At 38.4% G+C, this 288,358-nt stretch overlaps 2 long non-coding RNA genes and 1 pseudogene across 2 annotated transcripts; 1 reads left to right on the forward strand and 2 right to left on the reverse strand.

Annotated features, from left to right (window-relative positions):
* Positions 1 to 85,538: 85,538 nt before the first annotated feature.
* LOC148219777 (uncharacterized) lies at positions 85,539 to 233,383 on the forward strand. Its single transcript, XR_015799263.1, has 3 exons — positions 85,539 to 85,639; positions 167,167 to 167,239; positions 232,456 to 233,383. It is a non-coding gene; the product is annotated as an uncharacterized LOC148219777 (long non-coding RNA).
* Positions 150,056 to 164,272, reverse strand: LOC148219778 (uncharacterized). Its single transcript, XR_015799290.1, has 4 exons — positions 164,040 to 164,272; positions 158,419 to 158,577; positions 154,491 to 154,627; positions 150,056 to 151,947 (listed from the first exon to the last, which is right to left on the reverse strand). It is a non-coding gene; the product is annotated as an uncharacterized LOC148219778 (long non-coding RNA).
* A 25,492-nt stretch (positions 233,384 to 258,875) lies between the features above and the next one.
* On the reverse strand, positions 258,876 to 259,694 carry LOC106860338 (tetraspanin-3-like; annotated as a pseudogene).
* Positions 259,695 to 288,358: the final 28,664 nt, after the last annotated feature.

Here is a 288,358-nt window from a genome sequence, read left to right on the forward strand (position 1 = left end):
CAATTCCGGTTGTCTCAGCTTTTCCCCATAGGAGAGATGCTCCCTCCCTCTGATCATCTTGGTGTCCCTCCTCTGGACTCACTCCAGCAGTTCCGTGTCCTTCCTGTGCTGGGACCCCACAGCTGGATGCAGAGTTCCAGCTGGGGTCTCACCAAAGCAGAGCAGAGGGGCAGAATCCCCTCCCTCCCCTGCTGCCCACGCTGCTTTGGATGCAGCCTGGGACACGTTTGGCTTTCTGGGCTGGGAGTGGCATGGCCAGCTTCTCATCTCAGCAGGGCTGCTCTGATCAGTTCATCCTTCAACCTGTGTTGATACCAGGGATTGTCCTGACCGAGGTGCAGCACATTGAACTTGATCTTGTGTTTTGATTTAAGACACTTTAAGAAGAAACATTCTGGAATGGTTTCCTTATAGGTATAGGCAATGCCTTTCCACCAATATGAAAATAATATGACTAGATATAAGTGAAAAAGTGAGAGTTTACAAGGTGAACAGCAACAGGCAAACAAAATAATCATAAATACTGCTGAGTACCAAATTGCTAAATCTCAGGAACTCCGCGGGAACTGTGGAACATCCAGAATGGCAGGCTACTGCCCCCCCCCCCCCCCCCCCTCCCCGAGATGGTACCCTGTAGCCGAGCGTGTGGCTCAAAAGATAAAAGGAAGATGGTTTCTTCTGTCCTCCCCTTACCCCCTTTTCTCTCTTATCTCCCCAGCAGCTGGAGCTCTGGCTGTATTTTCCAGGGTAAGGGGTAGAACTTACAGTGGGACTTTGCCTTCCTCACATCAGGAGTTGACAGGAGGAGTCTGCTGGAGCGTCTCAGACTCGATGCTCTTCACACTTCAGCCAGGCTTTGTTGCCCCACAAAGTGGCAACACACAGTCATTCCCAAAGCTGCCTCAGCTCTTTAAATACAAATAATCAAGAGGCAAGTGAGGCAAGGGACGTGAAAGCAAACCAAAAGGCAAGAGAGAGACCGCATGGGTCAAACGATCATGAGTCCATGCCATGCATGCTCTGCTTCCATATTCCAGTTTAAAAAAGCAAGGTAGCCCGTGTCCCTGTTTCCAGCCACACAATTTGGACACAGATAGATGTGAAATACAATAGCATTTTGGGTTACTCATGGCAGTATTGTTAAACTTTATAAGATTCTCACTTCTCAGGCCTATCTAGATCCCTCTGGATGGCATCCCATCCCATCCCTCAGGTGTGTCAAATGGACTGAACTTTACATGTCTGTCAAAGCCATGATTCCATTCCCTCACTTAGGAATCAGATTTCCAGTCTGCAAAACAAGCTCTAGCACGTGTAAAAGTAACTGTGCATATACAAAAATTATTTGTCACATCTATATTGCTTTTCTCCACTAATAATATGACACAGACTTTAAGCCAGCTCATTTTTCTTCTAGCTAGTTGATCTCAAACTTGCTGCTTCAGTTCTTTCTGCAACTCAAGTACTGGAAGTACTGGAAACTCAAGTCAAATTACTCATTAACATAATACACAAGACACAATGAATTAGGTACTGCAGTCTGTAAGGGAGCTGAAAATGGGGATGTTGTTTATAAATTGTCAGGTACTAAAAGGGATAAAAAACCTGTTCATCTCTGATGCAATATTTCCATCCTCTCTCCCTGATTTAATTAAGTAGTGTTTCAGTGTTCTCCTTAACTGCTTGAGTCCTGATAACACACTTGCTCAATAATCAGCACTCAGCCACAGAAGCCTGTAAAAAGTCCTGCTCCAAGAGCTCTTCATGATCACTTAGCATGAGCATTTTCAACTGCATGTAAGGAAACTGAAGAATTAGATGTTATCCTCAAAACTGAGGCAAGGCTTACAGCCCTCTTTTCCTATGAGGCTATGAAAGTATGCCTTAAAAATGAAGTATCATGTTGCTCAGCCATATTTCATCCTGCTGGCACTTTCTCTGTCCTTAGAGAATCCAAATCTTTGTTGAAGCAATTCCTGTGTTCTCAGCTATTCTTCACAGTTTAGGCTATTCAACTGAAGCAGGTTGCTGCCAACATTTATTCTAACAGATCTGCAGCTTTTACAGTTCAACATATTTTCCCAGCTGGAAGAAAAGAGATCTCAGTTTTTCAGCTCTGCCCTCATAATTGTTTTCCAAGAAACTCAGTCAGCAGTTCTGCATTTTACAACTGCTCTCCATCTAACTGTTCAAACAGCATTTTTTATAATACTGTTCATTTTCATAATACTGTAATATTTTCTGATATTTTTATTTCTCAAAATACTTTAATAATCTTTAATATTCTTTACCTTGCTTTTTGCACATTTTCATTATTGTAATATGTCATCTGGAACATCCATTGCCTTTTTCTTTAATCACATCATGAACTACCTCCTTTGGTCAATATAATCTCATCTGTTTTGATCTGATTTTATAAGTGATTTTAATATTATAAACACTACTGTGCTCAGCGGATATGATTAAAAGATAAGTCATCCAACATATTAGCAGATCTGTTTCAATGTAATGGTTGTCATATTCTCTGAGATTAATTTAGAGATCCCAATTCATAACGGAAATTTGGGGTTATAACATTATTTTAATTCAGAAGCAAGATTTGAGGCAAAACTGGTGTCTAAAAATCCTCTTACCTGTGATATACTTCAATCTTTTCATCTTTGAGGAAGATTCACAGTGAAAAACCTATTGAGGAGTTTCCTCAAAGGCCATTTGAGGTTCTCATCAATGCAAGTCAGGAGGAACCTGTTCTGCATTCAAGAAGATAGAAGGCTGCCAATTTGATATGAAATAATGAGAAGTCTCCCTCTATGAAAGTCCTTTAAAAACACATTTAAAAAGTAAGATATGGCATCGACCACTTATGCAAGGTAAAGCCAGAGAGCATTTCAATTGTGAACTTGCTGAACTGAAGCTTCTTATGTCACATGGGGAGGGATTTTACACACAGTTTCTAGTCATGTCCCCACAAGCCCTGAAACAACCATAAAATTCAATGTGCTAATTAAGAGCTATGAGATTAAATAATAAAAAAAAAATGATGTATCACTGCAAATGGATATTACTGCAAGCACTGCATATGAGTGGACTGCAATTCATCACACCGAGCATGACTGCTTGCATATTGTCATTCTCTTTCTCATATATATTAAAATTAACATCCCTCATGAATTTTGATGGCTCATCTCCATCTTCAGTTTGGAATATGAAATTTCCACTGTCCACTTCAGAACTGGCCGTCGGGGCCCTGCAGACCACAGCCCAGATGCAGCCGTGCCGTGCTTTTCCCCAAGTACCCACCCAAGGATGCTGCCCCAGATGCACTGAGGGGATGGTTGTGTGGGAAATGCAGGCACAGAAAGCTCCCAAGGCCTTGTGCATACAGGCTCAGAGATAGAAATAGGTAAAATGTCTGACCTAAGACCTTGGAGACAGCTTGGAGAATTAGAGCATTAAAGAGAAACAGACATAAAACAAGAATATATGTTTGTAGTTTAAGTAGAAATGTGTTTTAAGCAAACAAATATGCATTATGTATGCAAAGCTCTTAAGTAAGATAGTAAAATATTTTAAAGTTTAGCAATAGAACCTGCTATAAAGTTAATTAGGAGTTTAAGATCTATCAATGTAAGTTTTGAAGTTTTATATGATTGGTTGAAAAATTATGCATTGTGGCAAAGCCACGAAAAGCAAAGCAATTAATGATTGGTGTAAAAAGATGCTAGCAAACTTTGTAGAAGTATTTGACAGGCTAAAATAAACTAACGTAAGGCATTGTAACTAAGAATTAAACAGCTTCTGATATTTTGGTGTTGCGTGTAACACCTTAAATGTCTCACCCTTCTATGAGACTGATGCCATAAGGCAATAAAACATCTATTAACAGTCTCTCAGTTGCCCCATCTCTCGTAATATTAAACTCCCAATAGTCCTGGTGCCCTAGGGCAACCTTGACATCCCTGCTGTTCTGGATGGGTTGTGGTCACAGCTCCTTGACCAGCAAGCCAGCAGCTGAGCTGCCATTGCTGTGTCCCCTGCATGACCTACCTCTCTTGCCTCAAGCTTCTCCACAAATTGCTTGAGGTCTTCTGCCCTGCAGTCTCTCATCACAGCCTCTATTTTCTGGATAAGAGTTGCTGGAAGCTGTGTCTGAACAAATCCTGTACTTTTCTCTATTCAAACCCCATAGTAAATCTTATCAAACCAAGAAGGCTAGCAAAGATGTTGGACCACAGGGCTTTGTGTGAGTAGGAGGCAGGTTGCTCCAGTCTAAGGCCGTGTCCCAGGCTCCTCGTCCTTCTCCAAGCTCAAGACAAGACATTCTCACATGGCAGGGGTCCACCAGGCCTTGCATCCTGCAACCTCAGGATGGTCACTCTCTGTACACTCTGGTGTATCACAGGCTCTATCAGAAGGAGTTTTTAAATTATCTTCTTAATTGCCTTATAAAAAGCCTGAGCAGTGAGTGAATAGCACAAGTGATGCCAGGTTTACAGATGGAGACTTGGCTGGGTGTAGACAGTTGGAACAAGCTGGAGCAGATGCACAGGAGTATATTTTTTTCTCCTTCATTCCCTGACCAAAGGGACAGCTTTTGGTCATCAAAATCTTCAGATGTGGTTTCAATTGAGAAACCTGACAACCAGTTAAGCACCTGTCAAGCCTTTCCTGCTACCAGTTCAGTCATCCTAAATGATGGAAATAGTCACTTGTGAATTAACTAGGAGAACCAAAAAAAAAAAAAAAAAGCTAAAGAACCAGTTCACAGCAGCACGTACATGTAAAAAGACCTCTCAAAAGCTGTTGAGATCTAGGCCAAGGGAACCTGCAGATGAATCTGCAAAGACACTGTCTTTCATGTTTGAAAAGCCGTGACAGATCAATGAATTTCCAGAGGAATCATAACCCCCAGTTTTAGAAAGGGCATCTTCTGAAGCATCCCCTCTAAAATTCTATTAGTGGTCTTCTTTAAGTAAATGATTCTAGCTTTGGCGAAGCAGGGCAAATTAGAAGTGAAAGAGTAAGCTTTGCAATATTTCCCAGTGTTATGGAGTGGCTGCTAGCGTATTGGAGTTTCCCTGCAAATTGACAGCCTAATTTATAAACCCTTGTTTATATTAGTTAGCTCTTACTGCTGCACTGTTCGATTTGGAAGGAAGGTGGCATAGTAAAGCGTTTTTCTGTTCAGGACACTTCTTTAAGGCCTTTAAGATAGCTTCATAAAATGACTCTTATAAGAAGGGTTGCAAGCTTGCAGTATCTTCATGAATGGAGTCACTCTGCTGTAGATCAGCTGCAGAAATGAGAAACACCATGCTTCAGAATTGAAAAGACAGAGAATTGAAAACTGTCCTAGAATACCTTGAAAGCTGCACAATAAAACCTCAAGATTTCAAGTGCCTTAGGAAACCCTCCAGTGAAACATCATAGAATTTATTAATGTTGTTGATCTACTCACTTTTATGGCCTTCTGCAAAGCTGACCTGTTGGTCAGATCTTAAAATTAACTTCCTGCCAAGTTGCCTGCGGGGATTTTTGAATGGCATATTCTGCTAGACCACTGAGAAAAGCATGTGGCTTTCTTTTTCTGATAGTAGTATCATTTCTCTGACTTGATGAAAATGCACTTTGATTAAAAAAAAACAGCTGCTGAATTGATTGCACTGGAAACTTATTACATTTGTGTTCCCATAACATGGCTGACAATTGCCTAAAGCAAATCTCTTACTCCTCAATCCATTGTTTTTCCTGTTTCACCATACCAGGCAAAACTTTTTAACCAGCTGCAGGAATTCTGGCAATTTTGCCATCCACATTGGGCCTAATACGCTGAGTTCATTCAAAGATAGCTCTCGCTTAAAGTGCTAGTGAAGACAAATGACAAAACACAATGAATTTACAAATTGGCTACCTCCTTCCAGGTGAATCAGAGCATTCCTGTTGAGAGATGCCTTGCTGTCTCCTCTGTTGAACGTCTGTGGTGGAGTTTCATGACATGTTCCAGTGTTTTAATACTGGAACTTTTGTTACACTCATTTCTTCCTAGTTCTACAATATTATCTGTGGACACTGATTTATTTTGTTGGACTTCATTCTTGGGGTTTGAAGTTATTTGGATCAAGCTTTTAAGTGCCTATCTGACAATTCTGTAACCTCAATTCAGCAATGATACCTGAGCTTGCAGAACACTAGTAAATTCATCATTCTTCATTTTCTTCTAAGGAAGGATCAAATTCCTCTTGGAGATGTGTCTGAACTTGGGATCCATCTGGAGCCTTTTTTACTGATTGATTTTCTCATCTCTTTCAAGCTGCAATTTTTCCCATCCTTCTTTTGGGCAATACTTAGAGCCCTCTCAAATTATTTTAAAGCAACTCTTCCAGATTTTTCTTTCTGGTGTTTTAATTCCCCACCTTTTACACTTGTATGTTTAATCTGAGCATGCAGCTGGGCTACCTCCTGCTTTTTCTTTTCCAATATTTCATGGATTTGCCAGTTTTTCTTAGCAAAATGAAATGTCCTTGTCTCGCTCAATTAAATTATTTGCATCACACATCTGCCTAATCAGCAGTTTAGTCATCTCAGCCACAGGAGCCTCTGTACAGTAGGTATGAGGGTTGGTGGAGGTTCATGACAAGTCAATGGATAATGATGATGATCCATCTATGTCAGAGGTGTTACCAGGATCAAAAAGACCTGCCCCTGGTATCACAGCCACTTCCACAAGGAAGAAAAAATGAGTTATAGGTGATTCCCTTCTAAAAAGTACAAAGGATTCAGTATGCTGGGCAGACCGTCTTTTGAGGGATGTTTTCTTGCCTTCCTGGAGCCTCTGTTATGGACAGCACTAGGAAACTTCCTAGTCTGATATAGCCCCTGGATCACTATCATTACTGTGTGATGTTGTTTCATGTGTTGTTTCGTGTGCGTGACATTTAAATCACAACATTAAGTCTTAGTTGATCTTTAAATGTACCTTCCAATTCAAGCTGTTCTAAGATTCTATGATTTTGTAACTGTTGCAACTCACGAGATGTATTGGAAATTGTAGATTCCATGACCCCTGTAGTGTCCTGTGGTCTGATCCCTCTCCCCTCTGGCCATGCCTAGTTGGCCGAGATCCAATTTCCCCCCGTCCCCTTACAGACCCTAGAAAAGACCAATGTCCCCTGACCTCACCCTCTTTTTGCTCCTGGAAGACCACATGAAATAAATCTCAGATTCTCCCCAGAGGGGAAAGAGCCTCTTTTGTTATCTTTTATTCATGTCCATGTAGTGGTTCCCAGAGGCTTCATCCTAACATCTGAGCTAGTCGGGAACAAGGGTGAAGTCTCAGGGTAAGCTACATGTAACTTTTCAGTCTATCAGCTGGAGAAGAACAAGCACACATGGACAACGCTTCAGAGAGACTGTGAAGGAGATTCCTTTATCAATGCATTCCTGGCTCCCAATCTCGAATGGATTTCAATGTGGAAGACAAACTGATACTTGAGGTGTTGATTGCAGAATCACTGAAATACTTTTAGAAGTCACAGAAGCAGAAGAGCTGGCCCACCTGCAGGCAGATGAGGAACTGCCTCATGCAGAGTTACTGAGGTGCAGTAAAAGGAAATTCATGGGAGGCAATGTGATTGGAAAGGGAGGAGGAGATATAAGGCCCCAAGAGCAAAATAGGCCTGTGTGGCTTTTTCTGGCCCTTAATGGGGTCTTCACCCTTTCCTCCGGTCTAGCTCAGCTGTTAGGGTGAAGCCTCCTGGGCCCTTGCCACATGGACGTAAATAAGATAACAAAAGAGGCTCTTTCCCCTGAGGAAGTTGCAGGGTTTATTTCTTGTGTGTAGCGAGGAAAAGAGAGAAAGAGAAAGGGAAAGAGAAAGGGAAAGAGAGCGAGCTCAGGAGGTACAGGTCTTTTCTAGGGTCTGCAAGGTGGGCGGGAAGAAATTGGATCTTGGCCAGCCAGGTATGGCCAGGAGGGAGAGGGAACAGACTACAGGACATTGCAGGGGTCATGGAATGTACCATATCCAATGCATCTAGGGAGATGCAACAGGCCTGTCTTATTGCTTCCCAGAAAAAAGATACAAGCATTTCCAGCACTAGAGAGCAAGACCTGAAACAGTCTGACTAGCCTGAAAAGGGCTTATAGCAGTTTACATCCTTAAGAGCAGCCCAGTGCCTATATGCTGAAATCTCTAATAGGCCACTATGTCCCATTACAGGACAGAAGTGTTTTGGGGTGCTCAGCCACCTGCTCAAGAGAACAAACCTGACAGCATTTTCCTTTTTGACCTGATGCTATGAAAGGACATATTCAGGTAACTGAGTTGTTTTTGTGCAGCACTTAAATGAATACCTACAGTACTCTAAAGCAAGAAAGGCACTATCCTGTCTTTTAAAACAGGAACTTTTGGGTATACACCTATACCTCTCAGGATTTCCAAATATTTAATGCATTTTATTCACAGTACCCATGAATAGTAAGAAGAATGGATTTACCTTCCAGATTCTTCAAATTTATGCATTTGTTCTTTTAATCTTTTGTTTTAAGGTATGGGATAGAAAAATTAAGAATGCTGAAACCTTTAGGCAGTTCTGGACCAACATCACCTTACACCAAGGCTAACCATCTAACTTTATCTGAAATCCATGTAAGGCAAAGGGTCACTAGATCAGTAAGTGTTAAGATCACAGAGAGCTTAGCTTTGTCAGTTACAAGATGATTGATCTGCAGACTTTCTAGAAAAAGTAAAAAGGAGAATCCTTTGCATTTTCTTGGGGTTTGATGCTACATGTGATTCCCACTGTGACTTTAGACAAATCACTATATTGTTTCTAATTTTGTTTATATGAAAATAAATCAATAAAAGGAAACTGAGATGTGACTTGTGAGAATCCCAAAAGTTTCAAATTCTTCAATGGAACATGGTGTGTCAGTTTGAACCATTACTTATCAGTGAAAACGGTATTAGGCTGTGCATTTACAAGGACAAAAAGACACTAAGGAAGACAATGGCTGTGGATCATCAATCAGATGTTGAGGTTGGTTTTTTTGTTTTTTTGTTTAATTTCATTATCCTAGACAGAAGTGGTCAGCTTCAAGGTTTTATGTTTGGGTTTTTTTCTTTTTTTTCCTGAGTAACTCTGTTCGAAAGTATTGAATTTCTGCACTCACGTATGTTATGACAATTTCTATCTTCCCCTTCCTTTGCAACAATGACTACACAACATTGCATTCACTCAGAAACCTTGACTAATGAAAAGTCCAAACTCCATTACAGAAGAATCCAAAGCAGGCAGGACAGTTTTGATTTGCATATTCCATGTACAAGAAAGTTGCACTGCTACTTACCTGATACGATATGACTGATATGCATATAAACAGCTTTTTGTAGAAGTGAGACTATTTCTAGCAATATTTTAGAAAGATGAGCTCCTGATTTCATTGCAGTAGCAAGTTTAAAAACAGGATGAGAGGTGCAGCACTGGGCCTTATGCCAATAGCCTTTCAGCAGAGAGCAAGTGGGAGCAAAGAAGAAGGTGCAAAAGTGGGAACACTTTGCCCCATGGACAGCATAGTGAAGGGGACTCTCTCTCAATGGAGACTTCAGGGCTATGTCACACCTCATTTTCCTAGACCACTACCATTGCACTTGGTCACAGAGCCTTGGGTTAGAACACCTAGTAAAGTCAGTGCTACTAAAGATGGGTTAATTCCCTGAAGAATAAGCAGCACTGCATGCTGTGAGATGGAAGCCAGCATATGATTTGGAGACAATTTGAAGCCTTTGCTCATGAGTTTGGACCAATTATCCCTCTCAGCCTATGGCTTCTCTGGGTCTTGGGCTGTGGGCATGCACCGAGCCACAGCTGCATGGGGGCCTTTCCATTGCCCCAACAAAGAATTCAGAAATCCAGGTACAGAAACATCAATGAAAATCCTTCCAGGCCCCAATAGAGTCTGGAAGGAAGACACGGATCTTCCTTGACATGGTACATGCACATCCCTACAGGGGACAGAGCCAGGCATTTACCACCCCAGAGAATTCCATTTCAAATAATCCTGTTGCCAATGATGCCAACAACAGTCCAGCTCTCAAAAATGCACATTAAATGGAAATTGTCAGCCTGTGTTCCCAACAATATCAAAGACAAGCAAGAGGTACCTCTAGGTGGTGGTGAACACCTCTGTCATGATCCTTTTCTCATGGGCCATGGGGCTGCAGCCCAGCAGCCAGTTTTTGCACCAGGGTTATCCCACGGACATGATTTGGGAAGGAACGGGAAGAGTAAGAATGGACAGCCTTTTCAACTGCAGTTCATGTAGGAAACAGCACAACTCAGAGCAACTCCATAACCAGAGCTCGCTAAAGCACCCCTGGCAGTTTTCTGTACATCTGTTAACCATAGAGTCTTGGAGGATGATGAGCCAGGAATAACTCCAGAGTGCAGCTCTGTCACAAACTTCAGTCCTGGCCATTCATGTGCAACCCAGTAGCTAGAGAGAGCTGTGAGACTTGAGTACAGGTCTCCCCTGATCTTTTCTTCCTAGTCCCAACATTTTCTACAGGAAGAGTGGCAGAACACTCTCCAGTGCATATGTATCACAGCTCTGCAAATTACACAAACTGCTGCTGCCCTCGGAGCCTCTCTGAGCATAGCTCCAGTAGAGGTCTTATGTCAAGGCAACGTTGATGGAAGCGCTTGGGTACAAAATCACAGTAATTCCATTAGAGGTATTAGTGAAATTTTACAGTGTGGGATCACAGTCGTGCACAAAGAGTGCTCTGGAGATGTAGAGGCATGGTTTCTTTCTGTAATGTGAGAGAGAGAGGAAGAGGAGAGCCACATGCTGGTTAAGGATCATCCTGTTGTATGACTTCCAGACCAGAGTAGCTCTTCAGGCCTAGTCATAAGAGAGGGTGTGTCCTGAGCATTGCAGACAGCTCTGTTTTTCCCATTGAAAGCTCTGAAGCAGGCACTGCTGAGAGTTATCTCCAGGATCCCTTGTTTCTGAGTCAGATGCTTTAGCTGACAGAGCCTCTCCCTCAGGCACAGAGACCTCTCTCACAGAGGATGAGTGGCGCAAGAGAGTTCTGTAGAAGAAGACCAAGCCTTTCACTGTTTCTCCCAGTCTGTCTCCATAGCCCATTCTGCTTTCAATAACGTATTCCTTGGTGAAATCAAAGACCAGCATGGTACTCCTGGGCAACACTTCAGAGCTGGTGATTACAGCACAAGTTGAAGCTCAGGCTAACAACTGTTCAAACTCTGAGGTTCAAGTTTTATGCTGATTTTCAGGTTTTCATGTTTTCAGTGGAATTTTATAGGTCCTTTTTTCTTTCCTGGGAAGTTCTTTTCCTTCCTCCTTCCTGCTTCCCTCACTCCCTTGCTCCATCCTGGGGCTGTATCTGAATCTGGGTCTCCTTGCTATACCTGATCTTAAAACCACTCACAGGCTCATCTCAGCCTGAGCTCAGTCCTTCCCTGTCTTTAGGAGGACACCAGCTTCCTGGGACTGGGGTTGCCCCAGCTGCCCCTCAACTGCCCTGATACCATGTGGAACAGTGGGGCAGTCCTGGCTGACAGGTCGTCACCTGCCATTCCATGGTGACCCTGTTATGCTTCCAGTCCTCAGAAGATCCTGGCCCCTGCCACATCCTGGTAAAGGACTAGGAAAAGTACCTCTTTGTAGAAAACTATTTAAATCTGTGCCTGAAAAATTTTATTAATTAGGTTAGGTTAGGTTAAGTTAGGTTAGGTTAGGTTAGGTTAGGTTAGGTTAGGTTAGGTTAGGTTAGGTTAGGTTAGGTTAGGTTAGGTTAGGTTAGGATGTGTACTTGAACTTTCTTTATTACACATTGAAGCTTTCAGCAACCTGAGGTGATGAAGCACCAAGATGTAAGCTTCTGTTTAGCAGATAGTTCTGTCTGACATTCCCCACTTCATACACTGGTCAGTTCTCCAGCGTGGAAGCAATACCCTCAAAGTCCAGTTAGTTATGTCCAAGCACAACCAAAATGCGAAGTCACATCAAAGTCACTAGTGCCAAGTTTTTTCAAGAAGATAGCATTCTGAGCTAAAGCTGGTGAGTGGTTAACTTGATTTCTTTTCACTGGAATAAGGATTTCATCAGGTATCTGAAGTGTGACCTGGAACTGCAGAAATTCCTAGAAGCTCTTAGATTGTCTCTCTTCCATTTTACTTGATCCATTCAAGGTCCATGCAAGCATGGACCTGTTGCAATGCAAGCTGGCTTGTACTGGGCAGTTAATCTGACCACTGATAAGAGAAGCGGCCTGGCTTAATAGACAGAGATAGGACAGAATTGGAGACAGACAAGGATGTGACAATGAGTTCCAGCCCAAGCTGCAGAGAGCTATTGGTCAGGGAGCTGAGCAGCCTGAATTTGGAGCCAATCACAGGCACTTACCCGGGAACATTAAAAGGGGTATTTAAGGTGAAGTCAGAGGGAATAAAGGCTTTTTGTCACAGGGGTTACAGAGTGCTGTGTCTCTCTCGGTCACAGTGCCAGTCAATGGATCATGGACCCAAAGTGAAGTCAGTGCAACAGCACTGCTCATCGGTAAGCTATAGTCAGGAGAAAGGAGAACTCATCAGGGACATGGTTTGTTTGTTGAGGGGATGACTCATTTACCTCAATCTACTAGCACAGATGTTTTAGCATACCTGTCATCCTTTAGGTGATCCATCTACCTCAAGGCCTTAGCTGCCTGAAACTTCATTTTTATGATTTGTGGTTTTCTTGAAAAGATGCTTAGAAGCAAAGCCATATTAAAAAGAAACATATAAAATGTCTGCATCCCCACAGAAGTAATTTCTCAAATATGGTGTTTTCATGGCCATTTATTATGAGCAACCATGATAAAATTACATGGACACTGGACACTTGCATACTAATAGCAATGTGAGGGGACATGGTATCAATATATGTTTATTTTTCTTAAAGTTTCCTTTCAAGTCAGTAATTATTTAAACAAGGCTCGTGCTAGCTGGTTTTCATTCTCTCAGCAAACAGAAGATTTCAAGTGATTTCTTATAGTGTACCTATAAATTTAACCACAAGTAGTGAAATGAAAGGTGCTGTGGCTGAGAAAACCTTTTATACTAAAAGAAAACTGGAAATGCTATAGTTAATCTAGATTTTTCCTGGCATGAATGAGAGTGATACACAATAATGGAGATAATGAAGCCTTTATCAGACTGAAGATCAGGGAACCTTACGTAATTGCAGAAGTTGCCGCAAGCCTCTCAAAACTTGAGGGACTCGCATATTTAATAAAATATTTTTCCAATATTTTTGAGAAATCATGTGCTTGGATGAATACGGACTTTAAAATTTTATTCATTTTAAGCAGTCTTATCTTGATCAAATTAATTTATATCTCAGTTAAAAATGGTGGTGAGGAAACTTGTGTATTTGATGAGATCCTTTGAAACCAAATATAAAACATTCGTTGTCAGGATCAGTTAGAATTCAGAGGGAAGCAGAACAGGAAGAATTCTTCCCCTGTAATACTCCTGGAAATTTCAGAATTCCTATGGGAAATTTCAGCAAAGACTTCAAGATCATTTTTGTTTGCAGGATTTCAAACTCTACCTATTTTGAGCTTCATTCCTTTGCAGAAGAACACAGGCTTATGTGACTCCAAGGCCAAAGGCAGTGCAGCATGCATAAAGGCATATCAAACCTTTCATATTAAAACATATCAATACCTGCTTTTGGAAGAAACGTACACAAGTGTAAACTTGCACAGATGTACATCTGGTTGATGTCATCCACATGAGTTCAAGCACTATGTAGAAATGCAACTAAAGTTTGTGAATTACTAATTTTTAATAATCTGTTCAAACGTCCTTCCATTCAAACACATCAAAGATTGCTTCACAAATATCAAAACTGGTTTTAAAAGTTTTTGAAACTCAGGTGCCTCCTTAGCAAAAGTGGATTTCTGAGCATTGAATACTTAGAAAGAATCTTTTAGAAGTTTCAAACCACTTCTTTTAGGAAGACTAATGAGTTTCTGGATGAAGTCGATCAATTTCTTCCTGCCTACAGTAGTACTTAGCTTATTGAAAATCCTGATTCTGAGATATGAGAATTTCCAGTATAGAAGGTCTTGGAAAAATCAATTAAGATTAGGATCTCTTGCACCAAGGTAGTCTTCGCCAGAGAAATACACTGAGATATTTCAACAATCCTGCCAAGAAATTACATTTATTTGCTTGTTCATAGTGCAACTTATGTAGTCCAAGGAATAGAAACTACAAGTTCAAGAAATAGAAGTACATAAATGCCAGCTTAAGCAGTTCCCGATGGTAAATTTTGTATTTCAAAAATATACATAAATTCCAGTTATCCTAAGAAAAACTAGAATATTTTTAAGCCATGGTGAATACTAGCAAAATATGATGAAACATGTGGTCGTTGACAATAAAAATCTTTATCTGGTAGACCAAGTAGTTCAGAGTAGTTCACACTTTCCTTGAGCTTAAGGTGTACAAGAAACTCAGAGATAAGAGATCTTTTTCTGTCAAAAAAGAGGTAGAAAGCTAAATATAAATGCCCATATGAAAACAGACGAGTCTTTCCAAGAAGGCAACATGGGCTATATTAGCATGAGCAGACAAATAATTGGAAGCTCTCCAGAAGGCTTGCCAAACATAATAAGTAAATCATGACAGCTTTCTCACTCTCAGTATTTCATTTGAAGGAGGTCATGTTTATATGACCTTTCACTTCAGTCCAACATAAAACTATTCTTCATAAAGCACTATGGAATAAAAGCTCCAATTTCCCCCCTCTATTGATTTTCATTACTTTTCCTTTTTTTTTTTTTTTATTTATTTCTATTAGGTACTTTCTATGTTAAAATGACAAATATTATTTGCAGATGATATTTAACATATGCTCACATGGGATTTCTCAGTTGCAAAATTTTATTTTGCAATAACTATCTGCTTATGCATGATTTTTTCTTTTCTCTATCTTAATTGACATTATATTGACCAGAACCATTTATATCAGGAAAGAAGAAAATAAATTTGAAACTATTCCCCAGTGTAGGGAATAACCTTTTGTGTTCTTGAGGTTTGGGAAGTTCACAATGTAATTAACTATGATAAAATATTTCTCCTGATATTCTCAGCTGTAAATTAAACTCTAGTTAGTTTCCTACATGCAAATAAACTATGTTTTCTTCTATCCCTCTCTGCAGGATTAATTATAAAGTTTTACAATTATAAAGTTTTACAAAAAAATCCTATCCTCCGCACTTAACATGTCTGACAGTCCTTCCAAAGTCTGACAGAAGGCTAAATACTCTAGCCTTTATCTAAAATAGTCTGGATTCAAGAGCATACACACAGATTTGAGGTGAATGGCTGGGGAAATGAGCAGGCAGGAGCAGCAGACAGACAATGGCAGAGAGAAGAGGGAAGGATTTAAAAGGCAATATGGAAAACTGTCACAGCAGGCCCTGGGGTAGTGGTAGAGTGCCCCGACCTTCCACAGAAGCGTCCTTGGAGGAGGATTCTGGGGCACTGGCACGTCCTCCAGCTTGCTCCCAGACAGTGAGTGATTTCGCTCTTTTGTGAGTGCTCCGCTTTGGCCAGCACAGGAGAGAAGAAATGAGAGCCCTGTTTGGGGTTCCAAGGCGAGATTTATTCCGTTTCCTCGAAGGATCCAGGCACCAAGTCGCTCACAGGACCGGCGTGAGCAGGGCAGATATAGGATAGCCAGAGGGGCGGGGTAGAGCAACAGCGAATGGTCTGAGGGCTCAGGAGTGGTACAAAGGGGGAAGGGCCAATAGCGTACAACAAATTAACATGTAACAGAAAAGCATGCTGGGAGCAAAACTATAGTTCAGATACCAAGAGAGAGTGCCTAAGGACATAACCTCCAGGGGAGAGAAGCAGACTCTCTTGCTGAGAGGCTTTCAGCCTTCACAGAAAACTTTCTCTCATAGTACCCAGATAGAGGGATGAGAAAAAAACCACTGCTAGTGAGTCAATTGTTCAAAATACAAACATACCAAGTGTCATACCTGTCTAGATAAGGTAAAGAAAAGGTCCTATTCTGCACAATGTAGAGAAAGAATTGAGGCTAAGAAGAAGGAAACTTTCCCAATCAATTTGCTACAAATACTAATGATGAGTCTTTATCTTGCTGAACCAAAGTCTTCATACACTTTATAATGACTGGGATGTGTGTATTGAAGCAGGATTTAGACATTTTAGACTAGACATAGAAGCACTTATTTGGGTTCTCTTTGTAAAAAGTCCCTTACAGTGACAACTTTTGCAAATCTAAACAAAGTATTCTATTTTCTATTTATAAGCTGAAAGGAAAAGTGCACCTGGCACAAAAAAAAGTAAAATCTCATATTAACCTTTTATGTATTCACAACCAGGAAGTTTGTTCAAAACCCACTTGGGAATCTCCTCACTTCTTGGCAGTCTAGATACACTGCTGGAATGCCACTCATTTTTAATGAGTTCATAGGCTTTGAAGCAATGTTCTCTGCTGCTGAAATTTCCTTTATAACAAAGATCTCATCTGATAGAAGAAATATTTAACTGAAGCCAGATAGCCCAGAGAGTCTACCTAGAGGTAATGAAAAATGCAGAGACACAGAAACACATACAAACACACCCATAGATGTAGACATCTATAGATTTCAGTCCTGATCTACAAATCATAGCAGGTTTAAGCTTGGTTGGAATTCTCAGTCTTGTGCCTTAGAGTGCAGTGCTCTAAAATCTAAAGGGTGCTAGAATAATGCAGACATCACTTTATTAATTTTTTTGGTGTTTTTTTCCTTAAAAAAAAAAAAAACAAACAAAAAAAACCAAACCAAAAAAAATCACCAATGAAAACCAAATCACCAACTAATGTTTCACTGCCAGAAGAACATTAGGACATTTGAAATAACATTGAAGAAGCCGTTCACAATGAACCTGAGAGAAACCTATACCTTTGGAAGTTTTGCAGTACTTCCAGACCAAATCCTCTACTAATTCTGATTTCTAAGGCAGGATATATGTAGGCTACATACAGGAAAGGCAGCAATTTGCCAGAAGGAGATAATAGATGAACAACTTGGTCTAGGATACAGATGGATTGAATAAAAAAGCCTAAGTAGAATTTTAAAGCTACCTGTTTTAGGACCATCTTAACACCACTATTTAAAACTATTTATACTATTATCTGTGTTTAGGAAAGGAAAAAAAAGTAGAGGAGTATCTGCAATATAACATGTCTTTAACTGCAATTAGTGAACATTGATAATAATTTATCACATTTAGTTCCATCTGAGATTTCTCGCTCTCAATTGCTGAACTGGAAATCCTCCACGGTTTTTAATTTTTTAGTTTCTTTGGACTCAGATCACTAAGGAAGAGGAGAAAGGATTTTACCAAGGATCTGGAAAAGTTTTCCTGGACAAAATAACGTGAAAGCCGGGCGCCTAGCACTTACTAGCATTTTGGAATAAAGCTGATGCAACAAATAATCCAAGCAAAACAGTTTATTGAAGAAGATGAATCTGGGGGGAAAAAGGAGCATAAGTGCTGTGTGTTGGTTTGAAAGTAAAACCAGTGCGAGACTCCAAGTCAGTAATACAATTTAATAGGAGAAAAGAGAAAAAATAAAATACATGCAATAATATAAAAGAAACAACCACCAACACAGTTAGAAATACAACCTGACACCCTGTCAGTCAGGGTGTTGGTAGCAGTCCGTATAAATGGTGGCTGCAGTCCTCCTGGATGACAGATGTGATTCAGTTGAAGCAGTGCTCCTGTAGAATGTGCAGTTTTCCTCCGAAGATCCAGCAATGATGTGGAAAAAGGTTCGACTTTCCTCTGGGATCCAGTAGAAAGGTCAGCCCTCGGGTCCCAAACCCCAGTTTTTTATCTAGGTAGGAAAGGCTTGGCTCCTGCCCCTGGCTGGGGCATCTCCCAATGGGATGATGTAATCTTATCAGTCACACAATAGGACTTAATGGCCCATTAACAGAATATATCTTCTGGAGGAAGGATGGGTTGTGAAAAGATAACGATGATCATCCCCCCGATCTTATCAGATGGCACATCAGCAGAGGATATCTCCCACAGAGATAAGGATCACCACCCCTCCCACATTTTAACAGATGGTGATAGAATACACATTTTTGCATTGTACCCCAGGAAATGCTGATACCATCCTGTGATTTTTCATATTCTGACAGAAAGGCAAGAACGGATTCATAAAGTGATTGCACACTAAGTACATGCCTTTGCAGAAAGGGCTGGTGCTATGGGCACTGGAGAATTCATCACAAGGAAGAGCTGTTAGGTTTTGCAGATCTTAGTGGTAGAGAAGAATATTTATACCCAGACATATTCACTGAAAGAAGAGTCCTTAGCTTACATTTGTCAACTCTATGCAGTATTCTTCAGAGAGAGATGAAAGTCTGCTGACTTGAGCACCATGAATGATTACTCTGTTCCAAAACACATGAATGCAAACATCAAAATAAAATCATCAGGAGAAGATGATGTACCACCATCTGCAGGGAAATCTGAAAGGCAATCAGAACAACATAACTAAAAAGAGATAAAGTTGGGTTGGGAATAGCCATATACTGAGAAGTCTAAAAAATGAAGTAGAGTCACACAAAATAGAAGAATATAAAATAGAAGCTCAATATGGTGCTTTGACATTAAAGGATAATTTATTTTTGCTACAAGACAGTATGAAATTTCCAGATTACTTATTTTATACATAGATATAAAACTGGAAGACTTCTCCCTTTCTTTCCTTTGTTGTTCCCCCGTTTGAATCACAGAAGCAGAGAGTAATTTATGTGAAATGGGACCTTTGGGTTCAAGTATGACCAATTGCTATGGTAAGTACAGTCATATCAGATGTTTCAGAGCTTTGCTGAGTTATTTTTTGAGGGTCACTGGGGTTAGAGATACCACAGCCACTCTAGACACCTATTTATCAGTTTGGCCAGTCTCAGAAAGAAAGAGAAGAAAGAGAGAAAGAAGAAAGAGAGAAAGAGAGAAAGAGAAAGAAGAAAGAGAGAAAGAGAGAAAGAAAGAAAGAAAGAAAGAAAGAAAGAAAGAAAGAAATGAAAGAAAGGAAAGAAAGAAAGAAAGAAAGAAAGAAAGAAAGAAAGAAAGAAAGAGAAGAAAGAAAGAAAGAAAGAAAAAGAAAGAAAGAAAGAAGAAAGAAAGAAAGAAAGAAAAAAGAAAAGAAAGAAAGAAAGAAAGAAAGAAAGAAAGAAAGAAAGAAAGAAAGAAAGAAAGAAAGAAAGAAAGAAAGAAAGAAAGAAAGAAAGAAAGAAAGAAAGAAAGAAAGAAGAAAGAAAAGAAAGAAAGAAAGAAAAGAAAGAAGAAAGAGAGAAAGAGAGAAAGAAAGAAAGAAAGAGAAGGAAAGTGAAAGAAAAGAAGAAAGAAAGAAAGAAAGAAAGAAGAGAAAGAAGAAAGAAAGAAAGAAAGAAAGAAAGAAAGAAAGAAAGAAAGAAAGAAAGAAAGAAAGAAAGAAAGAAAGAAAGAAAGAAAGAAAGAAAAGAAAAAAAGAAAGAAAAGAAAGAAAGAAAGAAAGAAAGAAAAGAAAGAAAGAAAGAAAGAAAGAAAGAAAGAAAGAAAGAAAGAAGAGAAGAGAAGAGAAAGAAAGAAAGAAAGAAAGAAAGAAAGAAAGAAAGAAAGAAAGAGAAAGAAAGAAAGAAAGGCTTTTCCTTATTTTTTATTGGAAATTCCCATGTTATGACCTGAGTCCCTTGGGTTTTTGTCCTATCATGCTTCTCATTCAAGTAAAATGACCATGTGCCTTTTTAGATGAGGAGACTACACATCAGGAAACAAGTCTCTGAAGGGGCCAGAGGCTGCTGATCCTGTTTTACTGCAGAAAGTAAAAGATTGTGGGTTTTGTTTTTTTTTAATCCCAAACACAGGAAATAAAAGGCGGCATGAAATCTCTAGAATTTTTTCTTCTTTGAATATTCTTTGAGTATTTCTTCTTTGAACTCTGAGTCCTATGCTACTGCCTGAAGATATCTTCAGTGGTTGTCTCTACTTCTATACATCTATGAACTGGTATACAAGGAAAGCTGCTTATTAACTAATCTTGATAATGCACTGCAAGGATTTCACTAAGACAGTGGAGCTTTTGACTGAACAATGGTAACAGTTTAAAAATTATGATTGATAAAAATACAGGAAAATGCCATATAAAAGGGTGTGTGTACTTTTTTTTCCTAACAGGTTCTCTACAGCAGACATGCTGACTGGAAATTTAATCCTGACAAATATGTTTTACACAGCAAACCACTACAGCTTAAATAGCTCATTTTACAGACTGTGTTTTGAATCATGTAGGATGCATATAAGTGGTTTTAATAAAATTACAAAACCACAAAATAAACTGTCAACACAAATGCAATTTCAGAGAAGTTTATCTCCTCGATTTGTGTTTATCCACACACAAAGCAAAGGAGATAAAGCTTGCTGGTATTGATCTCAAGGCCTGATCATAAAAAATTAAAAGTAATCTGTCAGAAAAGAAAAAAAGAATGTTTCCCATTTTGCTTAGAGAGCTCTTAAGTGCTTGTGTGAATGCAATTTACAGCATTAATAAAAGCCTCTTGCAAATATTATTTTATTTTTATTGTTTCTTTTTCTTTTCTGATTAAATAAAATACTCTGTAGTTCTTAGTTGACATTCTGCCCTTAGTTGTCCTGGAATATTCAACTTCAAGTTTGCATATGTGTGTCACCAAGTCCAGGATCCCAGTACCAACAACTGGTTTGGGACTATAGGAAAGTGAACTCTTCTCCTTTTCTTAATTGTCTTTTGGAACAGGAGGGAGGGGAAATAACTCTCCATACGTTGTGGTGACTGGGACCTGAGCAGGTGTCTGAGGAGGCTACTGAAGCAACAGGATTTACTTATCTGAGTTTTTTAACATCTCAGGTTGAAAAATGTCCATTTCAAATAAAGACTTCTTTGCACATGGTGAAGACAGCTGTCCACAAGGTGATGTTGTTTCCAAGGAAAGCAGGCAGATATGCCCTTCATCTTCAGGAGGTTAATCCCTGTATTTTATGTCATATGATCCATGATAATCAACTCAGAAACCAGTGACTGAATTTGGAAAAAAAATGCAACAAATTACTGATTGTAAAATAGTCTTTTTCAGGACTGCAGGCAGGTTTTTAAATACTGTCAAGGTTCACAAGGAGCCCTCACTTCAAACAGTATGGATAAACACATCATTTACACAATACTTACTAGCAGACCAAGAATGGAGATAAACCCTTTGTGAAAGAAAGTATTCTGATACTACATTCACAGATATGTAAACACAGTTTAAATGGGGTGGTAGAAAAAAAATAGAAGCTCCTTGGGAAACTCTCATCCCTCAAAAGCCTTCTCTGACCTCAAATACTTATCTTCATTTTCGGTATCACTCAAGGCTGGTACACTTTATATCCTCTTCGTGGGTAATTTGAAAAGCAGAGCTTTTAAAATTGCTCTGCTTCTTCTTTGCTTTCCATTCTGGACTTACATGATGACAGCTTTCTCCCCTGTGCATTTTGTTATTTCCTCCCTCTCCAGTAAATATTTCCAAGGTAGCCTAAGAAGTCACTGTTCTGTCATATGTTGTCACATCCATTTAATAAGGATCAATTGTCTCTCTGCCAGAATAGTGTTGCTTCCAGAAATTTTACTGTAATAGCAATATTTCCCACCCCTCTGAATCTAGAAACTGCTCCTAATCCTTGTTGGTTATGTTTTATTTCAGAAAGATTATTTAAAATTTTGTTTATCCACCAGAGCACTGAAATTTATTGCTAATCCCTAGAAAAGTTGCGTAACTGTATAGGTTCACATTGCTGAAAGGGTGATGGGCAAACCATGTAAAACTAAGTCATATCTACAATTGTAGCTGGAAATTGAAAATTGGTTAATTTGGTATAGGTAGAGATTGGAAGCCTTTGAGAGAAATAGAAAAGTATTTGCATTACAGAACTGATGGCTTGATAAGAACGTATATCAGACATTGATGTAAATGTATTTCTATTCCTGTTGCATCGCACAAACAGATAATTACAATTGCATCACAGAGAATGTACCTTACAATTATTGGGGAGCCTGTTAATGTGCAGACACTGAAATTTGCTTTAATGATCATTAAAAATTGCCTGAGTTTCTCTACCCTGACTCATGAGCACTAACAAGTCATGTTGGCTGTGCTGAGTTGCTCAAACCAATATATTTTTTCAACCAGTTACAGATGCAAATCAACCTTACTGCCATGTTCATGTAGACTTTGTGTCTCAGTGATCATGTACTAACTCCTCCAGGCAGGTTTATTTGTTCCTGCTAGTTTTGCCTTTCCAGACTCTCAAAATTAACTTATATTTTAATTCAAATAAACATAACTTTGCTAAGAATGATGAACTTGCTAAGTACTTCTTTTGCCAATATATTGCAGACGTGGCGTAGAAATCCAGCTGACTGAAGCTTTTTGGGAGACAGCTTATTAAATGTAGGTTACAATGCCATTCTGATCTCCAGCACTAATTAAAATTTGACATATGGTGTGACAAGGTCAAATAATTACCTGATGTAAACCTGTTTGGGAGTTCTTGATGTGCAATCTGATGAATGACAGAAGAATATTGTAAACAAGCAAACATGATGGCATAGCCTGGATATTATTTCATTGTGTTTAAGACAAGGCCTAAGAACCTTTTACTTACTCTGCATGTATGTAATTATTTACATTACAGTTTTTGTTGTCCTTTTCCAGTTTAAGTAATGGTTCATCTGTTGTTTTATATTAAATAACTTATTAAAGCAAGAAGAGTAGTATATGAAAAATTAGATATGTATTACTTTAGAATAATACATAATAGAATAGATGAGCTTTAGAAACTTATCACCAAAGTCTAATTACAGAATACACATATAATGCCCACACAGTTCAAGATGAAGTTCTAAAAACACACAAACTCTCATCTCAGTTGGTAAGCAATTCCAGCTAACCTGATCTGCTTCTGACTGTTTGTGACAGCATCATCCATATCCTCCAGCATGGTTATTTGAATGAGATCTAGTCTAATTTGTCAGACGTTCACATCTATCTGGCAAAGTCACAGAAAAACTGTATAAAGTGCTCTAATTCAGCATTCAGATTCACTGGCTAGGGGCACAAAGAAGGATCGTAATTGCAGAAGCTGTCAGGTCATTGTTGGAATTTTTTTATTTTGAAGGACCAAATATAGCACAGTGGCCATTATTTAGGTGCAGTGTTGATGATCCATATTTGTATCTTATGTGTACCTGTATTATATAGGCATGGAGTTCTTTTATTACGGTAAAATACTTTGATACACTCAGCACCACAAAAACTTGAAAGAAAGCACACACAATATAGTTAAAAACTGGTAGAACACCAACTTTCTATTGTCTTTAAAGACATTACCCTGGACATCTGTATGATGTACATGAACATTGAGACAGCTGGTTTTGAGGGAGGAAGGACTATTCAATATTTCCATTGAAATTAAAAGAGCTCAGAAATTTACTTTGAATGGAAGAACTTTGGTGGTTGTTTATGGCACCCTTATGAGACTCGTAGTGGCAGTGGGTGGGAGACGTGCTACCCTGGGAACAACTAGAGGCCCATAGTATTTGTCACATATCCCAAGTATAATTGTGCTTATTTGACATATTTAAGTCCCTATGTCTCTGTGACCATAACATCCTGCTGTAACTTCTGGATTACTGGGAAACTTTTAACACTGGGAGTCAGCCCTAACACATTCCACCAACAAAATAAAATTTGTATTGCTGAATTCTGCTTCCATGCTAGCATTGTAGTTAACTAGCTGGCCTTGAAACTGTGCCAGGCTAGTGTCTTCAAAACGCTATAAAGATAGACCTCTAATGTCCAACAGGCACCTAGCCAGACTAATTTGGATTTCAGATGGATTATTTCCTGAGAGCCATAGTAAATCAATCCTTATTTTGCTTTTACAATACACTTATCCTGAGTCCATATGACTTGATGCCATATCCATTTTGGTTTCCTGTGTTTTTTATTGTACTCCATTGCTACCTGGCAAGAACTGTCAGCTTGGAGCAGTTTTAACGTGGTTTTGGTGGTGACTGTGAGCAAATAAGAAAGCATTTCAGTGACAAAGTAATTCACTCTTTTCCTTGCTCCTTCTCACAAAACTTAAGTGCTCAAAGGCATCCTTAGGCTGTCTACTGGGGCTTATTTAAGGACTAGCAAGTTCAGAGTTTTTACCCTGATTTTTCAGCTCACACTTGCACTCAAGTCTCTATCTCAGATACACAAACATACACAATAATCTGATTCTGTTCAGTATTTACTGCTTAACATTTTTCAGTTGTTGTAGTTGTTTTGCCTAGCACAGCTGTTTTTGTTTGCATCATAGTCATTTTTGCTTCCATCATGCAGTAACCTCTAGGAATCCCATTCAGAGTAGGGTAGGACAGTTCTTAATGGTGTCTTATTCTCTCTCCTCAAGAACCTGATACAGATGTAAATACACATATTGGAGGGCAGGGAGAAAGGAGTAGCTGAGGCAGAGATTTTAAGGGATGTATTTGAACTCACATAAAAAATGTGTGTTTTACAGGAAATCAAAACCGTTTCCCATTTCAACAACTCTTTTACCAACAAGCAGCTTATCTGCTGTGTTCCTACATGCAGAGTGAAGCTCGCATTATATGTGAATGCGTTTTTAATTGCCATCTAAATTCCCAAGGGCCACAAATAGGATCCTACCCATTAAAATTACTACCTTCATAGACATTCAGACATTTGCTTTCTGCTGTGTATCTTACTCTGGTGAATAAGCATTATAATTTAAACCATAGTTGCAGTCAAAATTCACCAGTAATCTGAGTTGAACAAGTTAGGATGTTCCCCAAATTTTGCTATTCTCCATCATCAGCAATAATTACTCCTGAATGATGGTAGTTTGGAAAAGACTTTGCAGTGTGACTGTGTAGAGCATACAGGGACGTAGAATAGTTTTACAGTTAAAATTGAGACAAAGAATTTTTCTCCCCTGTATTGTAAGTTTCCTGAGTAACCTCAGGCCAAGTCAAACATAGTTTTGACATTTGACAAGATAGTCCTTGACTTTTCAGTATATACAAGTGGAAAAATTACAAATATATGCATACAAACTTCTTGTCTAAAAGCATCAACATGCATAAAAAATAATCATCCACAAATTCACTCAGTAATATAGCTCTTTGGTCTGGAGAAAACTGGTCACAGCTTTGGTCTAGTGCCTCCCAAAGCCCCTGTGTTTGAGTAGAAGTATTTCTTTTGAGAAAAGCCCACAGTGTCTAAACAACTTTTAAGTTGTAAGGCGTTTCAGTCTCTTAAGCTCACCTGTAGATCACAGGTCTCTTTTTTCTTACACAGCTGATTAGGACCCAATGTCCCCAAATCAGTGTTGAACCCACAGTATGTCTTCTAGCACATGAAAAGCACTAATTTTCAGAATCTCTTTTGAGGGGCTCTTTTTCTGACAATTGACAGCAAAGCCAAAAAATAACACAGAGATTGTCTCAAGAATGTCTCAAATTGAATGCTCACATTTTACTATGGAGTAAAAATGAGAGTAAGTATGCAAAATGTGGGTTTTTTTCTTCTGTGTAACACATTTTTTCTGCCCTACCTATGAAGACTTCTTCTAACAGACATATTACCTATGCAAAGCAAACAAATTGCTTGAGTCCTAGAGACCTTTGCTTTGACCTGAAAGATATTTGGAGCCAGCAGGCTGATTATACTGGAGTGACAGGAGTATTTCTTCTCTGTGAGACCACAGGGTGTGGAGAAAAATGACATCCGTACCTTGTGCATTCATAATGTGTTTTCCCACAGAGTCATGGTTACAAGTTTGTTCAAAATCTGTCTGCTTACTGAGTAGGGGGGACTATCTCTCCTAATTATGACATTTAGTATGCATCCCAGTATCCAAAACATCCCAACACTTTATCAAATTTAATGTAATTATTTCACAATTGCACTGATGTGGAGAATTAGAATCTTGAATGGAGAGGGTAAGTGCAGTCTGAGGAGTGGGTTTGAATATTAGGTTCCAGGTAAGTGTCCTGTACAGCAGCTGCTCCTTGCAAAAAGAGCAGCAGTTTCCAAGCTTCTTTCACAAATCATCACAACCAATTTCCAGAATAGACAGCTGAGACAAAAAGGTCTTTCTTCAGAGACATCTTACCAGTTCAGGTCTTTTTCTAACTTCTTTCACAAAGACATATATTGGCTTTTTTTTTCATCTAACAGGTTGGAAATATGTAATTTCATTTATAAATTCTTGCTCTTTATTTCTGTGTCAATTTTTTTAGGATACAATAGCAATACAGAATAATTAGTTTTCAAACAACACCCACATTTTCCATTGGATTGAAAATACCAATTATCCTTAGGACCAAATTTTACTGCAGCATTCCTGTAGCATTTGGATGAGCATCTGGATTTCCAAACCTATTCATCTGGAGCTGTCCTGGTCAATGCTCACTGCTCACATAGGAACTATAGAGGAGACGTACAAGTTCTACATTTCTTGTCTTTCTTGTTTTCTAAATAATTTTTTTTTCTGCACAGCAACCCCTGAACTACAAGCTACCAATTAATAATAATTTAATTACAAGAAATAGATAAAAAAAAAATTATGAAAAATTTGGTTGCAGCATATCTCTCCAGTTCTGGAATGAATGATAGTTATGGGACTACACAGCAAATACTTGCACTGTTTTAACTTCTATTCTCCAGAATGTGATGGATTTATCCTTTCTTTAGAATAGTTTTCTTCTTAGAGTTATGCTTAGGGGGTTTCTTGCTCTCCCTCAGGGTACATATTGGTATTCATTCAAGTTTCATAAAGGGCCATTTTCCCCCATCAATCTCTACAAAAGGACTCATGCAGAAATCAACATGTATTTAGTATCCTGTAGACCTTAACTAGAGAAGGAATCACTGATCAGTAGTACATCATGGAGAGCTCCAAATTTGCCTACAGCTTCTCCTAGTAAGAAAAAACTGTACTAAGATCTACAGTTTGACTAAATAGTAACCAAAAAGAGGTCAAAACATAAGCCAAAATAAAATAGAAAATAAAAACCCTAAAATATTTTAATTTTACATTATGTTCTATTGTAATTAGCTTTTACTATAGTATGAAAATAAAAGCTTGCCTATATATTTTCTCCAGATTTTGAAAGGACTCAAAGTAGAAACAGCATTGCTAAAACTGCATATTTACATTCAGTCTTGGACCAGTCAGTTAAAGACTCAAAACTAGACTTACCAAAATAGCTTAAATACTTATACAACAGAACACAAAATCTAGCTTCCTTGTGATGAACTATAGAATACATTTTCTGCCTGGATTCAGATGCTTTTATCCTGTCAATATGATTTGAATGACAATAAGTGCAACAACTGAGGCTTCTATTATGCAACATCACTTTAGCACAGAAGCAAAATGAATCTGGGTTTGAAAAAATGACAATAATTCTTAATGCAACATGATACATCAAAACTAAGTAAGGGATGGTGGAGGAACTGAGGATGATAATAAGTGCTTGAAATCTGTTATGCTTCATTGATCAAGTAGCTCATCCATGGGTTTGAAAAAGCTAGACAGCAGTTTGGGTTTTCATACCTGCAGATACAGTGTCTGTTGTGTGATGGTGCTCTGTATCACTACAAAATTGCTCTAGTAAGACTATGAGCAGAGGAATATAGTGCCCAAGAAATCCTAGTGGTAAAGACGTGGAAGAAGAGACAAGTGGAGAGCATTTTTGTGCAGTGGAAGGAACACAGGGAAAGAAATGGAAAAACTGCAATGGGCAGGCCAGAAGAGCAGTTTTGCATTAATTGTATCTAAAAGTATTTCTTTGAGAAAGACTTTTAAAGTGTGAAGTCCATGTTTTCAGTTATAATAATGTCTGTCTAGGCCATTTCACTCTGTTTTAAATATGCTTGAGGTAAGAGATTGGACTAGTGCAAGATGAAATGTGCCCTTTAGGATCGGGGAGCAAAGGTCAGAACCTAGGAAAGCAAAAGTCAGTCAAGGGATCATTGTAACCTCAAAGTGTTCTCCACCTCATCACCCCATCAGCACATCAACACAGTTTTCTCTCAGCAGCTCAGTGTAGAGTTTAGACCAGACTTCAGTGAACAAAGTCAACTCTTCTTCAAAACTGTTCTTGGAAATATTAGCTTGCAAGGAGTAAAAAAGAAGGCAAAAAAAGTTTCAGAAACTATATGCCATATGAACCTTTTTAAAAATGCCAGGAACTTTAATTTGGAAATTCTGATGGAGATAGCATAGGAAAGGTCATAGAATCATAATATGGTTTGATTTGCAAGGGACCATAAACACAGAATTATAGAATCATAGAAAAATAAGGATTGGAGGGATCTTATGGATCATCCTACTGCAACCTTCCTGTCAAGGGCAGAGACACCTTCTACTACATCAAGCTCCTCAGAGCTCCATCCAACCTGGCCTTGAACACTTCCAGGGATGGGACATCCACAGGTTCTCTGGGCACTCTGTGCCAGGACCTCACACCCTCACAGTAAAGAAATTCTTCCTAATATCTAATCTAAACCTACTTTCTTTCAGTTTGAAGTCATTCTCACTTGTCCTGTCACTACCTGCCCTTTTAAAAAATTTCTCTCCATCTTTCCTGTAGGCTCTCTTCAAGTACTGGAAGGCCTCAAACAGAGCACCCTCAAGCCTTCTTTAATGCTTCCTAAACAGGAGTGGATCCACCCAGCAGCCGGACTCTAATAGTGTGTTCACTCTGAAGAAACCCCTTGATCTAAGCCTTGGTAGACCTCAGACCTGAATGATGAAACTGGTTGAGGCCCAGAAAGTCTTGTCTTTCCTCTTGGTCCGTATTTTGAGTAACTGGTAGCTGTTATGCTCAACTGTAGGTGTACAAAGAGCTTTTATCACATAACCTAACAGCTGTACCATATTCAAAATGATGAATCATTCACACCTAAAATACATGACAATTGAATTTGGGTTTGGATTTTCTGTCTCCCCAAAAAGAAGCACAGGCACCAGTTTCAGAGTGAAGCCATAGAAACTGCAGTTTATTTTCTGTTGTTGCTGAATTGCTCAATTTTGATTAAACCTTTGGATTTGCTTGAAAAATTAGCGATGTGCTATCTAGTGATTTAGAATGCATTTTTAAAGTGAATAAGGTGGGATGGATTGCAAAAGCTTAGTTGTCCAGAGGGTGATTATAATCTTTTGTGCATCGAGTGCTGCTCCAAAGCTATTCCAGAATGATAACTGCTGATAGCAAGTCAATCAAAGCTCTCTGTGATAAAAAAGGGGAATTCTCACTCCGTTTCTTGGCAGAAATCTACCTCAGCAGTTGCCCAGCACTAGCAGAGCTTGCTGGCACCTGTGTGGTTCACAGACGTGTGATCAGCCTCTTGTTTCTGCAGACGGAGGAGTCTCTGTGGGTGTTCACAAGCCTTGAAAAGAAGCAGCCCTGCAATAAATGACTGGAGCTCTCCAGGCTGTCATTACTGTGCCCAGCACATTCACGGCCGTAAAAACTGAAAATGCAGCAGAGTAAAAGCAGCAGCACAAGTGTACTATTTGCTAAGCTCTGAGAGCATACTTATGGCTCGGTAGATGAAACAGCAAAAGGAGCTGACTGTTAGTGTTTGTGGAAAAGAACAAGGATGAAATTCTAAGAAAATGAACTTCTGGGAATGAAAGGAGAGTTATGCCACTGTACCGAGGGACTGAATAATGGAAACAATGAATTCTTTGATAGTTCAAATATTGGAATTTTCAGAAAATATCTCCTGAATTACAAGATTAGACTGCAAAAGCCACCTTTCATCATGGCACTACATGGGTAGGGGTTGTTGTGCTTTTTCAGGCTGATCTTCCCTAACTCAAAACAAAGTGTGGTAGTTTGAACACTCAAACTTTTGCATATGTCTCTTTACCAATAGTGCCTTAATTGTATTCAGTTTCCAAAATAGCTGTGAAAACCTGCCCTGTGCATAAAAGCATGAAAGATCCTTTGGGCATATCTTTTCAGTTTGTCATTTTTTGGTGTAACTGTAAAACAGATGTCATTTAGCAGTAACTAATTCAAAATGCTGGTAGCTATCAAGGGGAATCAGTCTTTGAATTAGCCACTATAATGGATTCAGCACAAAAAAAGAGAAATTGGAATTTTCTTCATCAGACACCTGTTCAAGCGAGCTTTTGGAAAAAAAAATTTGTACTATTATTTTTCTGCTTTGGGTTGGGGTACAGTTAATTTCCTCTATAGTAACCAGTATAGAGCTATGTTTACATTTGTGCTTGACGCGGCTCACTGTCTGCCCACTCCCACAGGGCACTCAGCTAATTCTCGGGTGAGCCCACACTAAGAGTGGCTCCTTTTCGGAATCCTGTGGAATCTAGAATAGGAGTATAGCTCTATGTGAGCTATGGCTTCAGCTGCGTGTCTAAGGCAAGTAAAGAGCGGCGGAGGAGACCGTCTGTAATTCAGGGACGAGGTTTATGGGGAAGTCCAAGGCAACTAAGATCAGGAAGGGAGAACCACAAAAGGCACAGAACACTGTTGTGAGGCAGCTTAAATAGGGGACCTCCCCCATGGGAGGGTACAAACCATACACCAATCAGAACAAATAAGGGGTGTAACCATGGGTTGGGCTTCATTCTGGGTAAACCAATAGGGGGAAACATAGGCGGAGTTACACACATCTTAACAAATCATGTTACAGGGGAGGGATGATTAACACAGAACATACCAGAACAAGGGGTGAAGCAAATGATAACAGACAGCTCCGTGGGATGGGTTTAGGGTTACAGACAGAGTAGGTTCTGGAACTTGGGAGGGGTTTAAGGTAACGGGTGGAGGCTAGAGGTGGGAAGGGAAAAACCATTTCATACATAACTTGGGGGTGCAACTTGGGAATAAACCATTTAACATAGGGAAAAATCCAAACCAAACTGTGCGCCACAACATGTGCTGAGAAAGGTGTTGATAATATAGAGATGTTTATGCTACTGTTGAGTGGTGTATACCCAGCATCAAGGCCTTTGCTCTTTGTTGTGCTGCCTTGGCAGTGGGGAGGCTGGAGCTGCACCAGGACTTGGGAGGTGGCCAAGCTGGGACTGACCCAAGGGACATCCCACACTCTACAGCATCATGCTCAGCACATAAGGCTGGATAAGAAGGAATGTTGGACATTTAGAGTGACAGAACCCTTTGTCTGCCCAAGTCACCATTAGGTGTGATGGAACCCTGCTCTTCTGGGAATTGTTGAACACCTGCCTGCATGTTTTGCTTTGCTTGTGTGTGAGGTGTTTACCTATTAAACTGTCTTTATCTCAGCCCATGAGATTTTTCACTTTTACTTTTCAAGTTTTCCCCCAGTCTTGCTGGTGGGGGCACGAGTGAGTGTCTGTGTGGGCTTCATTGCCAGCTGGGATTAAACCACATCATGGATAACAGCGTGAACTGCTTACCACAGTTCCTTGTGCAACTAGAGCCGCATAGGTAAAATATTTTGTTCCAAATGAACCAGGGAATGACAGACAGTTTCTGTGTAGTTATGCAATTTCAAAAGAGGGAGAAATTATCAAGATAGTTCTTTGGGGTGTTATGAGCTTGGCCACCTGCTCCAGCTGCTTCAGCTGCTCCAATTTGGGGGTCCCCTGATGCTGGAGTCCAGCTCAGTGCCCCTGGGACAGGGGCTGCTACTTTCCTGGTTGTAGGCTCAAATGGTAGCAAAGATGTGTAGCAAATTGTCAGGTTGCTTTACTGGTGAGCACACATGTCCTTTGTCTGTGTCTTTATGTATTTTGTCTCCATCTTCCTCCTTCTTATTGCCCCTTGTTCCATTTAAAAGGGGCTTTGTCCATATAACCTTTAAGGAGCAGGGATTCTCCTTCCCCATACACCTCCAGTTTCCTCCTAAAAGGGGAAAAAGTACTGATGTACTCCATTATTTTGAGAATTTTTTCACTATGTGAAAAATTAATTTATTTTGCTTCTCTAATTCTTCAAAGTATACCCTTAGCACTCATAATCCCCCTTTTCTCTCTCAGCTCTAGCCTTTACCTATCAAAAATACACAAACCAATGTGATAGAACTTCTGTTAAACTAAATAACTATGAAAAATATCAGTTATAACAGCCTACAATTTGAATGCAGAATAGATATAAAAAGTCTATTTTTTTGGAGACTGGAGATAAGGGGCAGACGAGGCAGTCTTCCAATACAGTCTTTGCAATTATATAAATGACCACTTTGCAGGTTGTAACTGCAGATGAGTATTTGGTTTTAACTACTTTTCTTTTTGGTCAAATAAGCATGTCTTTGCTTTCTGTTTTTTTCCATGTTAATACAGAGTATTGTTTTGGTTCATTTCCATCACTTGAAGGTATGATGGCAAATAAAGTAAAACCAATAAAGAAAAAGGAGGAGCTTTATATCAACCAAGTCTGAGTCTTTTTTTAGCTGGAGTTGTCATCATGCTGCCACACAAGAATAATTTTCTCCCAGTCCCAATGATCTAAGACCAGGTGGAGAAGGTCTGTCTTCTCCCTTACATTATCTAAAAACCATGCATCTGCAGAACCCTACATAAAAGTTCACACATGGAAGCAAAAAGTCTTATAAAGCTGAGAAAATAATGAAAATAAGGGAAAAAATATTATTTATATTTGAAAATAATTCAAATATAATTAAATATTTGCCTTGTCACACAAAGCAAATATTTTTATTATGAAGCAAGTTCTGTTTTTTATATGTTTTGCAAGCCTACCCACTGAATCAGGAATATTGAAATATTGAGGGACGTTGCTTATTTCTAGATTAAAGAGATGAGGGCAATAACAAAAACAAATAGTTAACATACTGATGTAATTCCTGTAAATTACCTACTACATTTTCATCTCTCTTCAATTAGCAAATTGAGAGTGGGAATACAGGAAGCTGACATCTGCTTTCATGTTAAAAAAATGCTGTCCCATCTAAAGCAACTTAGAAGCTTATTGACAATTGTAAAGGTCACAATTTTCATGGAACTGAAAATTTATAATCAGTGTGCTCTGTGATACTTCCTTTAATTCAGGAGTACTTTCTACTACAAAGCAAGTAGATATATTCAAAAATCAAGTTTAAAAGAGGTTCAGATTCAAGTTAGTATGTTCTTTATCACATCTGGTAAAAATAAGCCTTAAATCCTCATAATTTTTAACACAAAGCATAAATGCAAAAGCATACAAGCTGCCTCAGAAATCAAAACCAACTTAATCCTGTCATAGTATGATAGTTGCACCTGAAATAGTCTAGGCAATAATGAAAGACAGCTCCTCGGGAGAGATAACAAACCAATTTCAATGGCTGAGGAAAAAATAAGTAGGTAAATAAATAAATAAATAAATATATTAGTAACCTCTAAGAATAGGAACTTTGGAGGAGAAATTGACCATATAGTTGCACAAAGCAGAGAGAACCAGTTCTGCTGGTAGATGAACCTTAACTACAGCAAGACACTTACATCCCAAAGTATCCCCTCTATGGGAACCAGCTGTGATACTTAAAAATTCATAACCTAGCTTATGTCTCACAAACATACCCATGTAGATAAGTCTTGAGGTTTCTTTAACAAAGCCAGAGTAAATTCTCCGTTTAGAAAAAGGCCTGAAGCCTACAAATGAAAGACCAGATTTTCAAGCATCCAGCTGCTCCTGTTGTAAAAAAGAAATGCTGGTTTTTTTTCCAAATCCAGTCAATGAGAATTTCAAAGACTCACAATAACTTTGTGTTCTCTAAGCAGCATCTGGCCTCATCTGATCTACATTAATCTTAACAAGTACATTCTTTTCACCTGCCAATGCAGCAGGAAGTTACGACAATTTTTGTAAAATGTCTACAGAAAAATAACTTCCTTATTTTTAAATAAAAATTTAGGGAATGCAAATAGTCTTGAAAATGAAACAGCAAATACTTCCTTCATTTTTAGTGTGTTGTATTTAACCTAGCAGATAACAACTATGATTGTTATATTTGACATTGTAGAAGACAACTGCTTGGAGCAGATTGAAATACTGGGAATGAAAATGGGAGATTAGAAAAACATCCTGTTATGCGGGTTTTTTTTCAAAGCTTGTTCACATTTTTACTATCAACAGAATTGCAGAAGAAATTATCAGAAGCCTTATAGAAAAGTTATTACAACTATTTGTGCTCCAATAATAAGTGCAGTGCAAAAAGTCGGATAGAGAAAGCTTAGTGGAAAACTTTAATGAAAAGTCTCACTAATGAAAGGAGGAAATGCTTAGTTTCCAGGACTAAAGAGCAACTTTACACAGCAAAAAACAGCTCTGATTTTCTGTAGAAAGGAGACTGACAAAGTCAGAGCAGATGTCAACAGCCTTTGCAGTTTGAAACTGTCAAACAAGTGCCTTATGACAGCAAATGTTTTATTGTTCCCAATGAGAAATTTTGATATAACATTTTTGCTTCAGACATCAAGTCGTAGCCCATGTATCAAGCAGAACATTTATTCAAGGCAATGTGCATGTGCTTGAGGTCACTAATGCCCTGAGTAGCCACAGTTTTACCCATTTATAAACACTTCTCTCAGTCAGATCATCTCTGGCCTTTGACTGATAAAATTATTCTGTCTCTGCATTCTTACTGCTTTAGTAAAAGTGAACACACAGATCTTGCTTTGTGTTTCATCAACATTAACCTTATTTCATAACTTGACTCATGATTCAATCCCATCATATTTGATATTTTTGCTATATATATGATTGGACATTAATTATAACAATCTAACATCTCAAGTCTAAAAAAATCAAATTGCTAGAGAAAGTTAAAGCTCTAATAATGAGATTACCAAGCAAATAAAAAGCAAGCACAGCGCATAAATTAAAGGAGTTATTTAAATTTTGGTTCTGTGTCTAATTATCCACAGTGAAACTGAGGTGCAGGACAAGACAATTCAATCCTATCAAAGAAAATGTGGTTTCTAGTACAACACTAATGTCAACCCAAGACACCATTGCTTCTTGGCAGCGTATTCTGACAGCATCATATATTCACCACTTCATGCTAATGAAACAGAGTTTATAGACAATGTCCTATGGAAGCATTCTTGTTAAGTGGTATGTCTAATATAAAATTAAGGTTTCACTGAGTAAAAAAGAATTTAGCGAGAATAGCTGTTTGTCCTGTAGTAGGCACCAGAGGAAACTATTCTAATCTAATCTATTTTATTCTAGTCTAGGGTAAATTATAAACAAATCATATTCTATATTCTAAACGCTATGGAGATTCTAACTTATCTTTTTCTTTTTTTTCTTTTTTTTTCAGGTTCTTTGGAGTTTGTTAAGAAATTAAGAAGAAATCTAAACTTTCTGCTAATGATAAACAGTGTGCTTCTTTAGTACTTTACTTCTGAAATTCAAACTAGTGAGCACTGATGGGATAGTTCCATAAGAGTTGTCTTTTTTCATGGTAAAAGTCATAGAAGGAGTCCCAGAAGAAAGAATTTCAGAAGATTCTATCACCAGTACTTCAAATCTTTCTAGTGCTCATAGCAGGTAAGTTACACTGCAATATATTAAGAATGTTTATATAATTTGAAGCAATAAAATATTTTAGATGGTTCTATCATTTGCTGTTATATGACTTCAAATTACCACCATACAGATGAAAAAGAAGGACTTAAACTTTAATCCCAAACCAAATAACTCTGTCTTTCTAAACTGCAGCACTACCCTACACCACTCTTTCCAAAAATGAATTAATTGTGTTGGGAAAACATATTTTTCTACATAATCACATAAACTGCAACTGCACAGGGAATATATTTCTCCTTATTAAAAACATGATCCTCCTTTACAATATTTGCTGCCGCAGAATGACAAGACTGAAGGCGTAATTTAAAGATCATCTTGCCTATCTCTTTGCATAAGGCAAACTCAGCAATATTGATTTGATTCCTGACTGATGTTTGTCCAAGTTACAGGTAGAGAAACTCCACATCACCTTCAGACAATGTATATAAGTGCTTTATTATCTACCACTAGGAAAGCTGCCCTAAAGCATAATTTAAAGCTGCCTCTTTCTTCTATGGCTGATAACTTTTACTTTGTCTCCCATAGGTATAGAAGACAGACCATTTTTTTTCTACTTGAGGCATTTTTTCCTGTCAGTCAGATTCCTATGTTTCTGCAGTTCTTTAGATGTAAAGTAAAATGTTCATATTCTCCTTCTAGGTCTTATTTACTGTACTTCTGGAAATTATTCTTATTCCCAGGAGTCTCTCATTCGGTTTGTTACTTTCTTGGAGAACAACACCTAAAACTGAGTGGTTTTTATCCTACAGCAGTTACTAATTCAGCTTCTTCTGGAGTACCTATTGGGCCATAAGTAATGAAGACTCCAGAAAAGGAAAATTTTAGTGGCAGTCAAAAAATCTCATTGCAACTTAAAGAAATTGTATTCCTAAGAATGGGGTTATACAACAATACTGCACACTAGTTTCATGGGAAAATAGAGAAAATTTCATGTGATTTCAACGTCTTACAGTTTTCTGTCTGCAATTTTGCTTACAGTATCCACAGCTGGGGAGAAAGGACTGGGAATATGTAGAGGATTCCATTATTACATTTAGAATAACAGTTCCAATGAAAGCGCCAAATATTTCCAATAATCTGGCAACCTTTTCAACATCAAGCAGTAACTAATATGAACATAATTTCCTTCATTATCTTTGCCTACAGAAAATCTGCTCATTTTAAATACGTATATTGCAATCAGAACTGTATTATTTTTGACACCTAAAATACATTATAATAAAATATTTTAAATAATTCAGGCTGTAGAATAGGTATTCAATGATATTTTACTTTGATCTTTAACTGTTTAAATGAAAATTAGAAAATGGTAAGATAAAATAAAATGAACAAGATAAAATTCTTACTCAGATTTTCCCCCCAGTACCAGGAAGCTTAACTGAGGTTTGAATAATAAAAAAGAATGCAGTGAGAAATCCTAGATATTGTTTTCTTGACATTAATAGAGAGCTCAGGTGAAATATCCTGACTTTGTTAGCTGTTTAAAAAACTGGGAGGCTTACCCATAGGAATCAAGAGTGATGACTAAAGGAAATAAAAGTATTTATTTAAATTCTTTCAGTGTTGTGAGGTTCGTACAGAAGTAATAGGACTGGAAGATCCTCAGAGTGGCATTAATAGAGATCATGCTCAACAGGTTTTTTTCGTGGCTTTTTACTCAAATCTGAATTGTGAATAAATTAGAAAATGACGTATCCTGGCAGAAAGTAGCTTCTATACTCACCTATTTGTTTTATTTCTTAGACCATGAAGATATTCAAGATCCTACTTCAGGAATTTTTCTGTATTTATTTTGTGCTACTTAGCATGCAGAGCAACTGATACCAGACTTAAGAATGCTTCAGAAACTAATTTCTGCACTTCATCTGACAAGAAACATCAATTATTTTTTCACTTGTCTGAATACAAAGACACTCACAAATTCATATTTCAATAGAACATAGTAATACTTCACATAGAGATTTTTGAGTCAGCTGTCTTATATCTTGTAGCAGGTGATGTTGATGTAAAGAAGTCTGTGGTAGATGCCTTCCTAGTAGCAGAAGCATGTGGACAGTACAATCCTCTTTTGTCACTATTAAAAGGACATCCTCAAGATAGTCTCTAATCCTCATCATCACCCAATAACCTAACCCTTATTAACTTAAAACTGCCTAATAGTTGTTCACAGCATGTGTAGTATCTGCTGCCACTGTATTTGTGCTTCTGCGATGGGATTTGTAAGGCTTGGGGGAGAAATTAAACCCTTTCTGCAGCAGTCAAAAAGTGATCATCATCTGCTGTCCACAGTTAAGAGCAGAAAGTACTCTTGCATATGATGATAGGAAAATGCTCATCAAGGAGATAATTTCTCATAGATACACATTATCTAACGCTAACATGTAAAATTCTTGTGTGTAAATCAAATACTTGTCAAAATTTAGCCCTGAAAACCAACCCAAAGATGTATAAGTTTCTTCCACTTCAGTAGGATATGGAACAGTTTAGCTCCCTATACCATTTTAAGCACTTGCCTGTACAGGATGTCAGTAATGTATTTAAGACCATCTAGCTTTTGAGGTCATTAGCTGCACAACCAGACACGAAAATGGGAATAGCTTTATGCTTTCTGAATGGAAAGCACCTTATATGTTAACTTAATTAAATTTACTCTCTGATTTACTTGCAAGAAAAAGAGAGAAAAATAGAAATAACAATGTAGCTGATGGCTACACGTAGCCATCCAAGTAGAAAATGAAGGAGACATTGAATTTATTTAAGCTCACCTGTGCAATTTTCAATTAATTTGCCTAAGGAAAAGAAAGAAGTGACAGTCCTTGGCATCATTGCAAAGGATTGTCACTCTAAAATTCTTATGAATCATGATCTCCTCTCCAATAATATTTCTAGGTGTTTTATTTTTTTAAAAAATTACATAATTTTATTTCTATTTAAATAAATAAATAGAAAAAAAAAAGGAAAAACTAAAAAATATAAATGTGCAATCTTCCAAACAAAATTCAAAGGAATAATTTCATTACCAGGCATAATTTCGGTCAATATGACCTTCAAGAGTTAAAATATTAAGCATGTTTGGAACAAGCACACAGAATAACTTCATATAATTTATGACTTTCTCCTCTCCACTCCCACTCTTTTCTGCTAATCACAGGAACTGCTCTGCTAGGCAACAGTACAGTAAGGCATTTCCTTTAGATGTCTAACGCATTTCTGAGAAATTATTCAACCCCACTGTTCATGTATTCTTCAGAAAATAGTTAAGTGAAAGTTCAGCAAAACTGTGATTTCATGAAACAAACTCTGTTACTGTGACATGGTGTAAATCAGTTTGTTCAAATTCTTCCATACTCTTTTCCTGTTGTAAAACAGATTCTTAGCTTTATTAATAAAATCAAATATATTTTAAAATCATGGTAATAATTTTATTAATTTTTGAACTAATTTTATTTAAATAATATATATTAATTTATTCCCTGTAATTTAAGATTTTAAAGAATCTGAAGTATAAATGTTACAAAACTAAGCTGACCTTTCAGCTTTCTATCAGCTATAACCCCACCAATGTCACTGAAAAACCAGTGACATCAAGGCACTTTTACACATTTAACAGAATACCAGAATTACAATGTTTTAGGAGTCTGAATTAGAGGGAAAAGTGACAAAAGTTAGCAAAAGAGCAGAACAATAACAGGATAATGAACCGAAAGAAATAAAGAACTTAGGTACAGAAACCTTATAGCACTCTTGGTGGTTTTACAAAGAGTTGAGCTTTTGTAAGGTGGTGTTTTTCTGATATCCAGCCCAGAATGTGCCTGCAGAAGTAGTCTACAAGGTAAATGGAATTATAGCTAAGATCTCAAAAGCTTACTGTTTTGTGCTTTTACATGGGTATTTCTTAATCTTAATGGAATACAGCCAATTAAACTTTATTGTCTCATAAACCTCCAAGCCTATTTCCTTTTTATGAGTTCCTTATACTGCTTTCACAGCTATTGCAAGTAATTTATAGTGATCTATGACAAGGAAATTCAAACGGTGTATTGCCTTATGTAACTAAGCAATTACTCAATTATTGATTAATCAGCTAATTATACGATGAAAAAATCTTCTTTTGTTTATAAGAAATTTAGCCCGACACTACCTTGATTCACTACTCTGAGGAAAAATGCAGGTTATATCTACATATCTGAATTATTTCCTTCCAATCCTGATGTCACTTGAGAGAAAATATTTAATTCTATGAACATTTACCTATATAAACCTGTCTTTATTTCCATTAGTTTATTTACCTTCTTCTGAATTATTTTTGCACTTTAGTTTTCAAAGCTTTATCTTGAAAAACTCACTTAACTGATTTCTATTCAGTGTTGCTCTTCATTTTAATTTTGCACTGTGACTTAGCGCCAAATTGATCAGTGTTATCTAAATAGCAAAATCTGGCCTATAGTTATTTATTTCCTGGGAACTCCAAAAAGTTTATTATATGTAGACATTTTGGGTTGTCTGCATTTATTCAAGTTACTCCAAGTACTTTTCCAAGAAAGGGTCTCAGGGAGCCCTACTCTAGAGTTAGTCTATTACATTTAGTGCAATTATCTGGTCTCCTCAGGTGAGCCACCACTCTCTTTCCTACACTGTCTCAGCACCACACACCATATTTCCACAACCTCAGCTATGGTATAAATTAGTCTTTCCAGCCAACACCATCTCAGCTGAAGATACAGTGTTTCACCTGATCTGTAGCCAATTCTCAATGCCATCCAAAGCCTGTGACTCTTAGACACTTGGCTGCAATGCTAAGGCAATTAACCATCTAAATAGATAGAAGTACAGAAAATCTTTTAATGAGCCTGAAATAAAGGTCAAATTTGCAGCATCCTCAAGATAACATTTACATTTTTTTTCAGCAAAAATAACTTAGGAGATGTAATTGTATCTCTTAAAAAATCTCATTTTATGTTACATAAAATGCTGGGGGTTGAAATTTGTCTTCTTTGTAGAGATTAGCAGAACTCTTATTTTCATGTGCTTTTTATTGTTCATGAGATTAACTATCAAACAGCTATGTAATGAAAGCACAATGCAGTGCTTATAATTCGGAGAAAGTAACTACTCCAAGTCACAATTGCTAGACAGTATTACTGTTTTTTGTGAGTGAGATAATCCAGATTCAGACCCAGCATGAAATATTCTTAACTCCTGCTGTTGTCAAGAAACCAATGAACTCAAAAAACTCAATTGCTACAAAATTCTGGAGCTTTGTATACTACACAATATACTACTACAACTTTTATCTTCAAAAGTAACAAAGTTCCAGATGCCACCTACAGAGAAATAGCTATTGCAACTAGAAATCTTTGGAAAATCTTCTTAATATATATTAGTGAGACTATTTCCTCTTAAGGATACTGAGAGATTTGTAAAATAAAGCTCAGATACATGGCATGTATGGATTTTGTAAGACAGTCCTGAAAGTTCATTGTTTTGGCAACAAACAATATGAAGTATTCAAATGTGGATTGATCTCAGAACTCAGAAAAATTCCAGTGATTGAAATATATTTTAATAAATTATATGTCTTGGTTCACATGCCACTGATAATAGCATACCGTTCTGAAATTGCCTATACCACTTATACCCCGCCTTTCCTAACTGCTTCAAAAGGGATATGTTATAATATCAAACAAACATTTTGGTATTTTTACATAAATAAGCAAAAGGCATGGTCTATCAAAGCAGGTGGCATCTGAAGTATCCCAGCAGAATACTTATTTAGATGAAACAAAACAAATAGTCCTGAAGTTGGGCCAAATCCGATGATGTGAAGTTGAACAAAACCAAGTGCCAGTCCTGCACTTTGACCACAGCAACCCCTGCAGCACTACAGGCTGGGGACAGAGTGGCTGGACAGTGCCCAGGCAGAAAGGGACCTGGGGGTGCTCACTGATGGCAGCTAAACATGAGCCAGCAGTGTGCCCACATGGCTAAGTAGGCCAATGGCTCCTGGCCTGTATCAGGCATGTAACCAGCACCAGGGAAGTATCTTCTTCTGTTTGTATTTGGCACTGCAGAGGCCACACTTTGTCCAGTTCTGGACCCCTCACTTTAGGGAGGATTTTACTTGAGATGCTCAAACGTGTCCAGAGAAGGGCAACAAGTGTGGTGAATGGTCTGGGACACAGGTCCTATGAGGAGCAGCTGAGGGAGCTGGGGTTGTTTAGCCTGGAGAAGAGAAGGCTCAGAGGTGACCTTATCAATCTCCATAACTCCCTGAAAGAAGGGTATAGCCAGGTGGGGGTTGGTCTCTTCTCCCAGGCAACCAGTAACAGAAGAGGACAAAATCTTAAGCTGTACCAGGGGAGTTTAGGCTGGACATTAAAAAAATTCTTCACAGAAAGGGTAATTTTGGGCATTGGAATGGAGTGCCCAAGGTAGGTGAAGTCACTGTCCCTGGAGGTGTTTGGACATGGCTCTTAGTGCTGTGGTCTGATTGACAGGCTGGGGTTTGGTCATTGGTGGACTAAATGATCTCAAAAGTCTTTTTCAACCTAGTGAATTCTATGATTCTATGGAACTTCTTTTGTTTTTTCATAAGTTAAACATATTTTGTAGGCTATAAATGAGTAGCACACATTTATAGTAGCACATATATCAAAGTATGACTTGGCAAAAATTAGAGGTCATGTCCATATTTTAAGAATAAGTGTAGGTCTTGCCTTAGTACCACAGGTGATAACATAAATATAATTATAATTATATTTAAATATTATATATTATATATGTTATATATATTATATAATATAAATACACGCAGGTTGAAATTTCAGATCATATCAAAACAACATTTCAGTGCTGTTTAAGTCTCAGGACAAGAAATTACATGAATTTCAGTTAGAACACAGAGCCAATAAGAAATTATTTTAAAAGAGTATCATCAGAATATCAAATTTACAGTCACAGTAAGCTACTGAGGCCAAAAAAAATCACGGAATTGCAATGCTTTCCTGCAGGTATCTCTTTCAAGTGATTGACCTCAGGTTATATCCAAAACAGCAGTTCCAAAAGCATTGATGTCATTGAATCTCCAGCTCAGATTCCCACTTGTTAAATCTGGTTGGATCTACTTTAACATCCTGTTATCTGCTTCTGTATTCATGAGAAAGGTCCCAACCTGTGTTTTTCTTCCCCAATAGGGAAGGCTAATTACAGTTGTAGACTAACTAATATTCTCTCGCTTTTTGGCCCTCTCTTCACAGGACCAAATTTGTTTTATTACATTTGATGGAAGAAATGCATTTGATAGCACAAGAAATTACACGGAAAAAAACTCTTTTTTCCCAGATCTTTCTCTTTTATGAACAGTCAACGTGTTTGTAATCATTGCCCACAAAGTCTCGCGAGTGATCAAACTGCCATGAATTCTGATTTTATGGGAAGTTTGGGTGTATATAACATCACAGATCACTTTGGTTGTCTGTCATTAGGAATAGTCTTTAACATAGCAAGTCTACAGTACATTTGCAGTAAGTTTGGTAGACAGGCCAGACTATTTTCCTGTGACAAGTTGACAGATATGAAAACTTTTGCTAGTTGTCAGTTCATATGAGAATTGCCTCAATTATCTCAAAAAAAAAAAAAGGACTTTGAGTTTGCATCTTGGTTTTCTTAGCTTTCTAAAAAGACAAGACTGATGCAAACGAGGAACAGAAAACCAACAGTCCCAGGGTCTGTATGAACAAACACATTTGGATCACACAAGCAGTACAGTCCTGCCATCTGTATCAACACAGTGTTTGTCAATTGCCAAAGGGTAAAACAGATTATGAAGATACTTATTCATGCTGGTATAGCAGACATGAAGTCTTCACTGTGCATTACAAATACACTTAATGTTGCTTTTTCATTTGGACTTCTGATTGAGCTGAGTGGTATGAAAAGTCCATCAGCATTTAACAGAAGATATCCTGAGCAAATACAGTGCTACAGATGATGAACACTAATTATTCCAGCTGAGACTGACATTAAGCTATATTCATCTTTTACTCCTCATTGACCCTTTTCCTGAAGGCAAAATATGCCAGAACTTTGTCTATTTATTAGATTACTTATGTCAGTCTGAAAGCAGCTAAGAATCCTTGAATATAAATGCTTACCTACATAAACAGAAACTTGTCCCAAATATAGATGAGTTTGCATTAGCTTCAATCATCTATGAATCATACAAAACAGATTCTCTGAACATCAGGATAGAATAAAAAAACAAAGATCAAAACTACTAAAAAAAATTAAAAAAATAAAAGAACAAAAAATAATTTTAAAATCATTTCAAAAAACCTAAAAACCTGTGTATGAACATAAAAGCTATAGCAAGTGAAAGTCCTGAGCCACTGCTCTATTTTAATTAGAAAATTTTTGTGAATCAAAGGAGTTTACTTTGGGGTTTTATTTCTTTTTATGGTGCTGACATAAAATTAGGTGCCTTATTTCATTACCTGTCCACAGACATTTGATAACCTATTTCTGGATGGCTACTTTCAGAGTTTTGAGATAGGTGGTAGTCTTTCTGACCAAAATCAATGTTGATTTTAGCATAAATGGTGCTTAAGTTATGCAGTGTAAGACAGATCCATCATCCATTAAAATGTCTCTCTCATCCTCAGTGTCTTACGGAGTCAGTGATCAGAGCAGTGATCATTGATCACTTACCATCCTGTTTTAAGAAATGCAGTTCTAGATTTTGATAATTTGAGCTTCTTGATATCTTTATTTTTATTCAAGTAGTCAGACAAATATGCCTTTCTGTGAATGCACTAACCAACTTCCACTGAGGCAAGTTGGAATCTGTTCAGTAAATTTGTTTAGATTTGCAGCACATCCTGGGAATTTTTAGAAATTTTTTACAAGACCTCTGACTTAGTGTATAATGAGCACAGCACTTGTGTTTCTCTGTAGAGTTAACCAAGATTTAAAAAAGGAAAAAAAATTATTCCTTAATACAGCTCTGATGATTCTCCAGCCACAGATCCCTATTAAAATCAGCAAGAAAACAAGCAAATATGAATGTGTTGGAACTCACTTTAAAGATCATTTATTATCTATCTGTGTGCAGATAAATTATTCTATATTCATTTCACTGAAAAGCAAGATAAATAAGCATCTGACATGCAGAGTACTACGGAAATAATTAAAATCATTAAGAATGGGCTTTGTATTTTAACATTCCACAACCTGTTATCAAGTAGGTTATGGCTAAGCAAAAGAAATGCCTCAAAAATATCCACACACTTGCTACATAAATTACTAACACTAACCTCTAGCACTGATAGGTCAAGTTAAAGACAGTCCATGAGCAACAAACAATAGGACTTGCACTCTAAGAAAAGAGGTCAAGAGGATCCTAAAGAACACACAGGTTACTGCTAAATCAGGTATCTTTCACAATCAGAAGCAAACCACCACATCCCAAGGGGTCTATTTCTACATCAACTATGCCTTATGCTTTGAGAGTAATCTTAAATAATCTATTTCAGAAATTAAGACTACTGGTTTTTTTCGTTTGGCTTCAATAGAGACATTTCATTTTGCTTAGCAGAGTGAAATATATTACTGAAAAATCTCAATGATTCTTTCACACCCACTAATGCTTTTGTTAAGAAAGTTCCAAGAATCCTGCAGTTGTTTATGAATACGAAAAATGTTTGATTCATTGTTCAGAAGTTCTGGAAATTATTTCTATTTCTGTCTCATTTCTATTGTCACAGGAACATCCCTGCAGTGAAAAGGTTTCTCCATGCCAAATGTTAACCAAAAAAGGTTAACCTTTACCGGTATGAAAGATAGGTTTCACAAGTCAAGAAGAAAGAAAAATCCAAGTTTTTTCATAGAAAATGAAAAACACAACAAACCCAACAGCAAAGATTTTAAGAAAAAAGAAGTGCTAATACTTCACAAATTATAATGCCATATTTTCACAGAGATGGCAAATTGGCAGATAAACTTCTATTCAAAGATTAATTTTCACTTGCCAAAGCTTGAAATGTGAAAACACATTCTGAAACAGGCTCAGCCTGCTAAAATTTTTCTAATGTGTTCCTTTTTATGTACATCTAGTAAAGTTGAAGGAGAAGGAGAGTTTGATTCACTTCTCACAGAGAAGCAACAACAGTTTTTGAAAGGAATATTTATTGAAACCTGAATAGAGGTGAATGCTGGTAGGCATTGCACCTCTCAGCAAGTTCTCTGGATATGAAGTTATCATTATATTCAGCACAAAGCAACAGAGCACTGAAACAAGAAATGACAGGTTGTGAAGGTCTGAATGTGGAGAAGACAACTTTTAGGGCATGCAACCTGGAGGTGAGGAGATGTCTGTGGGCTCCAGGGATCTCAGACTGAGGAAATGAAACTGCTTATTTCTTATCCTTGAGGAATACTGACTACTTTCAGTATTCATTTTTTCCAACCTTAAAAATATGAACATGCTGATTATACTTTTTTTTTATTTCCAAGATAGTTAGTAATTTTTCATTTTCTAGCCAAATATATTCAGATTTGCAAATCCCTTCAGATGCTTTAGAGCTGCTGATTCCTTTGATAAATAGAAAATAATTTCATAGAAACAGGAGGAGTTAGATAAGACAAATTCTTGTGTATTTTCTTAGAGCTGCTGCATATAAATGTTTGAGCATATATTCAATGTGACTAATTCTGTTTATATCAACAGAATTATATGCTGTAGAAAGGTTGAGCACCGAGTGAATAAATATGGGACTAAACCCAAAAACTGCCAGAGAAAGTGTGCTTTTGCAGTGGGAAACTGGGGCAGCCTTCTATAAAGCATGAGGGAGCAAAAGAGCAAGGAGAATTCAATTCATTTCTTAATCTTTGAAAATTTACCCTTTTTATAGAATTTTCCTCAAAAGTGCTCCGACTCACTCCAGGGACACATCTGCATTGAAAAATCTTCAATCATTCTGAGGGGATAGATGAAGAAGTTTGTGGGTAAATTACGTTTCTCTTAAAATCTAAATCCATACAGGCACCTAACTAGCTTATTTGTCTCATGAATGTATAATTTTGAATCAATTGTGAATGCCAAAGCTCCTCTAGCTGCAGAAGATGTATTCATTCAGCATATAACTATAACTGAATTACATGCGTGCTGGTTACATAGATACTTTTAACAGCATCCATTTTCTTCCTCCAGCACTTGAACTAGTTGGTGCATTAGAAGGGTGTGCCCTGATATCTGTAGTATCAGTGTAGACTGACAGAAGAGGAAGTATCTAAAAAACCAATGTTCTCATGTCGAAGTCCACTCATACAAGATATGGAGGTGACTAGGTCACTTATTACATTGAGGTAATAAGGTAGCAGACACAATTATATGGTTTTCTGGATGTACACAACTAGGAACATGAACAGGAAACAAGAAAACAACTGCAACAGAGATAGACTATCATTTTAATATATTACCTAATATATTATAGCACAGTGTGGCAAAATTTTATGAGATTATTGTAAACAGTCAGTCATCAGCAATGGCTTCATATCTACACTGGTACCTTAAGAGGCACGCTTGCCAGATCAAGCTTATAAGCAGAAGGAAAGACCTTGTTTTGTTGTTGAAACACTGTGCAGATAAGCAGATTTAAAACAGAAACGTAGTTGGCAAAATATATGTGAGGTAGATGAAATACGGCTCTGCAGCTGACACAGGAACTGAAGCATCCCTGTTTACTCTCTCAAATCAGTCAGCACTAGTCTTCTCCATTTTAAACCAAAAAATCACTCAAATTCCCAGAGCTTTGTGATCTCTGATATTTTGCCATTTTCTACAAAAGACAGTTGCTATAGTCAATGAAAAGCAAAGCACATCCTCCAGATTACTGAAGAAAAATAAGTACCTGGATTGCAGTGTAAACACTACCTGCGCCTCTATAGCTCCAAATATTGTCCAGAAATTTTACCAAGGAGCAATAGTAGTATTGAATGTACAGTGTTGAATTCATTTATTTAAGACACCTTTTACAGTCCAGACAAGGCAAAAAGCATACAGAGGCAAAAACATTATTAACAACATTGTGATACAGTTTAAAGACTGAGTTTATGGGGTTTGGCTTGACTATTCCTACAGCTAAATCATTGTCCTAGGGTGATGTTATGGTGTTTGTATCTCCAATCGAGTGTTCTGATTATGTTTGGTATTATGTCCTGTGCTTCCAGGACTGACTCTGAAAGTGAAGCTTTGTTTTGTCTTGTTGTCAGCTGGCTCACCTCCCCCATGGTCTATGTTTAGGAGAGGTTTTAGCTCGGCTTGCTTGCTTGCTTGCTTGCCTGCTTGCTTGCCTGCTTGCTCGCTTCTGCCTCTTTTTCTTTCCTTCGCTTTGCCCTTGCTTTTTGCTTATTAGTTAGTTCAGCTAGGCAGTCCAACTTTTTCCCTGGACTGTTTTCTTTTCTACCCCGTCCCCTCCCTCTCCTGGATACCATCTGAACCTGTTCTGGACGGGGACCTGGGAAACACCAAGAAACACCGGGAGTCTACATTCTGTCACCTGCAGCAGTCATCCCCCAGCGCTGGAGACTGATAACTGGGCGACCACTCGCCGGAGAGACTGAGTTTGTCATCCCTTCAGAACGGTGAAAGAGTTTTTTTGTCAGCTGGTGTTGGTTTTTTTTTCCTTGTGCTGGGGAGTGTCTTGCTTGTTAAATAAACAGGTTTTTTTCTCCCACTCTTCTCTGAGGAAATTCTTCCTGAACCCGGTGGTGGGGGGGGGGGAGGAGTCGTGGGGTTTGCTGTCTGGGGGCTCCTTCTGGAGGTTTTCCCCCAAATTTGCCGAAAACCAGGACAATCATTTAGTCTAAAGAAAAAAGATATGCACACTCCCTCAAGCATGCTCCAATGCACCACCCAGCATTAAACTCCATATATTGTAAGTTTGATTTTTTACAGGATTTGTATACTGAGCATTTTAAATATTGCTTGAAATGCACAGCAGTATGTGAGGAAATACATTACAAAAGTTTTGCTCTTAAACTGCATCCTTCAGAGGTAGTTATATAAATGGCTTTTTATCAAGAGAGCTTGTCATGAACTGAAGACCAAAGGAAGTCTTCAATTCAAGGTTGGGAAGGAGAAAATTGCTTGGGCAAGGATAGATTTATCTGTAAAGAGTCAATATGTTCAGGTTGTACCTAGGAGTTAAACCTCTGGGGATGGCGTCGAAATCAGTGCAAATTCATGCTGCCACATATCCTCTCATAGCTGTTACACAATGGACAATAGTGATTGCTGAGATTATTGTCCTCAATGCATTGATTTTTCCATTAAATTTCAAATACCTAGCCTGATCTGAGCTGGAATAACATCAAAGCTCTGGGTTGTGTTGCAACATCAGCTCTGACTCGGATAGTGGGTCCAATCCAAACCCAAGAATTTTCCAGGTAACAGCTCAGCAATAAAGAAGCTGAATGACATTTCTGCTGAGAAATACCTGAACTAAGATCTGAATCATGATTTCTTGGTACTCAGATGAAGTCTATTGAGGCTCTGAACTGTTGAGAGATTAAGTCCTCTGCAATTTTCTGTGAAAGTATATTCACTTTGAGGGAAAATAATACGAATAAGGAGCTCTATGACAACTTTGTGTTCTGTTTTTAATCCATTTTTGCTGCTAGCTGCCTTGCAAGACTTACAGCTCCATGACAACCCATGGTGCCCCACCATAGAATCATCCTCCCACGCCTCCCATGTATTTCTGGGTGCTTGGAAGAGTAAACAGGATTCACCAGCCTAAGAGGTCATGCAACATTGTGTAAGAACCTTTCATCTTACATCTTGACCTGACTCATCTTCAGGATCAGCTCTTTGGAGATCTTTCACCCTACTTTGCAGCTAGCTAAACAAACTTCAAAAGTTGATACCTGAATAAAGAACAAACTTGAATCTGCCTTCCTAAATTACTTTAGGCTGACCTCAGCACATATGAACTCAGAAAAGTCAATCATTCACTTCCACTTTCTCTAAAATCTGACCTCTCCTGTCCTCAGTGACCAGGGTCCTGACAGTTCCTCCTGTAGATTTCCACCAGGTATTTGTTACAGAGCAAAGAAGAGTTAAGGATGTGGAGTTTTTGACTGAGAGCTTGGTGTTGCTTAGGTAGTACAGAAAAATCCCACAAAGGATGTAACATTTCTGTCTAACTTGACTGAGGTAAGCAAGACCTTGAGTTTCTGTCAGGTTATTCACAGTGAGAACCTAAGCACTTACAAGCAAATCACTTCCTTTACCTCTATCTATAGGTTCATTACCACTGAAAGTTATGCAATCATTGATTTTGACCAGTGGCCAGTTGCAGTTTATGAAACATTGGAAACATGCTTTGTTCCCCTTATCACTGCTGAAGAGTTGATCTAGTGTTAAAGGGTCTCTTTGAACAAGTTATGCATACCAGCCTCACTGAGGAGGAGCTAAAAATTGCTATCTGCTGGAAAGTGGAGTAAATTACTTAAAGAAAACATTTGCAAGCTATTTGCAGAGCATTGGGGCAGTTATAACCATAAAAGGCAGGCATATGCACAGAGACAGATGGAATTGAGGGTGGCATAGAGGGGAGGCAGTTAGAGTTTAGGTGTAAGAAATAAGGAAGTCATTGATATAAGAGCTTGAAAGTGAATAAGGGGTTCATGGTTGCTTTAATGAACCATATAAGGAAATCTTGAATAGCAGCATGAAGAAAATAACATGAGAAATATATGTATATGGAAACAGTCAGAAATGGAAAAATGTCACCAAAAAATAAGACTTCTTGTAACACTACAGAAAAACTGTCTGCATTACAGAGAAAAAAATATGTGTTAATATCACAGCAAGCTACAGAGAATGCCTGTTTAATCCCCCTCCACACATTTCTTATCATTCTCTATACTCTTCACAGGTGATGTGTTTCTGCAATAAAATAGTTTCATGGGTAGCTTGTTTTGAAATAACTAAAAGAAGTATTTGAACGTGATAATAAATTTTGAAAATGGAGAGGGGAAATATATTCATCACTTGGTACATAATATCATCTTTATTTTAGAGATGAAAACACAAAGGCATAGAGAAATAAAAATGAGTATCTGCAATCCCTTATTGAGACAATGGTATAAACCGGAAAAAATACTGTGTCTTTAATTTTTGAAGAGACACGAGGTGGCTGAACGAGATGATTACCAGAAGTAAATTTATTTTGAGATTTACTATTGCTTAAGATATACAGTGTTAAATAGTTTCTCCATTAATTCATTTTCACATCCATTTGGAGTCACTTTCTGGAAAAAAACCTTAGCAACCAGAAGAGTATCTCTCCTTTGTAAAAGCCTTTTACAAGTTAAGAAACTAAGGCTTTGCATCTGGGTACTTTAAAAGCTGACTTTGAAAAGATAGTATAAGCCTGTCCTCCCTTTTACAAAGTCCTATTATTTGACATATCTCTAGAAACATGTGCATTTGAGGTTATAATGTCCTTAACCATGACCGCCTGCAGTTTACACTAGACCATTATTCCGTACACAATGAGGTATAACATTAAAAATGTATAGCCCACCTTGCCCAAATTATCTCATTGTTCTGCCATGACAGAAAACATGAAGCATTTATTTGGAAAATAACTGTCTTCCTTCTTCTTAATTCCTTTATAAGTTAGTTTGTTTAAAATAAGAGGATTTCTCCAGAAACACAAAACAGTATTCTGGATGCACATAAAGATTATTTGGCAAGACCTGAACTCATTGTTTCTGTTCCTAAAAGAAAATCCTTTGTTTTGAATCCCCATATTTTACTAAATGTTTTAAAGAAACAAACAAAATAAAGTTGAATATACCACCAAAAATTACTTCCAGATAATGAATTGCGTTTTGAATTTAGAGAGTGGATCTAGTATACCAATCCTATCAAAAGTCAATGAGCACTGAGAGTCAGATTCTAGTCTGAGTACTTTCTCCAAATCATGCACAATTACCACTTCCTAGGTTTCTCTCACTGTGATGAAGTAAAGTATCGGCATCATTTTTTCCCCCAAGATAGACTTGGGTTTTTTTTCAGTTTAGAATCTCATTTAATCTTCCATTCAGATATGTTATTAGGTTGTCTTCTTATTACTTTTTTATCCTTATTGACATTCATACATTTTCCCCATTTATTACATCCTGTGGGTTTCATTATCATGTAGTTTGCCCCAAGTGAGAAAATAAGCTTGTGTAAATGAATGGTAATTGTCTCCTCACTTCAGCACAGCTATGCTGATCCACACCAGTGGAGGCTCTATCTGACTGCCTCTAGAAGATTGTTAATTGAAACCAGAAGTAAGCAATTGACTGCATTATCTGGTGCACAGAAATCCTACAATTATACCCTGATCATAATCTTTCAAATTCAGCTCTCAATCCCCATAAAACCCCCATGCACTGTCTCCTGAGAATTACAGTGAATTAGTATTTTCTGCAAGAAGTTTTTTCGGGACAAATTGATACAATTCTAATACATTTCAGTGAAGCTGTATCAGAAGACAGTTCAGCTTGGTCAATCATATACTGTTCTAAACTTCATGTGTCAGTGAATCACATCAAAGGGATCATTTAAGACTATAAATATTTTGATGTACAGGCAAATAGAATTGTAGGATAAAAATGAAGTTTATTTTACACATGAAATAAATGCACAGTTGAATCTGGATTGAAAGCAATATTTGGTTCTTATAACATTTTCCATCTAGGTCTCTAGTTGTTCCATTAAAAGGAAAAAAAAAAGTAACACTTCTGGTTTTAATAGTGATTAAGACCAATATTCTCATCTCTGGATCACAAACAGTAAAAAAAGCTGTTATATGAACAGTTTTATGTTCCACAGCTTGGAATTCACAAGATGAAATTCATTTACTTCATCAGTTAGCCACCGTGAACAGAAAAGCTACAACAAAACTGAAGCTTTTTATTTCATTTGATATGGAAAAACAAACAAACAAACAAACAAAACAAAACAAAAACAATGTCCTGGTTTAGGGCAAATTTTGGGGGAAAACCTCCTGAAGGAGCCCCCAGAAAGCAAACGCCCACAACTCCTCCCCCCCACCACCCGGTTCGGGAAGAATTTCCTCAGAGAGAAGTGGAAAAAACCCTGTTTATTTAACAAGCAAAACACTCCCCAGCACAAAAAAACAACAACAACAGCAGATGATAAAAACTCTTTCACCGCTCTGAAAGGATGACAAACTCAGAAAGTCTCTCTGGCGAGTGGTCGCCCAGTTATCGGTCTCTGGCACTGGGGAATGACTGCTGCAGGTCACAAAAGGCAGACTCCCGGTGTTTCTTGGTGTTTCCCAGGTCCCCGTCCAGAACAGGTTCAGATGGTATTCAATTTCAAGTAAAGCAAGAGAGCAAAACAAGCAAAGCTAAGCGAACAGCAAGCAAAGCAAATCCTCTCCTAAACACAGACCATGGGGGAGGTGAGCCAGCTGATAACAAGACGAAACAAACCTTCACTTTCAGAGTCAGTCCTGAAAGCACAGGACATAATACCAAGCACAAACAGAACACACGATTGGAGATACGAGCAACATAACATCACACTAGGACAAACAAACAAAAAAAACCAAAAAAACAAAAAAAACCCAAAACAAAACAAAAAAACCAAACAAAAAAACAAAACAAAACAAAACAAAACAAAACAAAAAAAACACAACCCCCCCCCCCCAAAAAAACCAAACCAACCAACCAAAAAAATCTAGATGTTAAACCTACTTAAAGTGACTAATATGCCATAAATTGAGTCAGCATATTTTCTGTTTCAGTGACTGCCATAAAGACTGCCAAAATTGCCCTCAGAAACACACCTTGTGAAGCATTCCATCTGAATCTCCAAGGTTTTCTAGATTTAGTATACTCACAATCAATAAGGTTCCCCTTAGAAGCAAAAAAACATGATGCCGAGTTCAAGTACATATTTTACATACAGGAAGAAGACTGCAGGACTTTAACATTTATCAGAGGGCAATGATCTATCACATGCATTTCTAGGCAAGGTTCTCCATTCTTTAAAACCAAATTAAATAATATACAATGAGATAATAATGATGATTTTCAGACAGAAAAGAAATTGATGTGGCAGGTCTCAAACTGTTTCAAAATAGCCGCTTTTGAGACTGTAGATTTCTCTCTGTCAAATAGAAAGAATTAAGTGGGTAGCAAGGCATATGGTGAGCATGCCCTACAACAAAAAATAAAGAGTGCTTGAAAAGAGAAGGTGATCACAGAGAAATGTATTAGTGAACTCTGGTTACATCCCTTTTGTTTTTTCAGTCCTCAGAGAGCCTCCTTGACCTCCTTGATCTCAACGTATCAATCAATCTTTAAAATACTTCTGGGGAAAAAATAAAAAGGAATTCTCCAGACTGCTGGTATTGGAGTCACTTACTCCTGTGGGTTAGTCTTGGAGAGTGAAAGATCTGAGCACCAAGAAACATGAATGCTCCCAGCCTCAAGGAGCAATGATCAGTAGGGACATTTCACTGTCGCTCCACTGGCAGACCCTGGGGGCACAGGAAGAGCTCAGGAGATAAAGGGAAAAAGAAAGTGGAAAGGGAATGTTACGTGCGATACTCAATAATCACTACTGGTACCATACAAACCAGAATTATGGTGCCTGATATTCAGCACATCCCCTGACAGCTTAACGATAATCTAACTAGTACAGCTCATTTTCTAATTCCAGAGGCAGGGCAAGCTTTAGCTCTCACATCAACATATTTGCAAGTAAGAATCTGTCTTTCTCAGACTTTATTTCCTTTTTCTGCAAGTTCAAGACTAAAGTCTTTTTTTGTTTGTTTTAGCAAGGCATCACACACACAGAGTTTATTCACGATATTCTTATTTGTAGTTCATCAAGACTGACATAACAGGGAACAAGAAAATACTTGAGAAGGCTTGTGAAATCCAGTTGTTTCCCATGTGGTCCTGTTCCATACCAGCACCTCAAGATGACTGGATCTGAGAATGTGAACAAGCTTACATCAGCACGGAACTTAGAATCATAGAATCTTAGAATATCCTGGGTTAGAAGGAACTGACAAGGATCACCAAGTCCAGCTCTTGCTTTAGCACAGGACAGGCAGAGAATGACACCATGTGCCTGAGAGCATTGTCAAACACTTTTTGAACTCTGCCAAGCTTGGTGCTGTGACCACTTCCATGGGGAACCTGTTCCAGCGCCCAACCACCCTCTGGTGGAAGAACCTTTTCCTGATATCCAAACTAAATCTCCCCTGACTCAGCTTCAGGCCATTTTCTCAAGTCCTGTCACTGGTCACAAGAGCGTAGATGTCAGTGTCTGCCCCTCCTCTTCTCCTCACAAGGAAGTTGTAGACTGCAATGTGGTCTCTCCTCAGTCTCCTCTAGGCTAAACAGACCAAGTGACCTCAGCCATTCCTCATATGGCTTCACTTCAAGGCCCTTTTCCACCTTTATTGGCCTCCTTTGGACACTCTTTTACAGCTTAATATCTTTTTTCCATTGTGTCACCCAGACCTGCCCCCAGCCCTTGAGGTGAGGCTGCCCCAGCTCAGAGCAGATCAGGACAATCCCCTCCCTTGCCCGGCTGTGATGCTGTGCCTGTTGCATCCCAGGCCAGGGCTGGCCCTACTGGCTGCCAGGGCACTGCTGGCTCATGTTCAGCTTGCCACAAAGCAGGACCCCCAGGCCCCTTTCTGTGTCACTGCTCATTTGTCTCATTCCCCAGTGTCTATTTAGGGTTGCTCTGTCTCTGGTGTAGAATCCAGTACTTCTTGTTAAACTTCCTAGGCTGGCAATTGTCCAGGCCTCTAGGGCTGAGGTCTCTCTGCAGGAACTTCCTGCCCTCAAGGGAGTCAATAGTTCCTCCTAGTTCTGTATCATCTGTGAACTTGCTTTGTATCCATTCCAGTCCTCTGTCCAAATCATGAATGAAGATGCTGAAGAGCACAGGGCTGAGGCTGGAGCCTTGTGGAACCTCACCAGTGACAGTTCACCAGTCTGATGTCACCCAATCACAGTAACCCCTTGTGCCTGATCTGTGAGCCAGCTTCTCACCCATCCCATCATGTCTTTATCCAGCTATGGGCTGGACATTTTGTCCAGAAGGATATTCATAGAGATATAAGCAAATTTCTTCTGTCTTGCTTGCTAGAGAGCTTTCAAGCCCTGAAAGAGCTATATGCAAGCTCATAAGCATCTTCTTGATTTCCTAAATTGTTCAATACTTTTTCTATTCAATCAGGATTTCCCTCTACACAATCTTCTCAATCTTACAATTGTCATAGCATTTTTTTCAAAGCAGACAAAAAATATTTACATCTGATATTTAAAGCATGAGGCAGAGAAGAATATCCTGCCTCACTTTGTCTGCACTGAGTCAACCCAAGTCCATATAACTATTGCTAACTTGAACTAGCTAAGCCTGTGAGTTGAGACTTTGTACCATATAATTGCAAATACTCAAGCACGTGAAAACTGTGAGTCTACATTTTCCTGCAAAAGCAAATGTAGACACACTCTCTGTCAGAAAAATAAAAGAAAAAATAAAATTAAAATGCACTTGATCTCTCTTGGTGTAAAAAATCACTACCTGCCATGAGACGAACAGGTTCCAGTGCTAAGCTTTGTTCCTAAAAGAAAGAAAGAGTGTAAAATGGGAAAGGGATTTTGCAGGAAGGACCTGTGATCAAAGGAGAGAAAGAAGAATAAAATTAAGTTATGACATTTGAGAATCATGGTGTACTGAAAGCCTGGGAACCACTGAATGGAGGGAAAATAAGGAGTAAGGAGGGAAACTCTTTGCAGAGAACAATTCTACTGGAAGAAGGCCAGAAGTGCTCAGAGGGTGGCCAGGAAGCAAATTAGCTTTTCTTGGTCTCCTGTTTTTGCTGATAAATAATTACTGTGCCCATTAAATTAGTCAAGGAAAAAAACAGGGCCCATATTTGCCATTCTCAGCATGAATATTAGGCATATCAATGTCAGTTGCCAAGGTCATGTTTATGTCTTCCTCCTTAAGTCCTCAAGAGGGTACCTGTCTTCCCTTGTGCTTCTCCTCAGCATTTTGGGGGCTCGGTTGAATACACCAGGCTGCAGCAAGATGCAAACAGTAAAAGAGAGAAGAGTCATCCCCTGCTGGCACCAACATTTACTGCAGTTCCTAGCAACAATGGGAAGAGGGATCTGGCATTTTCACTTGTCAAGGTGTTTCTTTATTAATTTATTTTAAACCATAACTTCTGCTGTGGCCTAACTAGAGGCTGCTAGTTCTTACTTCAGATACAGATTTTCACTTCATCATCTGTGTTTAACATATTTGCTCTTCTGGCCAAAGGATGCATCTACGGACAAATACAAATCATCCAGAACCTCTGCCATTTATGTAGGAATTACGGAGTTGAGCAGAGACTGTGGGTCTTTCTCCACACAAAATTCTTCAAATCCCTTTAAAGTAAATAACAGGACACACAAATGAATAAAGAAAAACATCTTGATTACTGGTGCCTTGTTCACATATTAAATCCTACATGTACAAGAATTGTGGGATTTCTTCCCCTCATATGATTCCCTACAAAAGTAGAGTTTTATACTTATATATGTATGGATGATGCATATATATACAACACTAATACGAGCTAAAGGAAAAAAAAGCTGAGGAACAGCAATGACTTTCATTTAGGTAAATATAGCAGACTACTATATAAGCTGTGTGTAAATATATAGATATAGGTATGGATATATAGATATATAAAATAATAATATAAGGCTGCTTAGGATTCAGAGACTGTGGAAGACCAACACTATTACAGAGACTTATTTTCATCAGCTGAGATTAGCCTCTAGATGCAGGTAGGTATAGGAAATAATCCTTCTAAGAGGAGCTTTTAGTAATTATCATATTTTGAAACCATTGGTATTTTCTTTTATGTTTTTAATGAACACATTAGATTTCCATTGTAGCTGATCATGCATCTAAAATAGAGAAAAATGAAAAAATATATATTTGTATTAGCTATATTTCCCCAAGGGTAAAATAGTTCATGTTAGAGATGGGATAGATATGAATCTAGAAATGCTAGTTTTTATTAGTATTTTTGCTATAAGAGTTTATCAATATTATTGGTGACTGAAATATGAAATATTTTATGTTCATCCGGGACAAAACAACACAGGGGGAAAAAAAGGAAGTGTAGCCATTTTCCAGTAGTCTTTACTAAAATGAACATGAAAAAAGACATATTTCTTTACAGCTCTGAACTATGGACATGAATAATTTTGTCGTTCGAAAGCAAGTCACTTTTTCACAGCTGAATTCAAGTTTTACTTAGAAGGGATTGTTTCGGTTTCAAAGACAGGTATTTGCTAAGGAAAGGCAAGAACTCCTTTTTCTGAGATGCAGAGTGCAACCCCCTCCTTCTAATTATTATAGTTTCAAATCAGAGGCTGTCAGGCAGGAGATATGGGGATAGGAATAACAGTTCTTTACTGATATCTAACAAGGCAAACTGCAGAAACAACAACAGCTATAAAAATTGACAACAAAACAGAACAGTATAGCTCAGTTCCAGTCCCTTTGGCCAAGGCCCTCTCTCCCTGCGCTCAGTTCCCGGTGCTGTGGGGGCAGGGCAGGCCCCGCGCAGTTGAAGAGGGCTGGGTGATGGCGGCCGCGGCCCAGGGGTGAGAGGGATGGAGGAGCGACTCCCCCCTCACGGTGTCGGTCGTGGTGCTCGGCAGAGTGTCCGGAGATAGTAGGATGAAGTGGGAGAGCAGCAGAGCGGTGTTCGACAGCAGGGAGCGTGGATCTCAGCGCTGGGATGACAGGGGGGGATGCTAGCTCGGAGCACTGGCCGTCCTCCTTTCACTCCATTAGCGAAGCGAGAGTGAGAGCCCGCTCCAGACCCCCCTGTCCCACCTTTCCTTTTCCGGTGTCACCCTATCCCCCACCCCCTGCGAGAGAAAACTATTGCTACTAAAGTGTAGCCACAAATACTTAGCATAACAATGGGGTAAATTCCACAGAAAGAAAAGGGAACAATTCAAACCCCAACAGGGATTTACTAGCTTTCAAGTATAGAGGAGAAAATTCTTTTCATCAGGGATTTCCACAATGCACTTAGGACGAATATGCTTGCAAGTGGAATTTTGCAGTACAGTGTGGAAACTGTGGCAAAGGGTTAGCCTGTGTAGGCCGAGGAACTGCACCTCCTACTGCTCTACCTGAAAGAACCTTCATTGCTTCTGATCAAAAAACTGTTTCCATTTTGCACCTAATCCTTTTAAATTTTATGTCAGCATGGAGTGGGGAAACAGAAATTAAAACATCGGTTTTGCATGTAGGAGTGAGATACAAACCCATCCACAATAAAGTCAACTAAATTTTTCAGCTAAACAGTAGTCATTCTTCCCACCAGCAGATTTATTTTGGAGCCTGGACATTTTTACAGGGTGTTGGAGGTTGAATTATGCCCTTTTCTTTCAGTGGAATTTTCTCCCATTGTTATGCTAAGTAATTGTGGCTACACCTTAAAACGACAGATAATGTTCTCTCGTAGGGGGGTGGGTGGAGGGGGAGGGGGGGGGAACCGGAAAAGGAAAGGTGGGATAGGGGGGTCTGGAGCTGGGCACTCGCTCGCTTGGCTCGTGGAGTGGGAAGACAACCTGGGCTCTGCTCTGGCATCTTCCCCTGCCATCCCAGCACTGAGATCCACGCTCCCTGCCTTTGGACATCACTCTGCTACTCTCCCATCTCACCCTACTACCTCCGGACACTCTGCTGAGCACCACGACCGACACCGTGAGGGGGAGTCACTTTCCCCATCCCCTCTCACTCCTGGGCCGCGGCCGCCATCACCCAGCCCTCTTCAACTGCGCGGGACCTGCCCTGCCCCCACAGCACCGGGAACAGCACAGGGAGACGGCCTGCGGCCAGAAGGGACTGGAGCGGAGCTAGACTGTTTCTGTTGCCAATTTTTATAGCTGTTGTTGTTTTTCTGCCTTGTTAGATACCAGTAAAGAACTGTTATTCTTATCCCCATATCTCCTGCCTGAAGGTGTCTGAATTGGACCTAAAATAATTAAAAGGGAGGCGGGTTGCACTCTGCATCGCAGAAAAGGGGCTCCTGCCTTTCCTTAGACCATACCTGTCTTTCAAACCAAGACACAGGGTAAGTATTTCCATGTCTAAATATAGAAGGTATGGCAATTTGTGGTACAACGAGAATTAAAGTTAAAATAGAAGAAAGGTGAGAAATTACAATCCAAGTATTATATGCAGTTAAACTCCACTTCTCAGAAAGATTAAATTGCCATTCATTCTAGGCAGAGTTGTGGTGGCTCATGGTCTTTGCTACAAAAATTGCAAAGCTGAATCTGTTGGAGCTTCCAATTAAATTTAGGGCTCTGAATTTAATCGTATTTAATGCCAGTTTTTGTTGTGAGATGATTTGAAGTGTCACGAAAGTATTCTTGAAGTTAGCGAAGTGATCAAATGAGAGTTTTCTAACTGAAATGGCAAACCTAAACAAATTAACTTAAACCAAACCTCACCTAATGAAGTCAGTTCAGAAAAGATTTTCTGATTTGATAAGTTACAACACTAGGGTTGCCACTGTCAATATGATATACTGGTAATGCTTTGGTAGGAAATGCACAAAGTTGTATCAAAGTTTCAGCACCATCTCTTTGTCAATATCCTGACCAAAAAGCTTTATAGTGGCTTTTCCATTGCAGCTGTGTCATTGCAAATTACAGCAAGAGATTGTGCTCAGTTACTGATCAGCCAGCAAAAACACAAGTGTTTTACTGTCTGTCAGCGAGTTAAAAGGGTTCTGTTACTTAGGCGGCTTTTTAAGCAATACAGTTGTCAAATAACTCATCTGGTTTTATTCCCTTGCAGTATTGCGTTGAATTAATTTGCCTACTAGTTTTTGCTCAACATGTTGTTTGCAGGATTACAGCACACATATAATACAGTATTTGGGGCATTGCCTATGTTTTTGGATATATAAGACAAAATTCAGAACAAAGTGAAGCAGAGCTTTTGCAGTAAAACAGCCACCAATGAAGTTATTGCTCTCAGTGGCAATCGTATTGTCTAACCATCTCCCTCATAGTGTAAGACAGAAAAATTTAGTGTGGACAGCTACACAACTACTGCTGGGTCTGCATATGCAGATGTAAGGGATTGCAGAGAGTTCACAATGAGATAGAAAAATTAGGATATGGATACATAAAGAGGGAGACAAAATTTCGGTAGAGAAAGATTGAAAATACAGATCACTGTGAAAAGCTGAGTTGTGCAGTGAAAGATTTTTTCAAATTATCATGTTTTTGTCAGTGTTTTTCATGCAAAGAAAAGCCATCTGAATGAAATCCCCTATGGTTGCTGCTATGCTTTGGGCAACTGAGAGGGGGAGAATTTCAACAGCAGAGAACATAATAAAAAACAAAGGGGAAAAGCCAAACGAGAAAAAATACCCAAAGAAACAAACCAAAACCAAAACCAAAACTAATACCAAAACCAAAACCAAAGCCAAACAAAAACAAAAACAAAACAAAAATAAAGGAAAAAAATTTCAACCCAAAAAAACGACCAAACCAAGCAGGAAAGAGCCAGATTTCTATAGCTTCTTTCCATCTTACCCAAATACAAGTAACTAATGTTGAAAGACATTATAAGGCTCCTAGATATACATAGGAGAAGGATTCAAGTAGTATAGAAATTAAGTCTGCATGTGCTTCTTTTTATAATGCTCTGTTATAGTACATCAAACAGTTCTTTAAAGTGTATGTTCAATAATTTTACTGAATTAGTATAGAATTCAAGGTTCTTGAGACTTTATGACTTTCTCTAAACAGGACTGCATAACTCCTTTAGGTCTTGATTATGAATGAAACTGAAACTAATGAAATAATTTGTCTGGGGATTAGTGAAAATACTTTGTACACGAGAGTCATCAAGCAAAAGTAATTTTTTTAATAGAAAAGGACAAAGGAAATCATTCCCACTGGACTTTGTCACATTGTTACTACTAACCTAATTGCCATTTCTACAAGCCAGTCAGTCATTTGTATAAGCATTTTAATCTCTTCCAAAATAAAAGGTATATTTATTTAGTAGACACAGCTGTTTATGTTGTTGAGACTATTTCTTGTCTTCTTGCTTCTTGTCTCCTGTCATCACCTCTTTTATCTTAGATTCCAAATGATCAAGACTTGAGTTGCTTTCTTGAAAATTCAGTAATATTACCAAAATTCTGTAAGAGATCACTAAAATCACTTTCTAAATTTAGCCCATAGTTCTTATGGGCTGAAGTCCTTTACCTGGACTTCGTAGTCCGTCTTGCACATTGATTCTTCTTCTCTCATCCGAAACACTGAAACATGAGAAGCTCAAGAAAATGGGCATCAGATCTGGTAGAGCATAGGTTTGGGAAAAACAGAATCTATTTCCTACAGTCTCCAAAATGTGACATTCCTAAAGTCAAATTTGACCATATATTGGTTTTTTACTGCTTTTTTCCAAAAGCTGTCATGGCAAATGAGTCATAAGCTCATTGTTCTAGTAAACTACATCATTAAAAATAGGGAAAAGAAATAGAATGAACCACAACTACTAAACCCAAATCTTCAACCTTGTGGATGCATAAGTAGTTACTTGGAGAACAGAACTACTTGTATTATTTAAATTATACTCTCATCAAAGGAATTTTCTGAATCAGATCCCTAGCACATACAAATATGTCATCTTGGAACTAGAAAAACAAAAATCAAAGTAAGTTTGGGGGTTTTTTTGTGAGATCCTTTAAATATCTTTTAACGCTGCCTTTTTTCATACTTTCTTAAGTTACTGAAAAATTTATGTTGCAAAATATGATTGTAACTCTATCTTGCATGATGTTACAGAAATTTGGTAACATTGACTTTTTTTTTTTAATAGTTTGAAATATTCAGAGAAAACTTTTGGATGTTTTATCTTAGTTGTCATCCTAAGTTTAGGAGTTAATATTTTCTCAAGTAAATTGGCAGCAATGATCATCAAACATAAACCTCAATGCAACTGCCTGAAGCATTATCAGGGATTTAGACTCAGCTGTTCTCTTATCCCAAAGTTATTCATTGTTTCCCCTCATCTGTCATGTGTCAGAGAAAACTTAGCTTTTTTTGAATGAAACAGTAAAAATGCTTACCAGATAAGTGTAAAATACATGATGTCCTTGACTTGTAATAATTAACCAATACATTTTCTTCAGCTTTTAATAACACTCATCAATTTAAAATTTTAAAATCTGAATTTAAAGGTGTAGCAAAACAAATTAACTTTTGTGACAGGATTCAAACCACTTTGAGTCTTGGATTCATGTCAAAATTAGTGTCAAGTGGGCATCAGTTTTTCCTTCCTGCATACTACTCTCTGTTGGAAGGGAGGCTGTGGTTGTCAGGCAAATAAAGAGCTGAGAAGTTAACCCTAGCACAAGGTCCACCTTTCTTGGATAGCTTATAATGTCCCAAAACTGCCGAACTCCTACAGTACTAGACAGGCATGATGCAGCCAGTCTATGATGGAATCCTGAAAATAGGAGACTCTTTAACCTTACATAAGTTGTTTTGAGATACAGGCAGTGAGTGGATAGATGGGTAAAACTGAAGTAACATAAGATAATGTCATTTATGCATTTCACTTGTGTCATAATTGGCTTAAAGCAAAGAAAGTCAAGATTGTCCCCATATAACCCACCATTCTTAGCTAAGACCAACACAGGTCAAAAAAATCTTTCTATTAGAGTGAAATGACAAAGACAGTAGAGATAGAGGCAGAATGCCTTCGGTCAGATTGTCTTCAGAGCAATTTGGATGCAGCAAACCCAAGCCACAGAAAAACTGCAGCTCACAGTTGTCATGCCAAGAAATCTAGTAGGAAGAAAAGAGAAGCATTACTAGTAGTATCCCAAGGGTATCTCCAGTACTCTGGAGATACTTCAGGAAAACTTGACACAGAAATGTTAACTCCTCCCCACCAGCAACAGTTCTTTGCCATGAATACTAACCAATTATCAAGCTAGAAATGGGTTCAGTACAGCACAAAACAAAAAAATCAGGGCAGCATTTAAAATCAGGCCTGTGTTTCATCAGACACTGTAAATGTATCTGAGATTAGCACTGAAGTTCAAAAGGAATAGTTAATCTGAAATAATTTGTCTGTAATGAGCCCTCCCTTTTCAGAAAGCTCTTAGATTTAGGCAGCCAAGTGATGAATCACCAGAAACTAGGTCCCTTATTCCCTTGATTATTTCTTTTCTTTTCTTTACTTAAAACTTTAAAATGTTATGAGTAACTGCCGGCTTTCAGCACAGTAATTTTTTTGCCATGGTTTACAATATTATGTTTAATTGATTTAAACACTATGATACTTACATGTTCAGAAATATGTTTTGGCAGTCAATTTTACCAAAGAATGAAGAAAAAAAAGAGAAAAAGCTCCTAGATAAGTATTAAGTTAAGCAGATGTGAAAGGCACAAATGCTGTTTATTAGCATAATAAAGTAATCATTATTTTAGCAACAAATGGTTTTTCCTAATATTTTTATCATCATCTCAGAATAATTAAACAAATAACGTTTAACATATCTTACATTCACATAGTTAAGGTGAAACAAACAAATGAGTGGGTTTACACAGAAAGTGCAGCTCCATTTATTTCTTAAGTAATGTTTTGTCATACATAATAATCTTAGCCTGGGTAGTACATTCAGTTCTTTGTGATCTTTCTACTTTTAATTTCTATGTATTAGTAAAATGTAAGATTTTCAGTTCCTCTATTTGATACTGGATCTGAGCAGAAGAGAACTCTGCCAGGCCAGATTATGTAATAATTATGAACAAAAGTAGAAGTAAATAATTATATAACTTTTTAAAGGGTGGTTTTCAATAAAGTGGATCCGTATGTTCTATCCTCTAAACAATACAAAATTATATGAATAAATATTATGAGCTACCTAGATAATAAATACAAACTCCTTTCTACTCCACTGCATGTCACTTTGCTGTGATAAAGCTCAAGTTTGCACAAAAACTTCTCATCCATTTCAAAATTTCAGAAAAAAAGCCAGCAACCCAAATCTTTTGATAAAGGTCATTTGAGAATGTGAGGCCATGTCAGCAAATGTTAAATCTGGAGTAGCAATCATCATGCAAAAGTATAACAGCCAAGACAGGAGGCTCTGTTCTTCTGGGGTCTTGTAGGAGGCCATAAAAGTAAACACGTCTGTTTATTTTTCCTACTTTCTTTTTAATTTAACAAGCTGAGGAATAGAAGCTGTGATTTGTCCCCAAAAAATCCGTCATTCATAACATTGATTCAAATAGAAAGAATAAATAATGGAAAATAGACACAAAATTGTAATGTTGTAATATTGACAGTCAGGTACACCAGTATCTAGTTTACTGTTTACACAGAGTAATGCAGACTCACCTGCTATGGTATTTGAAACTGCAGCAGTAGTTTGCAGGTGTGAAGGGTGTATAAGTGCTCCATTGTATACGTTGTATAAGTGCCTAGGCTGGGGAGGCAGGTTTTTCCACAAGGAAATTAGAGATAGATAGAGATAGAGAAAAGATAGAGACAGATAGAGAAAAGTGCTTTTGCTGTTTATCTTTGTACTTGGTTTCCTACTTCAAGCCAAATCATTTCTTAAGATAAGAGTTCATATAAAGTATTTCCTCTTGGACATCCATGTCCCAGTGTACTTGAAACTAATCAAGAGTTTACTAAATCCATTTTGAGACAGTATATTTTAGCAAGGGTAATATAGTACACAGCTTTTCTTATGTCATGCCTAATTTCTGTTACTTGCATTCTCATTCTTCAGTCAAAATCCTTTCTTTATTAAGATTTATGCAGCTGAGAATAATAATTTCTTGTAATTATTATTATGTATTTTTCTTTTGATCTTCTGAAGAGAGTTGAAATATACGTTCATTGCTGTGTAACTGTGTATCTAGGAATTAGAAAGGGAGAGGCAGAATATTTTGCAGTCCCTTGTGCAAAAGTGATGAATGAGTAGCTTACTTTATTTTTGCTTAAAGTACTATTTTGACATCGCATTAGTTATATCTCAATCCCTTTTAAAAAACAAATCTTTTCTACAGAAAATATATAGGCTGTCTTTCTGATATACATCGATTCCAAACCTATGGTTTCGGCAAGAAGAAATACTATGACAGATAAAAATGTTTTCAGCTATTCATGGCCAGAAGAAATAATTTTCTGTGATTGTTCTGTTGTAATATCATTTCTATTTGAAAGAAAAAATATTTGTTTTGAGGAGGCAAGTTTCTTTCATTGTTAGCTTCCCACAACCCTTATTTTCTTTGGGTCTACTTTCTTTCAAACTTACATAGAGGATACTATTCCATGTAGAAATTTTGTTGACATGCATTCCTTGCTATTTATCAGCTTACAGAATGTGATTAAATTGGTGTTCACTCTGAATAACATCAGATGCATTTTTTATGTTTGAGGATTTCAGTGACTCCAAGTGAAGGGTTTGTTTCATCTTTTCCAGGCATCTAGAGTAATTTGCAAACTATATCCATGTTAATAATCTTGTCCTGTTTTTTAAGTCCCCCCCATTTCAGTTTATCAGACTGTATTGAAAAATGTTACCTTCAAAAACCCAAATTAGAAAAACTTTTGTATTGGTAGTTTATTTTATACTTTGTAATTTCATACTTTGTTTATTTTATACTATGCTAGTATTGTCCTTTCATCTAAGCTCATCCCAATGTCAGCATTGCCCAGTGGAATCAGCAGGCCAGTTCAGTAATCTTGTACAATGGAAACACTAGTGTGTTTCTGAACCAAAGTTCTCTGCATCAGCCCTCAAACAAGAGAAGGGGAGAAATCTTCTGAATTTTCCTTTAAACTGTTTCCAACATCATTTTGGTCTTGCTTAGATTCACCAGAGCAAATCCTTCCTTGTCAGGTGCCTGAACCTTCAATGGAATCAAATGTCCAAGTAAAGAAAGTGGTGTTGTCAGGAATTAATATGAAATTTAATTGAATGTCATTATTGTCCCGCTGTCTTTGTAATACTGCCTTTCCAGACATTGACTGGGTCTCTTCAGGTTTCTAAACAAAATTTATCAGTTGCAGTTAAAGTGTTTCAACTAGGCAACGCCATGTCATGATTCTGCATTCTAGGAACAGAAATAAGCCAATCTGATGGATCTTGAAGGAAGTAGTTTCTTAAAGATACACATTGAACACCAAAACTTAAGTCTTATAGGTAGATTGTGCATAGAAATTTTGCATGTCAGAAAAGGAGTGTGATCTAGAGAAAAGGGTAGTGAGTTGTCGACACACATATTTAGAGAGCTAGGGAATTATAGCTTGGAAATTCTTTTCAGGCCTGGATTTCTCCTGACTCTCAGGTCCATTCCCAGGCTGACAAGCTGACTAGAGCTTCAGTTAGGGAGGCAGTCTCCCAGGGTGATAACATGGTGAAAAACAGAGTGAAATTCATAATAAAGATTAACACCTGGTGTCTTTCCCATAGGATACATCCTGAAGTACTGTCCCAGGGATGTTTTTCCCAATTGTCCCATAAACTACTGTCCTGTCCCAGCTGCACGTAACACACTTTTAATACGGGTTATCCGTACAATAAAGTTGGCCTTTTTTCCTCAAAGGAGTCCGTGTGTGTTGCTGTCCTTACTCTCTCTTTGCAGCGCAGTAACCACAGTGAGTAAGGTGGGTAAAACTTGATCACCTCTGTCATCTTTTTGTTTTAGTGCTTTTGGGTAAGTTAGATTATATAACTTGTTTTTGCAGAAGGTCTTGTAAATGTTAAAGCCAATTCTAGAGATGGGATTATGGTAACTCCAAAACAATATCTGATTTTTTGACAATAAAAATAAAATCGGGTTTTATTATCATGCCTGAGGGGAATATTAGTTCTTCTCAGTAGCACAAGCTGCCCAATCAAGCTTTTGCCACATAAAAAGTTCATTTGTCAACACTTGTAGCAGTTTGCAACAATTGTCTCTATCAAAAACTAATTAGCATGTGCATCACATTAAAAACAAGAAAAAAAGTATATTTTCATTTTAGATGTAATTCATAAGCTGTTGTTAAAATGACAGGTCTGTGTTCCCTTGTTAAATCTTCCATTAGATAAACAAATGCTAAATCTTGCACCTGAGGGGGAACAAACCCAGGCACCAGCATATGGAGTGGGGGCCACCCAGCTGGAAAGCAGTTTTGTAAAGGAGGTAGAATTTCTGATGGACAAAAATTCAAATATGAGCCAGTGGTGTGTCCCTGTAGCAAAGACAGTTAACAGTATTGTAGGATGCATCAGGAGGCATGCATCCTGATATGCAGCCAGCAGCTTGAGGGAGGTGAGCCTTCTCCTCTGCCAAGTCCTGGTGAGGCCACACCTGGAGTGATGGGTCCAGTTCATCTCCTCAGAACAGACACGAACATATTGGTCCAGTGAAGCTCCACAAAGATGCTAAAAGGACTAGAGCATCTCTCATATGAGCAGAGGCTGAGAGAGATGGGACTGTTCACCCAGAGAACAGAAAGCTTAGGGGTATCTAGTTCACTGGCATAAATACCTGATGAGAAAATGCAATGAACATGAAATCAGACTTTCTTCTCAATGGTGCCCAATGATAGAACAAAAGGCAATGGACCTAAATGGGAAAATGGAAAATTCTTTTCTAATGCAATAAAGGCAGAGGTTTCTTTTACTCTGTGCCAGAACTATGGAGCAGACAGCCCTACGAGTTTGTGTGGTCTATAGCCTCCCAAACCTGACTTGGACATGATCCCAAGCATGTAATTTGGGTGATGATTTCTGAAAAGTTCATTAATTTACCTGGAAAGAGTGCAAGTTTCAGACTAGTCTATGCCAAGCACTAAGCAGCCTAAGAACCCAGGTTGTAGTCAAGAATCCTGTCTTAAAATAAAATACTTAAAATGATGCAAAAACATATAGGAAAGAAAAATGCAAATGCTTACAGAAAAAAAAAAGAAAAAAGTATGAGAAAAAGATACACATCAATATACCATTTTTCTATGATGTCTTAAAATAAAATACTTAAAATGATGCAAAAACATATAGGAAAGAAAAATGCAAATGCTTACAGAAAAAAAAAAAAAAGAAAAAAGTATGAGAAAAAGATACACATCAATATACCATTTTTCTATGATGACACTGTGCTTTGTAGCTTATAGAGTGAGAACAAATGTGTTTTCCAGGACACACAGATACATTATAAGAGAGGCATTATGCCCTTACTGTCTTCTTCCTGCCTGGTTTGCAGAGCTATACAACTTTTGTGAGCCTCTATTTTGGTAAAAGTACCAAAAAAAACCTCCAGACTTCAGAGGAAACACGGTGTACTACCTACTAATTTGACTTTACACCACCACATAACTTCATGTGATGTGTGCTTGCACTACTAATCCCTCTGGTCCCTGGGTATAAAAAGAAACATTAAAGCATTACTTGATATAAATAAATAAGAAGTTACAATTCTTTTCTACATTAAAAAAATACACTTATTTTTCTGTAAAAATATGCAGTTTATTCTATGTAAAGGCAGTAGGAAGATATTTTCTATGTTAGATTGCATTAGACTAACATATAGTGACAGAGAATATATGAAGTCCATTGGTGTGAAATATGCATTGAAGGCATTTTTGTCACTGAGTAATAAGAACATAGAAAAGTTGAGAAAAGTTACATTGTGCCAAAAAAATCCACGTTTTATGAATAGTTTGTTATTAGCTTCCAAAACAAGACATCAGTTCTCATGAAAGTGACTATAACATCATTCGTTTCACTATGCCTCAGGTAAAAGTAGATGTAATCTGCCACATGCCTTGCAGGCTTGTGATACAGACAAAGACATTTTGTTTTGTTGACTTTGTGGGTAATTTTTCTCATTTGGAGTTGCTCTGCTTTTTTTTCCCAGAGAAAAATGAAGCAAAGAACAGCTAATGGAAATTTTCAGCTATAAATATAGAAATTTATATAGCTCATAGACACAAAGTGAGAAGTTGCATATCTTGGTCAGGTTTTCACAAAGCATAAAGGGACATACATTACTACAGATATTAGGTGAAGATTTTACAACCCAGCTCAGACTTCCAGAGATTTCAAGCAGCAGCTCTTTTTGTTTTCTGCATGGCCAATACATTTTAAAAACAGGTTTTGGGTTTTATGCCTTTCATGAGTATCTGACAATCTCACTTTAAGGGCTGAAGAAGGGGAAATTAGGACATCTTTTTCTTTTCCCCTCACAGAGGGAAAATAAAATTTCACATAGGTGAGGAAAAATTGATCTGTTGGGACAGGATTATCCTGTATTGGTAATTTGGCCATGGACTTTACATGTGATTCTCTGAAGTTTCTGAACTGTAGCTGGAATATCTAGGAATGTTTTGGTGCTCAAATTCAATTTCTTTTCTTTGAGAATTTCCAGTCTAGTTGCTCCTAATTTGCTAAACCATGAATATTTTTAGAGGTGGACTCATATGATCCCAGAATAATTGGAAGTGACCTTAGAAGGTCATCTTAGCAAACATTTTGCTCAGACAGGGTTATGCACAGTTAGTTGCCTAGATTCACCTCCAGTTGGCTTTTGAGTATTTCCAAGGATGGACACTCCACAACCCCTCTGGACAACCTGACACATTGAAAGTATTTTGTAAAGAACTTGCAGATCAATGGTGTCTGAAAAAAGAAGAAATTCTAAATATAACACATAGAGGTTTTCCATCTGAAACAATGGATATTGGACTAAATTGTGGGTCAGTCTGCATTAAGAAATATAATCAGTCTGTCTGTTTTCAATAAACAGGGAAAGTTAACTGTCAACTAGTAAAAATGTTCTCCCTCTGCCTTCTGTAACTCTCTGCCACATTAGATTCTTGAGATGGCTTATAATTCCTTTTTTTCTCTTATAAAAAGAAACAAAGACCCAAAATATCATGTTATAGATTTGTTATTATAATTTTCCAGTCTTCATTTCCACTAATGAAATAAATTATTAATTGTATAACTAAGACATTTCAAATAGAAAAAAATCTGTCATAGCTCCAGAGGGTAATCTTTCTGTACAATCTACAGATCAGTAAAGCTGTATGAAATCCTTTCAGTGAAGAATAGGAGGACAAAATCATGTAATATCAGGTAATATCCCATTGTAACAGATGAGAAGCAATTACTGAAACTGTTGTAAGTATGATTTTAGTGCTAAGACCATTAAGAAAGAAGATGTCAATTGTTTTTCTGTCTTTTTTCGTTGGTTGGTTGGTTGGTTGATTGGTTGGTTGGTTGGTTGGTTGGTTGGTTGGTTGGTTGGTTGGTTGGTTGGTTTTGCCTCGTTCAACCATCTCCATACCTGTATGAAAAGCAAAGTGCTATCTGTACCTTTTTGAAATGAGTGGTAGTTAGCAGAAATGCATAATCATACAACATGACAAAGTTCTAGTCCGTGTACACTGTTTTGGATTACAATGGGTTCTTCAGTCATGGCAAGACCCCTGTAAACTTAAAAATGCTGGTAACTCTGCCCACTGCAGCACAGCTTCACATGTAAGTCTGAGTTTTCCAGTACAGAGCAAAACAGAAACTTCATACGTTTTAGAATGCAAGATACTCTTGGCATGAACTTCAGTGGAAAGCAACTGTATCAGTTATGCTTTCCAGTGCTTCACTAGATCTCCAGTGTCACGCTAGATTAAGCTAAATTATATAACATTTATATCTTAATACATTATATATTTTCCATTTATGATCATGTAGTGAAATTTTATTGCTGCTGATTTTATTATGGGAAGATTGAGCTGAGTTCAGATTAATGCTGCTATTTATCTGCAAAAATATGAGCGCCCTATAATTATTACCAGCAAGAAATACTGAAGTTCTAAAATAAAATTCAAATGTCACCCTCCTATGTAAGAAGCCTTTCTTCTTCATACAAAACATCCAATAAAAATAGTGTTCTTTTAAAGCCTGACACTTACAAAAGATAATCCATAACGGAATGGGCGAAAATGAGATGTCCTTCACCTAAAAAGCGTCATAATGCTTCCTGCTTCATAAAGCTTTGGCAGATATGAAGCTTGTCTCTTTCATTGTGTATAAAGTAAAGAACAATTCTTTATAATTGTAAATTGTACAATCTTTTCTTATGTTAAAATCTTAATGCATTCGATATTCTCAGTGAACAGCCTCTGGACAATTTATTTATTTTTATAATAGGTAAGATTTGTTTTGTCTGTGCTGTTGTCCAGACATAAACTAGCTTGGCTTAAAAGGCCTAATATTTTTTGTTAATACAGCTTTCTTTAAAAAAAAAAAAAAAAGAAAAATGAAATCCAAACCATCTTAAAATGCTTAGATTCCTAGGTTTTTTCTATTAGTTTTACTTTATAGTCAGCTGTCAGATTTAAAATACCCTATTGAAAAGTAAATGGAAATTCACACTTGAATTAAATGTAAATCAACCCTCCCTTTGCTCTTGACAATGAAGGCCTAGTATAGTTTCACTACATGGAAAACCTCTTTAAACTAGGAGACTGATAAACAAACTTTCATTTGATACATAGCATCTCATAACTCCTTTTACCTTTCCGAAATATGGGGGCTGTACATTTTAGCATATGCACAACTCCATCAGCAGGTCCTGCAAATAATATAAAGTCATAACAGCAGGCAAAAAGCAAGCCTTGGAAAATTATTTTATGAAGAGATCGTTCACTGCCCATTCAAAGAAGAGAATTATCATGATACTGTTACTCACTAGGGGTAAAACACTGGATGGAACTGAATTAGATAAGAGCTCAATGGGACCCAAATTCAAATTTTCTTATTACACTTTTAGAAAAAGTCAAACATTCAAGTTGATTTCAGATCAATTTGGTGCAGATACATGATTTCTGTTAGCTCAATTGTAATTCCTTTGTTGGATGTAGATTTTTTGGAAACACTTGCCTTCCTCTCCCACCCACGTTTTCATATTGTTGACCTTAATAATTCATTAGGAAATTTCTCTTCCTTCTATCATATTGCAGTTCAAAGCATTCAGCTCAGAGCTCCCTTCTGTATGCTGCATTGTTTCTGTGTGAGAAAAATATTGCTTTCTCTATAGAAAACAAAATGTATAGGTGGATACCCTTTTGCTGGGTCTCTTTTTTTTTCTTTTTTTGTGAATATCACCTGTCTTCTTAAGCAGGCCAGTTCAGAAATGCGTACCCAAATTCTCTTATTCTTTGTCTTTGCAGCTCAGTATCTGAAGATCAAATGGAATCTGTGAGTAGAAGCTCTTTTAGATGATGCTACTGTATTGTTTCCTTTCTCTAAACAAACTGCTCCCAAAATCCGTGAAAAAATGCTACACCTCAACAAAAGAAGGCAAGTGTCCTTTTCATGAAGTATTTTTACAAGCACAGGCACAGAGAGAAACTTACCAAATTATTTTTCTATAGTCTGTGGTTGCTACTTAGAAAATTTCATATGGCAGTCAGTAATTTTTATTTCTTGAAAATGTATCTTACTAAGATGAAATATCCAAATGAAATTGAAAGCAATTTTGGGAAAAAAAAATTAAAACTATATAAAAAGGGAAGGGTGTCACTTGAAAAATCAGTGGCAGACATTGAACAAATGTCTTTGACGACACTGTGTTTATTTTTGAATTGTTTTTCTTCTGAATCTGCCTTTCAGGGAAATGAACTAAAATTTGGACTCTGATTACAGTGCAGTAGAATATGGGACCCCTAAACTTTCTCTAAGTAATTATCCAAAATTACTAGTGATAGTCTCAGATCCATGAAGCTTTGCACTCAGAAGAACAGCAGGTGGTGAAGAATTTTCTTTCCAGCTAAACATGACAGATTTTCTCTCCTTTAAGCACAGATCAAAGACAGAAACCAAAGGAAGTACAAATAATGCTAGTCCTGCTGGATAGGAATCATATTATCTTTTCATCAGTCACTGTAAATAATGGCTATCTCATACAACACTTAGAGTGCAAAGTATATCACACAATTTGCAAATTTGGGAACAGAATGTCAAGGAAGTCTCAGAGGAAAGTCAATTAGCTGGACATCTCCCACCATCTCCCTAGTAAGCTACAGCTCCATTAATCATTGCCATATACCTCATGAACCTGTTTGTACCTCTCCTTCCTCATTTGTGTAAAACATCAGTGTAAAGCAGAAGAATGAAGGAAATACCCTTAAACGTCCTGGCAATGTGGGATGCATTTTCATATTCAGTTTGGGAAGGGCTTGTGCAAGATATGATGCTGAAAACCAGCAGCTCCATGCTTTGAAAGTTCACTTGATGTTTACCTTACCTTTTAAACAGAACTAACAAGACACTCATTGTAAGACAGAATGAAGATAAATATGAAACATAAAACAGGGAAAAAAAAAAGAAAAACAGGAAAAAAATGTTTGAGGGGGAACTGCCCTTCCTGTGAATAGCAAAAGAACTGATCAATATTAGAAATTATGTAACAAAGAACAACTGATTCCTCTTTTTACAGCTGAAGATTTGCATGCCTGGTCCTCAGGTATGCCCCTTAACCTACAAATCTGATCAGATTTTCCCATTTTTGTCATTCCTCTCCATAGGGTAAGTGGTCATACAAGCTAACAGAGCTAGAATGGGAATTCTAAGGGTGAAAAATATAGTGATTTGCCACTACATTGATTTTGCTGGTTATGAATTTCAGCTTTGCTTTCTTGCCATAGGATAAAACCAACATGCAGTTTTGAGAGGCAAACAAATAAAAATGAATTATTAATTAGAAATTCAATAACGGAGGCTGTAGGCTCTGGACCACTAGAAGGAATGTTGCAGGAAGACTTTGACAGAATGTTTTACAAGTGTCTGGGTTTTTTTGAGAAAAAAGCCTAATGTCTAGGGAACAGATTTATTAGATGGCTATAAAGATTTCACAATTCCTACAAAGCCAAAATCCATTTTAAACCAGAATTACATGTAAGAACTCTTTGTGCCTTAATTTGTATGTCCTAATGCCATGTCAGGCATAGGTCATACTCATAACTAACTATTTAATTAGCTTTGGAAATCTCTGCTTTTTGTTTCTCTTGCCTAAACACAAGGCAGCAGGGTCGAAGCTGTAGACCTGTGGTTGTTTTTAAGATGCACACCTTTGTGTCAGAGACCTTAGCCACTGTGGCAGGCTGATCACTGATCACTGCCTGCAGACTTCTGCTCCCTGAAACCTTCTGGCAAACTGTTCAATGTGGGACTGTTGCTTGGATGGGAAGGAGTGGTCTAGGTCATCTGAGTAGAAGCCTGAACCTCTCCAGACTTAACTGAAGCACTGGAAACCAGATCTAGAAGAAAAGTGTGGTGCAAACCCCCTTCTCTGATGCTCATTTAGTACAATGGCAGATTACCACACCTCCAGGCTGCCCCACCAGGAATGGGAATTTCACCACAAACTGCTAGTTGTCTGCTCAGGTCAGAAGACACAAAGATGGAGCTGATGTTTGGAGCAAAAGTCATTCCAAGCAACATGCAGGAGTGCACTAATTGGGAACTTTGGATGCTTGACAACTTGGTTGTCCCCACTCTACCTTCAGCCCAGGGGCATCATGCTGCAGTCCCCAAGGAAAGTTTGAGAGGACAAAGGCTGTCAGCTGTGAGTGCCTTGGTTATGGCTGTGCCCAGACACTCTAACCCCACTTACTTGGAGCCGGACAGTCTGCTTTTAATCCTGACACCACTATAGTTGGCCATATTCTCAGAGAAGAAATCTCAAAAATTTCAAAACAACACTGCTGGATACCTGCTTTTGGTTAAAAAAGACTGTGTTCGTTTATTTTTATTGTCTCCAAAGTGGGATGTCTGAGTCTTCTGCTAGTGAGATTGTAAGAGATGGAGTACTTTTATTTCCTGGAAAGCCCACTATAGCAGGCCTGTCACTGCCAATATTTTAGCTTATAATGAAGTTGAGTTTATTATGCTTAATGCTGAAGTGGTCTATAGATACATATGTTACATCTGCACAAACTTACTCGTTCTTTCTAGAGGGAAAAAAATATTAAATATATATGTGAACATAGATCTGCAATGAGGCTGACATTGTGTTCTAGAAATATATAGGTGTTAAGAAATATAGAATTTATGTAAAGGAATAGAACTAAATATTTCAGGTGTTTATGTTTTTTTCAATTCTACAGAGCTGTTTAAGCTTCTAGAAAAATATCTGTGATACTTTAAAACTGTTTTGGTACCTTATTTTTGAACCTAGCAACAGCAAGAAAAGTGCCATTGTGTGTGCAAAGTTCATGGTGCTCTTCCTACTCCATTTCTACATATATGAGGAAAACATGAAAGAGAAAATATAAAACTGGATTTTTAATCTTCAAATAATGCATTCATGACTAGTATAAAGAATATGCTTAGAACTATCACACATTAAGATGATATGGATGCAGTATATTTGGGTTCATGGATTACACCTTCCATATAAACACTGGATTCAGTAGTGATTGGACTAACACCTTATTGGGCTAATGCTCATGCAAACCTAACACACCCACATGAATTTGATTATACTTCAATGAGTGTAAGAGAAATCCATGAAGAGCAAGAGGTTTGCAGCTGTCTTTAAGGTCCAGAGCTCAGCTATTCCAGCAGGTGTTAAGAATTTTTAGGAACTGACTATTTGTTATTTGAATAGGAATACACATGGTTTGGTGCTAACTGCATTTTTCAATACAAAAAATCTTCTGAATCACAAACTACTTAAATAATGTGTAAAAATTGATACGCTGTTTCTAGACTGGAAAAATCTGTTTAAAGAATACTTTTGCTGCATATATATGTGCATGTGTAGCAGTGAAGTTTTTACATATAAAATGTACTTTGAAACATCATGTATTTATCATACTGCGCTTAAATCCCTTAGCATTAACTATTAATTTGACAGAAAATGCCTTTTCCTGTGAGACGAATATGTTGCAAAGTCCCTTACCAGTTGGTGGATTATCAGCTTCTAAATACATAACTTTAAAAATTAATTTTTTTCTCTTCTCTGTGGGAATCAGGAGAGACTAATTTTAAAAACAGTGGGAGTGTCAATAAGGAACTATCCCTGCCCTGAAAAAGAGGTGTTTTCTCCCTGAATTCTATCAAATCACTTTATCTCTCAAAGAAGTGATCGATTCTGTTAATTAAATACTCTGCAGGGTATCAGCAAGCTTGTTCTATGTTATCTCTTCTGTTTCAAAAGTGGTTTTTCCTCCTCCAAATTCCACATGATTGTGCTGTATAGCAATGATGCAATTGTGTGGGAAAGCTCAGGCGTGGGTAGTAATGTCACGACAACAAACATAAAGAGCTTTGCAGCAATGGAAAATTATCAATAACAGAAATAGTTGGTGGTGTTCTTTTTTATAAAGCAGCATTAGAAAAAAATAAAAGTGAGCATCCAGCACAAACAGCAGGATGTATAAGCTTCAGAATGTGAGACTTTGTAATGAGAGTAATTTACTCAGTTATTCCTAAAATCTTAATCAGAGTTATATATCACCACTGATAATGAATTTACTTTCCCAACATCTCTCTTCATAATGGGACTGCTTCCCAGAGAAGAAGCAAAAATTTCTTGGACACGGAGAACTCTAGAAGAAAACAATCTTTGCTTCAAATCCTCTATACTTCCAGACTTACAGTTGAAAATAATGAAAGGACAATCAGGACAATCTTTTTTTTTTTTTCCTCTCACTTATTCACTGGACTCCATCCTTTAAAAGCACTTTGACAAATATCCCGAAGTCATGGTGTTTGAGGTTAGGAAGTCACAATTGCTGAATTCTCTCAGCAAATGTCCCTGGAGCAGGGGAGTTGCTCTTTTCCCTCCAGTTCTGGTTAACAGCTGTGTGGTAGGAGCTCGTGGTTTCCATTTCACTTGGCACTCGCTATTTGGAATAATCTCGACAGTAGATGTGACCCACAGAGAAGAATGTTAACTGAGTTTATATGCCAGGAGGATATTTGCTCCTCCTGCCTCAATCCCCTGCTGTAACAATAACAAATAAGAACATTTATCATCTCCTTTTTTTGTCTTTCTGTAAAGCTGAAGTCAATAAACTTCTCAGGACCAGACTATCTCTTCATAGGCCTGTGTCTGGTCACATGGTGCCTGGGAGACTTCCTAAAAAGCAAATACATATCATCTACCTATTTACAAGTAAGCTGCGCAAGCTAAAGTTACTAATTCAATTCTGTGAGTTTCAATACCCCATATTCCCTGTACCCTGGCTATGGATAAGTTATAGCTATCCTTAAATATTTCCTAAGTAAAGAGAAGTTTACAGCTATTTTCTCTTTCAAGTGGGTAACCTGTAATATCTATCCAGACAGACACAAATGAAAGGATATGGAAACACTTTTAGAGAAGGTATAGTGCCTACCTTAAAAAATATTCACTGAATGGCAGTTTCCATATCAAAATGAATTTTAAAGTAAATTAATAAACATAAAACTTTATTATAAGGAATCTGTGATAGACACAAGCATTTCTAGAGCGTATTTAATAGCCGATTTTCACTTCAAACTAACAAAAAGTAACAAACGTAGATTATGAGTTTTGAGACTGGCTGAGAAAGAAAAGCAGTTACAAGAAAAAAACAGTAGAATTTACAGATATAATTTTGAAAAATAGGGTAAATAAAGACTATATCTCCAGACAATTGGCACGGAAAAGAGAGACAGCAAGCACAGTCAAAGCAGGGAAAAAAAGGAAGGTTTGGAAAGGGAATGCTTGGAAAGGGAAGGGAAGGGAAGGGAAGGGAAGGGAAGGGAAGGGAAGGGAAGGGAAGGGAAGGGAAGGGAAGGGAAGGGAAGGGAAGGGAAGGGAAGGGAAGGGAAGGGAAGGGAAGGGAAGGGAAGGGAAGGGAAGGGAAGGGAAGGGAAGGGAAGGGAAGGGAAGGGAAGGGAAGGGAAGGGAAGGGAAGGGAGGGTTTGGGAAGGTTTTGGAAGGGAAGTGTTGGGAAGGTTTGGGAAGGTTTGGGAAGGTTTGGGTAGGTTTTGGAAGGTTTGGGAAGGGAAGGTTTGGGAAGGTTTGGGAAGGTTTGGGAAGGTTTGGGAAGGGAAGGTTTGGGAAGGGAAGGTTTGGGAAGGGAAGGGAAGGTTTGGGAAGGGAAGGTTTGGGAAGGGAAGGGAAGGTTTGGGAAGGTTTGGGAAGGTTTGGGAAGGTTTGGGAAGGGAAGGGAAGGTTTGGGAAGGTTTGGGAAGGTTTGGGAAGGTTTGGGAAGGGAAGGGAAGGTTTGGGAAGGGAAGGGAAGGTTTGGGAAGGTTTGGGAAGGGAAGGGAAGGGAAGGGAAGGGAAGGGAAGGGAAGGGAAGGGAAGGGAAGGGAAGGGAAGGGAAGGGAAGGGAAGGGAAGGGAAGGGAAGGGAAGGGAAGGGAAGGGAAGGGAAGGGAAGGGAAGGGAAGGGAAGGGAAGGGAAGGGAAGGGAAGGGAAGGGAAGGGAAGGGAAGGGAAGGGAAGGGAAGGTTTGGGAAGGGAAGGGAAGGGAAGGGAAGGGAAGGTTTGGGAAGGGAAGGGAAGGGAAGGTTTGGGAAGGGAAGGGAAGGGAAGGGAAGGGAAGCAAATCATGAAACCTAAATCAAAATCATCACACTGTCTGACAACCAGCCCACTTCACAAAATGTCTGCTCACTTGCCGAATCACAAACTGGGAGCAAAATTAGTAAAGCAAATAACGTTGTTTGTTTGTTTGTTTTCAATAAATTAATAAATAAACAGAAATCCTTGGCCATATCCATGCGGTTGATATGTGCACCGTGAACACGGGAAATATTTATTAATTTTTCTATCTAATGGTTTCTCTGGAGGAAGTATTTTAGTTTTATATAATTAATTAAAGTACTTTCTTTCAAGCTTTCACATGCAATTCTCAATTCTGACTTTTTTTATCTATCAAGCATTAATTACTAATATCGTCTCTGTCCTTTTACTAAGTAAAATCCTTGTTTGATTTACTGTGTTAACTCTGACCTACCAGGCTTTAGGCAACTCCAAACTTCTTCAATAACTTGCTCATGCCTGGAGAGGCTTGATCACATTTTCTCTTGTGTCTCAGAGTCTTGGCGTGGCACAAGCCACAGTTTCAATAAGAATTACTGCAGCTTTGTGTTTTAAACCTACACACTGGCCCACTAAAGCCTTTTACCTCAGAACAGAGAAAAACACTGTTCCAGGTGGCATTGCTCTTGCTGTGCTTCTGAAACGCCCAGAGTTAACAGGATATAATGAAAACACAGGTCAAGTTGCAAAAACTGTGGTATCTTCTCCTCAACCGGACTGCATCTTTTTCCATACTAAACAATAGTACTATCTTTGGTGATAATGAAGCAGATTTTTATTTTCCTGGTACAGAGGGCCGGAAAAGCATCATGGAAGAAATGGTAGAGTCTTCAGAAGCAAATGATGCTTTTCTAAACTGAGCTTAGAAATATCAAATGTGTATGACTACAACATCCTATCCCTTCATTTTTTTCACAGCCAATATATTTACCACTGACCTGAATAATTCCAGTCTCACCTGCTGTCCTTTAGGGCAGCTGTCAACTATCTCCAACAGCCTCTGAAATCCTGATCCCTGCAGCTGTTCAACTGATTGTTTAGACTTCCCAGTGCTAAGGTTACAACTGCCTAAATACTGATGAGACACAAGCATGAAGAGTAGCTGCTGAGTAATCCTGGGAGAAGTTGAAACACACAAAGACCCTTCAAAACAGAGAAACACACAGTAAGAACCTGTATGGATAAGGTCCCTATGCAGAAAAGCCTAGCCAATGTGCTGCACTGCTGGAATTTCAGTGTAGATTTCAATTGCATAACAGAATTTTTTTTTCATGTAATATATTGGTGCTGGAGCTTTTTCCTTTAATCAGTTCAAGTCTTATTCAAGAACATTCAATTAGAGATCTGAAAAGTTATAATGTTCCTTGAAGGCAAAGTATCCCCTACTTGACTTCTAAATGAGCTCCTGCAGCAAACATACAATTGTCTCTCGTATTTATAACATCTGATTTTATTACCTGATGTACAGAGAGCTGCACTGATTTCCAGAGTCAGAATATGTATATATATTCACCTTGCTTGCTCTCCTCCTTGCAATGATCATGTTCTTCAGCACCATGTATAAGACAGACTTTTAAATGAATAATTAACAATATCCTATTGGTTCTTTCGCCCAGTGTTGGAGGTTGAACTATTCCCTTTTCTTTCTGTGGAATTTTCTCCCATTGTTATGCTAAGTAATTGTGGCTACACCTTGAAACGACAGATAATGTTCTCTCGTAAGGGGGTGGGTGGAGGGCGAGATGTGGGGGGAACCGGAAAAGGAAAGGTGGGACGGGGGGTCTGGAGCGGGGGACTCTCTCTCGCTTGGCTCGTGGAGTGGGAAGACAACCTGGGCTCTGCTCTGGCATCTCCCCCTGCCATCCCAGCACTGAGATTCACGCTCCCTGCCTTTGGACTTTGCTCTGCTGCTCTCCCAGCTCACCCTACTACCTCCGGACACTCTGCTGAGCACCACGACCGACACCGTGAGGGGGAGTCACTTTCCCCATCCCCTCTCACCCCTGGGCCGCGGCCGCCATCACCCAGCCCTCTTCAACTGCGCGGGACCTGCCCTGCCCCCACAGCACCGGTAACAGCACAGGGAGACGGCCTGCGGCCAGAAGGGACTGGAGCTGAGCTAGACTGTTCTGTTGCCAATTTTTATAGCTGTTGTTGTTTTCTGCCTTGTTAGATACCAGTAAAGAACTGTTATTCTTATCCCCATATCTCCTGCCTGAAGGTGTCTGAATTGGACCTAAAATAATTAAAAGGGAGGGGGGTTGCACTCTGCATCACAGAAAAGGGGCTCCTGCCTTTCCTTAGACCATACCTGTCTTTCAAACCAAGACACCCAATCCATGAGGGAGCTGTAACCTCTTAAAGAGGGCAAAAACTCCTTGGTGTATTCTTGAATTCTCTCAGTAAAGGTAAAAGCTTCATCTGAGTAAAGTTCTTCAGTAATATGTGACTGGAATATCTTCTCAAGGTATTCCATGAAAGGATGCTGGTAATACTATCTGTAAATTTCTTATGCTTTAGAAAAATGCTGACAGTAGTAAAGTTTTCAGTGACAAGACTTTGAGAGACTGTTTGAGACACCCTCAAATACAATTATTTGTAACGACATTGCTTCAGCCAAATAAAACTGAGTTTACAACCAAAACAAATGAAAGAATCTGCTAGAAAACAAGTACTTGAAAAAAAAGGTAAATTCTCTGAGTGAATGAGGAAAATTAGGATGGCACATTACAAGTCCATATAGAATGTAGGAAAAATAGGAAATTACTACTGTAGGAAATGGAAGTTGGGCTTGAGCCCACTGAGGTCAAGAGTGAGGAGAGAACAAAGCTTCACCATTCTCCTCTGTTTTCCTCCCTGTCCCTTGAATATTCCCCAAGTCTGCAGGGGACATGCTGTAGTACAGTGATGAATCTAAGGCAAAGGACAAAGTGGGCTAAACTAGATCAGCAAACTTAATAGCACACAGAGTTTCCTTCTGGGAAATCTCCAGCCGCTTCATAAATCACCATATGAAACTGGAAGCTGGCAATGGGAAATAGTGTCCAGGGACCAGCAGAAGATCAGACATGAGAGTGGTATAGAAGCTCAGAAGATAAGGGACTAAATGTGTAAGTCTCAAACACCAATAACCAGCTGTTAGGCCAAACAAGGACTGTTGACAAAAACAGCCAGAGATTGATAATAATAACAAGCAGGATGTGGGAGAAGAGAACAGAGTAGGGAAGCACCTTCCTGGGACAAACCCTTTTGTGCAGGCTGGACAGCTTATCAGTTGGATCTACACTGCAACCAGGACTGTTCTCTTTTTCTCTCTTTCTTATTTTTCCCCTCTCTCCTTCTTGAATTACTCTCTCTCTTACTTCTCACCCTAGTCCTTGATACAAAACCCACTGCTGTGAGATTATATTAGGATCAGGGATTAATATGCCAATTTTCATGCAATATCTTAGTTACTAATAAAACTTTGCAAGCTTTTGAAGACCTTCTGATTTTTGTCATTATTTTCAACCCTGAGCATCTGTGAATCTTGGGCACTCATTTCCCTTTAAAGGTGGGAAACTAGAGGTGTGGATGCAACTTGTCATGTCACCTACATAAAAATGTCTGGGTTATTTCTTCCTCTCTTTTATTTTCAGTTGTTTAGCATCTAATTCTTATTACAGGATTATTTTTCTAATCCTCAGTAAATCACATATGGAAAAATAACAGCATGCTCTCCAACTGTCAGCATCTTTGCAAGCTTTGAAATCCCCTTGACATGCTTGTTTTCTAACTTTCTTCTTCAAATTACATTTCTCTTTCCCACTGATTTTGTTCCTATATCTGTGTGTTTATATGCATATGCATGTACACATACATGCTTAAGCACATACCCATATATTTGTACATCCACTCCAGGGACCTATGTTATCCTTTCCTAAAGTAAGGTGAAGCTATTCTGACTGTTAAAAAAAAAATCACCACTTCAGTTTAATGAGAAAGAAAAATAATAATCCTTTTAAATACAGTTTTCTGCCAGTTTCTTTCCACTGATGGAAAGTATATGGTACCTCATAAAGGATGAATTATCTCATGGGCATGACCATCAGAAAATTAGGTTTGACTCCTTAAGAAAGAAAGACCATTGCACTGGACTCATAAGTTCAGAAAGCACAGAGCAGCTCTTATGCTTATTTGCTTGCATTATGGTCCCAGACAAGTGCAACCAAAACAGGCTTTCTGGATGATGCAAAAAATTCAGGTAACCAGGAAACCAGGCCGATCTAACCAAAGCAAAATCCACCCTGAAATATTTAGCAACAGTGCCGTAGTAATGACCTGATATGCCCCTCTCTCCTGTCCTCTTTCCCAAGGAAATACTAGTTAACTTAGCTTTTGGGTCTTGAGGTTTTTTCACCTTTTTTTGATGAGAGAGAAAGGGGATAGTCAATGTTTTAATGAATTCCAAAAAAATCAGATTTTATTAACATTTACCTCTTCAACTGAAAACCACACTTCTTATCACCACTAAAATGACCTTGAAAAAGTGTCTTTGTTTGTTAAGAAAACTTACAATGGATAGCATTTTCATGAGAATATTTATACAGTGGATTCGTTCCAAAAGGATTGTAGATTTCATATGTTATAAGTAGGCTTTGCTGTTATCTGAATGACCTTAGCTACTCTGTGGTGACATGTGGAGGCTTATTGCCTCTCACATTTCATCACAAGCCCCTTTTTTGCAATTAAAGAACATAAGTTATGTGAAAGCTTCATCTGTGTACTTACACAAAATGAAAAGCAGTACATCAGCAGAACAAAGTGTCACTGTCACTTATGTCAGAGTAAGGGAGTTGCTGAAAACCATCGAACCCAGATGAGCACAAAGTGCAGCCTGGATTTCCAAAGTGAAGTATGGAGAAAACAAGTTGTGCTTGGTGAAGTGTCTGTTTCCAACATCGCCTGCTATGAACTTGTTGCATGAGGGGACTGAGGCATCTCTGAACTGCAAGTTGCACAAGTTGACTACCTACTGTTGGCAGCACAATGCCTGCCTTTATAATTCAACACAAAGCTATTATTAAGAGATTTAATTTTAGCCCCTTGCAAATGTGTGCCTTATTTTCACACCTTATACTGCCAGAGACCATGTAAGTAGTGTAGACTAAAAATCATACACACTCAAGAGTAAAAATAATGAAACAAAATAAAAAAGAAAGAAAAAAGGAAAGAAAAAAGAAATTTCAGCACTTCTTCTTTTTGAATTTTTCAAGAAACTTGCTTTCTTTCCTGCTATATTTGAAGTAGTTTATTTGTGCAACAATAAAGAAATGAGCAAACTAACAGGCTTTATCTCCCCATTGTAGTGGTAAACAATTGTCTTTGCATGTTGCTATCTTGATAGGACACTTAATGATTTTTTTTAAAAGCAAAGAATAATAAATTAAAAAAAAACATTAAAAATAAAATTGCATCCTGAGGCCCTTTGATTTCCTCACAATTTATAGGACTTGACTAAGAGAATCCATAAGACCACCCAGCACCTCATTCAGCACTTCTCTATTTGTGAAAGATGCTGGGATGTGAGGCATATGGAGGGGAGCCTGCACTTAAGGTTTGGAAAGTCTTCAGCCCTCGTGACATTTCCACAGAATTCTCAGCTGTGCACAGCACTACGGCAACAGTCTGGTAGCACAAGCCAGACCTGCATATCAGCTCTGTGATAGCATGGTTTTACCCACATATATATCCTACTTATCTTGTCATTTCCCAATAGCCTACAGATGTATGTGCAAAATATTTAAAATATTTAAACACATTTAAGCAAGCAAGCAAGAAAATGCATAAAACTTTATTTGATATAAATTGGCTCCACAATCTAACTGTTGTTTATTTTCTTGTATTTAGCCTAATTTTAATAACTAAAACAATCTTACACATTATCTCCAGTCCAACAAAACATGTCATTCTCTGATAGCAACTTGGAAAAAAATTGCAAAAATTAAAAGCTAGCAAAGTGGAAAAAAATAGGATATCTCAATTTAATATTTTATATTTCACTTTATTTTGTATAGAACCTTCGCATCCCTGTTGCTAGGAGAAAGGAGGACTAAAAGCTTAGCAGATCAAAGGATGCACAGTCTGGATGTAGATTCTACATTAGTTCTTTCCAATGCACAGAGAGGCACAGCCAGGGTAGCTGGAGAATGAGGCCACAAATTATGGTAAGTCTGCTTACCAAAAATTGCATGCAAAGAGTACAATTTTTTTTTTTAAATTCAACAGTTTTGTCATCTATAATAGCCAGTCCATTTCTGGGAAGCTGAAAGCTATGTATGACAGATATATATGATACAAGCCACATAACATTGATCCAGCAAGCATTTCTTATTTTAATTGGATTTGCTAAACCCTTCTAATGAGTATTTGTTATTTCCTTAAGCAGAAATATGTGAATAATCTATATTTAATGAAGTGTCTGAATACAGCATTTTGAAATTTCATGTAGAGTACTATTGATACATCTGTAAAAGATATAGGCAGAGCAAAATAACAAGATGTGGAAGTGGGAAGTAAAAGTGAAAGCGAAAGTGGGAAGTAAATGTGAAAAAGTTTTCATGAATTCTTAATAAATTAGTGAAGCAAACCATCTGGGAAGTGTCTATATCTCAGAAATTCCAAGAATAAGTTTCTGAATATGTTCATCAATACCTTCTTGCGTTTTTTACACATACCTTTATTCAGTTGTAAAAATGCATGCCTTCAGAAACAGTATTCCTGATGAGTGATAGCAAAGAGAAAGAAACAAGAAACATGGAATTTAACTTCAAAAATTAGTCTGGAAAACATAACTTTTTGTTTAAACAAACAGTTGTCAGAGCAGCAATCACACCAATATTCTGATTCGGCTGCAGGTATTAAATGTAGCTTGGTAGGTCATTAAAACTATGTGATCAGTTAATTTATGGCTAAAATATGGTTAAATACATAAGCTACATATGAAAAAATGAGACAGAATAATTTTATTCTGCTTTCTGAGCCTTTGTCTTCTGTAAGGCCAGGTCAAGGGAGGGGATTGTCCTGCTCTGCTCTGCACTGGGGCAGCCTCACTTCAATTGCTTGGGGCAGGTCTGGATGACACAGTGTAAGGAAGGTATTAAGATCACAGAGAGTGTCCAAAGGAGGGCTAAGGAGATGGTGAAGGCCTCAATGAAACCCTCATGAAGAGTGTCTGAGGTCACTTGTTCTGTTCAGCCTGGAGGAGACTGAGGGGAGACCTCACAGCAGTTCCAGCTTCCTTGTGAGGGGGAGGGGCAGGCACTGATCTCTGCTCTGAGGTGACAGTGACAGGACCAAAGGGAATGGCCTGAACTTGTGTCAGGAGAGGTTTAGGCTGGCTATCAGGAACCCAGAGGGTGGTTGGACACTGGAACAGGCTCCCCAGGGAAGTGCTCACAGCACCAACCCTGACCCATAGAACTTGAAAAGTGCTTGGGCAATGCTCTCAGGCACATGGCGTGACTCCTGGGGCTGTCCTTGTGTAGGGCCAGGAGTTTGTCTCGATGATCCTTGTGAGTCTCTTCCAACTCAGCTCAATCTGTGATTCTGTATGATGTTTGAGAGAAAGATTTTGTCACTATTCTGCTCTAACACTGCTTCCTGGTCCAACAAAGTCCTTCCCCACATTCACACAGAGCCTTCTTTCAACTGCTGTAAAACAGGAGAAACAGGAAATTGAGTTCCAGAAAGGCTGCTAAAATGATTATGACCAGTGCAGACAAGAGAACAGGAAAGCTGTTAATGAAAAAGGGAGCGTAGTATCTGCTAACTACATAGAGCATTAAGATAGCCTGACTTTCAGAGCTTATTCTTGGTCCTATATCAGCTGTCTAAGACAATGAACCATGTTGTCAATAGATCTAAGTTATCAAAAGGAGCAAAAAAGAGAGGCTTGGCTTAGATTGGCAGTAAGGACAAGCATAAATCGGATCTTATAGACCACAATTTAGTTATAATGTGAACAACTGTTTTAACAAAATCTAGTATGTGTTTTAAAATATGACTGACATATAAACTCTGCTATGAAGAACTTTTTTGTATGTGTAAGTGTGGACAAGGAAACACCTAAATGAAAAGTTTCCACTGAACTCAATTCAGATTATATGCACTTATATATTAAAAAAACCACACAAGTTAAAAAAACCACACAAGTTAAAAAAACCCCACACCTGAATAGCATATAGACTCCTTTTTCTTTCTTTCAAATATTGTAAATTCTTTCTCTGTGTTTATGTAACTGAATTACGAAGCTCTTTTTAACTTCCACGAAATCATTGAGGAAAGATAAAATTCAAATTTTGTGGACTATTCCCCAATGCAAAAAAGAAGAAAGAAAAAAGTGTCAATTGAAGGTTTATTAGTGCATGAAAAGAAAACACATACAGAAACAGTGGGGGGTGGGGAAGAGAAGAAAACATAGAAGGTTCTAATGAAAACAAACCTAATATATCAAAACTTCAACTCTCTCAGCTTAGCTGTCAGTATATAGGTTAGCAAGCTTTTCAACCAGATTTTTTTTTTAATTAACACATTTAGATTTCATATACCTAAAAGGGATTACAGAATTTACAAATTTAAGTTTATGTATCTAAATGACATAAGAAGTGGGAATTTCGGTTTTGACATTGAATGTCAAGAAATTTCACAGGAATGCCAGGGGCCATTTTTATTATTACTGCTATTTAGTAGCTCCAAAAAGAGCTGATAAGAAAGGGAAGCACATTTGTGAAATATCTGTGGGTGCTTGACATTACTTCAAATGGGTCTCTTCCTTTAAGAGTCTACCTGTAGTCCTAGGAAAACAACAATCAAACCTAGTCAAAAGGAACAAGGATACATAATAAGACACTAAACATACATAATTATAAGAGAGAACCATGACTATTTCTGTCTGTTTACCCTTACATACTGCTCTAAGCAAAAGCTGCAGGTTGCTTGGGGCTAGGTTTTATATTTTTTTCACAATTTGCCTGGACCAACTATCATTAGAAGCAAAGATACAGAATAATATTTTCATGCAAATGAGGGACTTAAATTATCAGGCCAGTCATAAAGAGATAACAAAAAAAATTAAAATGTTGCTTAGACCTTGAGGAAGGCTATTATAAATCAGTCATTTGCCTGCTACTGGATCTGACTTTGTCCAAATAAGAGATTTGACATTCTGAAAATAAGGTACTTTAGGATTAGCGTGTCTTTAATTTTAGATATTTTAGTCTTCATACCATGTAGATGTTATTTATAATATTAATAAAGTTTATGAGGTATTATGTGAAGCCATTGGTTGGAGACAGAGATGACATTACTCCCAGAGATCCTTGCGACAAAAAGCCTCATTTATTGTTCCATGCCACGCCTCCTTTTACAGGGGTGTCTTGGTTTGAAAGACAGGTATGGTCTAAGGAAAGGCAGGAGCCCCTTTTCTGCGATGCAGAGTGCAACCCCCCTCCCTTTTAATTATTTTAGGTCCAAATCAGACACCTTCAGGCAGGAGATATGGGGATAAGAATAACAGTTCTTTACTGGTATCTAAAAAGGCAGAAAAAAACAACAACAGCTATAAAAATTGGCAACAGAACAGAACAGTCTAGCTCCGCTCAAGTCCCTTCTGGCCGCAGGCCGTCTCCCTGTGCTGTTACCGGTGCTGTGGGGGCAGGGCAGGTCCCGCGCAGTTGAAGAGGGCTGGGTGATGGTGGCCGCGGCCCAGGGGTGAGAGGGGATGGGGAAAGTGACTCCCCCTCACGGTGTCGGTCGTGGTGCTCAGCAGAGTGACCAGAGATAGTAGGGTGAGATGGGAGAGCAGCAGAGCGATGTCCAAAGGCAGGGAGCGTGGATCTCAGTGCTGGGATGGCAGGGGGAGATGCCAGAGGGGAGCCCAGGCGGTCTTCCCACTCCACGAGCCAAGCGAGAGAGAGAGTCCCCCGCTCCAGACCCCCCCGTCCCACCTTTCCTTTTCCGGTTCCCCCCACACCTCGCCCTCCACCCACCCCCCTACGAGAGAACATGATCTGTCGTTTTAAGGTGTAGCCACAATTACTTAGCATAACAATGGGAGGAATTCCACAGAAAGAAAAGGGGAACAATCCAACCCCCAACATTATCCACCCCTGAATTTCTCCCATACTAATATGCTATATCAAATTAAACTGTTACATTATATATACATACATGCAGTTAGAGACATAGGCACAGTACTATAGGTATTTCACCCTAAAACAAGGTCTCCTTGGGATATGCATTGGGTCTCTCCATTCTTTTGCATCACCCACCAGGTGCAACCTGGTCCTTGAGCGAATACAACTCCATGGATGGGATTGTCTTTGCTGGAGGCAGGATTCACCCAAACAGTTTTTCCTAGCATACCTCTCATGTGTACCACTGGAACCTTATCTCCATTTGATATTCCCAAGGGCTCAAATTGGGCAGGGCCTGCTCGGTTAGTGGAACCTCGGGTGTTCACTAACCAGGTGGCCTTTGGTAGATTAATCTCCCAGTTCTTGAAAGTTCCCCCACCCAGTGCCTTCAAGGTGGTTTTAAGCAGGCCATTGCACCGTTCAACTTTCCCTGCAGCTGGTGCATGGTAGGGGATATGGTACACCCACTCAATGCTGTGTTCTCTAGCCCAGGTGTTTATAAGGCTGTTCTTGAAATGAGTCCCATTGTCTGACTCAATTCTCTCAGGGGTACCATGCCTCCAAAGAACTTGTTTTTCCAGGCCCAGGATGGTGTTCCGAGCAGTGGCATGAGGCACAGGGTAGGTCTCCAACCATCCAGTGGTGGCTTCCACCATGGTCAGTACATAACGCTTGCCCTGGCGGGTTTGAGGCAGTGTGATATAGTCAATCTGCCAGGTCTCTCCATACTTATATTTGGACCATCGCCCCCCATACCAGAGGGGCTTCACCCGCTTGGCTTGCTTGATGGCAGCGCACGTCTCACAGTCATGGATAACTTGAGAAATACTGTCCATGGTTAGATCCACCCTTCGGTCTCGTGCCCACTTACAGGTGGCATCTCTGCCCTGATGACCTGAGGCATCATGGGCCCATCGAGCCAGGAACAACTCTCCCTTGTGCTGCCAGTCTAAATCTATCTGCGACACCTCTATCTGTGCAGCCTGATCTACCTGCTCATTGTGTCGGTGTTCCTCATTAGCCCGACTCTTGGGGACATGAGCATCTACATGACGGACTTTCACAGGCAGCTTCGCTATCCGGGTGGCAATGTCTTTCCATTCATTGGCAGCCCAGATTGGTTTTCCCCTACGTTGCCAATCAGCCTTTTTCCACCTTTCCAGCCATCCCCACAGAGCATTGGCTACCATCCATGAATCAGTGTAAAGGTAGAGTTTTGGCCACTTCTCTCTTTCAGCAATGTCCAGGGCCAGCTGAACAGCTTTGAGTTCAGCAAGTTGACTCGATCCACCTTCTCCTTCGGTAGCTTGTGCGACCTGTCGTGTGGGGCTCCATACGGCTGCTTTCCACTTCCGGTTCATCCCCACGATGCGGCAGGAACCATCAGTGAAAAGAGCATAGCATGTTTCATCTGCTGGCAGTTGGTTATACGGTGGGGCTTCTTCGGCCCGGGTCACTTGTTCCTGTTCCTCTTCGTCGGCCAGACCAAAGTCTTCCCCTTCCGGCCAGTTGGTAATTATCTCCAAAATCCCAGGGCGATTCGGGTTTCCAATACGGGCACGTTGTGTGATGAGGGCAATCCATTTGCTCCATGTGGCGTCAGTGGCATGGTGGGTTGAGGGAACCTTTCCTTTAAACATCCACCCCAGCACTGGCAGTTGGGGTGCCAGGAGGAGTTGTGTTTCCGTGCCAACCACCTCTGAGGCAGCTTGGACCCCTTCATAGGCGGCCAAGATCTCCCTCTCCGTTGGAGTGTAGTTGGCCTCGGACCCTCTGTAGCTTCGACTCCAGAACCCCAGTGGTCGGCCTCGAGCCTCACCAGGCACCTTCTGCCAAAGGCTCCAGGACAGACCATGGTTCCCGGCTGCAGAGTAGAGCACGTTCTTCACATCTGGTCCCGTCCTGACAGGGCCAAGGGCTACTGCATGAGCAATCTCCTGCTTGATCTGGACAAAGGCTTGCTGCTGCTCAGGGCCCCAGTGGAAATCGTTCTTCTTGCGGGTGACCAGGTAAAGAGGGCTCACAATCTGGCTGTACTCAGGAATGTGCATTCTCCAAAAGCCTATGGCACCTAGGAAGGCTTGTGTTTCCTTCTTGCTGGTTGGTGGAGACATTGCAGTGATCTTATTGATGACCTCACTGGGGATCTGGCGCCGTCCATCTTGCCCCTTTACTCCCAGGAACTGGATCTCTTGGGCAGGCCCTTTGACTTTGCTCTTTTTAATGGCGAAGCTGGCTCCCAGCAGAATCTCAATGATCTTTTCTCCTTTCTGAAATACCTCCATTTCCATGTTCCCCCACACAATGATGTCATCAATGTACTGCAGATGTTCTGGAGCTCCACTCTTCTCCAGTGTAGCCTGGATCAATCCATGACAGATGGTGGGGCTGTGTTTCCACCCCTGGGGCAGTCAGTTCCACATGTATTGCACACCCCTCCAGGTGAAAGCGAACTGAGGCCTGCACTCTGCTGCCAGAGGAATGGAGAAAAATGCATTGGCGATGTCAATGGTGGCGTACCACTTTGCTGCCTTGGACTCCAGCTCGTACTGCAGTTCCAGCATTTCTGGCACAGCAGCACTCAGCGATGGAGTCACCTCATTCAATGCATGATACTCCACGGTCAATCTCCATTCTCCTTCAGATTTACGTACAGGCCAGATGGGGCTGTTGAAGGGTGAGTGGGTTTTGCTGACCACCCCTTGGCTCTCCAGCTCACGGATCATCTTGTGGATGGGGATCACGGCATCTCGATTTGTCCGGTACTGCCGGCGGTGCACTGTTGAGGTAGCAATTGGCACCTGTTGCTCTTTCACCCTGAGAAGTCCCACTGCAGATGGGTTTTCTGATAGCCCAGGCAGGGTGTTCAACTGCTTAATGCCCTCTGCTGCCACAGCAGCTATTCCAAAAGCCCACCTGAGTCCCTTTGGGTCTTTGTAATAGATCCATTTTTCCCGTGCCTCTCCCTGGCTAGGGCCCCTCTAGCCCTGGTTATTATTTCTCTCCTGGGCATACATACTGGAGGTTCCTTCAAGGGGATCTGACAGATCATCCTCCCTTCTGTAATACCCTGCACCTCCATGGGAGGCTGAGGCTACCTTCACTTTAGTGGAGTTCCTTCTGTTGGTGTTCCCCTCCCTGAGCTGGCACACCTGTGCTGCCAGGACAGAAGTGGGTTTCCCATCCCACCTTCTCATGTCTTCCCCGTGGTCACGTAGAAAAAACCACAGGTCAGCACATGGGGTGTACCCTCTCTCCCTAGCTGGGGGGCGTTGGGCTTTACTTTTGGGGTCCATGACTCGCACTGGTGCTGCACTGATCTTCCTCACCTCTTCCCTTATCTCCTTCATCTCCTCCTTAAACTCCTCTCTGAGGTCCTTAGCCACAGCAGAGACATGAGCCTGCACTGGGCCAGCCATCATACTTTGATAATTCCTGAGCCTGTTGGCAACAGAGCCCACTGTCACTTGGTTGGTATCAGCATCAATCATTGCAATAAAGGGGGTATATTGAGATGGGCCCAGGTTTGCCAGATTCCACAACATCTGCCCTGTGCACCTGACCTTGTCAAGGTCATTGTCATGCTGTCCATCCCTCCCAAAGAGCACCTCCAGGACTGCCACTTCTCTCAGCTTTTGGATCCCTTCCTCAAGGGTATTCCAACGTGTTCTCTGGTGGTACTCCTGCATTCTTCCCCTGTGGACAAATCTCTCTCTCACACTCATTAAAAGTCACTCCCAGAGGGAAAGGAGACCTGTCTCCCTTACAAATACCTGGTCCACACCTGAGTCCTGGGTCAAGGCTCCCAAATTCCTTGCCTCAGTACCATCCAGTTGGACACCTGTACCCATAAGGTCCCAGACCCGCAGTAACCAGGTTGTAAAAGCCTCACGGCCCCATCGTACAATGTCTTTTCGCAGGTTACGGAGACTCTCGTATGACAGGGACTTGGTGATGATCTCAACTTCTGGCTCCCCTGCTGGTTGTGAGGGGCCCCCTTCCTGACCCTTATTATCTAGGTGCCTTGTTTTCATCTTAGACTTCCTAGTTTCCACAGGGGCAACTGCTGCTGGCTGTGAGTGCCCTTGCAGTTCAGCTGGAACCTGGACAGATGTAACATCTGTGGGTCCCACTGCTGCACCATCAGTCTCCCTCTTTAAGGCAGGGGGAGGGTTTCTCACCAGCTGGGGAGAGGTACTCCTTCAGCATCTGGCCCATCTCACGTATCTCCTTCGCTAGCACCCCCACCCATTCTGGGTGGTTCCTTTCCGAGGTGGGCTGTGGGGCAGGGTCAAACTCTGGGGTAACACCCCTAGTCTCTGGGACAGGATCAGGCTCTGGGGTAACCTCCCTAGTCTCTGGGACAGGATCAGGCTCTGGGGTAACCTTCCTAGTCTCTGGGACAGGATCAGGCTCTGGGGTAACCTCACTAATCCCTGGGGTAGGTATCAGGGTTGTTATCCAAGTCAATCTCCCCTTATCTCTGAATGTTAGATAGAACAGGTTTAACAGGGATATAAGCACACACTAGCCACAATATAATGTCATTAGCATTTAAAGTGGATTGGAACCCCTTGAAGACTGGTGGGGTGAACTTCAAAAACCCTGTGATGGGTTGAGAAAAAATTTCACCTGCTGCCACTTCCTCACAGTAAGTACCATTATTGAAGTAGCCCCAGAAACACACACTTAGAGTGCGATAGCTCTGAATCCATGTGGCCATCTTCCAGAGAAAATTAAAAATCCATGAATTCCTCAACTGATCAACCCACACAATAAACCGGATAATAGCCACAGTAACCTTGGTTATGAAACTCATGTTTAAAAAAGGGCTTACAAATGGGAGAGATATAGCAGTGACCACATGGAGGCCAATCCAGGGTAAGCTGGACAGCATGGTGTCACCTACCACAAGCTTGGGTAATTCAAGAACTGTTATCCCCTTTTCTACCCCTCTCTCAATGCCCTCAGGCAATGCCTCACGTTCCGGGCGCCAAAATCTGTCTCGGTTTGAAAGACAGGTATGGTCTAAGGAAAGGCAGGAGCCCCTTTTCTGCGATGCAGAGTGCAACCCCCCTCCCTTTTAATTATTTTAGGTCCAAATCAGACACCTTCAGGCAGGAGATATGGGGATAAGAATAACAGTTCTTTACTGGTATCTAACAAGGCAGAAAACAACAACAGCTATAAAAATTGGCAACAGAACAGAACAGTCTAGCTCCGCTCCAGTCCCTTCTGGCCGCAGGCCGTCTCCCTGTGCTGTTCCCGGTGCTGTGGGGGCAGGGCAGGTCCCGCACAGTTGAAGAGGGCTGGGTGATGGCGGCCGCGGCCCAGGGGTGAGAGGGGATGGGGAAAGTGACTCCCCCTCACGGTGTCGGTCGTGGTGCTCAGCAGAGTGTCCGGAGGTAGTAGGGTGAGATGGGAGAGCAGCAGAGCGATGTCCAAAGTCAGGGAGCGTGGATCTCAGTGCTGGGATGGCAGGGGGAGATACCAGAGGGGAGCCCAGGCGGTCTTCCCACTCCACGAGCCAAGCGAGAGCGAGAGCCCCGCTCCAGACCCCCCGTCCCACCTTTCCTTTTCCGGTTCCCCCCACACCTCGCCCTCCACCCACCCCCCTACGAGAGAACATGATCTGTCGTTTTAAGGTGTAGCCACAATTACTTAGCATAACAATGGGAGAAATTCCACAGAAAGAAAAGGGGAACAATCCAACCCCCAACAAGGGGCTTAGAATCACCCGTGCTTACACAGGTGAATGGTTGGGGTCTTAAACACCAGCCAGCTTCCAGGCCATGGTACATCTGCATTTAGGGCTGAATGAGATTGGCTGAGGGTCCCTGTGTAGGTTTGAATTCAACCTATTCTTGTTTACCCAGAGACCTGTTTATCGAACCGGGCTAGCTGAACTGGATTTCTTATTTATGGCCAAATTATTTGCCCAGCTACAGACTAGCTGTGCTGTGTCAATGAGGGTTTGGAACTTTTTTCTCTTATAAGCTTACAACAAACAGTCCTTTGACAGCTATTTGGCTATTAAGGACAGTATCATAAGAAAGATTCGGTTTATACATACCAGAATTTTTTATAGTGCTTCTTCCATTTTCATCTCAGGCATGTTGAGTACTTGAAATATTTTACTATCTTAATGTTCTGGTTAAAAGAGGAATATGCAATTATGTGCCTTCCCATATTTACTTGCAGTTCAACACAGTAATAACATCAAAAAGATTAGCATACTGATTTTTTACTTATTTCTGACAAACATAGGTTATTTTCTTTGAAAAGCTACAGCAGCATAAAAGGATTTTTAAGTGTGCAGAGAGAATGGCATTTAACACCTCTCAGATGTTACAGTCAAGAAGGTTGTAATAGGATGACTCTGCATTACTCTCATTTTGCCTGATTAGTTTGCTAAAGTAATTTTTGCTGTGCAGTGTAGCAGTTTGACACAGAGGAAAATTAACTAAAGCTATATTTATTATGGTTGCAGGGATAGTGTAGTGAAGTTTGCCATTACCAGCCAGCATAAGTGACTTCTCTGGGACCCATGAAGCACTAAGAGTGAAAATCAGTTCTCTGAAAAGACTAACAAAGGACCCGTCCTTCATTCAGTGTTGGAGACACTTAAAGCTTGGGTCAGTGATGTGAACAAGATTAAATTTTATCCCTTTGTGTGGAAAACTGCGGATCAGAAACCTAATCATCTCAGTAATGAGAAAGGGTACTTCCTGTGATTGTGAGAAAGGATACTTCCTGTGATTGTGAGAAGAAAAAGGTAGAGCAGTTTCAGGAATATCTGAGAGGAGAAATATAGCCTCAGATTAGGCCACATTTTGGGTAAAGAGCTTTATAACAAATATAATAAGAAGAATGCCCTCAACCTTTCAGCAAGAAAGCAAGTAAGCAGAGCAAATAGCAAGCTGCCTGCATAATGACTTGTACAAGACTGTAAGATAGGTGAATATACGTCTTCACTGTTGCTAGCGGGATCTAGAGGAAACAAAGGCTGTACTAAAGTGTCTAGGACTATTGTTCTTGTTCTTACTACTATTACTGATTAATCACGATGTTTCGCAGTACCTGTTATGGGTAAGAATGGAGTGAACAGAATTTTCTTAATTTGCATACTGAATCCATACGTCCCGCATTTCTTATGGTGTACATTTGGTGTCTAGACATTCTTCAGCACAGGGCAAATTTATTGCATAATCTCACATAAATTCAGAGAATTTTCTGAGAGCAGAAATTTAATTGACTCTCTGAGAAAAAAGAACATGAATGAACAGTCTTCATGTTAATTAAAGCAGAATCTTTCTCAGATGCCTTTCCATCCCCTGAGTACAAACAAATGAAGACAATTTTGGTACAATAAGGTCTATAAATTAGACATGAATTGAGTGGGTGTATTCTTGTCACAAAATCTCATTTTCCTTGAAAACAGCGAGGTTCCCTGGAAACAGAAGGGCCAAGTTCCCCATCACAAGCTCAGAGGAAATGTACCCAGGTGCACATCACCAGCTTAGTCATCAGATCCGATGACTAAGCTGGGTCTGAAACACCCATGGTGGTACACAAGGAAAATGCCAGGTGTCTTGAAAGACTATACCCCATTTCCTTACTGTTCCTTTCACTGCTTTTCTTTTTCTCAGTTCTGCAGTCAAGATCTCAAAACCATAGAATTTTACTGAAGTGTGTATTATTTACTCTAGCATTCTTGCTTGCAACAAGGATGAATCAATGGGAATTAATTGTTTCTCCAGAAGCAATGACGCAAAAGAGGTACAGTGGGCAGATGAGTGAGGTGTTTGTGCAAGAATGTGTCCTGACATTTAGAGCTAAGCCCCTATTAAAAAGCTTTAAATTATGCTTTTCTATTTAAGGGCCGTCCAGCAGGCGGATCCAACTGACTAAACTTGCTCCAGAATTTCAGAGCACTGCAAAGACTTAAAACCGAACAATACTTGCCCAGAAAATCCTTTTTTTTTTTTTTTCTGTATTTCTGAAAAGATTTGTAGAAAAAAAATAAGGAAGAGAAGGGTGTTTAGAAATTTTGGAAACTACAGAGGGACAAAATAACAATAAATCATAGCAGGAGCAGGGTGCCATAATCTTGTGCATGAAGCATAGGACTCCATTGCTTTACAGATTTGACAGAAGACAATAGTCACAGAATCACAGATTAAGCTGAGCTGGAAGAAACCCACAAGGGTCATTCCTAATGGCTTAATGCCTCTCTAATATTGTGGTGGTCAAAACTGCACACAATATTTTTAACAAATCAACTGCTTCTCTACTCAAGTTGAGCAATATTGGTTAGCACCCTCATTTTGATGGGAAGAAAAACCCCACTAAACAGCTTACATTTTTAGCTAGATATGACATGCTGAAAAAAAAATCCTCTCCAGACTATTGGTTCCCAAGTATTGAAAAATAATTTCTTTTATATAAAATATAGAAAAATGTTTGCATGAAAAATCTCTTTAAACCCAAGCAATGCTGCAATAAATTTAGTTGAAAGAGGACACAAGTGATAGGAAAGCATTCACTGTATATTACAGAAATGCAGCTTCTATTAAGATATGTGACATTTCACATTGGAAAACGATGCACCCATAGTAATAAACTGTGAGAGAACACCACTACTGAGGCCTTGCATAAACCTGGAAGAGGCAAAATTTTCTGTGGATATTGATAGAAGAGTCCTGTACTGACTGAAATGGATGAGGGATAACATGTGTCAAACAAGCATCTGAAAGTAAAATGAGAAAAATGGGCTAAGATTAAATCAGACCCAGACAAATCTGGAATACCATGATGCCTCTAACAAGTCTGGAGTACGACCTTGTTTACATAGAATGGAAAATGCATAAACACCCACAAGGCTATTTCAAAACAGGAGCTAAGTACTACTTCTATATGGTTCCCCATATGAAGTCAGGATGTGGCAGAGACGCAGAAGGAGAAAATATTATGATTCTAATCAAAAATATCATGTTATATTTAAACTAGAAATTTAAACTAGAAATGAGAGACAGGTATGAAAAATCAAGCCTGACATGAAGTGATATGTGTGGTGCAGCTGGTTATCAGCTTGTGCACATGGTATACCCAAGTACACCTGACTTAATTTGAGGGTGCACAGGACATCTGCAGGAGGTGATCAGCAGAGATGGGAAAATGACCTAGATGAAGACAATGGATGCATTTGGAAAAGAGTGACTCCCTGGACTGCTGGCCACCCTCGCAATTCACAACCTGAGCAGGTCATGCAGAAACCCTACTGATGGAAATTATAGATGATTCTGGAGACTCCTCCTGAGTATATCACTCATCATGGAGAATGACTTCCAGAGTGGAAGGAGCCCTCAGTGGTTCCTGCTACAAATCCAGTCAGTTTGAACAATAATAAAATATTTGTCAAAAGTATTTTTAAACGTTTGCTGATACAGAAATGATCACATAGGAGAGTTTTTTGTACAGAGGCAGTTATGGGTTTTGCTTGGGGTTGAGATTGACTATATTGAGGGAATATCAACAAGGAAGAACCATGCTGGTGTTGAGGCCCTTACACAGAATAACAATCAGCTAGAGTATAAGAACTGAGCCAAAAATATTTTGGGAAGTATCTCCTGGTCCAACAGAGGACAGCCCTGAAGAGGAGCTTGCAGCAGAGGCTCCTGTTGCCATCCATGTAGCTGTTGGTCACCTTGTTTGGGAGATTTCGTTTCTCATATGAGCATTATGCTGTGTCCAAATTTCAATAAAGTTTAAAGAAAAAAAATCCGCACTGTCCAGAGTCTGTGTAACAAGACAATTCCATACTTTGTACTGTGGATTTCAGAGTATAATGGACTACATTTCTAGCCCATTAGCCACCTTGGTTTAGACTGACAACTGGAGATACTTGAAAGGAGGTTATTTTATGGGAATGGGCATTTTTCACTTGGGAAAAAAAAGCCTCTTAAATATGGCAAATTGGTGACAAAGAATACAGTAACTGCTGTAGAGTACATAGAGTTCTTTGGCATACACAGGGAGAAAAACCTTAAGAACACATCGAGGTCAGCCTATCTACTGGCAGGAATCTAAAGTCAGGAATTTATAGCATTACCATGTAATAGCAAAAAATGTTATAATAATGCTTTTAGACAGGCATGCTGGAGCAAGGTATAAACAACAAAAATAACCAAGTTGCATCACAGACACATAAGGTTTCACTATAAATACACAATAAATTCAAGGTGACACAGCTTGAAGATAAATACAGATCTGGTGAAGTTCTATTAGGAGAAAGTATACAGTAGAATTCTTTGCCCTTTTACAAAGCTGAGCAGGCAAATGGAAGGCCAATATATCTCTTTCTTGCATAATTGATACATCTACTAGTAAAATACCCAAATATCTTGAACAAGAAATACAGCAAGTAAAGAGGAGAGAAAAAACAGGAAAAGGAAAGAAACAGTGGACAAAAACCACCATGAGGATCTTAGACAAAAAAACCTGAACACTCTCTAGGAGCATATATGTACTAAATAATCTGGTTCCTGGAGAAAGGGTTGAAATAAATTAGGGTCTCTCCCACACTTAGAATAATGCACAATGCAGCAAAGATAGGATGCAAGAGCAGGTATTAAAACTAGGCTCTGGCATCCCAGTCTGTCACTGAGCTTCTATTTAAATTCAAGTGATCTCATTTTAGATGTCAGTGTCTGCCCCTCCTGTTCCCTTCCAACAAGGAAGTTGTAGACTGCAGTGAGGTCTGTCCTCAGTCTTCTCTAGGCTGAACAGACCATGTGACCTCAGCCACTCCTCATATGGATTACCCTCACAGCCCTTCAGTACCTTTGTTGCCACCCTTTAGGCACTCTCTTAACAGCTGAATGTCTTTCTTATACTGTATCACCCAGACTGGTCCCCAGCACTCGAGGTGAGGCTGCCCCAGTGCAGAGCAGGACAATTCCCTCCCTTGCCGTGCTGCCAGTGTTGGGCCTGATGCACCCCAGGACACAGGTGGCCCTCCGGGCTGCCAGGGCACTGATGACTCATGTTCAACTTTCCACAGAGCAGGACCCCCAGGCCACTTTCTGTGTCACCATTCTCCATCATCTCGTTCAAGGTTGCCCCATTCCTGACGGAGAATCCAGCACTTTCCCTTGTTGAACTTCATATAGTTAGTGATTTCCCAGCCCTCTAATCTGTCCAGGTCTCTCAGCAAGGCCTCTATTCCTTCAAGAGAGTCAATATCTCCTGCCAGTCATCTGCAAACTTCCTCAATATCCATGCCAGTTCTGTGTCCAGGTCATTTATGAAGATGCTGAAGAGCACAGGGCTGAGGATGGAGCCCTGTGGAGCCCCACCAGTGACAGACTACCAATCAACTGTAACCCTTTGTGCCCAGCTCATGAGCCAATTGCTCACCCAACATATAATTTGTTTATGTAGCTCTGTGTTGGACATTTTGTTCAGGGGGATTCTGGGAGAGACAGTATCCAAAACTTGACTGAAATCCAGAAATATTACATCCACTTGTTTCCTTTGACCAGCTACATGGGTTGTCTTGTCACAAACGGAAATCAAGTTTGACAAGAAGGTCTTTCCTCTCAGGAAGCCATGCTGGCCCAGTGGCTGTGTTGTCCCTCAGGTGTTTTTCAACACCTTCCAGAATAATCTTCCCCATAACTTTAACAGGAACTGAAGTGAGATTGGCAGGTCTATAGTTTCTGGGCTCCTCTTTCTCACCCTTCTTGAAAATCAGGACAACGTCTGGTAGCATTCAGTCAGCTGGGACCTCTTTGGATTTCCAAGGCCACTCAAAAGTCATCAGGAGAAGTTTTGCAATGACATCAGAGAGGTCTTTGAGGATTCTTGGATGAATCCACCACGCCCCATAGATTTGTAGGGGTCCAGCTGGAGCAGCAGATCCTGCAGAATTTCAGGGTAAGCTGGGAGTTGATCATTCTCATAGTCATGGTCCTCCAGCTCAGGGCACTGGGCCCCCCACCTGCATTAAAGACAGAGTCAAAGAATGCATTAAACACCTCTGCTTTGCCCCTATCCCTGTTTGGAAGAGGCCCATCCTCCTCCAGTAACAGGCTGATATTATTTCTACACTGCCTTTTACCACTAATATATATATATTTTTTAAAATCTCTTTTTATTGTCCCCCACTGTTCTGACCATCTTCAACTGCAACTAAGTTTGACCCCACAAATTTTCTCCCTATAATGGGAAGCAGTATCTCTGTATTCTTCCCATGTCCCCTGGCCTTGCTTCCACTGGGCAAATATCTTCTTTTTTGCCTTATATCCAAGAGAAGATTCCTGCTCAGCCAAGCTGGCCTCCTGCCTCACCTGCTTGACTTCCACAATTTGGAAATTGCCTGCTCCTGTGCCCCTAGGAGATGATGTTATACAGTGACCAGCACTTTAACAAGTGACCCCATTCTCTGCCAACACATTTTCCCAAGGGTCCTTACCAATTTCCTGAGCAGCCTGAACTCTGCTCTCCTCACATCTGGAGCTGAGGTTTTGCTGGCACTATCCTTCCATCAAGAGAGATTTTAAACTCAATCATTTCGATGGTCACTGTGGCCAAGATATACACCAACTTCCACTTCATTCATTAAATCCTCTCTGTTGGCAAGCAGTAGATCAAGGAGGGAGTCTTTAAAAGTTAGGTGCCTTAGGACCAACAAGTTCTGTAAAGTTGTCACCAAAGTTTTTCTAAGAATGTTGTGACCTGGGGTGTTTAATTTGTGCAATGCTTCCAGTTAATTTCTGGCAGGTTGAAGTCCCTCACAGCAACAAAGAAGTTTCTCATAAGTGTCCCTTAGTTCCTCAAAGATTAACTCATCAGCATCATCATTCTGGCTATAGGTCTATACTAGTTTCTCACGATGATATCTGCATTATTTGTTTGCCCCTTGATACTTATCCAGAGGCTCTCAACTGTGCCATTGCCAACTGCGAGCTCCATACATTCTAACTCTCCTATTACAAACAGTGTCACCCTCCACCTGTGCCCTGCCTATCCCTCCCAAAGAATCTGTAAGTGTCCCTCCTGGCACCCCACTCAAGGGATTAATCCCACCAGGTTTCTCCTATGCCAGTTACATCGTATGTGTGGGACTGGGCCAAAGTTTCAAGCTCATCCTCATTTGTTCCTCATGCTGCCTGGATTAGTGTGGAAACATCTCAGGTGTGGTGCATTGTAGCCAACACTTTGTGATGCAGATTGAGGAACCCCATTAGAGCTTGTTTCCTCAAGTTCTGGCATACAAGCCCATTGTTCATCCCTGAAGAGCCTAGTTTTGTCCCTTTCCCCCTTCTAAGCTTGTTTAAAGCTCTGTCAAAGAGACCTGCTAGCTCCTGTCTATTCTCCCCTCTGAGACAGGTTCATCCCACCAGGTGTCAGTAGACAAGATGCTGAGTAGATCATCCCATGAAGAAAACCCCAATATTCTTCTGATTACTCCAATCTCAGAGCCAAGTATTGAGCTTATGGAACTGCCTATTCCTATCAATATTACTCCTTGTTGCCAGAAGAATAGAAGAAATCACTACTTGTGATCCTGATCCTACTACCAACCATCTCCAGGTCCTGAAGTCTCTTTTGATTGCTGTCACATTTCTCTTTGCTAGCTCCTCACTGCCAGCTTGAACAATAAATAGCAGGTAGTAATCAGAGGGCCTTACTAGACTGGAGAGTTTTCCGGTAAGATCCTTTATCCAAGCCCCTGGGAGACAGCAGACTTCCTTGTGAGTTGCCTCTGGTCTGCATATCAGGGCCTCCATTCCCCTTGGAAGGGAGTCTCCTATTACAACTAAACTTTACATGAGGACATGATGCGGGGTACAATTGGTGCTGCTTTAGGATATCAGTGTATCCCAGAAGTACGTCCCCACAACTCATCAGTTATCTACCTTCTAGGTCCAGAGCCTCGCACCTGAAGTAACAGATGCTAGTCCTACTTGTCAAATTCTGAAATGGAGGAGGAGGATTGTAAATCTTACTGATTTACAAGCCACTCAGGTTGCTGGATCCCTATTCAGCACCCAAGGTGGTGCATACCTAGAAACTGAAAATTGCCTACAAACATTTGTTATGTCTGATGAAGAATCCATTCTCATACAACATAAATGGTGTTCAGTGAAATATCTTCTCTGACATGCATAAAGAAGCAAGTCTCTGCACTGAAATCTGCAATCTGTGCAGCAGAGATGTCATCAGGAAGTTTGCAGTTTCCCTCACAACCCCCTTGAAAGATGGCCATGAATCAGCTTGAAAGCAACATCTGTTCTGAATGCACCAAAAAATGTTTTGTACCATGTGGGGAATATGAAACAAATGGAGTTGCAGAAGAAACAGATAAATATAAGCCAGTTCCAGGGAACACAGGAATAGAAAAGCTTCTGAGGGAGCACAGAACTCATATTTCAGTATTGGCATTATTTTCTTTCAAAAATTTCTCAGATAATTGAAGATTAAACGGAAGACTATTTATTTGACAATAAGCATTTAATTATTTTGCTTGAAGGGGATAAAAATAACCCACAAAGTCTTCTGGACATATCTAAAGGAAGAACACTTGATGTAATATATCTGGACTTGCAACAGACTTTGATAAGCTTCCCTGTGCAGTGGAATTCTTAAAGTGCTACAATGGACTAGAAACAGGGGGTAAAATTTGAATGGTACTGAGATGAGAGGAGTTCTGTCATTGAATTCATGGACGTTATGCATTTAGCAAAAAAATCCCTTTGGGAATGAATGGTCACTTTCTAGTTTGGCAAAAATATCAGAATGCAGTAATCCATCCATCTCTGTTATGATTGGTTTTGTAGAGGACAGTTATACAAATATAAATTAAACTCTGAAAGCAGAGATAAGACCGAGATGCCACAAACAGCAACATAAAGCAAGTTAGTCAATATTTAATAAGACTTTGCAGAAGCTACCCAGGATACCAGAACAAATTTCAGTAATAAATGCAAGGTCATGCTTTTTATGAGAACCAATCAGATGCACTGATCAATGCTATTTGACTCTATATTTACTAGAACAATTTAGAAGAAAACCCAGGGTCTGTAACATAGCTAAACGTTTGTGAAAATTTTTGCAAAAGAGAAACCACTCAGTTTCTGTTTGAACAGATAGACATCTGGATGCATAAGCATCTCTTTGCTCAGGTTCCTCCTGCTGTTTAGCAGAAATGACACATCTTCCATCTCTCTCCTCCCAAGCCCAGTAATTAGACACTGAAATTGCAAAGCCAGGAAGTCAGAACTAAGTAACAGAAACATATCTGTGAAGAGACTTGCTCTGCAGCTTGTAACATTTACCTACTCAAAAAACACAAATTTTTCAGAGATTTTTTTATTCAACCTCTTAAATAGATGAAAGTCAGAATTAGGTGGCAGGGCAATATGGGTGGCATTGTCGTGGAAATCTGTTGTAGACCTCCTGACCAGGAATATGAGGCAGAAAAGGCCTTCAGGGAACTGGAAGAAGTCATGTGGTCACATGCCTGGATCCTCGTGTGGAAATACGACTACCCCAATATCTGCAAGGAGGACAACATAGGAGAGCATGACCAATCCAGGAGGTTTCTGTAGGGCATTGTTGACAACTTCTTGTGGAGTTAATGTGAGGAGGAACAATATTAGACTTCCTACTGACAGCAAGGAAGGACTGGCTGGGAATGTTGGAGTGACCATGAGACAGAGAACTTCAGAAACATGAGTGAGTTGAGCAGAACAAAAAGCAGGACCTTAGCCCTGGGCTTCAGGACAGTAGAAGTAGGCCTGTTCAGAAATCACTTTGGAATTCCCTGTGGAATATGGTCATGAAGAGAAAGGAGGTCCACAAGAGCTTGCTGATAGTGATGCTCCAGAAAGATCCATGTCAACATAAAGGAAGTCAAGCAAAGATGGAAAGACACCTGCATGGATGACTGAGAACTGAACTAAATTCACACAAAACCCCAAAGTGTTCAAGAGATGAAAGCAAAGGTACATAACCTAGGAGGAGATACTATGTGAGCTTGGAGGGATGAGTTTAGGCAACTAAAACCCACATGGAATTCAATCTCACAAGAGACATGAAGAACAATAAGAAAATCTCCTACAGGTAGGTACACCAGCAGCAAAAAAAAAGGCTAGGGAAAAGGTGGGCCTGCTGCTGAACAGGGCAGAGAACCTGGTGACAAAAGTAGGGGGTAGGCTGAGACCTACAGACCCCTGACACCACAGAGAAAGTCTGTAGCCAGGAAGGCTTACTGTTAGTAGAAGAGGATACTCACATTAGGAAAAAAAAGCAGACTTACACATGCCCTTGGTGGATCACTCCCAGGAATGTTGACGAGATGTCTGATGTCATTGCATGGTCACTGTCAACTACCTGTGAAAGGTGCTGTCTGAGAGAGGTCCTGGTCTGCATTATGAAGCATGTTGCCAGATGGATTGGTTCCCTTTCTGGGCTCCCCAGAACAAGGAAGATGTGCACATTCTGAAGCAAGCCTAGTGCACAACCACAAAGATGATAAAGGAACTGGAGCATCTCTCTTGTGAAGCAAGGTTGAGAGAGTTAGGAGTGTGCAGTCTGGAGAAGAGAAGGCTCAGGGAGGATATGGATACATATTCAATATATAAATATATGTTGAATATTGAATATTAAATATATATATGTGTATTTCTACAAATTATTTTTATAGCTATGAAAATATCTGATGAGGGAGTAAAGCTGATTGGAACCAGATTCTTCTTATTGGTTGAGGCACAGGGGATAAAGTGGAACAGAGAAAATTCCATATAAATGTAATAATATCGGGGATTTTCACTGTGAGAGGGGAAAAACACTAGAAATTTTCTGGACCCTTCAGCTGCGAAGACATTCAAACCCCTATGGGACTTTAAAGCCTTACCTTAAAGCAAGGAAGCCCACAAAAAACAGTGCTTAAATAGATTTAACACTTTTTTATTCTCAAACAAAACTAGCTAATTTACCTTATTCTTACAGAATACAAAAGTGTTTGAGCTGAAGTAGAGTTGAAGGCTGTAGCAGTGACCCAATATATTAATGTTCTCACCAAAGCACCAACTGAGAAATAGAGCTTTTAAAGTAAATATTAAACCATCTTTAACTGAAAGTTTTATATGTTCTACTAGCAATATTCACCAAGAAGGTGTACTAGTACACAGGGACAGTCCAGTTGCATCCAGCTGCTGCTGTACGCTAGCAAAGTTTCTTGAAACGTCTGGTTGTGACTATTTAATATGGATTTTACTGCAAATACATGGAAAAGTTTGAGTCTTAAAAGCTGTCACTCTAATATACAACGACAGGAGGGTAATTACTTGCATTTGTCTGCTTTTCAGTCCTAGAGATATCCACTGTTAGCAAGGAAGTTTCCAAGGATCAAACCACACACTCAGATAAGGTGCAGATGTGTTTTTGTGAATGCACAACTCCACAAAATTTTTATATTATGGTTTAGAGGAACTTTCTTAGGAATTTACTCTGCTGATATTTGCACTTTAATGCTAGATCCCCTGAAACAATTAAATCAGAAATAAACCAGCACTTGAACTAGAGAGCATGTCTGCCTCACACTACAAGACCACTATAGCTAGAGAGTATGCACATGAAGGCCAAACTGTGTGACTCACATGACTATCAGTTAAGCATGTAATTACAAACAGGCTCCATGGGGCTGTCTCCAGATTCAGAGGTGCAGTGTTGCCACTTTCTGTATTGCAGTGCTAGGCTGCTGAGCATAAAATTGCCTGAATGCATTAAATGCCATTTTACTTCCACTAAAATCATAAAATTGTCTTTCAGCATGACAGAAAAAAGGGGCTAATTAAACCATTTAGGGAAAAACCCAACACAGCCCTGTTTTGTTTTTTTTATAGATACGCCTTTTTATTTTGTTTAGGGGAGTGTCAGACATGGTAGACATGTAGGTGTATTGGGAAAGGCTGTGTCAGCTGCAAAACTCTTTCTGATTTAAAATAGTACATTTGTAGGGTGAGAAGAAGCTTTTTTCTCCTGATGGTAAGGAGACAATACTCTGTAGCAAAACGAATGTTTTGTTGGTTGTTTGGTTTGGTTTTTTTGCAAACAAATCCTAACAGTAGTAATCCTGTCTATATTGGAGGCATGCACCAAAATCAGGCTACCTCAGCCATGATGCATTCTTCTGGAAAAATTACTGTAGAGTTGAGAAAAATTATAATAGTTAATAGTTAATATTATTAATAGTGAAAACAGTAATAGTTATTGTCCCTAAAGTGACTGAAAGGCTGTAACTGTGATACAAAAGTTATAGCATGGCCCAGATATGCTAATGAAGGCAGGAGGAATGTAAATGAGTCACATGAATATTGTAAAAGCCCTGAAAATCTACTTCCAGCAGGTAACACATTTGTATTGATGCACAGTATCCTCAATTAGCAGAGATGTAATTATAAATTGTACTATTAATACAGAAGCTAAGGGAATACCTTAACATATGGGAAATGTTTCTTGGAAAATTTCAGTGGTGTGGTTACATGGCAGATACTGTTAAGAAATATTTCAAAGAGTATCTTCAAGGCACCTAATGTGTTGATGCCTGGCCTGCCAGTTGGAGAACTGAAAGGTGACACAAAATTAAAACATTCTGGCACTTAATTGCTCAGCTGAGGGTTGGTGGCATGGAGAACAAGGAAGGCAGAAAATCAAAGAATTGCAGAGGTTCGTTCTCCTAATGGCCAATTTGGGAGTGTTGCAGGCAATTAACAGGCAGTTTGCTGATTCAAGAACATATGAAAAATTGTTATACACAATATGTTCATTTGGGATACTGATAAAAGTAAGTCTCCAGGTTATTAAATTAGAACATTTATATGAAGAAACAATAAATGAAGTGCTGTTGACAAGTCTCCTGGCTGGAAGGTTTCATTGAGTGAAATTTCTGCATTCATTTTAATGCTTTCAGAAAACACCACTGAGGTGAGTGAAATATTTCAGCCCTGTAAGAACTGCAACAGCAGGGGAGTCCAGCATAGACAGAAAGATAGTAACAGTCACCTTCCTTTTTTATCCAGACTGACAACACATTAGAACATAAAGGAGTCCCCTACCCAGGTCTGTGCTGAAAAAAAAATCACACACATAAAGGTTCTATTTACCTGCTCATTTTGATAAGTGATTTTGCTTTATATTTAAAAATGACAGACCTTTATCTTTTTTTTCAACAAAATGTTTATTTTGGAATGTGATATATCTTAGCACACCATATAGGAAACATAGAACATCCCAATGCTGATACATTTAGTGCTTGATCATTACTCCCACTGTCTCATTTGTAGGGAAGCAACCATATGTTCTCACTGATTTTTTTATTCTGAAATTTATATCACCAATTATAGGCTCATCATTAATTAGACCCATTCTCTCTCTTTTTTTTCTTTTTTCATTTTTTAACTTCTCCCATAGTACTAAGGTAACATGCAAAATCCATAACTTTCTTTACATTATTCTGCTTTCAGACAGCAGGAAACTTAAATGTCCTATTCTTCTTCTAAACTGATTGTAATCAGTTTATTCTGTGTTATTATGCTAGAACTTTATGGTGGTTGCATTAGAGATTCGTATTGTAGGGTCTTTTCATGCAATAAGATACATTTTTTGTAAAATTGATCCTGGTTTTTAATCACCTTTATCTCATAGCCTCGAATATCATATTATTCAAGCAATCCATTTGAGCATGGCAAAATAATTTTGAAGTCTTGGACTCTGTCAAAGAGAAGACAAAATTAGGAACACATATTCCATTTCCCAAAATTCATATGCCAGTTGACCACTGGCAAACATTAGTCCTGCAACTCACACAAGAGAATCCAGAAGCGCTTAGTTTTACTCGGGAGCTTAAGTTAAAAAGGAAAGATTTTTCCCTTGAAAAACAATGCACATGGAATAAGAAAAAGAACAGAAATTCAAAAGAATAAAGAAGATTCAGAATATTTTCTCTTCTGATCCAGGAATTTGTAATAACAAATTTATTTATTTTTTAAATTATTGTATCCAATTGTGCTTAATGTGACTTTATCTACCATCTACAGTATAAAGAAAAGAATTTATTCAAGAATCAAGGATATAAATAATTTTATGTTGGTCAAGCTACATGTGTAGAGGATCATATGGCCGTGGAAACCAAGCTGAACTGCAGTAATAAAACACTTGTTGTGTATTGAACTGCAGTGTTCTTTAAGGCAGCAAAAAAATGTATTGATATCTTGTGTTATAGTTATGCATTTTATTTAAGTTTTCAAGGTGGTGAACTACAGTTGTTAGTAAATTTCCTCACTTCATAAAGACTTCCTGAGCTGCAAGAATCTCATTCAGTTTCAAGGCCTGCATTGTAGAACATGTTGATTATCCACAAAGCAGAAGACCTGTTAAAATAGCAAAAATTTGCTATTCTTCAAAGCTCACAAAACCAAGTGGATAAAAATTATAAGGATTTCACAGATGAGAAACTGAAACAGAGATTAACTTTTCTCTGAGCCCCAAGAACTAAAGAACAGGCCTTATAGACCGCTGTAATGGAACTATAAGACATCTCTCTGCAAGTCACCATGTCACAGTAATAGCTATTTACAAAGCAAAAATTAAAAACTCTCCCAAGGCTTCAAGAAATATGGTCCCATAAAACTGTCATCAAGGTCTTCTTCCACATCCTGAATATACAATCAGGGTTTCATTTCAATTATTTTATTTGAAGTTGTGACATTTCTAAAGCTCATTGACCTGTGAAATGCAAATGGATTTCTGTGTAAACTGTCCTTGGGAAATTGTTACTCTCCAAATAAAAGCCAGTTATTTAATTTATGGCTTACTTATTTCTGCATGTTGACCGAAAAGTTCTTGCAACAGTATGAAATAAGATATAACATTTTATTTAAAGGCCATGTGATGTCCTGTTCATGTTTTATCACATCAAGTGATAGTTGGCAGAGGATTCATTCCAGACCATTATTTTCTGTTTACAATATGACAACAGTGGATTTTGACTCACATAGGTGAGTGCAGGTGAAAGTATCATGCTCTTTACTAAGAAAACAGCAAGTATTCCAGTTGTAATCAGAAGTTATTTTTGATGGAATTGAAAGGTTCTCGGTAACCTCAGCACGTACATGCAGGCAGGACCACACTGCTTGCCACTACTCCCCCTGTCATCATAAGTTCTGTCTAAATATGTCAGTGCTACATCTCAGCAGAGTTCAAGTGCTCTGAGGGGAAGTTCAGCAGGCACACTATGAGCATGTGTAGCAAATGAGTAAGGGATGGGCCCCACGTATATTTGCTGTACTCTGCTCCTGTGAGATGTACCTGAAGGAACACACCATTGGTTCCAGGAAGTCTGAGGTGCAATTGAATAAATGGCAGCTAAACAGCAGAATTATAGATCTGTACTGAATTCAGCCAGACCTCCTGCAGAACTCACCAAACATTTCCAACAGCACCTACTGTTATTTTGACACCACAGAAATTAGGATAATGTTAATGATGAGACTTAATTTTACACAAGGCCTCACAGTATACATTACCATGTTTAAAACACAAGTCACTGTAAGAGATTTGTTTACAGTATCCCGTTTAAATTAATTTTTTTCCGAAAATACAGCTGGGATAATGATTGAAAAATGCCTGCTACCCACAGGGCTCTGTTGAAAGACCAGTGGCATGCAAAAATGCAGCTGGTCTGCAGCTCAGGTATTTGCAGTGCCATCAGCTCAGAGCGAGGCATGATGGCTTTATCCATGTTACTGAATTATGAATTTGTAAAACAAGCTTTGATATCTGATTACAAAAGTCAAATTATATTTCTTTTTTTCTAAGTTTCTTTTTTAAGCTATATAATGCCTTCAGGAGTAGACAATTTCCACACAGAAATGTTTTGAGAGTGAAATTTACTGCTGCATATCTTCCTCTCTTAATAAAAGAAGTTGGAAACTTTAACTTCTAAGTTCTTGGCCTTTCAATAAAAATTAATAATTCTCATATTAATTTTGTTTAGATATTATCATGTGGGGGGTCTCTATATTTAGAAATAGATCTGAAATAAGCATTGTAATTTTAAACTGTAGGAAATAAATGCCAGCAATTTTATATCTGTCCATTAAATATTCTTAAAAAGTGTTTTAACAGCTGAATGTTTCTTCTAAGTTTCTGTTAAATTTCACAGAGGATTTTGCAAAACTTCTACGAAATTCACTTTTCAGTCACTAAGATCTCGTTTGATTTTGTCTTCAGCTCAGTTATTCATAAAATAACAGGTAAATCTCCTTTCAGCACTATACAGTGTTCTCGTTTCCTCTGAGAGATTATCTAATTATGTAATCCTGCTACATACATTTTTAGCAAAATATCTGCCTTAATTTCTTTGATAAATTATATGTTTTTAAGATACTCTACAAGTATTTTCAAAACCATAAGTATTTTAAAGAGGAAATGAGAAATATTCAGGGAGATTAAATGTTTTGCAACTAAATGTAATTATAAAAGAGTGAAGCTTGAAGATAGCAATTTATTTGTCAAAGAAATCAAAACATTTTGTGTGCAAACTTATGCACAAACATAAATACTAAATGCCACATTAGATACTTGCTTCCCATCTGTGACTCCCAATAACTGACCAATTGTTTCTTTTGACACTTAATAATCTGAGTTTTCTGAAGTTTATGAGCAAGCTTCCAAGAAAAAAGTAGTAAGTTTCAGACTGGCAAAATGAACTCTTATTTATTGTAATACCCTCTTTCAATGCCAGATTTTGCTTTTCCTTCAGAACTATCCTCCCTTCAAATGAGATCAGTTTCCAGTCACTCTGTAAGGTTCTCCCACTGTTTTGCAGTCTCCAGAACAAAAATACATTTTTTCAGGACTAATACTATAGCATGGCTTTTCAGATGGAATTTCACTATGGAGATTAGAGCTGAGGTGCCTGGAATCACTGAAAGGACAGACCCACACCGCCTGCTAACTGAAAACTTACAATTTATTTAAGTGGGAATGCTGCAGTGGGGAGGTAGAAATTTCAATGATGTTCACTGACTTCACGGTCACCCCAGCCCAGGCTGGTGCCCCACCTACCCCTCCCTGCCATGGTCTCAGGTGCCCCAGTCCTTGCTCCGACCATCCCACATCTGCAGGATGCAGGGAGATTTTTCTGTATAGAGGCACAATTCGGTATCCTTCTGTGGGTGGATGGTTCCCAAGAGATGGGCACATGCAGACAAGGTCTCACTGACTTAAATGTTACTTTTGTCTGGTCTTCCCCTATAACAAAGGTATTTTGGATAATCCCCATCTGCTATGCTAAAGTACAGTTCACCAGCTGTTGTATAGTAGTAAAATAGACATGATGCATTGCAAACAGGCTGCTTCCTTACCCCCCTCCAGAATCCCATTTTCCATGGCCCCCCACTCCCTCCCAAGCATCTTTGCTTCCCAAGACTGTGAAGTTATCCTATTATAGTTGCTAAATCTTTGTTCTACAAGGGCAGATTTTTTCAGCTGTGAGAGAGGAACTTGCCCTTTAGGAACAGAAATATGATGAGACAGCAGTCTGCCAGATTAAACAAGCAGATTTCTTAGTGTTTACCTGAATCTCTCAGACTGTCGAGTAAGCTATATCCATGCATGAATTGGTATACGGGGTACCCCAGCTTCTCTTTTTTTCTAAACCATTTGATTTCAATCAACAGTGTACTAAGAGGGCTCACAATTCCACAAGGCTCAAAAAATATATATTTAAGCTCTTCCTGCCCTTCATGGAAAGTACCTGCTGCATTAGAACCCAATTTAAAGGGAAAAGATTATTAGAATGACTTCTTAACTGGTTTTTTTCTGGCCTTACTGGCAAAATAATTTTGATGCTTTGCTGAAACAGTGGGTTTTTCCCTGACATTGACAACACCATGAACCACAGACTGTTTTTCAGTTTTTATGCAGACACAGTGCTTTTTATGCAGCACGTCATTTTGGTGGAGAGGCTGTCACAAACATGCCAGTGTGTGTGATGCATTCACATCTGCAGTGACATTGGTACATAGGAAACCAGCTGGCTGAGAAAAGTCTCCTGGGTATATTAATGTGTTCACCAGTTCTCCACAGCACTATTGTCCCTCCCCTGGGAATTAATTTACTTTCTATTTTCTCTTCTTTTTGTCTGAAAAGACCATGATGACATTGAACAACTCATATATTACCATTACTTCAGGACTAATATAATTTATAATCTAGACACAATGAATTCCAGGTCAATGGAATCTATAAGACCTTCCTTGAATCCACATTTTCACTGACTATATGTGGTAGCCCTGCTAGTTCAGTACCATTACAGTTTTGTAAAACGTCTCATATGTGTCACTGAGATGTTGGTGTCTGCAAAGCATATAAAACTGTTCCCTGTGAAGAGTGTGCAAATGTTATTTCATTCTCAGTTCATATAGCAAAAATTAATTGAAACCTAGGTAATATTTGACAAGTGTGTGGACACATGCATGAAATGGTGACAGTTTATACTATGAACATTTTAGTCTAAAAGCTTAAGCAAGGAAAGAGGAAAAATATATTGGAGCAGAGAAATGAAAGGATTTTTCCGTGGTTTGTGACAAACACCAACATCCCACCCTTCACATCATGTAAGTGAAGGAACATTTTCTTTAATGCTGCTTGCAGTCACTTGCATCTGCATCCCAAGTGTCTCTTATAGGTAAGACTTCTAAATACTTCTGCATCAACACTGATTTGGGAGACCCTGGAGCTTTTATCAGTTTTAGAAATGCTGGTCCACATCAAACATTGGTCTTTCCTACCATTTCCAGTGCAGAATGTGAACAAAAATAAACCTTTGTGCAGTCACTGATGACGCTGTCCATTTGAAAAACAATTCTACCTTGGATCCTAGGGCTTCTCTAGGAAGTGAGGAAGTGAATTCATTCTCCGCATGAAAATTCATGCTGAAGTCTCATCCGTTTCAATTCCATACTAATTCCATGACCTTGACAGAACAATTCTCTTTTACTCATATTTTTCACAAAACAATGGCACATTCCTCTCGAGTCACCAATACTTATTAATTTGCATATGTATTTGGTATTGAAATTTTTCCCTTTTTTCTGTTTCAAATATCCTCTTAAATGGCAATCCTTTCCCCAGCCTACATGGTACAGTCAAAAGTTCAGGGATGAAAAGACTATGACTTTGTCTTAATTCCTTCTCCTACCACTCCAAACTTCTTCATCATTTGGATTTGAGGTTTCTTTCTGGGTTTTTTGTGGTTAGTTTGTTTCTTTTGGTTTTGGGATAGCTTTTTAATAGCTATCACATAACTGCTCTAATCTACTTCTTCCCAAATGGAAATATCTCAATTAAAAGAACAGGGTTAGTTCGCTACCCATGCTATATATTTGTTCTGCTTTTCTCTCTTGATTTTTCTCTATTATTCAAGCACCAAGTGCAGAAGACTCTTTGGGTACATTAATTAACTATTATAAGGTTGTAGAGGAGAGCCATGGGAAGATTATCCAGTCTCCAAAGAGAATGCAAACCTGTGCATGGAAAATGTCTAATATGTCTGTCTTTTTCTTACCATCTTTGACTTTGTCTAGTGTTCTTTGACTCTTGGTAACAGAGAAAAAGTTAGATAAAATTACTTTCATTATGTAATATAGTATCACTTATCTTAAGTTACAAAAGGAATGAAGCAATCAGAACCCTCAAGGATGCATTACAGTGGATTACTATAGCACTTGAAGTGTCAAGATAAACTTTAAATATCTTATCCCTTCCATCTCAGGAGCAAGCCTGAGGCATTATCTCTTATTCAGAAAACTTAACCTAAATTAGTGAGAGAAAAAGAACATTGGTTTTGCACAGCCTGGTTTTTGATAGAGGGGGGCCACAGAGCTAGTTTCTGTGAGAAGCTGCTGGAAGCTTCCACCATGTCCAGCAGAGCCAATCCCTGATGGCTCTGAGGATGGACAGGCCACTGGGCAAGGCTGGGCCAATTACAGAGGTTGGTAATGCCTCTGTGATAACAGATTTGATAAGAAAATCAAAACTAAGTTTTTTCTTCTATCCAGAGAAGAGGAGGAGGTGAGAACATGGGAAGCAACACAGAGACATCAAGGTCCGTGGAGAAGGAGGGCAGGAGGTGCTCCAAGCATTGGAGCAGAGATTCCTCTTCAGGCCACGGTGAGGCAGCTGTGCCCCTGCAGCCCATGGGGATCCACGGGGGATGCAGAGATCCACCCACAGCCCGTGGGGATCCACAGGGGATAGAGAGATCTACCCACAGCCCATGGAGGAGCCCCATGCTGGAGCAGGTGAATGCCTGGAGGAGGCTTTGATCCAGTGGGAGACCTGTGGAGAGACTTGCTTCCAGGCTGGAGCAGCGTGTCATGGGAGGGCTGTATCCCATGGAAGAGTCATATGCCATGCCTCAGCAGTTTTGGGAGGACAGTGTGCAGTGGAGGGGATTCACATTGCAGCAGTTTTGGGAGGGCTGCTGCTCCTCAGATTTGGACCCACACTGGAGAAGTTCACAGAGAACTGTCTCCTGTGGGAGGGACCCCACGGTCTCACAGGGGAATGACTTCTCTGCCTGTGCTGCAGAAAAAAACCTCAGGTGATGAACTGACCAAAACCCCATACCCTGTCTCCCTGTGCTGTCGGTGGAAAGGAGGGAGGGGCTGGGGGGAAAAAAGTTTTTTAAGGGCTTATTTTGCTTCTTATTATTCTCCCCTGACTCTATTAGTAATAAATTCACTTTGTAACTTTAAGTTGAGCCTGTCCTTATCTCAATTCATGACCTCTTCATTAATTATTTTTCCCTCGCCTCTGCTGAACTGTACAGGGCAGGGTGAGCAAGCAACTTTTGTGGGTGCCTGGCATTGGGCATGTCAAACCATGACAAAGATGCGGGCAGAAAATTCCAATTATCATGGATAATTGGCAGAATAATTCTTCATCCTTTTGACAGAAGATATACAAAATAATGTAATCATGGAATTGAAGCTAAAACACTAGAACATATTTCTAATTATGTGCGTATCAAGCATTTATGTCCAGCTTTATCAAACCTCAGCTTCTTCTGAAATACTTCTCTGAAAATTAAAGGGCATAACCTGCATTGTCCAGGCACTCTCTTTGACCAAAGTACAAATTTCTCCATTTGCAAAGGATTCTGAAAGCATTTTCATCTGTTGTACAGGCAGAGTCTCACCAATGCTCAATGGCATACCTTCATATCTGATTTCAGACCCTGAACAAGATAAAAATGCTGCTCCTTTGCTTCAATAGTAGAGTTTTATGCTTTTATGTTTCAAATTTGCTGTGTCAGATCTGAATATCTCATTTAGAGGATCATGATTTTTATGAAAGCCTGTATGTATTCCAAAAGCCTCTGGACACCTTAAGTTGTGGAACCATTTTGGAAATCCTCTTGTAATATGATAAGGTTCATCATGGTGCATGTGTACACACATGTTGGGAGACACAGACATGAAGGCACAGCTCTATGTGACAGGGTTAACCTGTGAAATAGAAACTTGGCATTTGCCATGTATAATGGTACTATTTGAAACTCTCACAAGGGCTTTCTGTAGCAGATTGATTGTAGAGAGAAAAGCTCAAGGTCTCCATCTCATTCAAATTCCTTTCACCTTTTTTAAAAGGATCTGAATGTCAGTTCCTGGATTAATCCTCTATTTTGGACAGATAAAATTTTAATATGCATTCATACATCAAAATGTGAAGTGGTTGAAACTTATATGACAATTTTAGAGACTGTTTATCATGATCCTTATAATGAAGAATTTTTGCCATGAGATTATTGACACAATTTTGAGAATAATTTCCTTGTACACATAAGCCTTTTGGATAATACATTAAGTTGTGTCCTCGAGAAAATTCAATAGTAAAAAATAACTCAATAAAGCTGTACAAAGACTGTGCTTTGTAAAATTACTGTTAGCTACTTAAATTTTAAATAGACATATTATTTAGGTACATGCAGTACTGAGTCTCCCTAAAAGCAACAATACCCCTAGGGGTTAAAGATATTGGCTGCTTTTCTTCAAGGCAATGCTGTGTAACATTTGATGGTTGATTTAAGATGGTAGTGTGACACTTCTTGACTACAGTAAAATGAAATTAATAGAAGAAATTTTGTGAAATATTTTTGACAGTGGAATTTTCTACCCTATAGATGATTACACTCTGAAACATATTAGAATGAAATCTACAGCTCCATTGGCCAAATAATTTCTAAATTTTCTTTCATCAAATAATTTTTCAAAGAGTAAAATAAAAAGAAAGTAAAAGTGGCTGCTCATCAAGGCGAGATCCTAGTGCCAGCAAAATCAATGGCAAAAGTTTCACTAGTGTCACAGAAGCCAGACTTTGCCTTCAGGTGATTTTTCTCTTGTGTGTACTGAATTGTTAGAGAAAAAAGATTATTTCGGTACATTAGAGGTATACTTTAAAAGGCAGAAAATAATTTTGCCTATATTTTTTTCATTCCTACTCTTCTTTTCTGCTTCCTTTTTAGGGAAAATACAGCCAGTGCTCCTGATGACACAGTTTTCTGTAGATGAGGTGAATATTTAAGTGAATACTGAGCCTGAAGTTCCACAGAACAGAGAGCTTCATCTGCTAATTTCAGAAAATCTCATTATTTCTCATTTGGGATAGGCCACTAGAAGACTTAACTGACTTCAGATTCAATTAACTTATTTTTTAAGTAGTAGGAATTTTAATAGGGCTTCCAGAGAGCCATGAGGCACTAGGCAGTCTCCAAAGCAAATTTGGAAGTGATTTCTGCATGAGAGAATTCCTGCTACTTCTTGCACAAGAGATGGGATGGCTGAGTCATTGCACGTTTCTTCACAAAGATTAAATACTTTCACCTTTGAATAACAAATTCCTCTCTAATGTTTTCCTGACTGTCTGCACCCTAACAGAGACCATCAAATTATATTATTATATGGTGATATTATGTGACTTTATAGCTGTGCTAAGATCTGTTCTGGTATAGCACAAAAATAATGTTTTTTTAAAAAGAAGCCTACTTAAAAATCCAAACATTAGACTAAAGACTGAAATAAAGAAAGAAAAAGCTGGTTCAATTAAGGAGCTCGATATTTTTAACTGTTTAGAAGACATAATCATGGGGATGTAGCTATAGAAAGATCTGGAATCCATTGAACAAATCATGGTTAAATATTAAATATAAAAAATTGTAATTAAAAAAAAAAATCACTAAGTTGTATCATTGTAGCCCTATGAACCCAGCAAATATTTCTCTTTATATTTAACCTTTTCCTTTATTTCACAAGATTAAACAAATTATAATTTGAAGGAAAGACTAAATGGAAATACAATTAGTGTTTGGTTACTACATCTACTTTGGTAGATGATCTAATCATCCACACATGCTTAAGAGGCAAAATAATCCCTACATAATGTCAGCATTCGTCAGCACTGAAATATCCTGCATAAAAAAGGATCTCTAGGTATTGCATAATAATGGTTTAATAATAACATTCACATAGACATAAGGTCCTTTAGAATACCTGGGCATCCAACCTGAGATGTGTGGTCAATAAAAAAAAAAAACAAGGAAAACCCCAAATACTTACAATCAGAGTTGGATTTCCATGCATGGTTATTTAGTTTCTGGAAAGCCAAATTAAAGTTTAGGGAAAGTTTCTTTTTTAGTTAAATAATTAAATTCTCTATTTCTGAAAATAACAGTTCTAGTGATCAACCTAAGTGGCTTCCCAATTTATTGAAATGGTAAACTAAATATAATATGGTTAATGCATTCAAATGTTATTATTTTAATTATTTTAGGGTATTAAAAATGGTAGCAGCTGTTCATGCTCTTGTTTGGTTTAGTCCACTGTCATTTGCTTATTTGTCTATAAAATTAAGTTCTGCTGGTTTTAGATATTTCTTAATGAGCATACCTAATTACACAGGTAACTAAAACTCATAGTCAGAAGAGCTGTGTTTACATTTCCAGATATCTGGGGAAGATTTACCTGGAAGGGTAACAGAGTTTCTCTGTCTTGGCTGGGTTTCTGATGCAAGTGGACATATCAGAGACTCATACTGGTCAGTCTGTCGCCTTGTGTCAGTGAGTCTTAGCATCTTCTTCCTTGAGTGCAGGTCTTGTGCAGGAAAAGGACGGTTTGATCACTGTAATGGGCTGAGAACACAGCATCAGGCTTATTTTATTCTCTCTACTCTCTCCCAATTATTGTTATTTCTGTAGCTTTGCTTCAAGACAGACCTTTGTTATGAACCAATAAATAAAGTTATGAAGTGGTTATCTCCTGTGTTGCAAGTGGACAGAGGCTGATTTTATACAGTGAAACTGAATCGTGAACTGTGCTGAGACACATTAGCCCTTTTGTTCACAGTCTGTGAACTATTAGTGATCTAAGAAACTGCCACTTGCAGACTTCATGAATACTTTGAGAGACCATTTTTTAAGAAAATGAGATTATATATATGACAGGAAAGCAGGTAAGGGTCTGACAAATAAAAGAGAGACAGAAAAGTCAGAAAGAGAGGAAAAAAGCCAACACCATCTGGAGATGGTGGGGCGGAGGGGAAGGAAACAAAACAAATCAAACTAAACCAAAACTGAAAAAACAAACTCAATCATTAGGCAATCTGAAATGACTAAGGATTATGAGCAGACAGATATGCACCCTCAAGGAGTTCAACCATCAAGAAAGCCCTTTCAAAAATGTCCACATCATGGACGCCTCATTCATGCAGGGCCCACTACCTTCATGTCCCCCAGGGACAAAGCAGCACAGAGGGTGAGGGAAGGCTGGGGAAAACTGGGAAAAGAGTCTGCTGAAACTCTGAGGAGTGACTGTAATGTCAAAAGGTACCACTTGGGAGGTACAGCCAAGGCAGGACTCAGCCCACAGCAGAACCCAAGAGCCTGCTGCTGTTTTGCAGGATGTTTTATGAATGCATGGGCAAGGTCCTCAGTTAAGGTGCTTGAAATGTCTCTGCATATTGGACCAATAGAGGTTAATATTGGAGGTAAACAAAACTGTGCCACAATAAGGAGGCAGGTGGTTAAACCAGGGCTACAAATCACAAGCAGGTTGCTAAAATGTCCACTACACTGAGTGTCTCTTCTGCTCTGTCCTCACAGTGTCTAGCTCACTTGTGACTGACTCATGGCACGAAAGTGACTTCAGACCTCTGCATTTCAGCTAGTAAACTGTGTTTGTCGCACTTTCTGGGTCACAGTGCTGAATTTTTGTCCTTGCTGCTTCGGCTCTGCTACCTCTTCTGAAGATCTGAAGAGTTTCACCATTGGCACGCTTAATCACATTAGCATATGACAGTGAGCATGCTTGTAATTTGTGGAAACTGATAAAGCTCTTTGGGTATTTTTTCTGCCTGGGGTTTGTCCTTGCGTGTTTTTGAATCTCCTTCTGAGTACTGAGGATTTATATATCACAGAGCCCAGGGAAGCACCATCTTTGAAGTCTTCTGAGTACCTCAGTCATATTTCAGCTGTAAATAATTGCCTTCCCATCAGTACTTATGTTTGTCTGAAGCTTTAGCCTCAGAGGTCGTATTTTGCAGTCAGCAAGCAAACATTACTTGTCTTACACGAATTTTCTTCTCTCTCTGGTAGGCAGAATCCTCTACAGAGCCTCTAGCAGACAATCAAGTAGGGAACGGAGTTGAAGGAATAAGGGTATTAAAAATATGTATCAGAGAACAGGATTTTTGGTAGGAAATCTATACATAACAAAGGGTTGCTCACATACAGTGCTTATGTAAATCTTTTCCTATATAAATTCAGACAGTGCTTGTGTGCCAGACTGGAATTCTCCATCAGAACATGCAGAGTCACATTGCTTTTTCCTGAAGATTTCTTCAGTTTATTTAGCAGAACCTTGACTATGGTGGACCTGTCAATAAGCAGAAGGTACTGCTGACCATTTCAGCATATGTTGCCACTTTTTTTTTTGTTTGTTTGCTTTTTTGTAGTCGTATACTGGGCTTATGAAGTTTGAGGGTTCAGGGAACAATAAGGATTTTTCAAATCTGGATTCTTCAAGTATCCAGTAAATCAAAAATAACCAACATTAATGAAGGTGGCATGTGAGACAATGACATGCCCTCTGTGAATTAGCTTTCTAGACTGACAAAATAATCAGTCTGTATTTAGTGTCGTTATTGTCATTCTTTACAAAACCTTTTCCGTACTTTACAGATGCAAGCTTACAGTGAATGCTAAGATATCTAATACTTAGTACCAGGGCCTAGATTTTCAATGTATGTTCAATATTAATCTGTTTTCATACTACTTTCTAAGTCAAAATCTAATCCAGAGCACATTTTTATTTCCATAAAGCTCACTTATTTTGGCAGCTAGAGAATGCAGTTTCTTTTAAAAATGGTAGAGGGTCATGATTTGACCCCTATTCCCCTCTATTCCCATCTCCTTCACACTCAAAAGGTTCCAATTTTTTCCACAATTACCTCTTTAGGGAATGTTATATTGGTACTCTTTCCCAGTGGTGTAGTCAAAATATGCATTTAGAGATAGTAAAGTAAAAGCACATAGGAAGTTGGAGTTACTGATTTTTTTTCTCTTTAAATGAGTTATTTTATGAGTCAAAATATATACTGAAAGTTAAAGCAGTTAAAGCTAGTTAAAGCAGCATTTTTGTGGGGACCAAAACACAATACTAAATTAATCTTTTGTTTCCCTTTTCCTTCCAAACAGTAAATGTTGTTTTGTATTTGTCATCAAGGTGAAACTCTTTTCCTCGGTAGTCATTCTTCATCTTTTAATCCTAGAATCTTAAGGAGAGTTTCAGTTTTGGCTGATATTAATAGTGCCTGTATTTCAGAACCAGATGGGATCTCTCCAGAGCGAGTTTAAATCCAAACTCTTGTGGATGTTACAGGAGCTGGCAAACCTCACAACCCCCAGGACCTGTGTATTCTGTGTTTGTCAATAATTTGCGTGGAATTTGGGGGTTTTTTTACACTTTCAACACATTTTGTTCCTTAGACAAAAAGCAGTGAAACAGCTGCTCTCTGAGAACTTACAGCTCTATACAAACCACTAAAAAAGGCAGTATTAAAAGAAAAGTATTAAGTTTATTCAGCTCTCTTATCTTTTTACCCATATATCATCATTTGCTAAGATCCTGAAAAAATGAATGCACATTTCAAACTATTTTGACGAAACAAGCAAGCAAAAACAGACTACAAAAAGGGCAGAACACTTTGATTTTTAAACTGCTACTAAATCTTTTGTGTCAGGTCAGCTCAATACTAAGAACCCTGTGGCTATTGTGTCACAGTGTCTGATGAGACCGGCATTTTTGTTTTATTATGTTAATCCCTGTGAGCCACAATCTTCTGCTTCCCATTGTGCATTCTGTGGCTTGTTCAGAGGAGAACTTACAGACCCCAGAGGAGGCACCCTTCATACAGAAATTTGGGACCTGCAAAATATCAGCACATCAGGCTGAACTGCCTGACGACAGCTTTCAAGGGACAGTGCTGCACTGCAGTAAAACACAGTTTAGTGCTGAGCTACTTTAGAGTAGAATGTTTTAGGTAAGGAAAATTTGTAACCTTTTTCAAGCAACTCTCAATTAAGTAGTTAAATAGTTCATCAGTGTTTTCCTGTTGTAAAAATAATTAACTTCTGATAAAACTTTTTAGAAAACACAGTAAGAAATTCTGTTTTGAGGTAAAGATATTAAAGGCTAGGACAGAAAAATAAGAAAAAAAGTCATGTTTGTGGTGAGAGGAAAGATATGCTTTTCGGTGAACTCTAGCTTTCAAGTGAGGACAGCACTAAGTTTTCAAAATCTTCTGGGATGCCATCACAACTCAAACCTGTTGGCAATTCAGTTGGATGGAGGCATCATGAAAGCTCCTACTTCAAATCCCCAGCAGCTTCCTGCACACCCTCTGAACTGGAAGAAGGAGACTGGGAACAGAGAAGGTAAACCTCCCCCATTGTCTTTTGGATAACAGGCGCAGCCAGAAATATTCAGTCCAGGCAATATCTGCCTCCCATAATGGCTTGCTGGTGGCAATACACAAGATGTGGAATTTTACTTCTGGAGAGGGTGTTTCCCTTGTAAAGAGCTTGGCAGAGCACAGTTTTGTTTTCTTCTTATGTATTTTTTCTTGCTTATTTTGTGCTTTGCATCTCCTTTGGCGTCATGACTCGATCTGCCTGCGTCAGGCAGAAAGGTCAGACTGAAGAAGCAGTAGTCCCCACAGCTGTCTGCACAGGCAGAGGTTGCAGGGGGAATACATGGCAGGAAGGTGTGCGCATTCAGTAAAACCCACGGTTTTCATCAATTATTCTGCCCTGGAGCTCTGGGTAGTAAACATAGAACCAGCAAACGAGTGGCAAATCTAGGGGAATCAAACTGTCAAGCTGAATTCCCAGGGTGGTGTGAAGAAAAGGATGAAAAACAAAAATACTCAACAAAAGTAAAAGCATAATGCCTCCTATAGTGTTAGACAATGAAGTTTTACACACCCTGTTGAGCTCTTCATCTAATGTAGATCAGTGACTACACTGACTTTAGCAGAACTGCAGTATTTTGTAGGTGTAATTTACGGTGATGTACAACCTCCTAAATCAGATATTGGTGGTAGCTGAACTTTGTGGTAGTTTTTACTTTATTTCTTTATCATGAAATTTTTATTTCTTTTTGTACAGTGTTTCACTTTAAACCACCTTTCTTTTTACATTTAGAATCTATACACACTAAAACAATATCATTAAACAGAGTACAGAGAGCTTCCCACTCAGTTCCTTGCTCTCTGAAGCAGCACAAACAAGACTAGAAGATATTCCCAGTGTCTTTGCATCTTCTGCATATAAACTGCATTGAAACAACAACAAACATAAATTGTCCCACATATTCAAAATCATACTGGGGTAGAAAAGGACCAGGAGGAGAGACAGAAAAAGTCAAGTGGTTAGAAAAAGTAATGAAAATGCAATCGGGGTTTTGAGTTTCAAAACAGAATAAGGATTATAGCTATTCCTCTTCCTGGGAGTCCTGGATATTGAATATCTAATTATCTTAAAATGTACATATGACAATGTGGTATGCAATGCTCAGTTTTCTGATTATCCCAAAATGGTTTTGTAAATTAAAAAAATTAAACTGATTGTTTTGCTTAATAAGACTGGTACACAGATGAGTTCTTTAATGAACAATATTATTTCTTTGTTCAAGTTCAATTTCACAAAGTGCTTTTTAAAATAAGCCTCACAGTGAGAGTGATTTGAATTGTGTACACATGTGTCTACTGAATAAAAGGGATCCAAAAAACTTGTGTGAACTAAAAGATGGCAGAACAGGTTTTCTATGCTTATTATCTTTAATAATTTTGCTATTCATCAAGATCTCCCATTATTTTCAAAATCTGACCATAAACATAAAACCTGAAGTCATTCTGACATTTCTTTTAGGTTAAAAAAAAAAATTAAAAAAAAATAATTAAAAAATCCAGCTAATTGTTTCAGGTTTTGTGAAATTTTCACCATTGTATTGCTGTGCTACAGCAGTAGCAGCCAGTCAAATCTGAGTTTTAGCATTTGCAAAAACATGTCCTATGTGTTCATACCTTTCAGACATAACTGCAGTTCTTTGTAAGTATATTTTTTTTCTTGCTTGCTTCATCTCATTTTTGTTTATTGTAGCCTAGAAATCAGTTATCCATGGTAGGGAAGTGACTCCCAATATTATCTCCTCTCACTTTGACTTGGCACAAGAAAATAAGTAATTTTTATTTTTAACCACGAGGTGACAATTGCTAAAATTTACTTTGCATCAAGCTAATAAGGAATATTCACCTCCATTGTTAAAAACCTTGATCTAACTTATTATGTATGCAGACAGCTGAATTCCTAATAAGATCACAAACTGATGAATTAAAAATAAGGAAATAGATATTATGCTCTTAAAATAAGGAAAACTACTTTAAAGAGAAAAAAGGAGAGGAAGAGAAAGGGCAGATCATTGATTTCTGCTGTTTTAAAAATATTATTTTCATTTTCCTGTCTTGTTAAAAAGAATTCATCAATACTGTACAGGTTTGGCAATTCTCAAATTTGATTTTTCAAATTAAAGAGATCATTCAAGAAAAAAATGGTTTGCTTCTCTGCTAGTGAGGCAATCCCGCTTCCTTTTGAGAGGTGTGAGTTTTTGCTTTAGGTTTTAATGAGCTTTGGGTCAGGGTCCAGATTACAAATTCATTAGAGCAAGGAGTAATCTGTGCCTTCTCCTTTCACCTATAAGGAGTCATGATAGTAATTTCATTATAAAATAGTTGTCTAACTGGAAAAAGTATCACCGTAACTCACTGTTTGAATAAAAAAGGGCTTCACTGAAAATCATTAAATTTAAGATATTTCCCTCAGCATCATTGCTGGATTAGGTCTGACAAGTACAGTATCAGCAATAATGCAGATACAGCTCAGGTACTGATGACTTTCTTCAGATAAAATTGTTTATGAGGAGAAAATATAAAGAAGACTTCTGCTGTCCTGTGAGATGATCTCTGGTGTGTAAAAAAAAAAAAATTAAAATTAAAATAAAATAAAATAAAATAAAATAAAATAAAATAAAATAAAATAAAATAACCAGTTAAATAAAGCTACTCTAAATAAGTTGGGCCACTTGACCTATGCCATGAAAAAAAAAGACTTAGGAAGTTTAAATCCCCCTACACCATGTCCCCAGTAGCAATTTGCAAGTGTTACTCCAGCCTCCAACAGAATGAGTGGAGCAGCCCAGAGCTATATGCTTTTTGCTGCATCTCCCTAAACACTAACATGCAAAACATTTCTGCTGTCTGTGTTTAAAGCTGGTGTTAGTGCCTGATAGTAATTTTTCCAACCTATGTTGACTAAATGAGTAAAATGGTAATGGATTATAAAGCCTCTTGTGCACACGGTGGGCTATTCAAGGCCTGGTGGAGAAAACTGACCTCACTTATGTCCCTATTTGAGAGCTGAACAGTATGCTTAGATAAAAAATGGAAGACTTTGGGAGGAATGAATGAATCCAACAAAATTATGAAGAGATGGGTTTTTTTCTACCTCTCTATGCTTACTGGGAAAAAAAAAAAAAAAAAAAAAGAGAGATATTCCTGATAGGAACCATGGAACCATAGACATAAAATATAGGATTGATTTCATTGAATGTCTGCTGAGAGTTTTGCTGAACAAGAGGCTCACACCTGAAGAGGGCAGGAATCCTTATAGTGCAGCCTCAGAGCTCATGCTGCTAGGAGCTCACTGGCTCGGAGGAGTAAGGGAGTGCATGTAATGAATATAGACTGATCTTCTGAAGCAGGATTCTGCACAATTTTTTGCTAACATTTCTGTCTAAGAGAAAAAGCCATTTTGCGTGACTGCTTACTGCTTAATGTTATATAAAGAAGAGTTTGTTCCAAAACCAAAACTTTTTCTCCATGCAATGTAGTCTGCCAGTGGAATAAATGGCTTCTTCTTAAGAGGAGCTCAAACAGCTTCAGTTTCTGAGGCCTGAACAAAATTTTCAAGACCAGAAATCCATTGGAATTTTACCCTCCTTTTCTTCATGCTGTAGTCTCTGATGCCATGTGTGGACATGAAGAGAAGTTTTTTATTCACACAATTCTCAGAATGCTATAATTCACATTCTGCACAGCCTGAGAAATAGGCTCTGAAATGAAAGAAGGCTGCTGATGTCATGATGAAATAAGCAGGCTAGTGTAATTTCTCTTCTGCATAGATAAATAAGTTCCAGAGCCAATAATGGACAAAGCTCCAGCTTTAATGATTTTCCTCATAACCCCTCAGAGAGTCATAGAAATGAAAGCAGAACAGTCAGCCCCTGAAATTTAGATATGTGGGCTGGAGCACAAAAAGCTAGATAAGTGGCATTATATGCAGTATTAGAATATTTTTCAGCAGTGCCCTGAGATATTATAGTCCAGCATATGTGCAGCCATGCTCAAGCAGCTTACTACCAATTATTATCACAATTAAGAAAATCATCATAAAACCTACTTTTCAAAGTAAATGAGACTTATTTGATTGAGTAGCTTGTTCCACTTTCACCATTTCTCTCACCTTCCTCTGAAAGTTTGACTGGTAAATTTCAATCACGTTTGCTAGAGAGAGATAGACCTCAAAGAAAACCTTGCAAGGTTCTGATAAATGAAGGAAAATATTCAGGTGAGTATTTTCAACAGAAGGTTGACTTTGGTACCATGTATTCACATATATTACTGTCTTGGTTTTAATTTAATTTCTCCAAAAAAAGTCTTGATGTAATTTTGTTTTCCTGGCCAACACACCAAATAATGTCAAAGTTTTGATCTGTCAATTTAAATATACTCATTTTCTGTTGTGAGATAGAACCAGGAGCAGAAGCAAGGCAGGCCTAAAACTTAAGAGGGTATAAGAAGAAATCTATTAACCACACAAAGAGGGAAAAAAATCCATTCAGAATAAGATTTTCAGGCCACTCCTTCCTTCCCTCTCCCAACCTTCATAACAACAAAACAAACATACAAAAATTACTTTGGTCAGTTCCCAACTCAAACAGTCTTTTTCAGTTCAATTTCAGAGAGAGAAGCCTCCTCTTGTTAGGCTATAGGGATTTATTCCACAAGAAGGAAGAAAACAGTCCTCTTATGGTTTCATTTTCATGATTTGCATCTGCCTGGAACCTGCAATTGTGGCACTCCTCCCAACTCCACAGCCTTCCCAAAGCTGCTCATATGGGACCATGCCTGATTCTTGGGGTATTACTTTCCAGAATGAAATGTACCAAAGCAAACATTCTCTTCATCTCTTTTCTCTCTGTTCATGCTTCATCCTCAGAAAACCGAGATCCCCTTCTGTCCTCAGGGCAAATATTCTCAGCACAGGGGTTTTTTGGTCAAACAATCTATCAAATGGAACACTCCAATCCCCCATGTCTTTCTCTATGGTTTATAGGTGTGATAAATGTGATTCGTGCTAATTAAATTGTAACTATATTAGCAAAATTGTATTTATATCAATAGAAGACAATTGTTACCAAGGGAAAGGGGGGGAGATGGGTGAGACAGGGCAAAGGACATCTTCCAGATGTTGGGAGTCGAAGAAGAAGGTTGGAAGAAAGTCAAATAAGAAGAGTAGAAGGACGTAGGTCTGACAAGCAGCATCTAGAAATACAGCTTCAACCTTGAAATGGGCAAAAATGGGATGATTCCAAGCATGGGACTTAATTAGAGTCATGTTATGGAAAACATCTGCTCAGTCACACAGGGCGCCTGCGCTACCTGCAGGTCACACCTCGGTCACTGAGGAAGACGACGAGCCTTCATCGGAAATAAGACCCTCAAAAGGATGAGAGACCCCCAACCCATTAGTAGAGCATGCGCCGTGCAGTATAGTTACGTAGATCTTAGGAATAGAAACTAGGAGGAGCTTTCTAGAAACTTCTGTAGCCTATAGTATATAAGTGGGATTGTTAGCCTGGATGCTTTGATACGTGAGGAAGGGGAGGCCCCTCCCCATACCCCCAGTTGGTTTTTGCTTATGCTTTATACGAACCTCAATTATACTAAAACACTCTCAAATTTTATCCATCCCAAATTATACAACTTTAATACTTTACTTGGATTGTATTCAGTTTCAATAATTTTTGTAATCATCTTTAATACTTTTGATTGTATTCATTTATAATTGTTACTATTAAAAATTTGTTGTTACTTTTAATCTTTGTTGTTTGATTAATTGGAAAAATAGAAAACCATTCATAACAATAGGAATATTCGGTACATCAGTTCATCCCTACAATTTTAGAAAAGGACATTTCAGCCATTTTCACAGCATCTCCTTACTCTCCTTCCATCTAAAAACCTTAGCTCTTGCTTCACTGACTTAAGAATATCTCCTTTTTCCCTTTCACTCTGGGAAGGATTGAAAAGTCTGTAAGTCTTATCTGAGCATTGAAAGAGTTAAGATTTTGAACAGGGAAAAGGAAAAAAAAAACCAAGGCTACAATGCTGGAGCTTTTCCAGGATCTCCGAAACCGGCCACGCTGGAAGGGGGTGGGGGAAAAAAAGTGGCTGGGATTTTAAATCAGCCTGAGTTTCCCTGGCCACTGTCCATGGCCACCACCCTCCTCCAGCTCCCCAGACATGGGGCCCAGCCCTGCCCCTGCCAGGCCCACGGGCTTCAGTGGGACCAGGCCGGGCCAGTGCTACTTGCACTGCTGCTGGAAAGACAAAGAAACTCAGTTCCGGATTACCGCCTTCAAAACATGTGTTCACGGAGCGAACTAACTTTCTCTAATTGGCTGTGGAAGTTGTCCCATCCCCCCACAGAGGAAGCGCCCTTAGAGAGAACTTCTCTCTGAGTTTCTTCCTCCTAGGTCAAACCAGCACAATTACGTAGCTGGAACCTATAAGAGAAGGAGAATGATGCTCTGCAAAATCTCTGTTTACTGTAAAAACAGGATTTTTTTGTGTGTTTTGGGTCATTCTGGGTTGTGGGTCTTCTCCCTTTAATGAAGAGGTATCTTATTGATAAAACTGACCAAATAAATTTTAGAATGGTTTTGTTTTCCTGGATGTCTTGAACCAGATTATAATTATCACTATCACTGATTCTTGCTGTTGCTTGCTAAAGATTGTGTCCCAACCTCACTCTTGCCCCTTCAAAAGCTGTTATACACAGTTATTCTTCTCTTGGACCTCTCTCTGTATGAAATGAACAATTACTTCGGTTCTTATGTGAAGACAGATGGAAATGTAAACATAATACTCCAGTTAACAGAAGGGAGGTCTTTCAGAAAAAGTGCCAGTCAAATTCATTGACTTCATCCATTTGGCTGCATTCAGAGTACAATGTGCAATTCTCAGTTCAAAGGAACTTTGTTTCCTATCTGCTAGACCAATTTGAAAATCATCTATTGTTTTCTGATGCTATAAAGCCATGCAAGCAAGTGGTCATATTGTTGATATCTTAGGAGAGAAAAATAATTAGACTGTATATGAACATTCCAGTTATGACTATCTAAATGAAAGTAAGTAAATTAACAAGTTTAATCAATAGCTAAGTATATCTAACAGTAAAGTAAGACAGAAACAGCATGAAACATAAGTCAATATTTCGTTCACAAAAAAAAAAAAAAACCTTTCCTCTAAGGCATACTGTCAGGCTTTACTTCATTAAAAAAATAAAGCATGAAAATATCAATATTTGCAATCACATATACCTATATATATATATGATATATGTCTGACTGAAGCAAAGTTCAGCAAACATTTTAAACCTCCTGTAAGACAGTACCCTGTTTATGACCCTTCAGTTAATTCATCAATCATGCTTTATTTATGCCTGTAACACTTAATAACAGATATGATTACTGTGTAGCAATCAGTACTAATAGCAGGCTGCTAGGAGACAACATCAGCAAGGGAATCAAATCAAACAACCTCTTGATTGAAAGACAGATACTTCAAGAGATGCAACTTCCAGAAGGCAGGACAAATCATACTCCCTTCTCTGCAGTTTGGTCAGTGGCAAAACGAGTTAACTGTGTGCATATATGTATATGTAGAATCACTACAATTTAATTCACACGCAACTTTTTAAAATTTAAATCCCTTTCAATATCCTCACTTACTTCTTTCCAACCATTAACCTCTATTCCGTACTGCCCCCACTTCTTTTTCTTGGTTGTGTCATTCCATTATTCCCCCGCTTACACAGGATGCTGCAGAGCCCTACATCAGGATGCTTGGCCGGTCCCTCCAGTTGTTCTCCAGGGGAGCAACCAGCCCTGTCCTCATTACTCTGCAGCCAGTGAGGTGGGACCTCTGTGCTGGACTCAACGCAGTGGCTTTGGTTTGCTTCTCCTATTTATTCTGCTGTGACAAAGCAGAGGACTACTTGAGATGAAAATCAAGACAGCACCAACTGCAACATTTCCATATGTTATTATTTCTTTTCCTATTTCTTGATCTTCTTTTTTCCCTTGTTGTACCTCTCCTTGATGTCCCAGATCCCTTCCAAAAAAACAGCCTGTGTAGAATTTATTTTTTTTTTTTACCTTTAGGTCACAGTTCCTCCACAGATCTCCCTACCCAAATTTGGTACTTCTTATACCATTACCTAGTTCACCTTGACATGATTTGGCACTGCTGCCCTGTAAGCTTTCACTACCTGGAAGGTTCTCTCAGTTAATACTCTGAAATTCGGCAATCAGTTAAACAATTCCCCTTAACCATCTGCAAAATCTAGCCATCTCATTGCACTCTGGGTAACTTTTGTCAGCTTCTGACTGTTATCATCACAGCCAGCAGTTTTTCTTCTCGTGTCCTGTGGCATCTCTTGCTCTGTTCAGACATGTAGACCTCAGGTCAGCACCTATTCATTTTCTTGCAGCACTAACAGCATACATAACCCTAAAGACAGATGTCTACCAATGCCTATCAGTACAGATACAAATCTATCATCACATCAAGAAAGAGAAACTAAAAGCATCCATCACTGAAGCCTGCACTTTGATGATCTGTTGATCTGACAGCGCTGTGAACTGGCATGGTGTGCAGCAGAATCTAATTGACATCTAAGTACTGGCCTTTTATTGCTCAGCAAAATGCAGAATCAAAAAGCTCCCTTAAGGTTTTTCAGAGCCTTTATACTTCCACAGCCATTTTTTTTAACCTTGAAGAAGAGTAGACATTCCTAGCTATTTCTGTCAAAGAACAACTGTATGAATATTCTCCCAGGTGACAGCACAGAGTTCACAAGTTTCTGTTTCGTACAAGCTCTGTGCTGGATTAATGTATAGGCTCGTATGTAGGGCTATAACATGCAGGAAGCCTGGATGACTTAGTGATTGATTACCGGCAATATTAGGTAGGTCAAAGGTGTAGCACAAGGTAGATAAAAAATTCTCCCATACTCATTTCAACTCAAATTATTTTATACTCCAACACACTTCCATTTTCCTTTTTAGTCTTTCATCTTGTCCAAATTCAGTGCTAATAGCACTAAAGAACAATTTAACATTGTTGAACGGATAGGAAGGGGATGATCCCTTCTCATATAGTCAAGAATTAAAAGTTTGCATGAAAGCTGAAACTTGCTGGTTCTAATTGGTGCTATTAGGCATCCTGCCAGTTCCTCTCAGTAGACTATGCTACGTATTCTATATAGAGCAACAAGGAGGAGGAATGGGAAAACTTGATCTCACCCTGTGTCAGTTCCTCAGCTGGTATGAATCAACCTAAAAGCCACTGACACATAAAGATCAAGCTTCCAGCCTTCTTGAACCTAAAAATAGGTTGTTTTCTGTAATTTTCAAGTACTCCCAAACAGCTTGGCAAGAAGCTTATCTGACTTGCATTAAGAAAATTATTGACAAGGATATTTAACATCTGTTTTGAGAGGATTCAATACTTGAGAGTGAGACTTGGGGTCTTCTCAAGAGTTTTTTTTGGGGAGCACAAGGATTTGTGCTCCCAAAACAATTGTTGGGAGTCTTTGATCCCGTGTTAAGGATCAAAGGGACCAGAGTAGGCTGCAGAAGAAACTAAATGGAGTTAACACCAACCCTTTGACACCTGTTATCTCCACAGATGATAAGACATTGCAGAAATGCCATTAAATATACTGAGATCAATGAGTGGAAGAACTACTTTAACTAAACCTGGCATTTGTTCTTAAGTAGAATAACGTAATTTGTGCCTTCCTAAAGGCAAGGACTGCTTCAGAAAAGTTGTTATCTGCTCTCCAAGGTGAGAGAAGAACCCTTAGGATATCTCCAGTGATTTATTTTGTCTCTCATACTCTTCCATCTCCACTAAAACAAGGATCTGGTGATCTGCTGGCTTGTTTTCCTCTCAGTATGCCAAAGAAAGTGAATTTATAGTGTAAGTGACCTTATAAGTTTTAAATTATACTTCTTTCTCTACTTTAACTAATCAAAGAAGTGACCTCTTTAAGTCCAGCTTGCAACCAGTAATTCTACTCCTATTTGTCTAATTCACTAATATCCATCTTGGAACTAGAACAGAAACTATATTGCTACTGCAGAAAAACCAACAAAAAAATGTAAAAGTGGTCCACATTTCAGACCAGTCTGAAGTAGGAATGTGCCAGCCAGAATCAAGAGTTTGAAATAGATTGGCTATGTTGGGCTGTAAATTAATAACTTTAGAAATTCTGTCATTAACTATTACTATTTTGAAAGAATGTGGCACATACAGAGTTATAGAGAGGGCAGGTATAAAATTTGTTTCCAGATCCTACGAGGTGTTTCACTGAGAGCCTCTCTCTTTTCTGTTTGAGAGGCAATCCTGTCAGGACTGTGCCTCTGGGAAGTGTGCCATGTGGCAAACAGAACACACCCATTTTTTACATTGACAGTTTCTCACCTTCTACAAGCAGCAAATTAATCATGAGGATTTAATTGGATTTGGCCATATGACTATGAGGATAGTTCTGGCCCCAGCAACAAAGAAATGGCAGACCAATTCATTAGATACACTGCTGGTATTTCAGTCATAATTTAAGTCAATGTTGAGCTCCGTATCTTCCTTTTCTTATTATCCCAACCATTTGTGTCAGCAGTATCCAAGGATACCTATATTTGCATGGAATTATGAGCTTCATTACTTTCCTTCATTCACCATCACACAGTGAGAAACTTATATTTAGCATAATCTACACTAAATTCTGCCACTCAGAAGCAGGACAGTTGTACGCACATTAATAATGTGATTATGTATATATACATGAATGCACTTAGCCACAGTTCTCCAGTGTAGTCTCCTAGAGTGTTGTATGAAGGGCAAGCATTGGCATAGTTAGTGCTTATGGGGCTTATAGTTTTGTGAATTTAGTGAATTTAGAAAAAGCATCTTTTGAGCAGGAAGGCTAAGAGAAAATGAAGCAGGTGAGTCCAGTGAGGTGTCAGCAGAGCACATCACTTGTTTACATCAAGAAATTATTACTAATTGTATGCACCTGTAATGCTAAATGTGTGCACCGGAGAACCAGGTGTCATTTAAGCCTGAGTAAGGACCAGCATAATTCATTGCATAAGAGCAGAGGACAGCTTTTGGATATATTGACTAGCATCATATTATTTCTCCCTTTTACTGCCTCATTTCTCATGTTTGGGACTGAGATCCATGCTGTAAAGTGAGATCACCACTATTTGTTGCTTCCTTAAACTCGAGGTGGCAGAATGTCTGTCTTGATTTCCACTACAAATGAAAAAAGCAAGTGAATTGAGGAATAAATTTACTGTGGGTTGAGAAGAGCAAAAATTACTAACACAAACTTTTTTTTAGTTCATGGCACATCTTCTTCCTCCATGTTTAACTACATACTCAAACTGTTTCTAGGCTCACTGCACTTCTGCTTTTCAGGAGTGCATCCAGGGACTCTCCTCTTTAGACCCCTATGTGTTTGCTCTCTATGTCACACGGAATTTAGGCACCTCTGTGTGGTATCCAGAGGTGGCACCATGTGCCTAAGGTCTCCACGTGGAGCTACTCCCAACCCCAAATCTTCTGCCCTTTCCCCCTTTCTCTTTTCTTCTCTGTCCCTAGGCAACTCTTTATTACTGACCTTCTGGAAATTGTTCCCTGCTACCTCAGTGCCGTTTTGCAAGCTGTTCATTGCAACCTGTGCCACCCCAATTAAGCAAGAGTCAAGGCATCTAAAGTCTCCAAGGTCTACTACCTTATCTAGCCCTCGAGACATTTTTCTTCATCTTCATTGCCTGACACCTGAATGATGCTCTTGTGTGAGTTCTGTGAACTGAAGCAGAGTGCAAGCACTTGAGCTTTCTGTGACCCTACTGCACTGGTAGCTGTTAAACATCAAGTGGTGCACATCACAAGCGTCATCTTCTCAGCGGCCTTCTTCAGCATCCACCAAGCATGTAACCAGTGCTTCCACACCTTCCTGAGCTTCCTATCCCCCAGAGAAATTGCCAAGGGCAGCAGCTGCTGCACAGTTTCATCATTCAGGAAAGCAAGTCCACAAGGACTTTCAAACACCAAAAAAGTCTAGAGAGACAAGGAGTGAGATACTGTGAATCACAAACACACCTGTTCCACTGAAGTTTTTAGGTTTTTAAGAATATCCTAACTTTAATGTTTTTCTTAATCTGTTATGTGATTTGCTTTTCTTTATCCAGGCTTGTTCCCCAAGAGTACTTTAGAGTCAAATAGATGTCTTCTGGGTTTTCTGTATGCAACAGCTTCATTATAAAAACAGCAGAGAGGCATTGAGGCTAATTATTAAGGAAGAAGCAACTTGATATGATACACACTAGAGCACTGGATTCAGATACAGAAATTCTGAGGACTTTCAGAGTAATTTAAACTTTCGCAAGTTCTTTCATGCACCTTTTTATTATGAGGGTGCTGATATTAGCTTATAGAATTTGAAAGTTGAAGAGAAACATTAGCAAAAGTGCCATTATTCACTGGATTGTTTATAGCAGAGAATTCTGTACAAATATTTTACTCTAAGAATCTGTATCCAATTTGATGGGAAAGAACAAATAAAAGGAAAAAATAAACCAGAAAGTTTTACTGCTTTAACTGCATGCTATTAAACTGTGGTGAGCCAGAGAGAATGTATTAGATAATTGGACTACACGATTACTTAATAGAAGGGAAGCCTGATTTTTCCAGACTTGCTTAACTGGAAAACTCGGATATTGTGAGATCAACAAAGACAGGTATATTAAATGTTTAAATAAGAAATATATTTTACATATCCTTAAACTCCCACCACTTATCTACATATAAAACTCAGCTATGAAAGTAACTAGGCAACAGTGAGGAACTGCAATGCTGATATATTCTTCATCTTTTACTTCAACTAAAGAGCAACCTAAATATTCTGCCCTTTTATATATCACTTTCAGTTTGATTTTTTTTTCCCCAACTAAAAGTGTCATAGGAATATTTCCCAATAGTCATTCAATTCCACTTAGTATTGGCGCATTTATATTGAATACTCTTGTTTATGTTTTTATATACTCTACATATACTGATATGTATCAGAAAAATAAAGTCAGCCACAAGGGATCTAAGATGCAACAAACTGCTAAACTTTAAATATCTGCCTTTAATAGCACATATGGTTTTTGATAATGATTCCTTTTTTCTTCCTGGTTGAAAGAAATAGGATGAAAAAGCATTTTTTGGCAGAAAAACAAGGCTAAAAATTAGGACATAAAGTAAAACCCATGCAGATGTAGACCACCAAAATAAAGTGAAACTTCATAGATAACTGCTTATCTTAAACCAGACTTAATAGTAATTAGAAAGTAATTTGGGGATTCTAGTCAAACAGTGAAATATCTACTGGTCCTTGAAAATTTTTATAGATATAGTGGTATTTATTTCATTTGAATATTTTTAGAATAATGCTTGTATTATTTTTAAACCATTTCTAAAGGCCTCATTTTTGATCCTAAGTAAGTTTATTTTTTCCCTTCTTTCACTTTTCCTATAAATCTAAAAGCTTCTTTTCTTCCAATTTTCTTCTTTTTTTCCAACTATTACAGAAATGTGAAACATCATTGGAAGAGATCACTTAATACTTCTTGAAAGAAATGCATTTTTTTTAAACCTGGGTAAATAAAAGTACACAGTTTTTACCTGCATATGGAGTCCAGTTTTTCACTCTGCCCATTAATTCATTTTAGGGGCACTTAGAAAAGGACATTTTCTCTTTCTCTTGAGGAAATTATTGAGTACATACTGTCTATGTACATATCTTGTTTTAGCACTTCTGCTTCAATTACAGTGTGATGTTATGATTTAGTGATTACTCATCTTGTTTTATCCAACCTTATCCTTTTACAAAAAACACTACACTCCTTTTTTAAAATACATATTTTTTATGAGAACATTGTGAAATTAGATATCAAGAAAATAGTGTCTACACGGACTCAAAGTAATTTAAATGCCTTTGAGTTTCACGGACCACATGAGAAGTGGTTGCGAAAGACACAGACCTTTCAGAATATTGTGGCCTAAATATGCAGTTTTTAGAAATTTTTGCAAAAGCAGTTATAAGTCAATCTTGTCAAGATAAGATATGCCTGCAGCTCTGATAATGGTGGTGTCGCTATTCATTTTGTAAACACAAAACTCAGAGAGATGATCAAAATCCTACTGTTGTAGAAGAGAGTGGTAGCCCCACAATTGCCTTCACAGGTAATCAACATCTCTGGCTGTCCATATGACAGACAGAAAATAAACCACGTTAAAATGTTACCTTTGCCTAGAAGGTATCCTGTGTCTTTCAGAAGTCAGAAGAACACTATGAAAATTTTCAATTTTCTATGAAATTCTCATTGATTCAAAATTCTAAAGTTCTCTGATCTATAACTGTGAAGGAGAACCACCAAGTCTTCTTGCACTAGAATCATTCTTGTCTAATTTATGTTTTAGGAAGTTTAGAGAAAATTAGATTGCTTTTTGGTTTTGTTGATTTCACATTGCAGCATGAAAAGCACTGCTTAATATTAAGGATGAGTCACATTTGCTTGGATTTTCAACATTCTGTGGTCAGGAGGATGCTTATACCTTTGGGAACAACAACATGTTTTCAGAAGCATTTGAATTTATTTGCATGTGATATATATACTAATTTCATTGGCTAACCAGTTTTTATTGCCTTCACAAAATCTATTTATAAAAAAGCTGAATTTCTTATCTAAGAGGTTTATCAATTTAGGGTGTCAGATTCTTCTATTTAAATAAAATTTCACTTGCTTAGCTCTTGTAGCTTTACATCAAGCTAAACAAACAGTATATATGCTTACAGAAAACCAGCTCACAGGCTTTAAATAGCCTCCTCCTGAAGCAACCGTGAACATGTCAAGGCTAAATTCTCTTTTGGTGTGTAAATCTGGCTTCAAACAAAAATGTATTGATCTTCAAATTAGCAAAGGCAACTTCCTGAATTCTGCTTTCTGTGTTAAGCTCTAAAATATTTGAATGTTTAGTGGTTTTAGGACATCATCCATAGAAGAAAGAAAGTCCCTTGAAAAGCAACTTACTTCAAGCTCCCTGCTCTGTCTGGAGCTCATGATATCAGTGAAATTGTAGAAGTCTATGGCAAGAAATGCCTGGCAGCTGTCGGACAACAAACAGTTCTGACGATTCATTTACTGCTCTGGGTAAACTTCAGTGATGCAGCTGTGATGTGCAGTGTAAGTGCTCCTAATATTGAAATCCCCTTTCAAAAATCAAATAGTAAATTACTACTTCCATGACTAATGAGTGCAACAATGTATTTTATTAATGAGCATCAGGGCAATTAAAATTTTTTATGAAAGGTTAATCATGAGCAACATAAACTATCACTTCACAATCAATTGATAGGGATGCAAATCTATTAATTTAATTTCTGAATTTTATCTAGAGAAAGAAGAAAAACTGCTTTTCTAAAATTGCTCTCAGATTTTCTTCTTGTGGTAGCCAGAAAAAGGGACTAACCCTTAAAAACATAAAAGTAAAAAGTTGAAAATGGTGGCTTAATGTTTTATTGAGAGCTGTTTCTGTATCTGATGGAGGTTTGTTCTGTGTCCTACAAAACCTACCAGAGTCCAAGCTAAGAAATACAGCATGTATTACATGTATCAGGAAATGTATGTAACTAGATCAAGAAGCAGTGAACATTCAGATTTTCACCCTGATTTTAGGAAAGAAGGGGAAAGTATAAGATTGTAGAGTGCAGACTGAGACAAGAAAATACAAAGAAAGGAAATCTAGAGAAAAAATGGGAAGGATGGGAAATTGGAGATTCGTGAGTCCAGAGGTGAGACAGCTTTTCCAAAAATCAGACCAAGTTATCAGTAACAGGAGTTGAGGAAATGAAGAGGAATAAAGTTGGCACAAAACTATGGTGCATGTCTTTTTTTCTTCCTTTCTTAAGGAAACAGCATTGCATTGGTCCCTTTCTGTTTTTATTGATGGCTGCTGTCTGATGTGCCTGACCAAAAAAAGCTGAAAGCATAGGGCTAAAAGGTAAAGGTCACTTGGTGCTGCAGATGACAAAAATAAGGTGGGAGGCGGGTTCACTGACAACTGCCAGCTCTTCCATGCAGAACGCATTATTATTTCTCCTGTTGATCCTTATAATTGAAATTTGAATACCAGAACAGAACAGAATATTGTCCCCTGACCCTGAGGCATTGCATAAGCTGTGAAGTCACATAAGAGTGAAGCACCACAAAAACTAATGGGTAAACTAGCCTTTCTGTGTCAAGAAACAGGTATCTTGAGACAAGTCCTCCGTGCCCTGTCTCACCTACCATGTAAGAAGTCTCCAGAGGAGATGGGCAAGGCTGAGGTTCTCACAAAATTTTGAGAAGTCTACAGAGAGTGAATAACCACAACATTACAAAGAATCAAAGGGGACTGGAGGACTTTGTTTGGAACGGAACGGAACAGAACGGAACAGACCAGAACAGAATAGAATAGAATAGAATAGAATAGAATAGAATAGAATAGAATAGAATAGAATAGAATAGAATAGAATAGAATAGAATAGAACAGAACCCCTTCAGCTGGGAGAGACCTACAATAATCATCTCGTCCAATTGCCTGACCACTTAAAGGCTGACCAGGTTAAAGCCTGTTATTAAAGGCATTGTTCAAGTGTTATAAATTCTGAAAAGACTGAAGTGTTGACCACCTCTCTAGGAATTCTATTCCAGTGTTTGACCACCCTCTCTGTAAAGAAATGGTTCCTAACATTGAGTTCTAACCACCCCTGCTGCAGTTTTGAACCACTCCCACATGTCTTCACTGGATCACAGAGAGAAGAGCTCAGCACCTCCCTCTCCACTTCTTCTTCCAGCCCTTTTACCAGCCACTCCCCTGAACACATTCAGGGACCTTCATGTTCTTTGTAGTTTGTGGAGCCAGCACTGCACTCAGCTCACAAGGTGAGGTGGCACTAATGCCATATACAGCAGGATCACCACCTCTTTTGACCATCTGGCTGTGCTGTGTTTGACGTCCCCAGGATGCAGTTTGCCTTCTTGGCTGCCCAGGCACATTGCTGGCTCACAGGGAGCCTGCTGCCTACCAGCAACTCCAGATCCTGTTCTGCAGGGCTGATCTCCAGGCACTCCTCTCCCATTTTGGGAGTGGGACCTGTGTCCTTACTGTCACAGTTGCAGAATAAGGCACTTGGACTTGTTAAATTTTGCACCATTAATTATTGTCCAACACTTCAAACTATCTACATCCCTGTGCATGGCCTCTCAATCCCCAAGAGAGTCAAGAGCAACTTCCAGTTTGGTATCAACAGCAACCTTGTTAATGGCATATTCAATACCTATACATTCAATGTACACTGTTGATAAATATATTGAACAGAGCTGGTCCTAGAATTGAGCTATGAGGCTGTTGGTTGGTGACCATCCAGGTATAAGTCCCATTCACTACAATCCTTTGAGCATTGCCCTTCAGCCAGCATTGTGAACCTGCTCATTCCACAAGTGAACAACCTGTTCAGAAGGATGTTGTGCATCAAAATCCTTACTAAAATCAAGAAAAAATACGTCCACCACCTTCCCTTATCCACAAGGTGGGTGACCTTATCATAGAATAACAGATTTTAGCTAAATAGGACTTTACCTTTCTGAACATGAGTTGACTGTATCTGATGATTGCATTGTTCTTTAAATTCTTTAAATTCTTTTCAATAGCATCCAGTATAACTTCTCCAGAATTTTTCAGGAACTGAGGTTAGTCTCACAGGTCTGTAGTTCTTCGGGTCTTGATCATTTTGTGGACTGCAACAACTTTGATAGCTCACAATCAGCAGGGACCTCCCAAGACTCCCAAGAACTTTGGCAGATTATCAAGACATGTGATAAAGTCCTAGAATCATTAAGACTGGAAAACACCACAAAGATCATTCAGTTCAACTCTGACCAATCACCAGCATGCCAACTAAACCACAGCATGAAGTGCCACTCCAGTCATCTTTTGAACACTTCCAGGGATAGTAACTCCACTATATCCACAGGCATCTTGTCCCAATGCCTGACAACACTTTCAGTGAATAAATTCTTCCTGCTATCCAGCCAGAACTCCTCCTGGCGCAGCTTAAGTCCATGTCTTCTCTCCCTGTCACTGGATCCCTGGGACCAACCCCCACCTAGCTACAGCCTCCTTCCAGGAAACTGAAGACAATGTTTGGGTCTCCCTTGAGCCTCCTTTTCTCCAGGCTAAACAACCCCAGCTCCTTCAGCTGCTCCTCATAGGATTTATTCTCTGGACACTTCACCATCTCCATCATCCTTTTCTGGACTTTCTTCAGCTCCTCAATTTCCTTCTTGTAGTGAAGCACCCAGAACTGGACACAGAACTCAAGGTATGACCTTATCAGTGCTGAGTACAGCGTCCCGTTATAACATCCACTAGTTCGTTTAGTACTCTGGAATGAAAGTATTAGTTTGTGGTTTTTTAATGGAACTTTGTTGGCTGAGCATGTCAGCCATTTGTATGTGGTGAAAGAATCAATTGGTTATTATCAGCAGAGTGTACCAACCCCGTGTGTAACTGTCTCCGAGTTTGCCAAAGAGTGTGAATGTCTTCCTGTGAGCATATTACACAGACTAGTAAAGGAAATCATGTTGCATGTGAGTCAACTTTATATCACAATTGCTGCTTATTTCTAAGTATTTTGTACTTTGTACTTGTACCCTGATTTAAATCCACTGCTGTATCACCCTGCTCAATTAATATGCCACCTTATATGTATGTTTAAAAGCCAGTCTTATTTATGTCCCATTTAACTGAATCATTTTCTATTGATCTCCTGGACATATTGCAAGACCAAAGGCTACCCTCATAGAATGTACAAAATATGTATTTAGGAGACTGAAATTTCATTAGTAGTACAGAAATATATTCTAAATATATTCACATATGACTTTTGCAAATTCTCAGTAGAGTCCAACAGACTCCTAGTTTCTCACAGAGTACAAATAATGTATTCTTTTAACTTAGAGGGGAACTCCTTCCTTTCAGCCATTTCTTATTGTTATCTCTAATTGCTGCCAAAAAAGTTTAGATTTTCTAGAGGCATTACAAAATGTTTTAATTTCAGGCTAAAAAAATTGCTTTTTATATTTTTTTCTGGCATTCAGAGAATATCACAATATTTTTATATCTGTTAATTAGAATAGTTTAATAGGAATGTTACAATTTCTAAGTCTTATTGAAAAAATTAAAAAGTAATCTAATGAGAAGAAATTCACAGTAGTGTCTAATTTTGAACTTACTACAGTCTTGGGTAAGAAAAGAAGTCACTATAAAAATATTTGAATGCTGTTTAATTCTATTGGTGTATCTCCACAAGAATATCAAAATACATTCAATTGAATGAAAGGTTACTTCTATAGAGGAATGGGAAAATCAAACCAGTATTTTTACTCACAAAAGACATCCTGTTCATCCATCTTCTTTGGATTTTTTCGCATTTTCCCTTTCTGCACATTCCCCCATGCAGACAAATCAAATATGTGGAAGCCCTTGGTTCTTCGCCTACTGATGGAGCTAGCATAATTCCCCTTCCCTTCATAGATGAAAGACTGGAGCCTGTACATGTCATTAGGATCAAACAGAACAATTAGACAACAGGAAAAAAAAGGAAGATTTATTTATTTAGGAAAGAGGGAAATGTTTTTTTGCACAGTTGACCTGCTTTAATCTACACAGCCTTCCCGAGGCTTCGGACACCTTTGCTGTCACTTCTCCAGTAAAGGACAATGTGAAGCTTGGCTGAGAAAGGGGAATGAAAATGTACATTGCTGACTTTAATTCTGGGTACACGAATATGAGGTGCTGACCCAGTTCCCAACACAAAAAAAAAAAAAAAAAAGGAATTCGTAAAATTAATAACATCTTGGGAAGTACTTCCAAAATTGATAAAACTTCACCAGTGTCCACAGATGTAAGAAAAACTTGATGAAGGCAATTGTTTTTATTTTTCTCATAATGATACAAGGAGATTACAATGAAAACCCTCCCACTAGAGAAAACTTTTAGCAGTAATGCAGCTCCAGGACCAAGATGAGCAGACTTGCACAGAGAAGACTTCTCAGGCTGGTTGCTATGAATCCCATAAACCTAGTTCCCAGAGAAGTGGAGGAGGTAAAGATGCCAGCTGGTTGTATTGAATGACATATCAGCTATTTCTGCTGAAGATTTTTGCTCAAGGGGTTTTAGGACAGGCCATCTGCACGAAAACAAAGGTTGTTCATGGTAAACATATGTATCTACCATGTGTCACTCCTGTACTGCCTAAGCAATTGGCAGGATCAAAGTGCCTGAGTCACTTCTGATAAAGGAAGGAAATAACAATTGCATTAAATACAAGACCTAGGAAGAATAATCTACCTCATTAAAAACAAATGTAATACTATGGATTTCTATATTTTAAGTGGCAAGTTCACTTAATAGTTTAGAGCACAAAATTAGGTGTTTTGCTTATAAACAGAAGTGTAGAGGGATAATATGAGTTTAAATGAAATATGGTTTGCATCCTGTACAGATTCATGGTGTATGGAAGAGATTAAGGGCCTGAATCTAATGTCATAGTTCTCACTGTGAAAAAATAAATATACCTCTATCTGAATGAGTTGCAAATCCCCATCTTCAAGGAATAAGTTATTGCCATCCTTGTAAATTTAACGTTGATGCTTGATAAATTAAGTGAGGAATAATCTGAGAACAGTTTTCACCAAGTGAACTTGAAAGCCATTTTCTTCCTGTTGATTGTTTGTTTGTTAATGTAGATGTTGTTTCTACCGTCTGCCTCTTCTAACTGTTTCTTCTTATTTTCCTTTCTTATGTCAGTTCCAGTGGCCACTGACCAAGCTTGAACAGGACTGCAAGCCTACTCACTTATCTTTTCCAAAACCCCAGTTCTTTTATTGCATGCAAGATAATGCCATCTTAGAATCATAGATTTGGGGAACAATTAAGATTGGAAAAGACCTCTAAGATCATCAGGTCCCACACTTCCAAGTCCAGTAAGTGCCACACTCAATTTATTTTGAATGCTTCCAGGGATGGCAATTTCAACAATTCCCAAGATATCCTGTTTCAATACCTGACCACGCCTCCAGTGAAGAAATTTTTTCTAATTTCCAGACTAAAACTCCCCTAGTGCAGCTCGAGTCCATGTCCTCTTCCCCTGTCACTGGTTGCCTGGGACAAGACACCAACCCTCACCTGCTTACAGCTACCTTTCAGGCACTTGTAGAGAGTGATAAGGTCACCCCTGAGCTTCCTTTTCTCCAGGCTGAACAACCCCAACTGCTCCAGCTACTCTCCATATGACTGATTCCCTGGGCCCTTCACCAGCTCCCTTGCCCTTGTCTGGACAAGCTCCACCACCACAGTGTCCTTCCTGTCATGAGGGGCCCATAACTGGGCACAGAACTCGAGGTTCTGTCTCACTGCCAAGTAGAGTGGGACAATCAGCCCTGCTCCTGCTGGCCACGCTATTGCTGATACAGGCCAGCATGTCATTGGCCTTCTTGGCCACCTGGACACAGTCCTGTTGCATGTTCAGATGCTGTTGACCAGCATCTCCCTTTTCTGCTGGGTAGCTTTCCAGGTGCTCTGCCTCAGCCTGTAGCACTGCAGTTGTGACCCAAGGGCAAGACCTGACACTTGGCCTTATTGAACCTCACACCTTTGGCCTTGACCCATCAATCCAGCCTGTCCAGATCCCTCTGCAGAGCCTTCTGCCCTCCAGGAGCAACAGTCTGACCAGACTTCCTCCTCTGCAAACCAAATGAGGGTGCGCTCAACCCTCTCATCCAGATCATTGATAAAGCTATTAAACAGAACTGGCCCCAAATGGAACGTCATCCTGTGTTGCTATGAACAGAAATGAAAATTCTCTTTCTTTTAAAATTACCGCTTCACAGATCAATTCTGCTCTTCTTTCTCTTCTGATATCTATTTTTACCACTGTACTCAAAGCACTTCTTATTGTGGATATTGATTTGTTTCTTTCCCTGACCTCTTATTTCTTCCTTTCACAGTCCAGGAGAACACATTTGAAAAAGTGGCAAACTGTACAAATCTTTTATACTAAAGCTGAGAGGTCTTTCTGCATTCACCGAGATTAGACTGTAACAACTTTAAATACTAAATAATAGATTCTGGAGATTACTAAAAGTAGAATAAAGCAGCTTCTCAAATGCAGCATCTTCAAAAGAAATTACATTCAAAAAGGTCATCAGTAATTCTATCATTACCTCAGACTGATCAGTGTATTGTTGCTGTACTACTATCATAGTAAAAAGATTTAAAAATATCATGTTCAGCAACCCCAAAAAAGAAAAAAGTTTGGGTTTCAAACCACAATTACCAAAATTATGCATGGATTCATTGACTCTACTTTAAAATTGTGGTGGCTTTTTGAGCTAGAAAATGACAGAAACTTTTTTGTTATTTAACTATATATCTTATCATTTTATGCAAATGAAAAATATTTAATCTGTAAAAATAATTTTATTAATAATTATTAAAAATGTACTATTTTACAAAGTTATTTGAAAATTCTCTTCCAGAATTATAAGAAATATTATTGTGCTTACAGTTATTACAGAAATGTTCAGACAGCTTTCTTTCGTGTGTTTTTAACAAAAAATTCTAAGTCTAAACAGTGATAACTCTCTGTTCCTGAGAGTTATCCAAAGTCTCTGTGAGTTTATTTTATGTTTCTTAAAAACTATGATTTTCACTTCTGTAACTAGAAGGAAAACATCTTTTAAAAATCAGGTCCTTAGATAATGGGGAACTGCATATGTTTAAAATATTTATTTGTTGTTAATGTAGTTCAGGAGTGGTATGTACTTGTACAGTGGAGCTGAGTATGATCATATTAAATGAATATATTTTTCAGTTGATTATTCTTCTGTGTTTGTCATATAAATTGGAAAGAGGAGAATAACTTTCTCTGTTTGAGCATAAAACAAATTAGACATAATGGCACATAAAAAGCAAACCATAATCACACTCTTGAAAATGAATGCATTTTACAGGATATGTAGCCATTAAGGCAGTCACAACATTTTAAACCTACTCAGTTCAACACACCTGCAATCTATTCACTTTCTGATGGCAGCATTTTTGTGAAGCTGGCACTGATAATTAAATAAATTGTAGGTGGAAATCCTAAACTCATCTTGCATGGAAATCTGCCAGATTTATCTTCCTTTGTCTTTTGTATTTCACTGAACATTTTTTGGTTCACTCCATGGCCTTTTCATGGCATTTCCTTTTGAGATTGGGAGCTTGTTGTTGTCGCTGTTGTCGTTATCATCGTTGTCGTCGTTGTTGTTGTTGTTGTTGTTGTGAACACTATATTAGCAGATGAATTTAGGAATAGTCCATGGATGGGATAGACATTATCTGTAGTTTAGCATGACCAAGGGGCCAGGTGGCAAAGGTGAGAATGACTAATATAAGCTGCTGTGGTTGAATTCCAAGGAAAATATTGTTTCATGTCATTCTTCCAGAAATACTCCTTTTGTTAGATCAATTCACAGAAGAACACTGGAAAGCCTTTCCCTGACAATTTCTTACATCCTTCCAGCTTCATTTAAACAGTTTAAGGAAAAAATCTTGTTCTTGTCCTCCATTTACCGCCCAATACCAAAAAGCACACTTTCACAACACCTCTAGACATATCAGGCTATCTCCTAGCCACCATAAATGACTTCTCATTCAGCTGATGACAGTCTGGGAGTAAAAAAGAGATATCCATTAATGCTCATTCTGCAAAATCAAAGATAAAGCTTTGTTTTTGAAAGACCATGGTCGCCTTTACGTCCTGGAGCTCACAGATTAATTTTCACTTCTTAAGCCCATGCCCAAGTGATTTGCAAAATAAGTAAATGTGCCCCCAAGAGTGGACATAGAGCACCACAGGAATCTTTCTACTTAGGTCAAGTCAGATTCCACTTAAGAAGAGTCAGACTGCACTCCAGCTGAACAGATATAAAGTTTTAGAATAAAACTTCTACATTTTAGAAACTCTGCGGAATACGACTGTGCTTATGGTCTTGGTGTCTAAAAATCCTGGGGCTTTTTAAGAGCTTTAATTACTGTGCATGACGTCAGTGGAATCTATCTTTAACTCTGGGGACATCAGTTTCTACACACAACACTCACAGTGATTGAAGAATTCCTCCAACAAAATGTTCACCTAAATTCAGCAAGGATGAAGGAGAACCATTAGATAGCAAGGTGGTTAATCTTTAGTGTGATATGTATGAAATTACAGTTGCACACTAAAATGAAAAAAAAATAAAACTAAAAAAATAAAAGAAAAAGAAAAAGGAAAAAAAAGGAAAAAAAAGGAAAAAAAAAAGGAAAAAAAAAGGAAAAAAAAAGGAAAAAAGGAAAAAAGGAAAAATAAAAATAATAAAAATAGAAAGTGACCCTGGAGCATAGAAAATACATGAACCCAGCATTGTAAAGAACAGGGAAGTCAAAACTAAACTCAAAATCGTAGTCAAACACTCTGGCCTCAGCACATTGGGAGTAGCATACCAGCAAAGAAGGGCTCCAAAATCCTTCTGATGTTATGTTTAACAGGTATTTTTCATGTTATTTAGTTTAAAGGTGACCACCTCCAGATAAAAAGATGTTACAGAACCTCTGCTGGTGGTGCAGATGGCTAAGACTCTCTATATGGGATTTTGCTAATCTTCTTATCTGATAAGAGATACAGAGAAAATCCTTCAAGTCTGAATAAAAAAGTTTCAGAAATATGAAGATAAAGTGCTTTCTATCTTTCTCTATCTCAACTCAGGGAAATATTATTTGATAAAGAAGGTGGTTTTTATTCTGAAAAAGGAGATGGAACTGCCCTTTATTTATTTCCTCATAAGTTTACCATGAAATGTCAAGACAAAATCAGCCTTTTTCAGGAGGTAAAATTCACAGGTCATCTTGAGGAGAAGATTAAAAATGACAGTGTAGAACTCCCTGACAACTTTGACTCAAGCATCAGTAATGATTGACTGTGAAATTTTTACTTTTCTGATCATGAGTGTTAAAAAAGAATCTCTCAATGAGGGTGCTCAGAGAATGAAATTTAAGCTAAGTAATCTAGGGACTACATATTGCCAATGATTCTCCAGAGTTTTTCGGGTGCCGGCCATTTTGAATAATCTGCCATGAACATTTTCATTCTGACCTCTCTTGCAAAAACAGAGACAGATAAAAAAAGGGCTGAACAGCAGGGATGGAACCATGTGCTGTATAACCAGCATTATTTCCCGTTGTACTTGATGGTGTGTGCCTGAAACTCAGCTCACAAAGCCTGAAGGTTGGCTCAGCCAGCAGGACCTTGGTGTGACTCTGATGAGCACTGCCAGGCCACGTGGGTGGTTCTAAAAACTGGTCAGTCATCTCCTGAAGGGTGCCCTTGGGCCTGTTTAGGTTCTTGTAGTTTGCACCACTGAAGCCAATGGAAATTTGGTCTCAAATATCAATGCAGTCAGAGGATAAGGCCCCAACCTTTAAGTACTAGTGGTAGAAAAATGTCTTGCAAGTGCAGCTGTTGCTCATTCTTGAAGATATTCTGTAAGCAATTTTTTCTGAATCACTTGTCAGAAGGAACAAGATTGATAAACCTGGAAGTCAGTCTGTCATTGCAAAAAAAGAGATTATTCCCACTGATATATTTTCTCATTAAGAATTATTAATCTACTTTTGATAAATATCAGCACTTACAATTTTCTATAGTCGTTTGGTCACAATTTTTTATTTTATTTTCTTTCCCTACTTTGTATCTTGATCAGCCTAAAACTTCTTCAATGGTTGTATTTGTTCAACTATTTTAATTAACTGTTGCAGGCAGTGTTCAGGTTACCACTCAATCTTCTGCAAAGATAGTTCAGCTATTGCCCAGTTCCCCCACTGCACTTAAATACAGCAGGGACAATGGGATATTTACAATGGATTTTCTACTTAATTCTCTGTTGTATTTTCTGCTCTCTATTGATTCTGCTTTTCAGCCTGACAAAGGAGATATTCAAATGTTCCAACAGCAACTCCCATTCCTGAGCCCAAGCACAGCTCCCTGCACCCTTGAATCATACACATGAACCTAAGTTCTGCTGCTAAGGGCAGCAGCCAAACTACAAAATAACTACTTTTCTTCCAGAAGTGACACTTTTAAAGTGTGTATTGGTTTGAAAGTAAAACCAGTGCGAGACTCCAAGTCAGTAATACAATTTAATAGGAGAAAAGAGAAAAAATAAAATACATGCAATAATATAAAAGAAACAACCACCAACACAGTCAGAAATACAACCTGACACCCTGTCAGTCAGGGTGTTGGTAGCAGTCCGTATAAATGGTGGCTGCAGTCCTCCTGGATGACAGATGTGGTTCTGTTGAAGCAGTGCTCCTGTAGAAGGTGCAGTTTTCCTCCGAAAATCCAGCAATGATGTGGAAAAGGTCCGACTTTCCTCTGGGATCCAGTGGAAAGGTCTCCGTTCGCGTCCCAAACCCCAGTTTTTTATCTAGGTAGGAAAGGCTTGGCTCCTGCCCCTGGCTGGGGCATCTCCCAATGGGATGATGTAATCTTATCAGTCACACAATAGGACTTAATGGCCCATTAACAGAATATATCTTCTGGAGGAAGGATGGGTTGTGAAAAGATAACGATGATCATCCCCCTGATCTTATCAGATGGCACATCAGCAGAGGATATCTCCCACAGAGATAAGGATCACCACCCCTCCCACATTTTAACAGATGGTGATAGAATACACATTTTTGCATTGTACCCCAGGACAAAGTGGTATTCAGTTATAGATGTATTAACTTTGAAATACTTATTCAGCTTTAAATACCAAGTTTTAGCTAAAAATGTTTTATTTATATTAGCTTAGTTCCTTTATGAGTCTTGCAGTAGCATAAGTAACTAGCATTTCTTGGGGAAAAAACTTCCATAAACTCAGAATGAGATGGCCCTAAGCTCTCTGTGGGATTAGCAGAAGACAGTCACCTCCAGACCACACTTCAAAATCAGTCCTAAAAATGTGGCTGAGCTTGACTAGAAAACCTTATAAGACTGCTTTCCCAAACTGGGCAGTGAAAATTCAGGATAAAGCAGTGAAACTATTTTAAATGTTGGGCTTTAAACACAGAAAGAAAGGCTAAACAAAAATCCACCCAGCTGGCAACTCACAATGCTAGATAGAGGAAAACAGAATTAGATTTCAGAATATACTTGCCTCTAGACAAAGGAAGATAAACATAGCACAATTTCTGCATCATAAGGATACTAAAGAAGTTATTCCAACTCAAGTCTAGACAGCCTAGGAAGGTCAACACAGTAAAGTTTCGAGCTGTCTTTTATCAAAACCTGTCATTATTACTGGCCTGAGCTCCAGTGGAACAGATTTCATTTCCAAAATGAAGAAGATGGGGGTAACCATATGACCACATTTCTATTGACCTGACAGAGGACGCTATTTAGGCTTCACACTTTATGTTAGCTGCACAAATACAAGCAACACTCGGTCCATTATAAATATCTCCAGAACAAAGCCACACTTTGACAAATATCCAAAGGCAGCTTATTACTGTATTTACAGTTTATATAGTCTGCACAATAGTATTTTCATCCTGCACGTGAAGTACTAATGCCTTCATGACCAAAGCACAGTCTAACAATTCTAAACTGCCAGTTTATCACATGGTAGCACACATCAACACGGTCCCATGATTTCAATATACTGATTAAATCACCATTTGCAGACAAACATCAAAAAATGACCATACCATTTAAGCCTGCAAGAGATCTGAAAAAAGTCTATAGTAGTAACTCTATTATCCTCTATGTCATATGGAGAAGAAAAGCATAGCTTTGTTGAAGAGAGATGACAGCTCTTTCAGAAGTGGTTGGTGTTCAGTCTTTGCTCAGCACCAGGAGGCAGCCCACCATGAGAACAGTCAGCCATTGGAACAATCTCTCCAGGAAAGTGGTAGTCAATCCTGTGAGCAAAGATATGGTCTCAGAGAGCCCACATACAGGGTTTTGTGTCTGCACACAGCTACAGAGAAGGGCACGGGAACAGAGATAGCACAGGCCTATTTTTGAGCAGAGCTCTGGCTTTAGATGCTACAGCAAGTTCAGACCAGAACTTCAAGATTCACTGAAAGAAAAAGAAACTGATTCAGCTTTATAATAGAAGAAATATATAATCATATATCATATAATAAAAATATAATAAAAGGCAGCTTCATTACTGCCATAAGTGGAGTTACATTTCTCATAAAATTTTATCACATCTCTTGCCAAAGAGGCTTGCATTCACAGTTGGAGCTCTTTTTCCAGCACTTCTGTTTATAATTTCCCTCTGTCATTTGCAAATATAGGTAAACAAGGGACCTACTTGGGGCTGCTCACATCGAAATGCCTGGAGCAAAAATTCCTAGAATATTTAATTCTGTTTGCAAAAGACAGCTCAAATGTTCCCCTCAGCTGAACTCATTTTACTAGTATTTCCTCCTTTCAACAGCTAGATTGAAAGGACATGGGTAGGAAAACACAACATTGGTTTCAGAAGTCCAAGTGCAATTTTTGTGATGTCTCACTTCAGATCTGCAGCTGCCCATACCTGCAGTCTGGCCCCACACAGATTGACCTTCAGCCAAATTGCTTCAGTATTTCTGATATGACTCTGCTGCTAGAAAAGCACCAGCAATCACAATAGTGCTGTTGGACAATGTTCATCTAACTCAGAAAACAGCCAGACTCCCATTCTGCACACGTATTGCTAGATTAGATGGAAAGATACACTCGGGATATGATATACTGAGAGCTGACATCTCTATTTTTTCTTACAGCTAAAGCAAGAAGGCATAACACTCTACATTATAATAGAAAATTAAATAGGGGCACTGTCATTTAAAGTAATAAAAGCCTAGTTTATTTGGGTTTTTTTTTAACAGACCCTTAGGAGAAACTGATAAATAAATTTGTACAAAGTTATTTGCTAAGAAATAAACACCTGAAAACGGCAGGATATTCTTTCTGAACAACTATGCAGGATGACAAAAGCTTCTCAGGAAGAAAAAAAACATTTTCTCAGGATTTGGGATTGTCTGATTCCATAATCCCCCCCAACACATAAAAAGTTTATATATATATATATATATATATATATGCACACATATACACTTAGTAATATAAGAGAAGCATACAAATATTTTATTGCCTTCTGAGTTACAGATGCATATATATTTATTTGGTGTATTGTATTATTTTGACATAACTGTTTTACAAAATCTCTTCACAGGCGTCAAAAGAATAAATTATTTTATTATTTGTATTTCAGGAAGTGAGACAAAAAAACTAAGACAGAAATTTGTGGGTGGGGCTTTTTATTGGTTTTATTGTGAGCAGTACATGTTACTTTGAGGGAGACTAAAGTGAAAAACTGCATACTTTTCTGAATTATAAACCTTCATGCTCTGATTCTGTAACTGAATTCAGATTTTGTCTCCCTTGGAGCAACTGGTGCCAACCTTTTCCTACAGTGGGAGGGTGGAAAGTAAGGATCCTTATTAGGAATCATCAAACCTTTGAAGTTAAGTCATTTTCTGTTGGAATCATTAATCTAGTTCTGGGATTCTTCTCTACATTTTCTATCTTGCTGAGTAGTTTGACTTTGCAGAAGCTGTCCAGTTGAGTAAGAGTGGCTGAATTTTCTTCCCTGTTTGCATTACAAGTCTAATGCAATGATATATTATAAGAACAGAGGGGTTAAGAGACATTTAGTGCTGCCCTTTTACTCTCTAGTTCCTTCAAAACCAGAAATATGTCAGCAGCTTTATTGCCTTGGCACCTTCCCTTCATTTCTTAGACATATACTTCATGGTTATTTCCTAAATCACCTGCCCTGATTTCTCATACAATTTCAAGGCTGAATGATTTAGGGGATTTGGAGGTGGAGGTTTTGTTTGGAGTTCTTTTTCTCCTGCACTACAGCAAATTATATTCAATTGACGTAAAAATCACACACCCCTCTACAGACATCTAATTAAGCTCATTGTAAAATCTACATAGTGTGGCAGCTCCCATATGGAGAAAAAATACTCCCCAGTTGCACCACTTTGCTATAGTTACTGTGTAATAATAGATTCCTTGCATATCATAAGCATAAAATCTTTGTGCATCAGCTAAATCGTTTTATATCAATGGCATAATGTGAGTATGGCATTGTTCCATCTGTTCAGGACAGAAATGTACATACACTGAGCATTTTCACATTTATTTGTGTCTGTGCAACAACCTCCTTCAATTAAGTGCAATACTCAAAGGAACAGCAGAATGCAAAGGTAATAGACACTAAAACATTCAAAATGCAAAGGTAGCATCTGCCACACATGATATCTGCATTCAGGCTTACAAAGGAGATTTTTAAGTCTTAACTTTCTTTATACAAACTAAAGAATACCACAACTTTTGGGTTCACTGCTGATGTCAGAATTCAGCCAGCACTCACTCTGGTGAGATTCAGGAAGTCTTGTATTCAAAGGAAATTTTTTTGATAAGATACTGATAGATTTTAAAATACATTAAAAAGAAAGATAAAAAAAATTTTAATGTTAAGAACAGCATTTGAGATCAACTTAGTTTGCACATATCTTCAGAAATATATGAATTTAATTAACTTAAGCCATAAACACTAACCTTGGAAACACAAAACTGGGGCACGCTAAAATACGGAAATTCAATGATATTTTGACTGTACATATCTTAATTCCAAAACTCAGAGACAGGGACTTTCTCATACAAAAGAAGACTGGTTAGTCCTTGGAAACACAGATCTGTAAATAAAGAATGAACAGAACAAAGAAAATGTTAGGAGGTAACAACTAATCAGTTTTTCCTAGTGTATTAATTAAGGTTTTTTTAATAAGTGTTAGATGACATGTTGCAGCAAAAATATTGTGCCATGGGGCCTGGACATGGTCAAATTCTCAGGGGAAGTCTTCTCCTTCACCAGTGACTCAGTCCTGGTGTGCAGCTGAGAGCTCTGGAAGATGTGCCTGTATTTGCCCTGCAATACTGCAAGCACTCAAGGAAAGCCAATTGCTTGTAATTAATACATGTGCTCTCTGTAAGTGTTTGCTCTTTCATGACCAATGACAGTCCGGTAGCATAGGGTTTTCCCTTTCCTTGGCATGGCTATTAGTAGGAACAAAACCTTCCTTTATGGTACTAGACACAGCTATACTTGACTTTTTATGTCTTAAATCAGAAAAATATCAAGTATTATGCAAGGTCTTCAGGTAATTATTTGCCTATCATAGTAATAGGAAAAAACTGATGTGGGTGATACACAGGAGCCTCTCTTACTGGATTCTGAGAGTAGACCCACCATGATAGTTGGGGGCTGCAGTCTGGGATGCACAAGGAGAACATGAGGGAAATGGGCTGGTTCAGCCTGGGGAAGAAAGAGGGGAGGGGAGATCTTATAAGTGTTTCCAAGAAGCTGATGGCAGTTGCAAAGAAGGTGGAGGTGCATGAAGACAAAACAAAATGCATTAGACATAAATTGAAAGACAGTAAATTACATTAGATGTACAGAAAAATATTTTAAGTGTGAGGATGGATCAGGAAGAAGATAAGGGGAAAAATGTATTTAATATTCTTGTCTGCTCTCTCAAATCTTCAGCTGAATACCAAGATGCACTTCTGCTCATTGTTTTCTACAGTTTCTGATTCACTGTTATTAGTGGTTAAAATGTTTTATTTATTTGTTTAAAGACTTCTACGAACTCTTGCTTTCATTATTTTCTAAGTTAAATGAATAAAGTACATTCTCCTAAAGTGGTCTTGAGCTTCTTCCAGTTTTATTAATCCATGCAGTTCTTGCACTTTGTATCCTTTTGAGCAGAGCTTCTATGATGCTTGCTACTATCAGAAGATTTCTCTTTCTATCAGCCCTTAATTGAGCAGCCTAAATGTTCCTTTTCACCAGTTTTGGTGTTCACCAGATCTCCTACTAAGGCATTTCAGCTCACTGATGTGGTAGTAAATGATTATCCATTATAAATTTTTTGCCATGCATACAGATTAGTGAGTAAGCTCACAGAGGGACCAGCAGGCTCCAACAGGTGAGCTATTAGGTCTGCTTCAGCCTTCTTTCATGCATTTTTAAAAAGGACAGGCTAGGTGAATTCTGGCCATAATTACTTGTGGTTTCATACCTTCTGCCACCACCTGCACATTTGCTGTTTCCTCTCACAAGTTGATTTAACACAAACACTTTGGTTTGCTTGTTCTTAGTGTCCTTCTGAATCTGTTGCAGGGCCTTCAGTGTTCACTGTTGTTCAATGTCGACAAGACAGTCAGGAAACATGAACTGCTTGGAGTGAGATGAGACTGGCAGCAGCGCAGCTTGGCACTGCTCTTTGGGCCTGTGTAAACATTTCTCACCCTTTGGTGATCTTTTCACAGCTTGGCAAAGCCACCACTGCAGGGTCATTGTCTCAGTATTTTTGCACTCATTTGCTGTATATACAGATATTTCCTGCTGGCTATAGAAAGAAAGAAGCGAGATGAAGACCAGTGGCTAAAAATTTTGAGTAGACAGGACATGCCTAATTTGACTCTGATGATGAAAAATTGATGAACTACACTCAGGGATATAAAGCTCCCTTTATCCTGAAATCCACCTTCCAAAAGGTATGTATAGTCATCTTGTTGGTAGAAAGCTCTATGTGAAACACAATGGTTTACTTTATCAGGTTGCCTTCAAAATTGAAAATTCAAAATACCATCCTAAAATTTTGGGATCAAAACATATCTTGACAAAAGAGATTCTACCCAAGTAAGGCTATTTTAATAATCCATTTTTCAACAGCAAGATACAATTAGTAAGATTTTCATCTACCATTTCTTACTACAAATTCAAGCTGTTTCCCAGAATATCACCAGTTTATTCTACAGGTTTACATGTACGTGGGCATGGCTGTTCCAAATTTTTACTGTAGAGTAACACCGTGCAGGCGTCCTAAGGCCAGCTTTCTATCAGCAAGTCCAGCATTGAAAGATTTCCACAGCAGTAAGGAAATTACATGGTTTTAATTCAAATGTAGAGAAAAGAGAGGGCACAAATAGCAGGAGGAATTCAAGGCTTTGACTTCATGGTTATTAATACAGCAATCAGCAATGGAACTTTAATCAGGTCAGGTAAGAACACAAGACTGCATTTTTCACCAATTTGCTAGAAGCTGCAGTATGGATTTCTTCTGGAAAGAAGGGCAGATGAAAGGTATCTGGCAAAAAGCCTGCGGGAATACAACAAACTAGATTTTTGTTGCTCTTGCTACTTTTCTCCAGGTGCTGGGGCTTTGCTCTTTGCTTCAGAGGAGTTAAGCAAAAGACAAGGAGGGGAAATTAATCTGTATCAGTTTGCACTGTTTCATCCTTTTGTAATGTGCATTTCATGTGATTTTGGCATCTGAAAGCTGGATTTGCTGAAAGATCAACCCATGACTTCAGAGCACAAATACCACCTGGTGAAAAAGAGACTTTGCCTTTTGGTTATTAAAGAATGCCCCCTAGGCCACTTCACAGACCCTCATGCAGAGGGAATTACAGCATAAGCATCATAAAACTGCCCGGCTCTGTATCACTGGAATAGGCATTGGTTGTACCCTGATTAAATTATTAAAACATATTATGCTGTTGCTGCCTCCAGTGACATGATTCTGCACCCTGTGAGCAAGTGGCAAAGTCTCATCCACTCCAGGTAGAAATAACTCTGATTTCCTGATTCTTCATAGAAATAATTTCTCCTGGTAATATGATTTTAAAACTTTCTCACCAACAAACCTTGAAACGTTGTTCCTACATTGCACTGTAAATATTGAAAATGTGAAAATATATAACAGAAGCACCAAAATTTGCAGTGTGTCACAATCCTCTTCCAAAAATGGAATAAAGATGCTCACCAGGGTATCCCAATCAAAACCAACATAATTATTAGTCAATGGGCATTGGCTAAGCAACATTAAATTTGCTGGATACCAAGACCTTACTGCAATTCCATGAATGTGTCAATGCTCTAAGAATAGGAACAAGCATAGTGTCCTTCACTGGCAGGTAGGTCCAGTATCTTGAAACCAAGCATGGTTTTTTGGTGTGTGAGAAATTACAGTTTTTAAAAAAGTCTTACATGCAGTCTGTTTCAAACAAGTGGAAGTATTAGGAAAAATGTCTCCGAGGATTGTACAGTCTCTAAACCACTAGCTGGATGCCTTTGTTAAAGGGTGGGGAGTGGGGGGATATGAAACGTTTGAAGCAGAAAAAGCAGTAGCAGATAACAGAAACTTGGATGTCAATGCAAAAAGAGATAAAGAAGAAAGAAAAATTGGTTGACGCTTAACATATAATATACATTTTGGAAAATTCTGTTGGGGATAAGCAGCAATATCCAGGGTCACAGTAAAAAAAGATACTGCTGTTTATTTGGATTTTAGCTTTGTACCCTAATTTAGGTTTTGATGGCAAATACTTCCTTTTCCTCCTCCTGTGATAGTTTTATATAAGTTTAATGGACTAACACAGCAATTCTGAAGTACTGACATTGCATGAAAGTGTCTCTTACCCTTGTTAAGAAACATTTTTATGAGTTTATCTGCCAGCCCTGCAGCCACTATGAATTTTTGTGGAAGCCTTGAGCATTCAGTTGAACAAAACTAAATTTCTTCCCATAGACAGTCTTCTCCCACTCGTGTGTATGAGTATAGACTGAGGTATCTTCAACCTAGAAAAAAAAATGATAGGATTGGGAATTAATTTCAGAAAGTATTTGGCCTTTGCTTGCATTACTTCAAATAAAGTTTAGAAGAGTCATGTATCATTACAGAGGTCTACCATTAAATGAAGAGAATAGTAGGGTATTTTTAAAATGGGTGGTGAATCTTAAAGCGCCTACACATTATAATTTCATAAACTTCACATAAAATATTTAGATCCAGTCATTAACAGAGAGAGACTATCAAACTAGAACAACTCTGCTATAGCTATAAAGATACATGGAATTATCCAGGGATAAAAGAAACACAAAACCAGTGCAACCAGCTTTCAGCCCTTCTCAGTTTGTTTCATCTACCACTGCATTTACAAGGTTCTGCTTAAACTCTAAGCAGAGATATTTATATATTTATATTAAAAAGAAAAATAAATATGCCTTCAAAAGAGAAACACAAGTATTTTTCTTGAGAGGTTCTGTCAGGCTTCAATAAGCAGATAAAACCATTGTTTTGAACTAGGTTTTCCTATTTGAACCAAAGGTTGAAAAACACCCACAATAAAGACCCTCACACATTGGTAGTTTATCATCCATAAATGCAGAAAGCTCAACTAGAAAGAGAGTGAACAAATGTCTTTAATAAATGGCTGCCTAAATTAAGTTCTCTAAGCATGTGCAGAGTATCTAATTAATTGCTGTATTTTCTAAGTTGCTGAGCAACAATCAGATCCTCTTAACTTCTTCATAAACCATTTAGACAAGGAAGGAAAACTTAATAACTTACTCTTTTTTGTTTCTCAGAAAGTATTGGTGGTTTTATTTGTGTTTCAAGTTTTTATAGAAATGTTTAAAAATATGGCAATAAGTACTATTAACTGGTATGATTTGCTATGGTACCTAAAATTTGCTTGTTTTTATACTGTGCAAGAGTGAGAGAAACAGATCGAACAGCACCAGGAATCTCAGCTGTATCTTGTTTGAAGCTCTTACCTAATTTGCACCTGCTCACTGATGGGTTTTATTCAGTGTTTCACCTATTAATGTCCTCCAGATAGAGGCCAAGTTCCAGGGTTTGGGGTTTTTTTAATGTATATAGAAAAGAGAATCCCATCTAGTTAGACTTCATTAATTCAGACCCACTCAGATGACTTGCTATTGTCATTGCAAGGAGGTCTGTGATTAAAATATTCCCTTAAAATGGTTTCTTTTGTCTTGCTTCTGGCCCAACTACTGAGTTTTGAAGGAAAAATCATGTCTCACTGGTGACTTTTTTGTCTCAATGGGAGTAGAATGCCCATTCCGTAAGTACTTTCAAATACAACAGATGTATATCTGTTTAGATAAATTTGTTGGGCTCAGGAGTTAACAATCTCCATTACCAGTTAACAAGATTTACAAAGCAGAAAATGTAGCAGTACTGCTGTGTAAATTTGCAGCTAAATCTCTGGTGACAAGAACAACCCTGAGAAGAACTGCATTGTGATTTAATATAGAATATCATAATTCCTGGCTGGTTTATTTTCTAATTATTATTCATATATACATTATGTGACATTATTTTAAAAGGACACATCTATGGTCTAGTACTCAAGAAATTTACACTTCACTGTGCAGAAAGCAGTATTCTTCATAATGTCTGACTACTGGCAAATACTGAGGGGAACACAGCACTGAGCACACATTGTGGAAGGAAAACAGCATCACAGCCTGTGGAGGACTAAGGCTGGTAGCATTAGAAAGGAAAACTCCATCAGTTAATGGCTACTGACTTCCTTTATTAATGATTCAACTGCATTTGTCCGTCACAGTATAAATTTTGTTGTGCATTCTAAGAAATCAATACAAGGTAAGTACCTTATATAAGTTTTAAAAAAAAAAAAATTAAAAAAATTTAAAAAAAGGAAGATTAAATTTTGAGAAGGCTGGGACTGGAGAGGAAATTCAGCAGAAAAGTTCCAAAATTTTATTTCAAATTAATGCATTTTCTTGCTTTTCCTTGTTTTTCCTTACTCTTTCCCCTTCTCCTCACCCTCTCCCTTTTCCTTTTTCTTGCCCTTCTCCTTCCCTTCTACCTGTCACTTTCTCCTTCATTTTCTCTTTTCTTTTCTTCTTTTCTTTTCCTTTTTTTTTGAAAGTACTTTCTACAGCATAAGTAAAACATCAGTGAGCTCTCGGGAAAGTGCATTTCCAAAATGATTGAACTAAATGTGTAGACACAAATAAGAGAAAAGGAAGGGAAAGGAAATGGAAAGAAGAGACCAGCAGCAAACGTGACATTAGACATTAGAAACTTTTATCTTGTCTTGCTTTGTCATGAGAAGAATTTGAGCACTTAAATTCACTTTTGGCATGCCTATAAGTTCATTAATTTCTAAGCAGGTACTCTTTTCCCAACCTTTCCTTTCTTCTCAGCATTTTTTGCTAACTGATATTTAAACCAAGGGAGGAAACCAACACTGGTACATGTTTAATGTCTGCCCACTTACAGAAAAACTTTATGTAATTTAAAAAATAAATCTATTACCCATGGCCACTAATAATCCACAAAGACTACAGCATAAGCATCATCTTCTCAAGGTTTCAGTCCATATCATGATTCTTAGCAAAAACAAATCTTGATTGTAGGTCAGCCTCCATGTCTTTTTCAACTCCTTCTATCTAGATTTGTCAATTAAGTTTTAAGATGACATTTAGTAATAGAAATTTGGCGTCACACATCTGCCATATAGATACTCACAGGACACTTGTACTTTTGCAGGACAGAAAATTTCAATTACGTGTATTTAGATTAGCAGGAAGAGCTGTGGCTTACAGACATATTTTATGGCACGTATTAGGTCCTTGTCCCCATATGCACCAGCAATTGAAAAAACTGTGTAAATAACAGTTAACTAGCAATTAAAATTACAGAAGTTTAGTGTATTTTTCAATTATTTGATGAGCACCCAAATCTCATGTATGGTAAAACAAGAAGTCATTCAGTGCAGCTGTGCAAGCTGAAGCTAGTTATTAGCATCCAAATGGCTATGATAGATCCATTTTACTTCTGAAATTCTTTTATTCAGCACTGCTCAAATGAGTAGATATTTCATTGATTTATTTATTTATAACCACATAAATAATTTAACTAGTAATTGTAAGTCTCCATTTTCCTTTCTAAATCTCAAATACAATAAGTTCCATGGCTAATGCACAATTCTTAGATAACTCATCTATCCTAGAGAATATAATTACTATTCCTAGTATTATTCCTATTATTTAATCAGTTTCTAAATATCTCCAAAAAATAGGAGAGTGAATGAAAATTCAAATTAACATAATGCCATAGATCACAGCAAAATTATATTGATATAGAGGGAAATGTATTTGTACATCCCTGGCTAAAATTCGTTTCTTATTGTTTGTTTAGAAAAACGGTAAGGATTACATAACAGGAAACACTGTGTTTACAACAAGCTTTTTTGAGTTACCATCACAAAACATTTTCATTTACCATCACGAAACTCTCCATTTCAAATCTTGTTTCAGATGATTAGAGCTCTGCAATAAAACATGAGCTTTACTTCAAGAATCTTCCTGGCATTGTCTTTCCCTAGGAAAAAAAACCTGTGACCAATATGTGTGCTTTAAGTCTGAGTCTAGTTTTCTAGTCCTCTGAAGGAGTACTGAAGTAAATGAAGTAAATGGCAAATACACTTATGTCATTACTATTAGTGGAGAAATGGGACCACTCATTACAATGCTGAGTAAAGAGAGAGTGAAATGTGAAATTCAGTTCTCAATCTGCCCCACCAGTATATACAATCCAAACAAGCAAGACCACCATAAGACCAGGCAGCCTGGCTTGCTCATGGCACATTCCTGCAACTGTGGTGCCAGAGCTGGAGACAGCAAGGCAGTGGGTACAAGTCTCACCACCCCCCACCAGCCTCACACCCTGTATCAATCATTTTTTTCAAGAAGCAAGTGCCTTTCAACCACCCCTTGCACAGTTCCGAAAATTTAGGACACAGAAAACATTTGTGCTGCTTGAAAAGAAATGTGTACCCTGATAATTGCTGATTGTGAAAGGAAGTTTCCAAAATCAAAAAGAACTAGTAATAGTCAGGAAGATGGACAACAAGTGACCTGAAATGTGAGCTGGATCAGATGTGAGAGTGAAACAGCTCTGTCCCACACAGAAGAACAGCTTGCACCATAGGAGCTCTCATTATGACATCCTCTGGAAAAAATCACTCATCTAATGGAAAGCTCTGAATCCATAAGGCACATGCAAGATTTCAAATAAGATTCAAATCTTGCTCATTCTAGGAAGTTTTGTGTCCAGAATGTGGACAAAGAGAAGTTTTAAATCACCTGCTATTGCAATGGCAGACCCTTCAAGCTTCTTGAGAGAAGTAAATCTTGTGCTAACTCCCAGTATGTTATCTGAAGGCATAACATGTGGCTAACAGTGGCTAGGAATCACTAAATGAAGAACTTAATAACCTAACTTAGTAACTTAAATTAATATTTGTGTTTTCTATCCAAAGGTAGAGCTGAAAGTATACTTTTCTCTCATTAAAGAAAAACAAATTATCATAGAATTTAACAGAATAACAAAATATATGGTTGTATCAAACACAGCTGATCTATATTCCCAATCTGGTCATCTGTCAAACACAAAATAGTATGAAAACCAAGATCAGGTAAAATAAACTAAAAATATTTTTTTTTAAAAATTCATAATTAAGAACAAGGACAAGTCGCAACACAAAATTCACAGTAAACAGATTACATAGGGATTTTTCCTTTTAGTAGAAGAACAGGTCCAATATACCATCATAGCAAGGAAATGTAAACCTTTGTGGAAGTGAAGAAAAACAAAGAATGTTCAGAACCAGTATGACTCAAACCACTGCAGGCACAGCTGGACACCAACAGACTCAGAACAAGAATCAGATAAATCACCAGACCTTGGGAAGCAAAAGCTGTGACAGGACAAATCCCCATACTGAGGCCAGGCAGGTAGTATCAGACAAAACAGAAGACACATATGAGCAAGCACTGAATTCAAGGAGTGACTGGAAGACGAGATAAATGGATCTATATTGGAAACAGAAATTGAAGCAAGCACTGCAGTGATAAGAAAGTACCGTATTTGGGAAAAGTGAAGCTCTGTGTGGAAATTTCAAAGGAAGAAATGGACCAGTCAAAAGCAGTGAGGGAAAAACTCTTACAAATGCGTGCAACCAAAAAGCCTCAAACCTCACCCTGTCAATAAAGCAGATAAGGCACAGAGTTCTTGAGAAGCATTCAACAAACATCACTCAGCATCAGACTCTGAGAAAATAAGGAACAGACCACAGTTAACTTAATGATAACATGAACCCAGAAAAAATCAGAAGCACAGACTGCAAATGAACTGCTGAAAACAGAAAAGCAATAGACAGAAAGTCACCAGCAGCAGGCATAGCAAAAAGCACTTTCTGTACCTCACTCATACTGAAAAAGCTGCTCCGAGAATGGAAAAGAAATCCTTCCAAATGGTACCAGCTTTGAATCATTATCAGAATATTCCAACGAGAACTTTGCAATTACTGCAGCAACTGCAAAGGTGGCTCCATATTAAAAAGATTTTGTAAGGCAAAACTGCAAGGAAAAGCAGAAAATGCAGATGCAAAGCTAAGAAAGCATACAGAGATCACAGGTAGGCCAGTTATTCACCGCAAAGGCACAGCAGAACTGTGGAACACAGTTGTCCCTTCACATCCTCAAGGATAATGACCTCAAAACAGCATTTTACAGTCTTCCGCAAATCTCTGTTGTGAAATATCAAATATCACAAAACCAGAAAACTCCTGAAATTAAACATTTTCATTATCATATGAATCAATTAGATTTCATAAGCACAAGAAATAGAAAACAATTGCAGGAAGTTTTAAATTTTAAATTTTTACAACATAACAAAGGCATGTAAGGAGAATCATCTCTCAGACTTCCCTCTGAAAGTCTTTCACCCAACTTAAATGTCTTTCCTTCTATCTTAGACAATGAACATGCAAATCAACTTTTTTGCAAAAACTTTTTTTAGACAGCTAAGAAGTAGTGACAGGAAGGGTCTAATGAGACCCTGCTTCCAGGTTTCCTAAGTAAGTTGATTTTACTAGTCTAGTTTGCATCCAGTTTGTCATGACACTCATTCTCAGCCTGTTAGCTAAGCTTTTTAGTGTGTAGCTACCTGCTTTATCACCAAGGAAAAGAAAAATAGATCGTATAAAATAGGCAAAGGTTGGCTATTACATGTATCAAACTTCATGGCAAAGCTCTGAATATTCAGCAGTTAACTGACTTTGATTCTTACAATATCTATCAGAGGCTACCCTCGTATTAGGGTAGACCTTAAAGACAAGTACACATCACAACACAGAAAACTACTGTGTGCACAGTTTCACTGTATTCAGATACATCTCATAGTGCACTTCTGCATTTTTGTAAAGTAGAGAAAGATACAAAAAGACTGGTGAATTATTTAGCTGAAATATATTGATGGCATCTGATGACCACTGAAAATTTCCCTCCAGTCTCCACATATATTACATTACCCTTTAATCATATTCATTATTAAGGGGGAGTGGAAAATAAAAATAAAATACCCTGATACCATATTTTCATTAACATAGGTACCTGTTTTGAGTTTGCCAGACTAATACTGTAGAAAGATCCTCTCTGCCTTTTGTAAGTATAATAACCACACGTATAATTTCTCTCTGGAACTCTCATCTATACATTATAAGGTACTCACAATGAGTATTGCAGTGGCTTGAAACAGAAAAAAAGTCAGTGAATCCTTTCCAAGCAAAGAAGCACTAATATGGGCAAGCTGTAAGTCAGGAAATGAAGCAAAGAAATAAAAAATCACTGGTCCTCAGGCAGCTGAAGAAGTTACAATACACAAAGGATCTACATCCAGCTTCTTCTAACATAAGACTTTCAGTCTGGCTTCTAACTCCCCCAGTCTTCTCCTTTCTTTGAAGCATCTGACAGAAAACTGCTGGTCCTTGTTGGGAGATTTGATGTTCTTCTCAAGACATCTGCATTGAAAACTTAAATATGGACAACTCCGTTCAGAGTCCACATAAATGGCCAGCAGCAGCCAGAGGTTCCCAGGCAGTACCAAAGAGGGATAGATTTGTAGCAATGTAGGACAATGGCAAGTCTCTATATTATCGTACCTACACCAAAGCACCATGCTCTGCAATACCACTGCACTTTATCTAGCTGCATTTTTCCTTCATGCAAGCATACCCAGGAGCATCTTTTTCCCAGTATTCAAAAAAAATACTACAACATTTTGAGAGGTCATATACAAAAAACATTTGTAATTGACATTATACTTAGTGCACACTAACAAAGGTGCAGCAAAATTCTAGGTGGGTTGAAGATCAAGATAAGTTTTCCCTCACTGTCTTCACTTGGTACAGTAGGTATTCTGGTTAAATTATCCTTTCTGGTGTTTTTAATTTGAGTCTGACAAGAATGTGAGCTTTTGCTATGTGTGTGCATGAATTATGTTTATGATGTTTCCTTTCCTCAGAAAATTGGAAAGCTGAATTAATATTCATTAGAAGGTAATAGGAACAAATAGCACAAAATATTTCAGAATGCTAATTTAATATACAGCTGCACATATGGTGAAAGTTTTTGTCCCTGATTGGTCCTTTGTTTTCAAATTCCAAATTCTTTGAAATAGGAAAGTATAGTTCCACAAAAGCAGTAATATTCACTTTGCTATTGCAAGACCTTGATTTGTTGTGCCATCCTGTCAACATGGAGCCTATTGAAAGAAATACAACACGGCAGCCCTTGATGGAAGATCAGAAAGGACATTGTCATTACCTATCAAGGTAAAATGAGCAAATGTACCATAATCTCTGACTACCTCTTTTATTATTATTAAACTGTAATTAATGGAGTAAAAGATGGGGTCATCTTTTTGAAGGCAATGAATTTTCCTAAGACTTTCTATATTATATAATTTAAGATTCATCAGGGAATCCCTAGCTAATGGTAAGATGAAAAAAAAGGAGCAAAATTGATTTATTTTATGGTAGCTGACATGCACACATACACACCAGTTTCATGACCTGTTTTTATCTTCCTGAACACTTGACAAGCATCATAATACAAAGAAAGTAAAAGTGATAGCAGGTCAAGGCTTTTATTTTGAGAGGAAACAAATCGCACATCCAAATTTTACAAAACAGGTGCTATTTATGGTCTTTTTCTTCCTTTATTATTTTATTAGATACTGATGCTTGGGTTAAAATTTTTGGTGCAGAGCTGAAACAGGCAGTCGTGCACACTGATCAGAAACAAGAGAACTCTGACTCGGCACAGCCATCAGAGTGGTTTTGGTGCATTATCAAGGAGAAACAAGCTATGAATGCCATCTACTGGAGAAGGGCTTGCCAGGCCAAACGTCGATGATACCCAGCTTTGGGCTGGGTAACCCGTATCTGAGACTGCTTATCATAGCAGTTTTTTCCATCAGCTCTGTCAGCAGAAGCAAGAGTAGATGTTTATTTTGAGGGAAATTGATCCATTCCTCTTCTTTTTCAGAGTCTTTCTTCAAATTCAGTATTATGCAATGGAAGTTCAGCATCTCTGCTTTTGTGCAATGGGAGTGGACTGGGTGAGTAATAACAAGGGAAAAGAAAATGCAACAAAATTTATTCTGTTGATTGTGGTTGGGATATGAAGATATGAACAACTCCTCTATTCATCATAGTATGTTTCTGTTGATATAGGTCTGTCATTACACTGAAGTGAGAACTCTGAGGAGAACAAGTCTCTGTGCACCAACTGTATTTGAGCTGGTCCAGGATGCAATGAGTTCAGTATTCTCTAAAAGCCACTTTAGGACTTGCTGCTTTGTTTAGGACTGGAATGAAAGACACCTTGCTGATAGTTTCCAGGAGTTATGAATTAGTTTGATCTAGTCAGCTGGAGTTTAAATTACTTTAAATTACTTTTAAATTAGTAGAGAAATCAGGCTTTTCCAGAGAAAGATAAATTCAAATATCTGTCACAGGATGGGACAAACAGCCCTGTAGAATGTTGACTATAGAGAGTAAATGTCTGTTATGTAAATTGCTTAACTCATTTCAGCTATCTAGTTAGTAGTTTAAAACAAATCCTACTCTACCAATCATTCTCTCACTGAAAGAGAGAATTCAAGCATGAATTTTGTGGAGCTGACTGTAAGTCATATAGCATTGTTTGACTAGCCTAAAAGGTATTGTTAAGTATTCTTACTGGATAAATTACTTTATTGATTTCATCTTCATAAAAATACTTTGCTGTCTCAATGGATGAGGACAAAGGACTCAGCAGCCAGTGACCCATGGGATAGTTATGGTCATCACAGTTAATGTAGGAATTTGAGGTCCCTGCTTCCCCTTACTGCCTTGGTCATAGAACAGTAGATGTGAACATGGATGCATTCTCTAGCAGTATATTCATATCCATTCAATGAGAGGAAAGAGACAAAATCCAGGCACTTTGCTGAATTAAGAAAGATTCAGGCTTACATCTCATCTCTGAACTTGGCAGACCTAGGCCTTAGCACTTCTGAAATTTACAACCCAGAGCAGCTCCCTCTTCCTGTTCTGCATTTCATATCTCCCCATCCAAGCACTCCAAGCTCCCCCCACCCTAAACCCAGTCTGCATCATACAAGCCTTTCCAACTAACTAATATGATTCAGCAAAAAGTCATTGAAACATTCCTCTTTCCCTTCATACAACTACAGAACAAAGGCTAACTAGCCCGAAGTAGCTGAGTTTTGGTAATTTTAGCACTGGTCCTATACAACGATTAGAAAACAGGAATATAAAAGACTCTCTTGATCTGAGCACACAGTGAGAGATAAGAGGGAGTGATCAGTACCTTTCAGCTGTTCTCTGAAGAGCAGCAGAGTCTGAATCTCCTCCTGATTTGCTGTGGTGATTGCTTCCCCAGCAGGAGGTCTCGAGAGCTGTATAAGATACGATGAAGATCCCAGACAGAGGTGAAAGTCAGTCTCCCTTGAATTAAAAGTGGAAAAAGAGTGGGTTATAACCGCTCAACCAAAAATGAAAATAAATAAATAAATAAATATTTGGGAAAAAAAAAAAAAAAAAAAGAAAAAAAAGAAAAAAAAGAAAAAAAAGAAAAAATCCAAGCTCCAAAGGACCAAGAAGATAGATGAAAAAATGAGAGGAAAGGTGAGATTATCTGTCTTGGGGATATGAAGCAGTATATTAATCTTCACTAAGATAAGTCAGCACAGACAACTTGTTCAGCCTACAAATTAGCCTCAGGTTTGGTCTGATGATTGATGCAGCTCTGCTGCTATGCTACTATCCCAATCAATTATCCAACATCTGCATCTCATCTCCCATTTAGGTTAGTTTGAGCTTTCTAGTACACATACTTTTATGCAGCCAGACGGACCTAAAACGAACATATCCAGGGGTAAAATGAGATTATTGAAGGCTTTTTCAGACATACAGATTCACTGAAAGAAACTAGTTATATTTCTTTACATATTTAAGAGATCTATACAAACAGAGAAGATGCCTAAGACTGATAGCACATCAGAGCTAGATCATGAAGAGGTAGAAGTATTTCGTTTATTGTAAGAAGATACACCAAACTCTGAATTTTATGGCATCTGTATTTTTGCTAAGAAAAAGTATGAAGCAAGAATTATAAATCCAGTACTTGGTAGCATTTATTCCTTCTGGACAACTATGCGGATTAAAGGGCAAATATGTTATTTGCTCTTGCTGTGACAAAATAAAAGTTTCACATATGATTTATTAATTACACAGAAATAAAAAGAAGATCTGTATACAATTTTTATATGATTATCACTGTAGTAGAAGCAAAGAGGTCTGTGAGGTCTCTTCATGTAGCAACTATCTCCTTTCATAATCAAAAATTGCACTAAGAATTTTAAAAATCATAGTACATCAAGTGCAAACTATGTAATGATATCATTCATTTAGAGCAGTTCTTGTTACAAGAGTCCAGATTTTTATTAGCTCTACAGCTAATAGTGAAATATACACATTGCTGAAGGATAATTTTTAAATATTTTTAGGTGAGCTATTTTTTTCTTCTGCTTTACAAAATCTGTCCTTTTTGTCCTAGAAATGGAACTTCTAAAATTTTGCAGAGCTTTGTGATAACAAATGTGAAGGCACCTTTTATATCTTCTTACTGTGCACATGATTAAGTGGTTAGCATTCTTCAACAGCCACTGCTTCTTAGCTGATCTATAGTTAATAAATGAAGTCACATAGTGTCTAATTAACTACCATGATACTTTGAATCAATATATATGTATGTGCACACATATTTATGCTTCGATTTTTGTGCCAGCTGCTTATTTTGCTATTGGCTGTTCAACAATTGAGATTCTCAGTTTAGATCTTTTCAGTCCCTCCCTTGTAAAAGACATGCATAAACTTACAGTATAAATTTCTCTTTCTCTGTTATTGCCTTAACTTAGTCCTTTCCCAGTGACCTGCTTTTGTCAGCATGTCAAGAACTTTCATCAGAGGATTGGCATGAAGTTTGGCTGTAAAATGTTTGCAATGAGATGTGGCTGGATTATAGCTTATGAGAAACCAAGGTATCTAAAAACTCCAAACAGCAGAGGCTAGAGCAGAATATAAGTCTGGATTTACATGTGCTTACCCAAGAATGCTGCTGCTAATGATGCAGTTTCGTTTGGGTTTTTGTTTTTTTTTTTGGGCAGTGGTACTTTTTTTCTAACTTTATGCAAGTCGTTAAAAATACCCAAAAGTAAGGTAAAAGCATGCCTTCGAATCAATATGAGCATTTACTTATTCATTGCAGTGTAAGTAATATTAAAAGAAGATTCTTCATGCAGCAAGTTATGGATCCTAACACCATAATCCAAAGGGCATCTAGTAGAAAGGAAATTATGGACAGCCACCCTATATTAAATACAGTACGCTTCTTGCCAAAGTAATTCTCATTATTCTCTCTTCCCTGTCATAGTAGCGTCTTTTTTTCTCTTTATAAATCTCTTACCAATTGTAAGTCTTTAAGAGCATATTGAGGTCTTTAAAAGACTACAAATGTTTTTAAAGTATTTGAAATTAATCCTTGTTTGTAAAAGAAAAAAATGTCTTTAAAAGCAGAAGAAAAAAATTAAATCAGGAAATTAACAGAGATAATAACACAACTTGTTATCCTGTGGAATAATTTTAACAAAGAAGTAGCATAATTGAGACTGTGAAGAACGTAAGAAGGTAATGCAAAATGAATGAAAAATAAAAGTGAATGTGAAAAAAACATAACAGGTTCTCTCCTGACTAAGACTAAATGAGAAAAAGCCAGATGAAGTCAGAAGAGCCACTGAGACAGGGAATTGAAAAGTAAGGAACAGTTCATTAAAAAAAAAAATTAAACAAAATTAAAAAAAAAAAAAAAAAGAAAAAAGAAAAAAGACAATGGGGAATACCTGACATTTACTATGCTTGCAAAAATCGGGAGGAGAGGCAGACTGCTTTGTGATAAATGGAGCCAAGACTTGCAAACAGGGTGAAGGTACAGGGTTACCAGTGATAAATGATAAATCCAAAACCTTAAACCAGCAAGAACTAACCTCAAGATCTGGAATGTGCCTAAATGGCTAAGTCACATGCTCCAAAAACAAAGTTGAAAAGTTCAAGTGCAATGAAGAGTTTGGAAGCCTTCATCAGAGACCCCCGACGACCCCTGAATTGGGGAGGTGCAAGCGCAAGAGGACTTTTGGTTCATTTGAGTACGAAGCGAGGGTAGGCTAGGACTTAAATATCTATTAGGGGTATTGTGTAATCCTAGGCTTTTAGGGAATAAATAGAGCAGCAGTTTGAAGTTTCAGTGTGCATACTTTGGGAGGAATTATCCCCGTGGACCTTAGCACTGAATAAGCGCATACCTACTTTATAACTCTCATTTCCTACGAGTTATAGATTCTTTCTCACCACTTCCACCAACTGAGTCTCCCACGTTAGCCACTATTACCAAAGTCCACGGGGTAATCATCGTTAAAGTAGTTGATACAAGAGTCCCTAGAATAAAGTAGTATCTGATCTTGAATAAAATGTTTCAAAATGTTGCCTGAGGAGCAAGAAACAACTGGGTTTTTGTTTGTGTGTTGCCTTGCGTGACAGCTAACATTCATTCCCAAATGCATCATTAGCTGAAGTTCGCTTATGGCAAAAAGACATCTTCATTTTAAGACCAGCACTAATTTTTAAAATGGCAGTATGGACGCTTGGTCTGACTGTGCTTGTATATATTAGATTATACTTGTCCCTGACTGTGGAAGACAAGTGGGGGTACCAGAGAGAAGACAGACCTCATGATGATTGCTCTGTGAGGCTCTTACAGTCTTGCAGAGTGATACACATTTACCCCTTGAAAGACAATATCCCTTCCAACGCCACTTTGCAGCCACAGTACACACTCCCTCAGCTAAATCAGAGGCCAGCTGATTAAGATATTTATTTACTAATGAGAAAACCATTAGGAAATTGGTAGAGAAGTAAAAGAATAAATTATCTTGGCAATATAACAATTATATAATAATGCAGACTATTATGCTTGACTATAAAGCTATTAATTACAGCTCTTAGGTCTAATGAATCAAATACCTGTTCTGTTAATATGGAAGCACAAATCTATTTCCCTCTGCAACTCTGGACAGCATGTCTGCGGAGCAGGATGACCCTTCAGCATTCTGATGAGCAAAGGCATGCAAGCCAGCATTACTGCTGTCTGTTGGCATCCACACTCTTTCTGAGTAAGGATCCATTTTTTACCCTTTTTTTCTCATGTATAGTTTTAAAATTTATTCCTTTTTTTTTTTTAATTCAGACTCACATTTTCACTGTACTTCCATATTTGGTCTTCCTCCAAGTTCTTCCCAACAGCATATCTGTCTTTTTTTATTTCCTCCAGATTTGCTACAGTACCAAAAGCTGTTATTTCCAGCATCTTTTCCCAGACAACGTTGCCTCATGAACAGGATTACCTCAGTATGAGTCGCTTTGTGCTCAAAGTTCTCCCATCATTGTCTATCCCACACTGACCAAATTTTGTTTGCCTTGTTGAGTTATTGAGTTTTGTTTTAGCCCTGCCTAGGTCCTGCAAAGAACACCATACACACCAAGTGTTTACATATCCGGGCAGCAGAGTAACTTGGTTTTCAGACTACTGCCTTGGGCACACTTCTGCTGGGAAGACTTTGCTGTGCAGCTGCCAATGGAACACAAGTTTGGGTTTGGCCAGCTGCAGCAGCAACAAAACCCCAGCCTTTAAAAGAAGCAAAAATCTTAGCATATTTCAGTCACGGTAGCAAGAAAAAAAGATTACCATGGACAAAACCCTGCACTTAACTCACACATTAATTGTCATCTTTTCCAAGGCAAGCTCAGGGACTTTCCCGGATATGAAGGTGTTTTGAAAGACTGAAGATATTGTTTTCACTTTGAAACCTGTTCACATGACAGGATTTTTCTCTTTTCTCTCAAAAGAGGTCACCAAATCAGTCTTTCTTCCACCATTTTAATTTTTTCCTGGACCAGTAGCTCACCAATGAATTCTTTATAAGCTTCCTTTACTGTAAATGTGGATGGTCAAATTTTGTTTGGTTTGGTTGAGGCCTTTATTTTCTGTTGAACTTATATTTCTTAAGAACACAGGCTTCTTTTTTTAAGCTTTTAAAGTGCTCATTTCCCTAAGTCATCAGTAAACAACACTGCATTTCTCCATGGTCTGGTTTGCACAGATTGAGTTTTGTAGTTTAAAATTCCCTTATGCCTAAAAAATCCCTGAATTTCACTTAACAGGCTGTTAAAGTTATCACATAATTGTACAGAAGGGAACAAATGTGAGGCTTTTTGGTTTTTTGGTTTTGTTTTGTTTTGTCTTTTTTTTTAAGAAAACAAATATAATTTGGCATGGTTTTTCTTTAAATTTAAGTGGTCCTCTTGGTGGACAAAACAAAACAATATAATTAAAGCAGTCCCGCTTTCTTGTGCAAACTCAATTTAGGGCTGGAACAAAATATTAATCTTGGAAATATTCATTATGCATTAGAAATTCTAACACAGCGGATTTCTTCTTTTGTGCTTAGTAACTGCATCACACATGTAATCTCTGGCAAAATTACAGTTTGTGTGTTTTTCAGCTTTGCTGTAAAAGTAAGATATCCCACAGGTATTGTATTGCAGAAGTAAATTATCTGTCCTTGTCCCCAAAATCCTGAATAACACAGAAGGGATTTATCTTGCTCTTGCAGAGAAGAGCTTTGTGTTCATACCATGAAGTGCACCATATCTGCATCCCAGTGCCCACCTTTGCTCAGGCAGGAGACGTTGCTGGTGTCACTGGCTGTATCTAAACAAGGGGATGCAGGTTTCCCAGAGCCCAAATCCAGAAGCATGTGTCACCTGTGTTCAAGATATGAGGAGGAAGCACTTCCGTGCTGTATAATACTGGTTTCTACAGAAAAGATACACAAGCTGCATGGGAGCCTGTACATGCTTTAGCAAGTCTTCAGTTTGAATCACTGGCAAAACTAATCCTGAAGATGCATACAGTAAAAAATTAGAACAAACCCTGAGTTTCTGGTTCTTGTCTATCGGTTGGGATCATGTTAGCATGCGAGGTCAGCCAGGGCTTTGAGATCAATCTAGCTCAATTACCCACCACAGCTCACTTCCCCCCAGGTACAGAAGGCTTTCCAGTTCATCCAGATTCTGTTAAAAATTATTTAGGAAAATTCACCTTCTGAGGAAAACTAAAATAATTCAGTCAGACAGTAGAAATAAAAAGTGTCCACACAGAACTCTTCTGCCAGCATTATCTTTGTGAGCAGATCCTAGGTTCTTCAGTAGATTTATTGCAGGTTTGAGTTGGATCTCAATGGTCACTTTACACTGGTGCCTGGGATGTCCCTTCCTTTCCTGGTTGAGACCTCCATGGCCTTTAATCCTCTTCTTATCTCCAATAACCTGTGACTACCAGAAATTTCCCTTGTCTGGACAGGTTCAATTTGTTTCCCTTTGGAGGCAAGGTGTCCTTGGTAGGAAATGAATGACTTGCAGAAGAGTTCTTCTTTATTCAATTGCACACAGTAACTAAAAGTTACCAAAAGGTTACCAGTGACCAAAGCAGTCAAGAAGCAGACTTGACATACCACTGTTCAGACAGGAATCTGTTTCAGGAACATTACTCTGTATGTATGCATTGCACTCTGTCATTTCCAAAAGGGCTCCCTGTATGATCCAAAAATAAAAACCATGGTGAAGATTAGGTTCAGAGTGTATAAAAGCACAGCTAAATTCAATTTATGGATTTAATTTATGGAGACCTCTACATTAACCTAGCTTTTCAGTGGTCTGCCCCTCATAAAAACAAGTGTGTTCCACAAGGAATTCTTTTATCACCCAGGGACAGTGCTGTAACCCAGCATAACCTGTACTAACAATTCCTTTTTCCAAGCCAGTTCAGAATCACAGAGTCACAGAATGACTAAGCAAACAGAAAGTTTGTTCCCTAGAGGAACAATTCCATGAAGTACAAGGAAAAGTCTTCAAAAAGACTTCATAGTCTTTCATTTACCTCCTTCTATGTACTGTGGAGGCATAATCCACCTCTAATTATCCTAAGATTTAAGCTTACACAAAGCCAGAGATTAGGAAAAATAAATATTTAGCTTCTGGTCTAATGCAATTAAGATATGAAAGGCACACAGGTGTAAAATCAATGGATGAAAAACATATTTCACAGATTCACTAGAGCTGAGTCACTCCCGGCGGTATTTAAAAGGCACTTAGGGACATGCTTCAATGGTGGATTTGGAAGTGTTCCAGCAAGGATTTTTTGAGGAATAGATCTGGTGCAGGTAGCTTGGTCTGCGAGCTGCAGCAGCCACTGTGTTCAAATCCGAGACAAGAGGCCATGAACCACCAGCCCTTTCCATAACAAAAGGTATGAAGGCCAGTGTCACTGGCCAGGGGACCAGACAGGTGAAGACATGGCAAGAGCTAAAGACCCAGAAAGAAGGGGAAGACTTGAGCTAGCTTAGACTGTGAGGGTATAAAATCCCAGGGGTTCTTTTGTTGGGGGTCCCTCCTTGGAGGAACCAGCTCGAGCTGCTTCTGTGTTACAGCACTGTGGATAAATTGCTTTATGGAATGAGATATCCAAGACTCTTCAAAGGGAAACCTGGTGTCAAACTAGTAAGGAAACCTTGTCTGACTATGTGAGCCTGCGGGGTGTAGGGAGTCAAGCAGGGATCCTTTGGATCGCTTGAGCTGCCCACTGCAAAGGGGCTTTGGTCACAGCAGTTAAAATCTCTGGTAGTGGAATTGTGACTGCCAAGAGTCTCCAGAATGGCCAGAATGCAGTTTCCTTAACAAACAGGGCTCAATTATCTTAATCGTCTTTTCCAACCTAAATTATTCCATGATTCTATGATTCTATTTACTGCAAAAGCTTCCAGCTAAGGGGCAGGAGGAGCCTGACTTATATCTTAAAGGTAGTCCTCTTGCACACATTGAAGTGAAAGGGAGTTTGCTAAGTTTTTCTCAGACTTGCCACCAAAAAAAGTTGTTCTCTGAAAAGCAATACATTTAGAATTTTAGACTTTGTGATGTTTAGTTGTTGGAGGGCATTGGTGTTTTATTTGGGGTTTTTTTTCCCCAGACACATAACAATACACATAATATGTAAGAATATGTAAGAATATACATATGATTGAGAGGAAAAGGAGAAAAATGGATCATATCAGGAATTCTGTACACAGGAATAGTTATATTTACACTATCTTTAGAGAACCTGCCTGAGTCTCCACAGCAGCTACAAATCTACAGCACATTTTCAACTTTCTTGTGCTCTTATTTATACTCTGAGTTTTATTCATTTATTGGTCCCCACCGTGGAAACAAGGAACAGATACGAAGGGACAGTATAGCCTCAGGGCACCATGGAGAACTACAGACAGATGGAGACATAACTTCTTAAGTTTTACCCTAACACCTGCTCTGCATTCCAGCAGAGTTGGAATAATTGGCCAGTCAGGAATTCAAGAGAACTGACATTACAATGAACAAAAAGCCAGCACTGTTCTTCCATCCCCAAAGCTGCCTATAAACTATTATTCTTATTAAAATATTTTCTATACCCATCGTAACACATTGCAACTGACATGAAAAGAAAGTGATCTCAGATAACACAAAGACAAAATACTGCAATCACCAGCTGTAATAGCACCTGTAATAGCACCATTTTGAAGAAGAGCAATTGTATAGAAAGACATTATATTTCCCTCTAATGTTGGCTTTCCCCTTCAGACAATATATACCTTCTGTATGTTAAGTATGAATAGAGGAGCTATTGAGAAACATAAAGGTAGGTGACATGAATTGTTAATATCCAGTTTTGTTCATCTGCCAGGAAGGAATCTAATCTCTAAAAGTTTGAGAAAAGATCCATGGTGCTAGTAATGGCTATTCCAGCAAATACTTTTTGGGATTTATTCCTTTGCTTTTTTATGAAGTCTATAAAAGAGAAAAAAATAGGGTTCCTTACATGCTTATTAAGTTTTTTCAATAACAGTGTAATTTCCAGTGGGAAATTAAGCTGATTAAAGACAGATTTGGTTACTACCAGCCCACGTTAAGCAAACAAGGGACAACTAGCAGAAAAGGATGCACAAGAAGTTCCTCCTGAATATGAGGAAGAATTTCTTTACTGTGCAAGTGACCAGGAAGTGTGACAGATTGCTTAGAGAGGTTGTAGAGTCTTCATCACTGGAGATAATCAAGAACCATCTGGATGCAATCCTGTGCCATGTGCTCTAGTGTTGCTCTTTGGTATCAGATACCTGTTGGAAAGGTGAATGGAGACAGCGACACGTCTCTTCTCCAGATAGAGGAAAAAGACACTTTATTGCAACACTGTGTTCCTTATAAACACAAAACCACTAAACCAAGAATAGAATACTCATTGGTCAGAGCGAGCAACACCTCTTGCAAGAGGCTCCTACTGTGAACAATACAGTTTATCACGGTACACATTCTGTAAATAAGTGCATCTTTGTTTAAGATTCTTTCCTTTCTGTTTTTCTCCAAGCTTGTGAGAAAGCTTTTGCTTCTCAGGCAGTCCATGGGAAAGCTTTCCTGTTTTCACACAACTTTCTCAGGCTTATGCATCCACACTCTAGGAGCAGGGAAGTTGGACCAGATGATCTACTGTGGTCCCTTCCAACCTGACTCCTTCTATCATGCTGTGACAGTGGTCCCCAATGTCAGAGAAAACACTTGAATTGCACTGTTTTAGTAGTTCTAAGACCCCAGTTTTAGAATGGCTTCTCAGGCAGAAAAAAAATCCAGTGTCATCTAAGAGTTTTAAAGAACACATTGCAAATAGAAATTTTGAAATAATAAAAAAGTTGCAAAAGCAGATGATAATATAAAAGTTTGAAGACTTCGAAGCATTTGTGTTCATATTAACATAAATTAAACATAGTTAATGATCAAAACATGATTGAATTCACAGGTGTGGCATAAAAATGAGAGCTCAGCTTCTGAAAAAGCAGATGGTGCACTAGAAATGTGGCCATGCTAGGATACAAAATAGAAAGATAGCTAAGTGGATCTAGTGGACCAAAATGGTCTCTTCTCTTTAGGATTTCCTCTTGCTTTTCTTCTGGGAAAAACACAAAGTAATGAACTGAGTGATATTTGGGTACTTAAATTTTTAGATCTTCTCTAGTACAATTGTTCTGGAAGCAACAAAGCTTTGCAAAAAATGCAGTTTATTTAAGCAATTTTTTAATAGAAATACAAATTTTGAGCGTGAGGCTGAAATTTATGAGAAAAAGTGAGCCATTTGCTTTCTACACGAGATGAATCAAGACAAAGCAAGAGAAGGGAATAGGACCTGCATGTCCTTTGCTAAAGGAGAACACTCTAGTGTCTTAGACTTTAAATCTCCTTGCTTAAATATCAACAAAGCTTCAATAAGGGTGGGAAGAGTATCTTAGAAGGTTTTGATATTTTTCCAGTGAAAAATTTGGGGAAAGTGTCTGTGGGATACAGATCTGATTGTATGAAGTTTTACCATCCACTCTGAAAGTATGAAATTACCAAGCATAAACTCAAAAATTACTCCTATTCCATTCACTTTGTTCTTATCCTCCTGATGTGTGTTTCCTGATTTCCTGTCCCAATTTCCTGTCACTTCTGCTCTGTCCCCTATTTTCTCTTGCCACTTTCCAGAGGAGCAGGGAGAGTAACTTATCTTTGTGTCTCCCATGCTTTCTCAAGAAATAAAAAACCTCACGATTTTACCATCTCTGAGTCCCCCACTAGGCAGAATTCATCATTATGGGAGAGAGTGGAGAGAAAAATTTAGCATTTGCTTTCAGTCTTTGCAGCTCTTAACAAAATCCATAAATAATGGATAGATTAATTAATATTGGTGAAAGATTCAGATAGGGCAGTGATAAATGCTTGCAGAAAATCTCATTCATTAGGATGCATTCAGAGCCATTAATCCAGCTTTGGAGAGCAAGGTCTGCCCTGGAAGACAAACAGGAAACAAAACACATTTCCACAGGAGTAAGATAAGTAGACAAAAAAAAAAAAAGGTTTGTTTTTTATCCTTTAAGCATGCCTCAAAAGAAATTAGATCAACTATTAAGAATTATTATATTATTCATTTATTCTTAATATATTTGGTACAAAAGTAGTAATTTTATCACCATCAGAATTGTGATAGTTAAAAAGAATGAAGTGTACTTCCAGTGGAATATTTTGAGCAATTAGCTGATGGTGTAGTATTTTATTTATTGGATAGAATGTTGATTCATTGCACTTAAGGTCTCAGGATTCTATAATTCATTGCAGAGATGCAGAAAACATATAAAATACAATTGAAAGATTTATTATGAAATTTTCTCAGCTGCTGATTTTACAGAGAAATTTCCAAAACATCTTAGGAATCTGGGGAGAAAGCTGTCACTTTTGAAATACACGGTCAAGATGCAACTATGAAGCAAACATAAACCTATAGGAGCTGTAAATCAGCACATGGATCTATATTTCTGAAGAAAGAAAAATCTGGGCATAATTAATGATCAAGCTGGTAAAATGTCAGAAATTATTATGGGTCTAGATTTAGAATATGTGAGCTTTGTATTTTTCTGTATTCCTCTATGCTTCTTCTAGATCTATTTTCTTAAGTATAAAAAATGTCAATTACAGCTGATATAGAGAAATTATAATACAACAATATAAACCTATTTATTCATGCTACTAGAGTATTTATATGACCAGCTAATGAAATGCAGATTATGAGACAAAATTATGCTTAAAGTATTAAGATACAACCTTAAAACATCTACAGACAAGGAAATTTCTGAATAAACTCAGCCTTACATTATAGAACTATAGCACACTCTCAGTTCTATCTAAGGTGTCAAAAGTTATATGAGTTCAAAATCAGAGAAGGATTATTTTGAGTGCTTTATCCAGTGTCTTGGTTTGAAAGACAGGTATGATCTAAGGAAAAGCAAGAGCCCCCTTCCTGAGATGCAGAGTGCAACCCCCCTCCCTTTTAATTATTTTAGGTCCAATTCAGAGGCCTTCAGGCAGGAGATATGGGGATGAGAATAACAGTTCTTTACTGATATCTAACAAGGCAGGAAAACAACAACAGCTATAAAAATTGGCAACAGAACAGAACAGTCTAGCTCCGCTCCAGTCCCTTCTGGCCGCAGGCCGTCTCCCTGTGCTGTTACCGGTGCTGTGGGGGCAGGGCAGGTCCCGCGCAGTTGAAGAGGGCTGGGTGATGGCGGCCGTGGCCCAGGGGTGAGAGGGGATGGGAAAGTGACTCCCCCTCATGGTGTCGGTCGTGGTGCTCAGCAGAGTGTCCGGAGGTAGTAGGGTGAGATGGGAGAGCAGCAGAGCGATGTCCAAAGGCAGGGAGCGTGGATCTCAGTGCTGGGATGGCAGGGGGAGATGCCAGAGCGGAGCCCAGGTTGTCTTCCCACTCCACGAGCCAAGCGAGAGAGAGAGCCCCGCTCCAGAACCCCCATCCCACCTTTCCTTTTCCGGTTCCCCCCCCTCCCCCTCCAGCCACCCCCCTACGAGAGAACATTATCTGTCGTTTTAAGGTGTAGCCACAATTACTTAGCATAACAATGGGAGAAATTCCACAGAAAGAAAAGGGAAGCATTCAACCCCCAACATCCAGACAGATGATCTCTGCCATATCAACATGGAAGGACACCTGCTAAAACGGGTAGACAACTGGATAAGGAACAGTCTTCTTTCTCGTGGCCACCCTAACAGTGATAGATGAAAAGTTAGAGAAATAAGAATCTAATAACTCTACCTGACTATGTATGACTTAGTGAAACAGAAATGCATTGTGATATGAGTTGTTATGGAAGGATTTATCTTGTATGGCCTTTCCTCACAAACCATAATTTAGTGTCAATACAGCATATTCTAAGTAGCTCAGAGAGTACAGCCAGGTAATTGTAAAATCCTTCTTTAAAAGGTGAGGATTTTGTAGTGTTAGTGGAAATGGTGATTCCAAGTTAATCTTTTCCTTTTTATCAAGGTAAAACCACACAGAAGAATCCTTTAGCATTCTTAGAGAAAAACTGCTTTCCAATCCTATGTAGTGTTATTGATCCCCTTCAAAATAAACTGAGACAGTTTACTGCCAAGTTTCTCTCTTTTCTTAAAAAGGAGATTTCTAACCACTGAAACACAGAAACCTGGGAGTGTCAAAAAGTCCAAGCTGGCTACAGGATAAATATTTTGGGAATCATAGAAATATGATATTGCAAATGCAGAGGAAGGTCCCAACGAATATCTGTATGGATCCCATGCAAGGATACTGAGATTTTTAAGATGACATTCTGCTGATTCATAGAGATTCTTCTTCATGCCCTCCCAGCTCTTTCTCAAAATGTGCACCTGACAAAGTGCCCAGGGTGGGGGGTAGAGGTGAAGAGGAAGAGCTGCATGGGAAAGCCGTGCTATGGAAAGGTCCTACTGCACAATCTGACAGGGATGAACACCCGGCATCCGTAATTGTGCCTAGCATAGCTCTTTGATTCACGTCTGCCATACACAGATGAAGCATCTTAAGTGAAAGAAAGCAAAATTTCCCCACAAAACCAACGATTTTTCTCCTGAAAAAGAGATCACAGGGCTTAAAAAACCTTTTCTAATCATTATGCCTTCTGCTTTCTTGTTGCTTATGCTCTGTGTCATGCCTCTGGCAAGCCATCAATGGCTGCATGCATGGTTCATGCTTTGTCTACATCTGGGGATGTACCAGGGAAATGTGAAGGTTTAAATATCATCATCTCCACATCTGTCTTCCAAACTGAGTACTCCCCTTAATGCAGACCACTTGATGCCCTCTCTCACATTCACTGAAACCCCTGTGTTTAATGCTTTTCATCTGCTTGAATTGGTCTTTTGCTATTGCAAATCTAAGTTTCAATTTTTTGGCTGAGGGAAATCTTTTTATTTGTTCTCTTTAACAATGCTACTATTTTGGTTCAATGTAAGCATGAAAACTTCCTTCCTGCCCACTTCCATGCTTGCAGTGAGAAGAATTCTCAACACCTGGGGGCTCAAAGGGAGATTTCTTGGCCATACTACTCCTGGTTGTGAGAGATGGGGGCGGGGGGGGAAGTGTGATGCAGGAGATGATTCCTTCCCTGTCTCTCTTTGCTCACAAATAACCCTCTCCATGACAATGTGCAGTAATTCTCTCACTGACTGGTTCAAGCTCCTGGACTACTCACATTTCTGCCAAATATGACGAAATGCCCCCTTTTTTATTCAGCATTTTTATCCACATTGTGAAAATAGGAAGTCTTTTATCTCTGTGGAAGTGACTCCTTTTTTCCCCCTCAGTGCTCAAGTCCATGGGCCCATCCAAGCACCAGGAGAAGAGACCAGCCCTTTGCATTATGCTGTTCTTGTCTTTGCCCCTAAGGGTTTCAGGTACTATGGATCAGGCACCGCATGGTTTTTGTGGTGTCACAGTCTGATATGCCAGACTGTCACATCCCAGGAATACCTCCTGGGCATTGTTGCAAAGCAAATGCCCTCAAATAATAGAACAAATCTTGTTTTCTCATGCCTCTGCCTGGGTTCTTCGTAGTCAAGATGACACAGTCCACTCAAAGACCACTGTCTGGTTTCATGATTTGCACAACATTTCTGGGGCCTGAAGGTGGTGTTAATTTATTTAATATATAAAAATTCTGACAAAATATAAGTTCACCAGTTTAATATAAAAATCTTTACATTAAATTAATTAATTCATTAAAATAAAACAAAAAATTGATTCGTTTTACTGGAACCATGTAAATAATAATTTTTTTTTTTTTTATTTCAAAATGAAGACTGTTTTCTGAAGGATGAGACCTAGTACAAATATACATACAAAATAATACATAAGTAATTGAGGTCTCTACATAGACTATACAAAGATTAAAGACTCTTAAGAATTAATTGATGCTATGGATTTTCAGAAGGGTTTTGGCAAATATACTTTATGATGTAGAAAATTAATAGCTTATGTGTGATATATTGTCTTTAGTAGTGTCCAAGATCTCAAAATAGCCAAACACCTGCCGTCAAGCAGAGAATTTTGGCTCAGATTTACCTCAGATTTAAGCTAAAGCTGAAAATTTTATCTAAAGGCTTTAGGAACTTATGCATTATTTTTTTGCAAAACCAGCTCAGCTTTTGGCAGTTTATATGTCACTGCCCACATTTACACAAATGGTCAGGTACATACTCCTTGAAGCAGTACTGCTCCTGACCCTGATCCAAACTCAGACTACAGCCCTCTTCTTCACCAGAATGTGACCTAGCCAAAGACTATCATCTGCTGCCTGATACACATTTGTGAAGAAGCAAATTAGAATGTACAGGGAAAGCAAAAGACATAATATTCTCTGTCAAGTTCCAGGTCTGGGCAGCTGGAAACAAGGCAATAATGACATATCATAAAATGTATCTGCCCCCTTGAATAAATCCAAACACATCTGTGGGTAGTCTCCACTGTGGCAAGAGTTTAGACTGTAAAATTCATTTAAATATTTAAAAACATTTGAAAATTATATTCTAATTTAATTTTGAAAATAGCCCTCTGCTATCCAACAATCTGCAAAGACTAAAAAAACAACTTATAGTCAAAGCCCTTTTCTTTTTGCACACTTTTTGATGGATGCTTGAAAACAGTTAGAAACCACTGTTATTTCCCCTTCATGCTAACTGATCCCCTTTTCTACTCCAAACATTTATTTTCAGAGTGTGTTTTGGGGAATTAATAATTTCACTTCCTTAGTCATTTTTTTAAATGTATTTAGAATTGGCCAATGAATTTTAAAACACTATCAGCCAGAGGTGTATATGCATACACATGCTTTTGTGAACATGTATGTTAAGTGACCACATGAGCTTAATTACTCTATGAAACAAGTTTTACTTTTTATAATAAACTGAAGACTTCAGGAACAGGCTGTGCACTGAGGTTTTTCCATATCACACTCAATCACAAACTTTAATTAATTTTAAATTTAAGTGACTCTTAAGTATTTGTGAAGTGTTTCATTTAAAAGGAGACAAATGGACAGAGATCATCTAGCAGTTGCATCTCTCCCCACCTTTAGTCTGCAAAGTTCACTTTTCAGTGATAGGTTAGATAGATCCCATTCCTTATTTTAGTTCTTGCTCCTCTTATGTTCTTGACAGAGGAACAGAAATCAGTACATTTGGAGGAGCAGCTGCAAGATACTGCTGTGGGAAATACCTGCTTAATTTGTTGCTGCAAGCAGGTTCCATTGTTTGATTAAAAATAAAGTGGTTATTCTTCATCCCCATGATTGCCTGTTCTCTATAGACATCCTTTTGGCCCAACTTGGTAAAACAGAGAGGAAACAGAAAGTACTCTCATAGTGGAAACAAGTGTGGGAAACGTTTACAAACACTGCTTCTATGTTTTTTGGAGTTTTGCGGGGTTTGTTTGTTTGCATAGAATATCTTAGCTTTTCCTGCTGCGCAGTTAGGTCACTGAATCTGCTAAAACTTATATTCTTGAATCGTAAAGCCTTATGGAAAAGGCTGTAGGGGATGGAGAAGAAGCTGAGTTGGGGGGGGGCTGGTGCTTTAATCTGGGAGTTCTCAGACACAGCATCTTAGCTAGTATAGGGATGATACCTTCATTTTCTAATGATCAATCACACTCCAGGCAGCCAGCACACAAGTCAGAACTGATGATATCCCTTCATGGCACATTGTTCTCTGCAGCAAAACAGAACTCAGTTTTAAATTCTCCTTTTCATCCATCAGAAGACAAAAATGGGAACTCATGAAGGAACATAGCCCAAGTAATTTTTTCAGCTGAGCAGACATCAATACTTATAGACCTACTCATGGTTTACAAACTCTGCCCAGTAGGGCATCTCAAACAGGATTGGCTAGGGATCAAAACAGGTTTTAAGATATAATTAGCCAGGAAAACCAATGTGTCTGGCAGTACAGAATTACTCGTAGCATTGATCATTTTGAACACTGAGGCGTACGTAGTTCAGCTTTGGAAATAGAGGCAGAAACAAAGTCTCAGGAAACAGCATGTCTTAACAGCCTCCTCTTACCACATCATCTGCACTTGCTGGGCAGTAATTCTAGCTACAAGTGCATGTCCATGCACATGGTGTTTTGTTGCATTGGCTTTGCACACTTTTCTGCATCAGCCCTCCCTAACCCTGGTAAAACTCAGGCAGCCTTTTCGAAAGCCAGCCCAGACACTGATGCCCAGCCCAAACACACAGGCAGGATGAAGAGTACAGACAAGAACATGTAACATCAGCATTCACACCACAGACCTACTGCTTTGAGAAAATCTCCCTTTGTAGTTCTGCTGATACAGTAGTTAATGACAATAAACAAGCAGACTGATACCACAACAGCATATTATTAAACCCACATGAGTGAGCAAAAGTGTGCACAGCTCACATCCTCAAGGCTTGTGGTCAGCCAGAGATATATGCACTGGTGGAACACTATGCTGCCCATACCCCTGTCTCTCCAGGTTCTCCTATTCTTTTTGAGCTTTTAGGCCTCATTTTATCCTTGAATAGCAGCATAAAGCCCACGGCCACTTTATTGCAGGACTCCTACAAGGTGGTGCCTTCTTTGGACCCACAGGTAGCACACTTTCAGTCTTCCCATGCTTGGCAGTGTCTCGTAGTGATATCTGAAGACTGACACCAAAAGTACATAGTGGGACTATACTTATTTTAAATGCCAGTAATCACTGAATGGACTGTAGTTTTATGTCTTTATATCTCTTTTCTTTAAGGGTTGTAACACTGATTGACTAATAGAAGATAGTCTATAATGTTAAAAGCAGCTATTGTAACTGAAGCAACAGCATATTTTATTGGAGCAGATGTTCCGCAAATGACCAGGGAATAAGAAGAGCAGTCGTTTTTTTGATGTTGTTTAAAGGGCAAGAGTGATGCCAATCATAATTACCATCTGCTATAGTACATAAAGTATCCATATGCTCTTTAGATGGCCCCAAAATTGATTTGAGCTGCCATACTGAGATTTCTCATTTGAGGACATGATAGTGCTAGATACCCTTATTAGCTCCTGACTGACAGGAGTCTTCAGAGCAGTTAACAAAAATGTTTCAAAATCCTGGCTCAAGTAGTCACAGATTAATGTTAGAGCAGACCAACCTTTGCAATCCTTTCTTGAATCTTCTGCCCTGATAACATTTACCATATGAAGCCTAAGCATGCCAGGCAGCTGTTCAAAAACATAAACCAAATCTACAAATCCTCAATGCTATACTTTGCTGGGCTTGCAATGTTTCTCATTGCTCTAAAAATGTCCTGTTAGAGCCCACACTCTTCTGGGAATTGGATCAGAAGCCAACTCTGTAGCTAAGTTTCCATCCTGCAGCTTCCAACTAAAAAGTGCGTTCTTTCAGCTGAGTGCATTTCCAGCAATATTTCATGTAGTTAAAAGAAAGATCTTTCACATTCATCCAATACACAGAGGAAAAAGTATTTTTAACCTTGCAAATCCATTGACCTCTTCATACTTTGCAACTAGAATGTACATGAGCTTTCCAGCAAAATGTTATGTCAACTGAGTTAACAAATGTTATCACAAATCCAAGAAAGATGTGCAAATTCATCTATAATAGGATACTAAAATAATGTCTTAACTCAGACTCTAGCTTAAATTTAGGAATTTTTTCACTTGCACAGAAAATAATGAAATGTATCAGCTATGGAGATATAGTGATCATCCATTCATTCACACTTCTTCCCACAGCAAATAACAGATGTCTGAAAAAATGGTGCCATACTCTATATAAAATAGCAGTAGTTCAACTGGTATTTTATTGCTAAGCCCAGTCAGTTAGCCACAGGTTTATTCTACAAAGGAGTTTAGCCTATATTCCCCCTCCTTTTCTTTTTTTTAGCAGAGATATTTTCATTATCATGTGATTGTCTAGTTTTGGAAAACACCAGTTGATTTAGTCGGCAGTAAAATTTATGGAATGAGGTTAAGACATTCCACATAACTGGATTTAAACATACCATCATAGCTTAGGGTATCTCCTTGCTGCTGTGTTCACGATAATGTATGAAAAGAAACATTTTGAGAGTGGTAGGGGGTTTTCGTCATTGTGAGAGGTTGTTGGTTTTTTTTTAATTTCTTCCTACGAGGCTGGAAGCAACTTATGGTGTTTAGTAATTTCTGAGATGCTTCAATTCATACTCAAGGTTTTAAGTGATCAGTTTAATGGCCAACAGGAAAGAATTTGGGTAGTGTTTCTCCAATTTTTAATGACATCTGAGAGACTCCGTTAAGGATTGCCTGGCACAGACACATCTCTGTGTTCTTCGGGGACTACTAGTGAAATGCCCTGGGGGAAAAAAAGTTTCCTGGGTTTCTTTCTTTTCCCTTAATCCTTTAAAAGAGGTTATTACAGTTCCCCTTTCATATTTTTATTTTAGTTATTTCCTTCTTGGGCATAAGGATGGACATTTCAAAGGGAAACAACTCTTTAAATCAGGGATAAAATACATGCCAATATCTTCTACAAATAGCAGGAGTTACCACACAACTTTCCACATTCTGCTCCAGTAGCAAAATGACACAACTCTTTTAACGTGAACATGCAGAAAAAATGTGTACGCTAATAGAGACTGTGAGAGAGGAAATCCTACAAATGTAACAGTATTATAAATACAATCACTCTCCTTCAGGAAAGGATGAGATAGGAAATTGTTCTCAGGTTGTAAGTCACATTAAATAATGCTTGAGGGCATTAAGCAGCCACAGTGATCCAGTGATGAAGCTGGAAAAGAACTATTGCAGAGAGTATGGTGTTGTATGTATGCTTGTAGTTTGAAAGAAATTAAATTCTAAACAAAAAATGTCAAGATAACTTCAATTACAACTTGCAATGGGCAGCTCCTTTGTATGATCACTGTACTTTGAAAGCACTCCGTTTTGATTTAGTTTATTTTGCTTTACTAATCCATGAGTAACAAGCTGGACATTTATGTGTGAGAAACTTTAGAGAACCCTATTTCATTTTATGTTAGCATGTATGATTGTTATTAGGATATTGCTCATTGTTAATTTTTACCTGCAATATGGTTCACCAAAAGCTTAATTAATATTCTTATTAATATTCTTTATTTAATATTTCATTATATCGTTATTTTTGCTGAATGCACAGAATTCTATCTATAGCATAACTGTGACATAGAAGTTGTCTATAAGAACTGAAAGCTAGTAAGGCTATATTGATCGTTTACATTAATATTCATTATCAATCTAAAAAGCAGCATAAAGGCCGTAGAGAGTTGTAGGATTCATATAATTTCACTCTAATTATTTTAATTTACTGTAATTAAGATACTAAAAAAAATCCAGTGAAAGAAAGCCAAAACATCCTTTCAATATCAGAAAAAGAACCACACTCTTGCATTTATAGGGTGTTATTTATCCTGTCCTGGGTGAGCAGGACAAAGGCACAAAAGACAATCTGATATTAAGAAATAACTCCTATATTTGCACAGGTGTTTAGAGAAATAATTTTTAAAATATATCTGTGTCCCTGCATTTTGTTCTTCTTTAAAGGTCATCATTAACATTAAAAGTCATGGTGTCGGAGACTGAATTGTTACGATTAACAGCTTAAACATTGTTAAGAAGGACTTTTTGCCCATTATGACAAAACGGTATAAAGAAGCTGCCCAAAGCCCATCCTTCCCAAAATATGCCTCCTGAGGGGAACTTTGGTGAGTTAAGCCACTAAGGGAACTTGGGGTAAGACAAAGGTGATGCTATTGTCCAATTATCTCAGGTCTAGAAAGAAGTGAAAAAGACGGAGGGAGAAGAATATATCCATAAGGAAGTCAAACCCAGCAGCTCTTCTGCAAGTCAGCTCTGGCTGGGTTCAGCGCGGGGAAGTCCACAGCCCCATCTGCTGAGGACAGGTTTGCACACACTCTCCCCAGCCAAGATGGGGCAAGGAGGAGGTTTTGGGTTGTGGCACAACACCTGGTCAGAGGCAGTGAGACACTCATCCTCCCTTACACAGACTGGCTCAGTTGTAAACACCCCCACACCTCAGGAAGGCCACATCTGTGGAACATTCACAAGAGGGGCAGCTGAGGAGGAGCCATAATCCATCAGATTCCCCCAAGACTCATTCCTGAGGCCTTGCACCAGGCAAATGCATGTGATGCAAAGTGATGCGATAGATACAGAGTTTTTGCACAGACAGTGTCAAACTTGCCCCACCCAGGGGAGGAATCTAGGCATTCCCACCTGTCCCAAATGTATATTAATCCATTGAACTGTCTTTTTTGTGGAACCCTTACCACCAAGAAGACCAGACTGAGAGGCTCAATGAGTTACCGTCAAGATCCATGGAGTGGTGATATTTTCCACTTAATCTGTCACTCTTTCTCTCCCTCCCTTACCTCTTTTTATATTTCTTTCTCTTTCTCTCTCTCCCTCTCTCTCTTCCCCCTCTCTCTCTCTTTCTCACATTTACTGTTAAATAAAATGCATACTATTGACTTTGTCATATGGTCTTGTTTACACCTTAATTCAGGCAGAGGCATATCTAAAAATTTTAACAATTGGATCTTAAAAATGAGGCAAAACTCTGGATGAGACCTCAAGGGCTCTAGCTGCATTTACAGTCACAAGCAAGTGACTGTAACCAAGCTGATTCACCATTACTTTCAACTGTGCAATTAGGAGACTGTCCTGACCTCTTCTTCAGACTCTTAATATCCACCTGAACATTCATCAATGAGCCAACACCTCTGGTGTATACCCATTTTCTCTTGCAGGCTCCATTTTTCTATAGGAAAAACATCTGTGTATGGTATTGTCCTGGTTTAGTAACCATAGGACAGGCATTGAGCTATCTTTTATGCACATGATGAAGCTCAGTCTCAGAATGGCTTCTGTGTTTAGTTGGTAACTAATCACTTAAAGCAGTGCAAACAGGCTCACAAAGCTGTTGTTGATGCACAGTCAAAAGTTTAGCTGTCAAATGGAGAGAGAGGAAGGAAAAAACACTTTTTTTTTCTTTTCTTTTTCTTCTTTTAAATTCATAATGGACAATGAAGTACCTGGCTCTGATAGAACCATTTCACATTGAATGACACCATTTTTCAAACTGCAGGATGGGTGCTTGACCTTCTTGCCTCATATCAACAGCCCAGGAGTTACGGTGGAGCTCAGAAAGGTCAGGAATCATCTGTCTCTTGTTTTGAGAGGTGAAGGTGCACATGAGGAATTCAAGGGAGGGGACAGGAAAGGATCATGCCAGGATAACACCTTCATTACTCAAACCTGGATGTTTCAAACCAGCTGCCTGAATTCTTTTGTAAAAAATAGCTCATGCATTTCTGAATACCCTCCAATCAAGTCCCTTCTACTACTGTACAAAATCCTTGGCATTTTGCCCCTGCTCTTGGCTTAAATTATTTCCATCCCATTTGTCTCAGATGTTACATAACAGGTATTACTAATTTCTATATGCTTCCAAAGTGCTATATGATCTTCAGTTGAAAACCACTAAATGCAAAATATCATTCAACATAGTAAAGCAACTAGTATGTGAAATAAGGCTGAAAAAAAACCATTTCATAATATAAAACAGGATAAGGAAAAAAGAATGTCATTCCCTTGACAGACCATGATTCCTTTTTAGTGTATAATCACTGCTTTAGACATAGGATTCCATTTTTATGAATGTCAAAGAATGACAGGACAAGAGGAAAATATCTAAAAGAATAGGTCAGAAAGAGCCAGCAATTCAGGGTCTAAGCAGCTGAGTGCCAGGGAAAAAATCCACTGAATTTAGAAAGTTTCACAGCATTTAGAAGTCCTTCTGAACATAAAAAGTCTGGTATGTTCCAAGAATTATGACAAATTTTTCCATTCTGTGACCAGGACATTTTAAGTTTCTAAATATTCACTGTAATCACTGTATGCGTCTGCACCTAATACTGCACATATATCGGTGCCTAAGCAAAGTTTATACAGTATGTGTGTACCACTGCAAAGTTGATAATATATTGGTAGGAAAGAAATCCAGATTTAGCTGGTTGGGTACTGAGATCAACAGCTACTGTAAGATTTAGGACATGTCCACCACAAGTAAAAGCCATTAGGCTGAAAGCAATATCAGGGACAGGTTTGTGCTTTGGACAGGTGAAGGAATCTCTCTAAATCAAAACTTTTCATGTGTAAAGGGGAGATATTTTCTCCCCTTTTATTTTTCTGTCCTATTTACAATATAAGAACAACCTACATTAAGCACAGTGGGAGTCCTTACTTTAAGGGGATCGTGAAGCACTGAAACAACACAAATGAAGGAAAATTATAAAACAGGTTAGCTGTGTTTTACGGAAGTTTCCAGCCTGCAAAGAATGTGTATGTGCTTCACAGCCTGGCATGTTTCATGCTGTCAGCACCCACCAAGATGCAACATGCGTGCTAGAAGGCACCCACAGAGTTTAAGATGGCCTGGGAACTGCCTGTCCTGAGAGGGTGGCTGGTAGAGATCATTCCACAGCACAGTCTCCTAGTAGTGAAGCAGGTACCTCATTCAATGCCTTTGCAGGTCAAACCCCCGGCAATGAGCAGATCCAATGGGACCCTGGAAATGTGTTACAACACTGAGGCTCGTAAATCTTAGGGCCTGGATCTCTGGTAAATCTATTTTCCAGTCACCTTCAGAGAAGACAAAACAATTGATAAGAAGCTAAAATAATAAAAATACTCATGTTAAGTGTATTTAAATAGATTCATACCTTAATATAATACATTTATACATATGGACAGATGTACCTTTCTTGAAGCAACAAATAAATAGTCATTTAAGCCTCTGCAACTTTTTAGACAATCTTCCAACAGACTCCTGCTGCAGATCACTGTATGCTTATGTGAAATTACAGAAGACGTAATCAACAAAAGGTCTGCAATACCACAATTTGTTCTTCACAATTTAAATTTCTATTACCAGAATTTCTATTTCCCATTAAAAACATTTTTTAGAAAGCAAAAAAAAAATTGTCTGTAGGTTTTTATTCTCCTTGAAGAAAAATTAATTTTATATGTACACTTTTCCATTCATCAAAAAGTTATTGAACAGTGTAATGAGTGAAATGCAAAGGATGGCATATCCAGTTTCTTATTCAAGTCGAATATCTCTTCTCCCAGTCTTTCTACCCATATGCATATGTTTTGTCAGCTACTACTTCAAGAGTATTGAACAAGCACATTCTCACCCAAATTAGCCTGAAATAAAGGCCACTGAGTTTTAAAAATACCTCACATTCCTATTGGAAAAGTCTTGGAGGCTGAGCAGGATGAAGTTCAAATAAAGGGATGTTCAAACTAGTATATAAGGATATCTTTGATACTTACATCCTACATCCAGGCTCGAAGTGACCTAAACACACCCTGCTCCCAACTGCTAGCACACAATAGGTTTGGCATTAGCTGCTCTATAGCTGACCTTTATCTATCCAGCAAGACCAAAACTTTGGCATTATTTTACATACATGGACAAACTTATCCCACTTGTGATCCCTTGCTCAACATGACATGCCTCCTGAATTATTTAAACCTGTCTTCAGGGACACAGATTTTACTTGAATACTATGCAGGTAGAAAAAATACGTCCATGATGTTTGATAGCTATCAGCAAGACAGAAAAAGACTGCAAAAAAGAAGGAAAAAAGTGATAAAATGAGGGGTCTATGTCTTTTCTCTGACAAGGTTTATGCCCTGTAATTACAGGAAAATGCTTTCTCTCTCTCTACTATCTCCCCTTTTTAATACCAGGAAGCTCATATTTCACATGTGAATAAATGAAAAAGATGTAACTAAATAGCAACATACCTTGGGAGTAAATATACCCCAAGATACTGATGTCTTTAGTGAGGCCAAATGGACTTTTGGTGGGGGAAATAGTTTCCATACTGTAATCCATCAGACAGTGCTTAGAGGGTTTAGCACCATAGACCTGCTGCATTTAACAGCTCATCACAAAAGAGCAAACACCACAAAGCATGCTTTGAAGAGTGAATGAGACACAAAAATAAGATGCAGCCTGCTGAGTCTGTGGTAATGCATTTTAATAAGCTGAAGTCAATCTCTGTGTGATTGTTGAAATGCTTGGGAAAATAAGTCTTTTTTTATTCATTCCATATTATTCTTCTTCCTGCTTCTTGTATCTCTGAACTTAAGGTCTGAGATTTTGGAAAGAGTGGGAGAGACCACTTCATGTTTCACTTAATTTCAGTTTAAAACAGAAAGGTGGGCTATTAGTATTCTTAAGGAAGCTAGAGTGGATTAAGCTTTTATGCTAGAATTAGAAGTCCCAAATACAGACATCTATTTTTGTTCTTTGGGACAGAATCTAGTTGTAAGTAATACTTCATGAGGCACTGCCTCAAAGCAACTAACCTAAACTTTTGTTAATCTCACATACAGATAAGGTGATGAATGGATATGTTTATGCATATACTCAGAGAGGACAAAAAAACCTGATTGCCTGGCACCCTAATAGAAAGTCATTTGTAGTGAAAACTGATAACCCGAAAAACACCTCTGACCCTGGTGAGACCACAGTCAGAATTTCCACCTGCCCAAGTTGCCATGATGATGCTGCTAAACTCTGCATGGAACTCTGTGCAAACTAGTTGAAATATTTGACATACTCCTTTTGAATTTATTAGAATGCTTTGGAGTATTTCTAATTGATATTAGTTTTTTATGCTATTCTTGGGTTTCTTTGAGGTGACAGCCTTGTTTCCACAATGAAATGATGTTTTATTTGTAGTGGAATTTTAAAAATGTAATAAAATATATTGTTTCAAGTTGCTTAAATGTCAATGAAAAATTATTTATTGAAAATTATTTTCTAAAAACACATTTTTATTAAGAACAGAATATAGAAATAACTGCACATTTCTAAATCCTAAGAGGGAAATATACTGCTTTGAAACTAAAGGCTGAACAATGCACTTTCCAGTATACATGCTAAATATATTCTCATTTATACTGAATTTTGTTATCATTTGAAGCATTTTAAACTTTGATTAAGGTAGCAACTGTACAAAAACATGACATTTGAAAAGTTATGGCTATCAGGTGAAGTCCCAGGTGACTGGAAAAGGGAAAACTGTACCTATCTTTAAAAAGGAGGACCCCTGGAACAACTGACCTGTGAGCATCACCTCTCTGCCTGGGAAGATCTTGGAACAGATCCTGTAGGAAGCTGTGCTAAGGCACATGGAGGACAGGGATGTGATTTGGGATAGCCAGCATGGCTTTTCCAAGGGCAAGTTCTGCCTTACCAACTTTTATGATGGAGTGACTCCACCAGTTGACAAGGGAAGGGCAGCAGATGTCATTTATCAAGACATTGACATGGTCCTCCACGACATCCTTCTCTCTAAATTTATGTCTTGGTTTACAACATAAAACAGGTTAGAAACTCCGAAGTTAGTTACTTCCTCTTAGTTTTAACAACTGCCCTTTTGCCAGTAATACGAGGAGTCATTCCTCATAGGAGAGATGCTTCAATATCCATCTGATTGACTTTTTGGCTTCCTCAGGACTCCCTCCAGCAGTTCTGTGTCCTTCCTGTGCTTGGACCCCAGAGCTGGATGCAGGGTTCCATTTGCTGTCTCACCAGAGCAGAGCAGAGGGGCAGAATCTCCTCTCTTGCCCTGCTGGCCACGCTGCACTGGAAAACATGTGGAGAGAGGGTCAGATTTTGGGATTGATGTAGAGGAAATATGGAATATACAAATGATTTTTCTTTTTTCGGGTCACCTAGTTTACCGAAGACAATTAATAGGAATGGATTTGCTGAGACTATCAGGTGGATAAGGAATTGGCTGCACTGTCACATCCAGAAGGTAATGGCCAACAGACTGCCAGTTGTGTCCTCACCTGCATCCAAAGCAGCGTGGGCAGCAGGGGAGGGAGGGGATTCTGCCCCTCTGCTCTGCTCTGGTGAGACCCCAGCTGGAACCCTGCATCCAGCTCTGGGGTCTCAGCACAGGAAGGACACGGAACTGCTGGAGTGAATCCACTAGGGAGGCCGCCAAGTCAATCAGAGGATGAAGCACCTCTCCTATGAGAGGTGTGCTCCTCTCTCAACTGAGACAATTGGGATTGTTAAGTTTGGAGAAGTGAAGGCTTCAGAGTGAGCCAACTGTGGTCTTCCAGCACCTAAAGGGAGCCATCAAGAAAGATGGAGAGAGACTTTTTACAAGGGCATGCAGTGATAGGACAAGAAGGAATGGCTTCACACAAAGACAGTAGGTTTAGATTAGGCATTAGGAAGAAGCTATTTTCTGTGAGAGTGGTGAGGCACAGGAAAACATTGTCCAGAGAAGCTGTGAATTAAATTAGCAGTTATATACCAAGGGCAAAATTCTCCAGTTATACAGATATATATTTTTTAATATCCTGAATGCTTTAAGGCTTTTTTTAATTGGGCATAAAATACATTTGTAGTCCCTTCAGGGCACCTTTAGCCTTCTGGAACGATGACAGTTGATTTTGCATAAATGAAAACCCAATCGCCAAACTCATTATTGTATTTGGATTGAAGCCTTCTCAGCAAAGCCAGTTTGCTATAGAATATACCAGTTCACAGTCTGTTGCTCCTGTTCTCTGAATCTCCTTTCCTCTGTATTTCCACAAAATTTCAGTCCAGCCTCTGACAACTTGACCCTCCACAGACCAGCACTGCACCACAGCAAATAAAAACTATGGGGCCATGAAAGAGGAAGCTGCAGAGCATCAAAACATAAGACAGAGATAATGCAGAAAAATAATTATTTAAAAAGAGTTCCTTCCCCTTAAGTAAATTTTAAGCTAAGGAAAGGTAGCCCAATATTAAGTTTTCTAAAATTTTGATGACTAAAAGTTGGAAATAGGTTAATAAGCTGCACACGTACATTGACTATTTGTGTGGCTAACTTTTTCAACTATGCTGTTGTCTCCCTCCCATGCACCTGACACTACAGTGTCCTTAGATAGCCTTCTTTTCCCATATATATGTATATATGTATATATGTGTGTGTATGTGTGTGTGTATAGGTATGTATGTATTTCACTGATTTGTGAGTATATGTCCAGAATGTGACTCCTCATAGACGTTTTTTCTGTTTGAATTAGAAACCACAGGCGTCTTCTGGATGTCAGAAGAATTTCATGCCACTAATGTGTCTGCATGAACTTCCTGCAAAATTCTATGATCTAAACTGAAAATATTTAACATGCAAGACTCATTTTTTTCTACTCTTCACTTTATGTATCAAATTAATTGCTGAGCCTCAACACAGTATGCATTGTCACTATTCCACCTTCATTTGTATTCTTCCTACATTTTGCTGCCTGAAAATTAGAGTTAACAAGAAGTGAAGCATTTATTAACAATGGCAAACACTGACATGTGTAGCTATTTGGTCTATGGTTACATAAGCCAGGCCATTTACTTTGTGAAACAGCCGAAATCTACATTTATATAGTAATGATCCTCTTTCTGTCCATACACCACACATTCTAAGCCACCTGTTTTTAATTACTGTGCTTACACTTGAATAAACAAGAAATATACAGTCTTTTAAATTTAATAACATTAATAGTTTATGCTATCTCTTTTAAAAACACAGATACACACTCCTGTGTGTTATGAAGATCTATTCTCAAAAGTTCTCCTTCCTAATTTATAAAAGGTAGAATTTGGGTAAGAATAGGTCTGAAGCAATAGGTCTGAAGCTCCATAAAGTGCCAGTGGGAAGGCAGTTATGTTTAGGTAATACCTAGGCCTAACCAGAACTGTTGAGCAGGAGAATATACATAAAAAAAGGATTTAAATCGTTTTTTGTGCCTTTCAGAAAAATTGACTTCAACACATCATTTTAGATGGATTTTTTAAAAAACTGTGCTTAAAGTGGTGGATAGTCTCTGCTGGCTACAATATGGGCTTTAGAAAAATCCAGCCTTTCACTAAAATACTTAAATAAGTGGTAGTTTTAGTTGGTATAAGAGTGGAATATATTCCTTTCCTTTTTCTATGGAAAAAAATACACATTTTTTGTTGGTTAATCACATATATCATTTAAGACAGTCCAAAAACTTTCCAATAATTCCATCATTTATTTCTAATTTGAACTTCTAGTCACAAGACTTCATTTTGCTTTGTCTGAGAGATTAGATTCCTCAGGTATTATTAATCTTCTCCCTGCATAGATACTTCTCTATTGATGATACTTATCCAGCCCCTATTATCCAAGAAAGAAAAGAATGTGCTCAAGATCACAAAGATAACTTTGATAAAGAAGGAAACTGCCAATTGCTTCTATATAAAACCTTGACAGAGTGGTCTAGAGGACCACTCTTCATCTGTGGAGATCACCATTTTGCAACCAAATAAAACTATCTCAAGAGGTAAAAACAGGAAAAGAAATCATAAGCTTCTTCCTATATCATGTTTTATGCTGATTTTTCCAAAGGTACAGAGTTAGGCTGGACCTTATTATGTCTCTCCTGTCTTAGACAGACACAGACAGACAGAACCTTTATAGAAAATACTAATTTCTTAAGGTATTTTGAATAGGGAAGTATTTACATGATAAAGTGAATCTCTCAAATTCATGGGCCATTGACTGTACAGATGTCGACAGGAGGTTCTATTCCAAGCATCTGTGTGGCATCTTCAGCAGAATTAAACAGGATGTGCCAAACTGTGATTCTGAACCATTTTTATGGCTCAGCTCACCTATGGCCCTATGCAATTCCTTCAGCATACACATGACCATTTATTATTGGTCATCTCCAGTTACATGTAGAGAACTGTCTTATGGAACCCTGTATGCATAAGCATGGATAGTTTCTATTGAGCATCTAAAATCTGCATACCACTTGTTCACAACCTGCTTCCACAGCAGGAACAGCATGGGGATATCCCTGCTGTGGACTGTCCCGGATATTCCCACTGAGATGACTAATCAATGCATATGAAAAGTGCCTGAGCACAGTGTGCCTTCCCCAGGGTAGGGAGTGATTTAGGACTCTAGACAACCTCCTTTACCATGTTTTCTGTTCCTCTGCTGTGGAGGTGTCTACAAAAAACTCCTTTGCCTCTTGTTGGCCTAATTGAACCAGCCTGCTGTGCAAACTACACAGAGAAGGAAGTGAGAACTGGCTGCACAGGACAGGGATACAGACAGAGCCCTGGTACACAGATAAACCACAGCTTTAACTGTCAATTAAACTTGAATTTCAGTCTAGTATCATAATTGTAGCTTCAATACTACAGTCAGTGCCCCACCTGTCAAAATTCTTGTGATTTATTCCAAAAGAGGTTTTTTGCCCCATACACAAACACTCACAAATATGTTCTATTTTCACCTTAAGGAAATATCAACAACTGACAGAATTCTTAAGAACAGTATTGCAATTGGAGCAATATTAATTATATGAGTGTAAAATGAGACATCATTGGCCTGGTTTCCCTCACTCTGAGATCCGTCTGCCTAAAGTATAAAGTTCTCCTCTTTTCTGCTCATCATCTTCAGAATCATCCTCAGATTTCAAGGAAAGCCAACACCAAGAAACTAAGTGAGGATATTATTATAAACAATATGATGCAAAGCAGGAGTTGAATAACAAGGGACAAAGCAAATGTTTTCTCTATCACTGCAGGAATGGACAAGACAAAGAAAAGGACTTCCCAAGACTGTTGGAGAGTTGAAGGGTTATGGGAGGAAAACCAGTGAGCCAGGGAAAGCAAAAATGAGACTATTTCAGCTGAGTGATTGAATAAAATACTGGAAGGAGTTGTATAGACGATGTGAGTCTGTGACAAACAGCTCAAAAGTGATATATCTCCCTTTACTTTAGGAATTTAAAGTACTATCCAATTCATCTTTCTTTACATGTAACAAAAAGAATTGTGCAGTTCCATGATGTGATGCATCTTGCCTATTTCAGATATTTTTTTAGCACGTGATGAATTATCACTGTATATGTCATTCCCCATCAGCAAGACACATAGTACAGCAGGCACCACTGCTGTAGAGGACTACAGGCAGCTATCTCATATTTGGCAAGGTAAACTCAATGCTCTGGAGCCAAGATTAGCAACATTTTCCTTCTGAGGGAGACACTATGGAGGAAAAGAATGCTTAGTCTTTTCGGTAAAAATTGGATTCTTTGGCGGATTATTTTAATTATAGCAGACTGATCTAATTCCTAATTTGCAGAAGTAGAAATTCAAGCCTAAGGACTTTAATCTTCACTCACCATAGTATTGTTATAAATAGCCACTCATTAAAAATGTGCAGCTCTACCTGTAGGTAATTAAACCATATCTTCTCTTCTGCTGGGTTTTCTTCATACAAGTGAAGTCTGCTGATTTACTGGGACAGATTTATAGCAGTCAGACCTTCCCATTCTCAGCAAGAGCTTTAGCCAACACCGTTGGCAAGCTGTTATTTTAAATAGACAGCTGCTTCTTCCAGTATAACACTTTCATACTAGAATCAAATAGCCTTTGAAGGGAAAACCCATTGTCCTAATTCTAGCAGACTGAATATTTGTACTTTCCTACTAATGCTGTTGTTCATCACATATATTTTATAGCACAATGATTCTTCAAAATGTCAATTGTAATTCTTATAAATTGAACTGTATTCCATAATTTATTCATTTGAGAATTGCTTCTTTTCTTATGAAATTCAAACTGATGAGCTAAACGAATTCATGCAATTTTACCATGCAGATGGTACTATCTTTCCAACATCTGTATCCAAGAAAATGTAGCAGTCTGGGAAGAGATGCAACTGTAGCCATTGGTTTGAAGCTGATAAATCTGCTAAAGATCTACAATAAAACATTTAAACTCCTTGTAAGCCTAACACATGAGGTAATATCCAATAAAGGATCTCTCTGATGTTGTCTTCATATGAAAGCTCATGCTATCAATCTTGATTTGAGCCCTGTGGAGTTTTCTGCTTATTGTTGGTAATATTCAGCTTCTTTAGTTGGTTGATATTTTCTCTCACATTCTCTTTGCAGCTAACAGTTATATTCAGCACACTGTTGTGCAATATGCTTTACCTGCTGCAGTACAGGGATATTGAGGAGGCTTGTCGTGAGAATGTTGTGACAACAAATAGGATAGCAGTTGTCTGTTTGCCCTCATTTTCCAGAGCACAACACAGCATAATTTTATCCTGGTAAAGAGTTTCCCAGGTATGGCAACCAACTGCAGCAGTCAAAACTTCCTATTCTTCATACGACTTCAGCCTTCAGCTGACAAGTCATAGCATTACTCAAAACTTCAGGTTTGCAGTCAACAGAATTAGCTGTTTATTTCTAATTGGGCCACAAGAAGAGTACTGGCACATTCAAGCCTTTCTAGTATGAAGGGGGAAAAGCTTGTTCTGAGAAAAAGGAGTAAGACTACATCAATCAACCTTCTGCCAGCAGTCCCACTTTTAAACTGCACCCCTCAAGGAGCAATGGTACAACTCTTTTACATCTTTCTTTTGTCATCTCACCTGCGAAATCTTCAAGTGGTCTGTTGTGTTATCTTTTAGGAAAGGTCACTAGAAGAAAGATACACAAATATTTATGCAACCTGCATCAAGATACCACATTGTGCTGCCTTGAATCTTGCTGAACCTGAGCTCCATCTCTTAAAAGGTGGAGAACACAGGTAAAAATGCTGAAATTAAGGAAGATAGAACATTATAACCTGTCAATGTGAGAGCAGTTTTTTAGCAGGTTGGAGGCTGTTATGAACATTAAGTCTATTAATAAAAAGAAATCCCTCCTCTCAACTAAACTATTTGGACAGCAAAGCACAAAAGAGTATAAAAAAAACCTGAGGACTCAGGATCAGCAGTAATTCTTCAGTCTCCCTCGTGGAACCTATGCACTACCCTAGTTAATTTTAGATGGATCTGGCACAAAGTGGCTGAAGAACTACCTTTCACCTCACCACTCCTGACACTCTTTCCACTATATTCTCTATTTTTAAGCACTTTTAAAGCAACCAGTCTATCTGTGGATTTAGGTATTGATCTAGGCTCAGTGGTGCTGAGACATCAATTTACTAATCAGTGTCTGCTATGCTTTATATTACTTTTCATTGCTCCCTCTATGCAGCAAAAATAGCTCAATGATTTCAGAAGCAGTACAGCAGGTGATGTTATTCTGTATGGTGGCAGAATGAATTGCTGCCTCCAAGGTGTTTAACAGTAATCATTTTCCCAAGTATTTTATTACGTGCAAGTTTTTCCTTTTCAGCAAGATTTTCAGAGTGGGAATATGTTGAGTGCAGAGGAAAGAGGGCCTAGTCAGAACTGCTTGCCAGACCTCTGGGGGCAGGAAAGGCTGAGAGATAAAGCTTAGAAAATTCAGACACATCTCTGAATTAGCAAAACATTTTTGGATAACTGCCCCTCTCTGCTTACCTGGCCTTCAGCTGGCACTCCTCCAGCAGCACTGCAGCACTTCTCTGCAGAGCTGCAGCTGAAGGTTACTGCTTTGGGCTTCTACAACAGGGCTATAGCAGGAAAAAAAAAGAGATCAGAGCCAATACAGCAGGAAGGAAGAGAAGGAAAGGTCTTTGAATGGCAGAATTTGTCTGAGATTTTGCTGATCTAAGTAGCAGGACAAGACCTCTGAAGAGCTTGCTGTGATTTTGAGTAAGTCACTAGTCTCACAATTTTCCTCTTTCTTATGCAGGCCAAGCTGTGAGAGTAACTCGCATAGAAATTTACTGAATCCCCTCATAAACTTCTCCTAAAAGTAAAGTTATTTTGAATTTACTCTAAAACCCTCTTATTCCTCTCCCTTTTCCTCCTTTTCTATAACTTAATTTGAAGCAAAAACTCACCAAAATTAGGTACAGATAGAAAAAGCTGTAGATTTCAAGATCATTTTTTCTCAATGTTTTATGAAAATAGAATTAACATGTAAAATTCAAAAATGTAAAAATTAAACACAGATTGTTTTTCTTCCTCATTTTCCTGTCACCTACCGTCATAGAGACCACTCAAATATTAAAAGCTGTTTCAGAAACTCAAGAGAAATGCACTCCTATGCATAAGTTAAGCACATCAGCCTGTCACCTGGCTTAAATTAACTGGTTTCTATCTCTCCTGAGGGATGAGAATGAGAAAAAGGAGAGACAGAAAAGGGTGGTTAATGCAATCATTTCAGAAGGAAAAGTACTTCTATTGAACAGAAAGGTAGTGATGCTGTGTCTCTTGGTATTTGAGAATAGGACAAACAAAAGTAAAGTCAAACTGTAAATTACCAAGGGTAGAAGTTTAGTATGTGTACGGTGAATTTGTTTTCCCCTCTAGTAATTCTAATTTCACCATGTGCTGAAGAAGCATGTCAAAACCTAATGTGTACCTGTTAAGGGTAGTCTGCATCTTTCTCTAAACTGCATAGATTTCCTATGAGAATAGATTGGTTCAAATAATTGCCTTTGCCAGCTGTACCTTGGAACATCAGTGTAGCAATGCCCCAGACCCAGGCTATTCTCAGTCATCTGAGATGAGAACAGGAAGGTGGGAATGGCCAAATGAAGAATCTACTGATGACAGGGTATGATCCTTTGTGTATAGAGGTTAACACAAAATTTTCTTCATTCTGAGCACTCAAGGAAAGGACAAGAGAGGAGACTTCCTACCAAGCCTATTCAGATTCAGCAGCTTCGTAAAAACAGCTCAGCTTGTTAAGGAATTTGTTTCTTGCTTTTATATGATAATGTTGAATATTAACGGCAGAAGATCATATTCTGGGGAATCACAACCCACATCCAAGTATTCACTCACTCGCTGGAATACCTGGAAGAGAAGTCAAACAGACCTCTGATAGCCTAACATAGACCTAAATGACGAATTCTTAAAAACAGAAATGTGGAGATCTATTGGCAAATGCAAAAAAAAAAAAAAAAAAAAAAAAAAAAAAAAAAAAAAAAAAAAAAAAAAAATACAGTGTCTCTGTTTGGAGACATACATAAAACACTGTCCCAATTCAAGTTGTATTCAACAATACCAGTACAACTCACTGAGTTTTCCTATCATCTCCAGATAATATTGAAGTACACATTCAGTGCAGGCAGCTCAGGTGGAGCTGTGCTGGGAGCTGCAGGTTGAGCTCCAGGTGGGAGCCTGAGCCAAGAGGCCATGAGCTGCCAAACCTTGGCCCAGTAAAGGGCACAGGGACCTGTGGCACCAGCCTGGGGACCAGACACTGAGACACAGCAGGAGCTGATGGCTCAGGGGGAGCAGCAATAATTTTGTCCTTGGACTCTGAGGGTATAAATGCCCAGGGGTTCCTTTGTTGGGGGTCCCTCCTTGGAGGCACCAGCTCGAGTTGTTTTCTGTGTTGCTGAACACTGAATAAATTGCTTTATGGAATAAGATATCTGAGGATCTTCTAAGTGAAACCTGGTGCCAAGATGGTAAGGAAACTTTGTCTGACCATGTGAGAGTGGGCTATGGGAGGTGCCTTTTTCAAAGGGACTTCAATCTCAGCAGTTAAAGTCTCTGGTAGTGGAAGTGTGACTGACAGAATGCTCCTGAATAGTCAGATGGGGAAGTTTCCTTAACACTTTCACCTGGTAAATGTCTCTTGTATTTAATGAGATCCATTAAATTCCACCTTGCATGTGACTTACGTGTCATTTACCAGGTTGGATATTCCATGCTTCCAAATTTTAATTCACATATATTCAACAGATTTAGAGCTACTATACTGGCAAGTTGATTCTTAAATCAGTGGGGAAACAGCAGTTCAGACTGCTGAGGACATTGAAAAATAATTTTCTTACTTGTTTTGGGCTTCAGTATGACTCTTCCAGCAGATGTTTGCCATCCCTCATGACATGTTAAGCAAATAAAAACTAGATGTTTAAATCATACCAGGTAATGAGGGATGATGACTTGCACACTGGAGAGTAAGACTGATCTTTCTACCATTTACATATCAGCTACCTGAAGTATTATTTAATACTTCACATTCAGAAGATCTTTAAAGGTCAGAAGTAACAGAAATGCAGCAAAAGACAATAAGGATCTGTAGTCAAGATTTCTGACAAAAATGATCAGCCACACCAGACGCTTGCACAAATTTTTACTTTTCATTACTCTAATACACGCACACACAAAAGAAGACTCAGTTGTCATTGCTGAACTCAAGAGTAATAAGATTCAGGAGAGGACTCCTATGTTAGAACAGCATGCTGTTCTATATCTATGATACACTCAGAAGCAACAGGAGTTTCCACTGAATTTTTTAAGAAGCATTGAAGTGAGCTTTCTTCTCCCTGTCCTTTTTTTCTAACTCTGAAATCATTGGAACAATATGCAAAAGCTTTCTCCAAAGCATATGCTCTCTTGGATTTTTCACGACATGTCTATAATTTCTGCCTTAATAGGGTGTACAAGAAGTGCATCAAGTGCTGTGAATTTCTGTAATGAACCAGCTGATCATCTACAGCATTAAAAAAAGTCTTTTGTACCTCAAGCATTTAAACACAAGTCTTCTGGAAGGCTGAAGTACACTATTTCTCATAATAAATGTAAAGTGTAGCATGACATGCAAGTTTGTGAGGCCATCCGTAAGCTTTTTCCAGAATGTCTGTTGTCAGCCCCGTTTAATAACTATTATTGATCGGAACAAGGGAATCCAGTGCACTCTCAGTCGATCTGTAGATGACACCAAGTAGGGCAGGAGTCCCTGATGTGCTGTAGGCTCTGAATAGGGATTTGAACAAACTAGATTGATCCACTGAGATAAGTTCTAGGATGTTCAAAAAGGCAGTGTGCCAAGTCCTGTTCTTGGGTCACAACAACCCAGTGCTACAGGCTTGGGCAAAATGTCTGCAAATCTGCCATGGGGAAAAGGACCTCGGAGTGCCAGTGGACAGCACCTGAACATGAGCCCTGTGTGCCCAGGTAGCCAAGAAGGCCAATGGTCTCTTGGCCTGTATTAGCAGCAATGTGGCCAGCAGGACCAGGGGGTGATTGTCCCCCTGTCAACAGTGTGGAGGCCACACCTTGAATCCTTTGTTTAGTTCTAGGCACCCCAGTACAACAAAGACATTGAGGGCCTTGGAGCATGTCCAGAGAAGTGCAATAGACCTGGGGAAGGGTCTGGAGCATAAGACTAATGAGAAGAAGCTGAGGAAGTTTGGAGTGTTTAGCCTGGAATAAATGAGGCTCAGGGCTGACCTTACCAGTCTCTACAGCTACCTGAACGGAGGATGTAGACAGGTTACACGTAACAACACAAGAGTAAATGGCATCTACCTGAGCTACGGGAGGTTTACATTCAGCATAAGGAAAAATTTCTTCACAAAAAGGTTTGCCTGATGTTCTGGAATATTAAAGTGGATGAGTCATGATCCCTGGAGTATCTAAAAAACATGTAGATAAGGTGCTTAGGGTTATGCTTTGGTGGGGGATTTGGCACAGGTTGATCAACAGTAGAATATGATGGCCTAAAGGTCTTTTCCAATGTAACTGATGCTATGACTTTATGTGTTAATAAGAAAATCAAATATTATTCAGGACTTCCCATTGGCAAAGGTGAAAAAATAAGAAAATGGGGTGATAAGTAGCAAATAAACCACATTACTTTTTATTTATTACATTTACTACATTACTATATTTACTTCAACATCCTCACAAGGGAGGCAGAGGAGCAGGTACCAACCTCTGAATGCTTATGGGTAAGAATTAAGGGGAAGGCCAACAAGGCTGACATCCTACTGGGAGTCTGTTATCTTCCACCCAACCAGCAAGAAGAGATGGACAACTTACTCTGTAAGCAGCTGAAGAATGTTTCAGGATCACCAGCCCTTGTTGTTGTAGGTGACTTCAACCTACCAGACATCTGCTGGAAACTTAATACAGCAGAAAAAAGGCAGTCCAGGAAGTTCTTAGAGTGTGTGGAGGATAACTGTCGCAGCTGGTGAATGAGCCCACCAGGGGAGGGACTATGTTAGACCTGCTGTTTGCAAATAGAGATGGGCTGGTGGGAGATGTGGTGACTGGAGGTCGCTTGGGGCACAGTGATCATGAAATTATAGAGTTCTTGGTATTTGGTGAAATCAGGAGGAACATCAACAAGACTTTTACATTGGACTTGCAGAGGAAGTCATCTTTAATGATGGACATCATCTTTAATGATATCAAACAGCACACAGCAAGATGAAAACACAAAACGAAAGAAAACAGAAGTAAAAGTGAATGTTGAAAAATAAGAGGCAGAGGAAAGAAACAGGCAGAAGTGAAAACTCTTGTAATTTTCCAAGTGATTTCTGTGAAGCATCAGGACTCACATCAAACGTATTCATTCTACCCCTCAGCTGAAATCAAATCTCACAGGGGCTTTATGTGTGAAAAAAAGGTATTCTGACTTTCTATCTGGTGAGTTATTGTTGTACTCGCATAGAATCATAGACAAGAATAACTCAGATAAGATCATTTGAAGTTGTCTACAAATCCAACCACAAGTAGTGAGCCTTTTGCCTCAAAAGCCTACTGCTAAATTCAGTTCAGATTATACTTGCATGAGGATGATGTATCCCAAGTACTTTCTAGAGTGTGAGAAAATGGTGGCATTATTCACAAAACTAAAATCAAATGTTTGAAAAATAGTGATGCAATAATCAAGACGGACATATTCTAAGACTGGTAGAGTCAGACACTAGTTTTTAACTTAGCTCATGATATATTTTATATATGCAGAACATCTAGGTTAAAACTAGAACATACTAGTTAAATATAGTTTCAACTAAATTTCAAACAAGGAAATCCAGTTGCAAAATAGAAGCTCCATGCAACAGAACAGAGGGCATATTCCTGATCCTTCCAGCACAGATGTGATTCCACCCAAACTTTCATGTCTTCACAGTCTGTATTCACCCAAATATAAAAGTCTTCTGAATTTCACACACAGACTTGGAGCTTACAAATCTGATTGTCTGACAAACATATCCTGCTCAGCATCAGATTACTGCAAAAAACACAACAAGTATTGTCGTTTCATTCAAGGATCTTGAAAAAGGGTAAAGGAAAGGTCACAGTGGAAGGAAGATTTTGCTTATCTTTCACTGTAGGGTATTTTTTCTCTTTTCTCACTTCTGCCCAATGTTAGCACTCAGATGTACTGTAATCATTGGTGGCAAAAAACAAGCCTACTTCTTTTTAGCCTTGGCAAGTCATTAAAACAGATTGGCTTGAAATAACAAGAGTAATACCCTTAAATGCTTCCTGAACCTCCTAGACCAAATCACTTATTGTTGCAATTAAGGCCAAGAATGAAAGCTATAACCCTGATCATAGTTGTGTTAGACTGTGGGACTGACTTAAATTTAAAAAGGCACTTGATGAAGTATGGTTCAGGCAGTGACTGTAAGAAACATTTTTTTTAGCCACCTGCATTTCTTTTCCTATGTTCAGCAACATTTCTTCCAAATTTGGAGCTTTAGCTGTCAGGGCTGCAGCTTAGTCTTAGACAGCTAACTTTGTTACAGCGACCCCCCCCATTCCAAACTGCTTCAATTTAGAAGGTGGAAGTAAAACAGAAAGTTATCTTTTTCCACTCAGGGCACTGCCTACATGGTGACAAAATACCTCCCATACCAGAGCAGTTAGAATATTCAATGCACTGTTAAGCACCATTCCTTGAGAGGAATGCCATCATCCTTAAAACTCCTGGAATGAATGCAGACTGTTTGTGAAGAAAACAAACTGTTGTTTCATTGTGTCTTTTTTAAAATAGGCAATATTCACTATTTTCATGCACATCACAAAGTATCTGAACAAATAAAGTTAAGAAAACAGGATCATTCACTTTGAGTAGTTTGTATTGGCTGTTTTGAATTAAATTAAGCCTATCCAGTCACAATGAATATCTCGGGTTCCTTCCCTTAGTCCCCACAAACACATATATCACAGCCTGGAAGATATTGACCAAAACAGAGTTTTTTGCTAGAGAGTCTTGGGAAAGTTGTGCTTCTTCTCATTTGCAATCCATAAAACAAGAATTACATATTTATCATGTTTGGACACCATTAAAACTTCGTCACAATACTCTTTGTCAAAGAGCTCTGCCATGGGACTTGGCCTTGTCTGAAAAGCTAATTCAAGCACTAGTGACTATTTTTTTATCACTATACCTTGTTAGACACAAATCAGATTAATGTGCATCTGTCTTCTAGCTCTGAGGCAGATCATTAGCCAAATTCTTTTTCCAGAAAGTTTTATAATATCCAGACTGATCCATTCATAAAGCTACTCATTGCACCAGGGACTTCTTCATTAAAAGTAATTATGCAAACCAGCATGCTATGTAAGAGACTGAGACTGCCAGGTGGGTAGCCTGCAATGCAGGGATGATAGTCCTAATTTCTGGAAACTGATTAATATTCTGCTTCTGGCTTAGAAAGTATAATAGATTTATAGTTATCCTTGCCTTAATTATTATTTTGTCTATTTTCATAACCAAATAATCACATTAGGCCTACAGCAGATATTTCTAGGTTTAGATCTCCCTACATTTCTATAAATTATTATAGGTCAGTTTCCATTTTTTAATTACCTGTGTCCAATTGCATTATATGATATTACTCATTGCATATAAGAACTAATCAAGATAGATTCCTAAGACAGACAGTCATGCTGGCCCTTTCATTGCAATAGGCAGTAATTCATAAATACCTATATGTGGAAACACAGTCTTCATTAAAATCTGGCACAATTTTGTAAGCCCACATAAGCATTCCTGCACTTACCCAAGTAAACCATGGCTGGTGGCTGGGTTCTTTGGTGTTCCTGAATTGCATTCAGGAATTCAGCCTGTGGCTCATCTCCAGGTCAGCTTCCAAACACATTTGTCAGCAGCATGGGTCGGTGCTGCTTTTGGACCAAGAGCTCAGCACCACTGTGAGCAGCTCTGCACTCTGTCCAGTGGAAAGCCTATGCTCTCTCCCAAATGGTTCTGATGTGGATTTAGAAAGTATTTGGTCCAGCTCTCCATGGAAATTTCCCCTTCTCAGGGAAGGGGGGAGAGAAACTACTTGTATGAAAAATTTTAAAAATAAGTGCTTGCATACAGCTTGCAAAAACTATCTTTACTTAAATCATCAGGAATCAGCAAATGAGCAAAGATTCAAAAAGTCTTCTAGAGACCTCAAGTTGGTGGTAGTCTTCATTGAAAACAGAGTTTAATTTTTAAAAATATTACCTGACACAGCTACTCCACTTCTTTGCAGAGCAACACGGGGTGCAAAGGCATCTCAGCTTGATCTAAATTAGTTTTACAAAAGCAAAAATTCATATCTTTTCATTCTCTTTCAAGATACAGCAGTCAGGAAGAGATATGCAGAAAAAGAGAGATGCGTAGAAAAGATCATAGGCATGCACTCCAGATGTGTTTTTGAGTTTTGCTTCTACCTGAGGAAAACAGGGGCAAGAGCAACAAAAAGGATGGAAACGGTGCTATCAGTGATAAAAAGTAATAAGAAGTATCTGTAGGCAGAAGTCGCATAAAATGTTAATAGCAATTTTTTGCCTCCCTCAAGCAACGTTACTACACTGAAGTGATGATTCTGCTACCAATTTACTGAAAACTGAATTTTATTTTTTGGATTGGTTGTTTTAGAAACTAGATCTTGGGTTCAGACCTCAAGCTGTATAATCTGCTCAAGAATATCACATTACAAAAGTTACAGTGAACTTACAGTTTCTGAAGTCAACAAGAAATGTAAATAAGCCATAAAGATCACTTTTACTTTAAGAGGTAGCAGAGTAAATGCAATTATGACAGCCTGTAAGAGAGGATTTCAGTGTTTTTGCAGCAGTCAGTGCCATAAATTTTCCATCATGAATGTTCAAAAACACACTTCAAACAGGTGCCCTTTTGCCTTTTTATATTGTGTTTATATTTGGTAGATGGAACTACTTGCTCAGATAAACAGAATTTTCCATTTTTTCCCCCCCTCTTAGGACATTAGGAACTTGTGTTATCTATTTTAAAAGCAAGATTCATTTTAATTCATTGTTCCAATCAAGGTCGTGGATGTAATGCCACATTCTTGACAAATCTTGTTTAAGAGCCTGTGTTTCATTCTATGTGCTCTCATTGAATGTAATCTCATTGTTCAAAGGCCCAGTGTCAACACAACCACATGAAAAGGCTTTTTCCAATCTGGTATAAAAGCACAGCACAATTGCTTGTGTAAATATTTACAGATTGCTTACAAGCTATTAATACATAATTTCTAATTTATTAATACATAATTTCTAATTTCATTACTTCTAGGCAGATTAAATAGATAATCCCAACCAAATGGATAAAAAACTACTTGGCTTAATATACACTGAGAAATAACCAAGAAAAAGTGTATTTCAGCACCTGGTGCCTTATCTTTTTCTCTGATTTATCTACCTCTGTGTACACAGCAGTGGATTACAGCTGGGAACTTTTCACCTCTATCAATCCTACATTCCCAAGGCCTTTCAGATAGGTAGATAGGTAGATAGAATGAAAAATTATTGCAAATTTTTACAGAGAAGGATTCCTAATACATATTTCCAAGTCATTCTTGAAATCCAAAGTCACACCAATGCTTCCAGAAACGTTGACCAAAGCTATAACAGAATTACTAGTAGATTTTATTTTGGCTTTTGTATTGCATATCCAAGTTTTAAACAATTATGTTTAACTGAAAAATGAAATATGAAGACTTTTTTTGAGAGCACAATGAAGGTGAAAAGCAAACAATGTTGCTATTAACCTTCTCTGCTATGACAAGGTAGCTAGTTGTTTGCTGAAAGTATCACCAATGAAACAATCTGCACTGACTGTGTAATTATCATTGTTTATGTCAGTGTAACATTGTGGTGCATCAGATTCATAAAAACACAGCCTTTTTTTCTGTAGCTTTGTACAAAATTTCCCAGAAACAAAACACTGAAAAACAAACCAGCTGGTGATGGATGGTGATCTCTTACTCACTCAAGAAGCTGAATTCAATAAATGTGTCTTAAATAGGTTGGCTCATACAGCCATGTTAATTCTCCCCACCACAAAACACTAAAAAAAATCACAAAACAGAACTTCCACCTCTGTGTCTCTCAGTTGGTCTGGTTGTTGATGCTGTTTCAAAGTCCAGGGCATATAACAGGAAAATTTTGTTGTCTTGTGTTTTGATATCATGATATCCCTCCCAGACAGCCTGCCTGGTTGTGTTAGCTGAACTCAAGTGCTGTAAAACCACATCTGGAGACATTCAGCACCATAAAAAGCAGCTCTAAAGCAGACCTCATGCCTTAGCAGATCTTTAATGATGTCAAACAGCACAGAAAGATGAAAATACAAAACCAAAGAAAACAGCAGTAAAAGTGACTATAGAAAAACAAGAGGCAGAGGAAGGGAACAGGCAGAAGTGAATAAAGCTGGAGGAAAAAAACCACTGAGAACTTCACTGGGAGGTTTTAAAATCACACAGCAGTGCACTGGGTTGCAATAGAAGGTAGCATGGTTTGGCATCTCCAAGGGTACAGGTCTTTCCTTTCTTCACCAATGAGTAATCCTCCACTGGTCTCCAGTATGAACTCCCCCTGTTCACCCTGAAATACTGAACTTAAAAAAGATATCCTTAAATTTCCTTTTTATTTTCTGTATATTTAAGTCTTTTTCCATTTCATTTACATGAAAATGCCACAGGTCAGTGGAGGCATGGATAATTTTCCACTTGCTTTACTTCAGAACTAGCTACTGCTTCATTGTCTCTGTTCTTTCTGTTTAATTAAATAATTTTGTTGTCTTGCCTCTTTTTCTTTTTAAGTAGATCTACTTCAAATATTTGGCAAACAAATTCTACAATTAAACAGTTGGGATTTTTTCATGTAGATAGAATTCAAATAATATTCACAATGCATTATCTATTGCTCATGTGTAACACAGCACTGTAATTGAATTATTTTCCAAAATTAACTTTGGTTATGTAGTAGCTGAAATGCAAGATCTAATTGAATATTAGATTAGTGAAACATCTCCTCCAGGGATAGACGTTAGAAAGCCAACAGAACTCCTTCACTGTACTTACAAACGCTGTGAGGATTGGCACGCTCCACTAACTGCAGCAGGCAGCAGTCAAACTACTTGGTTCCTTGTTCATAGCCCCGGAAATTGAAAAGAAACAAGGAAAAGAGATGTCCTCTGGAGCAAGAAGTGTGAAAATGTATCTTTACATACCAAATAAAACAGGAAAAAAACCGTGAGCCATGGCTTTTTTGCACAGGGGCAAATCCAAGGTTTGTTGTGAGTGCCCAAGTATTTTTATAGCCAAGGCATTTGAAGCAGTTCTCCCCATTTTCCTCACCCTCATATCCCTCACATTTGGATCAGATCATAAAACCCAAAAGATGCTGGGAGCATCACAAGAGCAAATCAAGCTGGAAAAAGCCTACCTCGAAGGGAATGGAGACACGGAAGCTTGACAATGCCCAGCTGCTGTGTACGGTGGTGACGGGTGAATGCAAACCTGCCATTGAACACAGGCAGGGATCCAGAGAGGGAGAAAAATTGCTATGAAACAATGGATGTCTTCCACCAGGAAGGACAACACCAAAGATTTTAAAAGCCTCACAGATATGATTCCAGAGTAATAAAATGTTCTGCAGGCATATTTGTATCCAGACAATGAAAATACTAGCAGAATACTAAAGTAATAAGGATTTCCATGAGCCACTTTTATACTGAGGTAAAATTGCAAGAAAATATTCATGTGTAAGCAGTTGATATTGCAAACCAAAATGACCTGCCAATTTCCAAGTGCTGCACAGATATTTGAATATTAGAACACAAGCACTCATGCTAAAAAGAAAAAAAATTGAAAAAAAAAAGTTAAACTCTTTAAACTTCATAGATGACAAAGTCCAGTTAGGAGATGTCTTATTGAGACAGGTGTTTCCATTGTGCTTAAAGTGTGAATGACAAATATGACTCTCACTGAAATATATAAAAAAATTAAGCCCCAGGACAAAAGGGGAGAGGCATGCTGCTTCCCTTTTAAATTTTCAGAATCATTTCCAGAAACCCCTCCTGCCAAAGTTTCATTCCCTCTTATATGTTTTTGTGTTATTAAGTGTGGGAAGCTGTCTCTCTCTAAATTTCTCTAAATATGTCATTTCTGTGCTCCACATCACTGCATTATGTTTCATTAAAGGACTCTCACAATATACGATATTTTTTACGATAGCTTCTGTGCTTTTCTTTCAGGGTAAATTTTCAGGTGTCACATGTTCATACCTCTATTTACTCTTATGATCAGAATATTTTATCAACACTCATACAGTACTGAAATACTCCCAGGGTATGAGAATAATTTTGGCTGCAGTGCTAAAGTAAATTACACAGGAGTCAGTGTGTTTTTTGAATAGCACTTGAATATCCAGGATCTGAATTTGTAATGCTTTTTCAACTCGTTACAGTTCATTCTCAAGAAAAATAAATTACAATTTTTGAAGTAGTTTTAGTTGCATAACTCTTATGTGTTTTCACTTAGTGGCAGATGATTGTTGCAGGTGGCAGAGGGCATTGTCTCTATAGTGCTAGTCATCCCTTCAGGAAAGAAATGCACTCTCCTTTATGGAATTGTGCATATGAATTCATGTGCATATACGTTTTCACACGGATCTACTGTTGTAATCTGCAGAAATGCTCCCTTTTGGCTGCACAAAAGCAGAAATATTACAAAAGGATGTAAATTGCCCTTCTGCTAAATGATGGTTCAATGTAATCTTCTAACTCGGAGCGTTTCATGTTCCTTGATGCATGGAAAATTTCTTCTGTGAGCTATCAGCTGAACAGCTGAACAAAATTCCCTCTGGATGCACAAACCAGATAATACTACAGCTCCATTCTGGGGCAACAAACGTGTCAGGTGGACCCCACTGGATAATTAGGATTGCTATTTGGAATAACAAACTAGAGACAAACGTATGCTTCTGAAATACAGGTTCAGAAGGCACTCCTGTAATGTGCTGTGTCAGACCTTTAACTTTATACAGTTGCTCTTCTGCATTTTGAGGTGTGCCAACATTTAGAACAATCCTGAGATGATTTACAGGTATAGATACATTTCCAGGATGTATAGATGTGTTGATCTGATAGTCATCACTACTCTGAGCTGTCTATCTAATGTTCAGAGTAGAAATAAAAGTAGACCTGCTGGCATTACTTGGAATATAAATGAGGCAGAAGTTCATCTTTACCTCCATCTCCAGCTTTGGGAAGAAAATAGATCTTTACAAAATAGTCCATTCTCATAAACTGAATTATAATATAACTCAGAAAACCCCGTTTCAGCATTCTTTGCTTTTTGATAGCTGGCTGCCTAATTTTCTGTTTTGACATCTGAAGAAAATGATGGCACACTATATACAGTAAATTAAAAGTAATAATAAAATCTTCACTGAAAGACACACCGGCATTGGCAACTTGCCGTTGAGGGTGTCATTTGAACAGCAGAAAAAATTTAGGATGCTCAGAAACCATGCAAAGGAGTACTGTATGGTAAAACTCTCTCTTTTTTATCCACTGGGAAGATTTCTGGTCCTACTATTGAGAAAGACCAAACAGATTGTGTCCAATGGTTATTGCGAAGTGATGAAATGCTTACAGCTAAAAGCCCAGGACCTTGTAATTGTTTGGACCCAAAAAGCTAAAGAAGCATTACTTGCAATTTATTGCCTAAGGTACACCATGCTAGACACAAAAAAACTATCCTGTATGTGTAAAGCTACCACTACCTGTTTAGAAAGGAGTCAGTCTTCAAATAAGATGAAAAATAAACAACTTGAAGAAATATGCATTATCCCTTCTCTCTGGTGCCTATTACTTCATTTTGCACTACTTCTAACAGAAATAAAATGTAGACTTTGTATCAGCCGGGATGTTTTATTGCCTAGAACACCATACCAACACATGCTAGTGGCAAACCTCAATTCCAATTTCTCACATGCATTTAGTTTCATTCCTTAATGCTGCTTGTATGTAGGGAATTTATTTTGCACTTAAACTGAACAATCCATTGCTTAAGGTGCATCAGATCCTTTGAAATCTCTGGATCCATGACAGTCTAACAGCCTCACTAAGATCCATCTCCATTTCTGTAGCTGCGGATAGGGAGTCTGAATTTACATACAGGTTTCTTTGCTTTCTGATGTAGGTACTCAAGATTTCTTTTAAAATATAATTATTGTTGTTGTTTTTATTAATCAGCCATGATGCCTCAAATTTACAGAATTTTGATGCTACAGTTTTCACTTCAGAGACCTAAGGACATTTCAAAAGCACCTGAGTTTTATATTTACCTCTGTAAAAGGAGTTACTGGCATCTTCTTCCAGTGTGTGTTGTTCTAAGCCTCTTGTTTGGGCTTTTCAATTAACATATCATTTTTTAATGCCTGACATAGGCATGTGGAACAGATACATGACTTGAGGGGTTCACAAACAGTTACCAGTAAAATAAGTTATAGTAGGATATATACATGACTAGTATAATTCACTTAATGCTGCACTGGCCATGTTGCTTATGTGTGGAACCTCAGACAGCCAAAGTATTGTGCAAAAATTCAAGGTCCCAAAATTAAGGGAACTAACAATAATTCTTGAAGGGAGAAAAAAGTAGTGTGGTAGCCATGTAATACAGAGACACAAGGAAAGAATTGAGCTGAAATTTTTCTAGTGACACTTAAAGATTCCTACCTCTTCTACTGCCTTTTGTCAACAGAACTCAAAAGATCAACAGAGCTGTATTCCAACCTGAGGAATGGAAGCTCATTAGCCACCCCAAATCATCATCAGCAAACTCCCCATTTTCCCAGATCATGTTCCTACTTAATTTCCTAACTATGGAAAGAGGCAAAAGTATATAAACTCAGAACCACACATGAAAACAAAGAGCCATTTTAATTTCCTGAAACCACACAAAAAAATAATTTGCAAAATCAGAAGCAGGAAACTTCTAACACACACACACATCCCTGAGAAGTATGTTGCTTTGCTAATGACTGTTGAAGATCCTTGGAGTGGTTCACATTGACAGAAAATACAGTTAGCAGAAGACCACTGGTACTTACAGTTGACTGCTCAGGATACAACCAAAGTTTCTCCAGTCTCAGAAGTAATTTCTTCACAGTGGCCTTCAGTGATTTTCAAACATGGTGCTTACCAACACCAAAAGTTCTTCCAAAAGAATTTAAAGTTTAAGGATTTCCAGAGCCAGATGTAATTTTGTAGTACTACATAGCAGACTTAGTAGAGTTTTCTGACATGAACTTGTCTTGTCTTACTCTGCACTATGAAAGCCCAGAAAATCCCATAGCAAGAAATACACAGCTCCATATCCACAGCAACATATCCACTTATGTCTTGAAAATTCACCTCCTTTTCTTTCTTTTGAGCCTACCTCCTACTGACTTCACATGATGCCTGCCATAATATGAAAGTGATGGGCCAAGAGCCCGTGTGGAGGCAAAGATGCCACTGCGAAGTAGCTATGTGACAACCTTTTTATATTTTCTGAGTATTTTCTCCACAATTTTTATCCCTCGTCATTATCACTGATTCAAACACAGTAGAAAAGCTTTTCATAAAAGCAGTTTGATTTAACACTTAGAAACCAGGAGATAAATTGATAAATGCATAAAGTCTTTCCGAAAATAACATCAGAAGGCTATTCATCTTAGAATTGCCAAAGGTCATTTTCCAAAATAACAAATTTATGGCTAAAATGCATCCCTGTAAAGTAAGGTGCCACAAACACCACTCATCCCTCAACTGAAGCTTAACTGGGGCTTAAGTTGCAATGTGTCTTGAGTTTCCTTTTGTATTATATATTAATTTGCATTGGTTATGCAAGTGCCCAGAAGGAAATAAAAATACATAGTACATAAATATAACATTTGTACATCAGGTTCCTGACTGGGTAGTGACAGGGTAAAGCACAGTCTCAAGTAGATTAAAGTTATAGAAGACAACAACACTGAACTGGGTACTCTAGGATTCATAATGTTTTAAGGTTGTCCTCCTTTCACCCCAGAAAATGTAGGCATTGCTCACTTAAACAGTTAATCATTTTACATTTAATAATTTAATCATTTGTAGAATAATTATGTGTCTCACAATTAAACCATTAACATTCTGTGCCAGTTTGGGCCAAAGTAAAATGATCTAGTTAGCTACTTACTAGTGGCTAGTATGGGGCTGATGTGAATGTGTGCTGAACCCTGGATTGATAATATAGTGATGTTTTAATTAATGCTGAGCATGGCTTACAAAGAGCCAAGGCCTTTCCTGCTTTTCATCCTGCCAAGTTGGCAAGGGTGCTGGGGGTGCATGGCAAACTTGGAGGAGACACAGCCGATAAAAGTGACCTAAACAGGACAAAGAGATATTCCAAATAATTTTATATCATGCTCAGTATTTAAAGTAGAGGAAAGGGGGAGGAAGGGGAGGACAGTTGGAGTTGTGGTGCTTGTCTTCCCAAATAACCTACACATGATGGAGCCCTGGTTTCTTGGGGATGGCTGAACACCTTCCTGTGCATGGGAAGTGGTGAGAGATTTCCTTCCTTTGTTCTGCTGTGGGCATGGTTTTTGGTTTTCTCAATAAACTGTATCTCAGCCCACCAGTCTTTTACTCTTCCAATTCTCTCCAGCATTCTGCTGGTGCAGAAGTGAGTGACTCACTGTGTGGCACTTGGTTGCTGGATGGAACTAAACCATGACAAATAAAACACAAAATGTGACCTTACTGAAACCCCAAAGCAAAAGGCAACAGAAGAAAGACAATTAATAGGATGTTAACCATCAGCACTTTACCTTTAAAGACTGGTGGAGACTATTCACTTTCTAGATTTATTTAAGATGCATGTCTGGACTTTGGATAGTGCTGCTGTGAGGATCTGCATATCCAATTGAATTAAATTATATATAAATTACAAATAGGCTGTTATGCCATGTTTTTCTACTATTAATTTTGTTGTTTGCCTGTATATGTATCATGTAAATTTATACATACATAATATTTTCTAATTATTCTGCAATATTACAGAACAGATGAAAAACTAGAAAGAAAAAACACCAGACTTCAAACACATTCATATCTGAGTCTCCTGGGATACCTATGTACTTTTGATGAGTGTTCTATGTTCCTCCAGAAATTAGATTGCTTGTTTTTATATAGTATACATTTAAAGCTTATTTGCAAGAAGGAAACAAAGATGCAAGTTTAAAAAATCATTAGATAGAAAAGTACTTTCCTTATTTGAATGCCTGGTCAGCTGAAAACTAACAATGTCATGTTGAAACACCAGTGATTACAAAATATCTCCATACTTTTCCAATTTCATCTGACATTCTTTTATGAAAAATAAATTTATATAAGACTATGACTAATTTTGTAATTTTTTTAATATTAATAACATACAATGGTAATGTAGCAGTTTTAAAGCTCCTCTGGGAGAAACAAAAAGCAGTCTTTTCATCAAGCAACAAAGGCATGAAGTCAAAATTATGATAGACAAGTGCAGCCCAATATGAATTAGGAACATTCCAAAAGCTCTAATTTTTGTATTTATGGTAGTAATATCCATTTTAAAATCTTTAATTAAATTTAAAAAGTAGCTGAAACTATTTCCTTTTGATTCAACACACACACACACACACCCATTACTATGACAAAGTTTGAAACACAGTTAAAATTTTAAAAAACCGACACAGAAGATGTCCCCTCAGCGACAATATTTCAAACTTATTGATTCCACCAATCCAATTAGATTATTTGAAGTGATAGCTCATAAATTGTTAATATATTGCTTTGAAAGTGAAAAAAAATACTTATCTCATTTTTCCAGCCTGCTGGCTCAGTTTCTGCACTTTACAATAATTTGTTACAAAATTTTCATTTTTCCATTACTTTTTATTGTTAGTTCAGAAATAAAATCCTATTAACAAAGGATTTATGATGACAAGATAACTATAGTGTGAATAACTACAAGAGCAAAGAGGGTGTGAGTTTAATGACACACAAATAAAGTTTAATGAAATATTATGAAATGGAAATAACATAGAGTCTGAATAAATCTCACTGGTAAGTATGTATTATAACTGTAGGATAAGAAAATTCATAAAGGAAAAAGGCTATAAATATAAAGAAAAAATAGTATACTAAGCAAACAGCAGAACTACCTAATATAGTAGCACTATTCAGACTTTAATTCTTAAAGATTTCCTCAAAAAATTCTTGAACCCTGTATTTCTATTCCAGGCTCTCTTTTCCCTCTGTTTGCAGAAGGGTATCTGTCAATTAAAAGGAAATTAATTAATAAAATATCAATACATGTAGATGATACAGATTACATCAAACCTATGCAGAATGGAGAGTATCAAGGAGATGGGATATTGCAATGAACCATGCAATAAAGGAATGTGTATCAAATGCTCCATTCAAATAGTTGATTTAGTTTAAGCCATCACTAAAATTTTCTAGTGAAAAAAATCCCACACATTTTTAAAGCAATGAGTGCATTGGAAGGAGTGAACTATCAGCATATCTAACATAAATCACAAGGTATATGGTAATTTACATCTTAAGGAGGAGAGGACATGAAACCCAAAGATTGAGAAAGCTAAAGATAAGTTAAAGAACGGCATAAAACATATTTAGCGAAGAATTTCTATCTAATTAAAGGCTAGTTAATAACCTTCACTTTATTTATTTCTTTTAATACAGTTCTCCAAAGGAGTATTTCTAGCAAATCTGTACTGTTCTGTAACCTGCATTATGTATGTCTCTCCAAGATCAATTGTTCCAAGTCATCCAAAGAGAGGGTTGCAAGTACAAGCCTATTGCCAAATTTGACTCAGTTTGGGGTTTGGAGGGAGCTGCAGCTGTTGTTCATTTATTCATATCTCTGTCCTACCATTGTAGTCTCATTTGTTACATTGTATTGCTGCAAATAATTTTCTACTCTGCAGAGAAATTACCTCTAAGATGCCTCTCCTGCCCATATTAAAACTCAGACATTGCATAAAGACTAAATCAGATACACTGTTTGACTCACAGAAAATTGCATACAAGCGCTGATAATTAAAAATTCCTAGGTGATTGGAACTATTTGCAAATTCTTCAGCTAGATAATTCATAGAGAAGAGACAATTCACCTAATAATTAATTCAATTATTCACTATAAACTTTTAACAATGTGCTATGTAACCACACGTTACATATACACCTCACTTTGGAGGCAGTGAGTTAAGTTTAATTTGAATTTGGCAAATGTCCTGGTTTAGGGAAATTTTGGGGGAAAACCTCCGGAAGGAGCCCCCAGAAAGCAAACGCCCACGACTCCTCCCCCCACCACCAGGTTCGGGAAGAATTTCCTGAGAGAGGAGTGGAAAAAAACCTGTTTATTTAACAAACGAAACACTCCCCAGCACAAAAAAGAACCAACACCAGATGACAAACTCAGAAAGTCTCTCCAGCGAGTGGTCGCCAAGTTATTAAAAAAAAAAAAATAGCACAAGCGAGCAGAGCAAGCCAGCAAAGCAAAGCCTCTCCTAAACACAGACCATGGGGGAGGTGAGCCGGCTGATAACAAGACAAAACAAACCTTCACTTTCAGAGTCAGTCCTGAAAGCACAGGACATAATACCAAGCATAAACAGAACACACGATTGGAGATACAAACAACATAACATCACCCTAGGACAGCAAAACAAAATAATTTCTATAAATAAAAATCAGGTAATCATACTTTAATTCATTGAGAAGATTTGAGACAGAGAACATTACCAAGTGTAATTATAGATCAGTGTGCCCATTTTTTTAGAAATTGTTTATTGCATTTAATTCCCCATTCTTTAGGGAAATAATAAGTTTACTTATAAGATATATAACGTATCTATCAAAAAATTTTCAACACTGATCTATTAGTTCTGTTTGTCAAAGAAGGAATATCATTCCTCCTTTAGAAGGGTGGCAGTGCTGCAAAATATAACTGTTGATCAATATTGGTTAATAAGATCAACCCAGTATGTTTTTGAGCATGCTATTCTAGTAGTAATATTATCATCTCTTTTAATAGAAGATAATTTTAAAATATTTATGCCATTTAACAAAAATATTTCTGAAGGTAGCAAGGCTCATAAGTTTTGGAAGAATGACACTTAGGTTTCTCCTAAATAGTCTTTTGCAGCTACCCTCAGTATTTTTGAAATACAATGAAAGATTAATGAGAGTCTTACATCAGGAAAACTGTGGCTTCCGGTTGCCCTTCCACTTCCTCTAATGATTCCTAATTTTTTTACCTAAAAAGGCCTCCAATCCCTGATATAGTCTCTGTAATTTTAAAAATTATTTCTTGTTTATTTAACATTTGGGTTGCAGTCCAAAAGGAGTCTTACAATAGAAACAAATTGTACTAGGACAAAACCAGGACTTTTTTTTCTCTTAAACTCACACAAAGGAGAAAAACTTACATCAATCAAATAAAATTTAATAGACTGGAAATGTATGAACACATGGGAGGATTTTTGAAACAGTCAATAGTCAAGTTCATAAGGGTGATCCTATTGATAACATATATTTCACTGTCCTGGAAGCTTTGGACAAGACTATGCACTGAAAGGCATTCTGGATAGAGAAGGATTCATATCTAGAAAAATAAAGGAAAAACTGCTGAGAATTACCAAGGAGAGAAAACAAAGAGTGAAAAAATATTTCTCTTTCTCCTTCTACCATAGGGATTCACAATATGAAATTACATCGCCAGATAAAATGGGTGCCAAAAGTAAATATGTTCAAAAAAGCAAGCAGAAGCATTTGCAGAAGAAAGTCTCTTCCAGAGTTACATGTTGCAAAGGTATCCCCCAATTTTGAAAGCAATTTGCAAAAATCTACTTTGTTACATGCTAAAAGTAAAATTTAGAACGGAAGTTAATTCGACCAAATCTTTTCTATCTATTTTATCTTTCCAGCCCCTCTTTTTCTATCAAGAATACTTTGCATATCCTTCCCTTTAAAAATTATTCATATTTTTAAAATTTTCCATCGTATTTTTTTGCATTATGTCAGGGTTTAGGAATGGTATTCCCCAGTTTAGCAATTCCACTGAAAAGAAAACTACAACCACTCCCCTCCCCACTCCAGCAAGAGACACAAGAGGCAGAGATCATTGATTGAAATAAAAACAATTTACCAGAAACAGCAATAAAATAAGAAAACAAGCACTAACAGCAACAATGTTGGTAACAACAGTGTTCAAAAGAGAGGGTGACTTACATGCAAAATGCTCATGAAGCCCAAGAAAATGGAAGACAATGGCAGACAGTACCTCTAGGCTGCCATGGGTTTTTTCCAGAGCATAAGCCACATCCACCTTCTTCGCAGAAGTGGGAATCCCGTACTCTTGCCACATAAATGGTGACATAAATGGTATAGAATAGCAACCTTGACACGCTTACATAGCTCCAGGCTCCACTTTCTCATGGCTGTTGTGAGAAAAAAAATTCTATCCTGGCCAAAACCAGGACAATTGCCTATGTTCTTATACTGAAAATATCTTTATTTTTCTGTTTCGGATTTTGTGGGAACGGTTGGAAACGTTTTCTGGTCAATAATTTTGCTTGACAGAATGTTTTAATTGCCAATTAACTGCTTTTTCTTTTTCTTTTTCTTTTTCTTTTTCTTTTTCTTTTTCTTTTTCTTTTTCTTTTTCTTTTTCTTTTTCTTTTTCTTTTTCTTTTTCTTTTTCTTTTTCTTTTTCTTTTTCTTTTTCTTCCACTGCACCTGACATTTTTCCCCTCTAAATCAGTAAGAAAATACCTGTCTCTGCGATCCATTAAGAAGCCACAGTTCATCAAAAGATACTTTTTGTAATTTTCTTCCCCACCCAACATTCATGATGGCACCAGCCTATTTATGAAAGCTTTAGCTAAATTCCTGCTATTTCTGAGTCTCAATTGTCCACTCAAAGGTCTACCCCTGGAGAGTAGGAATGCTAAATCATAGGAGTTCACAGGGAAGACTCATTTCAAACAGCTTTTAATTCACTCAGACCCTTGAGAATCTGCCAATGTGCACAGTGAGTTAATCCTCTTTGGCAGGCAGATGGGCTATAAAGCAAACCGTTTTTGCCATGGAGGGCTGCTCATTTTGTGATTCTATAAGGTTTTCCCCTTAAGCTGAAGGACCTGTAATCATGCAAAAATAAAATTTAATAAAAACTAGTGCAAATTCTTCCACTCTTATAAAATGTTTCTAAATTTCTGTGTATCTTTTATGTTAAAATTTTATGGAGTCTGTGTGAATGGTCATCCCTGCTCCTGTTAGTATTTGATCACGCACCACGTAATAAATGGAGAATTAGGAAACCTAGTTGTAGTTTGAAGCAGCAGATTCTGAACCTTAGCTGAAATCAGTAATTCTTATTGTGCCTTTACAGAGCTGGTTTGGGGTAGGAAGAAGATGTAGGGGAACTAGGCCTTATTTTGACATACACAAATATAGTGCCCAAGTGTAAATTGTAACAATACTCTGAAGAAAAAAGGAAGGATATGGAAGGAGCAGAAACCCTAACAGGGCCTCCTTGGAAAGCTATCCATGAGATAAGATATTTTTTTCTTAGAATGACTAATACTATAAATATTTCCCCCCTTTGCAAACCCCTGCTTTATCTCCCTGTGATATTACTGGTCCATTTTTAATCCCCTAGGTAATTGGTCCCCTTTTAGCTAAAATACCTAGTAATTGGTCCATTTTAGAAACTCCTATATTATTGGTCTGTTTTAAAGACACCGTGACCCTATAAAAGCCCCCATTGGTAACCTGTCCATTGGATTGCTGCCTGGGACCCCTTTGTGGAAGAAATAAAGTGTCTGCAGAACCTCCGTGCAGCTTTCTCGGTTTCTTTCCTCTGCTGGCTAAAGGTACTTTGCAAGCACGGCTGAAAGAGCTGGAAGCCTGGACTCCAGGCACTGCTTGCATCCTCGTACCTCGTGGCTGAAATCTGCCTGAGAGACCAGGAAAGGCTGTTCCTTATGGGACATCTTATGTGGGCACATTGTGGCAGTTAGGGGCCCAAAATTCCCCAAGCCCTGACAGCTACAGAAGGAGATGCTTATTTTCAGATGCAGGCTTGAATACAGTTTTTACTTAGTTCAAGTTGTCTTTTGAGAGTGAGTACAAAGAAGAAAGGATAAAAAAGAACAGAGGAATTATGAAAGAGTGACATAGTTAATTACAAATCTGCATGTGTAGGTCCTGTATGGACCTGTTAAAAGAAGGGCCCATATTTAATTTGCTTTTACTATTGTAATTAAAAGTGAATCTTATCACCCTCAAAAGTCCTATTGTGATGATAAAAGTACCTTGGATGGAAAGAATCTTTACTTAAATTTGAATTAACGTGTTCATAACTTTTCAAAACCTGTTGAAAGAAGAAGAGTGGAGTGTGCAGGGAGATTTGTATAGCTTTGTGTAACTTGTAACATTTTTCCTGTTACACTTTTCAGGAGTATCTTCTTTCCTATTAAAAAATACTTGGGATGAGAAATACCAATTAACTGATGGTCATAGGTTTTATACAGCTTATGCATATGAAGTTCATATTAGTCTATATTCTGTGATACTCAGTTCAACCTCCTCTGAACTCTCATATTCTCAGTAACCTGTTTTTGTCAGCCATATGAGTGAAAATTAATTAATATTCAAATTCTTTTACATGTAATAGAAGCTGTGAAGTTAGGCACTATTCATGCTGCTCAGTAAACATGGGAATAATTCCTTACCAATTTACAATAAGAAAATGAAAGGGCTTTGCAGAAGTACCTTTCTGCTTCCTGAGAGCAGATATTTTAAGTTATCTGACTTCAGTGTCTTTGTGGCTAGTCAAACATTTCCCTTGGACTCACACAATCAAATTTTTATCAAGAACAATTAGAAAGAGGCTTAAGACGTTTCTAGAGTCATAAATCAGATACTGCTCATTTATCACAATCTCTGCAAGTTAGAAGCTCTAATAGCAAAACCCAGATTTCAGCTGTTACTGTTAAAGCTGTCCTGTTTGAGATTATGTCATTACCCACATTTTCAGAATGAAATTGCAATCATTATATTCTTTCTTCATGCCCAAGTGTTGTCAATTTCAGCTATCAGGTACCCTTTGGTCTTCAAGACAAAATTTTCCTTTATTTCTTCATCTTGCTAATGTTTTCCTCCAAATTTAAGATGTGAGCTTCACAGTCTCCTCGCAAAAGGTCAAGCCAGAACACCTCAAAAAAGCAAACAAGCAAATCTACTGCTTTACAGAATTTCATTGTTTTGAGCCTTTGTGGGGTCCCTGAGAGCTCATGGCCCCTTCCTGGTGTGTCATGCTGCTCCTGCTCTCCTACCTCATAGTTTTACTCCCCTACAGCTCAATCCCATCACCATTGCCCCAGTGCAATAACCTTGTTATCCCAGCCACAAGGAAGAGAATCCATTCATCCCACTCCCAATTCAGTCCTCCCTCTTTCACTTTTTCTCGTGGGTCTGCCCATGAGGAAACTATGGTCATTAATCAGAAAACATGCATGAGATTGCTGGTTCATACAGCATGTAACACATAAAACCTTCCAGCTGATTTTTTATAAAAGACTTGCAGTTTTCCAGAAATGAAAAGAACAGCAACATTTTCATAGAATTTTTACAAATAATTTGATTACACGTTTATGAAAATATGAGTGTAACTAAGTCTCCATGTTACAGAAATAAGGAAAACACATCCTTATGATGAGTCAAATGAGTCAGAAACAGACTTTAAGTGAAACAACACCTCAAAACTAACTGAAGATTAAAAAAAGAAAATAAAACATCATAGAATAATCACAAAACCATGCAGAAATGTGCAAACTTTGAGTTTAGAGACAAAGCAGAGAAAGACAACGGTACAAACTATCTGGACAAAGCAAGCAAAAAAAAAAAAAGAAATTTAAGATATCCTTTTTAAAAGACTTAGAAATTAAACAGTCAAATCATCCCTTACCTTATGAAATTTCATCCTCAGGAACACAATTATTCAGGCACCAGGAAAATAGGCACAGCTGCAGGTTCTACCCATACCTAAGCAAAGTCTCAAAAGTAACAGAGCTGTTACTCTCTAAAAGCTTTCTGAAGAGACTGGATGACTTAATACGTTCTTGTAAGTATAGTTTTTCAAAAGGAGAGGCTTAATTTATAGTCCTAACACAAAGACTTCAGAACTGATGGGAACATTCTGGTGGGCTTTGGTGAGTTTGGAGTCAGCCTTCACAAAGGAAGGGTGCTTGAAGATAAGTTGCACTCAGTAGAGTGTGCAAAATTCAGTGTTTTTTACATGACTGTGCTTTCACTAAGAGGGGACTATGGCATGCAAGTGTAGGTCACTGTACTTGGTATGGTTAGCACTATAAATCTTTAGTCCTCATCTGTGTTCAAAGGAAGCCCAGCTGCAATATCTAAAGAAGCACCATTAGATCTTGCTGTAAAAAGTGTGAATTCTTTACTCTAAAGTAAAACTGCTCTCCAAACCTTAACATGAATGAAGCATATATGTCTGTATCACTGGACAAAGAGGATATTATCAAGTTATGTGGTATTTTAAACAGTGACTTTACCACATCACACTGATAAATGCAATGTGTAAAACTATCTCAACAGCACTATGATTACATCATCTGCTGTATTTGATCACTTAGGTGTAATTCATGCAGAGGTAGTCTTTAGCTATGTGAAACCTAGAGTCATAGATCATAGAATGGATCAGAACAGATTGCAAAGACCATCTGCTTCCCAACCGACTGACGTGGGCAGGGAACCTTCCACTAGACTTGGCTGTTCGTTGGATTGCTGACAAGAGGCTTCACTCTACCAAAAATTAAACAAACCAAACTTGCTGTCCCAATTAACAAGTCCTTTTTTTTTTTTTTATGATTATTTCTAATTATTGGACACCTGTAGCTCCATTTCATGCACTCCAACTGACCAGTGAACTAACCAGTCTTACTTCAGTGTCATTGAAAATTATAGAGGAAATTCTAAATAAATCACAAACATTAAGAATAATTAATGAACTGTTTTAATGTATTGTTATGCTGATATCTTAGCATAAAAGTATTCTTATTGTCATGGTTTTTCCTCAGAAAAATATTTCAGATTCAGCACAAAGATAAAAGATAATCTTATGAAGAGGCACTATATCTTGAGTAGATAATGCAGAAGCTAAAAGTATTCAGGAGAGCTGGCAGATTATAAAAGGTACTATAAGTAAGCATGACATGAAAGGCTCTCTCAAAGAAGTGAAAGAGACAAAAAATTACAAGATACAGCTATGACCAAATTTTAAATCTCTGAATCTCTGCCAAATCCCTGAAAATCAAAACATAACACACAAAAATGGTGGTGGAAGACAAAAGAATAGTGCAGCAATATATGACTAGAAACCACAAGGATGGAGGCACAAGTTAAAGCTGACCAAAGATATTCAGCATATGAACAAAAACACTATACTGCATTTATACAATCAGAAAGGAGTAAATGGAAAGTATAGGCTCACTGACTGTAGAACAAGAGAGAAAATAAGCATTGAAATAGAAAGTTATGAAGTATTAAAATGTCTTATTACTAGAGTTTTGAAAACAGAACTAATTACACAACTGATTTTAACACAGATTAGGAGCATGAAAAAGGAATGTTGAGCAGAGTCCAACTCAGTTTAAAAAACAATACAATTAATTATCTTACTGTAAGAATATTCAAATTTCTTGAGAATAGTGGAGTTAACTGAGAACAAGCTCATAAAAATGTACTGAAAAGAGGCAGCTGTTAATCATTGTGGACTGGTTTCCTGTAGGTCGAGCTCATGAATAAGGTCAAACTATTAACTCCATCAGGGGGAACTGAGAAATCTGAGATAATTTCATAACCAATTAAACTCTTTTGACATATTTATCAGTAGTTTTCTATCACTTTGAAAGGACACAAAAATGGCTTTCTTAAATACAGTCAATCTTTTTCTTATGATTTGAGTGATACAGGAAGCTTTATATATTTCAGAGCTAACGCAGAAAACAGTCATAAAAATCCTCATACGTCAGGCAAGAAGTGTCAAATGGGAAAAAGGAAATTCAAAATAAGTAGATACGAAAAGGATAACTCTTTGCAATAATAATACTGTGAAAGCAACTGTTCCAGTTTATACTACCCAGCAAACTGATTTTAAGTTAGTCATTCTGCTTCAGGAAAACCAGATCTCAATCAAGACAATCGTAGTCAAGAAAGTCTTACTGTCAGCTGTATTTTCTGGAAAGCTTGGATGTGGAGACCTTGAAAGGCACACTCAGTTAGAAAGAAACAAGACGTCTCTCATTTTGATAAAAAATCCTGTTCTAGCAGGTCAGAATAGACCCTGTCTTGCTCCTTAGGTCAAACCCGTGCCCTCTCCCTGTCCGTCAGCCTTTCGGTCATTCCCACTCTGTTTTCTTGTTGGCCTCCATGCCCTAATCCCATCCTTGTAACATCCCCATGGCCTCTGGTAATTGGTCTCTGCTACTTCCCCTGCCCCAAAACTCCCATGTACTTAGCCAGAACTGTCAGACCAATGCCTTTGCCTCTGCACACCGGACTGTGCACACGTGTGGCTGAAATAAAAATCTCTGTAAAACCCCTGCAAAGGCTCTTCCTGCTTCTTCACCTGCTTCATCTCAACAACTATCCCAACAACAACACATGGGAGATAACCATTCAGCCGTACAGATCAGTGTCAAAGCACTGGATGAAGATTTTGTCCCTGTGCTTAAAAGGGGAAGAAAATCCAGCAAACAAATTACAAGGGTCTTGAACTATGGGAAAGTATTAAAAGGTCAGCTTTACTTTTACTGTCTATAAAAGACAACTGTGATATTGAAAATGCTAAGTCTGTTATAGGTCTGCTATAATAAAGGGATGAGAAATCATTCTTTTACCATTTGGAGTGGATAGCTGAACAGTTACCTCCAACTGCAAAAAAACCCCAGGGGTTTGAGTAAGGGGAGAAAATAAACAAACAATAGCAAAGAAATTAGCACCATATATACGGCCAGAAGATCAACTAATTTAGCAGTCTGTTTTCATTATTGAATGTTCTATTCAGAAAGCAAAACTGCAGTTCCAGAATTACCCTGTTACTTCTATAGACTTCAAAATTTTGATAAAAATCTGTAAATATAGGAGCGGAGGTATATTCTTAATTCACAACTGCTTTAGCAATGTGACTTTCTATCTGTAATGATTAAAATAAACAATAATAACCTGCCTTTTGCAAGGTAAAAATGACCTCCTGTACACAGTGTATAATCCTTAATCTAAAATAAATATACTAACATTTCCTTGTTTTGTGTCTATTTTACCAACACACTTCATTACCTCTTATGTAAAAATTTCCATTTTTAGTTTCTATATGATTCACTTTTGAGAAACACTTTAGCAACAACCATTGTACAACTTCATTGTAAGCCTAATTGAGAAAAACATTGCACACACTTCCAACAAGTGGGGAACATTTATGTCAGGGGCAGCAATTCTCTAAGACAAACCAACAGCAAAAGCAGAATAAAATAGTAAGAATTATAATTCCAAAGACAAATACTTATATATGAAATATTTCTATTATTAAAGTAACTCTACTCTATTTTCTACCAAACTCTCCCACCGAAAGTGATAAATTTACCCATAATGAGGTAATACATAAAAGTAATCTCCTGATGCAAAATTTTTATTAATACAGTAATTCTTTCTAAAGTCATTAAAGCTGGTGTTTCCTCTACACAATTAAGGAACAGCTTCTTATTTATTTAATACACTCATACCATTTTCTGCTTAGCCCAGCTAAGTCAAAGTGTTGCTCAAACAAACTTCAAGCTCATTGATCATTAAGGAGAAAATAATACAGTCTCTCCCAACTGCATTTCTTACCATAGACAACATTTTGCTTGAAAACAGAGTTTACAGAAAAAAAATGAATTAGAATAGCAATGGATGCCTGATAAAAGAATAACAATAACAAAAAAGGAAAGATAATCTGGGATAACTCTAAAAAACAATACAAGCTCCACTTACTGAGCATATTAATCAAGTTTTAAAGATCCAGCAAAGGGCAGATAAAATCTGCTAAAGTTGCCATGACTTTGGCAGACATGCTTTAGTGAGTTATAGAATAGCAAATATCAAAGCAGGCTCTGAATTAGCTAAGTATTAAGGGTTTTTTTGCTATGACAGGGCTTTCTAAATTAGTTATTTGCATGTTCTTTATATAAATTCACACAATTTTGGGAAGAGAACGATCAATTGGCTCATTTAGCTTGCAAAGGATAGAGTCTCAAGTGGAGGTACAGTATATGAAGTGAGAGAGGAAGGCAAAGGGGAGAAAGAAACCCCATCCCCATTTTTGTGGGTTACCCGCAGGATACTATGGTCATTCCAGCCCTGTTCCTCTGATGTAAGTGAAGAAATTCTGAGTGACTCTAATGACTGAGGATTACTGGCCTAATTTGTGTAAAATACCTAGATATATTTAGATTCAGACTAGTCTGAGGAGTAAATTAGACAAATCAACAGACAAAATTCCTGTAAGTTTCCTGCTTTCATTCAGAAAAGACAACCAAGAGAATAAGTTTATCCACCAATAGTTTTGGTGACTTGAGTCGTCTTTAAATAGCAAAAAAAGTTACTATGTGTGATGCATATTAGAATTAAAATGCCTCCATTCAGTTCCGTTGAAGGAGCAGCAAACTGGGATAATTTTAAAATCTCAAGTTTTTAAAAACATCTGTATTAGCTAAAAAATTATTATCATTTACTTCTGAAGCATACTTCACATAGCATATTCTCAATTCTGGAAGACATAATATGATTATATGTGTTTGGCTAGATTTTGGTTCAGGCATTATAGCATTCCAAATGAAAGAACAAATAATGTCCTAGCACATACATATCAGTATATTTTGGGTTTCAGCTTCCTTCAAAGACAGCTTTCTGCCAAACCAATAATACTAATAAAAGACAAATAACAATCCAAGCTCATGAAGATATCTCTGTAGATTAGGATCTCATTTAACTTTGATAAGAAGTGGCACATAAGGTTTGCTTAAGTAATAAGGCTGACAAATACTTTCTGAGATATCCTTTTAAAAAATAAAACATTGGATGAAAAAAGAACTATATGCACAATGTTGGGAAGCTAGCTGGACTACAACTTTGAGAAATGCTTCCTGATTGGGGCTTGATATCCTTTCAAGAGGAAAAAATATTAATGGAGCATATAATGTACATGGTAAGATTAATTTACCCAGTGAAAGATGATAATGGTTAAGAGAACAGTGGGAAGCTGGTTGATGTTGAAGATCTATAAAGGGACTGTTACTGAAGTTACAGAACCTGTGAAAAAGACCACTTAAGCATTTGATGGTAGTATAGATGAGGGATTTTGCATTCAAATCCAAAAGAGATTTTGTGTTGTTATAGTATCATAGGACTATTTAGATTAAAGAAACCTTTAAAATCATCAGGTCCAACCATTAAACCAGAATTCCCAAGTCTACCACTAAAGCATGTCTCCAAGTGGCACATCTACTAGTCTTTTAAATACCTCTGGGATGGTGCTCAACCACTTCCCAGGACAGCCATTCTAATGCTGAACAACATTTTTGTGAAGAAATTTCCTAACACCTGATCTAAACCTCCTCTGGGTGCAATACTTTCTCTTGTTGTGATGCCTTAAGTTTTAAGTTTTTCTATTCTGCTTGGATGTGCTTTTCTGATGTGCTAGGGTGATGAAGACAAAATAATCCTATTCCAGTTGAGAACTCAAGGACAATTTCTTCAGACCTCAGGCCCTAAGCATAAACAATATGGAAAGAGCAGGGCGTGTCCATGCAAATTAACCTATAAAGATGGAGATTTTGTGACCAAGCCCTCCTTTGCTTCCATCTTGGAGCCATCCAGGCAGAGGCCACAACTGTGGCACTGAAGCTGCTAGGATGTGGCCTTTTGTAGGCCTCTCAATAAATACCCATTTTATTCCTCTTAACTCTGTGTGTAGCCTCTGTTCCAGCTCCCCAAGGCATCAGAGCTGCTGACTCCGTCAGGACAGGGGAGGCATCTGGAAAACCCCTGGACTGAAGTTCTGCCAGCAGCCCCAAAAAGGCCCAGCAGAGGTCCAGAGGTCAAGAGGCCAAGAACTCTGGGGACAGAGGCACGTGAGTGACCGAAGAAAAGGGTATTCTGTTTAGCATCTGGGTTAGGTGCTAGGAGAGTTTGTGGATTATAATTTTGTAAATTGTAAATTTTTTGGGGGGAACCTTAGGGTGCTCAGTAGAATTGTTTTGCTCTTTATCTGTGTGTAAGAAGGAGCGCCTTCTTAAAGAGCAGGTTTAAATTGTAGCACCATTGGCCTAAAGCCAAAAAGGTGGTGCAGCTCATTAGTTCTTGTGCTGTGGCTCTGAGGGTTGTGAGTTCTAATCCTGAGTCTTTGTTTGTGTCTTTTGCTCTTTATTTTTGGGCATCAGAATGGGTTGTGTATTTTCTGGTGAACATGATAATGGTAGTATTCCAAGAGATAGCCATTGAGGTTAATATTGAAAAATTGAGTGAATTTAATCGGGGAAGATTCTATCCTTTTAAAACCTAAACTTACTAGACTCTCAGAGAAAATGTGGCCAACATATGAACTAGATAATGGAGAAACGTGGCCTAAAGTTGGGAGTTTAGATTGAAAATTAATATCAAGTTTAATATCCCGAATACGCAGAGATAGATTTTTTTAAGAGTTAGAGTACGCCCGGCTTTTTAGGGTATTAGCATGTGAGCAGGACCTAGTTAAGAAGAAAGAACATATATTAGTCTTAAAAGGTAAAAAGAAAGGGCCAGCTTTTAGAAGCACATAAAAAAATCCAGAGGAGGCAGAGATGGACCTGGTTGCTCCTGCCATGAGAACAAGATCGGTCCCGGCCATGCTAGGCAGAGGTTCAGGCCAGGGAGCAGGCTCAAGCCGAGCTGCAGGTTTAGGTCAGGGTGCAGCCCCTCCTCCGGCACTGCCGCAAAGGCGGGCAAGGGGAGCCACAGCTCAGGCGGGGCCCCGGTCAGTGAAGGAGGAGGAAGGCGGGCCGGGGCAGCAATGGACACTGCCCCCGCCGCCACCTCCGGCAGAAGCCCGAGGGGTGGGAAAGGGGCGAGGGGATAGCCAGTGTGTGCAGCCCTCGGCACGGCCCCGAGAGGAGAGGCCAGGGGGCAGGGCCTTTTACAGGGAAGGAGGAGAGGGAACCTCCCATGGGGGGAGTGGCGCCTCCTCCATTCTAAGGTCTGTGAGATGCCATGGCAATCCTGAAGGCCAGGGAGCTGCCTTGGAAGGTGACATCATCAAAGATCGCAGACATACAGCCCGACACCGGAGTCTCAACAGGTCTTGTATGATGCTTTCTAGGATTGGGACTAGCCGAGGCAGACTCCTTGCTACAACAGTCAGACAGCTCTTACTCAAATGGTTCTGAGGAGGAAGAGGATGAGGAAATGGACAAGATTATTGCTGCCTTAAACAGGCGGAGGAGGGGAAGGATAGCAAGAGAAGCCCTCAGAGAACGTAGCCCAATTGCCCACCGTACTAGATCAAAAGGGGAGAGAGAAAGAGAACCAATTTTGCAAGCCCCCTTACAACAGGCAGTCGGTAATCAGGGACTAGTATATGTGAAAGTTCCATACTCCCTTATAGAGTTAGAGTGGAAAACTACTGTGGGGAAATATAAAGAGAACCCAAATAAAGTGGCAAAATTGGTGGAACAGGCTATTAACTCTGACTGGGCAGATTTGAATTCCACTGTTAGATACATTACTCGATCCCACTGAGAGACAAATGGTCAATAAAGCCATCACAACCTCAGTGGAGGGGAGCATAGCCAGTGGATTGCTTCAAGGCACTGTCACTCAGATATTTCCCCTTGAGAATTTTGGGTAGGATCCAAATATACCAGAACATATGGAGAGGCTAAAATGATATCAAAGTCTTGTGGTAGATGGGTTAAAACATGGAGTACCTAAAGCTATAAATTGGTCCAAGCTTTATGAAGTAAGACAAGATTATGATGAATCACCCTCTGATTTTTTAAACAGGTTAAGAGAAACCGCTATCAAATATACTGATCTAGACCCTGAATCCGCTGATGGTAAAGCACATTTGGTTTTGTTGTTTATGGGTCAGGCATCAAATGATATAAGAAGAAAGCTGCAAAAGATAGAGGGGGTCCTAGATATGGAGAGGGTGCTAGAGGATGCCTGGAAGGTGTTTCAAGATAGGAGTCCAAATGAAAGCGTTAAATCCCAACTCAGGAAAAGTCACCCAACAAAGCTGCCCCTACAGAGAAGGACCAGTGTGCATACTATAGAAAGTGGGATCATTGGAAAAAGGACTGTCCAGTGTTAAAAGGAAAATCCTCCCTTCCCCAACTCCCAGTAGTACAAACCTCAAGTGGCTCAGGCTCTGAGTGATGGCAACCAAGGGCTGTTCCTCCAGAAGAGCCCTTGGTTATAACTAAGCTGGGGAAAGTTGACATCAAGTAATTTTTCTAGATACTGGAGCAGCATATTCTATGTTAAATACATTAGAAGGGAAACTGAGTCACGACACTGTACATGTTGTTGGGGCGACTGGGGTAAGTGAAGCACAGCCTTTCTTCCAGCCTTTGGATTTCAAATTGGGGAAGCATCAATTCCTTTACATGCCTAACTCCCTAAAACCATTGCTGGGGAGGTCCTTGCTAGAAAAATTGGAAGCTTACTACCAGACTGTGTTTAGCAACTCAAATATCTGTTTGTAATGTAGCTACATTTGGAGACTGTGGTTTTATGTATAAATACACACACTTGTAAAAGAAATGTTAGAGCATGCAAATCTGCAGCAGCTGCCAGAAAATGCCAAGGTCAAAGCTAAAAAGATCCTAATAACAGTTCACCACTATGGTAAAGTTATAAAACAGGGAATGGAACAAATTAAGAGGGCAGGAGAACACCACTGGTGGGAAGTTCCTTTTGGCTGGTTCCCCACAGCATTTTCAACGTGCTGCTGTGCCCTGTTGTAGTTACACTGTTAATGCAAAACTGTGTGTGCTTTGGTAGTCTGGATGAGGCCAGGTGAAACTCTGCTTTGACAACTAGTGAAAGGAGCGGAGCTGGCCAAGACCCTCATGAAATAATTTGGGGCAAGACTGGGTTAGCCTCTGTGTTTGCCACCAAGAAGATCATTTGGCTCCATTGTTGGCCACAACCCAGTAGGCGTTGAGTGATGGGGACACACGCCATGCCAGACATTGATGAAAGGGATGGCCTTCTCTGTTAGCAGAGGGCCATCCAGGAGTGGAGGCCAAGCAGCCTGCAGATGGCATGAATAGTTGAGGTTAGAAGGGACCTCTTGAGAGGTTTCATTTAGTCTGAACCCACCTGCTCAAGCAAGGTCACCTAGAACAGATTGCCCAGGACTGTGTTCAGCTGGGCTTTGACCATCTCCACAGATGGAGACTCCACAACCTCTCCGGGCTTCATTGTTTGATCACTCTCAGAGTAGAGAAACAAAGGTTAACATACAACCCAGATGAGTTCTTCACATGAAAAGGAAACATGATTTACAGTGTTATTTAATGGCTTTAAGTTTCACTTTGCAGAAGCTCCAGAAGCTCCAGAGTTACATTGTGCTATCCAGACCCATAAGACTGGACACCCCTGCACATCTGTTCCAGCCTGGAGACTGGGTCTATGTGAAGTGGTGGGACAATGATCCTCTGCAAGCCAAGTAGAAAGGACCATTTAAAGTCCTGCTGACTACCTTCACTCCAGTCAAAGTTGCTGGCAGAGGACCCTGGATTCACTGCTCCAGAATCAAGAAAGCTTCTGCTCCTGAACAATTGTAAGAACAAAGACGGGTGGAAATGATAATATATTTTAAGTGGTTCCTTTTCTGGATTTAATTACTTTTCTTTTGCATAACATTTGATTGTGTAATCAAATTGTGGTTAGTTGTTTCTAATTACTAGGTTTATGTTATGTTTATGTTTATTATTAAGTATGTATTTACTACTAGGTATTTACCTAAAGTTAGATATTTATTATTAGTCACTTATCTGTGATTAAATACTTGTTGTTAGTAATATTTAGAATAGAGACTCGACAAGGTAGAGGCCTTGTCAAGCCTCTAAAGGGGGTAAATAATACTTAAGTTTTAAGTTTTTCTATTCTGCTTGGATGTGCTTTTCTGATGTGCTAGGGTGATGAAGACAAAATAATCCTATTCCAGTTGAGAACTCAAGGACAATTTCTTCAGACTTCAGGCCCTAAGCATAAACAATATGGAAAGAGCAGGGCGGGTTCATGCAAATTAACCAAAACCTATAAAGATGTGAGATTTTGTGACCAAGCACTCCTTTGCTTCCATCTTGGAGCCATCCAGGCAGAGGCCACAACTGTGGCACTGATGCTGCTAGGATGTGGCCTTTTGTAGGCCTTTCATAGAACCTTCAATAAATAGCCATTTTATTCCCCTTAACTCTGTGTGTAGCCTCTGTTCCAGCTCCCCAAGGCATCAGTTGTATCACCTTTTACCTGGATACAACAAGAAAAGTTGTATCAACTTTTACCTGGTGGCTGACATCCACCTCAACACAACTCCTTTGAGGTAGCAGTAGAGAGAGATGAAGTTTCCTATTCTCCAGGGTAAACCACCTCAGTTCCCTCAGGTTCTCCTTATAAAACTTGTGCTCCAGACACTTCAGCAACAGATACTTCTGCTTTTAACATGCTCCTGCACCTCTGTACCCCAGAGTCTTTTTCTGAGCCACTTTCTAGCCACTCTGCCAGAGATCAACAATCCTGCCCAAATTAGTGTCACTGCAAAGTGGCTGAAGGTGCACTCTCCTCCAGATCACTGAAAAAAATATTAAACAGGACTGGCTCCAATACTGAGCCCTGAGGAACCCCACTAATGTCCAGTCAAAAACTGGTTGTGCCATGACTCACCACCACTTTCACTCATTCAGCCAGGTTTTTACCCAGAGCATACCTGCCCAAGCCATGAGCAGCTAGCTGTTTGTGGTACAACAGCTACTGCAGCACCCAACCAAGACCAGTGTTCTCTGACCTTTCCACTAGACAAAGATTTATTGCCTCCTCCAGGACATTGGCAACTTGGAGTAAAACCTGTTTTGTGACTAAATAATTCAGGCAGATCTTCAGAGCTATCAAGACATCCACTCTCCTGGGTCTCCTACTACTATTTCTGCATTCTTCAGCTTTCTTGTATTCATACTTCCTGAACAGTTAAGACCCTTCATTTTAAGAAAATTCTTGCTGCACTACAATAATTTTTTGCTTCCCTCCATTGCAGAGTTCACTGATGCAGGAATAAATTTAGTAGGTGTTAATTAAAACATATATGAACCAGCAACGTACTAAGCTATTAACATATTAATCATTGTAGGACCACATTTATAGAATTGCCATACGCTGCTCTAGAGAGTAGAAGCACATAAGACCAATTCCTCTGCTCCTTCTATGCCAATACAAAATGTTACCATAGAAATGAATTCATCAATAGTCCTCATTGCACTTCAGTGTGCCCTGGCAGCCAGGAGAGTCAACCCTGTCCTGGGGTGCATCAGGCACAGCATCACAACCAGGCAAGGGAGGGGATTGTCCTGCTCTGCTCTGAGCTGGGGCAGCCTCACCTCCAGTGCTGGGGGCAGGTCTGGGTGACACACAATAAGAAAGACATTCAGCTGTTAAGAGAGTGTCCAAAGGGTGGCAACAAAGATGCTGAAGAACCGTGAGGGGAATCCATATGAGGAGTGGCTGAGGTCACTTGGTTCAGCCTAGAGAAGAAGAGACTGAGGACAGACCTCACAGCACTTACAGCTTCCTCATGAAGGGAAGAGGAGGGGCAGGCACTGATCTCTGCTCTGGGGTGACAGTGACAGCACCCAGGGGAATGGCCTGAAGCTGAGTCAGGGGAGGTTTAGATTGGTTATCAAGAAAAGGATCTTCTCCCAGAGGGTGGTTGGCCACTGGAACAGGGTCCCCAGAGAAGTGGTCACAGCACCAAGCCTGGCAGAGCTCAAGGGGCCTTTGGACAATGCTCTCAGGTACACGGTATGATTTCTGGGGATGTCCTGTACAGGGTCAGGAGCTGGACTTTGATGATCCTCAGAGATCCCTTCCAACTCAGCGTATTCTGTGATTCTGTGAAAACAATATTTTCTGCCAAATTATTCCTGTTTCTAATTCATAAACTGCCAATTTCTCCTAAATGATAACATTTGTAGATAGTGGTCAATGAACCATACACAAATAAAGAGAAATTAAATGTTTTTCCAGAGCTGTTTCTTTCATTCTGTCCACTAAATGTTTCAAAGCACATAAACATTACCTAAATGAATGGTTCATTCCCGAAACATTAAGTTCTCAATTACAGTGGAACAAAAATTACTCTGTCTTCCCTTTTCAAGACAGGGATTTAGATATCTTTGTTTAAACTGAGCATCTACCATCTCAATTGTATGCCCTCCTTTCCATAAGGGGAACAGTGATGTATACTAACAAAAGATGTTAGTGTAAAGAAAAATATGACATCTGTTAAAGGAAGATAGAAATAAAATTCCACTCATTTTTCTGTATTTCTCAACAGATCCTTCCGAATTTAAAGAAAAGTATAATAATTTAATAAATAAGTCATCCTAGGATTTTACTCATTTAAATCTGGTGACAAATAACTAGTTATGCATTAACCTTCCAGTCTGAGCATGCTTTAAAGTCATAGGCTACGTATTGCAATTCTGGTGTACTCATGAACTGGGTACATTAGCTACTCTGCTATCCCAGACTACTTTAAGAAGTAAGAGGGCAAAAATCTAGTGAAAAGCTGTGCTTAGAGCAACTGTAATCACCCTAGGAATTACTAGCTTTAATGTTGTAGATACCCAACTACTATTTTATTTCTGTGTAGCAGTTTAGAACAACCCTGACATATCCATATGGCTTCACGCTCTATTGCTTAACAACTACTGCAAAAAACATCAACTCTGTCCTGGTGAAAAACACAGGACACTCTACTTTTATGATTTTAATTATAATTGGTCAAGATGCTTGTCTTCAGTGTCTCACTAGCTGCTTTATATCCATACAGATTACAATATATAAATTTGCAAATGAGACCAGCAGCATCACTTGCTTAAAGGAAAATACAACAATGGGACTGCTACTTGCTCTAAGAGAACATCTCAGAGTTTAGATAATAATGCTTCACAGCTTTCTGAGTTGGGCATTACAACTGGTTTGTATTGTCCAATAGCTACCAGTGCATCTATCTTCCAGTCTTTCTTCCGTGGACGTTTTGAACAACAACTAGAAATTAAACTTGTGAGGATGACATGAGATTAAGTAATATTCATTTTCTTACTTTAAACTAGCTATTCAATTATTTTATTGGATATTTTATGAAGGTGCAGTATCACAAGGAATAATAGATAATCACCTCTTTTATTAAGAGATTTAAGGCCTTTAAAAAAATTAATAAAAGAAAGATGTTATGTGTTTGAATGAACAAATAAAGAGAGTTTGTGAAAGGAACAGTACAACCCCAATATATGACACCACATCTCAGAATGGATTTTGCAGTTATTTTTGGATGTTTTTTCACTTTTCTAGATCTAATGTACAGATCTAATAAAAAAAATTGCCTTCAAGAAAGCAGGTACTGAGAACAACACAAAGGTTGTATTTTTTCTATTATATCCACATATTTATATATATTTATAGTTACATATTGTGCTTGAGTATTGTCAAAAGAAAGAAGCAGCTGTCTTAAAATTAACACCAGGAAAGGATGACATCATTTGCTTTACCAACAAGTCGGACACAGATGATAAGTTTTCTAAAACAGAAAAGCAAGAAAAAAATAGAGGAAACATAATTAACTGTATTCCCTTTTCCTCAAATAAACAAAAATAGAAGAAAAGAGCAGGTATTCACTGAAAATAGCAGATCACCTTTAAATGCACAAAAATTCTCCTACAGAAGATTGCAAAATTTTAGTGTCACACCACAAGACCTCTGTAGAGACAGCCAGCATTTGAAGGTTCAGAAAGACATTTAGACAGTTTAATGAGTTGTCCCTTAAATGGATACTTTAAAAAAAAGAAGGCCAGATAGAGATCTGTTGCACAACATCTGTGTACACAACATCCTTTATGCAACAACTGTAAACACAGAATGCCAAGTATACAATCAAGGGAAATTGGTTATTTTGTCCCATTTCTTGAAGCCACATTGTTGGTCTACACAAACTACTGAATATCTGATTCAGCAAATATTCCTTGGGCAAGGTCTGTTTAAGTTCATGAGGAGCATCTCTTTCACCTCTCTCTTTTAGTGTGAGCTGTCACCAGATAATTGTAAAATTAAGAGTTGTCTACAAGTGGAAAGCGAGGGGAAAAAGTAGGGGACAGAAGATTATTTAATCACCAGTCATGCAGAGGTGAATTGGAAAAAGAATTTTTTGTTTGTTTGGTTGGTTGGGGGCTTTTTGGGTAGCAGGGGGCGGGAAATGGTTAATGTGAAAAAAGAAGCATTCAAAATTAATCAAATTAGTCACAATTATTCTAAAAAATACGTACTTTTGACAAAAGCACTGTCATTGTTGTCAAAAGAATCTCATCTGCAGAATTGCTGCTTTCAGCTAGGCCCACAAAAGCAAAACTGTCAAAACGTGACAAATCTCACTTTTGCTTGTCAGCTTTCATTTCCAGTTACTCAGGGCTATTATGAATTCAAACTCCAGGAGGGGAACAAATATTGTTGATAGAACACCTATTGGCTTTGAGATATATTGTATAATTTGATTATTATGCAATATATCCTCCACTCCTCAGTTTTATAATTTAAAAAAATCTTTTTTTCAAAAAATAAAATTTTTCTACCAAATTTGGTTTTTCCAAAAAGCTCTAACCTCATCCATTTAAGTTGACCAAGTTCATTCATTGAATGTTAAATGAGAGATAGTCAAAGTAAACAGTTTATGAATTGCCTATAAAATAGCCTCAGCTAGTTGGCGAATACATAGCAATAGTAAAACACATTTCCAGAAATTAATGCCTTGCCCTCATGGATTTAATGGGGCTCGACAGACATTGTTCATGTGGGCAAAGCTTGTGAATCACTAGGAGCAGAGAACAAGGAGCTAGCTTTTTCATGAGTATTGTCAGCAATTAATTATTCAGTCAACTATATTTATGACCACCTGTGATGAAAATGTGCTACTAACTCCAATCAGTATTAAATTGCCTTCCCTCCCTATCCCCACTGATGGTCAGAGAATATTGATGAAATCATCTACTGCAGCATTTAATGTTTATTTAATTAAAAAGTGCTCTGCTTGCTAATTGCAGAGGTCCTTTCATGAATCAAGGTAAGAATACTCACTGTTTAAATCCCATGAAGGTTAGGTAATTTCTCAGGTTCACTTCCAATGCACACTCACCAAAATGAGCCAACTCTGTCCCAACAGTGCAACTGGTCTCTCAAAAAACTCAGTTAAATGAAGAACGTGATAAGTAATGAAAAGAGTCCATGGAGCATTTGAGTGTATTTATGAACAAGTGTCACACATGGAGATAAATGAGATTCAGTAAACTGACAAGATTTTGGCCTTAAACGTATAGCTCATGTCCTCAGCAAGCAAAGACATACTCAAAAAGAGGAAAGATTACTGTGTTAGCTATCAGTAAGAAAATATTATTTTGACAAGCCCACAATGGGTCAGATTTTTTGTGTGAGTAATACTCCAAAAGTAGAAACAGTGGCTTTTTGAGTGGAGAAGCAAGGAAAAAAAATTCAAAGATCCCTTTGCAGTCTAGACATCTAAAAAAACCTTTGGGAAGTCACTAAATCAAAATGCGAGACACAGTTAAAAAAAAAATTGGGGGAAACATTTGCACTTTTTGGTTTAATTTTATAGGGCTTTTTCTTAGTATTAGATTTTTGAAGACTGTAAAAGGTATTTGCTTAGTTTTCTATTAGAAACTTCAGCCCTTCTGAGTTTTCCGGTGGAAATTATGTTACCCGATTAACAGAAAGGCCCCAGGAGACCACTATATGTAGGCGTAAAGAGACAAGCTTCCAATGTTCCTTTGACCTTGTCACAGATATCTCAAAAGGGTTAGTCAGCCAACCACTCACCCAGCATGTGCTCTGTTCTCCAATCAGAAAAGAATAAAGTAACAGTGATTAAGATGAGGGAAAGAAATCAGGTGAAACCAAAGTCCTCAGCTCAGTCTTATGTCAGAGACTATTTCTACAGTGATGGTATTTTGTCAAAGTGAAATGCACGAGGTGTAATAAGGGTGCAAAACTGATTGGACAGCAAAGCATAAACAGAAAGTCACAACCTGGAAACCACCAGCTGGAGACCACTTCAGCTGATGGCTTAAGGTGGCAAGTTTCAGAGTTAATTAAATCCCTTATATTTCAATTGCACTGCAGGGTCACAACCACCGTCATCAGCTTTCATAGCCACCACATAAGATCAATTCTCTACTGAGTGAGGCTCAGACAAATAGATATTTTGGAGTTATAAACTGAGGGTTAGGGTCTGACCAGGTGAACGCAGAATGTAATAAAAAAAACTCATTTCTCTGGGGTGTATAAATACCAGGATGGACAGAGTCTGGAGCTGCCCCTCTGAAACAGGCATCCTTCTCTTCAGAATACAGGAGGAAATAAAGCAATCCAGGATCAAAACAGCTCCACATTACAGTTAAACTACTCTAATTGTCTGGAGGGCTATGTTGCAGACTAGAAGGTCTCACTATTTCGTTTTCCTGACAGGACATGGTAGAAATCTGTATTGCAGTTAGAAGAACCAAGATAGCAATCTCTGTGTGCAAGCCTGCAAACATAAAGGCAGCAAAGTATTTCAAGCCCATCAAGACAAAAGCTGTTAGCCTGGGAGGAAAATACGTGATGTTGTAAACTTCTACTGTGCAAAAGAGCTGTGAGGGGCCACTAAAGGACAGGATGTCTTATAAATAGTATGCCACAGATGCATACACTGGAATTTTTTAATGCAGGCTGCAAGATAAACAAGGTTTGTACCAAGAGTTTTAAATTTGTTTTAACTAATGAGGCATATAGTTTCAGATTGGCTAGATTGCCTGAGAATCTAAAACAAATTCCCAATGCATTTGCTGTGAAGCTTTCAGTAATTTCTTTCATGTGCAATCAAATCTAGGGACTCCCTTCATCTAGTCACTCAAAACAAAAAAGAATAAGAAGCAGGCAAGTGAAGCAGTGTTGCAGTTAAATGCACCATCAGCTGTCCACAGTGACATCCAGGTCAGCTGAACACAAGCATGTCATTTGAGCTTTTGAATTTGTTCCACTGATTACTTCAGCTTTGGCAAAGGCAGGAAGAAAACTGATGCTGTGTAATTCCTGAAGTAAAGGAAAGCCATTGTTTCTGCTCTTTGCTGTTGCTTAATATCTGCAGTAAACAAACCAGAAAAATAACAAATAGGACTATTGCATTTATTTCCAGGCAAAAGAAACAGACAGACAACTTTCATTTATCAAGGGGCATCTTAGCAATATTAGGTAAATTGAAAAGAAACACACAAAAAATGGAAATAATTAATTGCGTTTTGTGTACCTTATGCATGCATTTGGCTGCAAAGCATTTCTTGGTCCCTTTTCTCCCACGTGGCAAATACCCATCTCCCAAAACAGGAAGGCAGTAGGTATATAAATCCGGATTTTCCAATAGAAGGGTTTAAATTACATCACACTTGCAGTAAAAGTTTGTACACTATCAGTCCAGATGGATTCAAATTGCATTTGTCATGGAGTCCTCAAGCAACACAATGGCCCTGAATATCCAACCAAGACCAAGCCATAATCAATGGCTGTGTGATCTCCTTTGGCTGCAGAACTGCATGAGGAATCAGGCTTGAGACCAACACACAGGTTTCTGTATCTCTTCTCTCCTTCCATGGAGGTACACTTTTCAAATTGACAGCATGAACTAGGTATGTTTACAAGGCAAGAAGGCATCTACAAAGGCTAAAAGAAAATTGTATTTAACACAGAAAAATTAAGATGTTGAATAAATAAATTTTCTCTATAAACAGTATTATCAGAGTTTTGCCTGTGTACTTCCAACCATCCATCTATAAGAAGGAAATAGATAAACAGGGTGTTGGTGTTTGAAGAAACAGATAGAAGACTGGTAACTCCTTTAGAAAGAGTAATCTTTACATAAGAGGCATTAGACTTGCAAACTCAGGAGACACCTTTGGACTTTATATGACTAGGAAGTATTACAAGTATAATCAGAAATTATACACCCACATATATTACAAGGGTGAACTCCTCATCTCACAAAGCTTGAACTACATTAACATACTTAAATCAGGATGCACCTATTTATTAGCAATATGCAAATAGCCAGCAACCAGTGAAACCCTTCAGAACCAATGCTAGCAACCTTAGCCACTTTTAAAATGCCGTGAAACACCCACAAACTAGTAAACACCCCTCCACACTGTCTCATAGGTGCTCTCATGGAGGTGTGGATCCCCTCTCGATGTTTCCCCAAAGATGTGCCCTAGCAACTGATAGTTTTATTCAGTATTTCGTCTCTATGCATTGAAAATTTATAGCTGTCAGTCAGGTACAGCAATTTTTTTCCATCACAAAAATATCTGGGCATCCCATAATAATGCAAATAACCAAGCTGCTGCATAGATGTGACAACTCTCGCCCTTGGGACACGTATTTGGATAGCCACACAATCTGTGCAAGATTAGCCTGGCATACCACTGACTCACTCCTGAAGAAAAGCTTCTCTCCTGTTGCTAGAAACCTAAGTTTCAAAATAACTGATTTAGCATTAAAGATTTGAATTAGATTATTATTTCTATCTTCCTAATGACTATATATTTTAAGCTCTAATTTTCTGTAAAATGCTTCGCTGTCAAAACCAACAAGCCAGTAAAAAACCATATGCTAAATACCCTATGCTGGATTCTCCTGAAGTTCTCTGCTATTTGCTGATATTGTGACACTTCTGGTCTCCACATTACTAAGCAAATCTAGGATTTGGTGATTCGTCAAGAGCTATTGCAACCCTACAATGTTGTTTTGCCTTTCATGAGGGAAATGTATTAAAACAAAATTATAAATTAGGAACAAAGGGAATTTTCCCTCATGGTACTTTTTTCTTCCCACTACTACACAGTTTCTTTGTAGCTGAGTGCTGTAGCTCATAAATCCTCTCCCAGGACCACCAAATCTTAAGAGTCTTGAAAACTGTTTTACAAAAGTACATAGATATATTGCCCAAGTCTGTCATGCATCATTATGGCCCCCAATTTATCAGATGCAGGAAGAAATTCTTAAGTAAATAAATACCCCAATTCCTGCTGAATTGTTTACTGTTCATGATAGCATCTGTTATTACCAGGATTCCTTCAACTGACCAAAAATGAAATAATCATTTGTCAGATCAGAAAACTTCAGCACTTGTAAATCACTGAAAAGTGCTATTCAGCTTGAGATCGTTCCTCTATTCACACTTAACCCAATGTGGCATTTAAACTAACTGCTTAAGAAAAGACTGTAATGCAACCAAATACTTCCGTTTCTTTTTGGAATTGCTGTTCTTCACAAAGAATGAGATTATGAATATGATTAAAAGATATTCCACCTTGTGGCTTCAGATAAAATACCGGAGTGTATTGCATTTCACCTCATACTTGTACGTACAAGAATATTTATTTGGGGAAATCTGGCTGGCAGGTATAAAATTATTCTTAGCAGATCATACAGACATTTGTGAAAAAATTGTGTGTAGCACAGAGGAGGGAGCAGAGGAATGCACAAAGGCGTTTAGTCCAACTCCTTTACCTCCTGTACCTGTCAAACCATCTCCTCTCTCCAGCCTTGCCAATGTTAAACCACGAGCATTTCAGAGCATAAAGCACTTGATATTTGCATGCTTCCACTGTACACAGACTAGCTCAGTCATAACCAAAATCTGCCACATTTTAATGCTCTCTTCTGAAATGTTTCCAACAATGTTCTTCCAGATGAAAGAACATTTCTTTATTAGTGCTTGTTCAAAGAAACAAGCAATTTCAGATGAGAAAGGCATCAACTGGAAATAAATGGAGGCAAATTATTGCTATTTGATTTGCTGACCGGAAAGATTAAAATGGAGACAGAGGGGTTTCACAGAACAAGTGCATTTTATTTCATTTTGAAATTATGTCTAATCCTGATTAAATATGGCTTGAGGTAGGAACAGGAAATGTAACCCACTTAACTGTGATGTTCTGAAAAAAGGTTAAACATTACAAGGAAAAACTCCTTTCCTGGCTTTCCTGGCTTTCCTTAAAAACTGTTCTGCCTTAAAAGGCGCAATTTTGGGAATGCATTTTTGTGTCAAATAAAGCTATTTCTGGCTTACACAATATTTGCACAGAAAAGTGAACTGTACTTTTAAAGGCCAGAAACTAAAGTAGAAAAGTAGCAGGAAAATTCTTCCCTTAAGGCAAAGCGCCTTTCAGACGGTAATTTCACCCTTGCCTATGCATTGTCTCAAATTAAAGCAGTATTCAAGACCATAGCAAAGTGAGGGGATCTATTTTGCTCCTTATTATTCATTCTTTTGGAAGGACAGAATCTAATTTCATTTTATACGTGCAGTGTTACCACACCATGGCATAGCTTCATAAGTCTCTATCCTACAATCCAAACCACAGGTGTATGCACCCCAGCATAGGCTCAGGAATTGCAATAAAACTTTGAAAGGCTCAAATCAGACACACTGAGAGATCATTTAGGTAACTGAGACTGGTCATCTTGTATGAAATTTTGTGTACTCAAATTAAAAACAAACAAACCACTAAGTGAGGAAGCTAAGGCAAATTTTAATATCTGAAACCTCTTCTTTTTTTTCTTTTCAATAGGCCAGATGTCAGTTTTGAAAATGTTTCAACTGTAAAGAAAGCATATTTAAAAGATAAAAAAGAACCAAACAAAAGTCGTCTGCAATTGCATTAATTCTTAAACAGCAGAACAGCTGGTGTGGACTGATCACAGAGGCTGAACTGTATCAGTTTCCTTACAATGATCTTGAGGCACTTTCTGCACTTTAGCATGGGATTTCAGGTAGAGTGCAAAACATCACCTGTCATTGTGACAACCAGAGATTTTCATGGATTTCTACAGCATCCAAGCACTCCAGAAATTAAAGGAAGTTTGGTCATCCCCTAAGACACCGCCTAGATCCCTGCCTAAATCCTGCTGCCAGTAAAATATTTGCATATTGAGGCTTCTCTGCACTCAGAAAAAGGGCATCAGGGGAGGAGGGGGTGATAACTGTCTCCTTTTGTATCATCATCCAGTGATGATACTTTCATTGTTAATTTGCATTTCCTTAATAACACTATTCCCAATCTCTTTCACTGCCTGTTTAAAATATCAGACATTTGCTGCATATCTGAGACAATATAAAACCAGCTACCAAGTTAGAGCTCCTGACATTTGCAGATACCAGTCTTACTAAACAAGCTCTGTCATCTACCACACAGATCATGTTCTTTTGTTCCCCAATAAAATCTCACCATAATTAGTTTTTGGTAAATCAAATGCCATTATTAACAAACTAAATAAATATTTCATAATGCTCTTGTTGGCAGTTGTATAGATTAAGGAATAGAAATGACAAAAACTTTGACATTTAGGCCGGTTTAAAGGTCTGGTATCCACAGAAATGAAATACAATTGAAAATACAAGTATTCTATACATATTCTCTCTCTCTCCCCCCCCCCCCCCCTTCATACATATATATACATATATCATAAATATATATTATATATAATAAAAAAGTTATATATAAATATATTTTATTAATATTTGTTAATTTATGCATTGTATATGTGTGTGTGCGTGTATATATATATGTGTATATATATGTATGTGTGTATATATATATATAAAAGTTTCCTATAACAGTTCCTTTCTCAGGGATCTATATAACCAGATAATCACTGTATGTTGACCTGATACATATTTTTTTTAGAGGTTACCTAGAACATGAAGTGTCATTTCCAGTGTTTCACTGGGACATTGAGTGAAGTTTTCTGTACACATTTATCTTAATTGGCAGCTCTGGGCTATATCCACTTTTTCCATCTGAGGATGGTGGCAAGGGGAACAAAAGAAAGGACTCATCAGAATCCAACCTGGGCCCGCACAGTCTGACAGTAATGTGATGTAACTCAGCATCAGGGACACATTGCCTCAAGGTCAGTCATCTGAACCGGCTGAGTGACTGATTTGGGGCATCCACATTTGCCATTTCTTTGGTCAGGTTTGATCACCATTCCTATTTAACAGAGTGCCTCAGGCATTTGTCTCTGGGCTGCCCCATGGGGTCACAGCTCCCTGTGCTCAGTGCTGGTCCATAGCAAGGCAAGGCACACAGTCCCCTGGCTCATCCCGGGCTTGGCCACCACCAGCTTCTGCTCAGAGACCTGCTGCAAAAGCAAGGATCATATGAGGTCTGGAGCAAATACATATCCAGTGACTCACTTCCCTGACAAGAAGAAAAAAAATTGTCACTTAAAGTTTCTCTCCTTTGGCTTCTAGAGCGGTATTCATCCTGTTCAGTGAACCTGCTTTCTGCATCACCAGATAGCTAGGCTCTGGGACAGCTATCACTGTCACTGAATAGCACGTGGCCCAAAATATTTGATTGCTTACTTTTTCTGCAGATCAGTTTCTTAACGCAGCAGTCATGACATTAATTCCTCATGGTAACTGCAAGGAAAACTGGTGACCACTAGCAGTAGGGTATCCTGAGCAACCTACTCTAAATAAAAGTGAAAATAGCTTCCTACCCAAGCATAAAACCCAGAGATTCCTTTTCAAAGATAACATTTGACCCAAATTGTACTAGAAGAATTTTCACAAAATGTCAGCTGTCAGGGAGCCATCAGCTGCAAATCCCAGAGCTGAGCCTGCCGTGCCCCAGCCCATTTGGAGAAGAGCTGTGAGTCTTCAGCACAGACCTGACCCCATGTCCATTGCAGTGGTCTCTGCACAGATGCCTCCTGTCCACAGAAAATGCCCAACACAACAGAGCTGGAAACCTAAAGCAGCTAAATGCCATCACACACAAGAATAATTAATCTCATAATCACCAGCTCAGCTGGCTGTAATTGTCAATACATTGTTTTATGAGCTTCCATTGGCAGGAAATGAATGATTTCTACCTCGCAAAAATGAAACAACTCTCTGGGTACAGTACAGGGATTATTTATATAGAAAAGAATAAATCATAATGAAAGTGGCAGGAAAGAAATAACAGGGCAATTCTGTTGGCTGAGTGTCTAGAATTGAAATTTCTATTTGAGGCAGGTTCCAGGGATTTTCTATATTACTTTATTTATTTAACTCTAGCTCCAATTTTAATGGATACTGATTTCTTTTTTGTTCAGATATATTAAGTGTCAGATCATTTGTGCTTTCAAAATGTAATTATATATCTAATTTGAAGAGGGGAAAATCAAATAAATCTAATAATCTTCCAGTAAAATATAGGGTTATGAAGAAAACATCTCATCAGTGCAGAATGCACTGTCAAAGTTGCCCATTAGCTGCACCCTTCTGCCAGGGATGTAGGTACAAAGTCAGAAGTAAAGCTAAATATGTTCAGGAAACTATCTGCTACTGAGTGTGGTATTCACTTGTCTTAGGTTACAATGTAAGATGTAACCAAAAGTATGTATTCTATCATCATGTGTTAAAACCAGGTGGGGCAGTGTTCTTTATCTTCTATAGGACCCCTCCTTCCTCCAGGGAGATATCTTCTGTTAATGGGCCATTGAGTCCCACTGCATGACTGATAAAATTACATCATCCCATTGGGAGATGCTCCAGGCAGGGGAAGGAACCAAGCATTCCTACCTGGTTATAACCTAAAGTTTGAAACACCACGGTCAGCCTTATCAGCTGAATTCCCAGAGGACAAGAGCTCCATAACCACCACTGGTGAAATCTTCAGAGGAAGATCAAACCCTTCTACAGGATCACTGCTTCAACAGAACCACATCCATCATTTCAGCAGGACTGCAGCCACCATTTAATCAGACTGCTACCAATACCCTGACCAACAGCGTGCCAGATTGTATTCTGACTCTCTCAGTATTTCTGTATTATTGCATTTATTTTAATTTTCCTATTACATTGTATCTCTGACACAGGATTTCCCACTGGTTTGCTTTCAAACTAGTACATTACTTTAAAAAATGAAATAATCAGGTGAAATGGCACAATGAAACAAGATTCACCATAGGAGAAAAAGTAAGATTTGTAGCTGAAACCTTCAGGAGTGCTGAATGAGAAAGATTCTGTGGAAGAGCAAAAATTCTACCACTTGCTTTGCCTCCTTTTACATCTCACAGATAAAAGCAACTGCACCATTACTTTCCATACGAGTTTTTTATTTTTATATAGTGTCCATTTGAGCAGATATAGTGAAAATAGAAAGCAATATGACTGGGCACAAACTTGTCATACTAGCTTTCCCTTAACCAACAGGACTGGAATTTGTTTTTCTTCTGACTTTCTCACATGCAAATAGATTTATCCAATATTTTGACAGGAAACTATGAGTATATTTAAGTCCTGTTTCCCCTTAACTCTGTTGCCTAACAAGCTCATTCCACAATGTTTTTAGTGTTGCATTAAGACACCAATTCCATGTTACCTCAGAGCAATTAGAGTTTATTCTGTGATTTTGTGTTACAACAGACATTCTATCAACACAGTGACACTAGCTGGAGACCAAATATCAAAACAGCTTCAAGGTTTGTCTCATGAAGGGAGCAGCCTTCAGAAAACCTTCAATCAACTTGTGTGAGCTGATAGATGGGCGATGTACATGTACTAGATAACTATAGATCAGCTCTGGAAATTCTGAAGGCTTCTTCCTCTGTCTACCTAGTCTTGCACTGTCTCCAAGAGTTCACATGGATTTCACAAAATCAGGCTAAAAGCAGGCTAAACCAAGAATTCAATCAGTAAAAGTGTTGCTGCATACACTAAAAATAGTATTAGTTGATTTTACTATTTAAAGTGATGAAACAAGGTTTTACTTGTAGGTAAAAACACGGTCAACAGCAAGGCAGAAGCAAAAGCCAGAAACCCAAAAAACTGTTTCCTGCCCTGTTAGAGCAACTGAAGACTTTAGGTTTCCTTTTGGCCAGTTTCTATGCAAATGTTGAAACTCGCCTCCAGAAATATACACTCCTAACCTACCACACGTTCTTGAGGAGCAACCATATGGTCTGGAAGGGAAAAAGCAGTCTGCACAGTGCATGCTGCATAACTATTCAGAGATATATGTGGTGGTTTGATGACTGGCACAGCCTGCCTGCTCTCCTCTGTTTTTATAATTAAAGCATTATTTTAAGCCATATAGCATGAATTCATCCTCTTGTGTCCTCAGTTCCTCCTTATAGCCTTTCTCTCTTTTAAATTTAATATATTTTCCCTTTTTTTCCCCTTTACAGCCAAGAACTGCAGCAATTCATTTCACAGCAATCTCTTCTTGCTACTTTCCTAATACCCATGTGCATTAAAACCTCATCCATCATTGTTTTCAGAGAGTCAGCTTTTTAATCAGATCTGTATGTATATTGGTTTGAGCATGTGGCAGTTTAATTACCCTCTTGAATATGTGAAACACATCTTTGTCATATCTACTTATATCTGAAGTGAGCCATCCTATAACACTAATTAAAGAGGGATGATGACAATTTCTCCATACTCAAATTATGTCCCATCTGTCTAGTCTTCCTCCTGTTCACTCTCTGGATTAATTAAGGGTGGGGAAGGTTGTCTCCCTGGAGTTTTGCCTAATGCAGGATGAAAAGTCTGTTTTAACAAAAAAACGTACCAAATTCCTTTCCTCTTATCCCAGAGTAAAACACATAGCAGTGTAGAACAGATCCTTTTGTTTTGCTGCATTCTAGCTGAACAGCTAGTCATATATTGCATGGTGTCATGAGCCAAGTTCTTGGAAGTTTGCTGAATCTTGCAGTTGGTCTGAAGGAAGATGCAGCAAAGCCAGGAAATCACAGCTAGATACTGTCCTCTGATACTCGGACCCACAGTTACAATCAGTTTTATGTAATCAGTCTGATTAAAGGAGACCATAGTACCAAAGGAGTGTGATGTGAAGGCACAGCAGCTTTTCAGCATTGCCTTTTATCAGCATGAGAATATTTCACCCATAGCCATTTTCTTTAGATATTAGAGGCATCTGGGTAAATTGCAAAATCTTCAGGTCTTGCTTAGTCAGGAAAGTTTCAAAGAATTTATTCTTATTAACAAGACTGGGTTTGCTTCTTCCTAAACGTTCCTGCACAGATCCTGTTGTACATTTCAATCAGACCTCCCAGATGCCTAAGCCATTAATCTTCATGTAAACAGCAACTGCAGCTTTTACTGCAGAGAGGGATGAAAAGCCCTGAGGAGTCGGGACTCTATATCAGGGAGGAAGGGATGCTACTTGTACTAGTTACTGTCATACTCCAACGCTACCCTTAGAGGACACATACCAGCTGATATCACATGCCAAAAAGTGAAAAATGAGGTGGGGAAGAGGTGTCAGCAAGGCCTAGGCTTTCCAGGCTCTCATTACATGGGTGGGCTGAGCGGGAGAATAATTTTGATCTTCTCCTGCTTTAAAAGCTTTTCCACTGCTTTTTCTTGGTGCTGGTGGTGGTTTGGGTTTCTTGGGCTTTGGTTTTTGCTTTGTTTGTTTTGGGTTTTGATTGTGTTTTTCTTCTCTTAGTTGAGACTGATGGCAGTGTCTTTCACTCAGAAGAATGTACTGTCACCAGCGATTTTATCAGCTCAGAGAATGGCAGTGCTTTTACTACCCTGATTCTCCAGTTTATACAAGGCACTGCAAATATACTTTATGAAATTAATTTATAGAAATGACTACATGGTATTAATTTAGGGTCATCAATTGCTTAGTCTGTTCTGATCCTTTGGTTAGGCCAAGAGATAATAATGGCTATAAATTTGCATAAAACAGGGCTGCTAAATATTAAAACTGCTAAAATAAATTTCTTTAATAGCCATCATATTTCATTGTCATTTTTCATTGTCATTTTTCATATATGCTATATAAACATAGTTTTAATTTCAGTATTTCTTCATGCCTACTGTACATTTTTTCTTTTTCTTCCCCCCTCTCTGGCCTAAAGCAAAATAACAAGGTATTTATGAACACTTCACTTGGTGGATTATCTGTTCCATGCTGATCCATTTTCCAAACTACATGATAAAATATAGCTCACCATACATAAAAGATTATTTACATGTAATTTTTTCTTATGGAATGCTGAAGCTCATCATTTTATAACTCTAAAATTTTTTGGGGAAGATAATAAATTCAAACCATGCTAAATTAGACAGGCAGCCTGTGGCTAGATATTTCAGCAGTTGCTATGACATGAGGTTGAAGTGGTTCACAATCTCAAAATTTCATTGTGCAGAGTTTTTCACTTCAAATTATTAACAGCATTGGACCACTATAATTACTGAGACACAGAGATTAAAAAAAAAAAAACACTTTTGTTTCCCTTTTTTTTTTACTTTGTATATTTGTTGCTACTGTATTCACACTACTGCATTACTCCCTTCTCCCACCATTTTCTCCTCAATTAGACTCCAACAGTCACTGGTTCTTCTCCCTATTTTATTCTTATTTTATCTTTTTATGGTCTTTAACAAAACCTTTGACAAACCTTTGCTGTATTTTCCATCTAGACCAAACTGCCATGGAAAGAAAATGAACTCTTCTTTAAGTGAAATTATAGAGGTTCTCTCACATAAACATTCCAGCTTACTCCTGCATGAAAATCCTATGCAGAGCAGGGGGAACCACACAAAACAAAAACAAAAAAAAAAACAGGGTTTTTTTTACTTCTGTCAGCCAAGGAACATTCTCCAAGTATTTAAAGTAACACTTCCAGACATCCTAAAATCTGCTGCTTTTTCTACTTGCACATGGTTTTGAGCCACTTGCACAGTAACTATTGCCTAAAATTTGGAATGCTGTTTTCTCTCATGCAGCTCTGCAAGTAATCAGCTTAAGGTTGCACATTTAGATTAATTTTAGAACTCTATAGGATCCTACGGATTTTCCTAACTCATACAGTAGGCACACATTCTTTAAGACATTAAAAACTTCTGGCCACAGGAATACCTGCATTCAAGCAATAAATTAGTATTTCAGTACTTAGTGAAAAGAATATTTTTAAGAAAGTCTAAGTACTGAAAAAAAAGAAGATAATTTAATAATGGATCTTATTTCTAATGATTTTTATACCTCCAACCCCACTCTACGACATGAGTAGCAAAAGATTAAGTAGTGAAAGGAGACACTTTAAGAGATATGACCATTTTTTTTGCCTTAGTCAAGTATAACCACAAGAAAATGGGCTAACAGAGTAGTATGAAAAAGTGTGACCCTGTTGTCCACATACAGAGGTTGAAATTGCATTCTCCCACTCCAGAAAAGTCTCAATAGAATCTTCAAATGTGATTGTTTCATCTTATTTGCAAAATAAAATGTCTAGTCTTTTAGAAAGATATTAAGGTATTTTATTTTTATAATAAGTTAGTTGCTTCCTATAAGATTGCAATTTTAATACTCAATTTCTCCCCTTACCTCCCTACTACTAAGCTGGGTAATTGATGACCTTTTTCCCCCTGTGTGGACATCTTGCTAATTACCTTTACAAATAATGTTTACAAGATTTTACTTGTAAGAGCAATGTCATAAAAATCTGAGCTATTGCTTTGAAAGCTATAGCACAACAGTCAATACTAAAAAAGAAATACAGGGAGGAGTGGCTTCACTTGCAAACTCTTAACTAGTCCGTCATTGTAAGCATTTCCACAAGTTTTAAAAAAGTACCAATATTCTGAACCTAATGTAATAATGAAGGGTGATCATATTACCCAGTTTTAAAAATTGCTTTACATAATGTAATCACTTACTTGCTCTAATTGAATTTCACTTTACATCATTTAATAAATGAATGCTGATCATTTGACATAATTGAAGAAGTAGTTCAGCTCATTCTCTGTACTTCTTAGGTCAAAAATTATTTGTGTCATCTTCCAAGATTGTATTGTGATAGTTTAGAATTACACTTCCTTTCTTCTCAGAGCTTCTTTATGGCGCTGTGTAACCCCGCCATGCAGGAAGGAGCCTAACCTAGCCATGCAAGCTGCATTTTTGAAGAAAATACATAGTGTAACTCTACAACCTCCTGCTACTCTACATGGTGCAACTCTACAACAGACTACAAAAGCCATAATTTCAATTAAAGAGTAATTTTAACTGATTTAACCATATCCATGTGAGGTAGGCAGGGACTGAGTCTTCAATCACCTTCTAGCAAAGCCCAGATTTTTACTTTGTGTTTGTGAGACAGAATTTAATTTTGAACTGAAAAGACAAGAGGTTTGATGAAGAACAACTCATAATTCAGAAGCTGAATTATGTTCTACTCAGAGTTAAATCAAGCCATCATTCACAATAAAGGAAAAAGGGAAAAAAATACAGAGTTCTTGGGAAAAAAGATAGAAAGAAGGAAAGACAGAAAGACAGTTAAGAACAAGCTACAATGATGCTTTTTATATTTCAGAAACAATTCTGCCTTTCTGACACCTTCTACAAAAGGTATCACAGTATAATCACCAGCTCATGCATTGAATATATGGGTTCTCTCACTATATATATTTTTAAGATCTGTAAAAGAGTAATCATAGAATACATTTCCAGCTTTGCACTGGACATCAGTTTTTCCCCTTCAAATCCAAAGCAACACAGTTTTCAAAAATGTTAACTGTAAGTCATCTGCTGCCTTCCTATATAGATGCTAATTTTTTTAGATTATGAAAAACAGCTAGTGATCCTTTTAAAATGAAGAATACAAAATGCATAGAATGCAATAGCACCCAAGGATTTATGTATTTTACAATACAGAAACAAAGTGCACTTGCTTAGAAATAGAACCATTTTTATTTCAAAAGAAGTTATTCCTGTCCAGAAGTACTCAGACTCAAACTGCCAAACATCAAAGGGGCAATAAATCTATTGTTTTGTCTTCTACTCTTCTATCAACCATTTATAGCCTGAATATGTCTGCCTCATGCACCCTCACACTTATTACCACGTTTAAGATGGGCTCTTCTACAGAGAAGAATAAGCAAGGGAAAAAAGAACTACTGAAAGCCATTTCATATATTTAATGTCCAGTTAATTCATTTCATATTTATTTTTTCATTTTCTTAGTACAGTAAAAGTAGAGAGAGTAAGACATGACCTTAACTTTTAGCAGATAGAATAGATGAGGATAGCCACATAAGTAACTCTTTAATGACCTTGAAATTATTACTTTCTGCTTAGTGATTAAAAATATCAGCATTTCCCTCTAAGAAACTCTGGCTCAGAAACTGTAAAGGAAGTTATAAAGTATAATATTTGAGAAGAAGAATAACCCTCTTAACTAAGGCAAATAGTAAAAAGGTACTTTACCCACTCCATTCTTCCACTCTGTGTTCTCCAACAAACTCTCCCTGGGCCTGTTGCTGTCACTTCATTTTCACTTCACTGCATCTTTTAATGTCATAGCAATAATTTGCATTACAAAGCATTTATGTGCCAGGGTGCAACAAAGTCCCCATTGTGGTGCTTAACTAGACACACTTCATTCATTGCCACACACAACCGATGTCGAGCAACATGAAAGAAATGTTTCCTTCTATTATGTTACTCTAAGTCATAACCATTTCCTTTATTTACTTTGGAACATTCACTCTGTTTAAGAGCTACTGACATCTAATGGATTAGTTATTTTCCTTTATCTAAAGCAATACCTTAATTGTTTGAGGTAGGTTTGGAGGGAGGTGTTTGGATTTTGGTGGGGTTTTTTGATTGGAGTTTTTGTTTAGTTTGGGTTTGTTTGTTTTGGTTTTCTTTTCCTGGAGAAGCTTTGAAGTGCATTTCATGATTGGTCTTCAGATGGCTAATAATTAGCATGCAAGAGCTGGCCGAATGTCCTCTGATTTTTTTCTTTTTTCTGCTCATGAAAAATCAATATCTGGTGACATAGGGTCTGAAATTTGCAGTAAGTTGCCTGAAGTTTGGTAGAAAACTTAGAGCAATAATGTTTGAACTGACTATTACTTCAAGCACTAAGGGAGTTGCCAGGTCCTGCAGTTTCCGTGACCCAGGCCTTTTCCTCATTTCCAGTCCAGTAAAACCTAATGAAGTGCAGTTGCAGGCTCTGGAGATCCCCTACAAACACTTATCAAAGGATAAAGCTGCTGGAGTGCCCATTCCCAGGTCAGCATCGAGGCTTTAGACGCTTTCCAAACAGACACGTATTTATAAGCACACACTACACAGTCCAGTGCAGCCAGAGCAGAGCCTTAGCCAGCGCCTCTCTAAACACCATCATCACTGAGATAAACAAGCACTTGAGTACCCCTCATGCTAACTGGGTCCCTTTCAGCACATGCAGGCTGGAAGGAGACTGACAGAAAATGGGTAGCAAAAGGGATTTAGTAAGATGGGCAGGTATACCTTGAGAAAAAGCAGGGTATTGCTGGCATAATTCAAACATGCATGCGACCCCACATCACTTTTCTGGAAAAAATAATTGACTCATTCCTTGCCCTGTCATGAGATAAATGAATGAATACAGACTTTCTTGGTCTATTATTTGGGAATTGTTCCTATGCAACTCCTAAGACTGCTTTACCTCCTGCTGCACATCACTGTATTAGTTACTCTGTTGCTGTCAAACCTATTTAGATCATGCTTCAAAAGCTGACATGGATTTTCACTGAAGAATAAGTTACTTCTTCAACCAGCAGTTGAGCAAGAAAAAGAAAAATAAATATTAAACTTGACCCAAAGGGCTTCTTACAGAAAAACCAAAGCTTTCAATACGATACAAGTTTGGAAGTGGATGAATCTGCACATTAATTGCTCTCCAAGATTCTACTGCAATTAAGATTCAGTCCAAAAGTTCAGATCATGACCTCACAAGTTACCCTGAGCCAGATGTGCCTTTTCTTAATGCTTCGCCTGCACTCACACACAGTAGTTTTGTGTCTGCACATGCAGAAAACCCCTCCCTGAAGATTTTCAGATATAGAATACTTACTGGGAAAAAAAACCAAAAAACTGTGGGAGAAGTGATCTAATATCACAACATTAAAGAAAAATAATCCAGCAGTGATCAACTAGTTTGATTTACAAGCAATTTTTTTAATTGTATTCCAATACAGCAACGAAGTAGTAACAAGATGCAGCAGGACCAGCAAAGCAGCTAGCACCTATAGCCCTGTCAGAAGGTATATGAGTCCAGAATACGGAGTTCATGGAATGGCTGATGTCTCATGAGTATGCCATTGCTGAGAGCAGCCAAGAGCTCCAAGATGCTTAGCACAATACAACACCAAAAAATGTACAGCATGGCAAAACGCAACTGGTCTTCCAGCTTCTTTAGACAGCCTTTGTCAGAAAGCTGCTCCACATGGCCTAAGTCTCCCCTGCAGTGAGAATGCTTCTCCATACAGCAGCTTTCAGGAACACAAGGTGGACGATACCAAGGAGATGATGCCTTTAGCCAGTCTGTGTAGTTGTGGACCCCACAACACTGCAGCTTCCTCTGTATCACATCCACAGCACTGTTTCCAGGATCCTGGGAGCATGTCCAATTGTGCTGGTGAACCAGGTAACCCATAGTACTTTCCAGCTGAGAAGCTGTCCTAACAGAATAGGAATGTGCCAGAGCTGCTGAAGACATTTCTAGGCAAAGAAGGAGCACCAGCAAGTACATGAGAGTCCCTTGCTTATTGCGGGAACACTTAACAGAAATAGAAACAGCCAAAACTCCAGTAGGTAGCAGTACAAGTGCACTTGTAAGAGCCAACCAACCAGGGAGAGACAAGTAAGACTCCTGAAATAAATATCTGTAGTTCTTGAACATCAGGATCACCGAGACTCCACCAAACACCTGAACTGCAGCAGTAGCCCAGAGGATGAAACCTAGGAACCTCAGCAGAGACTGAGCAAAGAACCTAAGGTTGGCTTCTTCATAGCACCACAAAGACAGCAGAAAAAACACAGCCCTGATCCTCCTCATTCTGCCCACTCCAGCCAACCCTGGCCCACGTCATCTATATTTAAGAGGCTTCCATCTCACTTACCCAGGTGCAGCAGATGACATCTCCACCTAAAAACAATTTGCAGGGGAGCAGCTCTGATGAGATTCCTCAGGACAAAGACCATGCCCTGCATCAGGTTAACAACATGCTGCTGCTGCAGCAGCTTGCTCAGCATAGCCTGCAGAAACCAGGAAGGTATGTGCCCAGCTGGCTCTGGACGATCCCTTACACTGCTGTCACTGGAGACATTTGCACTTGAAGGAGGACAGCTGAAAGAAGGCTGCACCCCTTTCATATGTGGAAGACCTAAATGCAGTGAAATAGTCAAAGTGGTAGCCAGCACTGCTTGTTCAGTTTACTTGGACTGCCCAATTCTCCAGCAGTAGCCAGAATGGTAACAAATGTGCAAGTCAGAGTCATCAACAAATGAATGGTTTAAGCAGAGTTATTCAATAAGCAATCTCCACAGGTGATACTCACCTAGACTCATTATTCCCCTCAACACCTTTATCATTCATTCAATGTTATAAGGGCTGTAATGATGTTAATAATATTCTGCCCTTTTTTGCTCAGCAAGGCTTCTCTGTAGATAGCTTCAATTACTCAAAACACCTGGATGAGAAATCCCTGCCATTTCACACTTGTACCCTTCAGCTTGCCTTACCAGTGATTTGACTGACTGCTGTAAAAACTGAATACAGGAGGCAGTAAGTGCTATATTAACTTTTCCTTGTGTGTAAAGAAACTGAATTACACACCAGCTAAATCACTTCACAACAATAACAAAGGGAATTGATGCCGCTTATCAGCATTATCAGAAGAATGTTATTGCTCAAACTTGTGGTAGGCATGAGCCATGCAGGATTGGAAACCTACATAAATCTTGCCACAGGTGCCAGGAAGGCAGATCCCAAGCTCAGCAGTGATTCTGTAATTATCCTGATAAGGTCCCTTAAGGTCTGTTCAGTTTCCCGAGACATGGAGCAAGACTAATGCACCATACATACATAAGGGAGAAGACAGAGATGATCCTCATTTTCAGAAACGTGAGCACCTGCAAACTTGACAAAAAATCAGAATAATTCTGTGCTCAGATCCCTGGAACCCTGTTAAAGTCTCAGCAAAGCTGATGATCCCACATCTGTCAGATATTTTACAAGAACTATGCATACACAGATGTTGGGCGGATTCCCATAAAAATCTCTTTCTGTATGCTGTACAAACAAGTTATTAAGACAAATTATTTTGGAATGAGATAAATTGTTTTTATTATTTTTAATCTTTTCATTAACAGTAATTAGCATGCAGAGATTAACTTGTTAAATCTTAACAAAATCCTTCTTTCAAAGCTGCTCCTGGATGTGTCATCCTTCTCTGATGTCTGCTACCCCCCAGCCCTCCTGCTGTGTTGGTTTTTCTGCCATTCATTTATTCTCTTGAATGCTTTCTTCTCTAATTTCTGTCTTCTGCATCAGAGAGAGAGAAGGGCAGCAACAGAATTCCCTCTCACATCTGTACACACATGGAAGCTACGCTGATTTGTTTCCACAATGCAGAAAAAAAATATCAGAGAAGTGTGTGGAAATATATAAGAAACACATCAGAAAATACTGTAAGGAGTACTAACTAGTTTTTTTTAGCTTGCAATCTTTGTGGAAAAAAAGCATGTGAGCCTCCTCTTTTCATTTCTGCCCTTTCCCATGCCCCAAAAGCTAAATGAGATATTAAGAAATTAGTTACAACATTATTTACTTTTGGCTTATTCTACTCTCTGTGGCAGAACAAATGGGCCAGATATCATACCTGACCACCAGTTCAACATGGGACTCAGAAGCACCAACACAAAACATTGACTGGGAGCCAGTCCCCAGGCGAGAGGTCTCAGTGTCCCTGGGAGAAGTAGAGCACCCTCAGCACGACAGAAGAGGAAACTGCAGTGGTGGGGATTAATATTGGCAGAGTTATCTAAAACCCCTCACCCTCTTTTTGCTGTGCAATGCATAAGCACTCAGGAAAGGAAAGCTTCTGTTCAAGATGTAAGATGAAGGACAAGGAAAATAGAATTGGTGCCTGAAGTAACCAAAAGACTAATTGGCACCCTCAATAGCACTGCCTTTGTGATAAGTCATTTTACCCGTGTTTGTGGACAAAAGCTTGAAAAAGTAACGAGCAGAGCTATCCATCAGGAGACTGCAATGTGACAAAGAGAATATAGGTATGACAGAATAGGAATGCTCCTCTGTTTTCTTTCCAGTGGTAAACAGCACAACATGATAAATGCTGTCCCTGTTTTCTCTGAAGTTGTTTCTGCTTATGAACTGATGAGTATTGAAATTCAAATGTGGGTGTAACAGATAAAACACCATAGATAAACTATTTTCTGGAATGTTGTTGAAAGTATAATCCTTCAAGTTAATAAAATGTCAACAGTATATTTTTTTTGTATTCACTGCTCTAGAAAGATGTAACTGACATTGAACAGCTCTGATGTGCCCAGAAGGTCAAAGAAGTTCATTCCATCTGGCTCCAAGAGTGAGACCAGAGAGCCATCAAGTCAACATTGTGTTTGTGCAGTGCAGGCAGATGTCTAAACTCACTTTGAATGACAAGGCTGTCATACATACAGGCTGTCATACAGATTGATCAGGGAGCACAACCGAACTGTAAGGGACAACAATTCAAACCAAGATGGCCAGCTAGTCTGTTTAGACTTGTGTGAACAAGACCTAGAGGTGACCATAGCATCAGGGTATAGCTACACAAGCCCATCTTAGAATTATAGAATCAGAGCTGCATAATGGGTTGGGTTGGAAGGAACCTTACAAATTATCTAGTTCTAGCCCCTGTGCCACAGGCAAGAAGCCTTCCACTAGACCAGACTAGACAATCTTCTAAGCTCCATACAGTCCTCCTATAAAAAGAGACAATATCTCATCCCATACCCTCAGGAACTGCTCTAAGTGTCCCAGTGGCACAGACAAACCACAGAGTTGCCTCAGTAAAATAGCTGCTGTTTCCCCTTGAACCTATGTACAGATGAAGATGTAGATAGTGAAATTAAAGCATGCAGAAGGAGGTTTGTTTTGAGAGTTTTGAACATTTTTAAAAGTCTTGTTAGATAAAGGCATATTTACATCATAAGGTATGCCTTTAAAACCATTCTAAAACACAAGGCTTTTTATCAGTTTCCTCTACTCCACTTTAAGCTTCCCCACCACTATACACCTTCATGACACCTCCACTGGGTGGAAGCTGGTGTGTGATCCAGTTGATCTGGCAAATCCAGAAAAAGTGTAAATGGTTATCATTTGTATCACTCCTCCTTCCACTGGTCCCAATCCTATCTGCTGGTGTTGGCAGGACATCTTTCCCAAGCCAGACAGAATTCAACATTTAAGAGATTTCCACCTCATTTATCCAGATGCAGCAGATAACACACTTTTTCCACTTTCCAAGAAAAGCCCTGACTGCATGTAAAGCGACAAAAATTAAATAGCAATATTTGGGGGGAGGGGAGAAGGAAACAGAAACAAACCTTTGATTCTTCTCAATCAGGTCATTTATGCTGCAATAGGAACTCAATAGGTACACACAGCAGAAGGACTGGGTACCAGCTGGAAAGCTATTTCTTAAAACACTGAAATCTGCAAAGCGTATTGCCTCTTTGAGCATAAAGAACATTGTTTTATGCAACACCTCATATTACAAGATCTTTCAGGCAGCCCAAACAGAAAAAGATAAAAAACCTGGTTGGACCCAGAGCTTACAGTTGCAGCCTGCACAACTGGTTTCCATAGTAACCAAAGTGAGATGATGTTGCCTTGCATGAGACTGATACCTCCCATGGAAAGCTCAAAGCAAACAGAGCTATGACTACCAGATCCTACTCATGGAGAAAATATACTGCACTCGAGAACATTATGGACATGTTTGAATTCAAGTCTGCCAGTTGTATACCCTTAGCTCCATTTGCCACACCAAAAGCGGCCTTTTTTATGGTTGAAGAAGCATATCAAATGTTTTCAGGATTTTATTTGGTTTTGCTTTTAATATCCCATATATTCATTGGTGTGGAAAATATTCAAAATCAAATGTCAAGGGTTTGGTGTTTCCATGTATTTTCCTCTTTTTTTCCTTTTATGAATTGAACATTTGAAAAAATGCAGACTAAAAGCTTTTTCTTTTTTCCTTGTTAAATTTTATTTTTCCCTTCCTACTATTGTATGCCAGTCTGGAATTGCTATGAAATACCTTGTGACTAGATGAATAAAGACTATCAAATATGAAAAAGGAAGGGGAAAAAAAAACACCTTCTGTGTTGCTGTCACTTTGGAAATTGGAGAACATTTTACAAGACACAGAATGGCAAAAGCAAAAAAAGAAATTAAAATTAAAAGGGAACTTCTGTTCTTTTAATTGTCTTTATTGCAGTTGGTAATAAAAACAGGTTTGAAGAAAAAGTACTTCAAAACCTTCAAAACCTTGTAAAACCTTCAAAAATTAAGAAAGGGCTGAAAACATGAAATTCAAGTCACCTTGACATTAAAGTATTTTGTGACTTGATTTTCATTGTTTTCAACCATCACTAACTAAAATATTACAAATGTGAATGCAGTGCTCTCATTTGTGTTTGAAAACATATGCAAGGTTTCTGGGCATTTTCTGAAGTTATAAAAATACTTCTAATATGAAATACAGGCCTTTAAAGTAAAAAAATAGCTGACAGATTTCTCTTTAGGAAGGAAGTGAGGAGTGCCTGCATACATTGTCTGGAAGTTACTGAAGACCTGACAAGTAGTTTACACTTGTCAGAACTTCTCATGAGTAAAGTTTGTTCTTTGTTTTGTCTCCTCAGAAAATTGAATCCTTGAAGAATGCTTTTTCCTCAAGAGAACCAACATGTAGCATTGTACTGGTGACCCTTTGCCCAACAAGTGGATGAATCTAACTGCACAGCCACAAAGCAGCAAGCTGTGAATAAAAATTTGGAAATCTTTTTTTCATATTGATATTATAAAATCTATATACAGCACCTGATAAACGTCTTTCAAATTAATTTGCTGATAAATCTTAAGATCAGTCAGTCTCAGCATCCTAAATTACTTTTAAGAGGTACTTTTACAAATGTTGCCTTTGGATACTGTGTTTTCCAGAGAATATAGGTCTGTTGATGCTCTTTGAACTCTCAAACTTTCAATCCTAAGTCATCAGGGTGTATTACAATATGGAAACTAGGATCCCAATGTTTATTTCACAAGGTAAATTTAAACTCAGTATCTGTCTGTTCTTGAGACCACTGCAGCAGTGATGTACTTGTTTGAGTGTTACTGGTTCCTGTAATTACTCAAACTAGGCTGTAGAGGAGAGATTCAGCATGATCATATGCAAAAAAATTCTTGATTACATTTTCACTTGAGCAGCAACTTAGGAGTAAAAAAAACTCCACTGTAGCTGCAATGATGTTATGAACATAGGACTACTTCTGAAATACTTGTTCTGTTCAAAGACACGCACAGCAACTTCTTTAAAATGAGAGCATTGGATTATCTCAGTGTGAGCAGCTTGCAGACCTCTTTAGACCTGTAATGGGAGTTCACACAAAGGAATAGAATTTGTGCAGCTTGTGCTTCATGAACTCATTGGTAATATTTTGCATGGTGTAGGTTCTTCTGGTGAATTACTGAATCCTTCTTCAGCTCATTGACTAGGGAAAAAAAATCAATTAAAATATTCATTTTGCTTTAATCTGAATAATTGTTAAAAGGTCACCTTTTCCACTAAGAAAGATATTAGCAAAGAGTGTTTTCAGCCTACAAGAGCAGCTGAAAATTTAGCCAAGTGAAAGTAAAAGGAGTATTTGATAGGGTCCTTGTCTCTTTTTACTGGCATAGTAGTAAGTATATCTGTATCAAATGTAATGTTCATCTCATACTAGGTTTTATAGTGACTTTACAAGAGAATTTATTTTTATTACCTTTTGTAAGTCAGGATATGAGCATATAAAATGTCAACTTTTTCAGAATTAGTCTTACGGCACATTTCAAAGAAGTGGAACCAATTTTAATGGGATTTTTATGCATCTCCATTCAGATGAAATGCAGGTTTTAGAGGGAAAAAATCAAAACCAAAGATATGTGCAATTTATTTCTGTACTCTATTTCTATCTCCAATCTCTCCACCAAAAATTGTCTTCAAGAGGTATTCTGCATTTAAATGGAGATGCTGTCATTGACATGGAAAGGATCTATTATGTTTAAAATCATACAGGCATCTAAATAAAAAAAAATTAAAAAAGAAAAATAAATGAAAATATATTTGAACATGGAATGTAACAACTCATTTAAGGGAGAAAATGTAAATGCATTCCAGTAGCAGGGATGATGTCTCAGCTAACTTCCAGACCAATCACAATAGAATAACTTGACATTGTCCTGGTAGGAGTAATTTTATTTTATTTCAGAATTTATCTACTCACCAAAACTTAATTTTTGAGTCCAATTGCTGGGAAACAGGAGCCTTTTCAGAGGTTCCCATAGTGTTTAAATCCAGCTAGGTCTACCAAAAATATTCCAGTACTCTAGAAACATCTTACCCTTTCTCACAGCATTTTGATGGGTGTGGTTATTGTTACACAAGCATCTCCTTCAGCAGCTTCCAGCAGAACTGGGTTCTGGAATATGTTCTGCATGAGAAAGCCCAGGAGAGATTGCATTCTTGCCTAAAGCACAGTCTAGGCAATTTTCCTCAGTACAGATAATGGTCCTGAGTGAGTACTTGCTCCAGCATGAATATCCATGCCAATATAAACCAAGAGACACAAGTATTCCCTTTGTTAACAGTCAGATAAAAATCAGAGACTCAGTGTGAAGCTGAGGCGTGACAAGGGAGAAAAGGATTTGTAAGAAAACTCTTGAGTAGGTTTGGACAAATTCCATTCAATGTTGCTACTAATGAAAGAGACAGAGAAGAAGAGCATAGTTGCTGAATCAGGATAAAAGCTACCAAAAAAGGGAGGTGAACACTGCAATTTCCCTTCTCTGGCAGCCATGTGGGCCTCCCCACACACAAGTGCAAAGGGCAGGAGTCCCACTCAACAGAAGCCCCCAGAGCCATGGAGGGAGGCAGAACCTCAGGAGCAAGACAAAAGCTCTACCTGTGCCCTGAGGGCTACAGCAATGCTGGAGGTGACCAGAACAGCATCATTTTGTCCACATGCCATGCTGATATATTTCACCATCAATATGTTTACTTCAGAAACAAAGTAGTATTTACAGCCCTGTCATCAAGTGGAATGCATAAGAAATTTATTGCAGGTGCCTAATAAAAGCTCCAGTTTCCAGAAAACATGGGATTCAAAAGGAGTGGAGCCTACAGAAGCTTCTGTAAAGACATTTTGCAGAGAAAAGAAGGGGCAACAGCTGAGATCATGGACTTTCCTAGATTAGCTTAGGCACAGATTAGCTCTCAGTTGTCTTCCCTTTCCCTATGTACAGAGGCTGTGCAAAACACTTTCCTCCTGTGCAAAATGCTCAAAGGAAGGTAGGACATACTGCGGGGGAAAGTAGAACCAAATTCCTGTCTGTTCTTTGCTTTCCTAATAGGAACAAGCCATTCTTATTCAAATATTCAAGGCTTTCTCTGCCTTGGCCATTTGCATAGGTTTTGCCAAGTGGCAGACACGTTCATTTCAATGTAAAAACGTAGTGTTGCTCAACTTGTCTTTAACAAGTGCCACTTTGACAAATGCTTTTGATAAGCCTTAAAAAATAGTGAAATAGCACATAGAATGATGGCATAGTACATCACCCTGACCAGCATGGTAACAACCACTGCTGAAAATCACAGTGTTTCTTGAGATTTATAAACATTGAAATAAAGGTAAGACCGACTAAATACACATGCATTCTAGGTCTATATAGGTTCAGACCAGATAATTAACTGTTTTATTTGTAACAAATGCTTATACAATATACCAGGCAGGACTATCTTCTGTGTAAATAAAAATATCTTCAATATTGCACAGGTCAAATTCCAGAAGAATGGCAACTGTGGGTTTGGGTTCACCATGTTTCAATATTATTCTTTCAATAAGTAATGGTGAAATGTTTGCTAGTGGCTAGTAGTAAAATTTTTTATAAAAATGCATTGTCCTTGCAAACAAGTAGATCTCAGACACCATGATCCACACCTCAGTTTCACACTGCCCCTCTGGACAAATTTGCAGGTAGCAGTAGAGTAGAACTCAATTGAACAAAACATTCAGGTGCCACAGAGATGAAAGCAGCAGGAATACAAGGCAATAAAATGAGCTTTGATAAATGAAAAAGCCTGCACTCAGAGAGAAGTACGAACAAGCACCTGAGGACACAGAGATAACCCAGCAGCCAAAACTGGCACATTAAAACAGACCTACTGTTTTTCTCAGTCATGTCCTCATAGCTTCAAGTGACTCTGAGAGGCAGATTGCAGAAAAAGATACAGGTGAAAAGTCAAAGTAAACTGGAATACTACCCAGGGTTTCAGAGTTGGCAGGAAGGGTCCAGGCTAAGATTCTTTGCCCTAGAGAAGAAATTCTTTATGAAAAATGAAATTTGAAGGCAATCAGTTATTAAACATAATAAATATTAAGAATTTTTCTAGCCTAGAAGGTGACTTTTTTTTTTTCAAGAATTTCTTAAGCAATTCAGGGAAACTCCAGGGACATAAAAAAAGTTTATTTTGTACTGACTTTACTGGCAGACTTTCATTTAAGATTTACCTTTGATTTCAATGATCTCTTTTAAAGTACTTTATGTATCATGTTATAATTCAGAACAATGTTTTTAAGGGACTGGAACAGCTTTCCACAACATTCTCTCTAGAGAATTTCAAGGTATTTTGCTTATTTTTTTTTCCTGAACCAAAATGAAATCAGATTTTCCAAAAAAAAAGGGTGGAGAGTACACTGGAAGTGAAAAAAGGACTTTAAGATCTCCAGGATTTTAAGGTGGGGAAAAGGAGATTCTATGCATGTTTCCCCCTTCTGGCCTAGATCTCATGCCTCACTTCTGCAAAACCTCCTACATTTTTTAAGAATGGAGAAACTGGTTCCACCACTAGGCTGAATTGCTCTTATTTTCAAGGTAAATGCACGCAAAATTTTTGAACCCTTTCTGCTCTTTCTGTAGACAGAAACATGTATCTTAAACAGATGTGCACAAACAAATTCAGAAACCTTCCCTAGAGAATATGTGCATAAAAGAACTAATAGTTACCTACATTAATAGTTACCTACACTAATGAGTTTTAATACTTTTCATACCCAGTAATCCTGCCATATGAACCTGTAGAAAAGACAGTCTCTTCCCAGTGGTCTTTTATGTAAGTACGAAAAAATCCTAAAAACCTTTCATTATCAATGCAGTTGACTGAATAACTCTACAACAAAGTCTGAAGAAAAGTGGAAAGACAGCTTTCCAAACCCCTGCTAGGTAATTAAGTATAAGCTTGGTTATAAAACAATTGTTCTGGAGCTAAAATGACACAAAATCCTATGAAATCAAAATAAGAGCTAGCCTGCACATGCTTATTTAAATCACCTCACATCAGGTTAATTTAAAGTGCTTAATCTCAGTATATATGTACTACCATTTTAGATATTAAACTGCTAAATAGTCCACGCTGACGAAGCTGGAAAAAGTATAAATGGGAGTAAAAGCCTGAACAATATTAAATCATTCGTTTATCAGCAAGGATGTAAGAAATTAATATTCATGCAATAGATAATGTTTTTATGAATAGATTAACAGGTGGAGATAGGTGCTGACTTTTGAATTTAATTTTCATTCTTCTTAAATAAAGAATAAATCATATCAATGCAGACTGCTTAGAATGGATTTTACTTTTGAATTTGAATAGCTGCAAAAATTGACATATTAAGGTTCATTTTTTAGAATGGGTAGTTGAATATTAAAAGAACTTTTAATTTTAAATTTAACCTTTTTAAAAATATATATTATAAAAGTAATTTAGGGCAATACCTTAGCTTAGGTTGTGTGCTGTTTGTCTATGTCTTTTTTTGGAGGATTTGTCTTTTCTGTTTTCCCTCTGTTATTTGTAGAACATGAATAAAACCAGAATAATATCAGAAATACCAGTAAAAACAATATGCCAGGTAATCCAGGGTGCAGCCTTAGTAATTTTCCTAAATTTGTAGTTACCTTTTCTGTATTTTTTAATTATTTTTGGGCAACAGAAAAAGGAAAAACTGCACATAAAGGAGATAAGAAATGTTACCACATAGCCTGCTCCAAACATACTGCCATCGTAGTGAATAAAGAGAAAAAGAAATGAAGGTTTGTTTTTCCAACTTCTTAAATTTATAGTTAATGCATCAGGATCTGCTACATAATAAACCAAATACTTATAAACAGAGGATGACTGGATTTAAGTTACTGATTTTTTTTAACATGTACCTATCTCTTTAGGTAAATAATCTCAGGGAAGAACTATCATAATGTGATCCGCTCATCACAAAGAATATAAATAAGAGTTAAATATCTCAAAAATGAGAGTTAAATATATCACTCCTTGTAATGACTTGCAGGGTAGGGAAAAGGGGATGGAACTCAGTAGCTCGAACAAGAGAATGGATCCTGAAGATGTTGTGGACCAATTAATGGAAGATTATCTGCAAAACTTGAGTGCAAGAATAAACTTTAGGAAGGACAAACTACAAGAAAAACCCTTTGCTGCTTTTTGAACTGCTCTGAGATTTCCATAAATAGTAATGATAAGAACTAAGTTATTCTGTTGATGACACCCTGTACATTATGGCAGACAAGGAATATAAGGCTGATCTGCATTGACATTATTCCACTTCCAAACTTTGTGTGTCTTTAAGACTGTATATTTTCATGCCAGATATTTCTTTTCAAATTGCATGGCACTGTGCTCAGTGGGCTTTAAGTTCGCTTGACTTCTCAGGTGAACATCACCTGGTCATCTGGTATGTGTCTGCAGCAATGTTCTGATTTGCCCTCACAGGAAACGTAAATGTGGGAGAAAAAAAAGCTCTGCTAAGCCTCACCAGTAACCTGTTTGTAGGATTATGGCTGCAAAGAGCATCACCAATGACACATTGGGATTTTGGTCCTGCTGTGATATTATTGGACAAGTATTGCTATGCAAGTAAAATAAAAATAATCAAAACATTTTTCAAGGAGCTTACTTTCTTTGCACGTCAGCCTCATACTAAGACACTTGTTTTATGATTGTGTGCAAGATTTAGGCTGAGTCATATCCTCCTTATGCGTGGGTTGACATTTACCTCACTGACATTTATCTGGGCAATGGCTGCCCCACTCATAAAAGAAAGTTATTGAATATTGGTGCCTATCTGTTGTAAGAACAGGTAACCCTCAGAAGAAGCCCTGTTCCAAATTACACTTTGTCTTCACTTGCAAGACATCAGTTTTCATACTTTATGAGGTAAAGTCTATTTAAAATATGCCATGGTAATTTTTCCTGATCTAATTTGTGTCTTTCAGATATCACATACTCTAGTGGCTTTCTTTCTAGAAAGTCACTTTTATGTGTAACATGAAAGACAACTACTTATATCTTCATATCTTCTGTTAGTTATACCTTATACCAACACAGAGTCTGGAATCCTTGTTCACATGCTCTTTTATATATTACCTGCATAATTTTTTAAGACTCTCAATTCATTTTCTCTTGGAACACTTCACTGCCTGCAGCAGCCACTCCTGGCTTTTGAAGGCAGATAAGGGAAGTGTTATTTTTTGTCAAGTATAAACTTCGCTGTTCTAAATGCAACATGAGAAGGAGCTTTGCAATCATTATCAGTAGCCATAACTGCTGTAGGAAAGCACTGGAACCCTGCAAGAAAGAGACAAATTTTACTACAGGATTCTGACCCTAAATCTTTCTGAATTACCAGCACTGCATTTACCCTACCCGCAGTTCCTATAGACAACGTCCAGTTCCTTTTGGGAGAGTTGAGCCAGACACACACCTCCCACCAAGGTCCTCCACAAGGAGAAACAGACAATATTCTTCTATCATAGAGATAATGTCTTGAATTTAAATCCTATATGAAGGACAAAAAAGGGCACTAGGGTTTGAGAAAGTTGTAAATTCAGGTCACTTTGAGAAGTGAAAGAAATTGAAAGGCCGTGCTCAACTACCTATAAATCTGTGAGAAACCTTTCAAGTTTGAATCTTTAATAAGAACCACTAGAGAAAGCACAAGGACAATATATGATTAAAAATTAGGTATACCACTGAGACCGGCAGAGACATTTCAGCAATGAAAACAGAAATCCCAGTGCTAAAACAGAGTAATTTAACTCTCCTCTTCTATGCCTGCTTATTGTTCCTAAGTCCTGCATCTTGTCTCCAAGCAGTATTTTGCCTTCCTGTCTCCTACCAGCTTCTTGCACAATTGGCAGGCTGATCAATTAGGGCACCAGAGTTTGAAGCAATACCTTGAGATCTGCATTCCCCTCAGGCCACCTTCCTGTTTCTCCCCCTACAAACCCAAATGAATCCACCAGTGCTTACAACCACAGACCTGGTAAGCTTAGCCTTCTTTAATTATGTAAGTGAAGTCAAATTTTCCACTAGAGAGGGGAGAGACATCTACAACCTTATCTTATGTCAGTTGGTGTATCTGAGATTACTCCTGACTTCATTTCTCCAGTTTTCACCCACAACCACCCTTCGGTGCTGCAGCCCTTGCATGGGGACATCCCCAGAGATATTCTGAATAATTAGCTGTACAGTGCATGACATTGTTCTAATGACAATCTACCAACTAGATCAAATATATTATACAAGTTCAGAACAAACAAAATTGTAGGAGCCACATAGCAAAACTAATTAACTTATTAATTTGTCTGTGGTCTGAAGACATACACTAAGAAGATAGCTGGGTTGTGCTATTATTCTTAGATTTACAATTAACATATATAAATTAATGGCAATTTCACATAACATAGAGCAGAATAGCACTTTGTATGAAGTAACTGCCGTGTAACTAGTCTGTACTAGCCATTAAGTCTGATAAGATACAAGTTTCTTTTGCTACTGCTCAGTCCTCACAGCTAACCCGAGATACAGCATGCAAATATTAATTAAGGGACATATATTTACCCAGGAGCTGCAGCAGAGTCTGCTGAAGCTGCAGCATTTACAAGTGGACCTAGAAAAATCTTTCAGTGGCAGCACAAAATATTGGCCAGTTTTATTTACAGCAGTTTTTACTCATACATTACCTCCTCAAGAAAATATCAAAGAATAGATCTTTAATGCAAACAAGGCCACAAATTCTTACTGTGAACAAAACAGGTATACACAGAGAATGTATATACACAGCTGAACGAACCTGCAAGCCAAGAGATGACCATTACTGGAGGAATTTGGAAAATAAAAACAAGTTTAACTCCTTTTTCCCTACACCCCACTGTCTGACAGTGTGCCATACCAGGAAATCTCATAACACAAACAAGACATGCCGGTTCATTTTATGTACAATCAATGCAGAAGGAGAATTGTTACTGTCACCTCTTTCATGCATTTCTGGCAAAATATGGTCATAATTTCTGTAAAGCACAGCATTATTTTGAGTCCTACAAAGAGTTTAATAATCTCCTCAAAATCTGATCTGCTACTGCCAAAATTTAACCGTAGTCACTAGACCTCCACAAAGTCGATCAATGTTATGTAGAAATGTTGAAATTTTCTGCTTTAAGTGATGTTAGATAGAATCCCAGATAGAGCTGTCTTGCAACAAAGTACTTTTATGCCTTTGTAAGTCTTTTGGAAATTATTAAGTGTAACTCAGATTGCTTGAGGAAAGCATGAAATTCAAGATTAATTTGACCTGAAATTAATCTAGGCTTTGCTAGGTCTGCTTATATGTTCTATGACTGACAAACCATAGTACAAAGTTCTCTAATTTCATCTGTCTACAAGCTTCAATGGATACACAGCTTCTTATAATCACAAAATAAAAAAACTTTTACAAACACAGACCTTAAGCAGTTTCAGCCTAGTCATCATTTAATGTATATGATACCTAGAAAACATTTATTTGAGTATCTCTTATTTCTGTCAAAACATAACAGTCCTTTAAACAATTTGAATTTTTTCATTTGAAAAAATTTCAAATTTACATTTTCATTTGTGAAAATTTATATTTTATATCAAAAAACTCTCTCTCTGCAGAAAACCTGGGGGAAAGGTGTTCACCACATAGTTCACTGATGCCAGAATCAAATTATGAATAAAGCTTGTATCACAAATGACAGAGCCATTCACATTAATTTGCCTTATGCTGGGAATATCTGCCTGAATTTGCATTTCCAAATCAATGTGCTATTGTTTGTACATCATTTGTTATTGATGTCATCTTGTAAAACATAATAGTGATTCTCAGATAGGACAAAAGCAGATGTACTGTATTTCATTTTTAATTCTACTTACACACTCTAAAACTCTGTGTCAGTGCAGGTTAACCTTATCTATTTCACAATGAAATTTTATACTAAACCAAGAAATACATCCTCACAGCTGAAAAAAGTAGTGGGTTAGAGGTGTACTCATAAATCAAGACTGGGTTCACATTTGCAGTGCAGAAGGGTTCCTGAGAAATACGACATGGCCAGCTAAGTTACTTGCACAGTTTGTTAAAAGACAGCCTCAAGCACACACTTCAAGTCACTATGCTGGAAACTAAGCCAGCACTTAAGACTTTCTTGGCAGTTAATCAAACTGGGGAGATAAGTGCAATAGGTAAAGGACTGGACACCAAGGAAAGAGCAGATTGGAAGACAAAGGGATTGAAGAGGACTTGCCTGCTGTTAACCCAGGTTGGTTGGTCTCATTCCTCTCTCCAATCACACTGCTGTTCTGCCTTGCTAAATAATGAGAAAAATTAAGATGGTTATGCTTCAATAATTCTTTGATGTAGGAATTCCACTTCGGAAATAAATAAAAAAAATCCGTAAAACCAAGAAAAATAAATTCTTTGGAGTTTTTCCTTTATTTCTCATACTTTTTCATTCCTGCAAACTTCAATAAAAGCATACAGCATGGATTCATGGGTTGTTCAAAACCTGAACAGAGCATTGAAAGTATGTAATCCCACACAGACTTTGCAGTAGGAGATACATAAAAAAGAGGCTAGTAAACTAAATCAGATAACTCCATCCTCACTTGGTACCAAACTGATCTGCTTTGAGGATTTAAACTAATCAAACTAGTCATAGGATCATAAAATCATGGAACACTTTGGGTTGGAAGGGACTCCCCAACATCATCTAGCTCCAAGCCATGAGCATGGGACTTTCCACTTAGACTAGGTTGCTCAAAGACCCATCCAGCCTGGTCTTGAACTATCCATGGGATGGGGCATCCACAGCTTCTCTGGGCAACCCATTCCTGTGCCTCACACCCTCACAGTAAAGGATTTCCTCCTAATACCTCATCTAAATTTTCTCTCTTTCAGTTTAAAGCCATTGCCCCTTGTCTTCTCACTACATTCCCTTGTCAAAACTCCCTCTCTGGCTGCCCCCACAGTACAATACACAGTGCAGAAGCAGGGGAAGGGGCCGTCCCCAAGCAGAAGAGGAGCTGCAATGATCTGGTTTTTAAAAACAGAGTCTTATGTGCGCATTATTGCATGCAACAGGAGTGGTAGCTCCTTAACTATTGTTTTAATCCTATATACCTGTAATCCATCCCTTCAAAAAGTATTCCTGGAGGTCTACTCTGAAATTGTGATAGCCCACCTTTGGTCAGTACCCCAAGGGACCCACAAATTAAAGAGAGGCATGTGTTGCCTGGAGCCAATGGAGGGCGGGGGTGTGTGTGTAACTGTGTGTGCATATATGTGACCACCCAGTGAGGTTAGATTAGACCTTCCTGGCATTTGCCATAGAAGGATCTTTGCAAATTCATATGTGTTTAATCAGGTTTTATAAGTGTTTGTTTTTGTAGTTCATCTGTTGTGTTTCTAATACCGATCCTCAATGTACAGTTCACTAAGTTGCTGATTATGTCCCACTAATACATCGATAAATCACAGCAACCCTGAGTTAATGTTTTCTACTCATCATTTCTTTCCATGTGATTCTTCAGCCAATATGTCAATTGATCACAATGGACGGTTTCACTATTTTCGAGTATAATTTTCGAGAAATTCTAATATCCAGTTCTTTGTTATCTTCAGCATACGAAACAAAACAAAATAAAAACCAAAAATGTTTATATACTAATTTACAAATACCATTTCCAAACATCACTCATACAAATAAACCCTAATCATTAACAGACATATGATAATCTGAACAGAATAAAGGCTGCAGATCTGCTTGCATTATTTCTCAAGCCACCTGTATACTCAGAGATGTAAGGCTAGGGTTTTCTTGGGTATTGTTCTCCAGCAAATATTTTTAAATATTCATAACATAAAAATAAGAAAAAATAATTCTGTATTATTTTTATGGATTTATAGTTACTTTTTCAGGAGAAAAAAGCTCCCCTCCTCCAGATCAGACAAGGCTAGAAATGCTGTAATTCTCTTCCCTTGACTGCTTTACAGAATAAGTGGTGGTTTATATGTTGATGAGGTTTCACAAGCAAGAATGAGCTTTCTGACCCAGCCCAAACAAAATTTGTGAAAGGGCAATGCTTCCACAGGAATCCTCAAAGAATAACATTTGCTTCTATATGCAACTTCAATATCCATGCATTACAGTTTCTCTGTTTAACAGCACTTGTAATAATTCTGAAACTAGCATTTTTAAGCTCCATTTCTAGACACCCACTATTGCCATCTATCTAGCAAACTTCTTTCCTTATCATCACTATTTACAGTCCTTCTGGACTGCTGGTGCTCACACAGCTGGATTCAAACTGCATCTTTCTGCATAGCATAAGAGCTCTCAAAAGACCATGAAAGAAATATTTTGAAGGAGTGAAATAATAACTGGAAGGAGTTTCAGAAGGTCCAGAAGGAAATGAAAGTGAGAATGTAAAGATAGCACTATCATCTGAATCCAGAGACCATGGGCAGTGGGATGATTTTGGCTGGTATACCAGACTGGGCTTTACTGCAGTTGAGTCAAAAGTAAAATTTAAACAAGCAGCCTGAAAATAATACCGAATCATGTAAAGAGAAAAGCTATGAAGACTTGGTGAACATTCTCCAAGTCTACTTTTTTCCAGAATTTGCCAACAATAAGAAAATCCTTTTTTGAAGATGCTGCAAGATAGAAAGTCATTGAGGAAGATGTTAAAACCTGTCAATTGACAAGATCATCCCCCTGACTACTGATTTCTACACCTTTTGCTATTTTGTAATACATGGAGCAGGCAGCAGGGAAAACAGAGGCATAGCTATGCTATCATCCTTGCTGATATTGCTGGTTTCCAACCAGCTCCTGTTGTGAAGATTCCAGGTAGTAGATACAATTCATTTTCTGTGACAATATCATATTCTTCTGAGTCCTGCAATGCTCACCATCAAAACGGAAAGAAAATTAACTTATCTAGAGACTTTGGGCTGGTTTTTGACCTCTCCTTCATCACTTTTATACCACCCTGGCCTTCACTGGGCCTGCACTGGTTTCAGCGTGATCACAGTTATACAACAAAAGAGGAATGCAATGGGGTGAGGGGGGAGGCTGGAGGGAACTGGAGGCACAAAATGCAAAGATCATGGGTTGAGATAACAACAATTTACTCAAAACAGAAATGAGATAAGAAAAAGACTGACCCAACTCACAGCCAGTGGCGCTCCACTCCAACCACTCCAACCGCCCACCACGCTCGCTCCGCTGTAAGGAACACAGGGAAAAGAAAACTAAAGGTCTGTAGGCTCCCACCACACACCAACCAATCCTTGATGGTAAAAGTGCCTACGATTGCATTCGTGTGAGCACCCCTGACACAAAGAGAAAAGTTACACTCTTGTGATTCAGCTAACCCCTGGTTGTTTGAAACCTGACCAAATGAGTCCTCCCAGATCTCACCCAGTGTGGATGAGAGGCCAGGGAAGAAAGTCATGTCGCATGCTGCCGTCACCAGACTTCATGGCTTGGAGGATGCTTGTTGTTCTTGACTTTTGATCACAGCTCCAAGGATCAAGCCCAGCTTTATTTTCAGTATCCACTGCAGGTACTTTCATTGCACAGCACAGCACAGCACTCTAATCCCCAGATGTGCTCTCCTTTAAAGGCCAGAGATTTGTAGCAATGTGTTTCACATCCTCTGGAGATCTTTTTTTTCTGAGTGGCAAAAGCAGTTGTCCTACCTTCCCCTGGGATAGCCATCCAGGTTCCTACCCCTGTCTCTTTCTTTTTTCCTGCATACCATCCAAAAAGTCAGCGTTCTCCATTAGTTCCCAATCTAACACATCACTTATTCCTGCAGATACAGTAGATATTTTTGATTTTTGCATAATGATCAGTTAATTCAGGAGTTTCAGCTATACTTTATATTTGCTACTATCTGACCCCTATCCCATCTGCCGTTACTCCTTTGAATTTCTACAGTTTTGTAAACACTTTCATTTGTTCTTACAATAGTTTCCTTTTCCATTATAGTCACCATCTTTTTCTGTGTTGCTGCAGATCCAAAATTTCTGTCTGAGCTGCTAAGTGACCTAGCTTTTCGAATGAATAGGCCAATTTTAGGGACTTTTCTTAATCCGTTGTGATTCCAGCCACTGATTTTTCTGATATTTAGCACAAACAAGACCAAAATATTTCAGCAGCCTCCCACAATAATCCTAATAATAACAGGCATTCATCCTTAGATTTCAATTCATAACAGCTATAATATTCTGAGAATCTCTATAATATATTATCCATTGTTCTCTGAAATGAATGGGCACTCTTCTTTCACAGGGAAGTGCCTAAAAACCCGTCTGTTTTCTACAGCATAACCACACCTTTTTAACATTCCCATTTTCCATCTCCCCTGCATAGAGCCTGTTTCTCTTTTGTTCTATTCTTAAACACTGCACATAATCATATTCACAACCAGTCATATAAACTGCAGAGCATTTCTGCAAATCCAGGAGGAGTATTCTGAATGATTGCTTCATGGAAGAAAAAAGACACAGAAAGTCTGGTTTATACCCCCTGTCCTCTCCTCTCCAGGAGAATCTTATTAAAATTAAAATAATGACGTACCTTTTAGAGAGACATGAGGCAGGACAAGAGTTAAACCACATTTCCATTTGGCCTATAAATGCATTTAAAAAGAAACCATAAAATCTCTCTTTCCTATTTTTATCTGGTAATTTTTTCTCTATTCATACCTGAATAAGCCATTCATTTCTTTTAAGGCTTAAAAGACAATTTTTTTTTTAATTCAAAACTTTTTTTTTCCTGATGAGATACTATAAATAGCTTAGATATTTAGGTAACTCATTCTCATATAAGTCATTCACAGCTAGCAAATTAGTGCCCTAACCAGGAGGCCAGCCTTGCAGGGGAACACCACTGGCCCTGGGACTGCACTTTCATGCTCCTCCTCAGTGACTTTTCCTACACAATTCTTGCCTTGTTATAGCTCTCCAGACCCATATTTCCATATTTAACATTTTTCCCTTTGCACCTTTTTTTCTCCTGAAAAATTATTTCATACTTGTAATGATAGTTTTTGAGGTGGATGGTTGTTTCCTTTAAATCTTTAACAGTCAAGATGGTTAAAAGAACACTTTTGTGTATCCCAACAGAGACGCTGCCTGAATTTTTTTACATGGACATGACCAGCTCACCAAGACATTGTCAGACACAGTAATTCAAATTCTGGGGGAATTAACCAGAGAAAATTAGGACTTCAGGCAGGAGAAGAATAAGGTATTTATGTCCTAAACGTGGAGCTACACGCTGTCAAGGTTTGAATTGTGAGTTTTGTCCCACCCTTTTTTCATAACTGGCCATTAAGCTTCATATACTAAAGATGCTAAATTCTCTCATGTTCATATGACATCAACATAAGTTAGAAACTTGGTTCCCTGAAAGTCAGCAGAAATTTGCAAGAAAGCTTGTTTTTCGACTATATTAAAACTGTTTTAGACAGAAAAATCAAGGCAAGAAGGTAGAAAATTCAGATTATTTTTCTTAGACGGTGTTGCAAATTATCTCTTATTCCAATTTCTGCTACAGAGACCTGGAAGTGTCCTAACACATTTAGAAAAGAAAATAATATCAAGACATCTGTGTAATTAAGAGTGATGGTGTTATATTGCAGGAGAGCTACTATCCCAGCCAGTTTTCTAAAGACAGGATTGGGAGTGCAGCTCCAGGTTCGTTTACCCAAAGAACATCTGCACAGAAATCTGATATCATGGGTTGCCAGGAATTCTTACTGGATGAGAGCTGAAATATTTAGCAGTTTGATCAGTCTGTTTCTCTGCTGCAAGGAGTGTGTCAGTTCTTGTTATTTCAGCCACAGTACTTTGTGTATCCTTATCTAGGTGCTGATGTGGCAGTTCAGATAAACCCCTACATAGCCTACATAAGTTGCTGATTTGGCAGTTCATACAAACTCCTATATACCTTAAATGGGATCCTGAGAATCTTCTTGGTTTTTCTGATATTAAAGAATAAAGGCATGTAGTTTAGGCAAAAACATTCTTCCACAAAACCCATTGGCAATGTTGTCACAGAATATAATCAAAAGAAAAATGAAAGCTCTCTTTGGATATTTAGATTTCTGTGTGCCCTTACATTATCTAGATCAGTGGTGACTGTTTCTGATTTAGGTCACTGAGAAGGGTCTTCATACATCAAGAGGTTATTTGCTTATTCACGTGCCTGTAAATTTTTGGCAGATGAATCCAGAAAAAAACAACACTTTTAGCTTATTTGTTTTACTCAGAACCAAACAGGAATAATTTGGACCTTTTCAAACAAATTTTTGTGCATTTATCTGCACTGAAACCTTGACAAGCAAGTCACTGTATCTGAATATATCTCAGAAGGAATCTCATAAGTTATAGGTAGGATTCAGTGCATTACCACAACAAGAGTCAGGCAAGAGAGTAGATCATACGACCAGAAGTGCTGGGTGTCGGCCTGGACCTACTCCTGCTATCAGCATATGGGTCCTGGGCCACTCAAAATGGCTCAAGACTGTAGAGAAAGGTAGCCTTGGGCTGAGAAAACACCAATCCTAGGAGACAAGTAACGAAAAGGACCCTTATTTTACATAATAATGATGTGGCTTCCCTGCAATGTCCTGACTGTGGCTATTACTTTCTGTTGGCAGTTTCCTCATTCAACCAACCTACCTTCCTTCCTTCCTTCCTTCCTTCCTTCCTTCCTTCCTTCCTTCCTTCCTTCCTTCCTTCCTTCCTTCCTTCCTTCCTTCCTTCCTGGAATCCTTCCTGGAATCCTTCCTTCCTTCCTGGAATCCTTCCTTCCTTCCTTCCTTCCTTCCTTCCTGGAATCCTTCCTGGAATCCTTCCTGGAATCCTTCCTGGAATCCTTCCTTCCTGGAATCCTTCCTTCCTGGAATCCTTCCTTCCTGGAATCCTTCCTGGAATCCTTCCTTCCTTCCTTCCTGGAATCCTTCCTTCCTTCCTGGAATCCTTCCTTCCTTCCTGGAATCCTTCCTTCCTGGAATCCTTCCTTCCTTCCTGGAATCCTTCCTTCCTTCCTGGAATCCTTCCTGGAATCCTTCCTGGAATCCTTCCTGGAATCCTTCCTGGAATCCATCCTTCCTGGAATCCTTCCTTCCTGGAATCCTTCCTTCCTGGAATCCTTCCTGGAATCCTTCCTTCCTTCCTGGAATCCTTCCTTCCTGGAATCCTTCCTTCCTTCCTTCCTGGAATCCTTCCTTCCTGGAATCCTTCCTGGAATCCTTCTGTGATAAATGTGATTCGTGCTAATTAAGTTGTAACTATATTAACAAAATTGTATTTAGATCAATAGAAGACAATTGTTACAGAGTGAGGGGGGAGATGCGTGAGACAGGGCAAAGGACATCTTCCAGATGTTGGGAGTCGAAGAAGGAGGTTGGAAGAAAGTCAAACAAGAATAGTAGAAAGACGTAGCTCTGACAAGCAGCATCTAGAAATAGAAAGTTTTGACCTTGAAATGGGCCAAAATGGGATGATTCCAGGCATGGGACTCAATTAAAGTCATGTTATGGAAAACATCTGCTCAGTCACACAGGGCGCCTGCGCTACCTGTGGGTCACACCTCGGTCACTGAGGAAGATGATGAGCCTTCATCGGAAATAAGACCCTCAAAAGGATGAGAGACCCCCTAACCCATTAGTAGAGCATGTGCCATACAACATAGTGACGTAGATTTTAGGAATAGAAACTAGGAGGAGTTTTCTAGAAACTTCTGTAGCCTACAGTATATAAGTGGGATTGTTAGCCCGAATGCTTTGGTACATGAGGAATGGGAGCCACTCCCAGTATCCCCGGTCGGAGGGCGGCCCCTCCCCGGTCGGTTTTGCTTATGCTTTATACGAACCTCAATTATACTAAAACACTCTCAAATTTTATCCATCCCAAATTATACAACTTTAATATTTTACTTGGATTGTATTCAGTTTCAATAATTTTTGTAATCATCTTTAATACTTTTGATTGTATTCATTTATAATTGTTACTATTAAAAATTTGTTGTTACTTTTAATCTTTGTTGTTTGATTAATTGGAAAAACAGAAAACCATTCATAACACTTCCTTCCTGGAATCCTTCCTTCCTGGAATCCTTCCTTCCTTCCTGGAATCCTTCCTGGAATCCTTCCTCAAATAGTCATCTCTGATCCAAAAAACTGCATCATTTGAAACTTTCATTTCAAAATTACCCATTTCAATTAGTTGAAACAATGCCTGCTGATACAGCATCAGGGTTAATAGTGATCAAGTACTCACCAAACATCAGCTTGCTCAAGACCAGTGCAAATGCTTGAAAATGCTCTGTGTTTCTGAGCAGAGAATAAGGTTTATGCCTTCTTAAGAGGCGGTGTTAAAGAATGCAAAATTGTTTCAGATGGATAACTTGACGCAGATATAGCTTCTCACTTCATTTTTCCAGGTTTGGACACGAGTGGCTGCCCTAAGTCTGTGACATGGCTGTTCATTTGCTCTGATGTAGTAAGAACCTTCTTGTGTTCAAAATAATTCATATTGTTAAACAAACCACTGCATAAGGTGCTAAAGGAGGTGATCTGCACAGAACAGAGATAACAAGATGGTTTAGTCTGGAAAGCAAGTCACATCCCTTTCCTTTCAGTGCTGCTGAAAAATGCACATACACAGAGAGGCAAAGATCTGCAGTTTGCTTAAGACTTCCATCTACAGGCTTTAAGGATGTTGGAATTTTATTCTTCTCTTTAATCAAAACCCCCTCACCTGGGATCATGACCATTTCCCACCTCTGCTGTAGAAGCAGATCCTTCCTTGTTTCCCCAATGCCAATTAAAGTCTTTCAGCTTTGTGGACAGATCAGCAAGATCCAGGAATTACAAATCTCTTAACTGTCTGCAACAGCAGTCTCCAGACCATCCTTTTCTGTTTAAATGCACAAACATGAAAGCTAATGGAGAGATGGCAGTGAAATTGCCGTGTCGTTTGCAGCTTACTATTGTATCTGAAAATGTCTTTTGCCCTTTATGTACGTTTTTATAAATCAGTGTAAGTACTCTCCAGCAAGGAATGTAAGTGTACTATCACAAAACACAGATATTGTCAGAGAAAAGAGAAAAGGGGTGAAATAGTTGCATTTTTCTGTTTTATAGATCTTTTTCTTGCCTATCTTGAGTTCATTTCTTTCTAATCTGGAACACCTAAGTATTAAGAAAAAAAAAAAAAAAACAAAACTAGAGAAGAAGAAAGAAGAAAAGAAGAAACACATAAAATTGTTTCTTAGAAATCATCTCCCAAATACAGATGACATGCAGAAAAAGTGCTCTCTTTTGTCTTTCAGGAAAAGGAAGGTAGTAAGTACACCATACCTCTCTGCTTCTTTACACTATGGAAAAATCTATAACCAAAAGCAGTCAAAAAGCTGGTTAAACTGTGGAGAAAATCTGGCCAGGAATAGGTTACTATATTTGCGAAGATTGCTTGAAGACCTTTCTCATCCTCCACACTCTTAAACAGAATAAAGAAAGTTATCTGCTTCAAATCCTGCACCATAGGTACCTGAATACTCAAGATCCCAGCTGAGACTTGTTCTGCACAATGTATATATTCTTACTGAACTATAGCAAGAGTTTCCAATACTTGAATAAGAATATGGCTTCTCAGGACATTTCTGCCACTTGTGAAATATAAACTACTGTGAATGCCAAAGAATTTGTATCAATTTAATTTTATTCATCACCATACAATATGTAGATAACAGATGTCACATTTCTTGACAGTTTTAGAAATTAGGAACCTCAAACTCTGAGATCAGTGTTTTCTAGCAAGAGAGGCAAGCAAGTCCTTGCACTGTTCCTCACTGGCTTTGGCACATGAAATCTGCAGGAATGGATATGTGTCCACCTCTGTAAATAAACAAATGGTGCAAAAGACCCCATCACACTACAGCACTGAGCAGTTAACATTCCTGGTGATCTCTTCCACTGTTTCAACTCTCCCCAGGCATCTCCCCATGGTGTAAATCTGTGTAGATCCTCTGGGGTTTTTTTGCACCAGCTCTGAGTCTGGCTTAGGGTTTGTGTTAGGACTTGGTCAGGTAAGTAGGAGTAAAAAAGCATCAGACAAATTTATCTCCAAAAAGCACAACAATCTTCACCTTTTCAGACAGATACCAGGAGAACATATGTAATTGTGCAGGATTTCAGCACAGACCAAGTATTTCTTCTGTCCCTCTTGTGCAACATCACTCAAGTCTCATTGTCTCTTTCTAATGAATCAAAGCTGTTGCTAAAGTGAGAAGGGTTGTGGTGGGAACTGTAAGTGTTTACAACTCCTCCATGCTTTGAACAGAACAAGGAAGCCTTCCAGGTTCCACACTGGTTGGAAATTGCACTGTCCCTAAATCTCAGAAACCATGCAAGAACAGTTAGATCCATGGTAGACACAAGTTATGTGAATCTTCTAAAATAGATGGAGCCCAATTGCCCCCCGTGATAATGAATATAATTATATCGGCTTCAAAGATATTTACACTAGCTGAGTAATAAAATTTTAAGGTTATGTAAAGCAATTAAAAATCAATATTTTTTAAAAAATCTCATCACAAACCTTCTAAGTTTAAAACAAAATGTTCATTATCATGGAAAAACTAATCCTAGGGATGGTGTGTAGGTTACCAGGATTCCACATCAGCTCAACAAATGTGTTTCTAACCTAACTTGAATAGGGATCTCTGGAACTTCTATCATTGGGTAACTTAACAAAATCTTTTCATTAATTATAGTTTCCAGCTATTTGATTCCATTCAAGTCAGAAACTTTCCCTCTTTCAGATTATCCATCTTGTTTAGAGTAGTGGCATAGTGACATTGTATGGGAGTGGCTAGAGGGGAGGTGATGCCACCTAGAAGAGAAAATACTGATCAGTGAACCCTGCCTTTCTTTGAGAGGCTGGTGCTGACCTATCTGTGTCAGAAACACCACTGAGACCCACAGAGCCATTAGGATGTTAGTGCATTATTAGAAATTAAAATATTCCATCTTGCTATTTCATCTTGATTCTGACTTTCATTTTAAATTACTTTGTCTCTTGTGCCCTGTTAAATTGATTTGTTATGCTAAATTTGTGCCAAATAAATAATGAGCTTCCTAATTAGCTTATGTTGAAGCAAGGCAAGGATGAAATTATATCCAACTGTCTTAGTGTCTGAGGCCTATGAAAAAAACCACTGAAGATACTAGAAACTATGCAAGTCCTCAAGACATTAGTTGCTAGCATGTTGATTCCCAGTGCTTTGATGCTGCAGGGAGATAGTTGCTTTGAATGCTTCTAAGAACACAGAGCTTAGCTCTCATCACAGCAGTCGCACAGATAACTACAACCTACAGATGAAAATTCCAGTAAGCAGTAGAAGAAAAATGTGCATTCACACGAGTCTCCTGAACAAATAACTGACACAACCCTCTGAATTAACAATTACTGCTTTATTTTAGGTTACTCTAACTAATCTACAGCCTAAGCAAACAGGCATAATTAACCTAGGAACTCTGGCACATTTTCAAGATTTTAAAGGAATCTGAGCTCCTATCCCACCTTTGATATAAGCTCTCAGCCTTGTACAGAAGATAAATATAGTGGAAAATTTTTACCAAAAAGATCAAGAGGGAATTTCTGCCTCCACTTAAAACAATGACAAAATCTTTGTTAGCCACAATCTAACACGGCCTGAGCAGAAGATGCATATATCCCCTAAGAAAGGAAAGAATCAAAACTAAGACTGTGGTGTAGACAGCGCCAGTCTGCTGTCCTACACAAAACTTCGCCTGGGACACTGGCAGGTACTATTGCTATCACTAGGATTACTAGAATTACAATTCTTTACTATTACTATTACTTTCAAAATTGCTAATACTACTTTTATTCTTGACTTTCTGAGGACTTTTTACTCTGTCCAGACAATTTTTGGTATTTTTACATGGCTGTATTTCTGACCAGATGTACATACATCATCTTCTGTACATACATACTGTTTTCAAGCATTGTATTCAATGAGAAATGCAAGAGCAACTGAAATTTGTGTCAGGACTTACATTCATCCCGATAATAGTGCAGATGAAGCAGAATAAGTGCCAACAGCTTTAATAGCTAACCAGGGAAAACAGCTAATCTATCAGCCATGACAAGTATTTTCTTTATGCATGGGAGAATTCTCATGAAAATACATTATGAAATGTAATTAGACACATGCATTAACTCTTTTGTCAAGGAAGAGAAATACTCTTTTAGCTGCTAGAGTTCATCATAAGATGGATAACCATAAAGCATTGTTAGCAGAATCATGGAAAGGGAAGCTATTCACCAGAATTAGCTAGAAGGTAATGATGTCTAACCAGCAGAAAGAAGAATTCATATTTAAGGAGCATCTCTGTTTGCACCAGATGAAAATAAAAGAGAAGCATGATTTTTTTACCTAGATAGTAAATATTTTAGCATAAGCTTATAAATCTATGATGCAAAATTTGCCTTAAAGACCCAGAAGAAAAGTCCACCTAGTTCAGTGGAACTAGACTACAACATAAGCCCGAAATAGGCACGGAAGTAAAGAGTGAAAGAATGAAAAGAATGAAGGCATGAGGTTTATATTGAATATAGGAAAAACCTGTGGTATCAATTTTCCTAATGGATGGTGACAATTATTGTTGTTGTCATTATTAGCATTAACCTTCCTGACAACAATATGTCTAGATGATCAAAATAGTGTTTTAAGACAAGGATAAAAAAGGACAAAAGAAGTGGGAGAAAACAGGTTACCTCATAAAAATATACATCATATCACAATGAATATTCAACCTGTGATCTTGAGAGATTAAATCATTCCAGGACTACTAACACTAAGACCTCCTGTTTAGTTACGAAAGATGAACATCAAAGCTATATAATTTATTTTAACTCAACACATGTCCATATATTTGCTGTCATACTAATATATATTATGAAACAAAATTGTCATCATTTACAAGTGATCTAGGCTGCTTTGCTGTTACCAACCTGGTATAAGAGGAGTCCACTTCTTTAAAGGTCACTGTAAAGTCATATTTTTTACTTTAATCAGTTGAGGGTTTTTTTCTTTCAGAACACAATTTGGACAGTATTTGGACAATTTGGAGAAGAGCCAAAATAGAGGAACACAGGAGCAGTAATTTAGATTGAAGAACTGGGTGAAATCAGAGTTATAACGATATCAGCTGCAAAGATTCAGCTGGGTCCCACAGCGTGCTGAGCTGTTTGGCTGATAGATGAGTACTGAGTAACAAGAGGGATGATTGTAGGTGTAACAGAGAGGTTTCTTCATTTACATTCTTAAACACTGCCCTGAAGAAAAGCATTTCAGCTCTGGTGTCTATTTTAGAGTTCCTGTGTAACACAAGACAAGTTGCCTCAATATTTTACAAATCTCTACGTGTATGACACATTTTTTCAAGTGCCTCTGAGCATGGGGAAATGCAGAACAGCTGAGCTCTCAGTGCTGCAACTGAAGACAATGAGAACATCTTTGACATCTTCCTGTGGCATATGACAGTGAACCACTTTGTAACTCCAAAATTGTACCACTAGTGTTTTTCTAGTTGCTGTTAAAATCATCCTCCCATCAGTGTAACAGATTCAAATATTCCTTTTAATTCACAGAAATATATGAAGTTTTATGTCTAAAGCACGTAGAAAGAGTTACACACTTACAGACACCTTTAAAAAGCCTGTGAAGAAATTAATTATTCTGTCTTCACAGTAGAGTTTGAAGTGTGTACAACAAAGAAGATAAAATAAATGTCCAATAACTGCTCATGCAACCAAGCACCAGCCGGTCATGGGTCACTTTGAAGAAAAACAAGTGTACACGTAATTATAGTATCAGAAGATATAAAAAGGCAGCTGAAATAAGATTGGAGACATAATTCTGACACACTGTGCTGTTTAAGTGTTTGGCCTTGGAACCCCTTAATCATGTTCTTTTATCAC

This window comes from Sturnus vulgaris, chromosome Z, assembly GCF_052056855.1.
Source record: "Sturnus vulgaris isolate bStuVul1 chromosome Z, bStuVul1.hap1, whole genome shotgun sequence".
Lineage (NCBI taxonomy): Eukaryota > Metazoa > Chordata > Aves > Passeriformes > Sturnidae > Sturnus > Sturnus vulgaris.